The following is a 288,358-nucleotide window of genomic DNA, read 5'->3' as shown; positions in this document are numbered from 1 at the left end:
AGGTCAACCTCCTGTCCCTCTATACCCCTCTTTCCTTTTGTTAAATTAACAGGGTACACGTGTGAGCTTCGTGAAGATAGAAGGTCGGAGTTGGATATTAGAGGCTATTGGAGACGCATTCGTACCCCTGTTGAGAGTGTTAGTGAGATGTTAATTTTTTTTTTTATATATATGTTTGATTTTGAAGGAGTGGGAATAGTAATGATAGCTTACGATTATTATTGTTTTCTTTGATGGAAAGCTCAATAGCTTACTAAATTTTCCACATTTTCTTACATGTGTTAACAAGAGCCACGTGAATTCATTCTAACTTGAAACCTGACGGGCCCAGAGTTGTATTCAAACGGAAAAACCTTTAATTGATTCAGGATTATGATTCTTTTTTACAGATAGATAAATTTTAAGTGAATGATATCGTGAATAATGGAACAGTTCGATATATTTGGATGAATTTTATGTTATGTTGTTTACGCGAAAATTAGTACAAAGCGTTTCCTCTCGTGAAAAGCGAATCAAAATGAACCCAGAATTTACAGTTGTAAGTTAAAATGCCGGACCCAATATGTCTCATAAAAGGATTCCCTTGTCGAAACTTATAATCTGCCGAATAGCTCGAGCCAGAGAAGAATAATATCAATTTTCCCACAGGCTAAACTATATAAACGGCCGGAATTCTGTTCCGATGATACGGATATTTCGGAGAAGATTTTTAACAAGTGAGGACGTGTCCGACCGGCCAGCCGTCTATTATAGATTTATACTCGGATCATAAACAAGGGGATTTTTATTGCTAACAGGATGTTAAACTTTGTGGCGTGGCGGAAGCGTGAATTAGCCGCGGCCTCATCCAAATAACAGGGTATCACAATCTGAATCGGTTGGCATAGGTCTTGTAGGGGAAAAAATCACACGTCTCGCCATTATCCAGGTATACGGGAGCTCGATTTATTATTAGTTATTACTTATCAGGTCAGTCTTATCACGAAAATTGTACAAAGCGGCATTGTGAAATTACATTCCTTAAGCCGCTCTTATCTCGGAGGGGCATGTAATTCTCCCTATTATGATTTTTAACTGATCTTATATTCCATCGATGGCTAGGACCACTGATAAACTCCAATATTTTTTGTATAATACAAGCAATTCTAAAGGAAATTGGATGCTGAGAATAATAAAAACCTTTTAGAAAAATGTGTGGTGATTAGTGACCGTTAATCGGTATTTATTTAGAAATCGTGAGATGCGGTCTGGTGTGATGTAGGTTTCAGAAAAGCATTTTCTTTATCGTGCCAACGTTTCAATCTTTATTGAGATCATCTTCAGGGCTCAAAGTGTTTGTGTTCTGTGTAATTGTGCCACTTTGCGTGTCGTGTCGAGAGAACTTTTAGAAAAAAATAAATAAAAAATTTAATTGTAAATTATTTCATTGCAAATTTTTATTACGGTATGCTACTATATTTTGCTTTGATTACACATTCATATTTTCTTGATATACTCCTGGGTTACTACACGAACATTTGCAGAATTAAATCCCTCTAGGAGCTCAGCTAAGGTCCATGAATATTATTTCGCCGATTTACGACACTTGAGAGATAAGTACTGCCTGTTGCCGTGGTCTGTCCTACATAAATCATAATTGTTCATCAATAAAAAGATCTGGACGGCAGCACATAATCTAAAAAATGTCTGTCATGTATATTTATGCAATTACTGATTGGCGATTGAAAAATAGAACTCTGTTACACCTCACACTTTACGATATCATTAAATCAATTCCATACTGAACACATCCAACAGTATTGCATGTACTGCAGCAATCTCCAGCTATTTCCACTCAATATTCCTGGTCCATTTTGACACCAGGAAATTTTTAGGAAATTTAAACATAAAGTGTAATAAAGAAAATGCTAGAAAATATCTTAACAAACTTTTTTTTAATCGGATATTTTGTTAGTTACTTAATTATTATTAAACTTTACAACTTCCAGAACCTATTAAGTAATTTCTGTTCTGCAAATCGGTAGAAATAAGACGGTAATGACTCAGTACGTTCATTATTATTATTATTTTTTTATATACTTAAATTTTGCAAACTCGACGACAATTGTCTTTCATATTTTTTTCAATATTAAATGCATTAAGAATTAGATGCCTTTTCGTTTGATTTGCCGCTGGGTCTCGACGAACGGCGTCTTGATTTTATGGACCATCCACTTCAAGCAGTAAAAGGCCCCGTGTTGTAAAAAAAATTTATCGCGAACTGTCGGCAAAAATTTAATTTAGAGTGTTTAGCAGTCATCAAGTCCGGTCATAATAAGATTTGCTTTAAGGATGTCTAGATTGGCCGGTAACGACGTATAATTCGGCTGGATTGGCAGTATGAAGGCAAATGAGCTATAAAAGTTGGCTAAGAGCTGAAATAATAAAAGTAAAATTAGATCAAATATCTAAAACTGACTAAATCCTGTTCAGAAACTTAATTAAACTGTGATATTTTGAATCTGAACAATAAAAAGCAAAAATACTTATTAGCATATTTATTGTGATTCATTGGGATTTTAAGATAAAATAATATTCTTTATTAGGAAATAAATAAATCGTATTTGTTTTTATCAACAAAACTATTTATTCTTAACAAATACAGACTAGCTTATAAAAAAAATTAAACAACACAGTTTAACTTAAGTTAGATATTTCCATAAATTCCAAACTCAAATTTTTATATCCGTTAGAAAGTTTTTTTAACAATTTGTCACTTAATCTCGTGTTTGGGTGTCAGTAATTATTTTTTGACAATGAAGAGGACTACAGTAGCAGTTGGGAGGGGTACTATTGTACTACATGGAAGAAGGGGTTATTCTTCTTAGAATAAAAGTTTATGTTCATATTTTTGACATTTTGTATCCCGTGTACCGCTGCTCAAGGGGTGTGGCATGGGTTTGCTGGTTTCTAGCAAAGGATAATTTTGGAAAGTGTAGGTGCGGTGTATACCGTGTAGAGGATGGGTCCTAAGTCATTTCTTTAAGGTTCTTCTGTACTTCGATAACCTGCTAATACGGATCCGCTAATGACTTAGAAGTATCAGTCGGTTAACAAGGATTTTATGATCAGATAGAGTAGGTAGTAGGTAAAAGCGACTCTCATGAGCTTCCACAGAAGCCCCGAGTGCCAACCCCGATATGGATATTACTTCACATCTAGGAATTCACCAGTCTGAACTCAAACTAGTGATCAGGAGTAAGGATGCTGGAATGAAGAATGGGTAGAATATGCTTAGGCAGTTATACTAGGATTTTGCCCATTACTTTTTAACAGAGTAATTGGACGGTAGAATGATGGATGGTGATGGCTTATGAGTTTTTTTAGGTTTTCGAATCATCCGATGAGGTAAAATTTCCATTGGAATGGGAAGATTGGCTCTAAGAACAAATTGCGAGTGTAGGTAAGAAAACTTATACTCAAAATAGAGATCGACCAAGTTCATAGATTTTGAGTCTTATTTGTGAAAAAAAAATTATAACAACTCTTAAAATTATAACAATCTTCTCAAATGGAAAGTCGACAATTTACTTCTAGACAATCTATGCACCATTGGCCTTTAAGAATAAGTAAGGAAACTAAGTGGGAATAAGTATCCGGTCAAAGCTGAACAGTTTGATTGCCCGAAATACATTTTTAATTTCCTAGAAATATTGAAAAACTTTCAATGTTTCTACTATATTTTCAAGGATAAATGTAAATTTATGCTTTATTATGGATTAAATTTAGTATTTTATTCAACTTTTGTAATGAAAATTCTTTATTTGAAAAGGATTGCAATGCATTTCGGGATTCCGCCTCCCTCATAAGGCAGATTTTTATCTAGAATAGCTTTTTTGTTACTCTGTAAATGTACTTTAAAAAATTAAATGCTGAGTACTGAGTTACAAAAAAGGACAAAGCCCCAAAAGCCTTTTTTAAATAAAAAAATTTCATAAAATATGTTGCATAAAATATAAGATAAACAAAACACCCTGCATCTATAAAAGAAAAAGTAACAACATCAAAAAGTACATATAAAAATTAAATTTCATATTGAAACTAAACAGGCCCGATTTGGTCATCACAAAAAATCAGCGTATAATATATCTTGAAGTTTTTATTAGAATATTTTATGTTTTAAGTTATAATCGAACATTAACCTAGTGTATTCACTAGTTTCGTAGTCCGCTTGACCAATTAATATCTTATAATTAATTAAGGTTTTTAGTTGAGATAAAAAAGTCAGTGTCACGAGCGGGATTCGAACCCACGAACTTCGGCTAGATACGCCGCTGCTCTACCACTTGAGCTATCGTCACCTCGATCCACTCGGACACTAACTTCCCATCTCAACCACAATTAATTAATTGTAAGATATTAACCTAGTGTGTGAATTTAAATGTTTAGAACGAATTTATTGTCAAAAATAATGGAAGTTTGCAATCTACAAGCTGAAGTATCTAAAACTTGCGTATAAAAGCATTGATGATTTATAAATGATTTTGAAATGCAAATTATCGATATTACTAACCGTCCATAGTCACTGGTAAATTAAACATAAATATTGGTTTGCTTCTTTCTTAATTTACTTTTACCGTGTTGCTATACGAGATCAAGAGATATATTTTAGCATAATCTGCTGGTCTTTGATGTATAAGTTGTCGATTTCAGGGTTCTTCTGATGCTCGGCCGTCGGAGAAAGTTCAATCTTTATTACTTTCTAGTCTCTCGGATTATCCTGCCCAACTAATGGAATATATATATCACATTTAATCTAGTCCTAACACGGGAACGATGGGCCCCGAACTGGATTATCTCGCTGAATCCCACTGCTAAAGGAAATCCCACAATCGTATTTGAAGAGGAAAAAAATCGTAAAATTTAACACGACTCTGTTTCACCTAATAGACAATAAAAAGCTCCAATTTAAAGACAAACTCTTTTCTGTAAATTTTAATTTATGAGTTTTTTTGTAAAGCATAAAAGCAACCACTTGTTTAATATTTTTCAATGCTGTTTTTCCAAACCAGTTCATTAAAGTAACAGATATAGAAATATCTGCCGAGAAAGTCGTCAACCTCATTCATCTTCTATGAATTACGGCATATACTAACTATATCTCAGATTTAATGGCCAAAACCTCAAAAAAATATATGTACTTCCAATAAAAAAATTACATCTTATTGCAGAAAAATTTCAACAATTGCATAAGAAAACAGTTGTTATTCTAACCTAAGCATTTTTGACCATATTCGCAATTAGCTTCCATCATGACAAATACTAAAATAGTGATAAAATAAGCCTTTTGAAGTCACTATTTATAAATCCAATTACTATGAACATTATTAGGATTATATCATTAAATTCTGTTGCTTATAACCAAAAATGGCATCTGGCCATAGCATGTATAATAAATACAAATTATAGATAATTATTCGAGATCTTCCTTTTTAAAAACGTTTATTTAAAATGTAGTAGCTCCGCCGATATACATTCGAGGAAGCGTACACAGAATCTTATACAATTACCCTCGTTCCATTACATCACCTCGGGTTAAGGGGGAGAAAAATGCAGTTGTGCTTAATCGACATCTGATAAGCCGAGTGCATTTCTCTGTACAAGTAACGCTATAACTCATATTGTTTATAATATAATATATATAACTTACATGTATAATAAATAAATACACACACACACATATATATATATGATTTTAGTTGACCTCATAGTGGCCGGATTTTTGTCGCCGTTATGAGCGCTGCTCTGTCTTTATTTGAAACAGAGTACATATGTATTACTATATTACAATCATTACAATCATAGCTTGGCAACATCATATAACAGTTTGATAAATTCAAAAGTTATTCCTCTTGGCAAAGAGATTAAGGATCAATCGATTTCGACCTCCAACTCGTCGGAAATCATCCTTTGTCATCACGTACAATCAGATCTCGAAACGCCTAAATGCCCTCTGAGATTACCATCACCGAAAACGTTTAATTACGAAACTTTTCTACTTCCCCATTTGGTCTTTGGACGATTAGGGGCCAGAGATTATAAATGATTATATGGAGGGAATTAACTATATTTTAGTAAAACGTCGTATCGCTTGCGTTTTCACACGTATGTTATTCAAACGGTGCTTTACGTGCCTTCGGTTGGAGGGTCGACGAAAAACAACTGGGTGTTAATTTTCGTGCCTGCTTGCTCAATAACAAGCCAATTAAAACGAGTTTTTAAACATTTTTTTCATTAACATTTACGACATACAAACTATACACTGCAGGGACTTTTTTAAATAATAATTCACTCATTTAAGTTTCAACATCATCAATGATCATCACCAATGATGTTCAGACATTTTGTTATCTTCTATAGTTGGCTCACGATAGTGATAGACCGGTACCTCGCATGTTTTGGTCAGCACAGTCATATTTGTGACCACCAGACAGTCCTTTCACTGAACATAGTAAATCATATATATACTCAATTAATTATACGATTTGTTCAAATGGAAAATTTGTGCCTCAGTAAATCATATCAGATTTTTTTTTCTTTAGGAACACTACTTTTTATTTGGTGTAGAAATTCTTTTGAACGTTGTTTTTTAATTTGTAAACAATGTTAATGTTATAACAATGCATTCGTTGCAGCATGAGTTTCAACTTCTCAGAAATGTAGTTGATGTATGTAATAGTGCCAAAATTTTCGCTAGTTTCATTGTAGATGGAGCAGCTGGAGTATAGTTAGTTGTAGTAAAGTAATATTAATTTATTACAAATACTTACTTATTAAATATACTTTATCATCGATACTTCCACTCACAATTGCGTTCTATTCATGTGTGTCCTCCCTTGTTTCGATTTGTCTAAACTTACATTCTTTGATATTCTTAATGAAACATTTTGCATATGACACCAATTTTCAGCATTATTGAACAAATGAATTGTGGGCAAAAATATAGACGTAATTCCATATTTATAATATAAATTGTTTATATTTCTATATATGGACACACAAAGGACATTTCAAATTTAAACCTCACTGCTCAAAATTTCGTTTCTATAGAAAATAATAAACGAGATAATTGATCAGTGAAAGAAAAGTTACATAGTTGTAAATTATAACACTTTTGAAACCAGTATTTTTGTTCTGAACGAGCAAGAGAAGTCTGTAATTTTCGGTATTTCCGTGTGGGAGCTCGCTTCCTTTTTAAGAAATTATTACACCAAACAACCGTGCCCTTACAAGAGTGTCTAAAAAAAATAGTGGTCCCATTAAGTTGGAAACTGCTCTCGACGGAACGGGCTCTGAATTTTTGCCCCCTTACGATGCCATCAATCCGAAGCGAGTCACGTTCGGATGTGTATCTGCAGAGACGCGTAGCGAGGGAATATAAAAAGGGATCTCGGAGGAGAAAAATAGTAAAGACCCTTGTCAATCTCATCGCCTTTCACATTTTGCTTTGATAACTCTTCAAATTGAATAAACGAAATAAAGATATCTGGCATGGGGTTGCACTAATTCAGCAGACATGAGCTCGTTTCCTTAACTGCAAATATTGCAGTACTGAGCGTTTAATTTTTCTATACAAATTTATTCTAACCTGAATCATATGTCGCAAATGTTGTTTTAATCTCACATTTCTGTTTTCAGTATTAAAAGTAACGACCACTTTTTCACTTACGAGCACTTTGGCTCACGGTATGGACTTGAAGGAGGAAGCAAATTTAGTTGCAACTGCCAATCTTTCGGCCTATTTTGTGGTTATCATCAGGGCAAAACTACCTTAATTATGTCTAAAGATTGGCTTAAGTTTTTACAGGCGATCTCAAATTTCCTTGAAGACCGACTCGGTCCCAACATTACACGCAGTCATAGGCAATGTTACAGTCCTGGGCAATGTATTTGGATTATAATCAACAACTACAACTCAACACTTACACCATCCACTATTACTAATAATAATACTACACCAAATCTATCGAATACAAACAAGCCAATATATATATTCTTGCCATTCATTCACGGCCACATAAATTAAACAAATTTTTCTCCTTTAAAATAGCTTTCAAAAACTATTAACCAATTCACACACTTTTTCCAAAATTGAAGATCCCACACCAGTAACAAATAAATCTGATGTAATTTACAAAATCAATTGTTTAAATTGTCCGGCAACTTACATCACTATTACATCCCAATATCTAGATAACAGAGTAAAGCAGCATATCTATGATTGCAAAAAAAAATCCTACAGCACTGGCTACCCACCCTTTTGAACACCAACACAATTTCGACTTCAACAATCCAAAAATATTACACACAGAACAAAACAAACATAAACGTAACTTTTTAGAAATGGGTGGTGCTTAGTGGCCTTCTAAAACCTACGTCACACCAGACCCCATCTCACGATCTCCGAATAATCAATTTTTATAAATGGTTTACATCAACAGAGATAAACTCAGCATCAATTACAGAAGAGACTCATGAAAACTCAGTCGCAGCTACGCTAATATCATTAATCTATGTAGATTAATTATACATACAAATCATGTTTCACTCATGTTGTCAAAACATAAAAAATAAACAACAGAGGTTTCTAAATAAGAATAAATAAATGTCAAACTACGTAGACGTCCAACAGTTTAGCAAAAATAAATTATACGCAACATATAGTACTTCAGACACACATTTTTTAAATAGTGGAATAAACTTATTCGCGGCGTTAAAAAGGCGGGAAGTTTTAAAAACCGCAAAGGAATTTCAAGACTATATCTACAAGTTTATTCAGGATGGGAACGATAAAGAGAGGGAGTGTGTGTGTGTGTGAGTGTGTGTGTAAGACGGGCCGTTTGTTATACTGGAAGAAACACATTCTGACACGCCGTAAGTCCAACTGTGGACGGCGTCATATTTCGCACAATAGAAATAAACTGGGACCGTAAAGTTTTATAAAGCAGTTTTCCATTTAATGTCAGTCTGCATTCGAAGATATTAAAATCGATTCGTACGATATCCGAAACCCTAGAGCCCAAGTATGGCAATGTGTAATCTTCCTGTGAAACCCTCTTCTTGGATGTATGCAGACTATAACAAAGGGAATTTCTTTCTTCTATCAGGATAGAGGTATATTTCTCTCTGGAGAAGGCACTTTTTTTAAACGTCAGCAAACTATTGTCATTTATGTAGGACAGTATGTTCATCGTTCGGAACAGTCTACGAATTTCTAAGCAATGCGACCGTTCGTAGTTAAACCTTATCTTAACAACCATCACACAAAGTCAAGTTTTACGTATTTCGACGTGCAAATCGTAAATGTCTCCTACGTTACAAGAAAAAATGATTTTTGTAGTTTATTTTATTTTTTGCAGTTGTAATTCTGTTGTTGGTAACATTGTACAAAAATTTACTAGGCTGAAGCACTTTTATGAGCTACATACAAAGCGTCCTGTAAATAGGTATTCTTTGAGGAAATTGTTGCAAAATTTTTCTTTCTACACCAACCAGTAATTTTGGGGCGTGTCTGTGGCCGCAACGGTTAAAGCGTTGACAAGACGCTTATCACTGTAAGGTAAAGGTCCCGGGTTCGAATGCAGCGGCCCTGCATTCGAACCCGACACGCTTATAAATTTTGTTTCTTTTTTTCAAAAAAACCGGCACCCTGAGGGTTTATATGACTTCTGCTGTTGCTAACCCTCGTAAAAAAAATCATTATCGATAACATACATATATCATCATCACATCACCCAAACATATAATATAACATATAAACAATCATTACATTCCGCACATCCAACATTTCTACAATTTGGCTTTCCTTTCCCTAATTATCCCCGTCTATATAAGGTGATTGTTTTACAAGCCTAAAAGGATAGTCTGGCCAAACCATTACCCACGTTTTTTCCCATTGTCGGATCCTTTCACCTTAAAAAACCCGACTCCTCATATAAAAATGTCTTTCTATTCCCGACTTCCCTTCCCACCCCTTCAAAATCCAAGTATATAAACGTAAAACATCTATATCTCACTGGCACTCTCAACATGACACACAATAATGACGCATCTACACAGAAAACAAACATTTTGTGTGAGTACAAATATTTTGATTGAGTCTAAAACTTCTAGCATTGTATAAATTCATCTTTTCACATCCTACATTTATTTGTATATTTTAAACAATGTTTATAAATCCCAGGCCCTGAGGATGATCTCAATAAAGATCGAAACATTGGCACGATAAAGAAAATGTTTTTCTAAAACCTACGTCACACCAGACCGCACCTCACGATCTCCAAATAATCATTAATTAACGGTCACTAAACACCACACATTTACACACTGTGTCTATCTTTGTTGTTGAGTATAACCATGTTCACAAACAAAGCAAACTACAATAGATCTCCAGGATATTTAAGCCGTCCAGGTTATTACTAGATCTATTAGTTTACATAGCACACCAGAATGTTTCATAATGTGGAAAATGAACAATTATGGAGTTCTTTTTAAAAAAAAAAAAAAAAGAGGTGTTTCAAATTATTGAATAAAGGAAAAAATTGAATTTTTGATTCGCGGGGAGTCAGGATAACTATGATCATCCGCATTTCACTGGATCAAGCTCGATTTAAAATGCAAACTTCCCGGCCACGCCTTTTCATTATTTTCGCGACAAGGTTCAATTAAATCGGTAAATAATGCATATCTAGTTTTCTCTGCGAGGGCGATTTATAAAACGGTCATGCTCCACCCACGCGACATGTGACGGAATTTGCGTAGGAAGGATTGCGCCGGGAATTATAATATTCCAGAGATTCCAATCGGCCTGGAGCGTAAAAACGAACTATTTTAGAAAAACGCCGTCTTTAAATGCGGTTCAGGGGAATGCCATGCCGGCTACCGGCTAACAAGGATCGCCGAAACCCAAAGGACCGGCCATAAACATCATTAACATTCCTATGGCCATCGTTAGGGAGCTTGATCGAAAAACTGACCCCTTTTCCAATGGTGAGATTAGGATCGGAACACTTAAATGTAAAGAACTGTTGAACAATTAGGTGTCAGGCACACGAAACACTAAACTCCTATCTTTCCGTACTGAGTTTCGATAAGACATAACCATAAATTTCTTCGAAAACAATTTGTATTGACCTTTTCAACAATTATTTTTATTGATCAATGTGATAAATCAATTTTTTCAGCAAGTAAGCATTGGGAATTATATTTTTATGGTACTCCATCTAATTATAGAGAAATAAATTTTAAACAACCCAAATTACTTGGAAGGTTTCAATCTCGTGAGTTCATTCGAAAGGTCGACCGTGTCGCTTTATAAAACCAAAAATCTCATGTAACATGCCCTATTCCAGCGTATAACGGTAGACAAACATGAAAGTTTTGAAATAATAGTGATTTTGAAAGTCTAAAGTGTATTTATATGTAAATTGTTTTAATAAAAATATTGACGTTAGTCCTATTTGTCTGGCCACTGATGGCAAAAATAAATTTCTACATGACTTATTTTAAGCAAGTTATTAAAATGCAAGATAGTGCTTAGATCCTGAGTCCGATTATCTCGTACCTTCATTGAAAAAAAAACTGAACAGTTCGTGCACAACAAAAATCTAAGCCAGTCTATAAATTAAAGATTTAGCTCAGAAACACTGCTAGGATAAACAAACACGATGAGAATTCGATTACTTATCCCTTTCACCCCGGTTTGAAAAATGAACGCGTCACAGGATTTAGCATTAACATCATAAACCAAGATTATTTTGAAGAAAAGGCACGATTTAATAAAATTGTAAATTTAAATTCACTAGTTTCGAGGTCCGCTTGACCAATTAATATCTTACAATTAGATTTAATTTAATGTAAATTTAAGCTTAGTAGTAGTGCATAAAATCGTGATCTTTCTCACTTTGCGAAATAGTTTTTACATTAATACGCAGACTTTTTTCAATGCTTAAATACTTTCAAATAAAAAAATAGTATTAAATGTAATTATCTAGTATGTGGTGTTTATTGACCGTTAGTCATTGAATATTCGGAGATCGTGAGATGCGGTCTGTTGTGACGTATGTTTTAGAAAAACATTTTCTTTATAGTGCCAACGATTCGATCTTTATTGAGATCATCTTCAGGGCTTGGGATTTATAAACATTGTTTAAATTTTATGTATACGTGTAGGATGTGAAAAAAAGAATTTATACAATGCTAGAAATTTTAGATAAAATAAATAAATAAAATGAATTTAATCAATGCTAGAACACTTTTAGATTAAAAAAATGAATTTATACAATGCTAGAAAATTTTAGATTTAAAAAAATTATACCATGCTAGAAAATTTTAGATTCAATGAATGTATTTGTAATCACTCAAAGTGTTTGTTTTCCGTGTAGATGTGTCATTCTTGCCTGTCGGGTTGAGAATGGGAGTGAGATATTGAAGTTTTATGTTTATATACGTTGGATGTTGAAGTGGTGGAGAGGGAAGTCGGGAATAGAACGACATTTTTTATATGAGGAGTCGGCTTCTTTGAGGTGAAAGGAGCCGACAATAGAAAAAAAAAATGGGAATGGTTCGGCCTGATTATCTTTTCAGGATTATAGAGACGGGGATAATTAGGGAAAGGAAAGCCAAATTGTTGAAGAATTAAACTATGTTGAAATGTTCAATGTGTGGAATGTTATGATTGTTCTATATGTTGTATTATATGTTTTGTGTGATGATGATATATGTATGTTATCGACATTGTATTTGATGAATGATATTGGTGTAGCTGCGACTGAGTTTACATGTGTCTGTTCTGTATAATTGATGCTGTGTTTATCCCTGTTGATGTAAACTATTTCTAAAACGTTCACGTTTGGGTTTGTTTTGTTCTGTCGACTCCTTTCACCTCAAAGAAGCCGGCTCCTCATATAAAAATGTCTTTCTATTCCCGACTACACGGAAAACAAAAACTTTGAGTGAGTACAAATTTTCTAGCATTGTACAATCTCATTTTTTAAATATAAAATTTCTAGCATTATATAAATTAATTTTTTTAAATCTAAAATTTTTTTGCATTGTATAAATTATTTTTTTTAATCTAAAATTTTCCAGCATTGTATAAATTCATTTTATTTATTTAGTTAGAAAAAATTTAAAGGAAAAATGATATTTGGGTAGGAATATCACGTTTTTTTTCTTAACCTATTTGCTTGACTGTCCTTCTGTTAACCGTCTCCCTTGGTTTTATTAATCAGTTTTTAAAATCCTATATTTTGTGGAATCATACCCTCCTTTTGGTTTTTGTCTTTAATTTACAGAATCGATAATTTTGAAAAACAATCGTTAGTGGCCAATTAGAAGACATCCCTGTGTCATTTATTATTGTCGGATTTTTACCCGTTGACCCAGTGCGAATTGCAAAATGTTAAAAGCTCCCTCTGTGACATTATTTAACCGGCAAGACGGCTTTGAACTCATTTCAACTGCTGTGAATCAAGTAGATACAGATAGGGATTTTATTCAATCAAAAAACCTATCTAACATATATTTCCCTTGGCATTTTGACTCTGTTTTGGCTGCACCATAATCAGGAAGTTCTACGGTTTTGCGATTCCTCGTTCGTTTTAAAAACATTAAAAATCCGGTTCTTTTCCAGCCGAAACCGCTAAAGAATGTGAAAATTTTTATCTCGGATGTTATAACTTTGGAATAACCATACAAGACCATAATGTCATGAAAATTCCTTTAAAAATGCAGTACAATAAAATAATTTAAAAATGTAAAATGAAAACTGACTATTAGGTACCAGTCTAAATAAAACTGTCGATGTATATTCTATATAACAATAAAAACTGGCATTCATTGAAAAGAAAATATCATAGTCAAAGGATGGTTGTTAGCAAGGCTTCAGCCCCCATAATTGGAATATAGCACAACAAAAAATTTATCACTGAATACTTTGTTACCGGAACGTCTTTCCTTGGCAACATGTTAACTGAAAATAAACTTTCTCTTTAACTCAAGTGGTTTAGAACAGTGGCGTATTGAGCGGAAAGGTCGTGGGTTCGAATCCTTTTGAAAATCTTACTATTTCAATTCGTATTTTTCTCATTTGCATAGAATAGTTAAAGTTTCTAAATATAGTAATTTCGAAATATATTATTAGTGCATTTGAATAATTCATCATAAAATCAAGATATCTATCAAAACTGGAGATATGCTGATGTCCTCCTTTAGCTAAAAGTGCCCTCCAACTTGGCTGTGACTCCTATAGACCCATTGCCATAATAAACACTAATAAATAAACATAATTTCAATTTGCTCTCTTAAAACAATCTCTCCCTCTCTCTCACTCCCTCCCTCTCTCTCTCTCTCTCTCGCGCGCGCGCGCGTTTCAATAAATTCTTTCTTTCTCTTTTGCTTTTTAAATTTTGGTTTAGTTTTCTCTCTTTGTGCCAGGGAGGAGGCCAATTTTTTTCGAATTTTTAAACTTTTAACCAACTGGATCTTTAATTTTGGTACCCCATACTATTGGATAATATCATTTTTTCAAATTTATCTACTTTACGACAGTTAATTAATATCTCTATTAAAATGCCACGAGAGGAACTTTTCTATTTTATCTTTTAATTGCATATAGACAGGCCCTCGCTGACCGAAAGATTATAGGGGATAACGCCGTTGTGAGAGAAGTGGAATTAATTTTTTTCTTCTCTTTCGTCTCTCTCGTCTCTTCGAAAAGCGGTCTTCCTCCCTTAATAAAGAGCTTAAAACGTTTTAATATGTAGTAAGTTATGACTGATTGATAAGCCCTTTTCCATTAACTCATGAATTGAATAACGATAAATAAACAGAGCTACAACGGAACTGATAGTTAATCTCTCAAATCCCCGCTTCCTACTAATTGTTATTTAGCAAATCCAACTGTTACTTCACAAATTTGAAATTAATTTGGCCGTGACATTTTTATTTTATGCGGCCATAAATTCGGAGTGGGATGTGTTCTCTTATACCGTTTTTTTAATATATCTACTGAGATATTATATACAAATAACCCTAATTGTTAACAAATATGTTAGATAAAATATGCGTTTTTTTAAATATTCTCTACTACTTTTTATGTTTTGTGAAGAACGGTAAATTTACAGGAGCGGTGCGTGGCAAATCCATCAAATCACTTCCTTCCGATAATTGCCCATACGATATTATCGTGACTGTTCCAGTTCACCTGAGATTACTCTTGTATTAAACCAATGAAAATCCCATAACGACCAGTGCTCTCCGCCGTTTTGACTGATCGTCCTGTCGAGATAGTTTCTGGCCTTATGAAGCCCCATTAACCTCCGGCACGAAGCAGCGGGTTCCAGAAAAAACTAAAACGATCCGCCAGTGTATTTCCGCGATTAGCGAAACACGATTATTTTTAATCATTTCCAGTCGGCGCCTTGAGATTTATAACCTCGAGATGATGCATTTTATTGTTAAATCTCTCCTTGTAAGCACTGGTACAGAAACTGTAATTTGTTGATGACAGGTACGATAAAAGCCCCAAAAGAAGAAAATAGGGTTTATATCAGAAAAAGTATCTATTATAACTTCAGTTATAGATAATTTTATTACAAAATTAAGTTATTAGATTAGTTTTAATACTAAAAAGCAGTATCAAGGTCAAATATTGCATTCAAAAAACATGTTAACATAAACCTCTACAGCGAATTATCACATGGACCAAATCCAGGACAGTCTTTATCGAGATTACATCATTACATTTTTATATCCGATTCCATGCCTTCTATGTTTTATCTCATCGTAAATTACATTATATCACTACCCTTCCCCTGAGTTTTACCCTTGTCTAACTGTAGCAATTTATTCGCCACTTTTGTGAAGTTTATTTAATCATGAATTTATTCTATCTGCCATCTCTAGAGTTCGTTCAATTCGCATTTTGTTTTTTGGGCCCATCCTGAGATGGAAGAGTCAATGTATGATTCTGTTATAGGTTCTGGATCTATAGATTGACTATCATATATAGATCATCTTCTGGCCAATGTGTCTGCTTGTTCATTCGCCCAGATTCTTTTGTGCCCCGGCACCCAACTTATTACTTACCAACTTATTTCGGTTTACAATAAACAAAAAGGTCATATGGTACAATTTCCCTATCCTCCGTTAACTCTATTCTTGATAGGTCCATATTTTCACATTTCAAAATCATCATTATTGTCATCGTTATATGCTGACAGTAGTAGAAAAGATTGCTTTTAATACGAAAATAAATAAAAAATAAAACTGATACAAGTTGAATGAGGAAATGTGAACAGATTATAATTTGGCAGAAAATTTATTTGCAAAATGAAACATGTGATTTTATGTTATTAATATATTATATGTATATTTCTAAATCGAGGTTATCCTAGTAGATAAAGTTCGGGGATGACCTAAGGAGCGGGGGGGGCGCGGACCAAGGCAGAAAAAGATGGAGGCGTTCACCACCGATGATTCAATCGAATTCGACGATGTCACCATGTACAACACAGCGTTCAACATGCAACTCTCCGAAATGGATGTACCGGAGCCTAGGCCGATCACGAACCACACTCAGAAGAAGCCAAAGAGGTGCGTCAATTTCTGCCATTTCGTTGAAGTCATCGATTGGATGGAGGACGCTGGTGAACAGCCGCCAAAAAAGATTTGCTTCAAGTCCAAAAAGAAGCTGTCCAAATATTTACGGAAGGGGTGGCCCTGCGGGGAGCCACTGGTAACGGGTAAGAGCAAGTTGCGGACGGTTACCCTGCAGAGAAGGCCGCAGGTCGGGGCCAGTGTACGCCCTTCGCACCAGCGTCTCAAAGACCCCGTTCCTGACAGCTCGCTTGCTAGCCAAAAGCCGACGAATGCCTTGGCCGTATCTTCACTCACCCCCAGTACGAATCGATCTACCCAAGTGAAAAAAAGGGTACGTATGAGAAAAACGGCAAAGGCGAAAGGTCCAAAATCGCCCCAACCCCTCCTTACAAAAGAACCAGTCCTAGGTAAAATATATTTGTAAATTATTCTTTTGATTAAACAAATACAAAACAAATTGCTTTTTTACCATGTGTTCATTTTTTTGAGAAATCTTACTGTGGCAAAGTTAACATTTCCATGTAAAAGGAATATATCATCGACTAATTTATGCTTTATTAATTAGATATTTCAACAATATCTCCCACTCGACAAAGAAAACCAATTCGAAATTGTCATTTTTGACTCTTTTGGGCCTTATATACGACGAAGCCGTAAAACAGCTCACCTTATAATAAAAAGAAATACAAATCGCACATTAGGTGGTCAGAATGAATTATACTCCTTTGGTAATTTATTTAACGAAAGAGAACGGCGAGATCTTTTGGCGAATCAATAAATCAAAACGATTGTAAACATTTGTAAGGTTGTAAGGCGATAATTACGAAAAAATTCATGCATATGCATAGTTTCTTTTTTTTTCTTGGACTTGCTTTGAGGCATACCACCGATACCACCCGCCTAACAGTGCGAACCGAGAGAAGCCACCCACGGGAAAAGGACCGGAGCGCCCCCTTTTAAACTTATTTTCAACCTTTGAGAAACTCCGACCTCTATTACAGATGCATTGGGAGGATGTGGATAAAAACCACATATATCGCTTTACAGCGCTGTGGAAAAATCCACATACTGCCCACGTCCAGGGGAAAAATTTGACTGAGCACCCACTCATCCACTCGACGGCCAAACCTCCCGGACATCGGTTATTGTTTAAATAGTACTGATCTATATATCTATATCCACTCCGCTGTCTTGCAAAAATTCTAAAACGAGTCTATATACGCCACCATTGCCTGATGCCAATAAGGTCTGAACTAAAAGGTTTAATCGCTTCCCTCTGCTCCAGAAGATCCAGTTTAAAAGGCTCTATGTTTTTGTCTCGTTTTCAAGACAGAAAAAGACAATATGAGAAATTAGGCGACGGCTTAAACTCAATTCGGTGCAAGTAAGATCCACAAATATCTTGTTTTGTTCTTAAGCGTGTTGAGGCTGAAAAAATACTTTTTGCTACTGTACGCTGTAAAAAACTAGGGAACCATATTGATTTCCGGGAACAATGATCTATGATCGATAGAATGAACTTGCTGAGCCATTGTTGTACAAATGCCCCAGTCTTTTACCCACATATTACTTAAGGAACGTTTGGTGATAGATTTTGACAATTTTATGTCTATAAAATTCCCGACCTTTGTTGCACGATCAGCTAAAAAGTCAACGAGTTTGTTACTTTTTATGCCACAATGCCTCTTCCTACAGCAACAAACTACTGTTTTATGTTGTGATTTAAAGTTAAACGCCTTGTCTATTACTTCCGTTAATAAGTAATCACATTTGGAGTTTGGGTTAATGTGTTCTGTTTGAACAATGGCGCTTTTGCTGTCTGTTAAATTCAAAATTTGGTATCATTAAAAACTTGTCAGTAGAGACGAGATGAGGAGTAATGATCCAGGAAACAATCGATGCACGTTCTCCAAAAATATTGCATTCACTGCTGGAGAATGACATTCTCAATGGTCTTCAAAATAAAATGTATGTGGAATTTGTACGGCTTTACAGCAATCTAACTGAATAGGGGAGAGCATGTGATAATACGTTGAATTATCTCAGGAGTAATCGACAAAAAGGCTGAAACTATAGGAAGCTTTTTTTCAGCCAGAAGTCTGTGATCTTGGCAAAACGGCCCTATCGGAAAAAAAAAAGGTTTATGATTTTATTGATAATTTATTTATTTATATCTGCACAGCGTTCTGAGGATTCAAAGGAAGAGATACAATACAGGGGCTGTTATAAAATAAGATTATTATAAGATAAGATTAATATTTGTGGTTCACGTAAATTTGCGATCAATGTTGTGGTGCCGGTGTTTAAAAAAAAAACATTTGCAAGTATGTCGGGTTCGGATGCAGGGCCGCTTGATTCGAACCCAGGACCTTTACCTCAGTGACAAGCGTCGTGTCAACGCTTATTATATGCTTATTATAATATTATTGTAATATTACGGGTGAACGGGCATATTGCTGATTTAGAGTACGATAACAACAGATCATTTTCTTCGAGCCATTTGTCGTTTAGTGTATTTGCACATAAAATACAATAATAATAAAACAACTAATTTGAATCTTGAGCAATATATCTAAAAAATATATATAAATTTTATATATCTATAAAATATAACTCATATTTATATAACTATTATTTTTAGACTATCTAAAATTAAAGATATTTTAAAGGAACCTGAAACCGAATTTTCAAGTTCGTGAGTTATATTATGTAAGAAAAAAATTGAAAAGTGTTAATCCATTATGACTGTTCAACGTAGCCGCAACGATCGTAATTACGTGTCCTTCCCTCTCATTAATTAGAAAAAACGGTTAGAAGATATTTATGAGCAAACTTTTTATACAGTAAATACAAGTGTGTGGTCTATAGGGCGGCCTGCGTGCATAAAATATCAACTTGGCTGCCGTTTGCGCATAAACCGCGAGTATGTATCGAGGCTTAAGACGTAAAATAGATGCAGCACACGAAACCAGCTTCTTTTTCTGTTTTCATACTTTAAGCCTTTTTATTCTCTATTCACTGGGAACGGAATCGACATACACAATCGGCCTCATAATTGGAAATGTCAGCTGGATAAAATAAAATCTCATTAGCATAGTAGTTCTCAGCGAGGAAATAACTTTAAGATTTTCCATTTTAATAATCCCCCTCCGGTTAAAAAAACATAGGTATAATATACAAACGTTTGTCCAAATGAAACATAATAAATTAGGCAAAAGTTAAACCAAAATCAAATGTAATCTTATTTGTCAATTATGTAAATATATCCCCTTTGGGAAGATGTATCTTTATTTTCATTTTCTTTACAATCTTCTTGGGAGTCGAAACATTTAGTTATTAAACTTTTTTAATGTCTTCATAAAATATTATATTTATCGTAAAAAGGATCAGAATATATATTCTACCAATTGATTTTACATATCGAAAATCAGATGACAACGCTTAATGATAGCTCACTAGTAATAATTAATAATGTCTTACAAAAACAAAGCTATTACATAACCATAAGTTTTTGTATTTTTTCTATTGCTTTAATCAAATAATTTTAAACAATAAAGACGGTTTATTTAAAAATTTTGAACAATCGGCACCTAGATTTAACACCATCAGAGATAATTGGAAAAAAAGTTTATCTATAAGAAATATCGTAATAAAGCCAAATTTTGGCCTAATATTATATTTTATTGTTCTAATATAACATTTTATAAATTGAGTATTGACAATATAAACAAATATTTAGATCGGAAGACAGTTCCAACGACATTTCACCAGAGATCATTGCAAATGTACTAAAAAAATAAGTATGTTAATTCTTTTCAATAGTTGTTTCTTATTCTAATACCGCATTTTATTAATATCATTAATTATTAGATATAAGATTATAATTATATTTTGATGACTGTATGTATGAATTATTCATGATCAACAAATAAGGTCATACCACCTTATCAAAGGTAATTGGGAATATCCTAAATGAATGACTAAATCCATGAAATAATATTCTAAAGCATACAGTTACACTATGATCCAGCATAATATAATGTTTCACTCTAGTGTAAGTCAAAGATATACTATGAGTCCATTATTATTTTCTTTATTACCATCGTTAGAACTTAAGGTCGAAATTCACGATTTAAGATATCACAGTTCTAATGTTTATTAGATTTGAGAGGTACCACATATTATACTCATAAAAAAAGTTAAAATGATTCACGCAGAAAAAAGCGTTAAAAAAAAGTTTTTCATCCCATCATTAGCACTTCATACAAGATTTTAATCTATCATTATATTTTTTTTCAGATAACCAAGCAGTAGAAGTTGGAAGCTTTGCTGGTTTTTAAATTGGATTATTTGCCAGGAAGCGAGGAGAATATAATTGAGACTTGGTCAAGCAACATCTTATTTTAAAAAAATAACTGTCCTTTTTGAAAGACTAACTACTTGAAACATATTCTAAAGCCCAAAATATCGTCTTCTATTGCCTTCTCGATCCACAATGTTAGCTGATATGACCCGATGGAAAGAAAACAGAAGGAGAGAAGCATTTATATAGTAAGTGTGGTAGTTAGTGGCCATTACTTGATAATTATTTGGAGGTCGTGATATGCGGTCTGGTGTGACATAGGATTTAGAAAAACGTTTTCTTTATCGTGCCCATGTTTCGATCTTTATTGAGATCATCTTCAGGGCCTGGGATTTATAAACATTGTTCAAATTTTACTAATACATGTAGGATGTGAAAAAAACATGCTCATTCTTTCTGCTGATAAAACAAAACATCGTACGGTCCCCTGCTGGAATAAAGATTGCCAGGCGGCCAATAAGGGAAAAAAGCGGGCCTTGAAAATATTCAATAAGTACCCTACCGAAAAAAACCTGATTCAATTTAAGAAAGCAAGGGCTAACGAAAGAAGGGTACTACCAGAGGCAAAAATGAAATCAACTACACAAATTCATCTCGGATATGGACAATAAAATGACAACGAAAGACATGTGGAAACGAGTAAGAGCCATATCCGGGAAGCGCAAGCCACCATCCGTTCCAATCCTGAAAGTGAATGGTAGCGTCATCACAAGTCCGAAGGAAGTGGCCAATTCACTCGCGGAACACTACGCGTCTGTCTCGAGTGATAGGTCGTACAGCGAAACGTTTAAGAGGAACAAAAAACGGATAGAGGAAATGGACCTGCTACCCTTAGAAGGTGAAGTTACGGAGAAAGTAAACGAGGATTTAACAATGGCTGAGCTGGATATAGCGATAAACCAATTAAAGGATAAAGCTCCGGGTCATGATGGGATCCCAAACGCTTTAATAAAAAATTTAGATAAAAAAGCGAGATCACATCTGCTTGAGCTATTTAATCTGGCGAGCAGGAGTGTACCCGGACAGCTGGAAAAAAGCCATTGTCGTACCGATCCCAAAAAAAGGCAAAGATCCTAGTGTCCCCAGAAGTTACAGGCCGATCTCCCTTACGACAAGTCTGGGTAAGGCGATAGAAGCCATGGTTAACCGGCGGCTTGTGTGGTACCTAGAATCCAGAAAACTATACAGTTTATACCAAACTGGATTCCGGAGGGTCCACACAGCCGTCGACCAGGCAGCCCTTTTCGAGAGCCACATTCAAAACGCGTTTTTAAAACGGCAACACTGTGTGGCAGTATTTTTTGATCTCGAGAAGGCCTATGACGTGGAGATCGGCATAATAAAGAAATGTCATGATTAGGGGTTAAGGGGGAATTTGCTAAAGTTTATTGTTCATTTCTTAAATAGCAGAAAATTTTATGTAAGATTAGGAATGAACAATCAACCGAACACATTCAGGAAAATGGAATCCCCCAGGGATCGGTACTCTCTGTAACTTTGTTTGTGATAGCCATAAATAACATTGCAGATAATCTGGATGCATCCAGTTTTAAGTCACTGTACGTGGATGACTTAACAATATTTATGGCACATGAAGATGCAGACGAAATTGAAAGAAAAATGCAAAACGCAATAGATGCTGTCGCCAGGAATGCCGAGGCATGTGGGTTCACATTCTCGAGGGATAAAAGCAAAGGAGTCTATTTCTGCAGATTGAGGAAGGACCATAATCACCCTCCTCTCAAAATGAATGGACTGGCCCTGGAGTACGTGACATCAATTAAATACCTCGGCCTCACCTTTGATTCTAAACTTAGGTGGCAGCCGCACGTTGACAATACGCTATCCCAAACCAAGCAGGTCCTAAGTCTAATGAAATTCTTAAATAACTTCAAATGGGGAGCATCGAAAGAAGTATTGCTTCAGATCTTCAAGTCATTGCTGTGTACGAAACTGTATTACGGATGTATGGTGTATTCCTCAGCGAGGAAAACCACTGTATGAAAATGGAGTTGGCCTTGAGCTTGCATCGAAGCAGGACGTTCTTTTCATCTTCTCTTCAATAAACTCGAGATTCATAATAATATCTCGTGAATTGTGTCGCGCTTTTTTGGTAATCCGTTGGTTCCCTGTCTATCTTAGTAGTAGTGGCAGTGGTGGCTCTAAAAGTGCTGACAATTAGTGTTAAATTGGAGTTTTATGCCCCTATAAAACGACAAGGAAGTGTATTGGGACCCAAGAGATAAGACCGGATTTGTCGGTAAGCCGATTAACCACAATATTTACCTCCTCCGTAGCATTTCCGCTGGCGCCTGGGCAACATCAATAAACATCTTAATATCGTTATCTAGCTATCAATTATACCCCGCTTTGATAAGAAATTTCTTCTATTTTGTGCCCATTGTCACCCAATTTTGACTTATATATGCCTCCCAAAATCGACAACTATTTTGCGCCAAAGTCTTCCACTTCTCCGCAATCAATTAGTGGTAAAAGGTGTAGAAATTCTCCTGAACAGACAAAGCAGGGCTTCAAACGAGTCAATTCAGTCCCGAGAACTATTATGTCTTCTTCTAACAGCCTTGTGGAACAAGAAATTGGCTCCATGTCTAAATCGGAGCTGATGAAGGCTATGTCTGATCTTATGACCCAGTTGCTGGACAGCAAATTTAAATCTGTTGCATCAAAGGATGACATCAATAATTTTCGCAAAGACTTCGAAGAACTTCGGTTGGAAAATCATCGTCTGAGTGAGGAAGTAGCTGTCCTTAAAGAGGCCTTCTCAAAACATGAAACCCAGCTGGAGGTGCTGGATCGAAAAGCTAGGCGAGGCAATGTTGTTATAAGAGGGTTGAAATGTCAGCCTGAGGCTGATCCTTCCAAGGCGGCTTCGGGCTTTTTTCATCAAGTGCTTGGAATCGAAGTTGGTTTAAATGAACTGTCAGCTCTACTGTTGGGTAAAAAGGGTGTCCAGTTAGTGTCTTTTGTTCGCCCTCAAACAAAATCTGAGGTGCTTCGACAAGCGAAGAAACTCAAAGGCACCGGCTATTCTATTCAGCATGATCTCCGGAGAGCATTAGAAGGAGAAGATCTAAACTCTTGGAGTTAAGAAGAGAGATAATTCGATTAAATGGGCGCTGGAAAATCATTGTTTCTACGGATTACCTCTTCATAGACAACCATCGTTTCCAGTGGTGCATGCAGCAGGGCTTGAGATACGGTAACGCAGATGGATCCATTAAATTAAATGAACTGTTGGGACTTGATTTTTCTACTGTTGTCGCTCGGATGCTTTCTGGATCTCAACCCTCACCTCGGGCAACAACGGACAGAGCGTATCTTCAATGAGAATTATCTGTCTGCCGGCAAGAGAATTCTGATGATAAAGTAAAAGACACTAAATTAAGTTTAATTTCCTTTAATGTGAATGGTCTTCAATCAAAAATTAATAATACCTTGTTTTTAAGTTTTATAAAGAATTTTGATATTATTTTTCTACTTTAAACATTTATTACAGAGAAAAATTTTAGTTACTATTCTGTTTACTTTCCTGAATTTACATTATGTTGGACTCCGGCTATAAAAACATCTACTTTTGGGCGTGCAAAGGGTGGCACTTTGCTGGCAATCAGAAAATGTTTTTGTAATTTAGCCAGGTTTGTTAAATTTCCTCAGATAAATACGATTTCTCTAAAAACGCCAGACTGCGTGGTGTTCCTTGTACCGATCTATTTCAATCAAGCTACCCGGGACCTGGATTTCAGTATTGTTTTGAAACTTATAGAAGAGAATCCTAATCTACATTTCGTACTAGTAGGTGATTTTAACGCAAGAATTGGTACCTTGCAAGCTCTTCCGGAAGATCTTCTATTGATAAATAACAAATGTAACCTGCTTAGGAATTCAAAGGACGCCAAGGTGAATCATTTCGGTAGGAAGTTGCTCGAACTTTGCGAGGATCATAACTTTATTATACTTAATGGTAGAGTACCCTCGGATGCATTGGGTGAGTATACTTTTATTGGTGATTCGGGCTCTTCGGTTATTGACATTTTTTGTGTACCCTTTGAAAATATTTCCCTGTTTGACCATTTTCGTGTTGTTCCAGTGAACTTTTCGGATCATCTCCCTCTATCTTTTAATATACTCTGTGCACACTCTTCAAATGTTCCAACTCTTCCCCCCCTTTCTAGACTAAAGTGGCAGGAAAATTTTTCACAAATTTATAAGTGCAAGCTACAAATATTATCTAGTAATTTGGCGCTGGTCCCTTTCGATACCACTCAAAATATGCTAACTCCCTGACTGGTCTAATGAAAGAGGCTTTTTCAGGTTGTAGTGTGGGCAATCGTCCTGTGTTAGAAAGAAAAAATGCCTGGTTTGACTTTGAATGTTTGCGGATGCGCAATAAAGTATTAGCCTTACTAAACCTCTTCCGTAGTACAAACTCAAGCATTATTAGAAGAAATTATCTTTTTGCTAATAAAAAATATAAAACACTCTGTGTTAACAAAAGAAAACAATTTTTTGCCTTGGTTGTTGATCGGTTCTCTCTCACAAGGGATGCTAGCGAGTTTTGGAGATTGGTCAACTTATACAAAAGCAAGAATTTTATTTGTGGCTCAGATATTACATTAGATTCCTGGGTTTCTCATTTCGGCGCCTTACTTAACCCGCCCCTGAAGACATCAATTTCCTTTGCTGAACCCCTGATTTGGAATGAGGCGCTAGATGCCTCCTTCACATTCGCGGAATTAAAAGCGGTACTGGTTAGCCTCAAGTCGAACAAAACCCCAGGTCTTGACTCGATTCCCTACGAATTTTACCAAAATGCTCCAGACTGTTTTTTAGAACGCCTCCTTTCCTTGTTTAATTTTATTTATGAGTCAGGTGTTGTTCCTCCTTCTTTTGGTAGGTCAATTATATTTCCTCTCTTTAAGAATGGGGATGTGGACATTCCATCTAACTATAGAGGAATTTCTTGCTTAGACGCAGTTTCAAAGATATTTTCGGGAATGCTCCTGAGGCGACTGGAATATTTTGTGTCTTCTAACAATCTTCTAAGTGAATTTCAGGTAGGCTTCCGTAAGGGCTTCTCCACTTCTGACAATTTATTCATTCTTCATAATCTTGTTAATTTGTCCTTTTCAAAACTAAAGAAGTTGTACTGTTTCTTTGTCGATTTCAGGGCGGCTTTCGATTGTGTTGATAGAAGAGCCCTCTTTCTGAAACTCGGTAATTTGGGAGTATCTAGTCAGTTTATAAGGGTCGTGAAGGCAATTTTCTCACAGACTAAGAGTGCGGTCAGGGGGTCAGGAGGTATTTCCGAATTTTTTGAGGTATCTTGTGGTGTGAGACAAGGATGTGTCCTAAGCCCTTTACTCTTTTCCTTATTCTTGGATGATCTCCCGTCTAGCTTGGATTTTGGAGTCCATGTTAGTGGTACAATTATTAAGATTTTGATGTATGCTGACGATGTAGTCTTGATAACAGATAGTACTACTGGGTTGCAGAAAAATATTAGTCTCCTGGAATCATACTGTGATCAATGGAATCTCACTGTCAACCTGGCTAAATCAAAGATAATGGTGTTTAGAAGAGGAGGCAGGCCTGCCAAGGCCGAGCGTTGGTTTATCCAGGGTGAGAGGGTTGATGTGGTTAACCAATATAAATATCTTGGAGTTGTCCTAACTTCCAGACTATCTTTTACCCCTCATCTAAACTCCAAAGCTTCAGTGGCGAAGGTGGCTTTGAATAGAACATGGTGTTACTTTTTGGCCCAGAATCTAATCCCGGTTTACTCAAAGTACGAGGTATTTAATGCAGTGTGCCGTTCTATTATGTGTTATGCAGGCCAGGTGTGGGGGTTCCAGGATTATGAAGTGATAGAAAGAGTGCAACGTTTTTTTATTAGGAAGATCTTCTCACTGCCTAATTCTACTCCAAACTATATGCTTTATATGGAGACGGCAGTAGACAAAATTTTCCTTTTTACGCTTTCCCTGCATTTTTCATTTGTTTTAAGGGTACTTAAGGGCCCTGTTGCCCGAATCTCCAAAATTACTGCTCTCGAGGTTATAAAATCTAATTGTTCTTGGTTTCGACAATGGAATACTTTAGCTTCTCAATATGGTTGCGATTTTTCTTTTTGTTTAGAAAACCTCTCTAGTTGGCCCAATTATACCATGAAACTTTTGTGCAGACTACGTGATCAACATCGTGTGAGTTGTGAGCATCGGGCTCAGGTTTCCAACAGGTATCTTCTCTTTAAGGCCCTAGACTACTATAAGGAAACCTTTAACTTAAACGTTCAAGATAGTGGGCCTATAAAACTTCCGACTCTTCGATGGCTTCTAAAACTCAGATGCGAGCAAGTGTTCCTCAATTCTGTGCCATGGAAGGAAGACGTCGGAAATTTCTTGTGCACGCTCTGTAACCTAAGAGTTAGGGAAGATATGTTTCATTTTGTTGCCCAGTGTCCCATACTGTCTGAACTCCGTATCCTGTATCTAGGCTATAAATCGCTTTCCAGGTCTCAGCTGCTTGATCTGTTAAATATCGTGGATATGGAGAGGTCGAAATGTCTAGCACACTATGCACGTCATGCCTGGCAATATAGGTACGATTATAATACCGAGTCATAATTGTTTAACTTGTATCTAAAATCAGCTAGTTTTTATAATTTAGTTTTTACTTATAGTTTTCTAATATTACCATTATTATATAGTTTATTTTATTTTTATTTTTCGCTCGCCTTAAAAAAAAAAAAAAAAAAAAACCAACTTCCGGCAGACGGATAAGCATCCATGCTGTAAAACGCTTTTAATATTGTATATTATGTAACACTTCTCTTTAATGTAAATAAAGCATGTTATCTATCTATCTATATATCTATCTATCTATCACTGTATGAAAATTGGACAATGTATATGTCGCAGGATTAAGACTGGTTACAGGAGCTTTCCGGACTAGCCCAGTAAGTAGTATATGCACAGAAACCGGGGTGTTACCTCACGGCGAAAAAAGAATTCAGTTAATACTGAACTACTGTGCCAATATCTGGGCAAGAAAAGAGCACTTTTTATATAAAGTGCTGTACGATCCAGCCTGCGAGGAGGAATACATCATGCTAAGAACCGTACTAGGCCATCAGGATGAAGGAGATACTGGCCTGCAGGAGAGTACAATTCCTAAAGTTAAGGAAATCAAAGAATCCAAGAAGGAACCTTGGATGCTCTCCTCAATTCCTATACGGGTAGATATGGCGGAATTGAAGAAAGAGACCCCCCCCCCATATGTATTCAAAGCTAAATTCCTGGCCCTCAAAGAGGAATACAGTGAAGGAACCTTCATTTATACAGACGGTTCGAGGGTCAGTGAGGGGGTCGGCAGCGCAGTATGCTGGGAAAAATACGCTAAAACAATTCCTCTCCCAAAGGCTGCAAGTATCTTTACCGCAGAGTTGACCGCCATATCATCCGCGCTGAGTGAAACTGAACACATTGGGTGCAACCAATATGTCATATGCACCGACTCACTCAGTGTGGTCTTAGCCATCCGTAATATCTTCACCATGGACCCACTAATCCAGGCGATACAAGAGAAAATCAGACAAATGCACGAACAAAGAAAAGAGGTAGTTATTGCCTGGATACCGGGCCATGTAGGCATAGAAGGTAATGAAAATGCCGATCAAGCTGCCAAAGGAGCAGCGATAATGCCACATGACCCGGAAACTCCCGTGAGCCCAGCGGACGTCAAAAAATATATGAAGAACCTTTGTTGGAAAGATTGGCAGAACCGCTGGAACAAAATGACCGACAAATTAAAAGAACTAAAACAGTCGGTCAAACCGTGGGCCATGGATAGTATGAGCAAAACAGAGAGAATAATGTTGACCCGACTGCGAATAGGCCACACTAGACTGACGCATGGTCATCTCTTGTCGAGAAAAAGTCCACGAAGATGCCCTTGTGCGGCACACAAATAACTGTTAAGAATTTAATAACCGATTCGAACTATTGGCGCCGCACAGAACAAAGTGTGGCCTTTCCACGAGTTTGAAAGAGGTTTTACAACACAGCAATGACAACAGCAAGAAAGTAATCGAATATCTGAAGCAAATAAATGCATACGGTCGCCTTTAATGCTTCTCCACACGTGGTTTCCTTTTCCCTTCCTGAAGTGAGTGTATTTATTGGCGAGAATGTGTAAGTGTATGGGTGACTAGTGATCGGAATATCGAGAACACCACAGACCAACCAAACTAGGATATATATCTCTTTGTGTGTTTTGGGTAGAATGAATGTATTTAGTGGCAGTGAGTGTGTATGGGTGGGTTGTGCAGGAATATCGAGTACTCCACAGACCCACCGATTTAGGTTAGTATTAGGGTATAATATCTTTTAGAGTGAATGGGCGGAGGCTCTGTTATAATGTTAAATGCGCTAGTAGCTCCGAATTTTTTTACTTGTAAATACAGAATGATTGGTTACTGTTTGAGTGAATGTATTTATTAGTGCGATAGTAGTGTATGCATGGGTGGGTCTATGGTGGAATATCAAGTACCCCATAAACCCACCAACCTAGGTTAATAGTTTAGATTAATTGTAATTTTAATTGTACATAATGTATGGATGTATTTATATGCGTGAACGAGGGCGGGTCTTCAGAGGAATATCGAGTACTCTGAAACCCGCATATAGGCTAGGCTCGGTTTGAATGTTAGTGAATGAGATAGTTTCAGAGCCTTTTCACCACGTGTGGGAGTGCTAAAAATGTAGAAATAACGTCCCAGAACACAACCAGAAAGATCGCCAGACTTCTTACAGAAAAGCTAACTTAAAAAAAATAAATAAAATAAATAAATAAATTTTTAAAAGAGTACAACGAAAAAATTATCAACGACACAAACACATACAGACAATCAAATCAGACCCTACCCCTTCTCTCATCAAACATAAACAACATAAATTTCCCTACATACAACATGACAAAATACCTAACCAACATACTCAACACCATATAACGTAAAAGGTTCATTTCATTTCATAAACAAAATTAATTCACATACACTATTCTCTCATATCCCTAGATGTTTCATCATTGTTCACCAACATTCCAACAGACACAACACTGAACAATATTAAAGATAAATGGCCCAACATAACACCACACACAAGTCTATCAAAAAACTCGTTCATAACAATGGTTCGTCACTGCTGCATTAACGGATATACATATAACAATCAATTTTACAAACGACTATTTGGCATAGTCATGGGTAGCAACCTAAGCCCGACACTTGCAGACATAATTATGATACATCTCTTAAACGCAGTTATACCACAACTTCCTTTCACTAAATACGTAGATGATATATTGACAGCAGTTCACACAGATCAAATTCAAACTACATTAGATACATTTAATAGCTTTCACTCACGCCTACAATTTACATATGAAATCGAAAATAACAAAACAATACCATTTTCAGATACACTCGTAATAAAACAACGAGATGCACATTAATCACAGATTGGTAACAAAAACCAAAAAACACAGAGCGCTACCTGAACTTTACATCTCACCATCCTCTTCATACAATAATAAACACGGCCAAAGGGCTACTTCACAGAATTATTACCCTAAGCCATAAATCATTTCACCACAAGAACATAAAGATATACAAACAGACCCTCCATAACAATCACTACCCTAAACACATAATCAACAGAATAATCAACAACTACAACTCTACACTAACACCATCCACTATTACTAATAATACTACATCAAATCTATCAAATACAGTCAGACCAACATACATTTCAATGCCATTCATTCAAGGCCTATCATATAAATTAAACACGTTTATCTCTTCTGAAAACTTTAAAATAGCTTTCAAAAATTATAAAACAATTCACACTCTTTTTTCCAAAATTAAAGATCCCATACCAGTAACAAATAAATCTGACGTAATTTACAAAATCAATTGTTTAAATTGTCAGGCAACATACAACGGTATTATATCCCAATATCTGGATAAGAGAGTAAAGCAACTTATCTGTGATTGCAAAACACCCAAACAAAATCCTACAGCACTGGCTACTCACCAGTTTGATCACCAACACAATTTCGACTTCAACAATCAAAAAATATTACACACAGAACAAAACAAACACAAACGTAACTTTTTAGAAATGGCTTACATCAACACAGCATCAATTACAGATCAGTCACATGTAAACCAGGCGCAGCTACGCTAATTTCATCATCAGATCACACAAAACATAATAAAACATATAAAACAATCATTACATTCCACACATCAAACATCTCTAATTCTTCAAAAATTTGGATTTCCTTTCACTAATTATCCCCTTCTCTATAATCCGGAAGAGATAATCAGGCCGAACTATTATCCATTTTTTCCTATTGTTGGCTCTGTCGGCTCCTTTCACCTCAATCCTACACATCCTACATAATTGTAAAATTTAAACAATGATTATACATCCCAGACCCTGAAGATGATCTCAATAAAGATCGAAACGTTGGCACGATAAAGATAATGTTTTTCTAAAACCTACGTCACACCAGACCGAATCTCACGACCTCCAAATAATCATTAATATAACAGGCAAGTCTTTTTTAAATATATGTTATAGATCATTTTTTCTGAAGATATGAGGTTTATCATATGGTGTTATGAATAGTGAAGTGGATAGCACAACTTTTTTTTAATACTTTTTATTACGGCCATTAGTTTAAACTTACACAACTTAAAACCGTACTTTCTTACCTTTCACTTTTTTGCATTATATGTCCCAGTCTAGATCTGTTTATGCAGTGTTCAAAAATTATCCACCTGATTCAAATATGGTGCGAAGAAAGTTTAAACGTCTGCGGCGAAAAAAGCCCACTTTCCCAAATCAGCCATGGAGAGAAGAAGAAACGCCGACCCTTCCGAAAGCATTCACTGACGTACTGAATTAAATAGAAATATAGAATCAAACGAAGACGGTTTTACAGGCACAGATTCGAAAGTGCAGACACCATGACGCTCAATTCTTATCTTTAAAATTAAATAATTGCTCAAGAGTAATTCCCTTGTCTCTTTACCCCTTTTGTAAGAATAAAAATTAAAACGATTAATTTATATTTCTCTAAAAGAGACGAGTGAAATTATTTATGAAATTATTTATTATTGAAAATAACACTTTTGAACATTAAAGATACTTCAACGTTATCATAAACACAATAAAACAAAACTCATTTCATCACTGAAATTAACAGTTTAATAAAAGCAATATAATTTTAATTTGAATTTGTTAAAAGAGTGCGGCAAAAATAGAACAATCCACGAATACATTATTTCAGAGTTATTAACATTCTTAACCCGTTTCCTTTTAATAATTCAAATGTGATAGCCATCTCGTAAAATAAAAGATGATGGCGTTGTGAACTGTGTGTAAAACGTTTTTTATGAGACAACCTAGTGTTGTCTAGGGGCCATTCTCAGCCACTATGTTGAATATTAAATTTTCAGGTTTGACAACCTCTAGTATCGAAATATTGCGATAATGTTTATGACATGCTTTGTTTGTTTTCACTAAAACTTTGTTCGGCCTGTTTTTTTGGGTGTTATTTTATAATACAAATTTTACAAATTGGAGTTAGAACCATTGAATTGTAATAATAGCTTTTTCCTATTCTATTCTCTATCAAAGCTTAAATTATTTTAGAAAGAGAAATGAAAAATATTTAAATGTTTATAAGATTTAAAATTTATTCTTCCTTTAATTCTTAATAATTATTCTCTATATAAAAACAAAAAGCAGATAACGATTTTGTCATAGAAATGTAACTTCTGAATAAAATGTCCAAGATTGGTATATAATAATATAATAATAATAATGCTTTATTAGTACAAAAAAATGTTTATAAAACAAAACATATGCCTTAACATAAAATAACGGCATGAATAAAAACCGTCTGCCGAATCGTCAATTAATTTCCAAGATTGTTATATAAAATGGATGAAAAATGAATATACTTGGAAATATACAAACATAGCATTTCGCGAGGATGTACTTACATTGCTTTCGATGATAATTCTGTTGATTAGAGTATTAAATGCTTCAATCCCAATACTCTAACCTCTAAATAATACCAACAACAAATTCAGCATTTAAAAAAACTTATAAATATACAAGTTTAGAACAGCATAAATTAGTTATATCATTCGAAACACTAAACAAATTTTTAAAAAATGACAGGGAAAGGACACCAAAACAGATTGGAAATCAAACAAACCAAACATAATCCAACAAATATTTCTCTAAAACTTACACCATACCAGGCCGCATCTCACGATCTCCGAATAATCATTGACTAACGGTCACTAAACACCACACACTTATTTGTAGTATTATGTAATTGTTTAATTTTTGTGCATTGACTGCTTTGATCGCCTCCAAGGAACTTTTGGAATCCACTATTATTGTTGATTAATCGGAAGTATTTGAGTGGGCTTAAAGTAGGACCTCCTTAATTGCTTGAAGCTCACAGTTAAAGGCTGATGCCTCCTCATCGGGTAAGCTAACCTTTCGTCCATACTTCTTCATTGGGTCATAAAACCAGCATCTCGATTTTCCATCAGCCTTGAACCGTCCGAGTATAGCACAAGAGATTCTATTGAACATAAAGTATTTAATTCTTCTTGAAACAGTTTATTTATTGAGATCGTGTCCGTGTTGTTTATTTTACTATATGCTCTGTTAATATTTGTAACTATATTGTCCAGTGTAATTTGAAACAATGGTAATTTATCTAATTGTTTTATCTTGTCTTGTGCTATACTCCAGTGCTCAAAGCTATCGACCAAAGGAGGGGCGGGCACCAGAAAGGTGAGGGAAAATTTTGGAAAGTTAGGAATTAATACGTTTTAGAAGACATGAATGATGAGATATAATTCGAAATGTAAGTCTATCACATAAAATAAGTCTTCGATGGTGTAAAGGCATAGGTCCGGATTCTCGTTGCATATCGTTAATTGGCGTTGATTGTAAAAACCCCAAACTATTTTGGATAGCGTCCAGTTTATTCAGCAACATGGGCCTAGCTTGTCCATAAATAATGCATGCATAATCAAACAGTGATCGAACCGTTGATTTGTAACAAAGCAATGCGATATTCGGATCCGATCACCAGTTGAGACCGCAGACCAATCTAGTTATATTTACTGGAGTATTTTTCTGCTGGGGAGATAATGTGGTCTATATGTAGTTTCCAATGTAGACATCTTTCCAAAATTAAGCCTAAGTATTTCACATTGTATTTTACGGGTTATTTGGAGATCGTGATATGCGGTCTGGTGTGACGTAGGTTTTAGAAAAATATTTTCTTTATCGTACCAACGTTTCGATCTTTATTGAGATCATCTTCAGAGCTCAAAGTGTTTGTTTTCTGTGTAGATGTGTCATTCTTGTGTTTCGTGTTGAGAGTGCCCATTGTATTTTACGTCAAAATTGTACGGGCCCATCTGTATTGTTGAGGCGATATTTAAAGATCTCTTTTGTGTAAATGGATAAATGATTTGACTTCCGATATGGACAGACCCAATTCAATCAAAAATTGATTGATTGACAGTGTAGCTTGTTCTAAGCACACATCTATTTCCTTTTGGGTGGCATAAAGCACTATGTCATCAGCGTATTGCAAGATATGCACTCTTCTTGGCAATGGCTTTTCTACATCTTTCATAAATCGTTTCGTTGAATTATGGTAAAGTTTCTATTAAATTTTATTTTGAATAATGGTTTATTAGCACCTTATTTATTATAAAATACACTTCGAGTTTCGACGCTCGATTGGTGGCATCCTTTGACTCCTTGAAACACTTGAAAACGATGCCACCAATCGAGCGTCGAAACTAGTAGTATATTTTATAATAAATAAGGTGCTAATAAACCATTATTCAAAATAAATACATCTTTCATGTACAGTAAAGCAAGGGAGACAATATCCCTCATTGAGGAAATCCTTTCCTCGCTGTTCTTCGGCCAAAATATTTGTTCGTTACTTTGACATAAATAATCCATTGGATTCAAGAGATATAATATTGTTAATAATTCTGGCTGGCATTGCCATCTTTTCCAACGTTTCTTTTAGGACGTATATAAGCAAGTTATCAAATGTTCCTGTTAAGGTGGCCATTCACGATCGCTCCTAGCAGTCCAAACGGAGCGACGCCGTTCCAAAAATCACGTCAATGGCAAAACTGAACTGGCATGCCCGGCTGTGCCGAATATTCGACCGGTCCAAACTCCATCGCGCCACTCCAAATATCTACGGCGCGACGACGGCATGGTGCGTTCGTGAATGGGAAAACACATCCAAGGGCGTGGAGGGTGGGGATTTTGGCGCGCTGGCCTGGTCGTGAATTGGAAAACCCTCATTTTTTTTGGCGCAGTCTCCGCCTTTCTGTCACTGAGCAAACATCTCCGTCGTACATTCTCAAAAAGTCAAAAACGTTTATTCTTTATTGGTAATGACATCCAATCGAGATTTTATTATTGAGGTGATTGAATTGTATGAACGTTTACCATGTTTATGAAAGTGGTGGACAATGATTATATTACCACGATAGAAATAAAAGAAATTCGATTCTCAACCAGTTGATATTGTATTGATTACCCCTAACAATGATCAGAAGTCGTAGTAGAGAACTTAAGTTCTTTGTAGTTCATCCCTGTAGCGAGAAATCGTAATGTGGTTGCCAACCTTTCATGTAGTGATCATTTTTCTCATGACATCTTTTGTTTTCTAATCATGGGGGTAACAAGCTGGAGTAAATATAAATAAGACGTTAATCTTTTTTTGTAAGGTTTTGGTTGAAATGAAAAAATAGTGTCTCGAGGGGAATCGAATCCACGACATTCGGCTAAATACGCCGCTGCGCTAACCACTTGAGCTATCCTGACTTCGATAGTTCGATCCACTCGGGCACCAACTCCTCAACCTACAATCTTTCGAATTTTCTCTCTTTTTGCCATTTTTGGTGTCGGAGAGGATCGAAGTCACGATAGCTCAAGTGGTAGAGCAGCGGCGTATTTAGCCGAAGGCCATGGATTCAGATCCCGCTCGTGGCACTAGCTTTTTCATTTCAACCAAAACCTTACAAAAAAGATTAAATAATTGAAAGAAGTAATTTGGTCAATAGAACACTAAATATAATGAATAAATAAGACGTTTCATTCATCCTTAAATAGTTCCTCCAATCAGCGGGTTCAAGGGAAAGATCTTTCATCAAATTGATGAGGGTATTATGGCTTCTGTTCAGGAGCCACTTCTTACACCATTTCCTCTTCGATTTTTTGCTTTTAATATGTAAATAAACAAAGAGTAGCACAAGAGATCGTCATCCAGTTTGAGAAGGTAATTCACTGATTGACGTTCGGAGCGACTGGCTGTGGAGCGGTCGTGAATGCCCCCTCAAATTTCAGGCACTCCAAATGGAGCTGTACGGCTTGGCGCGGTTCCATTTGGAGTGATCGTGAATGGCCACCATTATATCAAGAAACAGAGCCACTGTTGACTTCCGGTCAGAAAATCCCAGCTGAATATCGTTACTAGCGATGCCAGGTTGAGAATTGTGGAACGTTCTTTCCTGAATCCAAATTGGGATTCGTTAAAACATTTTACTTTTCTAGCCACCACTCTAATCGAGTTTTGACAATTCTCTCGTATATCTTCTGAACATGAAGTTATTGCAATTGGACGAGACGATGTTTCAATATTTTGTAGCTTCTTGGGTTTTAATGTACACTCATTCTCAAATTTAGATTCTCTCGCATTTTCAAACTCCGTTAAAAAATTAAAGTGATTGTAAGGCTCGTGTCGGAAGATGCCTTAATATTGGGTAGTCAACAAAGTCTCGTCCAGGAGCTGTGTTGTGGGTAGATTTAATTGCCCTTACTAATTCCTTGTATGTAATGTCTTTAGAAAAGGAATAATCATCTTCATTAATCAAGGCACCCCATAGGGTTACTACTAACATCCAATTCCTACTCTACCCAATCTGGCGTCATTTTGTTAAGAAATTCATATGCATAATAACATGCATTGCAATATGACTTGTTCTTAAGATATTTAATTTGATGTTTAATTTCTTTCACAGGTAAATTCCTGTTTAATTTATTGCAAGAATCCCTCCACGAGTCTTTTTTTGCGCGATACATACATTTTCGAAACTCGGTATGTTTAGTTTTGTATATTTGGAAGAAGGTTGTAGAAGGGGAATTTTTGTATTGAAAGTAGGCTATTCTTCTCTCTTCCTTACTCTTAGATCAATATCATTCCACCATCGACATCCTTTTCTTGGTTTTTTTTTAATCTTAATGTGAGGAATTGTTGCATTGCAAGCTGTATAGATAGAGTCAATAAAATCGTGATAGGTGTCACCTGAGTCATGCAAAACCTGGGTCAAACATAACTGGTACCGATCCCAATTGGCTTTATTCGTATCCCATTTCTTATCACTGTGACGATACTCCTTACTAGTTTTGTACAGGTCTGATTGCAAAATAATCGAAAGATGATCAGACCCAATGGGCTCTTAAAACACTTTCCAGTTGAAATATCCATGACCGAATCCCGTGTTTGTGTTTTTTGTTTGATTAGGGTAGGAGAACCGTCATTGAGGTAAACAAGGTCACTGTGTATTCAAGTAAGGAAGTTTCTTTAGTGTAGATCATACTTCCTCCTATCTCTGGGTGAAGGCAATTGAAGTTACCAAGCCTTAATATTGGCGACGGCCAACTCCTAAAAAAGCGTTCCATTGTTGTTTGGATAGGTTGTTAGTGCTTGCTTTATATAAAGATACAATGTTCAAATTTGTACCAAGTGGGTCTTTAATCGTAAGGTCTACATATGATAATCCACTGAAAGAGATAGAAGAGGTTAATTCTGTATGCTCTCAGTATTACGGCAGTTCCCCCTCTGCCTTCATTCTATCATTTCTGAAGAGATTAAACCCATTAAATTTATAATTTCTTTCAGGCTTAAACCACCTTTCTGATACTATATTCTAGAAAATGTTCAAATTCTTCCTTGTTATCCACTAAAGAGCGCGCATTCCATTGAGTTAGTGTAAATTTGTTAAAATTTAAGTTTTGTGTAAGGAATCTGATTTTATCGCCCACTTTTTTTTTTCAAACAAACCTCATCTAAAATTTTTAGGTTTTCACCGTTGTTCGTGTTTATCTCATCTTGAATAGCTTTGACAATTGAAAGCAGTTTCGAAAACCGCATCCTTTGCAATGATTTCGAATTCGTGATCTTTAGAGTTATTGTGAGTATTGAATTAAGTCCACCTGAAAAGTTTTTGGGCGTGTTTTCAGAATACAATAGATTATCAAACTGAAATCTTTTGCTGCTTTCTACTTTTGAAGGAGATAAGAATCTCGATTTGGAGATGGTTCTCTTGGGTGAAGAAGAAGAGACTAATGGTCTTGTATGTTTTTCTGAGCTGTTCAAAGGAGGGAACGCCATTAAATCATTGCATAGAGGACTAATTTCTGTAAGTCGTGCAAACGAATTACCTTATAAAGTGTTTTTCGCTTCCATATAGGAAATATTGCGCTCACCCATAATTTGCTTAAGTTGTTTCTCTTTTTTGAACTGGGGCTCCTTATTAGTACCTGTCGATTTATGCAGTAGGCCACAGTGAATACATACAATATACAGAACCTGAGTAGCACATTTTTCTGCTTCGTGAGGTTCGCCACAATTTGGACATCTTGTCTGACCTTTACACCTATCAGCAAAATGACCATAGAGAAGACATTTGTTGCAGAGTATTACTCGCTGGATAAATGGGCTACATTGCATTGGACATAATGTACCCTCACATTAGTAGGAATACGTTGTCCTCGTAGGTACAAATTTTAGAGCCTGAAGCATCTCTCACTTCGCTATTTAACCTTTTAACAGAGAGCAAGTTAAGGGGATTACCAAAGTGTCCAACGTAACACTTTTCAATTCATCTTCTGTAATATCAACTTCAGCACCTCTAACGATTCCTTTTCTGGTTTACGGATGGTTTGGAATGTAGGGTTCAAAGTCCTTATCAAACAAAATTTGCATGTGAAGAAACTTATTGGCAGACAACATCGTTAAAGGCTATTTTTAGTCTGTTTCTTCCGGCTTTAGTGACAGATTTAACATGATCGGTGACTTCCTTGCAATCCGAATGAATTAGTTTGCCTACCGTCATGGATGTAGTCGGGAAATTCTGCTTGCAGTATTTTGTATGTACTTTTGCTCTCGAGGAAGACCTGAAAAGGTCCAGGATCTTTCATCCTGAATTCCATTTTATTATCCACGCCGGGTAATTTTATTTTTGGCCTAACCATTTGAGTGACAACTATGACCATATCGTCAACATTTCTACAATCTAGTATACGTTATTCAAACGAAAATTAATATTTTCAGGTTATAGATAACATACGTACGATCTGGTCGGAGGTCAATAAACAACTGAATGAAAACAATTTAAAAAAATTTAACATTACGCACATTACGTGCATGCGCACTGAGCTCAGCTCTTATCTGTTTACTTGTCACTTGCACACTTGATTATTAAGCCTAAAGCTTAACCGGAAGCACCAATTAATGACTAGAATTAAGAAAATAACTCACAAAACTATCAATGTACCATAGATTGTATTATTGCATTCTGAAAAAGTGTTGTGCCTTTTGGGGGTTAAACTTTAGTTTCTAAAGTTTGCTCCATTTTTCAAATCAGAGGTGTTAATTATTTCCTTTCCCTCCCTTCCCACCAATTATGCCTCACTTACAATGACAACCAATTTAAACGTTGTAGACAGGCTAAAAGAAGAGATCCTGAGCTTATAAAACCGTTAACATCGAGAAAAAATTGTTCCCGACTAATTCAACTAATTGACAAAAAAAATGTCAACTTATATTCCTACAAAAATCGTACAAAAATATATTTCTGCGGATAATCACGAATGCGCCTTAGTATATTCAGAACTCTATAATTCACCGTGATCGAAATATACCATTCGTCGCCGAAGTGGTGGAAGAAGCGTGTATGGAATTGTATCAATGCATAACTGACCACCTGAATACCGTCCCCACTGATTTCGTTCAGTCGCTCCACCGGCACGTGAACTTAGAAGACTGAAAAGTCATGCTGTGTAAATACATTTAGCTTAATTTTTTTAATCTAAGTTTCGGAGGACAGTCCTGGGTTTGGCTCTCCAAGGTTGAAATTACGTGGACATTGGATAAAATCCAGATGAGTTATGAATTTGTTAAGTGGAACACCAGACCAGATTAAAATCGCCAGCTCTTAGATTATCAGGCCTGAAAATGTCTAATTTTTATTTGCAATAAAAATTCGTATTTAAAGGTTTAAACTTGTTTAAACTAATCCGATTTGCTTTTTCAAAAACAAAATTTTCGGCAAACATTGCTGGAAGCGTAGTTTTGTGATTTTATATATCTAAGAAGGAAACCATATTTTGGCATGAATACTCAGGTATGTGTCAAATATTTTTCCACCTAACGTCAGCAAAACAACTTTCATTAAAAACCCGTAGCATGTTAATCTTTTTATCCTATAATGCACATCAAACATTTTCGAAGACGAAATACAAAGGCTATTAGGGCATATACTGAATTAGAATTGAGAAATAAGTAATAAATTCTTGAAAAGAAGATCCCAGTTTTAATCTGTTGTTTTGCCGAATATTTTTATGTTCCTCAAATCAAAGCGCGATGAAAGAAGGTGCAGATGTGTAATATCAGAAAACAAGTAATAATGTAAAACTGAATATATTCAAGATGACCAAATGGTCGAAAAGACATACAGTTCGTTAACTGGAAACCGAAAATTCGATCGCCCCTCGATCTGGATAAGTTATTGGACTTGTTATTGTGCGGGCACTCCCAAATAAAGTATAGCCAGGTCTTTCGCCAGATAAAGTAGCCAGTTTTTCGGGCTCTTATAACCAGTGGTACGTTTCAGCTTGTGAATCCCGGATTTTCAACAAAACCGACTTAATTTTTCCGAACCCCAACTAACATGACAAGGTGAATGTTTATAACATTTTTTTATAATTTGTAGAAGTCGTGAGAAGCTGTCAAGAATGAGATAGTTTAGAAAAACGCCATTTTCATATTTTTACCGACTTTTCGACATCTTCAGGGCATAAAGTGTGGTACTATTTTTGTGGTGTCATATTGGTTTTGTGTGAAGTGTCACTGAACATGACCTGAATAAAGGTCGAAACGGCGTCCTTCAACATATTATGAAACAACAGGTCACTAAGATGCACACTTTTTTTATATTGTTATTACCATCTGTTTTGTCAGTAGTTGTAGGCTGGATGCTAACGATTTATATCAGTTATTTGATGAATTGCTTTAGAAAAAATGATATTACTTTCTGTTGTTTTATATACATTTCGATTGTAGTATATGCGTACTTCTAGATATTATTTCAAGTATTTACCTTCTATTCTACATTTCAACATAAAAAAATATATAATTCATTGATCAAGTTTTCAGGCAATCGTCGTTTTATAGCGTAGTAGCAACTACACAGAGGAAGGATAGAAAAGTAATTAAATTTTAAATTCCACGTTTCATAAAATACAAATAAAGTAATATATATAAATGTGATACGTATGTCGGAGATGGCCTGAGGTGCGCCAAGCGGCAGGCGGGTAGAACGAGTAGAGTTGAGATTTGGCCGTTAAAAAGGATAGACGTTTATCGGGCGTTGTGTCGAAATCATTTTATTTTGTTCAAATTGTGTGCTTAAGATTTATTTTTGCAGCTTGTAATCAATAAAATTCATAAGTCATTTCGAGTACAATTTCAATAGCCACTAACTTATCCAATTTTCCTACAAAATTGGGGGCCGCTCGCTTGCTAGGAGGAGGTTAGTTGATTTTTGTTCTTGTTCTCGATTTATGTCGGTTTTCGGATTTTCAAATTTGAACTTTCGTTTCGAGTAAACAAAAGTGACGCGTATAAAGAAAAGAAGAGACGGTATAATAATACAAGACAAGACGACGAGAAGTAAATATGCCGAAAAAATCAAGACAAAATTCTCCCGGATTTGACGAATTAAAAGGTATTGACAAGTTGTAAGTAATTTCGTTATCACGGATTTTACAACTGACTCTTATTAAATATTCGTACTCTAAAATATTTTCTAATTTTATTTCTATAGCCATCTGCAAAGAATCAACCATCAGCATAAGAAAAGGACAAAAATTAGATTTAAACGATCCTGCTTTAATAAAATAAACGATAATGCTTCAAAAAATGTAAAAACATTTTAAGTAATGAACCAATATTGCGGTATCCTGTTTTTCAAAAGAATTCCATCTTACGACAGACGCAAGCAATGTTTCTATAGGCGCTGTTTTAAGCCAGAATTTTGATAATGCTCTTTTACCTATCGCTTACGCGAGTCGTACCTTGAACGAGAGCGAATCGCATCTTTCCACAATTGAGAAAGAATTGCTAGCCGTGGTTTGATCAGTCAAACATTCTAGACCGTATCTCTATTCAAGATATTTTACCATCTTTACGGATCATAAACCGCTTCACTGGTTATTTTCGATCAAAGAACCGAACTCTAAACTTGTGAGATGGCGGCTCCAATTGGAGTAATACGATTACGATATCAAATATAAAAGTGGCAAGGAAAACGCTGTTGCCGATGCTTTAAGTAGAATACAATTAAATATAACCGAAGCCAACACAAAAGATAAAGAAATCGATGAAATGCTGACACAATTTTTTGGACAGTACCCAGATATCGCGAATGAAGTTTTCGATAGCCCAGACGACCTAGTAGATAATCAATCTCTAATAGTTAACGTTGACGAAAACCCCTTTAATTTTGATCAATCAGAGAGCGATGGAGAAACAATTCATTCTAATCGCGATGGGAACACTCAAATTGAAATACCAATAACAGAATGCGCGGTAAATCACGGAAAGAACCAAATAATAATCTCAACCGTCGAGCAAAACCCGGCTGAAACAAAAATATTGAATTTATTTAACAACAAGAAAAGGATAATATGCCAAATTTCTAAAAGTAATCTGGAAAAAGAGATAGTTAACTTTGTAAAATCTTACATCACACCAAAAAAGAGACATTACATTTATTTTGAAAACGATATATATAGAGAATTTTGTTTAACGGTAGCAAAACATTTTAAGGATTCCGAAATTAATCTATTGAAATTACTAAAAAATTAATTGATGTCATTGATAAACACGAAATACAGAGCATTATAGAAAACTATAACACAGGGAAAACCAATCATCGTGGAATAGAAGAAACTGAAGCAGCCATAAAAAGGCTGTATTATTGACCCAATCAACGGAAATCAGTACAATCTTTTATTAACCAATGCGAAAATTGCCTGTTAGTGAAATATGATCGAAGGCCCCTTAAGCTAAAATTTAATGTTACCCCCACATCAACAAAACCTTTCAAAATAATACAAATGGAAACTAAAACACTAGATAACACAAAATTTCTTACTATTATAGACACATTCTCACGATTTGCACAAACCTATAAATTTAATTCAGGGCAAGCAATAGAAGTAGTAAATAAATTGATTAAACATTTTAGTAGGCATAATATACCCGAACAAATAATATTAGACAAAGGGGTAGAATTTAACAATTATCTAGTTATAGAACTCTTGAAGTTATACAAAATTAACATACATTTCATTTCCTCACAACACCCTAATTCAAACGGAATAATAGAACGCTTTCATTTCCCTCTAATTGAGCATATTCAACTTTTGAATAATGAAACATTTTGAAAAAAAAACAATAAAAAATAAAGTAAACTATGCGATACCAGCGTACAATAACACTCAGTTACAAAACTGAAGCCAGTTGAAATAATTACAGGACATATAAAGCAAGAATCTCCATTAAGTATAAATTTAGAGTCGCAATTTGTGAATGATTATATTAACAAACATAAAGAGAAAGTAAAAATAATGTATAAAATAATCCATGAAAATAGTTTAAAACATAAAGAAACAGTTATAGGAAAACTCAACGAAGATAGAGAAGAAATCTCAGTTATTCCCGAAAAAATATATGTAAAAAACAAACAGAAATAATCGAAAACAAAAAATTTGTATAAAAAATAAAATCACTTAATCCTTTAAAGAAAACGGCTATAATCGAAAAACCCCATCATAATACCAAATCTAACATTCATTTAGCAAATATAAAACGGCCTCGCAAAACAACTCATCAGTTAATACCAGAAATGTCGACGTTACAAAGTCCAAAATTTTAATAAATTCACATTGTTCCAGGTCCCTCCTCCTCATCGTCGAAGGAACCACCATAAGAGACATAACACATAATGCAGGAATCCTCACAATTAATCTGGGACCCGCTAAACTACAAACAAAAACGCACACATTAATACATTATTATGACCTCAAAACTATATATAAGGAATACGAAATTCTTACGACACAATACAACAAAATTATTACAACAATTAAAACAAATCGAACTATACTACAACACTTAGAGACCCCCAATTAACCTTCTGAATTTTACAAAAATTACCGTAGAAAGAAAAATTAACAATATAAAAATCCATTTGAATAATAGAACAAAACGAGGATTAATTAATGGACTAGGCACTATAATAAAAGCAATAACGGGTAGCTTAGACTATGACGACGGCAAACATGTCAACACAGTTTTAAGTCACATATACGAAAATCAACTGAATATCCAAAACCATTTAATCGCTCAATATTCCGTCAATAACAAAATCAGTGATAATTTTAAGCAAACCATAGAAACTATAAAATATAACACTAAAGAATTGGAATATAAAATACTACAATTAAATAGGAAAATTCGACACATAACCGATTTAACAATTGTAAAAAAAACAATTCATCACTTACAAATATTAATTAATGTACTTATGAATATATTTCAAGATATTGAGAGTTCCATAACATTTTGCAAACAAAGAACGTTACTCCCAAGTATAATAATTATACATCAACTCTACGAAGAACTTTCAAAAAATTTTCTGCATTATGCACACCCGTTGCCTATAGAAGTAAAATTAGAAAATATTTTAGAGTACGAATATTTAATAAGAGTCGGTTGTAAAATCCATGATAACGAAATTATTTACAGCTTGTCAATACCTCTTAATTCAAAAGTAGAATGCGATGTTTATAACTTCTATTCAATACCTCCTAAATTAGGCGAAATTTATGTAACTGTAATTCCTGCAAAGTTTGTACTGAAAGCAACAAAAAGTAATTCTTTAATTTTATTAAACAATAAATGTAAACATTTAATTCGAGGCATCCAATGCTACGAAGATGACGTAACTTATCACCGATCCAAATGCATCGAAGAAATTATGCTGAACGAGACGTCGACTTCCTGCACACTTGTCAGTCTTCACACGACAAATAATCATATAGAACTGATAAAAGAGATAAATAAATATTTAATCGTCTTTATTACGCGATTGTCACACGTAAAGAAACCGAAACGAAAACACTTCACGGAATCTACCTAATGTAGACGGAGTCCGTGACGATCTACTACAAAGGAAATCATCTGGTCTACGAATCGACTCTAGTGGACATCCAAAAATTCTGTCTAAAATCGACTTAATAAATTCAACGGTGAACCAACAGCCTCAAATGGAAATTCATCTAAGGAAATTTTCTCTACATGATATACCTTTGAATCCTCTATTGTATGATAATATTGTAATAGGGAATCTTAAGGTCCAACTTCGAGGAGGAAGTTTATTTTTTTAAAGGGGGAGGTGTTACTCGATTGACCCTTATCTGTCGCAACCCTTCACATTTCTCCCTTATCAAACCTGCACGCGTTCACTTCCAAGAAACCCCTCCTTCGTTACATCCCCAAGCCTTTGCTAATATTAATATTTTTTAATGAATCCGTTCCGGGCTTTCATCGAGTATTAACCGAAGATTCCCTAATTTGAATTGGTTATTCCAGTTTTGTATTGCCTTGCTGTGTAATAAATAGTGTTCTTTTTAAAAACTAATTTAATACACGCAAAACCATAACTTATATGTATGTGTTGAAAAAGATCTATGCTTTGAAAAAGAAGTGCTATTCTGAGGTGCAGCCTGCAAACATGAAAACCAAATAAATAGCGTGTAAGTTTTAATGTTTTCTTATTTAATGTATAACTAGTAACAACATCATTTCGGACATGTTAATTTAACCGCCTTGGGCGTATACTGTCCAGAGGGCAGTTTCTTACTCGCCTTCCACGTTGTCTGACCCGTCCACTGTACCTCCCAGTCGGGGTTTCAGGCGGAGCGTCCAATTCTGAATCTTCGAAAAATTCTCCTTCGGACTCGAACGTGCTATTAGGGCTGAGCGTGTACGTCCTGCTAAGATTTGCACTTCTCGGCGAGTCGTTTCTTCTAGAACGGAGTACCGCGACTTGTGGGGAAGTCGTATCGCCCATGTTGGCGGAAACCCCTTCGTCCAATTGATATGTGTAATGCCTGTAGGGAGAACGCGGGGTTTTCATGACGGGTACGCTGTCTTCGCTGACTTCTTCTTCCGAGTAGCATTCGTAGTCGTCGGCGGGCCTTCGCATCTCCGCGACTTCGTATTCTTCATAGTCGTAAGTTCTTTGTTGAGCCCGACGCATGTCTTCGAAATCATACTCCAAATCGAAATATCTTCCGTCTGGCGCTCGCATCTCAGCGACTTCGTACTCGTCCGACTCCGAATCGAATTGGACGGGCCTTCTCATCTCCGCGACTTCGCATACTTCTGCTTCCGAGGATGTTTCGGCGGGCTGCATCATCTCAGCGACTTCGTACTCATCTTCGCTGGACGACCTGAAGTTTCCTTCGCCTCGCGCAGCACGTCTTATTGGTGAAAGGTGAGGTGAATTTCGGAGATGCATACCTCTCTCCCTTCGCCTGTACGGTGTCGAAGCCGCTGCCAAACGTTCATTGCGGCTGTTTAAATAATTCTCGCAAAGACTGGCCAAATTGTAAGACCTTTGAAGTTCTGCGACCTCCGCGTCTTCAGAAAAGTCTGACTCGTACGAGCGAGCGTTGTAATTCCTAGACATTGCTGACGGTTGATAAGAAATTGATACGTTTCCACTAATAAATAACTGAAATTATGTACTCAACGGCTTTTACAGATTTCCAGCGAAGAGCCAGCCCATTCCACACAAGTCAGTGTGGTTCGAAACCGAGCAATTTTTGTGTATTTGCAAAATTGTGTCAATTGTTGGTGGTTGTGTCTTCCGTGTTGATTTTTATCGTTTTTCAGTTAAGTGTGCAGATGTTTGAAAATCATGTGTATTTTATCTTTTAAATTAACTTTTTTAATAAAAATATACATTTTCCGTCTGTAAAATAATTTTGCTAATTCTTTTAAAAATAACAATCATAAGTTCTTATTATAATTAAAAAAAGTCGAGCTTTAATTACTTCTCAAAACGAAATTTTTAGCATTTTTATTGATACAATATTAAATATGACACATCTAACACAGTCAGTCAGGCATGAGTTCACTGACTCTCAAACCAACACCATCATCAACTCCAATCTTAATTATTACATTAATTGAAAATTTAAATAAAAAAAGAGAACTTCTGCCAGCAATCCCTGAAGACGTTTTTGTTAAAAATAAGCGGATACAAACGAAAACAAAAAATAAGTATAAGAAGGAAAGAATAAAATCCGTTGATAAAAATTTAAAAGCGGCAGATTAATCATTAAATTAAGGCTATTTGCTTGGGAACCAATTTTCAAACCAAAAGTTTAAACGGTTAAACTGATATATTTTTTCACCGTCGGTAAATGCGGTAAGAAATCGGGATTCCGGCGATAATTGCAATTGATGAAATGATTTTATTAGATCCAGAGCTGAATAATATTTATGGCCCGCTAACTTGTCCATGACCGATTTACGAGGGGGGATTGGGTACTCAAAATATTTTTATTTTTTATTTAATTCCCTATAATCTATGACAAGACGATATTTTCCTTTTTGTCCCTTCTTAACTAGAAAACACGGACTGCAATAATTTGAAACCTTTCAAAAATTATATTTTGATTCTTTAAGTCCTCCATTATTTCTTGAGTTGCCTTTTTTTGAGCCGGATTTAAATAATATGGGCGACAACGTACTGGACTAGAGTCTATTAATTCTAATCGAATTTGGAAAGCGTTGGCTTTTCCTATTTGATCGTTTAATACTTCTGGGAATTTCGATTGTAAATATTCCTTCAAATTTTGATGTGTTACATTTAAACAGTTCATATTGGTAACGGTATTTAGAGGATATACCAGATTTTTATTGAAACCAAAGAAGTTCTTATTTTGTCTCGGATATAAAATCAAGTCACTATGTTTCTGAAAATCATACCCCAAAATCATTGAGACCGGAAGATTTTTTATGACCAAAAACCTAAATTTCCATGAAAACTCTTCAATTCTAATTTTTAATTCGATTCCCTTTTTGGGTTCTACATTTTACAGATATTAATTTTAAAGTTGTCTTAAATTCGTTTTTTTGGTTAACTATTCTTGAATTTACAAGCTTATGATAAAAGGTTTCTGAAATTGATGATTTCGTTGCTCCTGAATCTATCAGTGCATTTCTGAAATTTTGTTATTTATAATGGTCGTAATTAATCCAACCCCTTTATTATAATTTACATTATTTTTTGACAGCGCAATGTTTTTTTTCTTTTGAATTATTTGTTTTTTGAAATTTATTATATTTAAACTGATCTTATCAATCACAGCTACAAATCCTTTTAAATCATTAAAATTTCTTTGCTTTAGTTTATGTTTATTATTTTGTTCCGTTGTAGATGAATTTGGTGTATTTACTGTTAATTTCTCCTACGCGATTGGTCGGAGATCTCTCCGTTTTTTGCTAATTCCCGAAATTTAAATGGTCGGCATTTTACTTTATTAAACAGTGCGGGTCGATCCTGTTTTCGTTTCTATTTATTTGCGGATGGTAGTTATCAGAATTATAATCTCTTTGAAACTTTGTCTGTTTTCTATCCATCTCGAAATTGTTAGACACCAAGTATTTTCCTTTACCAAAGCCCTCATTAAATTTATTTATATTTTTGTTTTGTCTACGGTTATGAAATTTATTAATATCCTGAAGGGATTCGCGTGCATCAGTGCAGTGAAAATTTAGACTTTTATTTTTGTACCTTCTGTAATCAAAATCGATATGTCTCTTATTGTAATTGTCTCTTCCAAGAGTACGCTGACTATTTCTTCTCTCTAAATCCTGTTCATATTCCCGTCTGCTAAACCTATTTCCTCTGTCATAACCTTGTTGGTAAAAGTCGCCATAGTATTGTCTATTGTTAAAATTCCTACCAAAATTATTTTTATATCGCGGTTCAAAATATTTGGGTTCTTTCTGGTTTGATTTGAAATCGACATTCCTGTTATTTACGTAATTACCAGAAGATCTTCTCTCTTTAAAAAATTTTGGTTTTGTGGGACCACTTGATTCAGATTCCGATAATGATGATATTGGTCTGTCGTATCCGCGGAAGTAATTTCTTTCTCGGTTTCTATCAATCGATTCGGGAAAGGTTTTATTAGTTTCTAGGCCTAACGACATGAATTTTCGGTATCCTTTGTTTAGTTTGTGCTTCCTAGGTTGATAGGATGAATCTGAGTCGCTGTCCGAAGAAAAAACGTGAAGTAGCTGCTCTATTAGTCAGAATTAATTCTATTTTACTTATTTCCTTATAGAGCTGACTTATGGAATATATTTGAAATTTGGTACCCAATAAACTCAAATATTTAGGATCGAATCGCTCAATAACAATACGAACCATACGTTTCTATTTCCGTTGTATCCCGGAATATTTTCGCATATTGAATTTGTTTGTCGACGTATTCCCGGATAGACTCTCTTTTTGATTGTGCCCGAAGTAAATATTTGGTTTTTAATTTGAGGATTGTTGTGGCGATAAGTGAAACTTAAATAACGAATCACGCAAAGATCTAAAGTTTATATCTTTTCTTTGTGCGGCATTATATAGATAGTAAGAAGCTTACGGATCCGTGGCTATTTTCCGCTAAAACAAAGAGAATCTCTGAAGTTAACGATTTATAATGAGTCAAAAGAGGATACAGTGCACACAAGAAATTAAAAATAGATTCAGGATCATTTAATATTAATGGCGGTAATTTATTTATTCTGTTTAAGAGAGAATGATGTAGCTTGGATGCCCTGATAAATTTTTCTTCCAATTTTCTAACGTCGCGGGTTTTCTTCCTCGGATTCCGAGCTTACAAATTTAGGAATAAATTGGTCATCGGGATTAGAATTTGAGTCGGTTGGGCTTAGCGCAGGCTTCATCGCCATTGATGGAGTGAAAAGTATATTGTTGAATTTATCAGTGATCGGCGCGACAGCCTTTTTGCATTCTAAGCCTTTTAGAGTTTTAAATTCTACGGATTGCGGCAGCGAGGCTTCGCGAAGAATTTCTCGATCTGTAATAAATTTCTTTTTTTCTTCTAAAGCTTTTAAAATTCGGAATGATATTGATGTGACAAAGGTTTGCCTCTGTTTTTTATGAATTCTTTGTTGGATTTGCGGGCTATCATTTAAGAATTCTGAAATTTCCTTTTCTACTATTTCAATGTATTCATTCGAATGGAAAGTTTTTTTTTGTTCTTTTTTTAATATATTTTTTTTAATTTAATCAACCACGCTTTGCTACCAATTTTGTCACGATCTGTTCTCGATTCAACAAGACGGGTCCAACTCTGAATCTTTTTTATGAGAAACAGAGCCCCAGAGGTCTTGATCGAACCTGAATTCAGCCGATCAGGTGCCTTTTTATAATAAAATTTAATTAAAGTTTAAAAACAATTTATTAAACACACAAGAAAATAATAATTAAAACCAATAAATTTCCTTTTAAATTTTAAACAAACAATTAAAACTTTTTATAAATTTAAATAAACAGTAATTTCCTACAAAGCGTTTGCCAGACCATTTAGAACAAGGGTGGATATGTACTCACTATTTCCAGTCAATCCGCAGTGGACCGAAGCACTCTATTTTAGGGAATACAACACTTTTGAGGATCGCACACTTCTCTTATCTCTCATCTACACGGAATCTTGTTCACCTCTGCTCGACTGTCTCTTCCCTATTCTCTTTTATTTTTTTACTCTAGGCCTAATCACGAAATCTAAATCATAACATTGTCACATTGAAATCAATTGAAATGTGACATATATATTAGGTNTATATATTATATATATATTATATACATATAAAGACATGTAAACGTTAAGGGATGCTTTGTGGATAATGAACACCTCTTAGCTATGTACGAATAATTCCTTTGAAAATCATAAAATCCTTATTAAAAATAAATATTGCAACATAATGGTCCAATTAAATATAAATAATATTTTTAAATATAAAAACAATAATTGGTTTAATAATTTAGTGCTTAAATAACGTACTACATACAATCGAAGACTTTAATGCTGCACCTGGCACATTCATAAACAATTTAAAGACTTTAACCTTTTCTATTGTAAAAATACTGATATTTTATCCCTACAGACGACTTGTATAATAAATCGTTCCAATTTGCTCACATATGATCATATTTTTAAAATAATGTGTAAAAAATTTACAAATGTGTTTGTTGTTTTAATATTGGGTTTTTAAATAGGTTTGTCTGTAATTGAGCGGTTGTTTTCCTACATATAAAACTGAAATGTCAACACGTACGAGGTGAATCTGAAGTACTGACCGAAAGACGTTTTGGATATGCCCTAGACTGCAAAGTTTGCGGGGTAAAGTTTGTATGAGGAGGCCTTAACTCTGAAGGACTTGTAACACGGTTACCGGTATTTCTCACAAAAGGGATCGTGTTGTCTTCGGAGTAATCATAATTTTCATCTATCGAGTACGTCTCGCGCTCAAACCATACCTCGTTTCGACTTTCCCGCAGTGTGTTTTCGTTGTATACAGAATCTAAATTCGTTTCCCCTCTTTGGTCTGGTACGTATCTTCTACTAAACCTCCGCGATTTTTTCTGCAGGCGCATCCGTTGAAACAAATTGGGCTCTACTGCTCCGAAGTCTCGTTCTATCGAACTATCCCCAGATCCCGAGGTCTCCGACAGGTCTTGTTGGCCTGTTACACTGTACCGGTTATGATTCGACACACGGTTTGTGCGGTGGCGACAGTAGAATCTTGATCGCGAAATACCATTTAAACTCTGTTCCATAGCTTCGGGTCTTCTGTGTTCGACTATCTCCGGGGAATAACGAGGCGATCTACGCAACCCCGACATCCCTGGTGGAATTTCAGAAGGTGTATGTGAATTTTCTATGAACTGAGGGGAAGGTTCACATCTACAACCCACTGAAGATGAAGGGGTAACACATTCGACGCTCCTTAGTGTTCTAGGAGATCTTGGCGATCTAGGAGAAATTGCACGTTGTCTTGATCTAGGCGAATAAACCATTCTGTTATAAGATTCTAAAGGAAAGTATTCAACTGATCCTGCATATCTAGGGGACATCCTTGTTCTTGATGACCTGGGCAGCTCAGCCACTTCGTCATCATTGCCAAAATGGTAACGGTCATCTAAACGTCTATCCTCCATTTCCGAATAAAGAACTATCTAGGATTGAAAGGATATGCAAGTTGATAAAATTGTAATTACTATAAACCGTCAATACAAATTTCTCATAGACTTCTTTGTTTCACTGGTACCTTGTCATTTCCACATAAAATATCGCTGAAAAATATCGGCTCCTGTGTGTTGTGTACTTGTTTGGTAAGCCCTTTGTGTGTTTTTTATACCAAAAACGTATTTTTATCAACTTAAAATTAACATATGGAACTAAATTTATTTTGTGAGTCCGCTGTATTCGTGATCATTATTGCCGAAAGAGTTTTTTTTACTGAATGAGCAATTATTCTTTGACTTCATAAATGTTTCAATTATATCATCCCATGCTTACATTAAGTTACTACGTTGCCTACAATGGTATCCTTGTTATATAAATAATTACTAATTATATCCATATAATAATATCCTTAAATATTGTACTTATCGTCTCTACGCGGATGACTTCGAAATCTATCTCTCCTTTTCACTTCACATCTCGTACCATCAGTTCCTGGCCGTTGAAAATCGATCTTCAGTACCAACAAGTCCCAGACTATAATATTTGATCCCGTCCCCTTTGCAATACTTACCTCCTATTCCTTCGTTCTGCATTAACAACCAACCGGTCTCTTTTTATTCATCCATCAAAAACCTTGGGATCATCCTTGATCAAACCCTGTCCTGAAAACCCTACATTTCCCAAACCACCCGCCACTGTTTCCCCATCCTCCGCCAATTCTGTCATACAATCCAGCTCTAACCAATCAGTACCAGCAAACTCCTGGTCTCTTCCCTTGTGCTTCCCCTTTTCGATTATAGCTATTTAGTCTTCGGTGGACTTACCTACGAGCTTGTTAACAGTTTCACGAGAACTCCGTACAGAAAGCGTTAAAAAATTGATCCATTATCTAAATGGCTGAAATAAAAGAAGGTCTCATGGTCATCTCAGGGTTGAAGTTGAAAAATGAGTCGTTTACAAGAGTAACATTCTTCCGTAACCCTAAAATGAAAAATAGCCGACTGCTCGCACAGTTTCTCGTGCCTATTCTAAATAATTCCCTTATGTCGGCTGTTCACCTCCCTGAGCCAAATATGTAAACATTTAAACAAACCTACAAGAATGAAATTGTTAAAAAAACCAAAGAGCTTTACGACGGGCTCCCCGTGTCGGTGAGAATGTGGCAAATGGGCTCAGCAATAAATCTCATTCCAGCCCCCCAACTTCTGGACGGTTAACAAATTACCAAAAGAAGTTAAACATCTGAAAAAAGTTAATACATTCTGGGTAAATCTCAAAAGTAACCAGTTCAAATGTTATGATAAGTGAAGCATTCTCTTCATTTAATTCTAATTGTAATTTTTTTATATAAATTTTTTTTATTATTTTTTGTGTTCTTTTAATTATATTTTGGCACACAATCTTATTATAAAAAATAGCGTGTTATTACAGTGTAATTTATCTTCCGTAGGCTAATTTTTATTATATTAATAATGGTTAATTTTTATTTTACTATATTACTACCTATTTCTCTCTCTCACTTACTCACTCTCTCTCTCCTCTCTCCTCTCTCCCTCTCTCTCTCACTCTCTCTCTCTCTCTCCCTTTCTCTCTTTCTCTCTCCCCCTCTCTCTGTCTCTCTCACTCTCTCTCTCTCTGTCTCTTTCTCTTTCTCTTTTTTGTTACCTACTCTCAAAGCAAGAGACAACGCACCATAGCTAAAAAAAGAGAGGCTCAAAACAATTTTATGCCATAAATAATAGCCGCATTAAGGACTAGTCATTAAGGAGAGTACTGGGAACATATGGTAGGTATAAGGCAGGCAACAAGGTTACATTTATTGACTGTTTATAAAACCAAGCATAAACGAAATAAGCATTCGTTGCATCAAATATAAAAACAAACAAACAAAAAAAGAGAGTGATAATTTTTTTAAACAAACACCGTCAACAAATACTACAAAGTGTTCAAGCAAATTATTATTTATAATACTGTAATAATAATCTTGATAATTAATTTAACAAGCGTATAATTCTAATAAGAAAAGAACGAACAGAAGTCGTGTATAAATAGGAAATTCTCTGCGGTAGTATTTCAGCCATTAGATCTAACAGCTTTTTTTTTCTTTTTGCATATTTCTCTGTATATCTAAACATGGAAATATCACCATGCTATTCAGGCTTTTTGACAATGACAATCACCCTATTTCGCCTTATATTCTAAACTGAGAAATTCAGCAAAAAGAGGCGGACGAGGAAGACTTTAATTAAAGAAAAGAAAAACATGGAGAAAGAGAAAGAAGGGGAAGAATTAAATAGGAGAGAATGGATGAAGGTGCATATAGATAAAGATATATAGATAGATTGAGCACATCATGAAACATATAAATAAAAGTGGAATTAAATCTGTCTGTCGTCGGAGAACTTGTAAATTGAAAATTAAACATAAATCTCTGGATATGCAGGCATTAATTGTAGAACATAAAAGGAATAAAAATAAATACATAGAAATGTAATGATTTTTTCGTCCAGATCATTAACTTTGTTACAATTATGGTATTTAATGAAGGAAAAGTCTATACGAAATTAAAAATTAAATCCCTGGACTAAATAGTGTCGATTACCTCCAGGCGTGGCGAGCATATCTTATGAGAGCCCGGGGATCCGAACCATTCAACTGCTCAATGATTTGGGCTCTTGAGAGAGTGAATGACCCGAGGTGTAATAGACGAATCTCGCCTCAAATTGCACACACAGCTAGGAAGTTAAGAACTGTCTCAATTGACCGCGAGTTGCACAGAGAACAGATTCCATCCCTCCCTCTTATCCAAAGAGCAGAGTTCATATGGAGAACCTCGCAACAAAGTTTTAGAAGCCATCGACACTCAGATAAATTAAGACCGACGAATTTTCTTTCTTTTAAATTAAATAAACTATGTGAATGAGATAGGTCTTTGAACAGCAAGAAATTATCTGAGGATTGAGAACGGCGCATGATTTCAGTTCTATAATGCTCTTTTATTGCCAACAACAAAGCTGAAAAGAGATCTGGCCATTTATCATCAAGGGTTGGGGTGATTAGAGAGAGTTAGGGAGATATGGCCAATGTACATACCAGGATGTCTTCGACCGTATGATTCTAACGCTGTTATTCTTACAAGCCTGGAATCTGAAAGATGTAAGGTTTTAAGAATGAATGTTTATTAATGCCATATAATCCAGGTCTGTCAACGTAAGAAACGTTCGAAATATTGGTATTACGTACAGAGGACAGTTTTATAGTAATATTTTATTTATTAATATTATTATATATACTTATATTAATAAGTAATATTTTGTATATGACTCGGTGGTGTTTTTGTTTTGAAAATTATGGAAATTTAATTCAACGATATTAATTTTTTTCTTCTTATAGCCCTACATACTGTCTTATTTATCATGTCATATCTTATTTCTGAAGGACGCAAGCTCATTGTATAACTTATATGACTAATCCAAGAAATCTAAAGAATTTTCTCTTTGAACTGGTTCAGGTTGAGAATTTCATTTGAATGTAAAAATAAACGTTTCAATGTGCAAATATTCATCGACCGTTTTTCCCTGTACATTCGACAGCGGTAGTTTAGGCCTTGGTAAATTAATTGGAATATTGAAATTGTAACCCTAATACCCTTCTAATGATGATCAGTCAAATATATTTTCCTCCAAATACCAAAAATAATCGGATCGAAGGAGAAATACTACGGGAAATGTAATTTCATAAGTGCCTCAAAAATAAAAATCGAAATTTTACCGTAAGGCGAAGTATTAACTTGATTAGATTGAACCTTTAATTTACTAGTTCTTGCTATGAATTACTGTAGACACGCCCAGAACATGCCGCTTATAAATCAAAGCTGCAGTGAAGCCTCGGTACTCGCTTTTAACCGTGGGCCTCTAATTGTTACTCTCTGGCAGTAGTTTTAGTTGTTGTTTTTTGCAATCTTTTTCAAGTTCTTCATTTAGTTTTCTTAAAAAAAAATTGGAACAGATCACGACTGCGAAGAAACGAAGAAACGTAAGGTTGTTTTTCAACCAACAACTCTCATGATTTTACTATTAGGTATAAAAATTCAGTGAATTCTTCTATCCACTTTTTAAGTTTTCAGTTTAATATCACAATCGCAATATTTATTAAACTAGAGTTTTTTATAGAAAAAATACTTTGGGTGAAATCGTAGCAAATTTTGCCCCTCGTCATTGATGCCTGGTTGTTTTCTTTCAATTTAAACCTTTTAAGTTGAAGTTATAGTTCTAACGATAGAAAGACTTTACAAGTACCGGAAGTTATCAAAGTGAGGGTTCTAGGTGAAGGAAATGTGGTGGATAAATAGCAGCACGCTTTACCGCATCACCAATGAAATATGTTCACTAATTCTTTTTAGTTCAGAATTTTCTAGGTGCGGTATCACAGTTCTAATATTTTATGTTTTTGTTTATAACATTTGGATGACATCAAAATAGTCATTGAATTGAACTCTGTAGGTTTATAGATGAGGCAAATTTGGTGGGGAAGAAAGAAACGCATTTTGCCGCCTCACCAATAACTACCAATTCATTTCACACAACAAATTCAAAAAGTTCTTATAGTCTGTTTATCCTTTTTTTTATTCCAAATTTATGAAAAAGGCATATTCCATCTGAATTCCTCTCAAATCCTGCCACACGATTCACAACTGGCAATAATTTATTTACGCTCGTCAATCTCATAGTTACACATCGAGAAGAATGTTTTTTTCGACATTGAGGTAGCTTTCGATTGTCTAAATTAAATAAATGTATTGTATGATTAAATAAATTTTCTATGAGTCTTAACAGTGCGTAGTAAATATGGTCTACACGAACGCTTTAAATTGAACACTGGAATAAGGCAAGGATGTACTACGAGTCAATTGTTATTTTCCTACGTGGATGACTAAAACGAAATTCTTGAGTTTGGTGTGCGTGTTGATGTGGTTATAATTGTTAATTAATGTTGTTATAAATGTTTTGCTGTACGCCGATGACTTAGTTCGATTTGCGATTGTCCCTCTGCCCTTCAGCATAATCTAAAGGTCCTAGAGTCACATTGCGAATCGTAAAACTCTTCGGTAAATCTCGCATGATCGAATGTGATGGCTTTCTGAACTGGAGAGCCATCAGCCTCAGAAAAGTGGTTTTTTCAGAAGGAATAGAACTTACACTAGTCCAGTATGGATCTTCCGCCAGTAAGATAAGGCGGAAAACGTTTTAAGATTTTTTTTATTAAAAAGTAAAAGTGAAAATATGGTAACTCACGCGTAAGCTTTATAGAGCTCCTCTTCCTTTGCCCGTTGAATCTACCTGGAGAGGTTTTGAAATTTCCTGGACGGTGACTTTTCTTTTGATTCTGGAAAATCTTGGGAAAGCAAAACCTGGCCAAAACTCACTACTCAAAAAAACTGTTAGAATGATTAACCGAAGTTCTTTTATTTATCTTTATATTTATTCGTCAAGATAAACGAGAATTAGAACTTAGGAGCTCTGATGGTTTTTAAAATGTGGTGCGAACATTTGCTTTTTAATTAATAATTTTTACATTACAGAAAGTGAGATAAATATGTGAAATATAGAATGAAATTTATTCAATGAAGAAAAGTAATGGCAAAATGGAGGTTTTCTATTTTATGGCTGGAAGTTTAATTCTGTCTTAGTTTCGTCTGCGATATCTTGGTCTCCGGTCTTTTCGAGGCGTTATTTCTGTTCTTAACGTAAGTAATTGTGGAATTCTGAGTCAATACGCGTCATGCGTGGTATTACCGATTTGATAATAATACAATAATTCAAGTAGTGAAGATAAAATCTAGCTGTAAAATGTATTGTTTTTGGTTTTAAGCAGACTACCTCCGACGGGTGGGGTCACTTGAAGTGTTTTCTTATATTATTATTTTATTTATTTTATGTTGTTTGTGCCAATTCTAAATGGTTTCCATTATTGCAAAACCATCGAACTATGTAAGTAAATGATTATTCGGAAATCGTGAGATGCGGTCTGGTGTGACGTAGGTTTCAGAAAAACATCTTCTTTGTCGTGCCAACGTTTTGATCTTTATTGAGATCATCTTCTGGGCCTGGGATTTACAAACATTGTTTAAATTTAACAAATACATGTAGGATGTGGAAAAAAGTGAATTTATACAATGCAAAAAATATTTTTTATATTCAATCAAATTATTTCTACTCACTCAAAGTGTTTGTTTTTTGCCACACATATGTAAGTAAAGTAATTTTCTTCTTCCTGTCACATGTATGGCAAATCTTTGGATAATGTTCACAACCAAATTTGATTAATCGTATTTTCTGCCAATAAATTATTATTCTAGCATTTTAATGTACGAAAAACGATATCTTTCTACCTTCCATGACAAGTTGATATCTACATTCATAGAGAACATTATTTTCTAAATGGTAAACAATATGACATGCACGAAGACAATATTCACTTGATTAACGTTCGGCAATTTCACCAGTAGCAAGAACAGTTTTATTCGTGTTGAGCCAGGTGTAAGCAATCTCGCTACTAGAAATAAATGTGCATCTTGTTTTTATAATTAATAAAGCCATGGAAATGAAAGCTGAAAAATTGCCAACAAGCCTGGTATTCTCGGGTAGATTATCTTGTCGATCTTAATTGAACGTCGTTAATTTTCTTTAAAGTTGTATTTTTGAGTTGAGTCAACTTGGCAGCCAATGAAACAGATCAAAAAAGTAAGTATAACTTATGATTTTTCTTTGCTCAGGAAAACTTTTCAGCCCATTGCAGCCTGTTCCCTCTTCACCAAACCATTGTTGTCGTATTCTTCCTTTATCTTCGTGGCAAATCGATACTGGATCGGACGTTTAACTAGTCTAGGGAATAGTCGACTAGCGAATAGTCGTTTACAACATATTTCTTTTCTTTTGTGTGGTGATTAGTGACGGTTAATTGATATTTATTTAGAAATCGTGAGATGCGGTCTGGTGTGATGTAGGTTTCAGAAAAACATTTTCTTTATCGTGCCAACGTTTCGATCTTTATTGAGATCATCTTCAGGGCCTGGGATTTACAAACATTGTTTACATATTACAATTACATTTTGGATGTGGAAAAGTGAATTTATACAATGCAAAATATATTTTATATATTCATTCAAAGTATTTCTACTAACTCAAAGTGTTTGTCTTCTGTGTAATTGTGCCATCCTTGCGTGTCGTGTTGAGATTAAAACAGCAAAATCTCACTGGCACTCTCACCACGACACGCAAGAATGGCACAATTACACAGAGTGCTAGTCCTGATTCGCTTCCATATGTCAGCCCTGGGGTTGCTACCAATTTGTAAAATTTGAGCTCGGTGAATGTTGCCTCACATTCTGGGGGACCGTCCAATCATTGTAGCCAGATCCCGCTCAGCCAAGGCAAAGTACACCCGTTCCACTATTATGTTATAATAATAATGATTTTCATAGCATATCCTTAAAACCAAAAGAACAAGTAATAAAAATATACTTCCATTATTTTATATCGGCCAAATATTGATTATTTGGTCTTCCCAAATAATTTCTTTATCACTCTTATGAACTGTATGCCAATCCATGTCGCTCCATGAGAGGCATTCTGTTTGCTCTGTCCTATACTTTTTTTTAACTGTATCATTATCACTGCAGGGTCAGCCCTTTCTAAACCCAGCTTAGTAAAGTTACCAGAAGTAGAAAGTATCCATCAAAAGATAAATAATATAGATTTTTTTTTTTTTTTTTTTTTTTGGCATTGACCTTTTGTCTTCAGCCATGTTTGAAATAATATAGATGATCCCCGAAGAATATCGAGTACTAGGGCACGAATGGACAACTTGTATGTCTACATTTATTAGCTTGAATGAAAAGGGCTAATTATAAACAGTTTGTATTTGTTTAAATGAAGTGAGTAAATGCAATTTAATATTGTGGAAGGAGAGATCCCTGCCCCAAGGAATATAGATTGCTTTGTAACAGTGTGAATGAAGTCTAATATATATTATAAATGTAATTTATTACCTTGAATGAAGGTGCTTCTTTTCTATTACCCCGAGGAATATCGATTACTCTGGGGTAGTATGAATACCAGCGAATAATTCAAATATTTTGCCTTGAAATAGATAGTGGCTGGCAAATAATGCGAGAAGGAGAACAGAAGAAGAACAACATAAGAGGACTGATGACGACTAATGTAATTGGCATACCTAAACCTATCCTAATATTCAGACTAATAACAAAGAACGTCAAAGAAAAATATTGAGACAAAAGATTTTTTTCACTTGTACGTTGTTCTGCCATGTAGGCGTAAATTTTGTAAAAAGCAAAAAGCTCGAAGTTATAATCATTTTTGCACTAATTGAAACGAGACAAGTTTTCTCATTCCTTTTATTTATTGACCCAGTCGGCTGGGGAAAAGGAATGCTTTCGAAATCTATGAAACTAAGAGTTCCTTTATCAAACCCCTTCTGGGATCGGAAAGCCCCATTCAAATTAGCATGCAGTCTAGCATTGTTGCATCAGTAAGGCTAGGAAAAACAAAAGACGTGTGAAACAATGAGCTGTTAAAAGGAAAAAATTGTTTTAAAAAACTCGTTTAATCCAAATTGACTGGGATGTATTTTGTCAACATTCCTGATCGATTTGATGTATTTATGTATGTGTGTATATATATTTTTTCCTCATGATTGATCATTACTGACTTTACCTGGGTTTATAATACATATTATTTCCTCTAAACTAATCTAAGTGGTTAGAATAAATCAAACATGAACAAAATGTATACAATATCAAACATACAGTAATACTTAAAGTTTTATTTAATTAGACTGTAGACTTTAACATCTGCCTTCATATTAAATGACAGCTTCTCAGGAACTTACATTACTTTCCCATCAAGCAAAGAATCAAAAACAACAGGTCATAACTGCATTCATTGTTTATTATTTGTCAATTAAACAACAATTCCCCGAGGGCGTGATTTGTTAATACGTCATCAAAGTGAGTAGAATATGACTTGATGTTTCACTTAACATATAAATTGAGAGGTCAAAGGTCTAGAAGCAAAAGGCATCACTCAAGAGAGGCACTGATAGATGACTCCGTCCGCTCAGTAGATCTTTATCCGTGTTGGTATTCTTGTGAAAGAAGACAGATTCCTTTTGTTGTTGATAGGATGTTTTTTGACGAGCTTAAATTCTGATGGTTTTTTTATCATTCATAACGAACGTGTAAAAATATGGAAAATCTAATGGAAGTAAGAAGCGTTATAAACAATTTAAGCGAACACGATTTTTCAGTGTTTTTTTAAGTATCTAAGTATTTGTAATATCATTTCATTGCATCTGTTAGTAATATTTGGCAAATTTCCGTAGCAATTGTACATAAATGATCACCGATTTTGCTTATTATTTTACGATTAATTGTAATCAAATAAAAGATCGCTCTATTGTAAAAAGGTCCCTCCCCTCCATATGTCTCTCACTCTATCTCTCTCTTAGTTTCTTCTCTCTCTCTCTCTCTCTCTCTCTCTCTCTCTCTCTCTCTCTCTCTCTCTATCTATCTATCTATCTATCTATCTATCTATCTATCTATCTATCTATCTCTCTATCTATCTATCTATCTATCTATCTCTCTGCCTCACTCTCTTGCTCTCTATCTCTATCTATCTATCTATCTATCTCCATCTCTCATTCTCTTTTTTCTTCTCTCAAAGTGAGAGACAGCCCACCGTAGTTAAAAAGGGGGAGACACATAGGCCAAAATCCATTTTGTGACAAATTATAGACACATTAAGGTCTAGAATCTTAGGTTATTAGAGAACATGTTGGACAGGAATGAGGCAAGCAACATGACTACTCACAAAAACACTCAACGAGTGGAGGAGGGAATCCTTCTCAATAGATTGGCATTAAAAACCTCTATGGAGAGCATAAAATACCATGTAAAAATGGGACTAAAAACATAAAAAGGGCGTGATAGTATTTTGAAACAAATACGGTCAACAAATACTACAAAGTGATCAAGCAAATCATTATTTATAATACTGTAATAATCAAGCATAATCTTGATAAATAATTTAACGAGCGAATAATTATGATAACAAAATAACAAACAGAAGACGTGGATACAAAGGAAATTCTCTTCGGTGGTATTTCAGCCGTTAGATATATCACGAAACAGCACGCGTAGTCAGTAAATTATGCTTATTAAGTAATTTTCAAAAGTACGTATTTTTGGCATAGTCATTGATATTTCTCGTCTTTCAGCTTGGCATTATCCATTTAGAAGACCTGTTAAATTACCACTCTAGATGTTTTTTCTCGAGAATTATTTTACACCGCCCGTGTTCTTCCTGAATATTATTATATTACATTATATGTTTTTGAGAGTAAAACCAATTTAAGCCTTTTTTGGCAGGGAATTATTAGCCTTGTAGTAGTTAAAATAATTATTTTTTTGCCGAAACACCTTAATAATTTTATTTTTAGGTTTTAAATTATTCTAATTACCTGACAGAGATTTTGTGTTTTTTAACGAGTTAATTATGTTGACATTATGGATTCATTTACAGAACATTATGAATTTCTATTTAAGGCATTTAAACTATTAGTCGTTCCACAGTTATTAACACTTTAAATTCACTAATTTCGTGGTCCGCTTGACCAATTAAATCATTACAATTAATTAAGGTTTTAGTTGAGATGAAAAAAATTAATGGCACGAGCGGGATTCGAACCCACGATCTTCGGCTAGATACGCCGCTGCTCTACCACTTGAGCTATCGTGACCTCGATCCACTCGGACNCTCTCTCTCTCTCTCTCTCTCTCTCTCTCTCTCTCTCTCTCTCTCTCTCTCTCTCGCTTGCTCTGTGGGTGGGTGTATATGTGTATGTATGATGTATGTATGTATGTGCGCGTAATGTTTTATTATTTCAACGCATACTAAGTAGGTTATTGTTGATAAGTAGGAAAATTCATATCAAATCATCATATAAAATCGGTACGACCACTTCGGCAAACCACTATATTTTAATCAATTTAAAAGAAAAAAAGCTCAAACTTAAACCTTAACCTTCAGCAATAATTGGCAGGTTGAAATGTTGATAGATTCTATAATGAAAAGATGGTTAATCTGAATAAAATATGTAAATGGCTTTAACACTACGTATAATTTTATAAAATTGAAAAACATTGTAGTGGGGCTTGAGTAAGTTGATTTAACGATTGCCTTAACAATGTATGAAGAATGTTTGTCCATAAGTAGTTAAACTGCCCCAAAGCAATTTGCGGGTGGTCGATTTGGGGGCTAGATTCTGACAGATTGCTGGAGGAGTAGCTTACTATTAGCCAATTCTCTGCCCTTAGATTTTTCTCTAATTACGTAAAGCTTTTTCTACCTTCTTCAAACCAAACTGCTGTAGATCGAGCTCCTTGTGACAGACCAGAACAGGGTATTTCGAACAACCAAAATGAATAGAAACCATCAAAGTACACATCCGTCACTACTAATTTTATATTTTAATTAAACCAGTTTAATTAAGTTTTCAGAAAGGATCTCAGGTATATAAATTATTTACATAATATAAAGTAAAGAAAAAAGTGTTAGTGATTACTTGTGATGACTTACGGTAACGTTGTCTTCTTTCACTTATAAGCTTCGGCTATTTGGAAGATTTTACCATCGTATTTTAAGGGTTAAGGAAAAAACGCTTGTCATGTAAATAATTGGCAATCTTGCATGATAAATGGTTTCGTGCCTGTCAAAATTAACACGGCAATTATTGTGATGTTAGTACGAACGTTCAGCGGATGGACGAACCTTTGATCATTCCTGCATGTGGTCCCACGTGTTTTCGCTTATTGTACTCGGTCATCCGCTTTATCCGAGTTTACGGTATCAAGAGAACATCAATCACCATTAGTAGGTTATGATCAAAAGATCAGATGATGAAGACCAAAAAAGAGTCCAAAAGGCCAAAACAGAAATAACTAGCCAACACCACTCAATGGGTGGGAATATTTTTGTGAATGTGTACTTCGCTTTGGCAAAATTCAAATTCATTCACCTATACTCCTATTTAAACAGACCATTGAAAAAATCGTATTTTACGTAAGTTCGTCCTAAAACTACACAATTGCCTTATGTCAGAGTGATACTAAACCCGCGATACATCTCGGTTTGTTGTTTAGTATTATATCTTACTGGGGAAGGCTACAGACGTGAGATCACGGATTTCAATGAAACTTTTTTGGGTGAATCTAGGTAGAAAAATATTAGAAATATGTACGAGTGTTTTTGCCAATAATTTCTAGGAGACGAAAAAAATAATATTTTATGTGCTTTACTTTTTCTTAGTGTAGACTTCTGCCTTTTTTGTGCAAGTTTAATTCGATTTGTGTTTTACCTAGGATAAGAAAAAAGTAACCAGGCTCGTAATAAATGAGATAACATCTCTAAAACTGAAAAGGCGGGTAAATAAAGTAGGCTAATAGCAATAAAAATAGACATTTGCCAGCCAGGGGTGATTTTTAATTGTCCGATGCCAAAAATAAAAATTCATAACTCCTCAGCATTTTATCCAATTTTTACGAAATTTACATCGTTGCAAATCCGAATCTTTTTCTTTTCAGACTATACCAACACTGTTTAGATTTTATGACCCTATAACTAAGAGAAACAATGGTGAAATCAACTAAAAATTTCCCAGACTTTCATTTTATATCTCAGATTTTGATTTATAGACGGAAATCGAATTTGAGCCATTGCGTGTAAGTTATAGGATTCAAAATCCCTTTGAAGTATCCTGTGGTTCGGTGGATAGAATCAAGGTTATCATAATTTCTGGAAAAATATAAAACGTTTTGGAAGACAAAAAATTTGGGAAAGAGCGTACTATGACCGAGCGACGTAGCAAAGTAGACAATTGCGATATTTTATGATTGCGATATATTTTTAGGCATATTTTTTAAACATTGGCAAGATCGGTCGATCATAACCTAATATTTTTCGGCTTAGTATCACCCCAGATCCGTGGAAGTCGGTGATCCCACGTTCGAGGCTTCCCACTGTGAGCCAGGAAGGCGAATTTCAACTATACTAAAGATTTTCGAGAATTAACAACATAAACAAAACATTTTACATTTTGCACCTTGTATCATAATAAGGAATATAATATAAATTTTTTATAATATGTAAAAGTATATAGCTTGTTTATAATAGAGTTTTGACAATTTAGTGATTTTTTTTTAAATTTGGTTGTCACAATTGCGATTCAATTAAAAATTCATAACACATCTGCTCATTCAGGCTACGTCAACAGTAGTTTCATTTTATGTCTGTCGTATTCGGAAAACAATCGGGATGGCGAAAAAAATGTTTATAAAGTTTGTATCCCTATGTGTAGAATATTAATATTAACTTCACTAGTTTCGTGGTCCGCTTGACCAATTAATACATTACAATTAATTAAGGTTTTTAGTTGAGATCAAAAAAGTATATGGCACGAGTGGGATTCGAACCCATGATCTTCGGCTTGATACGCCGCTGCTCTACCACTTGAGCTATCGTGACCTCGATCCACTCGGACATCAACTTCCTCAAGTGGTAGAGCAGCGGCGTATCTAGCCGAAGATCGTGGGTTCGAATCCCGCTCGTGCCATTAACTTTTTTTCATCTCAACTAAAAACCTTACTTAATTGTAATTAATATTAACTTTGTTTCTTGCTAAATATATTTTAACCTTAATCAAAAGTACGACAAAAATCAAATCAGGAAAATCTATTTATTGAAATGCTATTCGTAATTACTGACCTAGCGTCGTAGGAAAGTAAGTTAAAATATTGTTTAATATGAAACAAAGCGGATCGTTTTCTGCACCCAAAATATCCCTGACTACAAATTTTTACTAAAATTTTAAAAAAGGTTTTCTTTTTCTCAATTTTTTGTTTTCCAAATACCGCGCCAATTTTTTCAATCGTCACAAAATTTGTGATAACTTTGAAATCACTCGATGGCCAAAAACCAATTGACAGTTTAATAGAAGATAAGTTCAGCTTCCATCTCTTGCAATAACTTTGAACTTTGATAAAATCCAACGTGGTTATGAATTATTAAGTGGTACACAGGACACGTTGGCTAATCAAGTCTGAAAAGTCTCATTTTTGCTATAAAAATTCGTATTTAAAAACTTCGAACAGTGCTTAAAACTAATATTAATTGGGTTTTTCAAAAACAGTTATTTTAAATCGAAAAAGGTAGGAAACTTCTTTAAAATAAGTTTTAAGTACTGGAAAGTATTTTCGTTTTTGGCTCTTTTTATGTACTTATTCTCATTTAATACGATCTGTTTACGATTTTTTTGGTGCTTACGAAAAACTCAAAAACTTTCTGTCTGGTTAGGGCTTTATTTTGGCATGTTCTGTATTGGTAGGACCGATAGATCCCTTGGTCCGATATGGACTGAACTCTTTTTGTAATTTATTAAAGCAAAAAGGTAACTGGGAAACCCATTCCGGCTGGAAAGTATTAAAGACTAGTAACAAATGAATGGTTCTTTTTCCCTTCTCAAAAGGGCTTCTGATTAATTGGCATTAGTTTTAAAACCTCCTGTAAATAACTTTTCTTGGCTGTTTAAAGCTTATGCGTTTGTAAAGATCTATTTCTGCTTAGATTGCCTTCTTGGGTTGAACAATAAATTTCAGAATTCGTTTAAATGAATAAAGCTCACGGCACTTGGTAACCGTTCCATTTTAACATATTTTGTATGCTACATGGTACCACCATAGAATCAATTATCAATGGTATACAGGACAAATTTCCTTACACATTCTATGAATAAATCTACATCAGTTTTCCTAAAAAGGCCATAAAATAAATCTATACAAATGTTTTGTTCAACTCGAAATGTGACGAATTTTAGTTAAAACAGTCGCGATTTTTTCCAGTTTTACATAATCCTGAAAAAATATAAACAAATATTAACACCTGGCAGTGGAGCGTCGGTAGCGGCAACGGTTTAGGTGTTGACACAGAGCTCATCACTGCAAGGTAAAAAGGTCCCTGGGTTCAAATGCAGGGCCGCTGGATCTTCGGTAATCGAAGGTGATGGCTTTCTGAATTCGAGAGCCCTCTGGTTCAGAAAAGTGTTTTTTTCAAAAGGAATAGAACCGCATTCGAACCCGACATACTTACAAATGGGCTTTTTTTCAAAAACACCGGCACCCTGGGGTTGAAATGACCTCTGCTGTTGCGAAGCATCGTTAAAAAAAATGAATAAATAAATAAAATAAAATAAAACCTGGCAGACCTCTTGGGGATTTGAGGAGTGATGAACCTGTATTTTCGTCTGCTTATCCTCTGTTTTGGTCTGTCAAACGCAGACCTAAACTGAAGATTACGAGAGCGAAAACTTGTCTAACTTACAAAGCCGGCTAGGGTAGTCTGAACGAAATGACCGGTAATGACCTAATCACAGGCTCGTCACTCTACAGACCACATGGAGAAATCTCACAAACTCTTCTGTTACACTTCTACTTCAGATATTGGTTAGGTTTTAAATAATTTTTATTTATAAATAAACATTTTACAAGTGATATAAAGTAATATTAACGATCGGGGATAAGGCCAGCTGGCCTTAAATTATACTATTGAAGGCTGATATTAATTATATATGATGTGTGATAGAAAGTAGGTCTATTGGAAAAATCAAACATAAGCCTTGTGTAACCAAGACACAAAACATGAAATTCGTCATGGAACAAGGACCATACGTCAGGGAATTGAATCTGAAACGATCTGGCACTGTTACCTAATATTTGACGGGGTAGTATTGAGTTGTACTCCCAATAATATCCTGATCGCCCCTGAGTAAACCACAAAACGTTTTTTCAATACTTTTTAAAAGGATAGTTCCTACTCACAGTAAGTTGTTTTGCAACGTCCGGATTTCGAGCCTTTTAGCTCATCATCAGGTTGAAGGACTTCTACAACCACGTCTCTCGACATGAATTGCCAAAGTGAACCGCTGATACCTCCGCCAAATTGAACACCACACTCACTCCATCATTTATAATTTCTAAACGTTTATTCGTCTTGCTCCAAATATGCGTGCGTGCGTGCGTGCGTATATATATAAGTTATATACGAGTATAAACATTGTGTTAAATAAATAATGTGATGACAATGCTAGGATGCAGGTGTTGCTCCTAGAATTGTCATCAGTACTCTCTCCCACTCTAGAAATTTCATAAGGATTTTCATTTTAATAAACGTTAGTCTTAAGCCAGATTTCCCGAAAGCATATCGACGAGATTTGATTTAGATTCATAAAGTTCTGAATGTATATCAGTAACTTATTTGTAATTTCTTTGAATAAAAGTTTTTAAAAACACGTTCGTCCAAAGAAATTATTTAACTGGCGCAGTGGGCTTGACATTGTCGAAAGTTATAATCGAGTAACTTTCCGTTTCAACGGTTAATCGGCAATCGGACAATCAACGATCGGTGAAGAGTTCAACGCATATGAACTTTCCTCCCGGACAACGGCATCGAACTTCTAGACTCTCAGAACCAGCGAATATGGTTGTAGGAGCTCTCGTTTTTATGTAAGAAATACTTAAAATAATCTAATTTAAATTAAAAAACGAAAATTTTTACGCATTGTTAACAAATATCCAAAATGGCTCTCCCAGAATTTAAAAGAGAATTTCTGGACATGGTCCCGGAATTCAATGGAGACCCAACCGTTCTTACGCGATTCTTAGACATATCGCAAAAATTAGTTAACACATTTGTAGACACTAACCACCCTAATAATTTCCAAAATGTATACCTGCTTTCATGCTTAAGAAATAAGATAAAAGGTCCTGCAGCTCAAGTGATTGAAAATAGTAATGTATCAAACTGGGCAGATTTAAAAACTGCATTGTTAGAGGGATACGCCGACAAAAGGGACGCATTCACTCTCCAGATTGAAATCTCTAGACTAACACAACAAAACGAAACACCGTATGAGTTCTATCAACGAGTACAAAACCTTTTAAACTTACAAATAGCGTATTTTAAAAACCATAATCCCCTTCAATCCAACACTTTAATTGATTATGCGAGAGGCGTCGCACTCCGTGTCTTACTAAGAGGTCTAAAAGAACCCCTAGGCTCACTTATGTGGACTAGGAATCCAAGTAATTTTACAGAAGCATTAAATATCCTTACGAACGATTTTCAGTTCTTGAAAACTTTTCAGGAACCAGACAATTATCCTTCAAGGAAACCTCGATTTCAACCACCTATTAGACACCCAGCAAGATTCCCCAATCAATATCCTAATTTCCATCAAAACACAAAATCTAACACACAAAACTCACAAAACACCATGTTCGCCCCGCGAATTCAAGCCGCGAACGGACGTGACATCAAACCGACACCCATGTCGATACAAAGTAGACAATCGTTCAAAGAACCCAATAATTTTTTCACGCAGCAAAATTCAAAATTCGGTCAACACCGTCCGAATTACACGGTAGAAGAAATTCATCACTTAAATAACCAGACAACCGCCACAGAAAATTCACAACACCAAAATCAATCGAGCTTAGAACCTATGGATCATTTTTTAGAAAACANTGTAATTGTTATATGTAAACAATGTTTGTAAATCCCAGGCCCTGAAGATGATCTCAATAAAGATCGAAACGTTGGCACGATAAAGAAAATGTTTTTCTGAAGCCTACATCACACCAGACCGCATCTCACTATTTCTAAATAAATTTTATCTCTGATGGAGTAACAACTTTGGATTTAAGGGATGGGGTATGTGAGGTAGTCCTGGATTTTTCATTAGAAGTATTATTTGTGTTAGAATTGGAGGTGTATAACACACTTATAAATTCACAATAAGTTTTAAAAGTTGAAATGTTGCACTAGTTTAAATCTTAAATTCCATTCTTTACATGTTTACTGAGCAAACGATTTCATTTTGATAATTTATCGAGCTAGTAGGTAAAGTAGCATTTGCGTTTCTCTAAATACCAAATTATAACTGATCAACAATTGTAAAATTTAGTTAAACTTGAAATTTTTTTTGAAAACTTAAAACTTAATAAACCAGTGGAAACTTAAGAAATGAGCTAAAATTGGGAGGCCATTAAGCGCAGCTGTAATGGTATCAAGTGAAAACCAAAAAATTCAAACCTAAACTCTAAACCATTGTATTCGTACAGTTTATGCCCCAGCCAAGTTTATCAAAGGAAAATCTCCCCTGAATAATGCCCCTGTAAACAAACACTAAAAACAAAAATAGTTTCATCAAAACTAAAAACATATTTGACAAGAATGATAGTAGAAAGAGTAATAAAAGAAATATCAACATACATTTGATATCACATTCACCTACCATCATCATTACACGCATTAATATAATAAGGTTAAATTTTTAAAAGTTGTATAGTATGTTTGTTGTTTATACTAATAGCTACCACTTGCTTACAATTATGCTGTATTCTAGCATCATAGAACTTTTATCAGTATTTGATAATAAGTTATTAGATATTAGAAGAACAAAGTTTCAAAAGCTTTCTGTTTTTCTCTGATGTGTATTTTTGTTAATTACAGCCTTTCCACTGTATTTAACTTTCAAAAACTCTCATGGACAACATAGACCAGTTCAAGTGTAAACAGTTCAAACAGCAACTTGTTATTAATGCTTTTATTATTGATAGAAAGGACTAGTCTCGTACTAGCTGCTGTTCCACTTCAGTTAGTACCAAGGTGTCGATATTCTGGTGTTCAGATGGGAACTGTAAAAACAGAACTCACTTTTGAGGATTTGACAGGTTTCCGGGCCCTACCGATCCAGATGTCTCTTGTAAAATTGATCTCACTCATGCCCAATTCGTTAAATAAAATTACTAAATTCATAATTGATATATTGCTTATATTATACTTGATTGCTGGTACTATCCAAACTTACAGTATCTTTGGTGGATGGAAGGAGGCATACAATCAAAAGGTTGATATCTACACCATTTAAAACCATTAACTTTTGATAGTAAATTATATTTGATGTTCTCTGCTTTGCTCTGTGGTTTTCTTATCTTGTCATTTAGGATGTGAATAAAGACTTATTATTTCACTAGATTCCCCATCCCAACATAAAGCAACCCTCTACCTCAGAGCTTTGTCAGTCAAGGATAAAATTATATGTATAGTAAATACACAAACTTTACACATAATAAAAGCATACACATTTAAAACCAAATTAGTTCGATTAGCATTCAAATCTACCCAAGATTACTAGATTTTCCTCAAGGTGATTGGGAAAGGAGCCCATTCTCATCAATACATAACGTTCACAGATCAAATTTCATTCATGCTGTCCCAGAGTGCTTCATATTTCTTTAGGTGATTGAGGAAGAAGCCCATTCATGCTAATAAATGACATTCGGATAAAACTTCATTCACACTGCCCCAGTTTGCTAAATATTGCGTGTGTAATTGGGGAAGAAGCCAATTCAAGCTAATAAATTACATTCTCCAGATCATACTTCATTCACACTAGCCAGGAGTACATGCTATTTCTTTGGGCGATTGGGGAAGTAGCCCATTTACCCACCATACCCATAAATTGGGAGCGAAGCCCATTCACGCTAATAAATACATTCACAGACCAGACTTCATTCACACTACCCCAGATTCATTTACACTACCCTCAGAGTACTTGATATTCCTTTGGGTGATTGGGGAAGAAGCCTATTCATGCTTCTTTGCCATTCATGAGACTTCATTCACATTGCCCCAGATTACTACTATATCACAAGGAAATTGAGAAATAAGCCAATTCACCCTAATAAATTACATTCACACTCCAAACTTAAATCACACTGCCCAAGATTGCTAGATATTCCTTCACGTAATTAGGAAAGAAAAGCCAATTCACTCTAATAAATTACATTCACATATCATATTGTACTTCATTCACACTACCCCAGATAACTCAATATTCCTCAGGTTGATTTGGGAATGAGCCAATTCAAGCTAATAAATTGCAATCCCAGACGAGACTTCATTCACAGATACAAAGTACTAGATAGTCCTCAGATTGTAAAAAAAAATAAGCATTCCATTATTTTGAACCTCATTATTTAAATGTATTTCTGACAGTCACACATTTCAAAGTTTAATTTGATCTTTTGTTTTAGCATTTCCTTAAGGTTTCCAACTCTATAAACTACACAGTTCTTTTTATTGATCTACTTCAAAAAATCACCCTCTTGAGGTTCAACACATCTGCGATAGAAACACTTGGAAATTGGGCAAAAAAAGTAAAAATAAGGATCGGAAATAATGAAACCAATCTAATAGTGAGTTATTTTATCCATGTGTTACTCAATACAATTTTAATTTTATGTAATAAACCTTTTTATTTCAGAAAGTTGTCAAAATTGTCAACAAATTTCATTCTGTGACAAGTAACATTGCAGCACTATTTTGGGCATTTTACCCACTGATCACAGGCAAAACTATATTGCCACTTAAATATCCATTTTTAAGTCAGTTTTTATCAACAATTTCCTTTCCCGTGGAGGTTTGTGTTTAATTTAAACTTTTTTAGATTTTATATTACTTCTAAAAATAAATAATTTTCAGTTCATTATTTATACCGGCTTTAGTACAGTCATCTCCTATGGCGCTGCGGTTTTTCTCTACGCTCTTGCTCTATTCAGTACAGAAATTCACAGATTAGCAGACGACTGGGCCAGCCTAACTTACGATAGTAAACAGCCTCAATTGTATCGACAACAGTTCAAATTACTTGTAGAAAGACATGTTGAACTTCTTAAGTAAGTTATTCAATTACAGCATAAACCAGAATGTAGTTTTGGTAACCTCTGGTAAGATTTAGATAGGATTTACTTGAGTTAATATTCTCCGGAGGCATATGTATAGACGCGGAGTGGCAGAAACAAGCCTGTGCAATAATGCCAAGAAGGAACAGCGATCCTCTGTTGGTGCGAAGGCCTATGTAGGCTGATTCCTAATCCTGAGAGAGGAAAAGCCAGGGGCTGAAGTATACACACGAGAGCCATAGAAAAAGCTTTGGGGGGCTGGTAAAAAGCCTTAAGCTTAATGAGGAGCTCTAGATAAAAATATGGAGATGCACAATAGACCTACACTGGTCGTGGTGTGCAGGTCATAAAAAGGCCAGCTCCTGTATAACTAATCTAATCTAGATTAATATTTCACAATTTTAAAATCGAGATAAAATACAAGTGTAATAGTGATTATACTGACAGTATATAAGTACGTGTATACATACACACATGTGCAGAGTTGAATCTATCTCTTCTCTCAGGTCCCCAGCAATTGTTTTTGTGTGATTTGCAATAAATTATCAGCATGTTTTGGGAAACACCCACCCTGAGCAGTCTGGGGTCAGACGTCGTTGTACAGCTACCGAGATTGGGCTCCAGGTGCTATCAACATGCTAGGTCATTTCAGCTCCCAACGTCCATAAATCCACTCACTCTCAAATACATTTCTTATTTACATACACTCAGTTAGGTGGTGGAGTTATCGATATTGCTCCATCACCCTTTACATCTATTATATAACTAACCTAATTGAGGGTCGATGGGTAAATATTCTTATACTTTTATGCTAATAAATACATTCACTCTAACACACAGTAGAGGGCATAAAAATATCAGATATACCATAAATCAACCCTGTTTCTGGCAAGATTCGGAACAGAGGACCCACATAGATTCTCATATTGGGTGGCATTACTATGCGCTTCCTATATGGAGGCAAGGAATAGCACCTTTCTAGGTGGGACACTTCAAGCAACCTTTCTCTGCTTGCGGGACACATACAGCTTTGGGTCAAAAGTAAGTGTCCATGTGTCAATATCACATAGCCTATCCTTAAACGGGTGCGGCTACCCATCGACACTCTTGATGTATGAAATACTAATTAATTGTAAAGAAATATTTTGCAATAGAAATTGGCTTAGAATTCAAATAAAAATATGTGTTATTGTGGTTGTATTTGTATTGTTGCAATCTGTTGTTTTGGTCTGTCAAACCTATTTGGCATTATGTGATATTCATTGAATCTGTTTGTACGGAAATCCAAAGCAAACCCAACAAAATTAAGCACACCAGGTTGTTCAGAGATGACCAAATAATAAATTATCTTAGGATTAATAATTAGATAGAGAGACACATGTCTTTATTATTTACTGTACATAATAGTGTTGTAAACTATTTATAAATAATTATTCTTTTTATCTAGTCTCAGTTGAGATTAAAAAGTTAGCGTCACGAGCGGGATTTGAACCCACAACCTTCTAATGAATGAAGTCATGATAGCTCAAGTGGTTAGAGAAGTGGTGTATTGGGCCGAAGGTCATGGGTTCGAATCCTGCTTGGGACACTAACTTTTCATCTCAACCAAGGCCTTAGATAAAAAGAATCATTAGTTGAAATAATTAATATGGTCAATTATGACCACTAAACATATATGGACTATTTAGAAAGGTAAAGACATGCATTACCACTGGTCGGGCAAACAGTTGCATGTAGGATTAATAATTATACAATCCCTTTTTCAGAGTTTTAGTTAATATCAAAAAGTTGCATGAAGGTGCATTTGGTTTTCAAATTATCATAACTATGTTATTGATATTCACCGGTACTTTTGGAATTATAAAGGTAACAATAAATTCTAATACCAAAATAATTATATGATTATAGTATACTTGTTGTTAACAGCTCGATGATGATGCAGTTACACTCATTATAATAACAACTCCGTTTGGGGTCCTGACGACCAGTGAATTTTTCTTGATGTGTTGGATCGGCGTTCAAATTACAGACGGTGTACGTTTAATGAGCATGTAAGAACCAAGTTTCTGGATATCATATTGGCCCCTATTTTCAGTTTTCGAGTATTCACCAAAAATTGTACTTCACCAATTGGTATGATACCCCTGCGAACGACAAGCTCAGTTTACAGATTGTTATGGAGTTTTCTAAGAAGCCGATTATTTTGACTGGAGTTAAAATATATACTGCTTCATTGACTACTTTTGGAAATGTAAGATTCAATGCATTATAATAATTAACATATAAAAACATTAATTTTTTTATATTTTAGGTTATGAAAGAAACATTTTCATTGTACACTGTACTCAAAGCCCTCATGGGTTAATGCTACAACTTACATTTAACAACATGGCAGTCTGCAAATTTTAAACATACATATTTGGAGATATTAATAACTTAACTAGTTTTGCACGGTAGCCACCATTTTTTTAATAATAATTATTTTTTAATGCACTTTTAGTTATTAATTATGTGTATGGTCAGATCTATGTTGTAGGATGAGTTTGTGAGATCTACCTTTCAGGTCAATGGAAAAGAGAAAAGATCTCAGATTTCTATTGTTTTCTGTAGCTGATACATTAATTGCTAGATAATTGCTTAAATAGAACAATGATTGTTTATTTGAGATTGCCTTTGCCTTTTTTTAACCTTGCATTTTGAAACTTATACGTTCACAGTTGAAAAGTTCTACCTAATTCTGTTTCAACAACAAATAAGTTTTAATTATACAATAAAAATTATTTTATAAGTCAAATATGCGCTTTACAGTACAGACTCACATCTGCAAGGGTCCTGGATTCAAATCTCAGCAGCCCTGAATTCAAACCTGATGTACTTTCCAATAGGATTTGGAAGCATTAAATTAAGCATTTTTAATGCATAATCATAAACGTTTTTCTCTTCTCTTATACAACAAAAACTGCTGTTCAGTCAAAAAATGTAACAAAAATACACTTTCAATACTGCACTTTAATTTTTGAGCAACAATTATAGTTTATGTGATGGATGAGTTAGCTGCACTTTTTGCTCTAGAGTTCAGGAAAGAAAAAAATATTGATTATACGAGTATGCTTGTTTTATTATTATTATTTTATGTGTGTGTAAAATAAACATTACGGCATGGTAAAGTGTCTGCTAGAAGTTCAGGTCTCAGAGTAATTTTATAAAAAGAAATAAAATAAAAAGTACGTAAACAGCATATCCAAACTGTATTTAAATTAAAATTTAAAAAATTGAACATGAAAACAGTTCATGAACATTCGTAGCTTGATACTTCGCCCTCATATTGTTCATCAGAACACAAAATGAAGAATATTCATTGGCTCAGAAGAACAACTTTGTGCAAGGTGTTTTTTTAATGGCCTAATGAACAGAGTACATACATCTTTGTTTCATCATTATAAACAATGTGTTGTTGAGGGAAGGGTAGCATGACAAAAAAGGCCAGGAGCAGCAGCGGGAATCGAACCCACGACGTGGGGTCTACAAACTGAGTCTATCATGCTGACCATTTGGTTGCCACGGTCGTCTAAACAAGTTAGCTGTATTTTCTCCTCTGGGGGTTCAAGAAGAAGGAGAAAAATATATTTTTTTCTTTATCCAATCAAGTATCTGATTTTATTATGCAATAAAATGGTATAAATGTGAAAAATATGTTCAGTCAACTCCCATCATTTTACTTAATTAAATTTTATGGTTGACAATTTTTATTTAACATTTCTTTCTAATTTACTTTTTTTATTTGATACTAATAACTTATTATTAATATGAGACAAAAAATTTATTTGCTAGATAATTGAGCAGCATAATAGCATGTGAGTGCTCTCCCTCATCATTCTTGCAGCCAAACTGTCATGTAACTAAATATTTCATGTGGGAGGGTGTTTCATGGTAGGGTAAATATGAACTACAATTTTCTGAATGCAGAATATGACTATTTATTTTTTAAAAAGGTACAAACTGTTAATCAGACAGAATACAAGATACGAATAAAATTTGAACTCATTAATTTATATTTTCTCTATCACAGACTGTTCTTTCTTTTGTTTAGGCCCTTTGTCATTTTCCTTCAGGCTCATTTCTTGCATATCTGTCAAATCATCGTTTTCCTCACAAACCTGTGTTGGGGGAGCAAGTGGTGAAATTTCTTCTGGCCTGATTACCAAATTTTGTGAATACTCATCTCTTGGTCTCGGGTGGGGTCTGAAGGATGTGGATACAACAGATGATTCCTTAACAGAAAAAAAAAAAAATTAAAATAGCCTAAAACTAAAAGTTAATTTACTAACTGTGTGTATGGTGCTTGCAATCGTGAATAATTCAACAGGAACGTGATGCCACTGTGAAGGTATATGAGCCATTGGACCACCGGGAGCATAAGCATGATGGCCAAAATGGTCCAGGGTATTTGTGCCCAAGACACCGTCACCTACTTCCATAATGCCAATTTGCGTAGTCCTGACATGGTACGGGAAGTTTTTATTCGCTCTGTTCGGGACAGTCAATACCTAAAATGTACAAATTTGGAACATTATCGAGTTTGGTTTTTTTGGAAGAAAAATTACTTACCAAGAATAGTAAGTGCCCAGCAAGTGCTACAAAGTGGTTCAGTGCACAGACAACACTCTCTCTCACCCATTTGTCAATCAATGTGTTTGCTGTCAAGATGAAAGCTGGGCCAGTCACAAACCTAATTTTAAAAATCCTTCACATTTTGTCATGCTTTTATGGTTAATTACCAATTTTATTTATTATTATTGCCACTGTAAGCCGGTCCCTCTTAGCGTAAGTTAGGAACATTTGTTACTATAAGTTAAAAATCTTTGTAAAGAATTTCAAACATAGTTAGAAATAAGCTGTAAATCTAATGAGTTGCCCACCGAGTAGGGAGCAAAGAGGCATTTCCCACAAACCTGGTAGTCTCATACCAGCACGATAGATGAATAGTCCCACTAAATAACAAAAATCAAGGAGTTATTTAGTGTGGAAAGGTTGTCACATACCCATTTGTGGAACACCATAAATTTGGAGTCATATTAGCCACGTGGGCACTGTACTGGAAGTCCATTGACATGGGACTAGTGATGGCGTAACAGAAACCCCTGAGAATTACAAGTTATTGCTTGGAAAAAGAAAGTGGGCCATCTAGCCCAATAGTTTTGCTTTTCCTTTCCATTCTTACCCAAGTTGGGAAACTGGTATAAAAGGGGATGATTTGAAAAGCAAAGATGGTGAGCTGGAGGCAACATCCAAGAGACACAACATCGACTGTCCAGGGCCAAGAAGAGTTGAATAGAGTTGGCTGTTGAAAGAGTGGCCTGATGCAGAACACTCAGTGGCTCACTCAGTCAGAGTTGGGAACTTAGTAAAAGCTCACAATGAACAAGAGGAGTCAACAGGGAGACTCGATTGATTCAAGAACTCAGTCAGGGACTCTGCGAGAGGACGCAGTCAACGTGAGGAGACAGTCAAGAACAGTCAACCTAAGGACTCAGTCAACCAGAGGACAGTCACCCGATTACTCAGTCAAGACCAATCAACCCAAGGACTAAATGAATGAGAAAAGTCAACATGGAGACTCAGTCAGCGAGAGGAGTCAGTCAATCAAGGACTCAGTTAACCCAAGGACTCCGTCAAGACCAGTCAACCCAAGGATTAAGTCAAGTGGTGGACTCTGTCAAGCAGCCGCACTCTGTTGGAAGCTCAGCGAGAGGACACAGTCAATCTGAATGCTCAGTCAAGACCATTCAATTCAATGAGTCAGTGCATGAGTGGAGTCAACAGCAGCCACAGTGAAGTGGAGGACTCAGTCTAGCAGCCACATTCTCAGCCAGCAAGAGCCAGCAAGGACTGTCGAGGAATCAGGAAGCTGGTGTTAGTGAGCATCATTTGGGCTAAGCCCTCTTATGAAAAAACTCATCCCGAGAATTGAGTTCGAGAATTGACTCGCCTTGTTTGTACATAGGAGCTGACCTCTTTATGACCTATATACCATGACCAGTATTCGTTTGACTGTTGGTCTGTTATAATCGGCCCAGTGTGAAAATAAATGTTTCTGAATACTATATCTCTGGTTTAGTTATTTTTTATGTTTTTTTATGTGCTTTATGTTCTCTTATCACTTAGCTATTTTACTATTGTCATTCAATCTTTAAATTAGAAAAAATGTCTAGTTTTAATTTGTTTTACTGGTTATTTGGCTAATATACACATTTACCAAAATATAATTTTTTTTTACCACATAGTGCCGACCAAATTAAAGGGGTAATAAAATGCGCCCTTCTCTGGGTAGTGTTTAAGAGTGAAAACAGTTGAATAAACAAACATCCACCATGCAATAATTCTTAGAGCGATTAAACCATATCCAGCAGGTGATTCATATAGATATAGCACTTCTCCAGGATCGAAAAACTAAAAAAAAGTATATTAAAAAAAACATGTTTTAATTTAATTACAAGTACTAACCAATTTTTCATAAACAAACATAGTTATGAATGTAACAACATATAGACATATGAAAATTGTTAGTTTCACTGTTGATGCCATACGTAGTCGGCCTCGGGTAATTGTATAGCCTTTTGCCATCAAAAGGAGCACAACTAAAAACAATACTTCACTCGCGGATTCCGACAGCCTTCCTGAGGGAAAAGAAATTTGCATTAAAAAAACATTATTATGTTAAAGTTTAAGATTTTACCTAAAGTTTTTAACTTGGGCAGACCAATGCCATCAAATGCAAACCGGATGTAAGCGATAATCTGCAGAAAAATCCCGAGTGTTTGCAAATAAACAGAAAATGCATAGACTTTGTAGGTTGAATGCAGCATTTGCCTCGATTTAAGCTCCACTAGAAATTTCAAATTAATTTAATTGTTAGAAATTCAACATAATTGTATAATTTTATTTACTCGAGCACATGACCACAGCAAGGATGAGCAGCATGTAAATTACAAAGTAGCTCATAAGCATTGGCAGGATATCTGGAAAAAAATTCCTAATCACTTGACTGTAATTCACATTTTATGACAAGAAACATACAGAATTCATCAGCAGAGAAATGTTCGTGCCAATAGTCATCGGGTGGGCCATTAGTCATCAAAAACCTGTAGTACAAATCCAATCCCTAGCACAAAAATAAATTCAAGTAGATATAAAGTTAGAAAAAAAGTTGAAATTTAAATAGGACTATTATTCCAAGAATATCTCTCTAAGAAATATATAACCAAAAGTAAATCATTAGAATCTTGCGGCCTACAAATGTCTGTGGAAACTGTCTTAGTATGTTATGAATGGCATTTGCATGAGGCCATGTCCTCTGCACTTGACCCTGAATTCAAGTGGAGCCCAGCTCATCTCAAGTCCATCCCATTTTTCCAGCATTTTCCAGAGACGGATTGAATAAGGTACAAGTTTGGAGATATCTCATGTCACCAGTTAGGAGAATTTTTCATTCTAGATGCGTTCTATTATTATTGCTTATATTTTTTGTAATTTTTAGGATATTGTTAATAAACATAGAGTAGTCAACTAGTTCTTAACAAAAGAAATCCTTGATGAACGGTATAAAGTAGAAATTTGGAGATATCTCAAGTCAACAGTTAGGAGACTTTCTCTTTTTAGGGGCGTTCCATTCTCATTACTTTTATTTTTAGTAATTGTTAGGATATCATTATTTAATATGGAGTAGTTATCTAGTTTGTAACAAAAGAAATAGTTGACGGATGAAATGAGGTAGAAATTTGGAGATATCTCATGTCACCAGTTAGGAGAATTTCTCTTTTTACGCGCGTTCCATTCTCATTACTTTTATTTTTTGAAATTTTTAGGATATTGTTATTGAACATAGAGTAGTCTACTAGTCTGTAACAAAAGAAATCATTGACGGTTGGAATATAGATGAAATTTGAAGATACCGCAAGTCATCAGGTAAGTGAATTTCTATTTTTAGGTGCGTTCCATTATTATTGCTTATATTTTTTGTAATTTTTAGGATATCATTATTGAACATAGAGTAGTTATCTAGTTTGTTACAAAAGAAATACTTGATGGATGGAATAAAGGTGAAATTTGAAGATACCGCATGTCATCAGTTATGAGAATTTCATTTTTTAGGAGCGATCCACTATTATTACCATATATTTTATCAGTTTTAACATATTTTTATTAAACTTAGAGTAGTCATCTAGTTCTTAGCAAAAGACATCCTTGATGAATGGAATAAAGTAGAAATTTGGAGATATCTCAAGTCAACAGTTAGGAGACTTTCCCTTTTTAGGGGCGTTCCATTCTCATTACTTTTATTTTTAGTAATTTTTAGGATATCATTATTTAATATGGAGTAGTCAACTAGTTTGTAACAAAAGAAATCATTGACGGATGGAAAAAAGTGAAATTTGAAGATATCGCAAGTCACTAGTTAAGCGAACTTCTCATCCCAGATGCTTTCCAGTATTATTGCCATATATTTTGTCATTTTTACTACATTTTTATTAAACTTGGAGTATTCAACTAGTGCATAACCAAAGAAATCATTGACAAATGAAGTAAAGTTGAAATATGAAGATACCACAATTCAGCAGTTATGAGAATTTCTCTTTTTCAATGCGTTCTATAATTATTACCATATTTTTTTTAAATTTTTAGTACATTTTTATTAAATTTGGAGTAATTAACTAGTTTGTAACAAAAAAAATCCTTGACGAATGGAATAAAGAAAAAAATTGATGATACCGCAAGTCACCAGTTAGGAGAATTTTCCATTTTTTTATGCTCTCCATTATTATTATTACCATATTTATTTTCATTTTTATGATATATTTATTAAACTTAGACTACACAACTAATTCCTAACAAAGGGATTGCTTGACGAATGACGAGAGATCGAGATGAAATCAGATCGAGGAATCAATGTTTCACTGAGGCCATGGGATTTCACACTGCCACCATGAAAATCAATTTTCACCAGCTCCCACTCCATCCACATTAACAGATAAGCTGAAGATAGAACATCTTCATTATTGAAATGATCAACATTGCACCATACGAACAGCTTTTGAGATCTTGTTAAATTAGGCCGCTGGCTCGAGGATGTTTGATGATGTCGGTACGTTGTATTTTAATTGAAACTTTCTTTCATTGTTTTAGATTTATTTTTAAGTAATAATTTTATTTCTTTTCAAGGAAACTTACCTTGGAAGAATTACAGTTGCTGACTGCAAGAAACCACCACCTTTCCCTTGCGCTTCGAAAAGTTCTGGCTTGATTGCATTGCACCACAATGGATGTATTCGTCTTTCTTTCCCGACACCCAGAGCCTAAATCAGACTGGGTCAGAGGAATTATTTGATTCAACTTTCTATCGAGGACGGCTTCTTTTTGCTCACAAGTCTACGGATACAAATGATTTGAGAAAATTCAAATAAAATAACTTACCTCTCATTAAAATATGTAAACTTGAACGTTACAACTGAGAATTTAATTTGCGCACATTTTAAATCAAAAGACGAGATGTTTTTATACAAACCTTGTTAGATTTGTAAACCGCTGTCCATTGAGTGTCAGAATCATGATACAATAGTAAGTTTTGTACACTAAATTCCTGCAAATGTTTAAGAGAAAATAGTTAAAAACAACACATTCTCTTTTAGTAATAATTTAAATTTTATATCTGAATTATATAATAACGTGGACTTACTTTGTTGTATTGAATTGAATATTCAAATGTGCCTTCCCTCGATAAAAAACAAAATCTTGCAATGAATGCCCATTTCTAAAAATAGTAAATCAAAAGTTTGAAATGGAACTACACTTAAAAATGTTAATAACCAAAGAGTGTTCTACCAAAAGTCTACCAGAACATTTATTATTAACTAATCTCTTATTTAAAAAAATTCTAAATATATCTATAAAAAATATAGTAAGTTATAATATAATAATAAGTTCAATTCTGCAGACATAAGTTCTGAATTGCATTTATGGCCTTCTTCTTGTCCGACCTACCACTGAAATCCACTCCAGGGACTGTCGACAGCTAAGCCATTTCAGCCCCCAGTTGTTAAAGCTTGACACTCTCATACATTATTTCCTATTTGCATAACTTTTGAAGAGAATAAAGTACTCAATAATCCTTCAGCACACTTTACACTACTTTACAACTAAATTGTGGGACGATGGGATTTACTCTAATAAACACTTACATATACACAAAAAGAAACCCAAAACTACATATCTACAATGTACTGTATACAAAACAATAGCCCTATTTCCATTTAAAAAAATGGGAATAGGGATCCTAAAAACTCTACCATATGAAAAGAAAAAAAAAAGCATATCTTCTTGTAAGTTTTAAATACTTAGTTTGATAGAGATATGGCAGGGTAGACGATCTTGCTAACAAAATCATCCCGGACGTTGAAGTCGCTCATCCCTGATAGTATACATTAAGCTTTTTCAATTTTTTTTTCCAGGCTGAGAGGCTATGCAACCAATGCAGACTGAATAAAACGTGGTAAAACAGCAAGAACTGAAGGGAAGTAGAAAAGAAGAAATACCAATAAATGAGCATATCTTCAGAAAGTCGTTTCATTCATCTTTATCTGCCCATGCAGCAGTTTTGGCTTGGGTGTGTTTCGGCTTCTCAGCCGTTATTAATTTTATAATAATTTCGGTTAAAACCCACTATTGAAGACGGGGATGTCAAAACGCATCTGACAGAGCAAAACTATGATGATCCCCAAAATATCCAGAAAAGACCAAACTACAGATTTCGTCAACACACCCTCACGATTTTTGGATGCAAATGTACCAAAAAATAAAAGCAGAGAGTTTTGAGAGACCATTAATACTACATACACAAAATACCTAAATTTTTGAACAAAAAATATACTCTCCACTTACCAAAACTTGTTAGATTAGAGAGACATTAAGATTAGCAAGAAGCCACTGTAGTTTCTTCTCATATTATTAAATTGTGTTGTATAATGAAATTAGTATCACAGAAAAGTTTGTGATGAAACACTAATTTTATAATTTAAAAAAATTCAAGTCATGTTTGACATTCACTGTAAATACACCTACAAGAAATCCCAATAATGAAAATTATGAGTGGTAAAAGGTAGTCAGACAGTTGACAGTACCTTTATTCAAGTTACATTTGAATTGATTATTTAATAACTGTATCGTTCTGATGGAACCTCATTGTTTATAATAAGTGATTTAGAATTACCTCAAATGTTTTAATCCGGCCTTCTTCATACTTAGACCAAGAAGAGCTGATGAGCAGAGTTGTGATCAGTAACACAAACAAAACATTCATAATTCATTTATGCACTTGGACGGATTGTTTTGAAAAATTCCATTGGGAATTGAACATTTGAACTGAGTGAAAACGACAAATGTTTGTTATTGACTCCCCTCGCCTAGGCAACCAGACCCAAACAGAGATCCTTGCCCCCAAACCTTGCCAATCATAATCTTAGGCCCCCATCAATAAATCATTTCAAGAGAACACGTTAGCTATTAAAATAAATATGGACTGACTATCAATATTCTGAGGTGTCCTAACACAAAAGTTTTGATTAATCTATTTCAGTTTATTTTTGGAAATGTAAAAAACAAAGTATTAAGAGGAAACTGGGCTGTTTTATTAAATAGTTCTATATAAATATTTCGCTTTAGGTATTTTTTGTATATTATTGAGAGTGAATGTATATATTAGTGTGACTGTGTGAAAGGATGGAGCATACAGAGTACCTCTTAGCAGCATCCAAAGATCCCTCTTCCCTACTTTCTTGATTCTTCTGTTTTCATATATTTTATTTAACAGACTAATATGGTTGCCATGGTCAATCAGGTTGGAAAAAAACTGAAGAATCTCGAGCTTCTGAGGATCTTCGCTTACAATAACCCTAATCATTTTGCTTCCCTTTGTTAACACCCAGTTCTTGCTGCCTTATGTAATGATGGTTTTAATAATTGTTTTGTAGACAATGCGTTTTGCTGCCCAAGATGGTTCCTTAAATTGCAAAAACTTATTTAGAGCAGACACCTTCTTCTCTTCGTGCTTTAATTTTGGTATTTATGTCACCAATGCATCTAGGTAGTTAAAACTTTTGCAGCCAAAGATTCTTTTGTCCTATCCTTTTTCCTTGAGTCTTGTTCTTTTCATAAGCATTGTTTTATTCAGACTAATGTTGCATGGCATAACAGCCAGGAAAAAATGGAAAAGTTTGATAGATACTATCAGATCTGGGCAACCGGCACTGTCATGGGTCCTTCAGGCTGTACTCATCTGGGATGATTTTAACACAAAACAGAATTAGCCAAGTCATCTACCTAGCCTTTACCAAGCTAAGTTTTGAAAATTTAGATTGTGGTATGCAGGTTTTTCAATTTGGTGGCGTAAAATTACCATCAGCAATATAATATTGCAGCAAGAATCTGGATTCCCTTTCCGATTTTTGGAGGAAACATGGCTGTTTTATTGCACATAGTGTGATATCTTTTGTGTTTTAATGAGTGAATGTATTTATTAGTGCGAATTTAGTATGCCTGAAAAACAGTCTGAGGTTGAAAAACAATTTGGAGATGATTGATATTTACCACCAGTGCTGGGAAACTAGCTCCGCACTGGGTCTTCAGGCCATACTTGTCCAAAATCCCCTAACCAACTCAATGGGGGAGTAGATTCCTCGCACACCACCACTAGTGTTCCGACCCCCAGAGGTGGTACCGACTTGTTCCACTTGTACCGAACCTGAAGCTCGTGCAAATAATCGCTCTTCCACCGTTTCCAGAATGATTGCACCATTTGATCCACCAATTGCCATCTGGTCAGGCAATTCATTGCCACGTCCGTTATGTCCACCGCCGGTAATGACTTAAGCGGGGTGTAGTTAAAAAAAATGGGTTGGTCTGCTGGTGTCAACACCAGCAGCACCGAGGGGGTCCTTGCTTAGGGGACACAAGGGGCAGCAGTTCAAGAGGGCTTCAATTTGAATCAGTAACGTGTTCAGTTCTTCATAAGTCAAAAGTTGTTCCCCAACAATACGGAAAAAGTGGGACTTTAACGACTTTATATTGGCCTCCCATATCCCCCCCAAATGAGGCGCATGTGGAGGATTGAATTTCCAATTTATCCTAAACTCACTCAACTCATGACTCCATTTCTAACGGAACTCTTGATTTCCATGCAGCTCGCGCAGATCGTTTAACTGTATCTCAGCACCAACGAAGTTTGTTCCGCAGTCAGAATACATGACTGAGCAAGCTCCCCGGCGAGCTAAAAAACGCTTAAAGGTGGCCAAAACATTGCACTAGATAAATTCGACACCAATTCCAAATGTATAGCTTTCGTAGCCAGACAGGACCTTTTCCGTTATTGTGCCTCTGCCCTACTCAACCGCTAAGATCTCTCTCCTGTCACTTAAGGAAATGCTCCTTTAATGTAAATCATAAATACTGAAACATTTTATTGTAGGTAATTCTTATAATAATAATTAAGAATATAAATTGGTAGTAAAGGAAATCACATTCGAGTCCCTGCGGGACATTCTCATTGTTGTACATGACTGCCGCCATATAAATTCGCATAGATAGGAATCAAATAAACTTTGGCAGGTACCCCACTGCCATTTGTTCCTTGCCTTTGCTTTTTCGCATACACTTTCAATGGACTGGGTATGTGCACGGGTGGTCGGGTCGACAAAATTGAGAGGGTGGTTCATTGTCATATGTTGGATCCTGGGATGTTTCATATGCTTTCCACAGATCGGAAATGATGACAAACCCAGCAGCGATCTGATCATGAATTATGGGGATGAGAGTGGCAGCTGATCTGTCCACAACAGCGACTAGAAAACATTCTCTCATTTCGTGGCAAATGCCACCAAAAACCCATCTGTGCATCAATAGAATTATAGATATTTTATCTGTGGTAAGATTCTCCCGGTGTTTGATTTTCCAGCACGAAAACAGTGATTCATCAATTTCCAAAGTGCAATTGGGCCCACCAATGCACGAATGTTTGAGCAAAATAGAATTCATATAAACTTTATGAATGTAGTTGCACCAATCGGCGAACGTGTTACGCTTTATCTCTTTCACAAAATTTAACATTTACCATTTCGTATGCCCAAGCATATACGAACAGCACAGTGGTCAAATGTGGCAGTCTTGAGCCAATCAGATGTGTTACTTCTTAACGCCATTTCTGCCTTGCACCCACGTTTGTAGCACCTTCACTTGCGATCCTGTCAAATGCATGCAGCTGCCCGTCATGTCCTCCTGTACATCGCACAGCTAGTGGAAGACGCACTTTTCCTAAAGGAAATGAACTGCCATTTCCTTACTTTTGACAGCGTCGTATAATGCAAGAAAGTTCATTTTTCTTTTATCACCAAACTCTTTGACAACTGGTATACAATATAATAGACCAATACATACAATTACAGTACAATGCATACAATACAATGGTATACATCCCTCTAATACTCGCTCAATTATTGCAACCAAGTACTCTCGCATTCAAAATTTAACTTCCTAATCCCTACTACTCACTCAAAGTGTCTGTTTTCTGTGTAGACACACAATAATGACACATCTACTCAGAAAACAAACTCTTTGAGTGTGTACAAATGCTTTGATTGAGTTTAAAATTTCTTGCATCGTATAAATTCATTTTTTCACATTCTACATGTATTTGTATAATTAAAACATTGTTTATAAATCCCAGGCCCTGAAGATGATCTCAACAAAGATGAAACGGCAAGTGGGACCTCCCCCCCCAATTCTTAAAATCCCTTCATCTAAAAATGGGACTAAACGCTGAAGATTTAGTGAACAACAACTTTGTTTTTTCAGGTGTTCGATTTCGGATGAGAAATACTGGCTTTGAATAATTTTATAAAGCGTCAGTTCGGCTTTGTCGCAATCTGACGCTGTAATCAGGACCTGTTTTGGAAGTAATTGCACTAAATAGACCATACTATTTAATAATTTTTGAAATGACGAGAACCTTTGGGTAAATTGAATAAACATGTTTTCGGGTTGAACTTGTGTCTGTAGTGCAAGCTTCTTCCTTTGTTCAAGACAATCTTCTTTAAATGAAAACGGGGTGATGGGCCATTGCGATACATTCTTTAATAACTAACCAGGTCCATGAAACCAATATGGATGATTGTACAATTCTTGAGGAGTTAAACCTTGCAAAAGACAATCGGCTGGGTTTTTCAACGTTAGACTGAATTTTTCCTACTCGATTGGCAACAAATGTGTTCGGGTTGGACTCCAAATTAAGCCAACAGAGAACAACTGTCAAATTAGAAAACGCAAATATTTCAGGTTTTAGATTCCTTTTTGTGAACGTTTCCATGACGACAGAACAATTTGGACAAAAGCAAGGCGGCATACAATTCGAGTCGGGGTATAGATTTGCCCCTTGGTTGGGGCAACTTTGACCTTTCCACACACAAACGAGACATATGGTTTATGGGCTTCCCCTTTCAAATAAATTACTGCACCGTATCCGTTTTCGGAGGCATCACAAAACCCATATAAGGCCAACCCAGTATTCCTCTGGATACCTAGGATGGTATTCGGACCTCAGCTAGTTGGACCAACTCAGCCTGCACGTGTTTCCACTTCAAGGTTACTTTGGGGGATGGGGGGGTTGGTCCCAGTCAGCCCCCTATTGCCATAATTGTTTAATTAACCCCCCTTCAAATAGATGGTAACAGGGGATAAAAAACCTAAGAGCAACTGTCAAAAGTATATTTCGCTTTGTACAAGACCGAGGCTCCAATTTGGGACTCCCAATTTTTGGAAATCAGGGCCATTTTATTTATGGTAGTACTTGGTGGATATTGTATTTTGTGAAATTGAGTGTGAATGTATTTATTACAGTGAATCCCCATCGACCTTCCATTAGATTAGGTATATAGTATGTTTAAAGAATAATAGAAGAATGTTGAGCACTACAGTACCCAAATTGAGTGAAGTATGTTTTTGTAAGGATTGTATGTAATTAAGAGTGAGTGGGTTTAGATTTAAAAACTGATGTATTTAGGGCTGAAATAATCTAGCTGTTGATAGCCCCAGGAGCCCAACTTCACCAATGAGATGGATAAGTCCGAGAGGTCATAAATTTTGTACACGCTGTTGAACGTATATAAATCAGTTTAAAAAAATTAACAAGTATGATTCAGGAAAAACCAGGAAATACAAAAGCTGATCAATGTATATCAATATATATTTTATACAATAAAAATTGGAAACAATAATAAGCTGATATGAATTGATTAATACTTCTAACAATTTAGCAATGAAAAAAGAGTAGAACAGCAATTTCATTGAGACAAAAATACCATATGAAATCAGACGAAAACAATGTCAAAATTTTAAGTATATATTTATCAGTGGATTTACCTTTTCTCCTAGCAAATACAACAGAACAATTACTTAAACGTTTAGTAAACAGGAAGGCTAGACAATACGCAGATTTCATCCACAGTATTACCCGATATATCTTACTATACACTTTTAAAATTTATACATTTTTTAGAAACACAGAAAGCTTAGAACATTGAGTGCTTTAAACTTGGGCCACATCGACGAGAAATAAACACCATCGAAAGTAATCAGAGGCAGGTATACAAAAGAGAAATTAACATAAAGTATAATTTTCGTAAATTCTCAAATATAATCTATTTACAAAAATAATTTCTCGCATCGTTTATTTTTCATCTTTCCAACCTGTATTCGATATTCTGTCACCTTGGCCAATTGAAAGCCCAACTCATTAAATATACTGAATAAATGTACTTTTCCTCTTATATTATATTTCAAGGATAGCAAACACGGGTATGAATGGAACTATGTGGCGATTTCACAACTGATACATAAAAAACAAAAAAAAATTAAAAAAAAAAAAAAAACAATTTTTATTGCTAACATATAATTGATATTTGTGATCATAAATATACATTTTTTTTAAATATTACATCTTAAATAATAACAACTATTTTTGGTGGCAAGAAGGCTGGCATTTTCAATTGTAATAAATATATTCTGTCATTTGAAAAAAAAAAAAAAAAATCATCTTTTTAATCGTTAATTATATAGAAAATAACTTATTTTCTTCAAAAACACCGATCTTTAGTTGCACAAGTCAACATTCAACAAATTGAGCAGAAAATCATTTATTGATTTCATAATAATTTTAAGTTATCGTTGTGCATATGAAAAGGGTAAAATTTATAGTTATGAACAAACAGGATTTTTTTTATTGATTCCAACCTAGATTTGTTTCTATTTGACATATTCAATTGTTTAAATTAGTTTTGTTCTGATAAATTAATTTGTACATTTAAGAATGGTAAATGTGGAGGAATTATTGAATGGACGGAGGAATTAACTCATTTCATACAGAAGCTAGATTGGAATCAAATATTAAAAACCATTTGACTTGATTTCAACTCATTTATCAGCTGTAAGACTAGCACCAATTATTACTTAACCAGAGAAATTGAAAAGAGAAAAATTCAAATATATCAAATTAATATGTTACAAATGTTATTTACAAAGAGTTTACAACAATATACAACTAAAACAAACTAAATAATTTCCAATAAATTGAATTAATCATATAAAGACAGTCTGGGGGTTCTATAAAAATTTAAATAAACATATATTAACAAGGGTACTCAATTCACAGTTCTCAAGTCTTATTCTCTTTAAAGAAAGACATCAGTGTTACTTTGAACCGCCGACAGTTAAAACATAAATTGAACAATAGGGGTAAAAAATGTTCTCGTATCCAATGATTATTTAGCCTTCACATTTTCTGAATTCCTTATATCAAAGCATATACAATTTTGACATTGAACAAATATAAAAGCTTATTTTATTTAATTAAAAAAATCCAGTAAATAAAAAAGGGCCAAGGATGACACAAAGCTGGTACATTTTAGTTTTCTATCCCAGCAAATATATATATATTTTAGGGTATTAATTTAAAAGATAATCTATTCACTCTTATCCCCCCTTTAAATTATAATATTAACTAAATAAATCTTATCACCCAATTCAATTCGATAATTGAACAAAATAATCACATAATAAATTCCACATTGCATCAACTTCAAATAGCCCTCACAATTAACTAATTATTTGGAGAAGGGACGATAATTTTACTTTAAATCAGTAATGGTGCTTTACTTGTAATGAATGGGTTTTTGTCAAAGAAAAAAAAATTCTATCAACACTATTTTTAAAGCATAAATGTATCAGTTTTATGTAATTATATAATTTAGTGGAATGCTTTTTATATTACTAGACTACCATTAAGAAAATAAAGTTATTGAAATTTTTTTTATATTTATTTTGTATATATATTCCTCTCTCCTTATATATTAATAATATATCATAAAACAAACTTCAACATAATATTTTTTTTCTTTTGAGCGAAATTGAATTAGCTATTATACAATTTAGGTTTTGGTGTACTTATAAGTGTACTAATAAAAGGGATCTAATTTTTTAATTAATAAATTCTTTTTCTCATCCGTCATTATTATCTAGTATAACATAAAAAAATAATACCATAAAAAATCATAGTCCTGTACTCAGCATCATTGGTATTGTAAATATGGTCAATAGTGCATATAGTAAACAGGGAAAAAAATCTGTTGCGTGAAGCACTTTATCGCAATTTATCTGTTTAAGAACTGGATAATGCACACGTCGAACCGGCGCTCGGTTCATCTTTGGATTTCTTCTCTGATGATGGCGCAAAGCCAAAACGCATTGAGTGTCAATGAAACACGCGAGTGTAGATGGTGACTCCAGTGCCAGTTTATTGATCAATAAATAAAATTGATATAATACCAATAAATATACTGCCGATGCATTTATGTTTTAAATTGAACCGTTGTGTCAGTTTTAAATGAACCAAACTCAAATCACAGCCGCAATAAATATAGACCACCATTTATATTGAAAAAAAAGTTGAGTCATAACCAATTTAAAGCCCAGTTAAAACAGATAAATTCATCAAAAACAAATTCTGTACACTAAGAAACATTTATGCAATTTAATGCTTGTTCCATTTTTTTCCCAATTACACATATGTACAGATTTTAGGACTACAGTAAAATATTCTAAGCTATATAGGATATAACTTTTATAGACAAATATATATATACGATACACAATAAAAATAGCTTCGTAAACATCGATTATTGATTCAAAATATAAATTATGTTCTATAGAAACGGATCAGATTATTTATTTACTTTTAGTACTAATTAATTTTTAAAAAGATTTTTTTCTCATGGCACTCAAAACCTATATCGCATTTAACCATACCGGGTAAATTTGTCGGCATTAATAAATTGTACTAGATCAATAATAGCACTTAAAACCGTCCCCCTATTACATAACCATATTTATTTGTACATTGAAAGCATTTTCATTCAAGTTAAAATCACAATGACAACACTTACATAAAAGTATGCGTGTGTTTTTATTTCATAATATGTAAAATATTTTTCAACCGGTAGTTAATCTTCATCCTATGGGACTCTGATCATAAACTGAAAATTCAAAATCACATAAAATTCACCTATCTAATTTTTATAGTCTTGTTTGAAATGAGAAAATTTCTCCTCTTTTTCACCATTTCCTAAATCTTGAGGTAGAATAATTTCAAAACCAGCCTCTAACTAAAATTTGCATACCATACATTCAAACTCAACCTATGAAAATGACTACATAAGTGAAATTTACTTTTTTTTCCATCTTAAATTATTCAATAACTTTTTTTTCTGTTGTGGTCGGTTGGTGAGTAGTTTGATCTGATGCTGAAGAATTTGGCTGAGGGATGAAGGACAGAATTATCACCGATGAGCAATGTTGACCAGAAAAACTGCCAATGGCAGTAGCAAAAGGCAGAGTAAACTATTGACCCTATGACCCGTACTGGTCTCAGTACACTTACCTACAATCATAAATTATTCACATAAAAAACATACCACAAACAATTCCATATAAATTGGATTAATGTCCAAAAAGGAAAAAATAATTAATAATGGTTCAAACATTACAATAGTATTCATAAAATAATAATTTAGTCAACATGTTCCATTAAATGAAACTATGCCTTTAATATCCTCATTAAACCTCCTTAATACTTAAAAGATAGAATAACACAATTTTAGCAGATTGGCTGTGTTCTATGCTTGGCCATTTTATTTGCTCTCATCAGAACCCAATTTATCATGTAAAGTAGTTTTTTGGTACTTAAAAATAATGTAAATTTTTTAAAATTTTATTACACAGAATAAATGAACTTACAGATGAAAAAAATTAAAATGACCGTAGCCAGTGATACTTATACCTCTTTCTGAGGTAGCCTTTGTGTAGGGGTGAATTGGAGTGGAGGGACTTATATTACGTAAAATATAAATTTATTTACCTATTTCAGTAAGATTGAACGACCATTCTGCATGTTTGAGAGGTGTGGCACAAGTTTCCACAAGCCTTTGGAGTACGATTGGCCCTCCAGGAGTTGTCTGGGTGAACACAAAGCAGTAATGCCTTGCATCGGTTGAATGCCTGCTTATTGGTGAGCCCACGACATATGTAGTTAAATTCTCTCGCCAGCTGCCATGGCATGAATAAGCTAAAAAGTTTAATAGTTAAAAATACATCCAAATGTAATGCGCTGTCACAAAATACTTACACGTTGGAGGAACTGTTCTGCAATTGGAGTGAAACTCCATGACATCGTTCATTGGACTGCAGCCGATGGCAAGAGAGACGAGTGATGTCTGTTGGCCACATTCCTGATCGATTTGATCAGCAGGTTCTCCTGGCATTATTGGGTTGGAAAGTAATGGAGCGTACCTTCCTTCCATTGGACAGCGGTTGGAAGGCAAGCTGGCACCTGGAAAATCAATGTGATTTTAACCATTTTTCTTGATCTACAAGCTAAAAACTAAAACTTTGAAAAATACTTACTTGATTGCTTGCTAATTAAAGTAACTGTGTTAGATGAAGAACTTGGCTCTTCACTGGAGCAAGCTGTTGGATCATTAATGTCAACAAGTAATTCTACAATGAAAAAGAATAATAAACATCTTACATGTAATAGAGAAAGTAATGTATACAAACCTGACATTTGCATTTGTATTACTTGAGAATCTCTTTTGTGAATGGTCATGCATTTATAACCACCTTCACTGTAATTAGAACATAAAATTAAACAAAGAAAAACTAAAACAAATGGTGATTAGAACTACAAACCATCCTGAAACGACATGCACAACAATTGCAGCCACGTTATGCTTTTGCGAGATAATTTTGTGGCAGATCAATTTTGTCTCTGTGTCTCTTGATGGAGTTGTGACTCTCAATGAGGCATTTTTATGTGAGAAATGGTAAAAATGGCTATAGTCGAGGCTATGCCAATGATTTCTCTGTATTACCCATGTTGGAAATTTACACCTTGTATGTCCCGTTTCTACAACAAAGTTTATTAGTTTAAAAATACAATAGAAATTTCATCAATTTTTAATATTTTAAAAAAGTTTTAATTACCCCTTCTAAGTTTAACCATCCTGGAACCTCCATCAGATGCTGAAACCATTCCAGCACATGTTGCCTCGCCACTTTGTGAAAATTCATAACCATGGTTTTCCAATTTTCTATATACAAAACATCTGTATCTCTCTTCATCGGTTGTCGCCATCTTGTGGTTCAAACGTCCCACTAAGTAGTGATTTGAACTTTCTTTCCACATGCCAAGACACTCTAGTTCTTCGACTGAAAAAATAAAAATGTCAGTTAAGATAAACTGCTGCAATTTTTCTTCTCCAAATAAATTACCAGTAGCTTCAGTTCCTGGAATGTCAGGACAAGCCTGAAATTTAAATACGAGTTTTGACTCATCAGTGCAAGATTCAACCCTTGAAGGTGGCTCGCCTTCTTCTCCACCACACTCCCCGTGTCCTTTACTGTACACGACCGAAAAAGGAGGTGATTTGAATGGGCAGGGTACTCCAGTGGCGTCGACCCTGAACATTGAAAGGAGAGTAGCATCCCCGTTTATACTATCGCAAAGGTTCTCCAAGGAGCTCTCTTCCATACAGAAAGCTGCGACAAAAACAGATTCAATAAATTAACTACCTGAGATAAAATAATACAAATATATACATACTTTCTTTATATTGTAGTACATTGGTGTGCTTGTTATACATAGCAATGCACCGGTAACATTTTTCCTTCCTAAACAGAAAAATACAATGTTTGAATAGTTATTTGAAAAGCAATGTTGAAGAAGTGCTGAATTTGATAAGTATTCTACAAGATTGAACTATTATATTTAATAAACATATATAATTAGAAACTAGCACTTATCATTATGTTGACCATGAAATAACTGCATAGAATAACCAACATATGCCAAATTAACACTCTCTGTCACACATTCTCACTCACTTTTTATCTCTTTTTCAAGTTCACACTCACTTTCTCATTCTCTTTCAATCTCTCCCTAACTCATTTTCAATTTCATTTGTCTTACTCTTTCTCCATTTCAAACTCTCTTCCTCACTTTCAATCTCTCTCTTTCTCACTTTCGATTTCTCTCTCTTTCACTTTTCTTTCAATCTCTCTCTTTCTCACGTTTTTTCAACTTCTCTCTTTCTCAATTACTTATCATTCTAGCTTACAACCCCTCTATTCTTCCCACTACTAATATTTCTCTTTCGATCTTTTAATGTCTCTCTTACATTATCTCAAACTCTCCTCATCTCTCTTTCAATGTCTCTCTCTCCCCTCTCCTTCTCTCTATCAAACTCCCCTTTTCTCTTTCTCCCTCTCTAAACTGTCCTCTCTCACAAACTCTCCTTCTCTCTTTCAAACTTTCTTCCCCTATCATCACCTCTCTCTCACTCTCTCTCTCTCTCTCACTAACTCTCCTTCTCTTTTTCTCTTTCTCTCTTTTTCTCTCAAACTCTCCTCATATGTCTCTCCCTCTCTCTTTCAGACTTTCCTTAATTTTTACTGACACACCCTTCTGTTTAAAAATTGTGTATTGAAAATAATGAACCTAACAATCCAATATTAAAAAAACAAAACAAAAAGAAACCCAAATTTTATGATTGAAAATAATTTGAGATTGAAAAAGAAAGAAATAAGGAGTGAGAAAGTGAGAGATGAGGACAGTTTGAAAGAAAGATAAGGAGAGTTGTCGTTAACTCTCTCTCTCACTCTCTCCTCATGTCTCTCTCATTATCACTTTTCACTCCTCACCCCTCACTCTATCTCCCAAATTTTCCCCATCTCTCTCGACAACTCTCATCTTTCTTTCAAACATTTCTCATCACTCTCACTAACTCTCCTTCTCTTTCTCTCTCAAACTCTCCTCATTTGTCTCCCTCTCTCTTCCACTTTCCTTAATTTTCACTGACACGCCCTTCTGTTTAAAAATTGTATATAAAAAATAATGAACCTAACAATCCAATATTAAAAAAACGAACAAACAAACAAAAAAAAACGAATTTTATGAATGAAAGATTTAAAATTTGAGATTGAAAAAATTATAAAGAAAACAAAGTGCAATAAAAAACAGAGAGATTGAGAGTGAATGAAAAAGAATGAAATTAAGAGTGAGAAAGTTAAAGATGAGGACTGTTTGACAGAAAGATGAGGAGAGTTCTCTCTCTCTCCCTCTCTCTGACTCTCCTAATCTCTCTTTCTCTCTCTCTCAAATTCTCATCTCTCTCGACAACTCTCCTCATCTTTCTTTCAAACAGTCCTCATCTTTCTCTTTCTCACTTTTAATTTCTTTCTTTTTTACTCTCAATCTCTCTGTTTCTTATCACAGACTCTTTTCTTTATAATTTTTTCAATCTTAAATTTTCAATCACTTGGATTGTTAGGTTCATTATTTTTAATACAGGATTTTTAGACAGAAGGGCGTGTCAGTAAAAACAAAAAGAAGCTTGTATTGCAAAACTAAATATAAAACATGTAAATTTAATAGTTTTTAATTTTTTAAATAATTAAAAGATATATGTAATATAAGCAATAAAACTATAATTGCGTTTATAATGAGTGGGCGTGGGTGCGTGAGGATCAACAAGAAAGTAATTCCTGCTCGCTCTAGGGAGTAAAGAATGATGGAGAGGACCGGCCCTGGAGGGCAGATAAGTGTTGCAAAAGTCAACAGTGGCACTGTTTGCGCGTGAGAGCCTATCACCAAGCAAATACACTGTTTACCTTCGTCCTCATAAATCATCGTTAATTCCCCCGCCCGCGGTTCCGACTAAAGCAGAAACATGGTCAATCCACAAAGCAAGCGAATTCAAAATACCCGATATCGATTCGTTCAACCTACACCTACGACAAACCTATAATATTTTTTTTAAGGAGGACATTCAAAATTATTACTAATCATGATTGAATGAACTGATGAACCGGAAAGAACATCACAGCGAAATGAGGCTGTGTGCAGGGCACGTTGCGTGTTCGACAGAAAGTAAGTGGACAAGACGGATCGGCAACCAACAGGAGAAAAGAAAGAATATCGGGGCAAGAAGAAAATTCAGATCGATCGGGTTGTCGAGGAAGCAAGTGAAACTTGGATGAGCATAGACAAAGACCTCTATACTACACGAATGCCCACTTCACTTTTAACTACATAACTTGCATCAAATAAATATCAACATTGTATTATTAATTAATCTTTTTATGTAAGGTTTTGATTGAAATGAAAAAGTTAGTGTCACGAGCGGGAACCCATCCGAAGGTTGTGGGTTCGAATCCCCCTTTTGACTCTAACTTTTTCGTTTCAACCAATACCTTACATAAAGATTAATTAATTGAAAGAATTTATTTATTCAGTACGATAAGATGTATTAATTAGGGATGGTTAGGGTCACTTAAAGAGCTCTAGTACGGTTGACAGAAACACTGCACTAACAGACGCGAAACACACTGCAAAGTCTAAAAAGCGCATGATCAAATGGTGGCAGACCCCTGAGATAAAAAGAAAGAAAAACAGATCCAAGGAAAAGCCATTGTAAAATTCTAAAGAGTATTAAAATAACTGAGATGGCTATAACGGAACCTGACGAAATTAGAGAAAAACTGAACTTTAACAGACCCTTTCATGTGTGTTATGTAAGATATTTGGAAGATAGGTAACCCCAAGTTTCAGGTTGTGCCCTAATATGTCACCGATCTACCAGAACAAGATTTAAAGTATGCGTAGAGGTATAGGCTAGCAAATCTGGTTCCAAGTATCTTGCAAGCTAAGGTCCATGCCTTCAAACTCTGTGCACAGTAGTCGACAAAGAGAATATAGATGTAGATGTAATATTTCAGGGTGTGGTATACTGCGCCCTTTGAGAGGTATTGTATCCCCCTCGGTGAGTCCTATTTCATCAAGAAACTTGATTAATAGGCCCGGTTTTATTGGTTGAAGCTCTTCTATGGTCACATTGTACACCCCAAAACACTTCCTCCTGCGGGCTAATATAGCTCCGCAGTTTGTTAGTAAGTGTGTTGGTGTCTCTTCTGCTTCCTTGCAGAATCTACATGTGCCATCCTGGATTGTTCCAATTTTCTTTAGATGTCCATTTAATCTAGTGTCCTGTTAGGATTCGCAGTCTGTTCCTGCTTCCTTTGACACAATCTGTGATTTCTTTCTTGCCAAAATTGGTTAGAAGATTCTTGGATTGTCTATGTCCAATAAGTGAATTCCAAAGTTCCCTCATTTTCTTTTTGTCCTTCTGTCTGAGATATTCGTTAATAGTGTGGATTCCTAAGCCACAGAAGGGTTCGGGTCCTATCAGCGGTGTAGCAGCCCCTTTCATTGCAAGGGTGTCCTCTTTCTCGTTGCCTTCTACTCCCATGTGTCCTGGGACCCAGCAGAGGCTGACTTTATTCTGCATACCTAATATATTTAGTTTGGTTTTGCAGTTCAGCACCATCCTTGAACTAATGGTATTTGAGCTTAGTGCTTTGATAGCTGCTTGGCTATCTGACATGATAGCTATAGTCTTGTTTTTGTATCCTTTATTTAGATTGAATTGGATACATCTTTCAATTGCGTGAATCTCAGCTAGGAAGATACTGGTGTGTTTTCCCATGGGTTCTGAGTATTTGGTGCCGGGTCCAAATATTCCTGCTCCCGTACCTTCTTGTGTTCTAGATCCATCTATGTACCAAAGGATGGTGCCATTTTTAAAGGAGTTATTTTCCTCCTAAGAAGAGAATATAAAAGGTGCATAGATTTCATTTCGGACAGTCAAGGGCAGTTAATGCGTACGGTTTTAGCTCCAACCTAGTCTGCGAATACCTAAATTGCCTATTGGCTGGCTCCAGGAGAACAACCCGGTTACCTTGAAGTGGGTTTCCGGAGATGAAGGTATAGAAGGAAACTAACAGGGTACGAAAAAGCCAAAAAAGATGGACAACTAGGCATGCCAGAATCCTACAGAAGAAAGCACACATGAGGCAAACTAACTGTGTAGTTTATGGGTAAAAGGGCCGATCTACATCTTAGCAAAGCCCTTGAACTAAAACTCAACAATTTTCCAAGCTGAAGCTACTCTCAGTCAGGCAGCTATACAGGCACTAAACGCGTATACTTTCAACTCCAAACTTGTTTGAAAGTGTCTCTGCCTGAAGGTGCTAGGACAACTCAACAAGATTACCTTAAAGGGTTCCCGGATATGAAAGTATAAAAGGGATAAACAGGCTGACCAACTAGCCAAAAAGGGGCAGCCCTCTCACCCATGGGACCAAACCCACAACTAAATACACAGGAGTGTGTACTTCAGTTGGAACTGGAAAAATGTCTTGAGAAAGAAAAACTCAATTTGACAAAAGCACAAGGTATGAGGCAAGGCTAAGACATGTTTAAATCTTTCCAAAAGGATGGCGAAGAAACTCTTCTCTTTCCGCAGGCTGGATTTGAGGCTAAGCCTCTATACCGGCCACTGCCCTCTTAACTACCACATAAAGAAGGTGGGAAAAGAAGAGATAAAAACTGTCTATAAAAACCAGAGACATTGGCACACATCCTTTGTGAATATGAGGCGTTATTCTAATTACGGTACAAGTCTTTAGTAAGGCAATTCTCACACCTACAGAGGCAACGAGGAAAGTGCTTGGACTTACAGGAAAAAGTGTAATTTCCAAAGTATGGTTATAATTTATAGAGGTTACACAATAGATCTATAACGGTTGCAGAGTACAGAATGATTTTTAAAATCATTATTCAACCCCCAAAATCTTAAAAAACCCTATAGACGAGAGTACAAGGTATGAGGGGAAACTAAAAAATTCAGGTTCGAATCCCGCACGTGACACTAACTTTTTCATTTCAATCAAAACCTTACATAAATTAATTGAAAGAAGTAATTTGGTCAATCAAACGACTAAATGTAATGAATTATGTGCTATTTTGTTCCAAATTCTTTAAACGTACAGTTCTGAACAATAATTTCCAAAAGAATAAATTTAGAAAAAACAGATTTTCAATATTAACGAAGCTTCAATTGCACAAAATAGATGACAGTCTGAACAATGTAATAATATAAATATAGAACATACAAAATGACATTCGTTTTTGACATTCCTTGTTGACCTTCCGGATTGGAGGTGGCGCAAGACAATGGTGTACCTTGTTTGTCGTACAGAATTATCTTGCCTCATGTGCATACTTTGGCCGGAACAAACGCAAATCGCTGCCCACTGGACAAAACAATAGAAAAACAAACGGAAAAATCGCTGTTTTCATTTACACGTTTGTACAGTTAGTTATATGAACTCAATATTGAAAAAATTATGCTAAATATGTTAAATCAAAAATACTTTACTATTTTATTTAATCAATAGATATTAGAATTGTAAAGCACAAATAGTTGTTAATCATTAAATAACTGCATATACCAAGTAACCCTGTAACTCACCACACTCTCCATCTCCCTTTTGGACACTCTCAACCTTAATCTCCATCTATCTTTTTCTCTCATTCTCATTCTCAATCAATCTTTCGTTAACTACCAATCTCTCTTTCTTTCTCATAATTTTTATTTTGGCCACACACACCACCTCCCTTTCTCATTACAATCTCTCCCTTTATACTCACAATCAATCTCTTTCTCACACTCACTCTCCCTTTTAGTTATACACAATCTTCCTTTTGGTTACTCACTACCATACACTTTCTCACTCAATCTCTCTTCTGGTCACTCACAGCATTTCTCTTCCTCACTCTCAATCCCACTTTTGGTCACTTGCAGCATTTTCATTTCTCACTACAATCTCTCCCTTTCTAACTCACAATCTCTCTTCCTCTCTCACAATTTTTATTTTAGCCAAACACACCACCGGCCTTTCTCACTGCAACCTCTCTCCCTTTCTAGCTCACAATCTCTCTTTCTCACTCACAATTTTTATTTTAACCACTCACCCCACCTCCATTTCTCACTACAATCTCTCCCTTTCTAACTTACAATCTCTCTTCCTCTCTCACAATTTTTATTTTAGCCAAACACACCACCGGCCTTTCTCACTGCAACCTCTCTCCCTTTCTAGCTCACAATCTCTCTTTCTCACTCACAATTTTTATTGTAACCACTCACCCCACCTCCATTTCTCACTACAATCTCTCCCTTTCTACCTCGCAATCTCTCTTTCTCACATAAACTCTCCCTTTCGGTCACTCACAATCTTCCTTTTGGTTACTCACTATCATACCCTTTCTCACTCTCAATCCCACTTTTGGTCACTCGCAGCATTTTCATTTCCCATTCACAATCTCGCATTCTCACTCAAAATTCTCCCTCCTCTCTCCTTTTTTGGCCACTCACAATCTCTCTCTTTCTCACTCACAATAGCTCTTTTGGACAGTCGCAGCATTTTAATTTCTCGTTCACAATCTCGCATTCTCACTCTCAATTCTACCGCCTCTCTCCTCTTTTGGTCACTCACAATCTCTCTCCTTCTCACTCACAATAGCTCTTTTGGTCAGTCGCAGCATTTTCATATCTCATTCACAATCTCGCATTCTCAATCTCAATTCTATCGCCTCTCTCCTCTTTTGGTCACTCACAATCTCTCTCCTTCTCACTCACAATAGCTCTTTTGGTCAGTCGCAGCATTTTCATTTCTCATTCACAATCTCGCATTCTCACTCTCAATCCTTTTCTCTCTTTCTCACTCACAATCCCTCTTCTGTCACTTTCTCTTCCTCACTGTCAATCCCTCTTTTGGTCACCCTCTTTCTTTCTTCCTCCCTCTCACCCTCTATGTCTCCATTCACCCTGAATCTCCTTTTGTCCCTGACCCTCTCTTCCCCAACCTCATTCTCTCTCTCTCTCTCTCTCTCTCTCTCTCTCTCTTTCTCTCTCTCTTTCAAATTCTCTCTCTCTCTCTCTCTCTCTCTCTCTTTCTCTCTCTCTCTCTCTTTCAAATTCTCTCTCTCTCTCTCTCTCTCTCTCAAATTCATTCTCACTCAAATTCATTCTCTCTCTCTCTCTCTCTCTCTCTCTCTTTCTGTTTTCCTTTGACACCCTCAATCTCCGTATTTCTCACTCTCAATTTCCATCTCTTTCGCACCATCAATCGCCATTTTTTGTCCCTCTCTATCCTAATATCTTGTTTGTCACACGAAATTATCTTACTCCGTGCGCATAGTTTGGCCGGATCCAATTATCTCGCTCGCTGTCCACTGGGCAAAACAACAAAGGCGGACGTTTTAATGTCATTTAAATCGTTCAGACTATGACAGGCGGTGTAAACAATATTCTAATAATTTATTAATATAAGAGCGTCGTTGTTGCCTAAAGGTTGGGAAATGCAATGCTTGCAAAATGTAAATTGGTTATAACAGACATTCCTGACATTGTTAAATCATTTACACTCTATTACCCTTAAGAGGGCGGGCTTATCGCATATTTTATGTATTTTCCCAATTATCCGGCAAGAACAATAACCGTGAACATAACAGAAGCGGTATTAATTACAAAACAACGACACTTAATTAGAAGGAAACAACGTCGATGGTACGACTTAAGATGGATGAACAATGGGATGAGCCAAATTAAAATCGGCTCGAGAGAATGGAAGATTACCGGCATCGCCTTTCGATTGAATTGTTCTTAAGATAAAGGGGAAAAAATATTTAAAAAAAAAAAACAATATAAATTTCAGTCACGCGATCGAAGCGTATTTTCAGCGTCTGTATTGCCTCCGAGTGTACAGCTGACGCGGGCATATGACAACAACACAACTTGTAATTATAGAAATAATCACATACACGATAATAACATAAGTTTATAAGTTGAACAGGCCGATCGTTACATGAGGCCGCATAAACTTTCATTTATACGGACAAGTAGGTCGGAAAATCAACCATGCATTCCTGTTAAATTAAAAGAGGAAAACTGGCATCCACCTCTCGTTATAAAAAAATCATTGCCAATTGTCATATCATACTGCAATATGAGGGATGAATGAATCCGACTAAATCTGATGAATGGAAAAGCCGGACAAGCGTGGCGGTAAATTAACGAAAGGGTTAAACTGTATTGGAATTTGGACAGGGGAGGGGTTTTAACTGTTTGTGACAGGGGGACCACAGACTTGATTGGATATCGAAGTGCGAGTTAGAACAATTCACATATCCCATCAAGAACATATACACCATGTCACAATCAGACTTTGTGTTGTTTTCCAATTAATTAAGCTAAGTTCCAAGCTGAACTGGGGACCACTCTTTTTAATAGGGGGACGGTGCAGCCTCGAATGCAACTGGAATAAATTGAACAAATGCGTTTAGGAAAACAACTTTTGCATATTGGGCAACTAACGGCATCACTCGTCAGGGTATAGTGATGAGTGGTGAATTAAACCATACGCCACTACATCGATGTCATCACGACCCCTGACGTTATAATCAAGGATCTGGAAAAAGTATCGTAATTTCGCCATTCAATGATCGTTTAACAAGTAAACAATACATTTCATAAGGTATTGCATGTAGCAAAGACAAAAGAAACTGTTAAGATCTCTGTGGCAGAAAGATTAGTGTGTCCGGCTCGTATTTGCCAGCTAACGGTTCTGAGTTCGAATCCCATCGAGGCCCATGAATTTTTAATGGAGAATTTGAAAAAAGTATTGTCAAGTAGGTTGAACACTCGTCGACACCCAACGAGGTGGATTTATTAAGGAAGGAAAGAAGATGGTGAGAAGGTTAAAACAGGGAGATGAGGCAGACCAAAATGATAGGAAACTACCAAGCTAAGGCTCATCAGCCAGCAAACCCCAAAAGGAAATTCATAATTTATTAGACCTAGGTTATTAGTTAAGGGCCGAATGGTTAGGGCAACCGACTCTTATTTGCCATTCTAGCAGTTCTGGGTTCAAATTTCATCGTAGCCCATGAAATTTTAATTGATAATAATTTTAAGAAGATAAAAAAACTTTTAAAGTGGTTTGGCCATTCGTCAGAGACACCCAAATGTAATTGTATGGTTGGTTGTTCCTGTTATCAGGATTACTTTACTTTCTTTTACAAAAGAAACGTTGTACAGGTCTGAGAGATAATACGAAATAGCTTTACTATTTAGAAAAAGAGAGATAGATAGATAGATAGACAGACAGATAGATAGATAGACAGATAGAGATAAATAGATAGATAGAGAGAGACAGACAGATAGATAGATAGATAGACAGATAGAGATAAATAGATAGATAGATAGATAGAGAGAGACAGACAGATAGATAGATAGATGAGAGAGAGAGAGAGAGAGAGAGTGAAAGTGTTATAAAAAAGGATGAGAGGGTAAGGAAAAGAGCGACAAAAAGAAAGAGTTATAAGGAGGGAGAGAGTGAGAGAGAGAGAGAGAGGGAGAGAGAGAGAGGGAGGGATAGGGAGAGAGAGGGAGAGAGAGGGAGGGAGAGGGAGAGGGGAGAGAGAGGGAAAAAAGAGAGAGGTGAAAATAGAAAAAGATATATAGAGAGTAGGAGGGAGAGGGAGGGAGAGGGAGAGAAGAGAGAGAGGGAGAAAGAGAGAGAAGTGAAAATAGAAAAAGATATATAGAGAGTAGGAGAGAGCGTAAGTGAGAAGGAGAGAGTGTGAAACAAGGAGAGAAAGATAGATAAATAAATAGAGAAATGGAAGGAGAGATAGAGCGTGAGTGTGTGAGAGAGTGTAAGTGAGAGGGAGAGAGATGTATTATTACAGATTACGGTGCTAACGTACTAGTTCTATTGATAGTTCTTCTATGGACTCTTCCCTATGCAAAAACAGCTAAATTACTTTTAACACACAATTTAAACTTTTTGTGGAAAAAGCACTGGAAATCGGAGAAATAGGTAATAAACATTATAATCTTGCGAAAGCAGTGTCGTCCAAAATAACCCGCTTTATCGCAGAATAAACAATGTTTTAGATATGGGGACATGATAGAATTCAGTCTCTGTCATGTCATCTACCAACAAGCCAATTTCAGTTTTATTCCAGCCATTGGAATCTTTTAGAGATGATGTCTTGGGAGAAGAATGCACTACAATTTGCAAATTATGAGTCTGCGCGAAGAAGCGCTCCTGACTGAAAAAGACAAACGTTACAAAGACATACGGGTGCAATTAACCCAAGGTTTAATGCAGTGCAGTTCCCAAGGTGCTAGAAATAATTTGCACTAGTCGGAAAGCAGACAGCAGGATTAGACCACAGTGATTCCGATGATGATTTTTCGAGCCATGACAAAAATTTGGTTAACTGGATAAAACAGCTGAAGAATCAAGATTGAGTTTGTCCTGCACAAATGAATCCCATCAACTACTGAAGTAATAAGAAAAACACGAATCCCATATGAAACTGCAGGGCAACCGTTTACAGCCAGTTAAATTTCATTCAGAGGGACTTTCCGTCCAACCACCCTGAGTGTCAATTTTTCGCGATTTCTTGTCTTTACCATAGAATTTCGATAGATTCGAAGTAAACAGTACGATATCGATTTTTTTCGATACTGTGATAGTCATAAGCCTGTCAGACACAAACGGAGATTATAGGTACAACCGTATTGATTCGACTACTAATAGGGAAATTTCGGATCGGGTCACTTGTTGCAACAAGCATATTATATACAATGATTAAACAACAATCTGCACAAAGCACAATAGGCTGCATAGTTCACTTAAATCGAGCGGAAAAACTAATCTAACTAATCAATGAGAATCTGACAGCAGGTTACAGGGACACTGTGTCTTTAGTTATCGAGGAGGATGATTAGGATTAAATCGGAAGAGATGCTGTTGTACGTCAGATTGGAGACGGATTGTAGGTCCGGATTATGCCGAGTTTGTAAGATTTTGTTAAACCCAATAGTTCCTTATCGTATTGCCTAGGGGGTACACGAGGGTTTATATGGCCTTAGCTGTTGCAAACCCTCGAGAAAAAATTATCTGTGATCTAGTCTTTTAAGTAATCGATATCGTCGGCTCAGTTCTGTCCTTTTGAGTCGTGTATGGAGATCCGATATAGAGAATGGCTTTTTTTGATACCAAAGGGGGGTGAGGTTATAATAAATTGTACGTAGAGGACCTTCATTAAGGAGAATGAAGGTTATGTTTTCAGATTTTGTGGTGTTTAGTTGGATTCGATATTTTTTCGAACCATTGTTCAATATATATACCTTGGAGAGTTCGGTGAGCTTTGACAGGGTGAGAGGTAAGAATAGAATTGCTGTGTCATTTGCGTATGTAGGTAGTGAGGGGATGGGAAGGGAAATCAGCAGAATACAGTCAGTAGCGGGGTCGCTACCCTAGAGACTCTTGTGCCCTCCCTGTACAACGCCACGCCAACCCTATGGGGTTGCTTCCTGTAGATTGTATCCGTACAGCCCACCAGTTGACGTTTCCCGTAGAAGGTTGGTGAGGTTATAATTGATCGGATATAGAAGGCATGGAGGTTATATTTTGGGACTTTGTGGTTTGTGTTTGTTTCGCCATTTTTAATTCAAGGGTGATAATTGTGTCTAGAGGGCTCGGCGAACTATAACGGGGTGGAAGTTAAAGGAAAGAATGGCAGCGTCATCGGCGTATGTTAGGGTAGAAGGGTCGGGTTGAGAAGGGATGTCAATAGTGTATACTAACTCAAGACCTGTCAAACTTCCGCATGACCTAAAAAAAGAGGAAGAGTATCCAACCCAAATCTAAGCTATCAACCAGATAATTTAATTTTGAAGTTGAACTTAGACCTCCTAGCACCTCAAAATGTAACACTTCATTCCTTACTTATCATTAATTTTATTGAGATTTTTGATGCCTGCGAAATGATTAAGCTCTGCTTTGGGTGTGTGGAGGGCTAAGGGAATTATAATGGGGTAGGAGTAATAAGATAGAAAGGCAGTGTCATCATAATGGTATCATCAGCAGAATATCCTGAGTGCAGCAGACCCTGAGGATCACTCGGGTCCGCATTATACAAAGCTGAATGAGAAGATCCTGACCAAAAGTAAAAAGTACCTGTCGACCAGGTAGGACTTGACTATGAATAAATGTGTAGAGAACTGAATGCTCTTGAGTTACCAGAGGACAAATCGAAAACTTATTCTGGAAGAACCCTCAAGGGAGGATGCGAATCCAAATAAGATTCGAGGTGGAAAGTATTTGCTTAAGAGGTTTTTCAAGCAGTTTGACAAGAATTAACATTAAACTGATGGTAGGAATTCCCAAGTTGGTGGTTTCTTGGGCTTAGGGATTGGGTGAACCATGTTAATGAATGATAGGGCGATCTTCTTTATAAAGAGTGGTTAGGAAAATTTTGGCTTTTCTTTGTGAAGTTTACGAAACATTGAAAGGTAAAGAATGAGATCAATTCCAGGTGCTTCTAGAGAGGTACATTTTTAATTTCGCATTTGACAGAAGGGGTAAACAATTCAGGGGGTACAGATATAATTGTAAGGATTCTTGAAGAAGGGGATGAAGGGCCTAGAGACAGGTAGTAGCATAAAAATTGTATTACCAACAATATATTTTATAAAAGAAAGTTAGGACGGACGGTTGGATGTTAATGGGTTTCCTATGTTTTAACTGTGTACTAATAAAGAGATAAAACAATTTGACTGTTATTTTCATATGTTACGATCAATAAATTAATTTAAGTGCTCGCTCGTATGCTCCTGCCACGACGGTTACAAGTTCGAAATTATAAATATAACTAAAACTTCATTTTCTGATTAAAATTTTAACACTAAAAGAGAATTTATTAGCTGGTTATCCTATCATCCTGATTTGGTGATTCCAGTATTAAATAAAACAAACGAAAACTTAGCGTTATTTTGCCAATATGCAGACCAACCTCGAAAATTGAGAAATGGGAAAAGAGGAAATAAAAAATAAAAGTAAGTACAGTAATTCCTGTCATATAGGGAGGTCTTAACTACTGTTGAGTGACGTCGACGAAGAGTCAAACAAATTTACTTTAAATTAGTTATAAATTAAAAGGCCATGGGCTGCCAGGATTCGAACCCAGACCCGCCAGCGTGGCCAATACGAATCGGAAGACCTAACCAGTCGACTTCGCGGTCCCCTGCTTCTGCTTTGAGGGTAGGCTCGGAGTCTATGGGTAGTGATTTACGTTAGCAACATATGAAGAGGACTGATGTGAGAATACTTTACGACGCGATAAAGGTAGAATATTTTTTAACGTGTAAAGGAGAACGGGGTGCCAAAGTTTGTCAAATGCTTCTTAGACATGCAAAGCAATATTGGTTGTTTTTAAAGATAAGATATTGCATCGACTACTCTAAAGTTGATGTGGATGTTGATCTGCGAGCCGGTAAACTCATGCTGAACCGGCAAAGCGTCACTTTTTGAGTCCATCTTCAACAACAGACCCTATATCGGTTCTGCACAACTCTAAAGCCTTGCTGCTCATTTTTTTCTACATGATGTGAAGGGAATGTTTGACGAGGGGTCAAAGCACTTTACTACAGATTTTTCATAGTATCCATTAAAAAGCCATGGGCTTTGTCGGGATTCGTAACAGCTGAAGATGTGTATGTATTAGTCGGAGTATGTATTATACTGCGCCCTTTAAGAGCTATTGTATCCCCTGTTCTGTGCTTAAAGTAAGTCCTAGTTCATCAAGGGACTTGATTTGTAGGCCTGGTTTCAGTGGTTAGATCTACTCTACGGTTACGTTGTATGTCCCAAAACACTTCCTCCTGCAGTTAGGACCACAGTTTGTTAGTACGTGTTTTCTCTGCTTCTGCGCAGAATCTGCCAAATTATGCCAATCTTCTTCAGATGGACATTTAGTTTGCAGTGTCCTGTTAAGAATCCTGTCAGGATTTGCATGTTTTTCTAGCTTCTTTCAATACATTCTGTGACCTCTTTCCTTCCATGTTTGTTAGGAGGTTCTTGAAGTTTATTCACACCGTTATTGTGGCGAATGCGAGTCGGACACCTTAATCTCTCGACTACCGTGGTGTCCTAAAATAACGAATATAAGCATAACACGGCCAAACGAGAAGTTCATCTCTCACACATAAAAAATAAATTTCTCAACTAAGACGAAATTGTTTAAAATAATTGATCCAATTATATTCGACTTGATTCTGCAACAAAATAAAATATTTGGGGGGGGGAACGAGAATAAACACTGTAACCAAAAAGTTTTTAAATAAAACGTGCACCCCTTCATCGTTAACGATTTCTTTCTACCTTAGAACGAGGGTCGGAGAAATAGTGCATGGGACAAACCTCTCCTCCCCTGGTCTTTTTCCGAACCCTGTCGACCATACGGTGACAGAAGGCTGTCCGGGGAAAGAACGTTCCTTTGTTCAACTGTCTGGCTTTTCTGTGAGGATGAAGCATCCATGGATAAATGGTGAGGCCTCGGGACCTTCACCCAACCTCCTTCCATCTGCCCCTTACACTGTTTTACCGTTTGTTCACAATCCCTGCGTCCCTGAGAATTGTTGTATCGTTCTTTTTTTTTGTCCAGTTGATTTTATACATATGACGATCTCACCTTATTTTGACATTCGGTTTTCAACAAACAAAACTCCGTCAAATCGTAAGAGCTTCAAAGCAATTTAGCTTTCACATTTTACAAATGATGATATTTTTCTGGTATGTCAATGAAGATTATCATTATCGTTTGACATTATAATTTAACCTGAAATGATCCTACGATCAAACTTCCTTAACGACCTCAAAATAGCAATATCATCGCAATTATCTTTCTTCGTCCATTTCAGCTTACTTTTTTTATATTTTTTGGACATCGTATTGGAAAATGTCCAGATTGAACGGCCGAAGGGTGCGATCGATTTTGACCGACTTCAGAGAAAGCGTCACGAACATCCTGATTCAACTCCTAAACTCCTTAGCTCTCCTGAGTATTAACGAGGTCGTTAATGTCTCACAGTATAAAAATAAATTTAAAAAAACATTTATAGAGTCAAATCAAAACAAGCTATGGTAAAATAAAACCTCGATAACAATATATTCCCTTTTATTAAAAAAAACTCAACACCAGATTTTGCACAGTCCTTAAACTGAAATCGCTTTTGAATTTGAATTTGAATTTTCCAAGGAAAGGAGCGCAACAAAAACACGACCGCGTTAAATTTGTCCCAAGCATTAATATCACGCATACGAATGATGCATGATGGGTCAAATCCAGTGCACAACTTTAAATGTAAAAAGTTCCCCTTAGGAGGGCACGTACACTTTTAAGACTGTCGTCTCTCATTTCTCTCTTCTTATCACGAAAAGAAAGAAAATTATGTTGAAAACTTTGTCAGACCAGCAGCACAAGACGGAGTTTGAGCTGGCAAAAAAAAAATTGAGGAAGTTTATATAAGGGATTTCCGAACCGAACAGGTGTTTGGAATTTTGACGTTCGTGTGTGCCCCAGTTGATAAACTATTTAATTAAAGCCGGATGTTTTTCGTTAAGAATTTGCGATAATGTGGGATTTTTGTTCATCCCTGTCAACGACGGTAAACAGAAATGTTGAAGCTTTTCCACAAATAATTGCTCAGGAGTTGACTTAATATCGACAAGGAATTGTCCAGGTGCTTACCGACCTGTTATTGATATTTTATTGCCCCATTATGTATTATTATATCTACAATATACCTATTACAAATAAAAATTCAACCAAGTGAAGAGGTAAATTAAAATAACATAAAAAACAAAGTGAATAAAGCAAACTCTTCAGCCTTCCACGTCCTGTACAAGCAATTAAAACTTGTTCTAGGCAGGACAATTTAGTTTGGTGAAAGTAATTGATGATTCGAGACCAACTGCTGGCTTTAAATTTTAAAAGGTGTAAGATGTCTTCATTATGCTTTCTTGAAAAATGTCTTGCTGCCAGAAGAACTCATTTAATACAAGACCCGGCAAGGTAAGAGTTGATGAGCGTCAGAGAGTCTCATAATCAATCGGCATTAGGTCACTTATTGGGTCCGTCTTCACTCGAACGTTTCTTGAACTACTCAAGCGCGTTTCGGCATCGAGTCATCTTCAGTGAGGAACTGAGAATGTTTATAATCTCACGTAATGGCTTGAGCTGAACGTTCTTAATAGATAATTATATACCTGAAGGAGGGTATCACTTTAATAACATAAATATTTGGAATAACGTGTATATAAAAATAATTTATGTAATATATGACTAAAGGAATTTCTATTTTTTGTATATTAATGGATTTGAATTTGGATAAGCTCAAATATACAAACATTTGCCGAGTTGAGCCTATTGGCTTCTCGTAGTCCCTCGGCAATTACAGCTTTTGCTATTTACAGTGAATTGCCGGCAGACTGGAGAATCAACCACCTCGGGTGTAGCAGTCCGGGGGCAGATTTCAGTCTTATCCGTTTATGCCTAACCAACCACCGAGGTTGGCTCAGAGGGGGGGGGTTGCTATCCACAGCTAGGTCAATTCAGGTTCCAAACCCATTCTTGTTCATTTTATTCTAAAATACATTCACGTTAAATACCGTTCGTATTAGGGTGATGGAGTATTCGATATTCCTCCATCGACCATCTCACATCACCCATTTGCGCTAATAAATACATTCACTCTCAATACAACCTTTGCACATACTGTACTGCTAACCTAATCGGAGTCACATGTTCAAGCCAATAAATACATTCACTCTCGACACAAACTTTACACCACGATGAGAATAATAAGAAAAAGCTATATAGTTATAGAATAATGAACTCTCAGGTTACATGAATATTGCATCAAATTTAAAATACCATTTGATGGGGTAAACCCGAGAGTCTGGAGGATATACCGATATTTTATTATTTACTAATAATTAATTAAATATTAGTATTGAAAAACAAGACAATTATGCCACGTACCATAAATTAATTAAATTTTACAACTTTTTGAAATTACTTAATTTTATATTATGCAATTAAACGAATTGAGGGTCGATGGGTACTAGATATTCCGCCATCAACCCACTCACGTCACACAATCAAGCTAATAAATGCATTCACTCTCAACACAAACTATTAATATATACAATAGAACACAGGGGTCATCGGTGGCCGCACCGGTTTAGTTGTTGATCATCACTGTAAGGTAAAGGTCCCGGGTTCGAATCCAGAGGCCCTGCATTCGAACCCGACATACTTGTTAAATGGGCTTTTTTTCAAAACACCGGCACCCTGAGGGGTTATATGACCTCTGCTGTTGCGAACCCTCGTTAAAAAAAAGAACAAATCCGTTTCCTCCAATTATCGGGATATGGGACTCAAATACTAACTGCCTTGCTCAAGTACAATTCTTAAATGGGGTGGTTGTATATTGATGTACATAGCATACGGTTTAATTATTTATTAGGAATGTTACTTATGTAGTTAAACGAGCTAACCAAACTAGAATTAATTCATAAATTTCACAACTCGACAGAAGGACTGTCCATTTCATATTGTCCTTGGAGAAATAAATTTTGTTAAATCAAAAAATTTGATATAATATGTGTTAATGTGTGTTTTTTAGTGACCCGTTGTTTCATAACTCTCTCTCCAAGAAAGTCTTCTGAATAGCACTTTCAAGGAGCGCTACATGATCTTCAGAGCAAAAGTGCTTTCTAAACCCAGCTTGGTATTAACTGTACAGACCTTTGTCTCAATAAACCAATTTAACATTTTGTTAATTATGGCTTCCAATGTCTTGCTGAGACATGATGTTAGAGAAATAGGTCTGTAAATTTCTGGGAGGCTAGGATCTTTACCCGGCTCAGCAATGGGTATCACGCCCGACTCCCTCCAGTTTTCAGGATAATATCCCGCACCCCATATTTCGTTAAACAGCTTCAAAAGCTTTACTTTTCCTTCCGGAGACAGATTTTTAATCATGGAGTATGTGATTTCATCACTTCCCGGAGAAGATTCTTTCACCGAACTCAGAACAAGATCCAGTTCAGCCAGAGTGAGGGGAGTGTTCCAAACTTCTTCTTCATCAGTTGCAAAATTTAAATCGTGTCTTTCTTCCTCCTACTTTATCTGCCTGAAACGCTCCGAATACCAGTTGGAATTAGAAACAGATTCAAAATGACGGGCTATACGCTCAGCAATTTGAAACAGTTCTGTTCCATGTCTTCTGCACGAAGTATTGGCATCATTGGGGGTTTTCTTTTGCCCGAAATTGCCCTGATCGTCCTCCATATATCCGAGGATTCCATACGTGGTGTTAAATTGCAAATTAAATATTTTAGAGAGTTTTCTTTGGCTTCCTTTATTACTCTTCTTTCTTTGGCTCTGGATTTACGAAAGTTTGACAAATTTTCATCAGTCGGTATCCTCCGCAGCCGTCTTAGGGCCTTTTTTTGCCCTACAGACAAGTTCGCATTCCCTATTCCACCACGGAACCCAGTTACGAACTTTCCTGTTCCGTTTTTGGAATCGCTTCAGAGGCGGCAGCTTTAATTTTTTCCGTAAACGTGGCAACGTCTATGTTGACGTTGTTACGTAGATTAGGAAGATTTGTGCATACTTATTCCAATCTGTCATGCGGGTATTCCGTTTAGGATAAAATTCAAAATCCACTTTACGAATATGGCACTCTATTTTAATGGGGAGGTGATCACTTTGGACATCCGTTTCTAGCACATTCCATTCAAAATTGGTCGCTAGGGACGTATTATTATTAGTAGTAGTAAACCCATTATATTTCGTGGTCCGATTGACTAAATAACTTCTTTCAATTAATTAATCTCTATGTAAGATTATTAGATAATTTAACAAGGCCCTGAAGATAACGCGAATAAAGGTCGAAACGTCGGCAAAAAATGAAAAAAGTTGTTCTTGTAAACTACCTCATTCTTGACAACTCCCCACTACTTCAACAATATATGCATAACTTTATATATGAAATTATATATTGTACTCTGTGCGACAAACCAAACAAATAAACACTTTATTAGTAGTAGTAGTAAACCCATTATATTTCGTGGTCCGATTGACCAAATAACTTCTTTCAACTAATTAATCATTATGTAAGGTTCTTGATGAAATGAAAAGTTACTGACACGAGTGGGATTCGAACCCACGACCTTTGGCTCAATACGCCGCTGCTCTACCACTTGAGCTAACGTGACTTCAATCCACTCGGACACTAACTTCCCATCTCTTGAAAAATGGCAAATAGGAGGGAAAATTCAAAAGGTGGGTTGAGATGGGAAGTTAGTGTCCGAGTGGATCGAGGTCACGATAGCTCAAGTGGTTAGAGCAGCGGCGTGTTGAGCCGAAGGTCGTGGGTTCGAATCCCGCTCGTGACACTAACTTTTTAATCATGGAGTATGTGATTTCATCACTTCCCGGACAAGATTCTTTCACCGAACTCAGAACATAATCCAGTTCAGCCAGAGTGAGGGGAGTGTTCCAAACTTCTTCTTCATCAGTTGCAAAATTTGAATCGTGTCTTTCTTCCTCCTCCTTTATCTGCGTGAAACGCTCCGAATACCAGCTGGAATTAGAAACAGATTCAAAATGACGTCTGAGTGGATCGAGGTCACGATAGCTCAAGTGGTTAGAGCAGCGGCGTATTGAGCCGAAGGTCGTGGGTTCGAATCCCGCTTGTGACACTAACTTTTTCATTTCAACCAAAACCTTACGTAAAGATTAATTAATTATTATTAGTATTGTTACATCAGTAACGAAAGGTTGCTAAAAAGAGGACTTATGTCATCAATCACCAGTTTGATATAATTTTGTATTATTCACAACACACAAATTCAAAGTCAACATTGGGCCGTATTAAACCACTCTTTTTCATTTCGCTTGAATATATACAATGAAAGAAATATGAAAATAATAAACTATAAAACCTATATCTCTACCGGTTCAATGATCAGAGATGTTTTACAATAGAAAATTCAAACGCCATTGTGACAAAGGCGCTTATTGTAACAATATTTTATTCATTTCTTTGACCCAGTTGTCGACATAATCATTTAACAAGGTATTTTTGTCCTAAAACATTTATTGTGCCGGCGAAAATCGATCAGGCTGGTAATGGTTTCTCGCACGTGTTGGTGTGATAATTGCACTCAACCTTATGAAAATTCAATCATTTCTTGCTCACTTTGACTAAACATCATTGAGCTTTCTTCAACCATAAAAATCTATCAATTCCCTCTTTTATTTTATACTGGGATAATAAAGATTTGATTTTATTTTAACACCGAATACATCATAAAGGAAATTTTATAAAGCCGAAGGATCTGTATAATATATTACCCGGTTGGATTTTATTCCGAACACGTGTCCCAAGAAGACATACGCACTTGTATTTGGAAAGCTCGGCGAGAAACTGTTGAATAAGACATCAAAGCGATGTCCCCCTTATAACTTCTACAGTATAGCGGTTGTCCATCCGTCCTGGCTGTCCGTTCTCTGTCTCTCCCACAAGGCACGTCCACTACTTGCCTGAAGGCTTTCAAAGTACACAACTAAAGGGGAAAATGTGGAGCATGTCTCTCTGTAATTCATGTACGAAAATCCACGAGTTAAAAGGCAATTTTACATTAGCTTAACAGAATTTAATTTTAACTTCAGTATGTCATTAACGCTAATTTTCTAATTTTTTTTTTCTTCCCCTCTGAAAAAAAAGTATGTTTTCATGTAAAAAAAATAAAAAAAATAAATCATCTCGACATTCTATTTATCTAAATATATTACTTAATTGTTATTTATAAACAAATATGTCCATATATGAAGTTGTAAACAGGAAATAAAGCAAAGCAAAAATAATTACATTCTCAATAAAGCCATCACAAACGTTTCATCGGACGACTATAAAAGCATTTACGGTTATACATCAGTGATGATAATTTAATGGAAATAAGTGCTAAACATGATACGAGACGAGACCTGTTTGTGCTAAAACATTTCCATTTGCACTTGACATTTATTTATAATTCCTTTACACCGTAAATTCCTCGAGCAGTATTAATTATAATTAACCTTTCCTATTTAATTTTTTGAATTTAACCTGCAGCATGCTGATTAATAATTACTCCATTGTAAAGGTTTTTCAAAGTTTTCCTATATCCCTTGTATTGTAATTATTCTGTTTTTCATTGTTTGTTACCCTTTCAATTGAGTTGTTTTTCGAATTTATCCTGAGTACGTTATATGGATTATTTTTGGCGGGGAGCGAGTCAAAATTCTAAGGGCGACGGTGGGAATCGAACCCACGACCGCTGGGGGGCTACGAGCCAGAGAACTTTACTGTGTTTGGGATGCAATGCGTTATCGCGCGTGTAGAAACTGAACCCGCTAAGTGCCCATAATTAATTAATTACTCACTTCACAATAAGTGATTAAGCAAGGACTTTTTGTTACTTCTTTCTTGCTGAGCAACACTTTTTTCCGTTTTTCTTACCTTCCATGTTGTTTGCCATGATTTCTTCTTTCTTCTACATCATTATTTCTGGGATCGTGCATGGCGGAGGATCTGAGTCGTAGAAGAGTGATCATAATCACCCGATTAAGAATAGGCCATGTGAGGTTGACACTCAGAGAGCAAGAACGATTGCGGCACAGCAGTATTATGTTTTACTGTAAATAGTCCTGACAGTTATCTTATTTTGTGTTCGTATCCAATACTGTTTATATTGACACTGAATGTATTTATTAGCGTGAAAGTATACTGTGAAAGGGCCGATGGCGGAACATTGAGTATTATTTAATTAGTTATTAGTTAGGTAGGTAGTATGTGCTAAAGATAATGGAGGAATAATGCATACTCACACTACTTGAGATAATAGTGTGTAAATAGGGAAGAGTGAGTGAAAATGTGAGTCTAGATTTAAAAACTGTATGTTGGGGATTGAAGTGTCCTAGCTGTTCACAGTCCTGGAGTCTAACTTCAGCGTCAGACGAACAATTCTGGTTGGCAGGAGACTGCTAAACCACGGTTATTCTCACCACTTGCTGCGAGAAGCGTTGAGTTCCATAATCTGGTATTTTGCCTTTTCTAATCTTCCTTGACCTTAAATATCTATGTGCCTATTGTTTTCTTACCCGGGGACAACTCTGCTGGAAGCCAAATACTGGCTCAGAAAAAAATTTTTTTGTCACTTCATTCGGGTGACACACACGCCTCCTTATAGCTGCCAGTTTCATCGGTTGATGGAAGCTCTATAAATTTTCAGCTGATAAATGTTTAAGTTAGGATATCTTATTTTGCTTCTTTCTTGTTGAGGACTGTTTTCCTTTTTCATTTCTGTCCTCTGATCCCACAGGACTGACAGTTCCACAATTTATTCAGTTTTTAAGTCTTTATTTTCTTCTTCTGGTTCTCACTGATATGTGCAGACAGGAGACAAAATGTTATACAGAATTGTGAATGTTCTGCGAGGTGATGGACCTGAAATTTGGTCGTCTTTGCACAGGCAAAATGATGAAGTGTGATTGATAGACCAAGCCATCGAGGATACGCAGACCAAAATGAACGGTAACATCTAAATTTCAGCTACATTGTATGTCCAAAAGGTGATGGATGATTCTCCACCTACCAACTGGACTGAATGCTATTTAAAGAGAAGAAAGTATGTATTAAAGAACGAGTTTAAACGTGCCTTCGGCCTGAAAACAGTAGTTAAAAAAGCTAAACACCCCCTCGTAGATCAAGATCAAGGTATGATCCAGCTTGCCAAAATCCGTCATCATAAGATCAATCCTTTTAAAATGATAGTTCCTACTCACAGTAAGTTGTTTTCCACGATACGGATTTCGAGCTTTTAGCTCATGATCAGGTTGTAGAACTCCTTCAATCACACTCCACGATTCATCATTTCCATCGTAAGGTCAATTCTGTAGTTTTTATTTTTTTAAATTTTAGGTTTTCTCAATATATCTTCGTTCGTAATATATAAGTTTTTTATTAAACTACTGAAGAATTTTATAGAAAAAACGAAGAAATGCCGCAATGCCCAACTTTCCTCACTTGCCTCTAGAGTCAAAGCAAAAATTTAAGGTTTACCTTGTTATTTCTTTTTTATTATTAATGCAATATATTATGTTTTTTTATGAAATGAAATAATAACTAACAACCTTTTTCCTCCTGCCTGTAAGATCACGCTGTTAACCGAATTTTATAAAGGAGATACGTTGCCCAAAACGAAAATTTCCTCGTTTCCAGACTCAAACCGATGATTGAAGACCTAGATATTTCTAGGACATTTAAGACAGTTCGCCACTTGTATAATGTAAGTGAATACATTAATAAATATACGTACTTGAACGTAGCTAACTCAATAAATGGGAAATTTAATTGCGCTTCGAGTTAATTAAGTAAGGGTGATCAACCATTAGGGAGAGTAGGAAATATTGATTAAAGGTAAATCAAACATAGAACTGCAAATTGAAATTCTTTGAAACTAATACCCCTTACCAGAGACAACCATTGGAATCGTTTAGTTTTAATTAAAATAATTATTTGGGTGAGAAATGTGAAGGGTCAACGATTTAAAAAATTAAAACGCAATTAAATTCCGTTTCATGCAGTACTCTCGTGTTATATTATTATTGTTCAACAGAGTGCAAATCTTATATTATGTTTTAAAATATTTATCGAACTTCTTTACATGTAAAAAGAGGTTTGGAACTTTGAAATATATTACAGCAAGATTTACGTAGAACTATCCGTTGTGTGTCGAGGACGAAAGGTCAACCTCTAAATTAATTTCTATAAAATTCCAAGGGAAATGGAGGGATTCGAACCCAGAACCTCTAGCAAATACGAATCGGACGCCCTAATCATTATAGAGTCAGATGCCGTACTAGGTATGCCAATCGACGCCAATACTCCAAAATACAAGGAACTTGTCAGAAAGCGAAGAGTGGGCGGAAGAAATACCTCTGAAGCCCAATTCCTACTGGTAAACTGCAGGCTAAAGCGATCAGGCTATTAAGTGGCATCAAAGACAAGATTGTTCCAGTGTCACTGAAGCCATGAGTACATCGTCAACTATGGCCTTGAAGGTGTATTAAACCTACCACTGCTACATATTCTACACCAAGTAGAAGCCAGAACAGCAGCCCATAGGATTATAAATGGATAACCATCTGCAAGAATAGGCCGTGTAAATAAAAAATGGAAATTGAAGGTGGAGATGCCATATTAGGCATGCCAATCGATGCAACTACTCCAAAAGACAGGAACTTATACCAGAAATGGAAGGCCAAATGGTTACCTTAGAAACCCAATTCCTACTGGTATACTACAAGCTAAAGCGATCAGGCTATTAAGTGGCATCAAAGACAAGATTGCTCCAGTGTCACTGAAGCCATGAGTACATCGTCAACTATGGCCTTGAAGGTGTATTAAACCTACCAATGCTACATATTCTAAACCAAGTAGAGGCCAGAGCAGCAACCCACAGGATTATAAATGGATAACCATCTGCAAGAATAGGCCGTGTAAATAAACAATGGAAATTGAAGGTGGAGGTGCCATATTAGGCATGCCAACCGATGCCACTACTCCAAAAGACAGGAACTTACACCAGAAATGGAAGGCTAAATGATTACCTTAGAAACCCAATTCCTACTGGAGTTGAAGTCCTTCGGGTGAATCAGAAGACTGAATTGTTTTAAAATTAGGTAAATACGCTAATTTTTCGTCTGAAATCAATAGCGATTGAACACTTTCCAAGAAGATAGCCATTTGCTCTGATAACAGACGGCAATTAAAGACCTAATAAGAGGTAAAGGCACAAAGCCTATGGCAGAGTTAGTAATACCAATGACCTGACCTTGCATGGTTCCCTGAGCATTCGGGATATAGAGGCAATGCTGGCCAGAAAGCAATATTCGTCATCTATGCCCCGACCGTTTTGTGGCCTATGGCCTTGCCTCAAAAAAATGATATAACCAAAAATAACAACAGACAAAACTGCCAGGAAGAAGAGACCGCAGAACACATTCCAGGTTTTTGTGAGGATCGATGTAGGTTTAGATTCTTGCAACAAGGAGAGGTGAGGGCGCAAGCAAGAACCTACACCACTGCCAAAGGTTATGGGGGTAACTAACAACCTGAGGCTGGCTGAGTTATTATAAAATATATGACACAACAGATTTAGTCAGCTCGAGGTGCTGAAGGCCTTGGGGCCGCCTCTTTTATCCTTATACCCGAACCATTCTATCACCGCTACCTAGCGAACTTAAAAATATATAAATTTGCTATTGTAGAAACGGAAAAAACCTATTTATGAATGGCTGAACAAAACGTTTAAAGTAAATATTGTAAATGGTAAGCTCATCACCTAATTGTTTCAACTTTAAAACATAAACGACCCAGTACCGAAGGACTATGCGGGCACTCATCATTGTTTATTGCTTGTTAAAAACGTTTCTTCATTTAATTGATACAATTTATATATTAAAAAACGATTAGGAAGAGATCAAATATAAAGAAAACATTTAGTTCTTCGTAAAATATCTTCCCATCAGACTTTCTATCTGGCGTCATCGTTTTTTAATGTACAATTTTAATTTTGAAGGCTAAACAGTCTGAAGTTCATACAGTTTTGTAACTTGTTAGGGTTGTAATATTTTTCCTGCTTCCTTTGATGCATTCTGTTTTTCTTTCTATACAAATGCTAGAAGGTTCTTGGATTGTTTACGTCCAATGAGTGAATTCCACTTTTTTTTCTCATTTTCATTTTGTCTAAGGTATTCATAGATACATAGAAAGATTGTATTGAAGCCTCTTCACGACCTGCCAATATTGGTCTATAGTGCGTCTAGCGCACCTCGTTATGCATGAGTCTTTTCACCAGACCTCAAAGCGTTTTGAAGGGATCCCGTGGGTATACTTCTTGGCTTTTCCTCTCCCAGGATTAAGAATCTGAGACTACACAGGTCTTCGCACCAACAGAGGAAGTGTTCCGCTGTTTCCTCTTCTTGGAAATATCTGCGCAGGCTTGTTTCTGCCACTCCGACTCCATTAATATGCCTCCGGAGACTGCCCTGTCCAGTTGACAGTCCAACTCTTATCTCAGTCCTAGATCATCCTAGATTTAGTAGTTCTGTCGATCTGTCCCGGGCTACATTCCCACTGAGCGGAGTACTTATTACTAATCCATTGTCTAATGGATCTGCATTTTTGGCAGTTTGGCAAGCCACAAAAGGGTTCAGGGCAAATAGATGTCCTCATTGAACTTTCCTTACTGATAGTCAGGCATGGGCAACAGAAGGGCTCAAGACCTGTAAACGGGCGACCTCTCACTCGTGGCCCTCTACTTCCACATGACCTGAGACCCACCTGAGGTTGGCTTTGTTTTGCATACTTAATTTGTTTAGTTTAATTAATTAATAATTGTAGATAATTAGAAATATAGAAAAACCTCTATTCAGTTAAAAGGTGTATTATACTGATTGCAAAACAGTTTAGAGTATGAATTCCCTGCAGTGATATAAATTTTCAGAATATATATTAGTTGATTTGTGTTTGTTTGTTGGAGATTTTTTTGGCACGGAATCGTACTTTTAAATCAATCATCTAATCGACAGTCAGTCGAATAAGGGTCACAATTGGTCGTGGAGGACAGAAAACTTTGCCCTAGTAACAGAAATGGTAAAATAAGACTTGTAGGTTGGCGAAGGCTTAGTCAATTTCACGAAACGAACTGTCCGTCTAGAGTCGAAATTGCAATAGCGTGTGGGGTAGAAACTTGTAGAAGGGAAGTAAAGTATATTAACTCCGGTTTCTTAGACTATTATTCGTCCCTTGACAAATCGAAAGGACAATGAGTCGATTGTTCGGGTATACATGTCGGAATGTACCACTCGGCTCGGCCTTCCCATGAGTAAATAGCCTGCCACTTTTATTAACGAAATTCGTTTAGTTTTTCTTTTACAGCGCAACAAATTGCTAATTCAACGTGTCTCTATTCTCCCATCGGAGAAAGAAAGACCTCAAGAGCAAAGTGACTATAGAGGGCGCGGGATATTTGTACTTGGTCTCGGGAAAAACCCGTTTAAATTTTCATAGTTCAATTTCAGGTTTTCGGCATCACTAAATGTCAATTAATTACGTGTATGAAAATCACCGTCTCGAAAGTCTCAGTATTGATTAGCGACTGTGGCATGTAAATAATTTAACAGCGCTGGGGTTACATAAATACCACTACCACTTTTTACATTCCAATTAATAAACTCACACCCGGCTGAGCGTTGCAACCCTTGTTATCCAGATATTTATCAAAGCTGGTATGTTAAAATATACATAATTTATACTTGCAGATAAGCTTGTTTTTCCGGAACAGTATAATTATTCAGAAATAACACATCCTCCCCTTTTAGACAATTTTCGTTAAGTATTCAAAAATTTAAGTTAACTGGAAAAAAAACCGGGTCGAAAAGGGAAAGACTAGGCATAGGTCATACCAGAATAACTCATGGGCAACTTCTGACCGGAAAGCGAACGCGTAGGTGCCTGTTTTGCAAGAATAAAATAACTGGTTAAGCACATATTTCAATTGTAGAAGTGCGTATTCTTGGGGCACGGCAGCGAGCACAGTTCGCTGGTCCAATACCACAGGGCTATAAGGATTTTTAAATGTAGATTGAACATTAAATGTTGTACTTGTGTTGTACTTATGTTAATTTATTGGAATCAACGTAATTTATTAGCGTGAAAGGAAAGGTCGATGAATATCTAGTATTTTGGGGTGAGTGTGTGATTAGACCAGACTGTTGGATCGAGTGATGATAAATATTTTGGTGGCCCTGAGAAGGGCCGGTGTTGATCCGTGACAGAGAGACGTTGGCTGAGGTCTGAAGCCGTATAAGCCGTGAGAGCCGTGAGTCGGTTGACTCTGCAGCGGTTGAAGGAACTCTGGTACCGCAGTTAGCCACTAGCCTGCTGTCGTTATCGGTTCTGCATTACTGATTGGCGAGAGCTCGTCGAGTACACGAGTCTGAAGCAAGTGGGGCAGTACCCCTGCTTATATACGAAACAGCTCTACTCTGACTGGCTGCAGAGTGGAGGGCGAGACCATACTAGAACCGATGGTAACTAGCGGGTACCGTGGTAACTGCAGGTGGCCACCGCAATATGCATCTGTCGTACACAACTTGACGTACAAACGAGGGGCAAGAATTTTAGGATATCGACGTAATTAACGTAATAATTGAGGATGCAGTCGGAATTCCTTCAGTGAAGCATGAAAACGGAGGATTAGGATCTTCTTCACAATTACTGATCGCAACGGTGCTGTTGGTCATTGTCAATAAACATTTTTCGAAAATCTTGCCTCACTGATCTGGGCAAGTTCCCGCAGGTCCGGGTCTTTACTGAATGATGAAATGATTCTTTTGTTTTACCCTGAAATTACAACGGCAAAACTATCCATCTCGAGTCCTTCGAGAGACGGCAATGTCTCGTTCATTGTTACCTTCCTCTTCCGAAAACATAAAATCTGAGCAGTTGGCTATGAAGAGAGAAAGTCTCAGATTCTGAGGAGGTAGAACTATCAACGTATTGCCTTTCTTTTTCGTTTTTTGGTTTTAGGTTTAGCATTTGAAACAATTGCTGTTTATATATTTTGCCCTTATTCACAGGTTTTCGTTTCGGCGCCATTCGTTTTTCTTTTTCCAATCGCTCTTTATGTGGTACAGAAGTAAGGATGACGTCTTCAGACCTCTTCCAGAATGTTTTCTTTTGATTGCTTTTGGTTGCTGATTCATTCCTTTCATTCAAGCTGACACCTGTGCTCTCAGCTACAGAAAATCCATTCCGAGTGCTCTTCAACAACTATCAACCTTGGTTCATCTAATTCTATTTCTTTCCGTTTCTTCTGTCTTGATCAGTCACATCACAAGGCACAAAATCAATGCTTGTAAATTCATTTCTACTGAAAGGGACAATAAGAGTGGTCCGAAAACCTATGATAGCATTTTTCAATGCTATGCAAAGCCCATGCGGGAACTTACCCCTACCTACCCTACATAAAAGCAGAGAATCGTAACCATCGTCATGAGGTACCAATCAATCAGCTAGATCCTAAACTGGCACTCCTTGGAATGGTGGTCGAAAAACACTCCCACCCCAATTTCATTCATAAATTTTAAATAAATAATAATCTAATGGAACAAGGTCTTGACTATATGGCGTGTATAGAAGTAGATCCCATGAAGGCTTTTCCATTGTTTGACAGATCTTCCTTCTCCCAAAGCTCTTCTTCCTTTCTCTGGAGATATCTCAACTGTTAAATTTTCAAACTACAGCGTAAGCTCATTTTGGGATGTTTTTGGACAGTCCACACTCCCATATAACCTTATTTTACTTCCCCTAGCGCCTTTCTTCTTTTCCAAGGACTTTACTGTTTAACGTTAAATTTTCCAAACAAATGTCGTGTGGTAAACTGAAATACTTTTTACTTCAGTTACTATAAATAATTTTTAAGAAACCAAGGTCTTAATTATTATGGTAAAACTTCAATGGGCCAGTTGTATATGGACCAGTTGGATAATTGACCGCAATCTCCCGATTATCCTAGAGTATCAGCTTTTCTCCAGTAAACCCACTTTTTATCAAACATGACAATGTTTTGGTAAGACCTCTAAACACTGTTTTCTCCCAAGTGTTTTCGATATGTTCACAAATTTATACCTCTTAACGGATGTTGGGGCGTAAGCGTAACGTTACAACCTGAACAAACTCATACCTCATCAAGAAATGACAAAAAAAAAAGAGTTTGCCCATGTTTATCTGAATTTGCCTTGTCACCACATATATCTCATGCCATGGTTTATTTTCGCTAGTTTCTACATTTTCTTCTTGATGTTGAGACAATGACTCTTAAAGAGTACAGCTATTTCTCACCTCCGTGGAGATGATGTCTAGCAGTGTTTTTTGGACAGACACATCCCCTGCTAAGCACTCACATGACTTGATTAGATAGCTTGCTGTTTTCCAAGCAGAACTTGCTTTTAAATTTCCCAAACCAATGGTCACGTGGTGAACTGGCCGACTTTTCTCTTCAGTTTTGATCATTTTACCATCTTCTAGTGCTGTGAATTGTTTTGCCCAGCTTTAAATGACGAGAACCATGTAAAACTTTTACGACAAAATTGATAAGGCTTCAACAAGGTCTGGACTATATGGTGGGTATAGAAGTAGTTTCATTCCACCATGAAGTCTTTGCTTTGATCTGATGGATCTTGTTTCTCCTACAGTTCTTCCTCCTTTCTAAAGAGATATCTCAACTGTTACGTTGTCCAAAGGTGTAAGTACATTCGGTAGTCAATAGCTCCTTTGTTCCTTCGTGTAATAATGATTAACAATGGTTTTGGACAGTCCACACTCCCATGAACCTTATCTTCGTTCCTCTGACCACCTTAAATCGCTCAAACCGGTACTTCGTGGTAATCTGGTCGCTCTTCCTCTTCGGTTTTAATAAGTTCATGCGGGACCACAGGTCTTTTTCCCCATGTTAGATGGCGACTAAAAGAGACTTTCGACACCCTACACTTCCTTCAAAGTATACTGCAAAAAGGTGTAGAACCTCAACAATATTGATGGCCGGTTGGCTCTGATCCTCACTTTCCCAGTGATAGCTCAACTGTTAAATTTTTCACCCCAATGCCGCACGGTACACTGGTCAAGGACACCTTCCCCTATGTTTTAATAATTTAACAAGGCTGAAAATTTAGTTGTCTATCAATGTAATTTCATAATAAACCGTCTTTCATTTTTGACAGAAATTATTGAACAATTGCTGTATTGATATATTCCAATATTTAAAAACATGCTTACCTCGTAACACCGAATACAGTATTTACTGTCCTTGGAACTCAATCATTTGATAAAAACGACTTTTTCCCCGCTATAAAGACTGCAAATCTTCAAAAGTAAATTTGTAAAAAATTGAGTTGAAATACGTTTTCACAATGGTATACAGTTGCAAGTAAAATTAAAATTGTTGATTGATCATTGATGAGAGAAGAAAAACTATGAATTGCTTAAGACTAACAAAACTGACCTGAATAAATGAACAAAATAATTTAATTAATGTGAACTTTCGACCGATTAAACTCGAATTAACACGACATTACAGTTGTCCACAACTCAAACATAGAAGAATCACACTTGAACTTTATACAACCCCCTCTAGATTAGAGTTATTGCCCGAACCCGACTCGCCAGCAAAAAGGTACTCCGGAATGATAATTAACGGCTATAAATAGGATTTACAACCGTATAATGCGTGTCCCCTTATGTAAAAAGAGATTATTGTACAATAAACGACCTTTTACGACTCTGGAACATTTATGATATCCAAGGTCTATGAACATCACGAGAAGTTAAGCCTCATACTGAATGGGAAAAACGAACACCTTTTGTTATTTAAAATCTGTTTAAAATTAAAAAAAAAACATTATAACTGTTAAAAATAAAAAATCTTATTTGATATTATTATGATTCACTAGTTACGTGGTCCGCTTGACCACTTAATATTTTTCAATTAATAAGGTTTTTAGTTGAGATGAAAAAGTCAGTGTCACGAGCGGGATTCGAACCCACGACCTTCGGCTAGATACGCCGCTACTCTACCACTTGAGCTATCGTAACTTCGATCCACTCGGACACTAACTTCCCATCTCAACCCCACCTTTTGGATTTTCCCTTCTTTTTGCCATNGTCGCCGAGAATCCAATCCGATTACACATTTGAAAAATGGCAAAAAGGAGGGAAAATTCAAAAGGTGGGGTTGAGATGGGAAGTTAGTGTCCGAGTGGATCAAAGTCACGATAGCTCAAGTGGTACAGTAGCGGCATATCTAGCCGAAGGTCGTGGGTTCGAAGCCCGCTCGTGACACTGACTTTTCATCTCAACTAAAAACCTTGATTAATTGAAAAATTGTTATGATTATTCATTTGCAGTTCGGACTTTCACCCCGATGTGCTGACCCTAGAGTTTAAACCTCCGGGGAGTTCACGTATCCCGTTATGCAGGCGGGTATCTCCATTAAGCTACATGCCAAGAAGATCGTCGCTTCGCAACCAACGAGGAATCTCCAACGGGGGATTTTGACAGTCAACCCCAAAGCATGTAAAATATTAACAAATAAAATTAACAAATTTCTATAATACAGTCGCACAAATAAATACATTCACTTATATGTACATTTCACTCGTTCTGAAGAGTCGGCGGAGTACTCGATATTCCCCCATCGACCTACACACAATACTAATAATCTAATCTAAATTAACCCATCGACCCTGAAAACAAACAAAACAAAAAAACAGTTCTATACAGGGTGTTACAAACTTTGCCAGTAGATTCTACAATCAAAAAGGAACCAAAAAGTCCTAATTGACTATGCTCCGAATCTCAACAGTTTCGGAGTTATTCTCCTTTTTCTGTTTTTTTTTTTTTTTTTTTTTTTTTTAATTTTACCACCTTGCTTCAAATAAACAACGGTAACGCCAAAACGAAAAGGTTTTGGACAAATCCGTTGATACCGTTGAAAACTACGTTAAATTTCCAATAAGATGTGATCGATACTAAACTTGTCAACATTGGTGAAATAAGCGTTTTAGTATCTAGAACTTTGAAAACAAAAAATTTTTTCAAAGTTGAGAAACTTACTATGGTGATTCTAAACTACTATTTCCAAACCTAGAGACCAGCAAGTTTCAGAAAACGTACTCCATGTAATATCCTTTTCAGTGGTGTAATTGTTTTTTCAATTACTTTTTTCAAAGATGAAGAAAAATAAGAAAGAAATAGAAAAAACTGTGGTTGACGGATTGGTTAGGTGGAAAAATTAAAAAAAATTGATAAAAAACTTTTGGATGAATTTATTAAACTTTTTAATTTGGGTTAGAAACCGAAATAGAGCAAGTGTACCCTGATTTTTTTATCTTTCCACCTTACCAATCCGTCAACCTCAGGTTTTTTCATTTCCTTTCTTTCTTATTTTTCTTCATCTTTGAAAAACGTAATTAAAAAAGCAATTACACCACTAAAAAGGATATTACATGGAGTACGTTTTCTAAAAATTTCCTGGTCTATTGGTTTGGAAATAGTAGTTTAGAATCACCATAGTAAGTTTCTCAACTTTGAAAAAAAATTTCAAAATTCTGGCTACTAAAACGCTTATTTCACCAACTTGTTAATCACATCTTATTGGAAATTTAACGTAGTTTTTAATGGTATCAACGGGTATGTCCAAAACCTTTTAGTTTTGGCGTTATCATTGTTTATTTAAAGCAAGATCGTGAAATCTTAAAAAATCGGGCAAAGGGAAATAACTCTAAAACTGATGAGATTCGGACGGTAGTTAATTAGGACTTTTTGATTCCATTTTGCATGCAGAATCTACTGACAAAGTTTGTAACACGAGTAGTCGAACACCCTGTGTAATAAAAAAACAACGTTCTCCCAAAAGCGAAACAGATGACTGAGAAACTCGCTACTGTGCCCGAGAGCCATTCTTGAATTCGGTGGCATGCCTACACGCTCTCTGAAAGGAGCCAAGGCCGGGCAAGTTTCTATTATGCGGGAAACATCGTGTTTTCTCTGCATAAAGAGTACAGCATGGGCTTTGGCCCAGAATTGCTATTCTCCCATCAATACCTATTATTATGAACATTTCAACAATGCTGTGATTTTTATTATGTGATGATTACTGGAACTTCACGTTGTAATAAGGTTGTATCTTTAAAACAATAAATTTAATTCATTATAACCTACTACACGCTGAAATGTAATACATCACGGACTTTACCACTCTCTCGTGACGTTCAGAAATAAAGTTTCAACAAAATGAAAATTGGCACCGCCTGAAACCTAGCGGACGACCTTAATAAAAGACGACATACAAAAAAAATTGTCAACGTTCTTTTCTTCCACCCCACTCAAATAAATTATTAATTTTTCCTATTGTACAACAAACAAAAGAGCTAAAGAATTAACTTTATTTATATATGCTACACTTCAGTTTGTTTGCTAGCAACCTAGACAGCTTATGCTCCCATGTTTGGTTCACGATTCACATTCTTCTGTGATGCGTGTGTATAGAATAAAAATAAAATAAAACGGAACGTGAAATTTTGTCAAATGTCAAACCAAAGCATCTAAGATAAGCAGACCAGGAATATAAGAGACTTCAAACAAGGTCAAGAAAAAATTATGCCAGCTGTTAAGAAAATATTGTGTTCTTTTCTGAAATAACAAAATCAAACATACTTCTGCCCAGAATGGGTGGACAAGAAGCAAAATGAAAAATGGACGAATTCTAGAAATTCCGGACATACAGAACACACACTGGCAAATACAAGCGGCAAACAGGGTAAACCTCGGGGGTAGTGATGGAACTATATACCGGTCTCTGGTATTTGAAATCACCTAAATAACATGATTATATTCAATGCTGAGGAGGAAAAAGCTGCAATATCATGCTGCTGCTTCTGCATATTCGAAGGCCGACGTCCCGACAAATCTGCTGAAGATAGCAAAACGTCTGACAGACTAAAAAGCAAAGATATCCTTACTGCTTTAGACAGACAGATTTTTCTATTTTCAATGATTGATTTGTCGGGACATTGGTCAGGGATTTAACCAGGTTGAGATGACGATATTAGGAAACTGGGGGTTTTTGATATTCCCTATGCAGTAATTTGCCTTATTGTACTATTCCTAGTTACTTGTTCAGTTCAAGAGAATCTTTCCTTTGTTTTTAATAAGTAGTAAGTCATTGACTGTCATTGCTAGATGAAGCTGACAGTCAATCATCTATTTTATCGTAAAAGAAGAATAGATTCTATTGAACTAAGGAATTAGAAAAAGTACAATAAGTTAAAAAAATGCAGTATTTGCGGAATAGCAAACCACCGGCTTCTTAGTAACCTCATCATCTCAACCTGCTTAAAACCCTGACCGACATACTCTCGGACAACAAGAAATATGAAGAACTATGTACCTGTCTCTGTCATCTGAAAAAACAACTAAATAATGCTATTTTCAATTATTGATTTGTCGGGACATTGGTCAGGGATTTAACCAGGTTGAGATGATGATATTAGGAAACTGAGGGGTTTTTTTTGGTATCTCTATGCAATAATTTGCCTTATTGTTCTGTTCCTAGTTCAAGAGAATTGATCTTCTTTTTTAAAAAGTAGTAGGTCTTTGAATGACATTGCTAGATGAAGCTGACACTCAGCCATCTCTTATTTCGTAAAAGAAGGATCGATTATATTTGAACTGGACTACGGAATTATAAAAAGTACAATAAGTAAAACATCTGCAGTACTGCGGAATACCAAACCACCAGCTTCCTGGTACCCTCATCATATCGACCTGCTTATAACCCTGACCAACATACTATCAGACAACGAGAAGATATGAAGAAAAGGGTTTTGATTTGGTCCTCTACCTCAAAGAAAAATTATTACAGTAGAAAGTGTAGAAACTTGAATGTTAGATATGATAAAAGGTTATTTGAACTAATTAAGGTTTTTAGTTGAAACGAAAAAAAGTTAATGGCACGAGAGGGATTCGAACCCACGACCTTCGGCTAGATACGCCGCTGCTCTACCACCTGAGCTATCGTGACCTCGATCCACTCGGATGCCATTTTTCAACCGTCGTGTAATCGGTTTGGATTCTCGACGACAATTGAAATAATTAAGGTTTTTAGTTGAGGCGAAAAAAATGGCAAAAGGAGGGAAAACTCATAAGGTGGGGTTGAGATGGGGAGTTGATGTCCGAGTGGATCGAGGTCACGATAGCTCAGGTGGTAGAGCAGTAGCGTATCTAGCCGAAGGTCGTGGGTTCGAATCCCTCTCGTGCCATTAACTTTTTTTCGTCTCAACTAAAAACCTTAATTAATTGTCTTGTATTAATTGATCAAGCGGACCACGAAAATAGTGAATAAGTTATTTGAATTATTGCTTATAAAAATGAAAGGTTTTCCTTATTGTTTAACAACGTTGTTTTTATTTATTTTTTTAACAATGGTATTTCAACTACGAGGTTGTAGAAGAAATCTTCGGGTGCCGGTGTTTTTGAAAAAAAGCCCACTTGTAAGTATGTCGGATAATCCAGCGGCTCTGTATTCAACCCGGGACCAATACCTTACATTGATGAGCGCAGTGTCAATACCTAAACCTTTGCGACCACCGACCCCCTACTTTTTTATTGCCAATGTCATTATTGTGAGATTTTTCTGTAATTAATTTTAACATAGCCACATTGTGCAAGTTTCGTTTTTAATGTTGCGCTGCACAAGGCATCGATGAAAAGTCGGGTGAGACTTAGGTTGTTTTTCTCTTTGGCATCAGATCACAGGGTTAGAGTATTTTGAAACTTAAATTGACGTACGATACAACAAAGGGTTGACATGTCGTCCCACACTTTTATCCACGTGGAACAATGAAGTTTCAAGTTACCTGTCAAACAGAAGATATTTTGAGTCTTCTTTCTCGACGCATTGACCCTTGGTTTCGATGTGCGTCAGATTTATGGCTATGTTCGGCTTGTGGATCCCAGACTGAAACCACTGGCCGGTCCAAGACGCTGGAAACTTGCATCCTCCTGCAGACAAAACAAATCAATATCGTTAGTTTTAAAAAAAAATAGTTTCCTTGTTAGCAATTATATTATTTGGATGGGTATAAAACAAAATTAAATTTACAGTATTTCTCTTAACGCCTTAATAGTCTGACAAATTCTCTCTGCATGTACAAGCAGTGTGATTTAATCCTCTCCTAACTAAACTTTAAATATTTCTATAATAGCAGATTAAAAATGAGCATATATAACATATAACAAAAAAGTTTCCCTTGTTACAACAGAAGATATTAAATATAAAATAATCGTATTGAAATATTTCCTTCTCATCCTGAGATGTTAGAGCGTTATGTAAAAAATGGTTAGCAAGGTTTTAGAGAAGATGGTTAGGGATGGTGGAATATGGACGCGATATTCTCTGCTCTAGAAAACAAGAAATATTGCTTGATGTATCGGAAGCATTTGACGGAGTTTGGTACCCAGGCCTAATTTTCAAGTTAAAACTATCCTCCCTCAGAGCTCATAAGTCCTTCCTCTCCTACCTCTGATTAAATTTAACAATCGGTTTTAATTTTTTACGTGTCTTTCCAATAAAATTCATTCTGCATATCCTACATTGCTAACATACCAATAGTTTTACTAGCCACTGACTCTAAACCTACCTGACAAAAGAAGCAAGGGATCGCGGTGACTAGTGGTAGGGCGCCCGACTCGTATATGCCACGTTAGCGGTCTTGGGTTCAAATCCCGGTACAGCCTATGGTTTTTTTAATTGAGAACAGAATGAAACGAGTTTTGTAAAGTGGTTTGAAACCTCGTCCACGTCACCCAAGGGTAGATATTAAGCCCTCCTGTATGACAAAAATTACTTACAGAAGCAATCCAAGAACGTCATTACCTGCGGATCAAGTTCAACTAGTACAAATGCCGAAACGTTTACACGTGGATGTCAGGCCATCATGCATATAAACAATAAAGTAATCCCTACATCCAAAGTCGGCTACCTTGTGCTTAGCTTGGATACATGGAACCTACACACTAGACTAAATAAACAAAAATTCAACAAATTGAGATGCCTTCTTGGACTAAGCATAAACGAACCGCTTACTTATTAGACCAAAGATTTTCAGGTGAGCCAAATCCTCCAATATCCAACAAATCCAATCCTTTCGATCTAAAGCCACCAACCTAACAATTCACAAAGACTTAAAAATCCCATTCGTTGATCTGATCCGTACACGTTTCCACGATTTCCACTCCAAGCTATCCTTCCAACCTAACCCACCAGCCCAAGCTCTCTTTCCTCAACGTCCAACCCTTATAATCCTCCACGCCGTTTAAAACAGCGATAGCCTCGTGACCTGCCGTCCTGACCCTATTCTAGACCCAACTAAATAACAGAGAGTCCCTGCACTGTTTGGCTCCTCTTCCCACCGCAGTTGCTCCTCTTCTTACATAGTTTATTTGATTTAAAAACTTATACAAATTCAAGAGATGCTTACATCACAAAATAATAATGAGAAAATAAAGAAATTAATTATGAATTTAATATACACAAAACTGTGACTATACACAATAAAATTACACAACAATACGTGTTCAAAATATTTTCTTACAAGTTGACGCATAATTAAGTATTTAAAAAATATAAATTTACATAAATTACGCTCTTATGAAAAATGTCACAAAAATAAGTTTTACGAATTTGAACATGCATTAATGCAGGGTAAGCTAAATAGTGATTGTGATAATCCTAGGCCTATTCTATTCAACAGCATCGGGTTTTTCGCAATTTTAATTAATTAACTCGCCTGTTCTTCCTCGTAATCATCGTTTAAAAAGTAATTTAATCGTCAGAAAAGACAGAGGATAAAGGAAAAGCGAAGTTCTTGTTCCAGAACATTTTGATATAATTATGATGAATAATGAGTTGGTTAATTTGAGTGGGCTTGAATCATTCAATTTATCAATACAGCTTTATTTACACCAATCAAATGTATAAATACGTAAATATATTTGTTACAATGGAAAAGCTTTCTCTAAATAATTGTTCCAAGATTTCATTAGCTTTTACTCATTCACAGTAAATTCTCAAGTGTATTGTGTCTGCCACACGTCTTTTACGCTCAAAACATTTTGTCATTCTGGCCATTAAACTATATTTTATCATACGAATCCAAACATCTCTTGCATGAACTGTAAAATTTTGCTTGAACATTGATAAACCTACGGTCACTGGCATCTGAGAAAACCCCTAAAAAAACATGGTTATATCCAATGCTGATCTCATTTGTAGGCAAAGCAATGAAGAAGAAGAAACAGTCTCCCAAATCATCTTCAAATGCGAACCGCTCAGAAGAGACATAACAGCTCGCAGACGACAACCTAGAGAAAAGGAAGTTCAGCGATGACAGCCAATGACCTACTACTTCTTAAAATAAGAAAACTAGGAAGGAAAAACTAGGAAAAGCGCAATAATGGAAAAAGCTGCAGTGCTCGAGTAATAGCAAATACCATATTCGTAGAATCATTATCATCATACTCTTACCTTGTTAACTCCATGAACAGCGTCCCGACAAACCAACTACTAAAAATAGCGAAACGACTGACAGACCAAAACAGCAAGGATCGGTAAACTTTTTATTTTAGTTTTATGGATAGACTAAAATTACCGGAAACAACCAGCTACAAGTGAATTTCGTAGACCTCAGCAATAAAGCCTAGGTACCAAGAAAACCCGAGGAAAAAAGAAAAAAACGACAATACATTAAGAACGACGAAAACTACAATAAGCAAAACGGCTTCAGAGCTCGGCGAATATCAGGCCACAGCTTCGTAACATCCTCATCATCTCCCCCTGCTTATATCCCTGACCAACGTACCGACAAACCCGCCAATGAAGATAGCAAAACGTCTAACAGATCAAAACAGCAATACTAGATAGACTAAAATTATCGGAAACGACCAAGCTACATGATCGTATGGCAGACCTCAACAACATAGACAAGAAAACCAAGAAGAGAAGGGAAAAATAACTTCACTATTACTTCTTAAAAGTCGAATGGACAAGGAACGATTCAATTGAACTGAACTAAGAAATAAGGAAAAGTACCATAAGAAAAACCGCAGTACACTTGGAATACCACATCACGTTCGTAATATCCTCATCATCATCTCGCCTTGCCTTCATCCCTGACCAACGTACCGACAAACCTACCAATGAAGATAGCAAAACGTCTGACAGATCAAAACAGCAAGAATAGATAGACTAAAATTATCGGAAACGACCAAGCTACAGGGTCATTTCGAAGACTTCAACAACGTAGCCTAGAAAAACCAAATGACAAGGGAAAAATAACTGCACTATTACTTCTTAAAAGTCGAATAGACAAAGATCGATTCAATTGAATTCAAGTTAACTAAGGTACCAGGAAAAATACTAAAAGCGAAAAACCACACTACTCTTGGAATACCACATCAGATCTGTAATACCCTCATCATCATCTCGCCTTGCCTTTATCCCTGACCAACGTACTGACAAACCCACCAATGAAGATAGCAAACCGTCTAACAAATCAAAACAGCAAGTACAGATAGATTAAAATTATCAGAAACGACCACGCTACAGGATCATCTCGAAGACCTCAACCACATAACCTACGGTAACTTGAATGCCCACGAAAAAGAACTCCAGGAATGACAGTCAATGAACTAGTATTTTTAACTAGGTAAACTAATCAATAAATAGGAAAAAGTCAATAAGGGAAATTGCTGCTGTGCTTCGGCAATATAAAAAAAAAAAAACATTTTCCTAATACCATCTCAACCTGCTTTTTTAACCAATGAACCGACCAATCTAACTCCGAAGATTAGAACACCTAATAGACTCACACAATGATGAGAAGACTAAAATTACCGGAAACGCCCGAGCTACAGGAATATCTCGAAGACTCAACGACATAACCTAGGTTACCAGTGAAATCTCGATTATAAAATCTGCAGCAGTGACAGCGAATTATTGTTTCAAACGTCCTCCGAATGTCAATTAATCTCTTATAATTGTGTACCAACGAAAGTTTTTAAAAAATTTAAGGATCTAGCGGTGGTTCCGTAGAAAAAAACAGGTCGGTTTGATATTCTGTTCAGGACCAAATAAGCAAGCAATTTCCGGATTAGGAGTGGTGTGTGCTTGTTTATTTGGCAATTTGTTCCGACATCCAGGGCAAACGTGACACATGGTAATTTTCTTCACCATTTTCCTTTAAAAATATATTTTTTTAATGTAGGTGGTTTGAGTACTAATATTAATAAAACTTGTCTAATCAATTTTAAAAAAAATGTAATAATATCAACTGCTTATGATTATTATGTCCTATTGTCTTTAAAACCTGGAAAACCTAATTTAAGAACGCCATTCGGATCAAAATAAAAACGTTATCAACATCCTTCGTATGTAAAATATGAAAGCAAGAAAAAAATCCCACAACATCCAAGTAGAAAACATGTACCATAGCACAAAACGAACAAGGATATTGTAAAATTTTTTGTTATTTGGTAACAAAACCACGGGACTCTTTGGAAACAACGGATCCGACAGGGAACAAACAAAAAACAGGGCCTGATGTAAATTAAAACAAGGAAACCGGTCGTGTCGATTACACCGGGCTGCGGTCTTGAGACCTGTTCAACCCTTGCCTATTGTTTTGATTCGGTATATTTTTCTTCTACGTTCGTTTAATAATTTAATAACAATTTTGGGCTTGTTTTTAATAATAATAATAAATTTACTGAGCCAACACAGAAAAAATATGTATACAAACAAAAAGTAAAGTTAAGATCAGCAAGGTAACCATCTGTCGGAGGTTGAATTAATTATTAAATAAATGGACAAACTTTACTACAAAGTAAACATTTATAAGTACTTTAAGCTAAAAAAAAAATATAATGATATAATAAATATAATACTTGTAATAAAATACTAACTACTAAATCGCTGTTCCGGTACCTCCAGGCTATATGGATTTTTAATGCATATAATGTTTATGTGCGTTTGTGTTCAGTTTATGTTAATTTATTGGCATGGATGGAAGGAGTCACCGCCCCGAAGGATATGAGTTGGATGAGTGTATGACTTCTAGAGAGTAAATGTAAGTGATTAGCGAGAATGGAGTGGATTCGACTCTGCCCCGAGGAATATCGACTACTCCGGGGGAGCAAATGTGACCAGACTTCTATGTTAGTATTGGGTTTGGGTTTATGTTAATTTAATATAATGAATGTAATTTATTAGCGTGAAAGGAAGGACTTGCTTAACCCCGCCCCGAATGATATCGAGTACTCTGCGGTGGGTGTGTTACGTCTAGGGACTAAAAGTAAGTTATTTAGCGAGAATGGAGTAGGTTCAACCCCGCCCCGAGAATATCGAGTACTCTGGGGTAAGTGTGTGATGTCTGGAGAGTTAAAGGTAAGTTATTAGCGAGAATAGAGTGGGTTCTACCCCGACCCGGGGAGTATCAAGTACTCTGGGGTGAGTGTGCGACGTCTAGGGAGTAAAAGTAAGTTATTGCGAGAATGGAGTAGGTTCAACCCCGCCCCGAGAATATCGAGTGCTCTGGGGTGAGTGTATGACGTCTGGAGTGTAAAAGTAAGTTATTGCGAGAATGGAATTGGTTCAACCCTGCTCCAAGAAATAGCGCGTATTCTGGGGAAGTGAATGCGACCCGATTTATATGTTTTTATGGAGTGTTGTGTTTATGTTAATTTATTGGAAATGTAATATATTAGCTTGAAAGGAAGGAGATTGCTTAACCTAGCCCCGAGGAACATCGAGTGTTCTGCGGTGTGCTTCTTTTTTTTACTAGTGTACTAGACGTCTAGGGAGAAAAAACAAGTTAGTGGCGAGAATGTTGTAGGTTCAACCCCGCCCCGAGGAATATCGAGTATTCTGCGGTGAGTGTGCGTCTTTAGAGTAAAAACAGTTATTAGCGAGAATGGAGTGAGTTCAACATCTCTATCGAGGAATGTCGAGTAATTTGTAGGAGTGATCAGATTTTTATATCGAGTGTTGTATACGGTAGTGATGTATATGCATATGTATTGTATATTTTCTGTCTATTCTGTAGTTGACAACCCCAGGTACAAATGAGAGGCTAGCATTTTAAGGTATCGACGTAGTATAGATATAAAAGCAGAAAGTCAGTAATCCAGACGCCCAAATGGCTGCAGTTTACAACAAAATACGCATGAAAGACAAGAAAAAGAACGAAAACGCGTAGAGGGCCGGCGATGACCTAAGTTGGTTGTTTTGTCGGTCCATAAACCTACCACTTTATACATTCAAACATCGGCAGTACAAAAATAGAAAAAAAATTGAATAATAAAGCATATATAAAAGTTCAATCATTGGAGTACCCAATTGTCGGGTTCTAATCCAGATCCGCTGGATTCGGACCTGGCTTGTTTACGTTACAGAAATGAGCGCCGCGTCAACGCCATTAACCGTTGCGGCCACCGACGCTCCTTTGTCATACTCTTGCTGATTGACTTCTTGATTTTGGTCCCCAACCATGTTGGCACATCTAACCCCGTGATCATGCACCCTATACATCCGGTATCGATGGGAAGCACTTTTTCTGTGTTGCTTACTATAAAATTATCCTTCAGGCGACTAATAATTGACTGGAGATGAAGAGAAAAAGCCTTCCTCTCTGGTTGTATAACGAACAGATCTACTCCCTACCAATGCGCCAGTTTCCCTCAGTCAGCAACTAACGATATCCCAGCCTGACGATCTCCATCACTATGAAGCGAAATCTAAAGTGGTCCAGTTTCAATGAGGAGTAAGTTGGTGTGTAGTGTGGAGCAGTTTTTGTTCGAGAAACCACAACATTCTCTTCTCTCCAAAGAATTCCCCGATCCTCACATTTGTGCGGCATAACACAGGATTGAACCTGACACAGAGTTAAAGATATGGAGTTTAGTCTTTGGCGGAATCTGGGGATGCATTATGGCTTGTGGCAAACTTGGCCGAACTCGTCTTGGTTGAGAAGTGAGGCTTAAGGAAGCTCGAGATGTCAGCTGTACTCCTAGATATGTATAACGAATTACCAATTCTAAGCCCTGACCCTTGAATTTCCAAATCTCTTTCGAGCCAAGCCACCTCTCTTGCAGAAAACAACTATCTTCGACTTCTCCATGTTCACCCTAAGATCCCACGTGTATCCCTCAAGCTTGGTAATATTCTTTTGTAAACCATGTGGATTATTAAGAACGATTCGTCAGGAGTATTTTTACGACTCTACTTCCCACTAACACTCCCGTTACTGAGGGAACTTAATGGGGTTTGGTTTATTTTTCTATTTTTCTTGTTTATTTCCAATAAACCAGTATCTGCTTTTTTCTATTTGATGTAAAATAGAACCTGAATAACGTAGAAAGTTTGAAGTTCAACTCGAAAGTTCTATTAAGGCTATCAAAACCCTCAAAAGGATTTAACCATTATACAAGCAAGTAGGTCGTAGACTTAAGAGCAAAAACGAGTTAAAATAATCAAGAACTTATAAATTTCAATATTACCTTCTCAATCTGTACATTTTCACAACCTCGTAGAATTTTATGTACAAGCACAACTGCATCAAAGGTTTATATTTTAATTTTTTTTATCGACCATCGCGTGATACTCAAAACTGCTAACTCTGAATCTGAAATGATCGGATCTCGAAAAATAAGTTACGAGATAAGCCGTGCAGTGAATTATGAAAATTCACTTAATGCTAGTTGTCAAATAAATCTTAAGCTTTTTCTTCTTTTATTTCTTCGAATGTTCTTGTTATTCAGGTTGTTCGCATAAATTAGCCTTCATCATTTCCCGGCTCCGGATCCTCCGTATCACACGTCTTTCGTTCATGACGCCGAATCAGTTTGAAGAACTTTTGGCAGACTTCCACAAACTTTCATGTCTTTAGCATCCAAGTTTTTCTATTAAAGCTGTATTCGACGATATAATAAAGTATAAGTTGAATGAGAAGAGTCAAGGGGCAAAAACAAAAACGTTTAATTACCACGGTGTTGGTGCGATTATTTTTGTAAAACTGTATTCGCTGGTATAATAGAATGTATAATAAATATGTATAATATAATAGGATGAATGACAAGAGTCAAGGGCCAAAAAATGATTAATTGGCGAGTTATTGGTGGGAATGTGAATCTTAAATTTTTCAACATTGTTCGACAATATAGTAAACTATTTCTTAAATGAAAAGAGTCAAGCGCCATACAAAAGGTTAATTACCATGTTATTGGTGGGAATTTGAGTTTTAATTTTTTTTAATATGTATTCAACGGCATAAAAAATAATGTTGAATGAGAAAAGTCAAAGGACAAAAAAATGGTTAATTACAGATTATTAGTAGGAATTTGAGTCCTATTTTTTAAACTGTATTGAATGGTATAGTAAACAATAATTTGAATGAGAAGAGTCAAGGGACCAAAAGAAAGGTTAATTATTGGTGGGAATTTAAGTCTTAATTTTTTTTATTCTATATTCAACGGTAGAAAAAAGTTTAAGTTGAATGAGAGGAGTCAAAGGACAAAAAATGTTTAATTACAGAATATTGGTAGGAATTTGAGTCCTATTTTTTTTAACTGTCTTCGATGGTATAATAACGAATAACTTGAATGAGAAGAATCAAGGGCCGAAAATTGGCTATTACCAGGTTATTGGTGGGAATTTGAGTCTTAATTTTTTTTAATATGTATTCAACGGCATAAAAAATAATGTTGAATGAGAAAAATCAAAGGACAAAAAAATGGTTAATTACAGATTATTAGTACGAATTTGAGTCCTATTTTTTAAACTGTATTCGATGGTATAGTAAACAATAATTTGAATGAGAAGAGTCAAGGGACCAAAAGAAAGGTTAATTATTGGTGGGAATTTAAGTCTTAATTTTTTTTACTCTGTATTCAACGGTAGAAAAAAAAGTTTAAGTTGAATGAGAGGAGTCAAAGGACAAAAAATGTTTAATTACAGAATATTGGTAGGAATTTGAGTCCTATTTTTTTTTAACCGTCTTCGATGGTATAATAACGAATAACTTGAATGAGAAGAATCAAGGGCCATAATTGGCTATTACCAGGTTATTGGTGGTAATTTGAGTTTTTATTTATTAGGAAAACTTTATTTGACGGTATAATAAATAAGTTGAATGAGAAGAGGCAAGGATCAAAAAATGATTAATTACCTTGTTACTCGTAGGAATTTGACTCTTTTTTTCTTTTTTCTTTTTTAACTGTACACGACGGTATAATAAAGTATAATGATTATTTGGACATCGTGAGATGCGGTCTGGTGTGACGTATGTTTTAGAAAAACATTTTCTTTATCGTGCCAACGTTTCGATCTTTATTGAGATCATCTTCAGGGCTCAAAGTGTTTTCTGTGTAGATGTGTCATTATTGGGTGTCGTATTGAGAGTGTCCACACCACACAAATAAAGTATAAGTTGAATGTCAAAAGTCAAGGGCCAAAATCAAAAATGTTTAATTACCAGGTTATTTTGTGGGAATTTGGTTCTTCTTACTTTTTGTTTTCCACGACTGACCGTAACTCGTGATAAATGCAACACGCCTTCCAGAACAACTTGAAAAACTCGAAACAAGAAAATGAAGTCAGTTGTGAAAAGTGGAGGCTGAAACCGTGCTGGGCAGAACGCGATACAACAAAAGAGGGATAAAGTTGTCCATATCGTGGTGAGAAACGGACGTCCCACACAGCCCAACTTCCCGGAAAGTTTGTAAGAAAATTGAGGTGATGTTGTGGGAGGGGCGATTTAAGGATAGAATAACGTTTATGAATTCAATGTTAATCTCATTAGACACGAAGGTAGGGTCCGCGGGTTATCAAAAAACCCTGACTACTGCCAGGAACTACGCGCAGTCATGCGATCGACAGTGGCATTCCGACCACGTAAACTAAAACTTCCGATTAAACGGGATATGGCTGAATTTGACAAATTCTTCTTTAAAAATCTTTAAACAAGTCTTTCTATCGTCTGCCAATTATTATTCGTATTAGAGAAAAGGACATGACTTTCTTACTAATCATCTGTCACTCTTATCTCCTCGGTCGCAGTTAAATGTTAAAAAAATATAAAATATACGATATATCTTGATATGTCCATTTCAGTTCGAATTAAGAAAAGGGCACGACTTTCTTACTAATCATCTGTCACTCTTTTTCCTCGGTCGCAGTTAAATGTTAAAAAAATATATGATATACCTTGACATGACCATTTCAGTTTGCCCATAACAAGACGTATCATAAAAAAAAATCCTTATATAAGATCAGCGACAATTACAGTACCTCTTCGGTGGGTTCGCGTAATTCATGAAATTTTCCATTCAAATCCGAGCCATTCGACAAATGCTTACTTTTATTTATATCGAAGATACACTTTTTCATTGAATCCTCGGAAGAGGCGGCCGTTACCGGACAAATATTGAAGAAAGAGATGGCCTGATAAGGAGAGAAAGGATTTTGTTAGGAGCGGATCCGCGGCCAAAATATTCCATCCTTTTTACGCTTTTTCCCTTTATGGCAACATTTATTTTTGAAATAATGAGCATCTTCAGGTGCTTTCACGTTGTAAAAATAAGTTTCAATTATTTTGCTAGGCATAGTAAAACATAAATCACACAGGTAAAATGATATACTATTGATAGATATGCAAAACGGCGTAGAGTATGAAAGAAGAAAATTAGCTTGGAAATCTTACGCTGATAACCTAGTAATAATAATAAATGGCAAATATGATGAAACTGTTTCATCTTAAAGTAGAAAGATGGTGTGAGAATACGGGTGTGGATGTCAACCTGAATAAAAACTAATACCATTCATAAAGTGGAAGGAGCTTAATCTAAAAGCAACCACTTTACCAAATAAAAATGTAACTTTCTCCAGGAAAAAGCACCCCGGAATAAAACAAAAAACAGACAAAATAATAAAAAGGCTTGGAGGACAAGTGCGGGTCAAAGATTTTATAGAAAAACATGGGGTGTAAATCCAGAAATAGCCTACTGGTTGTATACAACGACGGTCCTTCTGGTCACGAATGGTGGCCAAAAACATTAGAAAATAAGTCATAAAATTAATTTAAAAAATTACAGCCTGACATGCCTTAAAATCACAGTGACGAAACATATTTGCCAAATATCAGCCATGTAGGCGGCTACGGGATTGTCACCATTGAATCCTAAAACTTAGGACAAAAAAAATAAAACCTGACCTAAGAGAATAAATGGGATAGCTACAAAAATATTTGACAAAATTAAATTAACAGAAAATTTTGACAGAATCTTCAAAATAAAACTGACTAGAGAAATTTTCAATTCTTTATCGAAAAAGTTAGACAGGCTTTATTTTCTCATGGATCTAAAAGAGATCATGGAGAAGGGCACATTTTTTGCTGAATATTGTTAATTACTGTTGGGCTTTTTGACTTTTACCCTCCTTTTCGCAGGAAGGTTTTAGTTATGGGTTAATAGAAGATAGTTTCGAAGAATCATACATGCTACACGTGGTGCGATGTGGTTCCAGCTCTAGTCCTGTTCACAAGAGTAAATTGTCTTTTGGATCATCGATTCACTTATCGGTGGATAGGCTTCCCAGTTCCTGTTCGTTAGATTCCATTAAATTTTTTCTTTTTTTTTGGGGGGGGGGAGGTACCTTACCTTAGAAATCAAGCTTATGGAAATTTACAGCACATAAATACCCCATAGGAATTAAGAGAACATCCAGGACGTAAAATTGCGAGAGGGTCAACAACTACAGGCTTTAAAAGAAGAATTGATAAACAGTGGGATGCGTGTCTGATGAAGGCGTAAGGCGTCTGAAATTCATTCATTTCTATTTAGTTTTTACTTTATACATTTTTCGTGGCTTATCGTTTTGTACGTTAATGATTTGTCTTGCTTGTGTTGCGTTAATTAGGTAAATTTTGTTAAATTTTCTTTCGTTTTTAACTATGTGAAAACATTGACCCATGCTTGGCTGCAAATAGGAGGGTAAAAGCGAAAAAGGACGACCCTCTGTATTATTATTTAAAAAAATTGTATTTCAGAAAATCCTAGATCGATTTTGATTAAATAAAATTCATTTTTCGTAAAAAAAATTCTATATTTTAAGAATATGAAGCAACATTTGTATTTGAAAAACGTCTAATATTGGGATACCTTGTATCACTACGGTAGAAAAAGTTTTTCAAATGCTTTGTTTACAATAAAAAATAGAAGATACAGACAATAAAGGGAACATATTCTCAGACAGCTAAGCAGCACTGAAGGCTTTTGATTATACACTGCAATGAAAGCTATAAATGCTTAACACATCTCTAGCTCCTGCGGAAACGAAATCGGGTAACTCTGCTTTGGGTAAAAGGGCAAGAATTGAAGGCAACAAACAGGCTGACTAACTAGAAAAAACAACAGCAGTTTTACCACATTTTGGGCCAGAAAGCATGTTTAAAGCAGAATTGAACCAATGGATGAAGAAAGAAATGACTACTGGATGAATTCACCAAGTGCGAAATAATCAACGTTCTTCGGCATCTCAACGAGGAACACAAAAATCTACCACTCTCTCAGCAAGCTTAAAGGAAAATAATAGTCCTTTATACAAGTCATTGTTTATTCAATTAACACCTTAATTAAACGGGAAAAACTGAGGCAGAACCCACTCTGCTATATCACAGTAGAAACCTCGGAGCATATCCTTTGACTCTGAGATGTAACAACAGTGACCTCAGAACATATCCACTCTGCCAAGAAACAGCAGATACCTCGGTACTTATCTTTTGACTATTCCATGAAAAAGAAGAAATCTCGGAAATTATCTTTTGACTCTACCATGAGACAACAGAGTTCTCAGAACATACCCGTTGACTCTTCCATGAAACAGAAGAAATCTCGCATATTACATTTTGACTCTACCATGAAACAACAGAGATATCAGAACATATCCTTTGACTGTGCCATGAAACAGCAGGAACTTCGGAACTTATCTTTTCACTATACCATGAAACAGCAGACACTTGGGAGCATATCGTTTTACTCATCCATGAAACCGAAAACATCTCGGATATTATCTTTTGAGTCTGCCATGAAACAACAGTGACCTTAGAACATATCCTGTGACTGTGCCATCAAACAGCAGAAACCGGAATTTATCTTTTGACTCTGCCATGAAACAGTAGAAATCTCGGATATTACTTTTTGACTCTACCATGAAACAAGAGACCTCAGTACATACCCGTTGACTCTTCCATGAAACTGGCAGAGTCGTTGCATGTCCCATGCTATAAAGAATTAGTCCAGAAAAGGTACAGCTACTTCGCAAAGGCGACAGTAACTCCTAGAGGAATTAGCGAAAAGGAAAGTGTTTAACTGCAAATTCCGTGGTATGAAAATAAAAAAAAAGGGTCAATTCAACAATAGAATTTTTAGGCCGCAGTGGAAGAAAATTCACCCCGAAAAAAGGGTAAAAATGTTATTGATATATTAAAGGCAAAATGATGCAGAGCATGAAATAAGAAAATTGCTATTGAGTTATTTCGCAAGTTGGTGAAAAGACCAGGGAGAATAGACAAGCCTGAATGATCAAGACGATCAAGCGACAAAATTGCTATTTCCAGATTGAATTTCCCCCGAGTTGATTAGATTAATTACTCAAACGGTTTTAAAGAGATGCTAAGGGACCTCCCTTCCTAGATTGACGGATGGAATTGTTTTAGTGACGTATTTTTCGATTTGCATAATTATTGATAAGGTGATTACTTCCTCGGGGGATAAACCGAGGCTAATCAATTGTCCAGCGTTTTTTATTCAAAAGCCGAAAGGAAAAATAGGGAATTAGTTAATTTTTGACAATTGAATCGGATAATCGTCTTACTAGGTATGTTTCATCCAAAAAATATAAAATGTTAAGTCTCTTCGCAGAAATCATATTATGAACCGTTCTCGATTTTACATAATCCTGTGTAACATTTGAAATTGACGTTGAAATATAAAATGTTGGACACAGAAATTGCACAATGAGAAAATAAAGCTGAAAAGCTATTTTTGACTCTTCTCATGAACGCCCACACGTAGTGATGAAAAGCTAAATACAGACAATGATAGCAGGCAACTTGGTTTTTAACAAGGATTTTTATTTCGTGTAATCCTTACAATATACTGAAGTCGAAGTATAAAAAAAGGACTGTCTACGTTTTGAGAACTGAGCTTACAAATTACATTTGAGCCAAGTATGGCGTAGTAAAACTATCTTACACCTAGGATAATCTGAAATGTAGAATGAACAGCCAAGATGGACTGAATCACTTTTAGTAGGGGAGGATTAGTAGCAAAAACCCGGCCATTAGTGACATGAATTGTGCACGGATAACGCCCACAAAAAACAATGTTGGTCGTAAACCAAAATGTTCAAATGCAAGTACGCCTCTCGTGTTACTACAGCAGAACTGGTGTAAATACAACCTTACAGATGTAATATATACAAGTTTGGGTGTTAAACAATGCAGGATCATTGGTGAAATGGGTCCGCCGGGACTCGCAGGAAAGCTAAATAAAACATGAATTGTCGTAATATCCAACTTTCGTTTAATAATACACAAAATTGTACTAAATCACCTAGCACAAACGGTATCGTCAAATTTGATCCACAATGACAGTAAGTAGGTGTATAAAAGGTTCAATAAAAACAACATCGTAAGAATATCAGAAAAAGTTTATATACCAATGAGGAAGACATTCAATTTCCCTTTGGAGTGTTCCTCATGGTTTTCATGAGAAAAACCCTTTAGGATGACTTCATTATGAAAATATCTTTTTCAACAAATCATAGTTAAAGAATTTAACCATTGACCTTTCCCGTGATTCATTGAGAGACCTAAACATTTTGAGGCCCCGCAGCATCATTATTTAATTAATGGAAGAGTGATTGTCGAATAACTGTCATCCTGGAATAAACCAACCCTTTGCCGCTCTAACATCAACCTACATTAAATCTCAATCAAATTTGCCCGCGGTGAGCTACTTCCCGCCTCACAGCTAACAATTAATCCACTATGCATTCTATAGTTGTGAAAGCTAACTGAGGTTCAATTTAAAAACCTGTCACGCAGCATACAATTGAGGGCTAAATGTAAAATATAATTTTTTTTTCAGTGTATACTGTACAATTTGACCACCACTTTTTTGTCTTTAGAGTATAAAATTGAACATGAGATTTGAAACATTAATATGCAGTAATGTTTTATAGCTGTAAATCTTGTTTCAATTAAAGTTTGAAAAACAATCGAGACGAGCTTCATAAAACAAAGATCAGATTTTATGCAGATTATAAAATTTATATTATATAACATCTTCTATATAATGTTACCAATTAGTTACAGAAAACTCTTCGCCCTTAGATTTTGTTCCAAAATATTACGGCTTTTTCCAGACAACAATCTTATTATAATCCAATATATATTTTATTGTAATCTATTTAGTTTTTGTCATTATTATTAATACCAAAACATCATTTTAAATTTTAAAAGACCCCGCCCCGGGGAATATCGAGTACTCTGGAGTGAATGTGTGACGTCTGGAGAGTAAAAGTAAGTTATTAGGGAAAGTGGAGTGGGTTCAAATATCAAGTTCCCTGAGGGGAGTGAATGTGACCAGACTTCTATATTTCTGTCAAGTATTGTAGAATGAACGTAATTTATTAGCGTGAAAGAAAGGGGTTGCTTATATAGGAGGAATATCGAGTACTATGGGGTGAGTGTGTGACGTGTAGGGAGTAAAAGTAAGTTATTAGCGAGAACGGAGTGGATTCAACCAAGCCTGGAGAAATGTCGAGTACTTTGTGGTGGGTGTGTTACGACTTGGAAGTAAATGTATGTTATTAGCGAGAACGGAGTGGACTCAACCAAGCTTGGAGAAATGTCGAGTACTTTGTTGTGGGTGTGTTACGACGGAAGTAAATGTAAGTTATTAGCGAGAATGGAATTGGTTCAACCCTGCTCCGAGAAATATCGCGTACTCTGGGGGAGTGAATGCGACCCGACTTCTATGTTTGTATTGAGTGTTGCGTGACGTCTGGAGATTTTGGATTTTTTAATTTCAAAATTCTCAAAGTATATAGTTCAAAGTATATATAGTTCTCTCCCTTTGTTGAAACTATGGAACAATACATTACAGTTGTCTACCTTGTCAAAAAGCGGGGTTTATCAACTTAATTGTAATGATTGTGATATTAAATATATAGGACACAGTGGTAGAGAAATAAAAACGAGGGTAAAAGAACACTTGCCTAAATCAAACAAATTTTCGGAATTTAAGGACCATCTAAAAAAAAAAAAACATAATTTCAATCCAAATTTAAATACAACAGAGTTACATAGTTTCAACAAAGGGAGAGAACACCAGACCGCATCTCACGATTTCCAAATAATCATAGACTAACGGTCACTAATAACCATACTTTATATATATTTTCAATACAAAGGAACACGGCTCTCAGGTATATAGGGATTTTTAAATATATATTGTTTATGTGTGTTGTAGTGGGTCTATGTTGTGTTTATGTTAATTTATTGGAATGGATGTAATTTGAAAACGTGAAAGGAGTGGGTAGTTTAACCCCGCTTCCGAGGACTATTGAGTAATCTGGGGGAGTGTGAGATGTCTGGAGATTAAAAATAATTTATTAACGAGAATGGAACGGGTTCAACCCCCAGTCCCAAATAATATCGAGTACTCAGGGTGACAGAATGTCACCAGACTTTTATGTTTATATCGGAGGTTTCGCTTATGTTAAACAGAAAACGATTAATTACTAAGTACGTAAGGAATATTTATAATAACTGAAGATCAATACTTTTAAGAAAATAAATAAAATATTTACATAAGCCTTGTTCTAACAACAAACATATGTAATTCAGAGGCCATATGTCTTCTTTTAATGAGCTCAGAGCGTTCGCGCTCAAACAGAGGACACTCGAATTTGCTCCCATGACCTGCTGCAGTTGGGATAGGTCACGATGCCAAAGCGATGTAAATAAGCCTTATTCTTTCCGTGTTCGCTAAGCGCTTGGGTTGTATAACAATTTATCCTTGCTAGGGCTGGCTCTTCAGCTGTTGATGCTCGGTGAGAACTTCGTGCGGGTCCCTTTAGTCGTTCCAACCCAGATGGTCTCCCACGTCCGTATGCTCTCTTCGGCGAGCCTCGCCCGTTTATAAGAAGGGGATACCTTGCTGAATGTCTCCTCCAAGTTGAAGTCCTGCGATGCCTGCGAGAGTGTCAGCTGGCTCATTTCCTTCTACGTGTGCTCGAACTCAACTAAAGAAGACTTCTAGTTCCCACTTCGATTCCAGATTTGACCTGGAAAACCTCCACGTCGGCTGAACAGACGATGGCCAAAGGAGTCGATTCAGTGGTGTGTGTAACCTGTGGGTGGCGACTTCTTTCATGTTTAATTTTATCATGTTATGTTATGAATTACCAAATTTATTGTTACTAAAGTTGCAGGTGTAAATATATATATAATGTGCGAAGTTTAGGGACCCAGAAACAGCTGAGGTTATCGCCGGCGTTCTGCGTGTTTATTCATATTTTCCTGGTCTTTCACGCGTATTAACAACAATAGTAATAATAATATTAATAATTTCAAAATCATTCAAAGAAATAAATTAGCTCAATTCGAATCTAAATTAAATTTAACGAACATATCTGACTTAATTAAACTCATTTTATTTGTTATCAGTTCAAAATTGGCCCACCATAAAAAAATCCGTATCAACATTATCAGCACAGGAATAAAATCATCAGCATAAAAATTCACAATATTGGGCAATTGTATACAAATTCAGTGAAATATATTTAAGACAAAACTTTTTATATTTCTCCTCACTCCTAATTCCTCTTGGTAGAGCTAAATTTAGTTGCCTGATTTCATCATCTAAATGGTCCCTGCGTCGATCGATGACGTCAAAATATAATTCTCCTGTTATCTCGTTCTTTCCGACAGACATCGCATCGCCAAACCTGAGATCCGTGTTGTAACTACTATCTCTTGGTGAATAAAACATAAATATATTCATACACTAAAATTGACCGTATGAATAAATGGCAACTTTGTGTTATAATGATGATTTTATGTATCAAACTGATTTCAGAATAGCAGGGAAATTGTAAGATTTCTGCATATCCTTACAGAATTTTGTTAATCAGACACATTTCGTCATCTTCAGTGTTTGGGTGATTTCTGTGGAGTGAAGGCTAGGCAGACCAAGATGATAGCTAACTATCAGAAAATAGTAGCAAACTTGTTTGTATTGTGATCGTCTGTGGTTGTTTTCCATGATTTTCAGTCGTTGACTCTAAACGATTTGACATTCTTTATATACGTATTTTATTTTTCGTCCTCCTGTCCGATATATTTGTCTCCGCATTCGTATTAAATTTGCGTGTATATTCCGTTTTTTCTAGTGGGTCTTGTCTATGTTTTACCTTAGAAATTTTCCTATTGTGTCTGTGGTTTTAAGTACTGTTTTATGCTTAATTTCTTCCATAAGTTAAGTTAATTTGTACATTTTGTAAGTACATGTAAGTGAATGTGGGCTGTTTTTAAGATGTTTTACTTTTATGTGCGCGTTTTATTATTTTCTTGTGTTTGCGTTTTAGCCGTTGTGTGTTATGGTGCATTTGTGTTTTCGTACTTGTTAATGGGATTGATTTTATTGATGATGTCTGTCATGTATTTCAGCGCTGCCATTTCGGGTTGGTGTGCGCTTTGAGTCGGCTTGTATTATGTGGACAGTTGCCTTCGGTTTTCTGTTTATGTCGAAGTGTTGTTTGTCGTCTGTTTTTGTGCTTGTTAAGTCTAGAAAATTTACACTGTTTGTTTCTATTTCTGCGTTTAAGTTTATGTTTCTGTGTATTTTAGGCAGGCCTGTATGTTGTTTATGCAGTTGTTATTGATTTTTACCATGGCGAGTACGTCATCTACGTATTTGTATGTGTGTGATTTTATGTTTTGCCATAATTTCGAGGAAATTATTTCTCTTCAAAATTTTGTAAAATCAATTCTGCGAGTGTGGGTGATATTAGACTACCATCCTAGATTATCCTAGAATGTGCATTATCTTTAATGTACTTGAGCACTTTCTTCTTCCCTAATTTATCTAGGAGTTACTGTCGCTGTTTCCAAAGTGGATGTACTGCTTCAGGTCTCATGCTTTATCACATAGGACATGTAACGTCATGGCATAGTCAGCGTAGAAGAATACGTTCCGAGGTCTCTGCTGCTTCATGGCAAAGTAAAAGGAGATTTTCCGAGGTCTCAGTTGTTTCATGGCAGCGAAAAAAGATGAGTTCCGAGGTTTCTTCTGTATCATGGTAGAGTCAAAGGAGTGTTCCGAGGTTTCTGCAATTTCATGGCAAAGTCAGACGATGTATACCGAGGTCTGTGCTGTTTCACGGCAGAGTCAGAGTCAAAGGATATATTCTGAGATCTCTGCTGCTTCATGGCAGAGTCAAAGGATACGTTCGGGGATCTCTGTTGTTTCATGGCAGAGTCGAAAGATGATTTCCGAGGTTTCTTCTTTCTTCGAAGAGTCAAAGAATACGTTCTGTGGCCTCTGTTGTTTCATGGCAGAGACAAACTATAAGTTCTGAGATTTCTGGTGTTTCACGGCAGAGGTCAAAGAATATGTTCCGAGGTTTCTTCTGTTTCATGGTAGAGGATATGTTCGGAGGTCTCTGCTATTTCATTGCAAAGTCAAACGTGATGTTCCGAGGTTTCTTCAGTTTATAGCAGAGTTAGGTCTGTCTGTTTTCCCATTTCAACAAGGTGGTAATTGAATGAGCAATGATCAATATAAGTGCCTTTTATTTTTCTTTCCGTTTGCTGAGAGAGAGGTGCATTTTTGTGTTCCTAGTCGGCCCTAGATGACGAAGTACTTTGATTATTTCTCACCTGGAGAATCCCCGGTGTGTGGTCATTGGTTTCCCTATCTATGTCTTCAATTCTTCTTTAAGCATGCATCCTTTTTAGTATGTCAATTTTCGGTTCTGGTCCAAAAGGTATTAGGACTGCTCTTAGTATATAAATAAAGTAACTAGAAGAATAACAATAATTCTCCTGTTATCTCGATTCTGTCCGACAGACATCGGATCCTACAACCCGGAGTTCCCGTGTTTTATCTACTATCTCTGGCTGAATAAAACAAATACACGTATATGTCGTAATATTTACTGTATGAATAAATGGGACCGCGTCGAGTTTGATTGTGTTACAAGAATGATTTTATGTACAAAATTGATTTCAGAAGAATAGGGAATTTTAAGGGAGTTGAAAACCAGTAGGGCTGGTCCTTTGAACGTCGGTACGTCCTACCTGGCGTCGGACCGTAATCAACGACATGAATAGGGACGTTTCGTTCTAAAGAGAAAATTTACCTGGGTCCAAATTGTACCTACCGCAATAACGTTCAAACCGAATTCGCACCTATTTCAAAACGCACGTGGTTGTTAGGGCCGAAGGTCTAGTTTTACTAGGAAAATCTTCACATCCTGGCCTTTTCACCACAGACCCTGAAGAATTAGTTCCTTCAAATCTAACAAATCACAGAATAAATCTTTTTTATTGATATATTATTATCGAAAAAAATCTACGGTGTGGTATTAACTGTTATATTCAAATTTTTCGTTGACTGACATGATTTAAGTCAGTTTTCAAACTGTCATTTAATTTATTTCATCATTTTTTTCCAACAAATACAGATAATTATAAAAAATATAATAATATAAATGCGTCAGTGAGAATGAGAGGATATTTGTTTCGGGCACCATATCATGTCATGTATACTAAATTATCGGCCATTATCTGTACATATTTATAATTCATAATAAATATATTGGGCTGAAACAATTATCCAAGTCTAACAATTAAAAAACAAACAAAAAACAGGCAACATTCAACTTTTAATATGCAAGATTTTGGAAAACGGATTTGATATAAAAATTAAATGCGAAGCATTATTCAGAGTGGCGTTGAAATGTATCGTTGATTTAATCTCGGTATGTCATTTAATCGAAAATAATTGTTTCCCAGTACATTCAGATATTAATTACAATTTAAATGAAGCTGTCAGTAAGAATAGGCAGAGAAACGAATCATCCATTATTTAAACATATTTATAATTTGAAAAATATATATTGTTGCCTGTGGTCTGCGGATGAATTTGTAATTTGTTCGTTACTGATCTTTTTCGCCTAGCCAATCAAATTTTAACAAAATATAATATTAATATAATTAAGATAAAAGTACTTTTTTAAAATAATGTGGGATGTTTAGTGATCTCCACGATCTCCAAATAATCATTTTTAAATAATTAATCTTTATGTAAGGTATTGATTGGGATAAAAAAGTCAGTGTCTCGAGCGGGATTCGAACCCACGACGTTCGGCTAAACACGCTGCTGCTCTACCACTTGAGTTATCGTGACTTCGATCCTTCTTATTCGATATCTTCACTAAAACTCTTCGGGGCCATTTCATTTGTCGCCGAGAATCGAATAGATTAAACGAAATTTGAAAATTGGCAAAAAGGAGGGACAATTCGTAAGGTAGAGTAGAGATGGGAAGTTGGATCCGAGTGGATCGAAGTCACGATGGCTCAAGTGGTAGAGCAGCGGCGGATTTAGCCGAACGTCGTGGGTTCGAATCACGCTCGTGACGCTGACTTTTTTTTCTAAACCAATACCTTAAATAAAGATTAATTAATTGAAACAAGTTATTTGGTTAATCGGACAACGAAATCTAATGGATTTTTAAATAATGTTGATTACTGTCGGCAGATATTTTGTATTAGTAAAAGATACACTGAAGGATAGGCGGACCAACAATTATCGGTAACGACCAAATTACAATTGATTACATATAATTAACGAAAACTCGGAAGTAAGTAGACACAACGTAGCAGTGTAGCTTAAGTTCAAAAAATAAGCCTGAAGATTTGAAAAAATAGGATAAGTAGTGATATTAGAAAGTTTTAGATCATTTTGACTTGTATGCATTAATACTGCTCAGTATCACCAATTTTTAATAATAAAACTCGTCTTTTGGTATCAAATAATGCAATTATACTGCAATTTATCCTGTGGGAGTTATCCGATATAGGGATAATTATCGATCATGTACTAAAAATAATTTATTATTAAAATATTTGTTTTGCTAAGAATAGCAATATATTTATCATTTACTGAAGAGTCCCACTAGTCCGAATTAATTAACGTTAATACTGAGCCCTGTTCTGATTAGCGAAAATTCGGATCAGCCGAATAATGCAGATACAAGCTGTAAAACAGGTCTGATTAATTAAAGAATGAATGTATCGATTTAGAGGATCAGGTGGTACATACGTATAGTTTGAAAATTAAGCCTGAAAGTTTTACAAAAACTGTCCAAGTGTTGGTTTACACCCAACACCCAAAAGACCTAAACGTTCGGAATTAACCAAACTACAGGTACATCGTAGCAGAACTCACAATTTAACGGTTAAAGTGTGGCATGTGCGGTTTGAAAAAGAATCCTGAAAGTTTGGTAAAAGTTTGACAAGTTAAAACCCAACAACGATGATAGTTGGTCTACATGACCAAAAGATTCGGAAAAACAATCTACAGGCTCATCACCTCGCAGAACTCGAATTTTGGATCAAAACGTAGCTACAGCTGTGCCGTAACATTTCGGGTGGGCGAAACACAATAACAGAAAAAACTATGTTTTACAACGTGAAAAATTAGAAAAAGACGGAAATTCGAATTGGCCGAATAACTCCAGAAACAAGCAGTAAAATGGTTACGGATGGAATGGTTAAAATGGTCAAGGAATGAATATATAAAAATGCCGAGGCACACTTTGGTAAACCAACTGGAAGTTGTGAAAAAGCCGGACAAGAATCATGTCGTTTTGGTTCATTTTAATCTGCTTATTTTGTAGCCTTGCCTTCTCGACATCTTCAGTTTTTGATAATAATTTGAGTTAAAACCACACACTAATGATGGTAACAAGCCGAAAAGCATCTGGCTAGCCATAACATTTGTAGCAAAGTGAAAAATTTACTTTTTGTGAACGAAAATTTTTCAGATTAGTCGGACATTGGGATTAGCCGAATAACTCCAGAAACAAGCACTAAAACTATTTATTAAGGAATATTTAGACATACTGGAGGCACACTTTGAAAAACAAACTGGCAGTTTTGAAAAAGCCGGACAAGAATTATGTCGTTTTGAATCATTTTAATCGGCCTACTTTGCCGCCTTGGCTTCACGACATCTTCAGTTTTTGATAATAATTTTAGATAAAACTAAGCACTAATGATGGTGGCAAGCCGAAATGCATCTGACAAATCAAAACATTTGTAACAAAGTGAAAAATTTACTTTTTGTGAACGGAAACGTTTTCGAATTAGACGGACATTGGGATTAGCCGAATAACTCCAGAAACAAACAGCAAAATTATTTGTTAAGGAATGAATATATAGAAATGCAGGATCAGGTGGTAAACACACTTTGAAAAACAAACAGGAAATTTTGAAAATACCGGACAACAATGATGTCGTTTTGATTCATTTTAATCTGCCTTTGGCGGTGGTTAAGGCTTCAGACATTTTCAGTTTTTGATAATAATTTTAGATAAAACTAAACACTAATGATGGTGACAAGCCGAAAAGAATCTGGAAAGCCATAATATTTGAAACAAAGTGAAAAATTTAGTTTTGTGAACGGAAACGTTTTCGGATTAGATGGACATTGGGATTAGCCGAATAACTCCAGAAACATGTAGTAAAATTGTTTTTTAAGGATTAATCTATAGAAATATCGGATCAGGTGGAAGACATACTTTGAAAAACAAACGAAGTTTCGAAAAAGCCGGACAAGAATCGTTTTGATTGATTTTTATCTGCCTATTTTGCCGCCTTGGCTTCACGACATCTTCAGTTTTTTTAATTAATTATTTTAGTTAAAACTAAACACTAGTGATCGTGACAAGCCGAAAAGCATCTGACAAGCCAAAACATTTGAAACAAAGTGAAAAATTTACTTTCGCATAAACGTTTTCGCATTAGCCGAACAACATCAGAAACAAACAGTAAAACTATTTATTAAGGAATGCATATATAGAAATACAAGATTAGGTGGTAGACACACTTTGAAAAACAAACTCGAAGTTTTGAAAATGACGGACAAGAATTATGCCGTTGTGGTTCATTTTAATCCGCCTATTTTGCAGCCTTGGCTCCTCGACATCTTCAGTTCTTCGTAATGATTTTAGTTCAACCTAAATACAAATGATGGTTGCAAGCCGAAAAGCATCTGACAAGCCAAAACATTTGTAAAGGACCGAACTGCAGGTATCTCATCGCAGACCTCACAATTTAAGGGCAGTAATTTAAGAATGGAACAAAATCGGTTACTGAATATTATTTAGTATAGCGTGATCTAAACACTATTTTATGCGAGTGCGTGTGTCTATGGAAGTTCCCCTTGGTTTCATGTTGCAATACTTAAGAGACACATAAAATAATGAACCGTTTCCGAACCGTTTTCGGATTTTGTCGAAGGACTTTTATTTGAGGAGGGTAACCGGAGGGTGCCAATAGACACCCACGGGAAGGGGGTTGGAAACACAAACAATAATTTCTCTTCGTTTTTCAATTTATTTCACTTGAGATTTATTATATCTAATTGAGAAACGAGGAGTGCTCACGTGTCAACCGGGCGAACGGCGAACGATGGTGAGTCATTATTCCACCGTGGGATTCTGGGCGGAACAATGCATTTAATCCGGCTGGCACGCCGCATGGAGAGTCCCTTATGTCTTATGTTTGTTTGTGTGCAGCTTATGTGGGCCGTTAGACGTTGCAACAATCGTTTAATGGGGTTTCGTAACGGCCATGCCACTAATAGTTTCCATCCATTGGTAGGAATTCTATCGGGGAAGCATCTCATCGAAACGATCATCATGAATATGAAGCATAATGAATCTACGCGTTGCATTCAAAGTAGCTATTTATGAGTAATCTCTGCAACTTTCGAGAATAATTATTGCATTGAGTCTAATGAAAACGGAAAGAAAAAAAACCTTAATATTGCTATCTAAAACATCCTCTTTCAGTTGCCTATTAATTTAAAACAGAAGAGGAATCGTGATTCAAAACGTAAGGATAAAAATAAACATATATACATAAATATAAACATACAATTGCTAAAGCAATAGTTATCCTATTAATTACTTTTGTCAGTTTTAGAGCCACCAAATTACCTCTCATGGCTTTTCTTGTCCTGTCTTCTCGCGTTTAAACCCTAGTAATCTATTTTGCAGTTTCTCCAGCCAAGATCAGACCAATTAGGACGATAACCGATTCCCTCTTTCCTTCTGTAGCCAACTTCTCCGTACCTCAGGTTCTGAATAGGATAAAATGACACAAATAACAAACATGAATACAAATAAAAACAGAAACCGGATAAAACATTCTAGCCTGGTTAGCATTCACACAATCCCAGATTATTCAATTTTTCTCGAGGCATGCCATTCCGTTCGAGCTAATAAACAACAACATGCACACACAACCTGCGTTTACACTACTCCAGAGCATTCGATATTCCTGAGAGTAATATTCACGCCTCACAACCTCCATTCACGCAAATAAATTACGTTCACACACTAGCCTGGGCGCACATTGCCCCAGAGTACTCAACATTCCTCGGCAGGCTTGGGAAAGAAAGCAATTCACGCTAATAAATTACATTCACATACCATACTTAAATCGCAAGCGCTTTAATTTAGAGTACTAAATATTCCTTGGGTAATTGAGAAAGGAGTCGATTCACGCTAATAAATTATTAAATCAATCAATAAAAATGTTTAGCGGTCATGGGATTCGGGGGATCTTGGGTTCAAATCCCGCAAGTGACACTGGGTTTTTCATCTCAACCAAGACCTTAGATATAAAGAATAATTAACTGGACTAGTAAATTACATTCTTGGACAATATTTAATTCCACTACTGGACTTATGCCCTACAATAATCGATAATCCTCGGGTAATGGCGGATGAGCCGTTCCATTCAAGCTAAAATTACTTTCACACGCCATACTTAATGTAGTACCGGAATAGTACGGAGTACCGCTCCAGAGTACTAAATATCCCTTGGGTAAGATTGGGAAGATTCACACGCCATACATAATTCACACTTCCCCCGAGTACTCGATATTTTCCGAGGTAATCTGGAAAATATGACATTCACGCTAATAAATACACTCGTTTCAATATTTTCAACACATTTCACATACATGAAAATACAAAAGTCTGTATACATAATATTTATGCGATCTGTGGCTGCTGTTGCGCACAGATACCGTACTTCTTTCTTTGCGGACATACAATTAGTTCTTTGCGGTCTGTTATTATGTGCACTATCAACTCCACATTACAAGCACTTGCGAGTTTTCACCCCTGTTAGAAGGTGTCCGTGTGTGATCTTTGTATGACCTATGCGCAGCATTGTATGACCTTTTTCCCTTTTAGACCCAGCCTCTGCAGGCCAGGGACCAATGTCTTTTAAATTGGACTATTTCGGCCCAGCGAGTTCTCAATTTATTTTTTATAGCGTTAGTAATCGTTGATAAATATCTGGACGTACGACGGTCGTCTCGTCAATGCTAATTTTGCTCGTCTGTTTCTTCGTTCCCGGTTTTATCAATGTGCCACTATGACCTTCCCACTAATATCGATCCATTTCAATTGCTCGTATATTTCTCTGATTAATGGGTTAGTTAATATACTATTGATTATGGTCTTTTTAAGCTTTTCAAGCAACATAAAATATCCGGTATTTCCAATTTCAGTATTATTTTTAAAAAATACATACCCAACATAAATCAATATTCATAAAACAGGTTGTACTTTCAGAATAATGTCGCGGTGTGTGCAGAAACGTCAACGAATTTTCCTTGATCATTATCATAAAAGGAGAATCGATGTTTGTAACACCCGCCGGCCAGCATGCGTGTCTACAAAATTGTACTTTGTGCTGTTTTCGTAATTATTTCTTTCTAATAGCGTCATTTTGTGTGTTTAGCTGAATTTGCAAGATTTAAAACAAAATCGTCCTGGTTTCGGTTGGACTGGAGGTGAATAAAAAAGACCGGCCGACTCGGAAAAAGTCTAATGAATAATGAATCAGCACTAAAACCGTAACGTTTCTGTCGTATCAGACTTTTACGGTCAATAATTTCAAAGGTGGGGAGGAGGCTAAAGACAATAACTGTTAAATTTTTGACTTGTTCGAAAAATGTCTGTTGAAGAAGAAAACAACAAATACTTTATAAAAACTTCAGAATTCAATAAGCAAGAGGATAAATCATGTTCGCATAATGTTTTAGGAGCATTATATAATTTTATAATCGGGAGTAATGGATCTTGGAGGGGTTAGAGCATGTAATCAGGGGGATTTCGCTTGGTTAAAGGCCGTAGCATGTTAAATCTTCATGACCGAGCTACTAATTCTTTGAAATTATTGCCTCCCCCGGGGGAAACCGGAAAGATATCAGATTTATTTGATAGAAAAACTGAATTGGCTCAACAACGGGACACATCTCACAATAAAAAAAGCCTTGTTAATAGAAAGCAGTAGAACAAAACAGTCGGAATAAAGACGAAGGATATTGTTCGTCATTTTTTAATGCCTAATCGAACAGGGATTTCCCTAAAGTTCAGCTTCCCTTTGAGCTTTGGGGATTGATCGTTACAGTTATAAAAATTCAAACACGAAGCTTTTACTGGCTCTGCCTTGTTTCGTTTAAAGTTCACTGAGTATTCCGCAATATTTTTTTAAATAGTATCCAGCTTTCGTTAAGTCCGTCGCAAGGCAAAACCATCTATTGAACTCAACATAAACCTACATGTCAATAATATCAAGTGTTTTTCTTTATTTCTTAAATAGATAAATAGATTTTTAATGTCGTATGTCACTATTTAAGTGGGAAATGACAAAACAGATATCACATATTTTTGGATGTTTTTAAAGAAAAAATTATCAAGCAAGGAAGGATTCCGAAACCAACTAAACTTGGTTCATGTGAGCTTAATTTGTTTAGTTTAAAGTTCACTGAGTATTTCACAATATTTTTTAAAATAGTATCGAGCTTTCGAGAAGTCCGGCGCAAGGCAAAACCATTCTATTGGACTCGACATAAACCTGCACGTAAATAAAATCAATTTTTTTTCTTTATTTCTTAAATAGATAAAACATATTAACTAATAATCCATTTATGTTTTAGTGGTCAATTGAAAATGGTAAAAAGAGGGAAAATTCGAACGGTTGTAGGTTGAGATGGAGTGATGGTATCCGAGAAGATCGAATTCACGATAACTCAAGTAGTAGAGCAGCGGAGTATTGAGCGAAGGTCGTGGGTTCGAATCCCGCTCGTAACTTTGAGTTTTTAATCTCAACCAAGACCTTAGATAAAAAGAATAATTAATTGAAAGAAATATTAAATAATAAAATTAGTTGTTTTTAATGTCGTGTGTGGCTATTTAGGTGGGAAATGACAAAAACAGATATGACTTATTTTTGGATTTTTTAAAGAAAAAGTTGTTTATCAAGCAAGGAAGGAATCCAAAACCAACTAAACTTGTTTCATTTGAGCTTAATTTATTTAGTTAGTTCGCTGAGTATTTCACTTTTTTTAAAATAGTATCGAGCTTTCATGAAGTCCGTCGCAAGGCAATACCAGTCTATTGAACTCAACATAAACCTGCATGTCATCAATTTTTTTTTTCGTTATTTCTTAAATAGATAAAACATATTAACAATCAATTTATGTTTCAGTGGTCAATTGAAAATGGCAAAAAAGAGGGAAAATTCGAACGGTTGTAGGTTGAGATGGAGAGTTGGTGTTCGAGAGGATCGAAGTCAGAAATTCATGTGGTTTTAGAGCAGCGGCGTATTGAGCCTTGGGTTCGAATCCCGCTCGTGACACTGACTTTTTATCTCAACCAAGACCTTACATAAAAAGAATAATTAATTGAATGATATTATTTGGTCCATCGGACCACGAAATCTAATGAATATTAAATAGTGAAATTATTTGTTTTTAATGTCGTACGTGACTATTTAGGTGGGAAATGACTTTTTAAAGAAAAAAATTGTTTATCAAGCAAGGTAGGAATCCGAAACCACCTAAGCTTGGTTCATTTGAGCTTAATTGTACGACAAAAGCATAAAACAACCAATTCACAATAACTGTAAGAAATAATGGTGAGACAACTTAGTTCAATGATGTGCAATCTATTTATTTCGTCAGTTTATGAGAAAAAACCGTAAAACTATTTTAAGTTTGTTAGTTAATGAATAGTGTAACTTATATTCACTCTATGCTTGGGTGAAGAGCTGGCTTTCATTAGGCTCCTCCCCGTGCGACAAAATCATTGCCACCTGGTCCTCGTTAGAAGGAAAAGGATGACGTTGAAGAAACGTGGAGAAGATAAAGAAGGTAAACACGTGTTGAAAGGCAATTTGAACTAGGGAAGTGTCAAATGCCTCGAGTTTAATTACTGTCGACACTTAGAAGCTTGTCTTCTGAAACCCATCATCCACAGAGGCTATTTTTCACCCGTCAAACGGGCCAGGCCGGATGAACCAATAACCCGGGGAAGATAGCTTTATATTTTGAAAGAATGAGGTCGGCCTGATCAGATAAACAGCGTGTGAATGCAGGGATGCGAGGGTTGTACCGAGGACGGCTGACTACTAAAACCAACATTCCACGAGGACGGGGGGACAGATGCACACGTCGTTTCAGCACTTCCCTTACTTCTACCCTCATCAGTACAAATATCCGTCGAACTTTTACATTTATTCTTATCGGATGAAAATATATGGGCGGTGTTGTTGAAGTATAATTTGGATTTTATTTCGAATTGTAGGAATCGGGTTTTATACTATTGGTTATGCTTCCCACCAAGTTAACATGAAATAACATAGCGGTGCTTTAATAATGTTGCAAAACCTATTAATTAATTGAAATTCATCAGTCATTTAAGTTACATTACATCAATCTTTTTACGAAAAAAAAATAAAAAAGAACTTTCTACTAAAACAAAAGTAGCAGTAAAATTAAATTTGGCTCGCTTCAGCTGGTTTCTCGACCTTAATAAAGGTTACACTACAAGGATGTGCTTTCATTTTATGCTGTCCATTACCGTTGGCACTCCAAGATCGTGATGCTGCGTTGCGGATATGGCACTACTCCTATTTTTGCAATTAGCATCAATTCAAACATCTTACTCACGGATCGATAATACACCTCAAAACGTTTTCGCCCAAATTTCGCCATTTTGTTAATACCAATGCTGGTAAAAAGTAAACACATTCACGGCATATTTTCTAGTTATAGCACGGTTACAGAACAGAGTTGATGAATTGTGGTCAAAAAACACGTGTTCCTCGTTATCTAAAATTTAGGATCGAAGTTTTACTTTCCATACACGTCAGAATTTATATCCGACCGTACTCCGCCCCGTAAATTTAAAATAGATTAAACAATGTTATTATAACAAATGACCCCTCAGAAAGTAGAAAATTACAGTTTGCTATCATTTAACGTTTCGAATGAAAAAAAATGTAAAGGAAGGTGCACGATCATCACAGAAGTTGATAACACAGGTGACCCTTACTATTTTCATTGATCCTTCTCACGCCACGAATGAATGTAAAATCGATATTTTTAATTGTGATTATCCCCCCCCGCCATTATTACTTCCAGCGATGGAAATATTTAATTTCTACAGTTTGTACGTCGTCCCTCACGAACTACATTAAACTACAAATGATTTTTTTTTAAAAATGAAAATAAGAATAATCTTATCACCAGACAAATTATTCTTGTTTGTCATTGTAAATAATAAAAAAAAAAACTCACAGTATACGTCTGACGTCTTTCCATCAGATATATAAATAACAAAAACAATACAGATACCATTTTTTTCTTTTTAATTAAAATAACATTACTCTTAAAAATTTTAAAATATACTTTTGCCTTTATAAATTGACAATAATTATTAGTAAATTCCCGAACCAAAGAATACTTCAATCCTTCTCTACATTCGTTTCATTACCCTTGTCCAATCTTTACCATTTAAAATATTTAACAATCTCATTAAAAGTTAATTCACCCCTTTCGAAGTATCTGACACAGAAATGTACTAAAATGGGACAAATAGCAGCTTCTATTCCGTTACTTCATGAGCAAAGTTAGATTTGATGATATATTTATTTTAATACAACGCTCCTATGACTTTAAATCAGCAGTTTATTACATTTGAATAAATTATTAGTATGTATGAACATAATATCCAAACCTAAAAGCTTATAAACGGTATAGCTTGTACTTTAATCGTCGTTACTTTATCGTAAGATCTTAACAGATATGACTTATTTTTGGATTTTTTAAAAGAAAAAATTGTTTATCAAGCAAGGAAGGAATCCGAAACCAACTAAACTTGGTTCATTTGACCTTAATTTGTTCGTTTTAAGTTCACTGAGTATTTCACAATATTTTTAAATGGTATCGAGCTGTCATGAAGTCCGTCGCAAGGCAAAGCCAGTCTATTGAAATCAACAAAAACGTGCATGTCAATAAAATCAATTTTTTTCTTTATTCCTTAAATAGATAAAACGTATTAAATAATTAATCTTTATGTATGATATTGGTTGAGATAAAAAAGTCAGTGTCACAAGCGGGATTCGAACCCACGACCCTCGGCTAAATGCGACGCTGCTCTACCACTTGAGCTATCGTGACTTTGATCCACTAGGACACCAACTTCCCATCTCAACCCAACCTTTCGAATTTTCCCTTCTTTTTTTGCCATTTTTCAAATGTTGTGTAATTTATTCTATTCTCGGCGACAAATGAAACGGCCACGGAGAGCTTTAGTGAAGATATACTTAATTGTACTCATCATCATCACTTGAAGTTATTAAGGGTAACATATCCTGGTTCAGATCCTGGAATTCTCTTGCGGAGAGGTATAATGTGGCTCGGTTCTCTTTGGATAATTTTGCAGCGTGGTCTGAAATGTTTTCCAATCTTCTTCATATTATGGGGGCTCGTCATCGAGAGAGTTGTATTTCTCGTGCCGTGGACTCAAATAGATTCCAACTCTACAAGGAGTTGAATCATTCCCTAACTCCTTGCAATGTTTTTTCTGCTCCATCAAATGATGTTCCGTTCTCTTTTTTCCGCTGGTGGTTTAAAATTCGAGGGGAGTTGTTGTTCCTGAATTTCAGGCCTTGGGTTGGGAGTACTCCTGCCACTGCAGTGTGCTCTCTATGCAACTCAGGTGATCGTGAGGATGCATTTCATTTTCTCGCTAGATGCTCGGTCCTGAACGAATTGAGGTATCTGTATGTGGGTAGGGGTTTTCTGACGAGGGAAGAGCTCATAGCCCTTCTGAACGGCTCCGATTGCGGGGGTCTTGTTGATTTTGCTCGGAAAGCCTGGTTTTACAGGTATGAATACATTGGAATGTAGGGAATTAATGTTCTTTTCGTCTTATTTTGTTTCTTTTTTCTTTTTTGTTTGTCTTTTTATTTTTATTTTTTATTTTTATTTTTTTATTTTTTTGTTCTGTTTGTCTTAATACATATAATTTCTAGTTTGTGGGCTTCTAAATGCGAATTCTGTTGGCCTGTGGGGGACCCTATGTAAGTTAGAATCCTTTTGTTCTTTGGAATGTCATTTTTATTATTTTCAAAGTTTATCGCAATACAACCTTGTAATTTGAAAATCTTGTAAATAATTGTAACCTCTGAAGTTGATATTTTAAATTCTCCTTTTCTCATAATTATATAATTATGCATATTCTTGGGATAGTAATGCACTCCGAACTCTGGCTGACGGTTTTAATACCATGCCATAATAATACTGTTTTTTATTTTTAACTTTATATTTTTTCATTTTGTAAATAAAGTATATATATCTATCTATCTACTTAGTTGTACATATTAAATCCATTCCATTTCGTGGTCTGATTGACAAAATAACATCTTTCAATTAATTAATTAATAATCTTTACGTAAGATATTGGTTGAGATGAAAAAGTCATGTCTCGAGCGGGATTCGAACCCACGACCTTCGGCTAAATCCGCCGCTCCTCTACTTCTTGAGCTATCGTGACTTCGATCCACTCGGACACCAACTTCCCACCTCAACCCAACCTTTCGAGTTTTCTCTCCTTTTTGCCATTTTTCAAATTTCGTGTAATCTATTCCATTCTCGGCGACAAATGAAATGGCCACGGAGAGTTTTAGTGATGATAAACTTCATTTTACTTGTTAAATCCATTAGATTTCGTGGATCGAAGTCACGATAGCTCAAGTGGTAGAGCAGCGGCGTATTTAGCCGGAGGTCGTGGGTTCGAATCACGTTCATAACACCGACTTTTTTATCTCAACCAATACCTTACATAATTATTAATTAATTGAAAGACCTTATTGGTCAATCGGACCACGAAATCTAATGGGTTTGTACGACCGTTGGAAAGCTATATCGTCCTTCTTTTAGCATATGTCTACAGGGTTTGAATTTTAGGCCATTATAAATGAGGAAATTTAGTTCAAATAAACAAAACACCTCAAAATCTTTCTTTGATATCCCCGGTTCTAATTTATGTGATTGGATATGTGACGATGATTAACCGAAGATCATCACTTTTCCAAATAATTTACACCAATATGCTTAATACCCTTAGAAGCTCGTTTTCCGCCTTTATATATTGATAATAAGGACTGGTAGACTACAATATGAATAATAGAGGGTCTTTAACCCTCCTCCTCATCTTATATATGCGTGGGTGAATGTATAAATATTACTACCGGCAGGAGATGATTTTATGCCCGTTGGGCATACGCCGAGGTGTGGTTTGTATAATTGAAACACCGGGAGTAACGAAATTTGTCGTTTCGGTAGAATAACACAAAATGGAATCATTCTGAGGCGACAAAAAAATAATAAAAATAATTGTTTTTGCCCGTGGAAGCTTTACAATTTCACCCATAATTGTGTTTTTCCCAAATTGCAAATGATGCGGAATATTAATTTTGAACGAGTATCTATTGGGTTTTAAGAGTAGGAGTAAACATGTCTTTAGGGGAGTCACATAAATATACCGGACACGTCTTTCTTGCTCACTTCGTAATTATATTTGGTGTAGCTCCGACAGAGAGAGAAAGAAAGAGAGAAAACAGGTTGGGGTCGGCTGTATCAATCCTCCCTCTCAATGTGTAGAATAGCATACGGTTGATTTTCCACGACACAACTTCCAAAATATAACGCCCAATATAATAAAAACATCCATGAACAATTTCTACTTATTGTTACTGCTTTTAGTAAACTTTCAGTTTGTTACGTGTAAAAATGCAATTCTACGGACATTTAAAAAATGTGATACTCTGTGTATAAATTATACATTTTTTGGCGCAACGACTTTACCAGAGTTGAAAATGCTACGTCAATTCTTAGATGAAGCACCATGACGTAACGTTTGAATAAAACCCATGGTAAAAAACAAACCTCTAACCAATAATACTAACTTTTCGTGGTCCACTTGAATAATTAATATCTTTCAATTAAATAAGGTTTTTAGTTGAGATAAAAAAGTCAGTGTCACGAGCGGGATTCGAACCCACGACCTTCGGCTAGATTCGCCGCTTCTGTGCCACTTGATCTATCGTGAGTAGAGTATCGGCTAATCTAGCCGAAGGTCATGGGTTGCAATCCCGCTCGTGACACTGATTTTTTTATCTCAACTAAAAACCTTAATTAATTGAAAAATAATACTAACATTTGTCGCCGAGAATCGAATCCTGATTACACATTTGAAAAATGGCAAAAAAGAGGGAAAATTCGAAAGGTAGGTTGAGCTGAGGAGTTGGTGTCCGAGAGTATCAAAGTTATGATGGCTCTAGCGGTTAGAGCAGCGAAGTATTAAGTCGAAGGTCGTGGGTTCGAATCCCACTCGTGACATTAAGTTTTTCATCTCAACCAAGACCTTACATAAATGATTATTCGGAAATCGTGATATGCGGTCTGGTGTGATGTAGGTTTCAGAAAAACATTTGCTTTATCGTGCCAACGTTTCGATCTTTATGGAGATCATCTTCAGGGCCTGGGATTTACAAGCATTGTTTAAATTCAACAAATATATGTAGGATGTGGAAAAAAATGAATTTATACAATGCAAAAAATATTTTTTATATTCAATCAAAGTATTTCCATTTGTTAAATATAAACAATGTTTGTAAATCCCGGGCCCTGAAGATGATCTCAATAAAGATCGAAACGTGGGCAAGATAAAGCAAATGTTTTTCTGAAACCTACATCAAACCAGACCGCATCTCATGATTTCCGAATAATCATCGAGTAACGCTAATCACCACACCTTACATAAAGATGAATTAATTATTAATATAACTGAAGAAATGTAATTATTTCCGATTCTAGACATCCTAACGGCCTAGATCACTGAATTTGTCTTTATAAAAGATTTGGTTTATTGTAACTTTCTATACTCAGTAGACGTTCTTTATCTATCTAAATTGTGATTCACTTCTGAGAAGAGCGATTGGAAAAAAAAACAGTATGAAGAAGATAGCACATGAAATTTGTGCAATTGGCCGTGAATGGTTTTGCAAGGAACGACAATTTTGAAACGTTTCAATGGGTTTAAATCATATTGAAGATGATGTATTGCACCAGATTGGAAGCAGGGTTCGTGTTCTGCTACTCCCGGATATTGGCCTCGAGGCCGGGGTAGGCTGCCATCGAAAGCCTTCTTTGAAAAGCCGTTGTCTTGAATATAGCTGCGAAGATTAAATCATTATGATTTGTCAGAGGCACCAAGCTAGAGCGGTCGATATCTGAACCAATTCGCTCCAAACATCAAAAGATTTCACTGAAGAAAAATGATGAAAAGTGAGCACGTTTGAAAAAGAAAAAAAATCCAATCAACCGAAAGCTGCGACTAACCCAGGATCGTTTAGGGAAAAACGATTATGTTTGGCGTTTAGTAAAACTGTGAATGTGTTTTGCACTTTGAATTTGTTCCAAATGGCACGATAGAGTTTAAAAAGCGAATTACCCTTTGATCAATCGGTATCAAGCCAAGCTGCAACACAACTACGTTCTTGCATTTCGTTAAATAGCAGAAATTGAAAAGGTCAACCTGATTTAACATTCCTGTCTTCTACCGGGTTAAACTAACATAACCTATTTAATGAAGGAAGTACGAATCGACCGTCAGGATATCACCAGTAAGTTAGAGATCAGGGATGCGGTCATCAAAACAAGTAAGTTTTTCACCTTATGCCAAGCTTCCAACCTTTATTGAGTTCTTCATCATGTCTTCATCATGATGAACAACAATACATATATATATGTAACCAAATGAGAAGTAACCAATTGTGGTCATAGACACAGAATGACACAACCCAGAAGGAAGTAAATTAGACAACAAAGATTATTGATATCACTGCTCAAGTTTAGTAAATTAACATCAGATTTAATATAATATTTCTTTTAACAATCTTCTGTCCAAGATTTTCTCCTTGTCAACCACATCCATATCATCGAAGTATATTTCATGATTGGTATCACGATGATGCATTGACAAAGCTGTTCCTGGCATTAGTGTTGTCAGAACAATCTGTGCTGTGTCAACCTGGCATGCAAGTATTGTTTGGTCTGACCATAGTAAACCAAGTACCATAGTAAATTACCTATTTGATGCTTCAATCAGACCAAAATGTGTTTTCAGCATTTGGAAATTTACAGAAATCATGATACAAAACACGTCAACGAGGTCAAATCATATCGGCTATAACCGAGACGATCTAGTTTTTCGAAAAGTTATTACTAAAATGAACAAAATCCATAGTAGAAAAAAAATGATCATAGACCAATTTCCATTCTGATGAAAACAGTCAACAGAGGACCAAATACACAAATAATGTAATAGAAAAAGAACACCATCTTCCTTGTTGTTTGACAAGGTACATAGTAGGTATACCACTTTACATCCTATACGCCACTTCCCAGTGATTTAACGAAAAAGTGTAGCGTAAACATTGCAACACACCGATGTAATTTAAAAAATCACACGATCTTCCTCGTTTCTCAGGCGAGGCAGAGGGGTTTATCAATAAACAAAGAGAAGCTACAAAAGAAGATTTAGATATTACCAATTCCTACCAAACTGACAAAACATTTTAGATTCAAACAAGAAGAACAATATTCAAGAATAAAAAAAATTAATGCCGAAGTGCCCCAATGGAGCATACAAGGTCCAATACTTTACCTGCTATATGCCAGTGATTTAACGAAAATGGGTGGTGTAAAAATTGCCACATATGGATGTAATTAAAAAACCCACGATCTTCCTTGATATTTCTCAGGCTTTTAGCAAGGTTTGGGGTGAAGGCATCAATAAACAAAAAGATTCAACAAAAGAAGTGTGTAAATATTACCAGTTCCCAACTAACTGACAGATATTTTATAGTCAAACAAGCACATCAAAAAATAAATGCCGGAGTGCCCCAAGGGAGCATACTACGTCCAATACTTTACTTGCTATATGCCAGTGATTTAACGAAAATGGATGGCGTAAAAATTGCAACACACGGATGTAATGTAAAAAATCGCACGATCTTCTTGATGTTTTTCAGGCTTTTAGCAAGGTTTGGATCTAAAATCTTTCAAAAGACATACATAAATGGGCGAATGGGCGAAAAAGTGGAGTATCAGGCTCTAGTAGGACCATTAAGTATTTTTTCCAAAATCTTTCAAAAGACATACATAAATGAACAAAAACATGGAGTATCAGGCTCTAGTAGGATTATTAACTAGTTTTCCAAAATCTTTCAAAAGACATACATAAATGGGCGAAAAAGATGGAGTATCAGGCTCTAGTAATTAACCATTTTTCCAAAATCTTTCAAAAGACTTACATAAATGAACAAAAACATGGAGTATCAGGCTCTAGTAGGATTATTAACTAGTTTTCCAAAATCTTTCAAAAGACATACATAAATGGGCGAAAAAGATGGAGTATCAGGCTCTAGTAATTAACCATTTTTCCAAAATCTTTCAAAAGACTTACATAAATGAACAAAAACATGGAGTATCAGGCTCTAGTAGGATTATTAACTAGTTTTCCAAAATCTTTCAAAAGACATACATAAATGGGCGAAAAAGATGGAGTATCAGGCTCTAGTCATTAACCATATTGCCAAAATCTTTCAAAAGACAAACATACATGGACGAAGAAGATGGAATATCACTCTCTAGTAGGACCATTAACCACTTTTCCAAAATCTTTCGAAAGACAAACATAAATAGAGATATAGATGGTGTATGAGGCTCAAGTAATGGGCGAAAAAGATGGAGTATCAGGCTCTAGTAGGACCATTAACTATTATTCCAAAATCTTTCAAAAAGACATACATAAATGGGCGAAAAAGATGATCAGGCTCTATCAGCTTAAATCGGTATAAATTTTACGGATAAAAAATTGGGCCACGGTCTATCTATTTTCTGGAGCTTTTGTAGCATACAGCGATAAAGTTAAATTGGTGCTAAATGGCCCTAGATGCAACACTGAGATGGAAAGATCACTCGAAGAAAAGAAGGACAGAAATAGGTTTAAGGTGTGCACAATTACATCAGCTTGTTATTATATTAAATAAAACATTAATATACAAACCAGTCTTAAAAACTTTAAAATTCAAATGTTGGATTGCACCAAACACAGTAATACCAAAATTATAGAAACACCCCAAAATAAAATGATAACGTGATCAATGCACCTTGGTACTAAGGAATAAGGACTTACTTTTTGAGGAATAAAATTCATGTTTATGTCATTTTTTGACAATAAATACGACGTTACACCCAAGGACTTTTGACACATTTTAGTACTACACAATTTCATTAAAAATAACAATTGAGTATACCCTTTCTTTATGAACTGTTCTCCAAGGAAGAGCCATAAAAGTGTTTTAAAGTACCTCTAAACATAGTTTTACACACAAATAATTGGGTCGTGGCTCTCCCTCAAAAAAACCAAGGAAGTGGAAGGCCAAAAAATCAATTAAGAATTGATGATTTTATCCTTATCTTTAAAAACAGATGTTCTGATTCTGGTGTTTTAATTGACAACGTCCAACTATCGAAATTATTGCGCGTAGTTTCTTTCTACGTTATTAAAAATGGGTGGGTTAGATGGGAAGTCGGTGTCCGAGTAGATCGAAGTTACGATAGCTCAAGTGGTAGAGCAGCGGCGTGTTTAGCCGAAGGTCGTGGGTTCGAATCCCGCTCGTGACACTGACTTTTTTTATCTCAATCAATAACTTAAATAAAGATTAATTAATTGAAAGAAGTTATTTGGTCAATTAGACCACGAAATATAATGGAGTTAATTTTAATGTTTAACTTGAGACCAAATAAACGGTAGTTTTACATTGTTTTTTGTTCACTAATTTCGTGGTCCACTTGACCAATTAATATATTACAATTAATTAAGGTTTTTAGTTGAGATAAAAAAGTCAATGGCACGAGCGGGATTCGAACCCACGATCTTCGGCTTGATACGCCGCTGCTCTACCATTGAATTGTTTTTTGTTCTTACGTTATTGAATGGAATGAAAATTGTATTTTCTATATCTCGAAAAGAAACTGGATCTGGCTGGTTAAAATGAACCGATGGATGTTATGGACCTCTTACCTATCAAAACTTCGAGCTTCGGCTGCTTTTAAACTTCCGTTTCCAATAACGCCGAAAATCAAACCGAAGTTTTTATTATAGCTTCATCCTAAACGAACGAAACCAAACAAAAATGTACACCTAAACAGTGTATGTCTACTAACTGCAATCGTTAACGGTGACGATTTTTCTAAATAGGGATTATAAATTTTTTGAAAACTCAAATAATTTTTGAAAACGAATCGAGAGGCTTTTAGAAGAGGATTTCTTTTTAATACAAAAATGAGTTTAACATTTTTATGAGAGCTTTCAAGATATTAACATAAATTAAATTAAAAGAACTTCCAACAGAACCATGAAACTTACCCATCAGTAAAATTACTGAATGGAAAAGTTTTATATTAATTAGTTTCAGAATGTTTCAGGATGAGGAGAACCGGTGAAATAATGGGATTCGTTTGTATCCTTCGTAAATTAATTAAATCAGTATTAAATTGGATATATTAAAAAACCATGTACCAATCAATGTTGCCGAATTAAGAGTACTGAGAAAAATCAATAAATAATTTTAATAACACTTACCGTGAGTCGTGACGAAATGAGCACATATTAAAGCCAGCTTTATTAAAACGAATCGTAGCTCCGTCATTTTGATCTAAAACAGAAAAAACAACATGTCAGCTAAATGGGAAATAATAACATTGATGTATGAAAAGTTTGTTACAGCATTAATCAAATGACATTCATGAACAGTCGAACAAAATGTTAAAACGTACTAATGATTATTAAACAGCAATTGACCCTCAGTGGTGGGGCATGGAATTAGAAGACACGCATGAGCCTAGACGACCAATCTGCAAGACCATCATATCTCGATGAATATCACGATTTAACAGCAATTAATTAAGCAAGATATAATAATCCCCTTATCAAAATGATTCACGGGACAACTAAGGGTAATTGATCATTCTCCAAATGCTCATACAACCTCGAACCTATGAATAGTAACCTGCAAATTGAAAGCCTTGGTTAAAAAGAAGAAATAGAACATTCTTTATTGTTCTATTAAACTTAGTGATTGACCCCGAATCTACTCTGCGAGCTGTCTTGACTCATTGTGAATAAGGTGTTGCACATTAGAATTTTCAGCGTCTTTTTAATGCTGTCTGATACAGGAATCAACCTGGATGGAGGAACCTGATGGCATCTGGAACTCTTGATATACTGACAGCTGAAAGATGGGCATAAAAGGGCCTAAAACTATGAGAACCACATGGCCATCGGACTCACCACAACTACCTTAAAGCAGAATTTCTACCCGTTCTCGCTTCGGCGGTACATATACTAAAATCGTAGCGATACAGAGAAGATTAGCATGACATCTGCACAAGGATGACTTCCATGTGTATGGGTGTATGGGTATAAAAGGGTTTAACTATGAGAACCACATGGCCATCGGACTAACCACAACCACCTTAAAGGAGAATTGCTACTGTTTTCGCTTCGGCGGTACATATACTAAAATTGGAACGATGCAATGAAGATTAGCTTGGCCTCTGCGCAAGGATGACTCGCATGTGCATGGGCATAAAAGGGCTTAACTATGAGAACCACATTCCATCGGACTCACCACAACCACCTTAACGGAGAATTGCCAACCATATAAACAAATGTGAAATAAATAACAAACATTACAAGAATGCAACAATAATACGATCTGATAGGATCTAAAGGCTCCCCAAGCGAGATCAACACAAATACTAATCTGTCAATATGAAGTGTCATAAGAGAATTTCAGACAAATAAGCAGCAGACATACTAGTTAAAAATAACTCATGAACACAAGGCCCACATCCATTAGCTGTAGCCATGTAAAAAGAAAGAACTGAAATCGTGAGTAACTAAAGAACACACCAAATATTGGCAACATATTCCGGGCATGAGAAAAGCAAAAAGACTACTCGCAAAAACAACCCAACTGGAAATAAAGGGACAAAAGAAAGAAACCTACATATGACAGCTATATTTACCAGTAAAAAACTATTTTAAAAAAAGGGATTAAAAACAGAGAACCAATTTCAGCTATGTCTACAACATACAAACCGAGCATAACTACTGCCCTGTAATAATCAGTAAAAGGCAGAGACCTTGATATCCATTCCCCTGAGAGGAATTCTGTACTTCATCAAATAAACGAAAATCTTCCAGGAAATCCAGTACTATCGATCACAATAGATAAAATTTTAAGTGCTAAAAGGTGAAACCCTTTCGACTACTGAATGGAGGTAAAATGATAATTAGACTCATTGTTGCTCAAAATTGAGAGTGTGTGCGTGAATCTATATGTCCCAGGCTTGCTTTCATGTCAGGAAGAACAATTAAGTGTACAGTTTATTGAGGATATGTCTGGAGGACCTCTGGAACAAACTTTGATAACGCTTCGAAATCTTAAAACAGTACTTGAGGCTTGTATCTGTTGGCCGGGACGTAATCGGTTAAGTTTATGGGGCCTTGGGATCGTGGTTTTGAAGTTTTCCATTTTAACGGAAAAGTAAGTAGTTCTTTGGACAGCATTACATAACTATGTTAGCAAGAGGATTGATTTTTTAGGGACGAACAGAAGGCTTTTTAGAGTTTATAAAGTCATATCAAAATTGTTAGGTTATGTTATTCACAATTCTAAAGTTCTTAAAAATATATTTGCAATTCAAAAGATAATCTGTTCCACAATTCGCTGTCGTTTAGAGTATACTTGTCCTATCTGGTCTCCCCATAAAAAAATGTCGTTGTACAAACTTCATAAAATAGAAAAGTAAATTTACTTCATTTGCATAACAGAACAAAGATTTCTTGTAGGTGAAGAACATGAAACTTCTCTTGTAGATCGACATCACCTCCTCTGCTCTAGAGAAGAAAGAGAATTGCTTGGGTGCGTTCCTAGATGTAATTCTCGGAAATCAGACGGATACAAGTAGACGTCCGACAAGGGAGCATTCTTGGTCCCACACTTTTATAATTTATACTGCTGACCTACTTATACACCCTCATGCCATCATCACCACCTACGCGGATGATTACGAATTTTGTCTTCTATCCAAGCTACCTCCAAATCCAAAAACACTTTGAGATTATCTAAGGCTGATGAAAAAAGTGTAAGATAAGACTGAATGAAGAAAAATGTACTCAGTGTACGTTCACTTTGAAGAAAAAAACAATCCTACCCTTCATTAAACATCAACAACAAAACCATTCAAATCAAATACTTAGGACTTTACCTAAACAGCAGACTGACGTGGAATCCCCTCAAAAGACTTAAGAGACAACTTAACATAAAACTTGGGCTACTACGAAGAGCTTTAGAAACGAAATCCGTGTTGACATCACAACACTAAACTAATTTTTGTAACACTTTTTATTAGGTTTCATGGTCCGCTTGACCAAATAAATTCTATTCAATTAATTAAGGTTTTGGTTGAAATAAAAATGGCAAAAAGGAGGGGTTGAGATGGGAAGTTAGTGTCCGAGTGGATCGAAGTCACGATAGCTCAAGTGGCGGCGTATTTAGCCGAAGGTCGTGGGTTCGAATCCCGCTTGTGACACTGACTTTTTTATCTTAACCAAAACCTTAATTATTTGAAAAACTTTGAGAAAACTTTTCTACGACCGATTTGAACGCTCAGAGTGGAACTGTTGGGTTCTGCCAAGTCAACATCCAGTGCATCCAATCCTTCCAATCAATAGTCCTCAGGCAAATTGTCACAACGCCTTACTACATCACAAACCTCACTATCTACCACGACTTCAACATTCCTTTTGTGGACGAACTTTGACGTTCTCGATTCCCAAAGGTTGCAGACTAACCCCTGGATTCATCCTAACCCTATCGCTCGAACCCCCCCACGTAGCCTTAATCGTCGATAACCTCGAGACCTCAGGCCCTCTAATTCCTCACGCCTGAGTGCCAAAATTGGATGGTTTCTTATGTACCTTCCGGATGCAGGAGCTGGCAATAAAGTTAGTAACATGTATATTTTCTTTTTATTATATGGTAGTGCAAATAAGATGTTTATTGTTTCATTTTTGATAATTGGGCTCATGCACGTATGTTTTGAATGAATAAAATCATCCTTTTATGAAAATTATCTACCAAATAACAAGATTTGTACGATTTAACTAAAAATATGAAAATATTTTTTAAATTGGTTTTATCAATGGAAAACAAATCACTGGTTGAACGCTAGAAAATAATCGCTTGCGTCATGGTCTTATTTATTAACCATAGTGATATCTGCGGTTGCTAATATTCTTTCTGTTTCACATGACATACGTCAAGTTAAGTAATATTTAGAAGGTAATAAATAGAATACGAAGAAAATGCACATGCAAGGGAGAGAGGCAGGTAATATCACTTTACTCTCGACTCTACTAGTCATAAATGCTGTTTCATAAATATTTGAACAGTTTTGGGAAGACTCCATAAAGTGGTCTCGTCAATTTGTCCTTTAAAGGGAAATGGGAGGTGCACATCCACGGACCTCATGACTCATATTTACTTTTCCCGCTCGGCTGACTTTATCGCTTTTGACAAAATAAATAATACCGGATCGGTAAACATGAAAGTCCGGTTGGATTAGCATACACCTGAGCGTCAGAAGTAAAATAAATTTCTCTGGATTTGTTCCGACGAATATTGTATCACTTTGAGGTTTCCCCATTTTTCAACTCCAAGTTTTAAAAAGAATAGTTTTAAGTTAGTGTTTTAAGTCTTTAACGCGCGATATTATCTACAGCACTTTGTTCTGTTTTTTCTCCAATGAATCCTTTTCCAAAGTTAAAAGAAGCTCGGGGATAAAAAACGTGATCTATCGCAATTCTTCGTCGTCAAGTAGTTTATTCGTTTTACAATAAATAATTAAACGTTGATTCATTAATAGTATCGCAGAGAAAACAACAAAATTTTAAGGAAAAAACTACCACAATTCTTTTGAACTAACTTTTCTTTTATTGGGCATGTCTCGTATCTTTCTCTAAACTTTTATATATAACATTTACGACGGCTGAACATTTTCACAAAAGACGGGGAACTTGGAAGCTTTATTCGATTTACTTTAAATTTGTAAGAGTTGCACCCAGTGGATCTAAAGCTATTAGTTTTAAATGTTGTAAAAGAATGAAGAAACCGCTGGGCTCGGAAAAATAGAAATAGTCCTGCCAAATTGTGATAGGCTAAGAAAGACCCTCGTCCACGGTGAACGGATCGAAAACGGAGTCCATAATGACTAGACTACGTATAGGTCAGACAAGAATAACGCACGGGCACCTTCTGGCAGGAGAGCGACGCGTAAGTGCCCGTTATGCAAGGATAAAATAACAATCGAGCATATTTTTAACTATAAAATTCGTGAACTATACAGGCAATATTTTGGTGCAAACTCAGATCTGTGTAGTCCTGAGTCACGACGGCGGGCACAGATACTTGTGTTCCGGTACCTCAGGACTATAGTGTTTTAGTTAGAGTGAATGTAATTTATTAGCGTGAAAGGAAGGGGTCGCTTAACCCCGGCCCTAAAAATATCGATTATCGAGTAATCTGGGGTGAGCGTGTGACGTCTAGTAAGTAAAAGTAAGTTATTAGCGAGAATGGGGTGGGTTCAACGCCGCTCCAAGGAATATCGCATACTCTGGGGTGAGTGTGGGACGTCTAGGGAGTAAAAATATGTACGTCCACATGCCTTTCCCTCCACATCAACAAAAAAACCTTTCAAATCACTTACTTAGCACTTTAGCTAGACAGCAGACTGACGCGGAATCCCCACACAAGACTTAAAAGACAACTTAACATAAGACTTGGGCAACAACGAAGATCTCGAGGAACGACATTCGTTTGACAATCGACTAACCTTTTATAAAACCTTTCTGCGACCGATTTGAACATACAGACTGGTACTGTTGGGTTCTACCAAGTCATCCAACAGCCAGTGCAGCCAATCCTTCCATTCAAAAGTCATCAGGCAAATACATACCAGGAAGGGTAAACTTAACCCCGTCCCGAGGAATATTGATTATCGAGTACTCTGGGGTGAGCGTGTGACGTCTAGGGAGTAAAAGTAAGTTATTAGCGAGAATGGAGTGTTCAACCCCGCCGCGAGGAATATCGAGTACTCTGGGGTCAACCCCGCCACGGGGAGTATCGAGTACTCTGGAGAGAGTGTGTGACGTCTGGAGAGTAAAATAAGTTATTAGCGAGAATGTAGTGGGTTCAACCTCGCCCCGAGTAATATTGAATATTCTGGGGTGGGCGTGCGACGTCTAGGGATTAAAAGTAAGTTATTAGCGAGAATAGAGAGGGTTCAACCCCACCCCGAGGAATATCGAGTAATCTGGGAGGGGGAGTGAATGTGACGAGACTTCTATGTTTGCGGTGATGTATAAATACGTATTTATGTTTTATTCTGTAATCGACGTAGCAGTGAATCTGTAATTAACCAGATCGTGACGTTCAAATAGCTGCACTTAAAACAAAATACGCGTTAAAAACCAGAAGAGCAGAGCGCCAGCGATGACCTCAGCTGTTTGTCATAAAATTCCTACATTATATTTAGTAAGAATACATTTGGAATTCGTAAATCTAAGCTGATGAAGATACTTTGATGTTTTGATTCGCGTGTTTTGTAACTTGATATACCAAAAATGACGGAAAATGAACTAAATGCTCTGATTTTCCGTAACACGTACCCCCTGGTTGATGGTTTATCCCCCAAAAAAATTCCAAACACCTACGAAATACGTGTTTATAATGATAATTCGGCAAATTTACATAGTTCTTCCAACCCGATGAAACAATTCACGTAAAGAAATAGTCAAAATTGCCGTAATTGACCTGGCCCAGAAGGGGGACAAAAAAAAGGAAACCTATTCCGATCCTTTTAAACAACACTCGACCGAACGTGTCACGAATTACGGGATAAAATCCGCCTGCTGGAGTGCGAAATTGGCCACCCCCTTTATCCCCTTATTATCCGGACATGTTTCGTACAGGTTTTCAAACATTTGGACACCTTATTACAACACTTGCACCGTAGAAGTTATATTTACTGCATAAAAAAATGTTAGAAGACGGCAATTATTTTTTTTCGTAGAGGATTGAAAGAAGGAACTATTGGATTTAGTGTCGCATATATTTTCGTAACATTGTAAAAAACATGAAAAATGCCCCTGGAAATGCTAACTTAACACTCAGAACAAAAATCTTGCGAATAAAGTATTCATTTATATCACCATACTAACCAATCATTAGTGCTTGCTTATTTCATCTTTCCCGAAAATAGAAAATCCATGACAATTTCTAAACCTAATAAAGATCACACCTTGCCTATCGCCCAATATCATTTCTTAGTAACCTTTCAAAAAATGCAGAGAAATACTGCAAAGCATTAGACACGTTTTATGTGAAAATGGCACTATTATGCTTTGCCAATTTGGCTGGCCAGAGTGGATATGATTCTCCATAATATTAATGAAAAAAATCATGGATGGTACTTAACGTAGAGCAACCGTTTGGCTATGTTTGGCAAATAAAGGTCTCATATTTAAACTCATGACATATCAATTTTCTAACTACGTAACCAACAGATTAATGGCGTAAGTTCAACTTTAAGAAGTATAATATATGGGGTCTTTCAAGGGTCTGTTCTTGGACCAATCTTATTTAACTTTTTTTTATAAAGGCGATCAACCGCTGGGGGTCATGTCCGCCTTGAATATTAGTTAGGCTTTTAACTCGTAAAAATTGAAATAGTTTGTCAATATTTTCTTTTAGAATTCCTAATATTTGATTTATTGAATATGATATATTTAAGGTTCTTTTGCTGTTATTATAGTTAGAGAAGTCTATTAGTAAATGTTTTATAGTTAGGATTTCCTCAGTTTTGACACTTGGGTGGTTGGTCTCGTGGCATCAAATAACCACGAGTAAGACGGGTATGGCCAATTCTTAATCTTGGTAACACCGTTTCTTCAAATCTAGATTGTCTAATTGATGATTTCCAAGTACTAACACTACTTTTATTTCTTTTAGCTTGTTGTCCGTAACGTCGTTCCACATTTGTTGTCAGGATAACCAAATTTTTGTTTTAATAACACTTTCTACGACTTCTTGTGGCACCAATGTTATTGGTAAACCACTCCTGATGGCCTCTGTTACAGCTAGTTTGTTTCCTGCTATTTGACAATGGGTAGGTATCTATATAAAGAACACTTCAGTTCCTATTGAGTGAAGATGAGTGAGAGAAAAAAGTATGTCTGGAATAGGTTTATCAGTAAATTAATTTTTTATTAATAAAAGTGCTGGCAGTGAATCGGTGCATATGGGTATTTTATCGTATGATGGTACTATTATGTTTAGACATTTGCATATATATAACTGCTACATAAATTTGGGAGTGAGAATGTATTTCCTACTGTCAGAAACCACACTGGCTCCTGTTCCTGAAGGGGATTTAGACTAGTCTGTATAGCAAAAAGCCGTGTGTGGTAGTTTGTTTAATACCTGTAAGAATTCTTTGGTGTATAGGCATATTTTGGGAGTCGGAAATACCCAGGGTGGTATCTGATTTATGCTATATTTCAAAATAGGGGGTTGAGTAACGCCGTGATTATGTAAACTAACAGAGGCACGGATTGCATGTTTAATTTTATAGTTATTAATTGTTTCATTGTATGTAATGGGTTGTTGCGGAACAATTCGAGCAAAGGGTAGGAATATGAGGATAAAATTTTAAGGTAGAATTTTAGGTCAAAAATTGCATCTCCGACATTCCAAATCAGTCTCGCCAGCTTCAACGAGCAAGCTTAATATCTTTACAAACGACCTTTGCAAGCTAAAAACTACAACTGTACTAAATTTGCAGATGATACTACCTCTAGCTTCTTATAGGGTTGATTCTACCTGCAGAGGATTATCAGTAACCATAGATAGGTGTTTTAAATATTTTGAAAAATGGCGAATCAGAATTAATTTTAGCAAGACTGGCCTATTTACTCGACGTGGAGCACATTCGATACGATGGACTAAAAATGTTAAATATCTTGGAATGCATCTGGATTACAGACATCATTTTAGTTACCATGTTGAAAAAAAAATGCTCAAAAGCAAGAATCATATTAAGGAGCCTTTACCCGTTCTCTTTAATAAGAGTTCAATAAAAAAGCAAAAATAAAAACTTATCTATTAACTGTACATACGCCCATTAAGAACTTACGGTGCTCCCAATTAGGGAAATATGTCTAAATCCAATTTTGCTAAGCTCCAGGAAGCCCGAAATGCTGCTCTAAAAATTATTGGTGGGTTTCCACGTCGGGCACCGAAAGACTACATTCATGTAACTCTAAACACAGCTTAACAACCCACAAAGAGCAACTGTTAATTTTATAATTCATGCATAAATAACCCATTTGTATCAAAAATATTTTTATTTATAGTAGGGAAGACTGGCGCAAATACAAGCATGAAAGATTTAATATTCTTATTGTCTCATTTATTGAACCCATAAACCTGCATATAATTTTGGGTTTAAAACCTTTTTTGGGGTGGTTAGAGATGGATTAGGGTCTGAATACAATTATATAAACAAATACTCTAAGTCAAAAATTATATGCAATAAAATTCGTGCGTATTTTCATAACTTCTAATTTTCTTTTCTGTTATTATTTAATTAATTCTGATGAAAAAAATAATTTGGGACAACGCGTCAGAGCAGTTAAAGTTTATAAAGAAGAAATAATAATGAAACAGAAAACTTTTAGGGGGCAAAACCGTACTAACACCGCTGGAAAAACCCTTCAAGTTTTAAAAAGTTACCTTCTGAACGGAAAACATCTGAAACGATGCCACTCACAAAAGGCCGAGGCTAGAGATGAAATTATTCAACACGAAGTTTCCGTCAAGAAGAATGTAAGACAACTAGTGAAAGAAATACATCCTATTCGCTTCAGCTCGATCCGATTCGGCGATGCTCGTCTATCACCGGCTTTTTATGCTATCTCATTAATTTAAAAAGTATGATTCACCGAGGAGAAGTGCAACAATTGATAATATAACGATAATAAAACAAATTTTAATTTTTAAAAATCTACGGCGCACTATATCCAATTGCATCGTCTTTTAACAGACTGATTGACTGTCTAGTTTAAAAAAATTACATTTCAGTCAGTAATAATTTTTCTGCAATTGGGATCAATTGTTACAGATGGTGTTGAATTAATTTCCATTTACCAATCTTAACGAAATACAGGGTGTTCGGCTATTCGGCAGTAGATTCTGCAATCAAAATAGAACCAAAAAGTCCTAATTAACTATGTCCGGATTCTCAGCAGTCTCGGAGTTATTTCACTTTTTCTGATTTTTTAAGATTTCACGACCTTACTTTCAATAAACAATGATAACTCCAAAACTAATTGGTTCTGGACAAATTCGTTGATTCCATTGAAAATTTCCAATAAGATGTGATCGATACTAAACTTATCAACATTGGTGAAATAAGCGAGAACTTTGAAAATTTGTTTTTTAAGGTTGAAAAACTTACTATGGTGATTCTAAACTACTATTTTCAAACCTAGAGACCAGCAAATTTCAGAAAACGTTCTCCATGTGATATCCTAGTGGTGTAATTCTTTTTTAATTACTTTTTTCAAAGATGAAGAAAAATAAAAAAGAAAGGAAAGGAAAAAACTGTGGTTGACGGATTGGTAAGGTGGAAAGATAAAAAAATCAGGGTACACTTGCACTATTTCGGTTTCTAACCCATATTAAAAAGTTTAATAAATTCATCCAAAAGTTTTTTATCAATTTTTTTAAAATTTTTCCACCTAACCAATCCGTCAACCACAGTTTTTTCTATTTCTTTCTTATTTTTCTTCATCTTTGAAAAAAGTAATTGAAAAAACAATTACACCACTGAAAAGGATATTACATGGAGTACGTTTTCTGAAACTTGCTGGTCTCTAGGTTTGGAAATAGTAGTTTAGAATCACCATAGTAAGTTTCTCAACTTTGAAAAAAAATTTTGTTTTCAAAGTTCTAGATACTAAAACGCTTATTTCACCAATGTTGACAAGTTTAGTATCGATCACATCTTATTGGAAATTTAACGTAGTTTTCAACGGTATCAACGGATTTGTCCAAAACCTTTTCGTTTTGGCGTTACCGTTGTTTATTTGAAGCAAAGTGGTAAAATGAAAAAAAAACAGAATTTTTAAAAAAATCAATAAAAACAAAATTTCCGTAAGTTTTTTATTGATTTTTTTTAAATCTGTCCACCTTACCAATCCGCCAACCAGTTTTTCCTTTCTTTTCTTTCTTATTTTTCTTCATCTTTGAAAAAAGTAATTACACCACGAAAAAGGATATTACATGGAGTACGTTTTCTATCCTGGTCTATAGGTTTGGAAATAGTAGTTTAGAATCATCATGTTTTTCAACTTTGAAAAAAAAAACATTTCAAATTTCAGGAAACTTACTCCATTTAATATTCTTTTTAGTGGTGTAATTTATTTTTTAATTACTTTTTTCAAAGATGAAGAAAAATAAGAAAGAAAGCAAAGGAAAAAACTGTGGTTGACGGATTGGTAAGGTGGACAGATTAAAAAAAATCAATAAAAAACTTAAGGAAATTTTGTTTTAATTGATTTTTTTTATTGATAGAAGAAAGGAAAAAACCGTGGCTGACGGATTGGTAAGTTGGAAATTTAAAAAAAAAATTAAGGAAATGTTGAATGAATTTATTAAAACGTTTTTAATTTGGGTTCGAAACCGAAATAGTTCAACTGTTTACTTATTTACCAACACGACTGCAACTTAATTATAATAGATTAAAAAATTAATGTATTATTATTCTCCGGAATAAAAGAGTTTAAGATTCAAAACGTTTTTAGTCCATTCATTCAAAATTTCCTTACGTTTTTTATTTCTTATTATCATTAATCTTTCCACCTTATCAATCCTTCAACCACGGTTTTTTTTCCGTCATCAATTTCTTCATCTTTGAAATAAGTAATTAAAAAAACAATTGCATCACTAGAAAGGATATTAAATGGAATACGTTTTCTGAGATTTGCTGGTCTCTAGGTTTGAAAATAGTAGTTTAGAACCATCATAGTAAGTTTTTCAACTTTGAAAAAAAAAATATTTTTCAATGTTCTTGCTACTAAAATGCTTATTTCACCAATGTTGACTAGTTTAGTATCGATCACATCTTATTGGAAATTTAACGTAATTTTCAATGGTCTCAACGAATTTGTCCAAAACCTTTTAGTTTTGGAGTTATAATTGTTTATTTGAAGCAAGGTCGTGAAATCTTAAAAAATCATAAAAAGTAAAATAACTCCGAAACTGTTGAGTTTAGAGATCATCCCTAATAAGATTTATTGATTGATTTCATGTACATAACATGTAATGTAAGTCGTCATGAAATCAGAAAAGACCCGTTTATCGCATCGGTGTAGAATAATTTTCAAATTCCACTCCAAACAAGCCTCAGTTGAGCTGATTGTCTCGACTCGACGGGCGCCGAAGTTAAGAAATTCTTCAAACCCAATAACGACATTGTTTTAAAACCGTTTTACTCCATGAGACACGATGTTGAACGGGGAGTGACGACAGCATTATTCAAATACTGTTGAGATAAGAACCCTTCAAGGAAAACAGTTCCAACATACAAGAGCATTGTCACGAAAGAATGACAATGAATGTCCTTAAACATTACATCAGTTCTGAATATCATAAAAGTTAATATTGAGCCATTATTTTATAATTAAGCATTGATTTAATCGGTAGAGCATTCACGTATCAAGAGCACTATCGCAAGGTAGTGGTCGGAAGGCTGAGACTCGTTCGAAGGGTCATCCTCATTCTTTTATAGATAGGCCATGCAAAATTGACACTTTAAAAATCCAAAATGAGCGATGAATGTACGGAAAAAGGTTGATGCAGAATTATGTTGACGATGAGTGCTATAAAGACCTAGAAAATATTGTTATTTGATTCTAGATGATAGAGGCTCAGCCGCGGTTACTTCCGTCCATGACAAGTTCTCCGCCGACCCCGACCATCGACATTGTGCTCTTTCTGTCCGGCATGCAGAGGTTAATCGAACTAATTGAAGGGTGCAATTCCTTGACCACATATAGAGAGCGCGCAGGAATATTACCCGATTTAAACACTGTGCTTAAACACAGCAGCGAGTATTTCGGTCCCTGTTCCGATTCTAGGAGGAAACGGGGTTGTTCTGTTATATATATAGTAATAATAGTTGTGTAAACCGAGCTTGTATCGAGAGTGAATGTATTTATTAGCGTGAATGTGTGATGTGAGAGGGTCGGTGCGGAATATCGAGTACCCATGAACCCTCAATTAGGTTAGGTGTATAATATGTGTAAAAGGTGATGGCGGAATATCGACTTCATCGATCCTCAATTCGTTTAGTTGTTTAATATGTGTAAAAGTTGTGTTGAGAGTGAATGTATTTATTAGCGTAAATGTGTGATGTGAGAGGTACGATGGGGGAATATCGAGTACCCCAGCGACCCACAAATAGGTTAGTTGTATTATATGTGTATAGGGTGATGGAGGAATATCGAGCACTCCATCATCATAATTGATTAATGGTGAGTAAAAAGGAATGAATGTATTTAAGAATGAACGTGAGTCTGCGCCGGGACTGCCAACACATCTCGTGTCTGCCGGCAATTTACTGTAAATAGCAAAAGCTGTAATTGCCGGTGGACTACAAGAACCCATTCTGCTCAATTCATGTTTGTATGTATGAGCGGATTTGAGCCTGTAGAAATCCAAATCATTGTGCTCTTGTTGGAAACATACTGCGAACGGGACGGTCTAGGCAAAACGGTGGTTGTTGTCTGCGTACCGGGACACATAAGTTTGGAGGGTAAAGAAAAGCGGACGACAGGGCTAAGGCTGGGACGTATTAACAAAACATGATTAAAAGAAAGTGCCGGGTCGAGAGAGAAGCTCTCGCGTATCAAGAGAACTGCTGATAGATGGCCCTCAGAGGTAGGATCATCCTCACGTTATCAAGAATAAACCATGCGAGGTTGACACATGGACACTTACTTTTGGGCCAAACGTATGTGTTCGGTATGTTGAGAAAGGTTGTGTCCATTTGTACACCTCATTGAAGGGTGGAATTCTTTGTTCCTCCTGCATAGAAAGCACGTAAGAAAGCCACCAGATATGAGAATTGTGTTTGAGCTCGGAAGCAAGCACACTACTCCTTGCTCCTATTTTTGGAGTAATTTTTTTATAGCATATAGTACAGATAGTTTTTGCAGCGTGTATTGAGAATAGATGCATTTATTAGCGTGAATGTACACTGCGCGAGGCCCGTCGGCGTGGTTATATAGTAAGCATTTTGGGCGACTAGTATTAATAAAGCACTAGAAAATATGTTTACATCTTTTATTCGATTCGAGACGGTGGTACCCCTGTTACTGCTGTCCGTGACAGGGTACTCTGTCCACCCTCTCGCTGTAAACCATGAACGTCTCGGCAAAACGGTAATTTTCGTGTAAACATGCATTAAAAATGTTTTTCTGAATCTGACTCGTAGAAGAAGGGTCATCCTCACCTGATTAATGATAGGCCACGCGAGGTTGGCACAGGACACTTACTTTTGGCCCAAAGCCCGCATATGTGGAGGAAGATTGCTCGATTGTCCTACCTAATTCAAGGTTGCAACACCATACAGAGAGCGTGTAGGAATGTCACCCAATATGGAATGATAATGGCAGGAAGTATCTGGCTCCCTGTTCCGCTTTTGAGGAAACAGGGTTGTTTTAAATACAGTAATGATAGTTTTGTGTCCCTAGCGTGTTGAGAGTGATTGTATTTATTGGCGTGAATGTAGTGTGAGAGGGCCGATGGCGGAATACTAAGCACTACTAGGTTAGTATGTAATAAGTGTAAAGGTTGATATAATCGTGTATTCCACTACCCTAAATGGAGAATGGCAAGTAAATAGGAAAGAGTGTGCAGATTTGAGCTTATATAAATCAGTAATCAGTATATTATTATTATTGTTATTATTAAAAGTAATATTATCAGTAATATATTTTGATAAACTATACTTAATTTCAAATTATACATGTTGTATTTTATGTGTTCATGGTGTGGTCTGAATTTCTTAAAATTTGTAGCCACAGTGATGAACTCATTCCGACCATGAAATCACGGTTTGAATCATCTATGAAGCAATCCTTTCGGAATGAACCGCACCAATATAAACAGGAAACCGTACAACGGTTGACATTCAGTCTGGTTTATTCATCCTTGGAAGTGGACGGCATTTATTATAACATTTATAACGAATCGAAATAAGATTTCGAGGTAGAAAAGTAGAATGACGCCAAAGGGAGAAAAAACAACAGATAAACACCGCTACTGGGAAATGAAAAGCGGGAAATTTGATATTTAAATCAGCCGTTCTTCAATAGGGTATAGCATTACCATTTATTTGCCATTCAACTGTTCAACTCGTCTCTCACAAAACTGTATTAGGCAACAAAATATATTTAACATGCATACAGGGTAAACCCGATATCAAGCATAATGGAACGTAATGCCAAAACGTTGAAGGAGAAAGGAAATTTTTAAGTTTGAAAAATATAGAATTGTGTATTTTCCAGTTAAATTGAAAAGTGATTAGTGAGCTTTGCCTCTATTGTAAGCTCTATGACCGATTTTGTTGTAACCTTAAAATGTGAACTCAGCGAGGTGTTGAACCTGTAGTTATTTCCGAACATTGTTCGTCTGACAGCCAGGTTTCGGCTTGTTACCGGCTTCAGCAGTCGGTTTTAACCAAAATTATTGAATGGCCAAACTGAAGATAGTGAGAAGCCGAAAATCATCCGACAGGCAAAACAGCGAGGGTTCTCAGATGCTCCGAAACAACTTTAACTTACACTGATTTTTCGTACAATACATTACATTACTGCAGTTATTCGAATAATCCAAATTATGTTTAATCCGAACACTTTTCCAACGTTGAAATATCTTTCAGTTTGCAAAATATAATCCAGTGAAATTTAAAATATATTAACAGCAAGTTATTGTGGCTTTGCTCACTCCAAACTTAACTGTCGATTTTGCTGCACGTTAACGGATAACAAATTGTGAGGTCTGGGAGGTGATGAACGATGAATGAATGTTGAATGATGATGAATGTAAATGATGAATGTGAATGATGAAGGTTTGGTCCTTTCCTAACGTTTTGGCCTGAGAGAAGCGTCTTGTCAATATCTTTAAAGTTAGCTTTTCACCGTACAGTTATTAAAACCTGAAGATGGCGAGGACAAGCCAAAACCGCGAGGATAGGCAGACCAAAATGATCCGAAAAACTTCACCTCCAATTTCTCCTCTTGTCCAGCTTTTGTAATACTTCCAGCTTATTTTTCAAAATGGTGGATCACCTGAAACGGTGTTTTTATACATTCATTCCTTAATAAAAAGGAATCAAGTTTCAGTCCGTGAAAAAGAATAATTTCATTTTGAAAAATATAGTGGTTGTTTTTCTTGTATTTCTCAGTTAATTTAAAATCAAAATACTGGGTGATTCACAAATTAAGCGCGAAACTCATTGAGATGATTCTTCAGCTTATTCGCAACAAAAAAATCCTATACATTTTTTAAAAAATTCTCAATAGTTTCTGAGATATTTATAAATTAATTTTTTTCTCCAAAACGCCGTTATTTAGGTTAAAATTGTCATAACATTTTTGCTCTTTAAGGTATAGCAAATTTGATAGCACCATTAGAAAGGGAAATAAATTTCCCATTAGATATTAGTGATAAATAACTTTTTAAAATTATATCTTTAAACATTTCATTTTGTGTTTAATCATGAAACAATCCAGTTTTGTCATTTCAGCTAAAGTTTTAATCTGCATTTAAATCTGATCAATTGTCAACCATCCACTATCCAAAGGAAGACATACTTCTTCATGTAATAAGCTTGAAAACCAAGTGTTTTTTTTCTTAGGATAAAACGATCGTCAGTGGAAAAACGTGTTTGGATGAGAAAATCATGATCAAAGGTGGCAAATGCTTTTATTTTTCTTTATTCTTATTGATAATAAAAAAATTACTCTTCAAAATAAAATAACGTCCCGTTTTTAAGAAAAATACAAAATTAGTGGGAAAAATTGACAAGAAGAATAAAATTCGCCATGGTGAACGAATTTTTTCCACTATTCTTTTTTTTTTCTTAAAAACGGGACGTTATTTTATTTTGAAAAGTAATTTTTTTTATTGTAAATCAATATGAATAAAGGAAAATAAAAGCATTCGTTATCTTTTGATCATGATTTTCTCATCCAAACCCCTTTTTTGCACTGACGATCATTTTATCCTAAGAAAAAAAGCACATGGTTTTCAAGCTTATTACATGAAGAAGTTTTTCTTACATGGATAGCTCATAGTTGACAATTGCTCAGGTTTAAATGCAGATTAAAACTCTAGCTGAAATGACAACAACTGGATTTGCTACACCTTAAAAAGCAAAAAATTTATGACAGTTTCAACTTATAAAAACGGCGTGTGGAAGAAACAATAAATTTATAAATATCTCCGAAACTATTGAGAATTTTTAAAAAAATGTATAGAATATTTTTCGAGAGACAATTTTTCGCGCATAGTTTGTGAATCACCTTGTATAGACCGGCAGTTATTGTCGCTTATAATCTTTACTGGCGATTTTGCTGCACTTTAGCCGTTAAGTTGTGAAGTTTGGGAGGAGATGAACCTGCAGTTTTGGTCCTTACCGAACGTTTTGGCCTGTCAGACTGGCCTTAAATTTTAACCAAAATTAATTTTAAAATCCTGTAGTTGACGACAAGCAAAAAAAAAGAGCAAAACAACGATAGATGAAAATTGACTAGAAATTATTTAACTACGCCACCACGGGTGCCGCAACGGTTGAAGCGTTGACACGGCGCTCATCACTGTAAGCTAAAGGTCCCGGGTTCGAATCCAGCGGCCCTACACTCGAACCCGACATACATATATATGGGCTTTTTTTCAAAAACACCGGCACCCTGATGGTCCGTCCATATAACTTCATAGTTGAAATACCCTCGTTAAAAACTTCTGCTGTTGCAAACCCTCGTAAAAAAAATCGCCATCACCTTTGTCCAGTGTTTTCAAAACTTTCATGCTTATTTATCAAAGGGCATGTATATGTACCATCTGATCGCGTAAATCTATACATTTATACATTAATTAATCAGACCATGTACAGCTTGTTTCTATATTATTCATGATCGATAATTATCAGTGGTTGTTTATGTTTACCGATAATTCTAACTGATAAATTGCATTGTGATTGCGCTATGTTAAACGGCAAGTGTTTTTGATTGAGAATATTTCTGCTGTATATTAACTAAAAACAAAAAAAAACTGTTTAAATAATTTTGTATTGACCCGGAAATGAAGCAGCCGTGCTAGGGCGAATATAGTGGGTGGGGTGACAAGTCTCATATCTCACTGCAACAATTTTTCCCGCTTCACAAACGAAATAAAAAATATATTTCCCGTATAATATAAAATATATATGAGGGTTTGAGTCGTCTTCGACTTTCGACTAAATTTTTATGCATTCAGATGCATTCGTCTGCAGTTTTTTCTCGGCCGCATTTGGTCGTTGGGCAGTATTTCATCGTATTGACCGTTCCGGTTTTCAACGAGCCTGGGAAATATTTTCCATAAATTCACCTTTATTCGGGGCTTTGACAAACAGATTAACTTTTTTTTTATCTCCGTTAGAAAATGGGAGTAAATCCGGTCTGAGGAATTTCAGTCGATCCGTATCAAAAGAGAAGTATCGATAAGTCTGACGTGGCCAAGTTTCAGTAAATGTGAAAATACACTCTGAGGTCGGCGAGCGTTACAGCTATCTCTCGAGTGGTATACGGTGGATTATTTCCGATTAAAGCTTAAGTTGTCCAACTTCCTGAAGGTTGTTTGTCTTCCAGAGAAAAACCTTCTCTAGACTTTTCAAAGCACATCTGGAACAACCTCTTCACGATAAACCGCGCGGATCTTTCTCCCTTTGACTAGTATTTTACGAATTAAAACAGTAAGAAGAAGAACGGGACTTTTTGTTTCCTTAACTACAAGTCGATAAAAGTAAGAGGAAGTGATTAATTAATATGTTACTTAATCATTGTATCAAACTGTGCATGAAAAATTTAAAGACCTAACGTCGGGTAAGGAATAATCCGACTTTATTTTCTTATAATCCCAATATAAGAAAAATCGCTTGACGTGACAGTCTCTCATTAACAAAATTAAGTAATCTCTTTTAAACAACTTTTTCCAGAAAAACTTTCTATTATAACGTTTAATTAATAAATTTTCCGATTGAATAGATTTGTTTTCCAAGTCATCTACTTTGACATTAAAAAATGAATGTCCGATTCGTTTCGCCAAGGTTTTATGTATTCAGCAAATCGTTAAGGCCTTGTAATAGGTCCGTGTATATGAAAAATTTATGAAAACATCCCCAATAGAGAGGTTTTACCTTCCAAGGACTTAAAATATCAAAAGGTTGTTTGAAAGAGTAACAATCAGGGCGTACAACACAAACATGAAACATGGATATATTGACCTGTCATTACGAGTAGATTAAATATTCCAATTGGTGTTTTTGATGTTTCGATGGCTCTTTAATATTATAATCGCATATTTTCAATATTCAAGAGTTCGCCGTGGGTCATTTGTACCAATACTCCGTTAAAAAAAACATAATTCAAAAATTATTAACTTATAATTACTTGACTAATGATAAACGTATAATAACAAATAAATTGTTAAAATTATCTATGACCTCACATGCCCAATTAGTAGCCGAGATAAGCTGATGGATTGGAGAGCTTTATACGAGGGGGGATTTTTCCCGTCTGTTAATATGTCAATCTTGTGCCCCAATTCGACATCGGCCTGACAATATACAGAATTTGCCCTTTTTGGACAAGGTTTGAAGCCCTCGGTTATAAAACAATTGTACGGTTAATGAGGTTAGTGCAAAATGACATTTCTTCCCAATGTTGGACTTAATCGATTGAAATTTCAATCACGATTAACGATTAATTTAACATGAAACTATTAACGATTCCAAACATTAATGGTTAACGTACACTGAGGCAAAAAGTGGTCTCCCTTAATATATTTAATTACCACTTAGTCAATCCTCCATTAATTACTTTACAATATTTGGACCGTTTTAAACAATTAGAGGTAAGTAAAACACAGATAAAATGTCGCACATGTGTTTACAATTGAATTTTGTAATTAAATCTTGGACTAGTAAATATTTTCTTTATTGGTTTTTATGTAAATCTTCTGGCGTTCCAGTGGTTTTTCTCTGATAGCCAGGCAGCTCTCAAAGCCTTGGGCTCATGCGAGGCGAAGGCAAAGTGTTTGGACGGAAGTCAGCGACACTAATGACCTGACCCTGGCATGGGTCCCTGGACATTCGGGGCATAGTGGCAACGAAAAGGTTGACATGGCCAAAAAGGGAGCCAACATGGACTCTCTGGGCCCATAACCCTACTGCAGCCTAGCAGCCTGCCACAAAAGAGGATCTTAAAATTGATCCTTAATCCTGGTGGAGCAATACCACAGGTATGAGGCATGCGGAGAGATTCATAGAAGGACCATTCGCAAAACTTACAAAGGAATTAATGGAAGGCAACCGCAACGGAACCAGGATTCTGGTTGGAGTCCAAAGCACTGCCACTTAAGAAAGCACATGCACCGGACAGGAGTACAGTCAGAAGAAAACAGTGCAGATACTGCCAGGAAGAGGAGGAGAACGCAGAACGTATTTTATGTTTCTGTGAAGGTCTATATAGGTGCAGGTTCATGCAACTAGGAACTACAAGCACGATCCTACACCAAGGAACCGCTCTCAAAGCTATGGAGGCTGGTTAATAACCTGAAGCTGGCCAATAAGTTATAAATAACAGGGAAGCACAATAGATTTATGCAGATCGAGGTGCAGTAGGCCTTGTGGCCGCCTCTTTTAAACCTATCCCTATCCAGTGGTTTCATTTTTATAAGTTGCACTATTTTTAAGTTGCATTTTTTTTATTGATGCTTTTACCTGAACCAGATTCAGCTAAAATCATAGGATTGTTGGAAGATGGAACAAGTCAAGCGTACATGACCAGGGTGTTAAACATTACCAGAACAACTTCTGGGGGTTAGGGTCTTCCATCGCAATCAAGATACTGGAGGTTACTCAAGAAGGCATATATCAGGTCGCCATCGTGTCACATCTCAGAGAAATGATCGTTTTATTGTTTCGAATGTACTGCATAATCGACATTCTACCGATTTTGAGATAAGGAACGAAGTTAGAAATGTTATTGTTGTTGTTATACGCTCAGGCTTTCATAAGCTGAATTGCGAGAGGGGTCCAGAACTTCTGACAAGACAGAGAAGAAGCATTTATATGGAAGATCGCACAAACTTGATCTTCAGCGAGGGGTCCCTAACAGCAGCGTGATACTTTGATATGTTGTCAGAAGTAGTTGTTCCTTATATGCCACAAACTGGATGTTTTATTTTTAAGCATAATGCCAGGCCCCACACAGCTAGGATCATTGATGACTAATTTGGACAGGCTTCAATTCAATGTTGGGGTGGCCAGCATGCAGTCCTGACTTAAACCCTATCGTACATCTTTGGGAAGAGTTGTCAAAGAGGGTGAAAATTTGCCCAGTGATACCAGAGAATTTACCCGAATTGAGAATGGCGCTGTTGGAGGGGTAGAAAATATTCCATAGCAAAACGTTCAAAACCTCATAAAATCGATGCCACGTCGAAGGCAAACAGTGATCAACGCAAGAGAGAAGAAAATACTTCCTACTGAATATTTTCTTCATTGTTTCCATAGCAACATTTTTAGTAAAATTATTTTGCTCAGTTTATTTTTTTAATTTAGCTATATAGTTTTATTTAAAAATATCCAGTAAACAACAAAAGATAAAATTTATAACGATTACAAGTATTTACAAAAAAAAAGACGGACCTTTTTGCTTTTCAGTGTACATATTGTGATTAAACATTGAAAATGTAAATCGATAACCTAGATTGTGATTAACCAGTTTCATGGTTAATCAAGCATACGATTGATTAAATTAATCTGTAATCGTTAATTATTAACCTATTTAATCTAGATTCACGATTGCCATTCGAGTTAGAATAAAAACATTAATCGTTAATCAGTTTACCATTAATTATTAAATGTTATTCGTCGGTTGGTCGGACTTTGCACAACTCTGCCCAATACTAGGCTAAAGTATTACACAAAGCAACTTCGTCCAATACCTGTCATCGCATAAAATACAGAAAAACAACTTAATACTCCTCACTGAAACAGAATAATTTAGTAAACGTTATAAAACCCTACCGTCCCGACTTTAATTCAAAACATTTTGATTTATCGTTACAAACGATAAAATGAGATTATCAGGTGGACTGTTAAAACGAAAAGAGTGAAAAAAAAATCAATAGTTCAACATGTGGGTAAAGCAAACTTCCTGTTGGGATTAGTTTGCCTCTGGTAAGATTGGAAAATAGAAATGAATTCAAGGAATGCAATATAAAGGATTGATCATTAAAAGGCGACTACCTTCGTCATGCTGTAATGAATTTGCATGGAACCAACATGAGAGAAGCTTTATATTACATTATTGTTATTTCATCAGGTTGCTTTTCATATAAATCAAACACGCAAAGCTGAAATAATGTGGAAAACTGACGGTACCACGACTCACTAAGCAAATATCAAGCTTCTTTAGGGAGATTTTTTTTTAAAGATTATTTGAAGGTCGTGAGATGCGGTCTGGTTTGACGTAGGTTTTAGAAAAACATTTTCTTTATCGTGCCAACGTTTCGATCTTTATTGACATCATCTTCAGGGCTCAAAGTTTTTTTTCTATGTAGATGTGTCATTCTACTGTGTCGTGTTGAGAGTGCCCTCAAGACACAGAAGAATGTCACATCTACATGAAAAACAAACACTTTTAACCCTGAAGATGATCTCAATAACGTTCGAAACGATGGCATGATAAAGAAAATATTTTTCTAAAACCTACGTCACACCCGACCGCATCTCACAATCCCCAAATAATCATTAACTAACGGTCACTAAACTCCACACACTTTTTTTATTTATTTTTTTTTATTTTTTTTATTTTTTATTTATTTTTTTTTTTATATTTTTTTAGTTTGTAATACATTACTAATACCATCAATTCGATAACATGTAACAATAACTATTAGGGAATTAGAAGTAAATGGACAAAAAAGGCATAATTTGCTGATCATAAATGGAAAAAGCCGTGCCATGAGAAAAAATCGCAGACAAAATGGTGGCGTGAGTAGTATTTAACGCGAGAATTAGTTTGGAATATACTAGCGGTAAATTTTGGCAAATAAACGGAAAATTAAAAACAAAAGCGCAGAAAATCCAATGATGACAATGTTACCTGTTTAACACCTGTGTCATCATGTATTTCACTGTCATTGCGTAGATATCGCCACCGCCATTTCAGTCGACCAACAGGGCCGAGGGAATTCGTCGGGATGACGTTTTTGAATGTGCTGATTTACGGTGGTTAGGAGGGTTTTATGAAATATTCGATAACGGGAACGGATTTCATCTTGGACAAAATGAATGTTTAATGTGCATGCGTAGTTATGTTCGATGCATAAAATAAAACAACATGGATGTTTCGTAGGGCTAAGGTTTAGGCGGGTAGTTTGTTGTTCAGATGTTCGGCATGGTCTCTTCAGTCGGCGAGGACGGTTCGAGGGTATTATTCGGGATAGGATTTTTTGGATGTGCTGATTTATGGTGGTTAGGAGGGTTTTGTGAAATTTTCGATGATTTCATGTTGAACAAATGGAACATAGATGTCTGTAGGCGTAGTTTACTAGCATTAGGACTTTTCGTGATTAAGCAGGTTGTGTGCGGTGGATGTTAGGATGTATGACTGAACCACACACTTCCAGTCATTAAGTCCATATCGGCATAACTATGGTGTAGGTTTATGCTGGGAGGCAAGTCAGAACATTTGTCACTAAGTTGTTCAAGAGTATCATGCCCATACCTTCTTACGTTTTAGTCGTGCGAGGATCCCACATCAAGTTGTCGAAGCGAGTCCAAGGTACCGTTCATTGTCCGAAGTTGGGAGAAAATTATTTAAGTAGACTTGAGGAGAGATATTTCTACGGGTAGTGAAGGTAATGAGGGTAGTCCTTGGTAAATTGTATTATTTTATTTTCACACCAAGACTCGCGTAGAGTGAGGTATTGTTGAAGGTTTCGAGTGTAAATGACCGGCTCACTGTTCACCTGTATATGTGAGTGTGGCGGTTTGAGAATGTAATGGAATGTCGGCTATGTAAACCCGGTATAGTATGGGGACCAGAACGCTACCCTGAGGAACGCCGGCATGAATAGAGAAATATGCAGAAAGGGAATTGCCTTCACTGACTTGGAAAAACCGGTCAGTGAGATAACTGTGCAATATGCGATGGTAGGTGGAGGGACTGATGCCCTTAGCATGAACAGCAAGCCCCGGTGACAAACTCGACCAAAAGCTTGGGTACGAAAGGCATGTGTACTTACCAACGGAGGTAATGTCTACCACATCTTAGCACTATTAGATAGTTAAATAATTTGCTAATAATATATATAACAATTTAACAATGTATTTACACAATGTAACATAATTTATTTAAAAATTTTGCGGTCGCTAGAACCTGCATTTTCATTGACTTCAAGGCCGCGTTTGACACAGTGTACTGAAATGCAAATCATTAATGTCGGGTTTGGCAGGGATGTATTTTAAATCCTACTCTTTTCGCCCTCTCCAATATGATATGGTAGGATATACATTATATCCTTTATGATATGCTTATGATTTTTTGTTTTTACCAGACAAACTGACTGTCAACCTCGCGTAATTTAACCTGGCAGTTTTCAGAAAATTTGGCAGACTTATCCATGCTGACCGTTTTTCTTATCACTGTTCCAACATCATTAGAAGGAGGTTCTCCAGTTATATAGTCTCATATCAAGTTTGGGTTTTTTAGATGTTTCACCGAGAAGTTCTTTGGGCTCTTCTCCTCAGCATTTAGTTACATGTAGTATATAGACATCTACATTATACGGTATCCTGCTGAAGGTATGCACTTTAAGGCCTCAGTTTTAAATATGTCGTCATGTAATATGTCTTCTTAACATTGAACAATAGGAGGATTATAACCGACCCAATTTTTTCGATCGAAGTTGTATATATATCCAAATATAACAATAAACAGGTGTCTTTGAAAAGACAGATGAATTCACATGAAGCTTTTTTTTTCTCAACAGTTGATAGAGCATATATCGTAGCCTTGGGTGGAGGGATCATAAAAATGGAAACCGTCCGTCTTCCCTAAGCTTGTTCCGGATCTATATGCGTAGCTAGCAGCATAATGGAAACTCTACTTGGAAGAAAATCGTGAAATTTGTTCAGAACGATAACAATTCTGTTAACAACAAATGATCCGGTGTCGGCTACCAGAGGTTAATTATGTCTCCTTGTTATGTTCAAGTTCCAAGTCCTTTCGGTCCCTTTAATTTGATATATTAATTTGGCTCGCCCTCCCATTTATTCAATTTGGTGGAAATAGACACTTCAATTATCATAATAACTAGACAAAATTGAGATCATTTTCTTCAAACAATGAATTTCTATTTCCAAAATAAATTCCTTGGATTCGTTAAATTATGTCATATCAGCAGGGTTTTAAATAAAATTTTACGAGATTCGAACGAAAATTCAACAAAGCATAAGACCCAGTTTAATCCCTTCCAACAAGTCCAATTCAATTATTTTGAAGTTCTTTGCCGTATGGAATATTCTATTATAAGCAATCGTCCAACTTATTTTACACATTCAACCACGACTTATTTGTTCAGATTGCACCACTCACAATTATTGGCCTTTTTGTTTTAACCCAAATAAAACCTAATTTCCACTTCTAAATTCTCTATATGAAAATTTATTAGTCTGGGATTAAAAGCTCCAACATGGTGGAAGTTTGTAAAGGGTCAGCAAACATTCTGTCTTCCTAGCCCGAAACACTCTCACCCCTCACTCTCGTTCTAACACTTCAAAGTTGGAAAAGTTGACCTCAATTTAAAGAACATCCAAATAACGGATGTTTTTGTGAGGGTAGGTGTGTCGCAATAAGGATTATGATTATTATAAAATAATAACGATTATTTGGAAATCGTGAAATGCGGTCTGGTGTGACGTAGGTTTTAGAAAAACATTTCCTTTATCGTGCCAACGTTTCGATCTTTATTGAGATCATCTTCCTTGTAGATTTGTGTAGAGCGCACTCTCAATGACACATCAACACGGAAAACAAACACTTTGAGCCCTGAAGATGATCTCAATAAAGATCGAAACGTAGCACGATAAAGAAAATGTTTTTCTAAAACCTACATCACACCAGACCGCATTTCACGATTTCCAAATAATCATTAACTAACGGTCACTCTACACCACACATAAATAATAACCAAAGAAAACTCTTAAATAAAACGTATTTTTAATTTTTTCCCCCAAATAAAGGTACTAAAAAGGGACATAAAACTAACAGGATATCACACATATACATCGCAAATTATATTATACAATGCTAAAAGTTTATTTAAAAATATAACCAGAATATATCTCTGCTTCAAACTATTAAGATTTCTCTCTTATTTATGCCAGAAACGAGAGCAAACCCTGTACAAACAATGTCTTTGTGTTTCCTGTATTTGAAAACGTTACATCAGGCCCTGTGGCAGAAATTAAAGCGTAGACAATTAGAATTTTTAATTAGACAGTAATAAGCTTGTGTGAGGAGCTCAGCTTTATCGATCTGGTTGAAATTGTAATCCTTGCTTGGATGCGGAAACCCATGGGAGAGTTACGAATCTGTTAGCCCTTTCTCAGTACCTCCCTCGGCACTTCCCTGGAATTTTCCTGTTAATAAAACTTCAACTTGTCCCCTCAGTCGTGGAAATCCAAAGCGCAAAACCAACCCAATTTCCCCGGGCTTGTAAAAATATTAATGCCGTGTAGACTGACATTTTAGATCCACATAGTGTCTCTCATTGTTTTTACTTTTTTTTTCTCTTTCTCTCTTTCTTAAAGCAGAAACAGAAATATCTCAAATTAAATGAATGTCGGCGAAAAACAATGTGCTTTCATTTAAAACGTTGTTTTTATACCTCTAGCATTCAATTTAAGAATAGGAATAAGAATATTTATCTGCCGAAAATAGCAATAATTGACCATTCCCTCAAAAATTAATTATGGAGGGATGAAGTTGTTTATCGACAACACAATTTTTATGTGTATGTATTTTTTGTAAGAATTTTTAAGATAGTCGGACCCTCACACACAACTTTGTGGGTGGTCGCGGGAGTCCCTCATGGTAGCGTTCTGGGCCCGCTACTGTACTCAGTGTATACTGTTGATAACCCGTGCCATCCCGACTCCACTGTCCTAACATACGCTGATGGCACTGCCATTCTATCCTCTGACTCCGACCACGTAACAGATCTCTCCTTGAACAATGGTTCAAAAAATAGCGAATCAAACTGAACACAAAGTTCCAAGGCACCGTGGTATCTGCAGGTGGCCACAACAACCTCCTTTATAAACAAATACACCTCATCCTCGAGTGCTCAGATACTTATGGAAGTCCGGCCTTGATGATCATTAATATAAAATAGAAAGAGTATCGGTCCCAACCCTGAGCCTTGCAGTAAAAGTCATTGTTAATAATTCTAACTAACTCTTCATTCTAACTAATGTGTAGAGATTAGTGACCGTTAATCTGAATAACTAATTCTAACTAATTCTAATTCTTCTAATTCTGACTAATGCTTCATTAGAAACTTCATTTATTTTAACACGCTTGCGGTTTTAAGATTTAAATTTTTTTAATGCTGTCTCTAATACCATATTTCGTCATTTTAGGAATTAAAACACAATCATAGGCTTTGAGATATTTAGAAAAAGGCCGATAGAACGATTATCATTATCTAAATGTCCAGATATAAACTTTGTTAGATCAAATAGAGATTATACGAGGTAGAACCCTTTTGAAAACCAAGCTGATTATTAAAAACATTTTTAGATTTCAAAAATAGAAAAAGCCTTTTTTGATAAAAAAAAAACCTTTCAAAAATTTTTGCCACAGTAAAAGTGAGATTGGTCTATAATTATAACACATTGATCGATTCATGTTGAACCGGAACAGGGTCACTTACTGGGTCTGTCTCCACTCGCGGGTTTTTTGTTTTTCAATTGCGCCATCTTCAGTGAGGAACTCGGAATTATATTTAATAGAACTATAAAATGACCGTATGACTGTATGACCTCAAAACATCATTTGTTAAAAAGTTATCGGGAAACGAATTTTGCTTTTTAATTTTTTTCTTTTCCCCTGCTTCAAAATCGGTTTAAAGAAAAATTATTCAAATTTTAAAAACAAAAACAGGTCCGAACGTTAAAGCCAAACAAATATCGCGTATTTAGATAAGATATCGTTCAATAAATACGAGAAAAGATCGATAACTTTCACATGAAGCCCCACGTATTCTCAAACCGAGGTTAGATCAAAACTAACCTGAGAAGCTTCCAATAAACTTTCGAACAAAACAGTCGCTAAGTACTACTTCATAAACGGCGAATTTAGTCTGCTGTTGTTTCGATCAGAATCGAAATTGGTCTGGAATGAATTTCTTCCATTCTACTATGAGTTTTATTTTTTATAGTAATAAATTTTCGAAAAGCTTAGTAGCTGTATTGGTTTATATGATTTGACATCGTTTGTATCATAATGATTTCTGCGAAAGTCCTGATGTTGGGAACATATTTTAGTATGATTGCAGCATTAAATCGGTATGCTAGTTTAATATGTCCATTTTTCGGCTATTTCTTAAATATTTCTCTAGTTATAAGGTCATATCCTTTATATTATATCATATAAAAATCTTTATGGCAGGTTAATTTCTTTTGCAATTTCTTTGTAGTACTAACTTTATATTTATTTATTTATTCATTTTTTAATAACTTTATTTCTGCACGCTCCCTTTATAGAATAGTTATGTCGTACGTGAATCTTTTTACTTATCAAAATGAGTTTATAAATTAAACGAATAACATACTATTAATAATGTAAATAAATAACAATTTGTGCAAATAACAAATATACAGAGAGCGTCGGTAGTCGCAACGGTTTAGGTGTTGAAACGGAGCTAATCAGTGTAAGGTAAAGGTACCGGGTTCGAATCCAGCGGCCCTGCATTCAAACCCGACATACTTACAAATGGTACCGGCACCATGAGGGTTGATATGACGTCTGCTGTTGCGAACCCTCGTAAAAAAAGAGAAAAAAGATATATATTATACAGTAACTGTAGATTAACTATTGCTTATCTATTTCATATAAACAACAATACAGTCCAAACATACCAAATTATTTATTTTTTTATAGTTTTTCAACATTTATTGAGTTCACAAATTTCACGAACTGCTTCTGGTATACTGAAATCGGTTTATCTCCCCCATTGGCCAAGTTTCACTATTTTGAACCAAATTTATCAAAATAGATCTTTCTATGTCGAATATACAATAATCTGTTACAATGTGACTCCAGGTTTGGTTATTGTAGCCACTAGGGCATGCAGGAATACTTATCATATTAAATCTTGCAAGATACGATCTATTTTTACTATGGTTTGTCATGGCCATTGTGGATGTGAAGGAATGCTTTATATCTAGTCGAAGGCGAGATTATTTTTGCATCATTGATATTTTTCCATTTTTCTTCACATTTTTTATGTTCGCGTCCTCAGTACGATTTTTAACGTAGGTTTCAGGAACTTCAGCGAAACATATGGGTACTTCCTCATCCTTTGCTGCCTCTTTTGCCGTGAGATCTGCCATCACATTCCCCAATTCTAGAAAGTGCCTTGACTCAACAAACTGTAATGTTCCAACCGAAATCATATCGCATATTTTTAGTTTTTTCCTGATTTCTTAAACTAATTTATGATGGTTGTTGTCTTGAGATTGCACTATCCATATCAAAATATCCAGGAGTTCGGCTTGGTTGTTGGAACATCACGCTGCAAGTCTATATTTTGAAGTTGTCAGGATTCCTTTTTTTGTTTTTTGTATAATCAAGAAGGCGCATCCAAACATGTTTGTAATTTTGCTACCAACAGTGAAAACTTCATAGTCCTAATTCTCATTTATGGAATCAAATTTTAACTCGTACACGATTGTGACATTTTCTGCCGCAATTGGATGAGCCCAGTCTTTTGGGGCTGCTGGCTTTTCAATTTCGTATAATGGCGAGGCCGCCATCTTAGCTTCATAGTTTTTAGCAATTTCTGCTATTTTCAAGTCTATAGGTATTATTCCACGTAGAGTCAGCTATGTGGAATGATGTGGTTCTATATCCTCTGATAATTATCAGTACCATTTTCTTTTGTACTCTTCTTAGTTGTCTCCTGGTGTAATTTTTTCCTAACGTTGAATACCAAACTGATGCAGCATAAGTTAGTATTGGCACTAACGCTCCTTTATATATATTGTATCTAAAGCCATAAGTCCCAATCCCCAATAGACTTTAGCTGATCGAGCTAATATATGAAATATTGTGGAGTGATTGTTACTTCAAGTAAGCTGCTACCGATGTTTTCATTTGGTTTGAAAATTTTGACAAGGTGACTGGCAATAAAATTCGGATTATTGGCTACTGTCTCTCGCCCGTGTACTATCCTCTTTTTTTAATGGAGGAATTTGAGCCATTGATTTTTTAATTATTTTTTTAACTGCCTGCCATAGCGATTAAGTAAATAAATTTGCTGTTGTATCTACAGGTAATTTTTGATTGTCATTTTTTTTTAATTTTTTGGGCCATATTGTTAGGTACATTTTTGTCTGCAGAGTCTCTTGATTGTTGCCACCTTATTTAATTTCTTTATAAATTTCAATAAAGTTCGATAACTTCTTTATTTTACGTCGAACTGGAACGGTTCGTAGCATGTTCATGTACTATTTGTATTTATTTCACGTGCACCAGACAAAACTGCACACTGTTCACGTCAACTTAGATCGAGTTAAGGCCAAGAGGAACATCGATTGAATCCGGCCCGGTTCTACTGTGAGCGAGACAATGTAGATAGAGGCCCTCTTCCAACAGGCAATGGGCCAATCCGATGTCACGATGTTCGATTTTCTACTAATGTTCCAGCAGATGATACTTGTTCTTAAGAAATTTGAAAAAAAAACCTTAAAAAAAGGGTCATTTAGTTTGTAAATATCATCATGTTCAACATCATTTCGTATATAAATAAAACCTTTATTTTTCATCCTTTATTACACCGGCAGGCAAAAAACCTACTTGTAACACAACTTGATTTGTATATATTTTAATGTATTAATCAAAGTTGCATGTTTTTAACGTTTAATAATTGAGTCTTAGTCCAAAAAAAGTAAAAAAAAGTAAATTGCTAAGGAAATTGAAAAATAATAAAATTAATTAAAAAGAAAGACGGACAGATAAAATTTGTTTTAGATTTTTAATTAACATTTCAATATCGCGAATTTCCTCCTCTTGCCTTGATTACAAACTGAAGACGCCTCGGCATACTTTCTACCAGTCTGGAAATTTGCTGGAGCTTAGCCCATTCTTAAAGAAGAGTCCTTTCAAGATCGTGGATTGTATCGGGAAATGATGGACGTGCTTCGTCTTTTGAGGTTATTTCCATAAATGTTCGATGGGGTTCAAGTCTGGAGTGCTATTATTAGAATAGAATTGTCGCTGATTTCTTCGAGGTTAGGCAACCCATGATGTCCCAAAATTTAATCCACAGAGCGAGTGACCGTCAAAGACCATCCACGAACAACAACCAACCCTGTGAGACTCTCCATTGACATTCCCGCCCACACAATCATTGAACTACGCTGAAAAGGTTGGCTCTGGGAAAAATTACTAACTTCGTACCTTTCATTTCGCCTTCTCCACACTCTTTCACGCCCATCTGGAGATCGTAGAGCAAATCTACACTCATCTGTAAAAAGTACAGCAGACCAATCATCCAAAGACCAATTGTGTTCTCGAGCAAATAAGAGCCGTGCAACTCTGTGTTCTGGTCAATTCTGATCCTCTTACGGGGCGAATAGCCATCAATCCATACTGATTTAATCTTCGAGTAGTGCGTTCAGAAATTTGTACACCTCGAACTTCCTGGATCTGATGAATCGCTTGAACGACAGTAAGGTGCCGGTTTCGCAAAATTCTCAAAGTCAAAAAACGGAAATCCTGTGGTTCTTTGGTTTTGGTTCTGTGTTCTAGGGCGTCCAGAATCGGGCCTTCCATTGTAGTTTCTCGAAAACGTCTAACGGCGTCTCGCAAAGTTTCGTAGGTAACTCCGATGGCAATAGCCGCATATCTGACGGAACGTCCATCATCAAGTGCCACACCACACGCAACATCCTCATCATTAAGTGGCATTTTTAAGTATAAAAATTGAAATTAAGAAAAGAAAGATGAAAACGAAACAGTTTATTGCTTCAGAATTCAAATGAGACTGAATAAACTTTTTAAATTCCGTAAAAAGTGAATATTGAAAAATCCTTTATCCTTGTTTTGTATTAAGGATTAACTGTGTTTACCTCTAATTGATTTTCCCAATCTAAAACATAGCATAAACAAATATTTATTGGTAAAAGCGATGCGCCAAAATAAGGGCAGAATTGTATTTTATCAAAAAAAATGAAAAAATGAATCAATTGGATGGAATTTTCTGCCTGTCAGTGTATTTAATTTATTTTAAAGTGAACAGACAGATATTCAGCTGTCGAGGAAACATAAACTTCGAACACGTAAAATGAGGACTTTTATAATTGGATAAATGCAAATTCGAATATATTCGCCAATATTCTTTCATTTTCCGACTACCTTGAGGGTGCTAACAGGGAAGTGCGGCATGATATTCGATTTTAATCCGAATTCCCGTGTGTGTTCGAGAGGAGCGCGTGAGAACAATGGAAAGAAACTCAATTCGACCATTAATCATGCCTACAGTGAAAATAGGCGAACCAGAGATGGGTATAGAGATGATCAATTTTGATCATATTACTGTCAATAATTTATTTCTGGCCCGGCCACGGATAACGTTCTAGATTTTCTCTCATCGTGTACGCATTTGTAAAGTTTATGCAGAAGGGTAATAAAACGAAAGGGGAAGATTTTTTTTCCGCCCGAACTTTGGTAATTTTTAGGAAGCGCTTTGAATTACCCCTGAGGATATTTGTTATTTATTATCTCTGTACGTGTATATGCGTGAAAAACGAGAAAGTACTTCAATTCGGCTATCAATCAATGAAGATCTTGTAAGGTTTCTCCATCGCATGTCACGTTATAAAAAAAAACGAATTCAACCCTTATAAGAAAATTCATGAACCTGAGGTATTTTCTTTTACACGGCTCAGTCAATTCCATCCTCCAATTATTCAAAAAATAAGTCCTTCCTCAAATTACATTTGACAAAACCGAGGAACCGAATACTACAATTTCATGCAAATAGCAAGCTTAACTTGTCATTTGTAAGGCTTTTGTTTAATAATTTATCCCCGAATTGATACTTTTTGAAGAAATTACTGTTCTAAAGAATGATAACTTATCCCAAGAAAGTCCATACATTTTTTGCATGTAAAAGCAATAAGAAAACTATTGATACCATCACTCTTATCAATTAAACTCTTTAACATCGATAATTCAGTGCTTCTTTTAAAAAACTATACAATACGTATATTCCATTTTTTTTTTCATTTAGTTAAGCACTAACACTTTCCTATGCACATACCTGTCGTCCAAACTAGTTACTTATTTGGTAGCATAGTCTAGCAGAGTAGTTAAGGCATCGGTTAAAAAGTTAAAAGGGGACACTCAATAAAAAAAGTCTAATTTCCTCTCCTTCACTTGACTAATACTCACAAAAGGGACGAGCGCGAGAGAGAATCGTTGGAGCCCTGCAGAAGACGGGCAAATGTACCGAAACCGAACAGATAGAGGTGAAGGTTTAAGCAAAACCTTAAAGATCTATCTGCTTTAAAAGTTGACATTTTCTCTATTTCTACAAAATATCGTATTTCTATTGAATAGGAGCTTCTTTAAGCCACTTACCCCCTAGTGCTTGAGCTGGTGAAGTGACATGCTTTTGTATGATTACACCACATTTTGCTATTTGCGGAAATATTAGACCAAAAACCGCCAGCAATCGTGGACAAATTACAAAATTACTCTCACGCAGTACCTGTCGTCAAAAATATAGCTACCTATATCACAGAAGACTGTACCAGTATCCTTGCATTGCTTAAACAACTTAATGGGGACAGGCCACACTAAGGCCGAATTCCTCCCCGTTCATTTCACAACCACCCACAGAAAGGAAGAGCGCAAGAGACAATATTTGCACACCTGCTAAAGACGGGGAAGAAGAAGGACATAGAGCTAAGAACAGGATGGGTCCTAGGATACAGCCATGAAGAACACGAGCAGCAATGTCACTCCACAGGGAGGAACATTATATCCCATCACCCCTCTGGCAATACCATTAGGCCAAATCGTGTCAAGGAAGGATTATGTTTTATTATGATTAGTTTTAATTGTCCAACTTTTACTGAAACTTCCTAAACAGAGTTTACATTGTTCGATATTGTATCAATCCTGCAAGGGTTTAGAGACATTTCACATTATTTAGGCGAGGCTAGGTATTATACCAAAAATATGATGGGTTCAAAGATAAAGCCTTGAACACAGAAGCAATGGAGCTTGATTGAGGAAGGAATGATCGGACGGAAACTAGGAATAGTCTGAAAAAGAAATACCAGTGGACTATTTTTATTAAGTAGATGGACGTTATATTCCATCATCCCTCTACCATTAGGCAAAACAGTGTCAAAGGCTATTTGTATGTTAAAACTACAATATTACTCCTGGCATTAAAGGTTAGATGAAAAAACCTTCTTTTCTGGTTAAACAACAATAAAATGATCATTTCTCTGATTGCAACCTGAATCGATGGAAGACACTAACCCCAAGAAGTTGTTCTGGTTAAGCACCCTGGTCATGTACGCTTGACTTCTTACATCTTCCAACAATCCTATGATTCTAGCTGAATCTTTATCATGTAAAAGCATCAATCAAAAACATTTGAAACTTAAAAATGGTACACCTTATACAAAATCAAACCACTAGATTTGATGATAGGGATAAAAGAGGGGGCCACAAGGCCTACTGTACTTCGACCTGAATAGATCTATTATGCTCCTCTGTTGTTTATAACCCACTGCCCGGCTTCAGATTATTAACCATCCTCCACAGCTTTGCCAGCGGTACCTTGGTGGAGGATATTGCTTGTGGTTTTCCTTGTCCTAGTTGCAAGAACCTGCACCTTCACAAAAACATAAAATATTTTCTGCGGTCTCCTCCACTTCAGTGTTTCTTCTGTCTGTACTCCTATCCGGTGCATGTGCTTACTTAAGTGGCAGTGCCCTGTCAGGAGTCCAACCAGAATCCTGGTTCGGTTGCGGTTGCCGTCCAGTAATTCTTTTCTAAGTTTTGCGGATGGTCCTTCTATGAATCCCTTCGCGTTTTGGACTCATTAAGGATCCATTTTAAGACGTATCCTCTTTTGTAGCAGGCTGGTAGGCCGGAATAGGGTTCTGGACTAGAAAGTCCATGTTGGCTCCCTTTTTGGACAACATGTCATCTTTTTCGTTGACTCTATGCCTCGAATGGCCATGGACCCATGCCAGGGTCAGGTCATTAGTGCCCTGACTTCCGTTTCAAACACTCTTTGCCTTCGCCTCGCAGAGGCTAAGGCCCTGAGAGTTGCCTGGCTATCAGAGAAAATGGCTATCTTACGAGAATGTATTCCTAGCCTTTTTATTTCTCTGGCGCATTGTCCAATCGCTGTGATTTCAGACTAGAAAACTGTAGCATACTTGCTTAGGTTTCGTCAGTTCAGTCTTGGGTCTCAAAATACCCCAGCTCCCACACCCTTGTCAGTTTTGGAGCCGTCAGTATACCAGTAGGAATTTGCCTTTAGTGGTGTTCGTTTGGTCCATTCTTCCCGTTCTGGTATCAGTACTTTGTACTTCTTGGTAAAGTCGTACTTTGGAGTAGTGGCATCAATTGGCATACCTAGAATGGCATCTGCCTGTATCCTGTTGAACCGAAACTCAACTGGAAATATTGTATTATATTTAAATAAAATTTCTGTTCATTCTCATGAAAAGTAGTATGCTGAAAAAATTTTAACCTGTGCCAAAATAGGCTAATAGATATACAATGGAACTGGACTTCTCTTAAATTATATAATGAGAGGTAGAGGAGAAATTACAACGATCTGTTTGGAAAGGTGTATAATTTAATAGCAATGTTTCGTTTCTAGCTTTCAAAATCACCATTACATGGGTATTACACGAATGGGTGTTGCAAACGAAAATCAGAAGATATTATTAAATGATTAACAAAGAGTAGCTGTTATTTTAAATTGTGTCTAGGCACTGACGTGTACTACAAGTCTGATCATCAGTATACCGGCTTTTACGGTTTTAGGGGATTATGTTTTATAAAGAGGGCTTCAATTTTCCTCGTGTCAGAGACAATTCTCGATTAGAGCACGCCTGATTGACGGCTGACATGTCAATCTTTTATCATCAGCCTTGCTCATTTTAAACTTTGAAAAGTAGATCATCGCAGCTTCCAATCATGGAGTAGGTCCGATTCCAAAAGTAAATTATTACATTGGTGAAATTATTCAGTGTGTACGACGCCGAATATTGGGAGAGAGAGGCCATTCCTCCAGCGGAATGGAGGTCAAAATGTTAATGATACCTAAACCACGAAAAGAAAACTTGCGTACATTGATACAATAAAACTTTCTAAATATGTTTATGAAATTTGTCTTGTGAAAAATGTTCTGATAGACCAACCCAGTGTGAATAGGTAAACCAAAATGATCAGCAAACGACCAAATTTGAGGTTCATCACCCCCTCAGATAACACATAAAAATCTCACAATATTTAACTGAGTCATTTACATAATCTTGAATATATATTTGTATTATTTAAATATATTGATTTCACAAAAACAATTAAATATAATTAGTCCGATTGTAAGTTAGTCCTACGGTTTCTAGTCTTCTTCCTTTAACCATAAAGACATAGAATAACGTTCTATCTGTAATTCGTGTTTTCCTAAAAATCGATTGGCTAATTACATTCACTTTCATGAAAACGGTACGATCGTATCATGAGATTGTAAACAACGGAATAATCCTTTTACCATCAAGTTATCGTTCAAAAGGATATTTCCATAAGCGTTATAAGCCATCCCACAGTCCGAGTCCCTTATAAGGCCCGATCAATGCGCTAATTATTCCAATCCCTTCTAGAGACGTCCCAGTTCTTAAAATTCCATTGGACAGGTATTAAAATAAAACCACAAAGAGAAACGAGGAAGACTGCCCCATATTCATCCGCATAAAATTCTTTCTTAAATTTTGAAGCAATCGATCTAATTCTGTTGCCGTTGTTGTCGCATTTATATATCATCCCTCTATAATTAAATTACATCATAATTTACTATAATCAACCCACGAGTAGACGTAGTCGCAGGGCTCCCAGAACCGTTATACGAATTTTATGCGCACCGATCAATTCGCTAATTACCTCTTAGGCATTATTTACAAGCATACTACTGTACCCTTACTTCCCTCAAACATTTTTGAATCTCAAATGTTGTAAAAAATTCATACCAATCAATATGACTTAAGAATTCCCCCATATTACAGTAAAGTAAAAATGAAAAGGATATTTTCTGAAAACGAATTTTACGACCTGTTTCATTCAGTTACGACCCCTCATTAAACGTAACGCTCTGTGGTCGTTTATGCTTCTTTCTCTGGATGTTATAAATTAATTCACTTTGGAAGTTTTTCCATCGACAGCAAGCTGTTGCACAATCAAAAGCTTCCAATCAACCTCAGCCCCATTGAACAAGATCTCACACTCTTGGAAGTTGTCGCCTTAAAGCTTATTTTTAAAATGAATTGCGAAATTTCGGTCAATGAACTGATGACAATAGTATGATCTAACGATACCTCTGTCGTATATATCATCTGTTTCATATTTTATCTTCTTTCATACAATGGCGGATTGAACAATTAAACCCAACTGTTTTCAATTAGTAAAAATAATTCAATGATGGTCTAGGTAGACTTAACGTCCAAATATCCGTTGGGTATGGAGGATAAGGGCCAGTACCATTTTACAATTTTTTTTTCATATTATTATAGATCAAAATTCCATGGGCTAAGCCGGGATTCGAACCCGGAACCTTTATCGTGGCAAATATGAACCGGACGTCCTAAACACACTGCCAAATTAATTTGTATCGTATTACTTTATTCCGGTAATTCCAGTTTGTGTAATTTACAATATTACAGGGAGACCTCGAAAATCGTCTGCCCGGGTAATGCTCTCGGTTCGCCAACTAGGTCATTTCAGCCTCAACGTAGTCAGTTCCTAAATCCTTTTACATTCTCAACCACCCTTAAATGCATTACTTATTTACATATCTTTCACTCAATCGGTAATGGACTCCATCATCCTTTTCACCTATTTTATATAACTAACCTAATATTAACATATGGTACTCAATATTGGGTGCCTTCTCACTGCACATTCACGCAAATAAATACATTCATTCTCAACACGCGATAGGGACCCAAAACTATCATTACTATATACAATAAAATAACCCTATTTCCTCCAAGAATCAGAACAAGGGACTGAGATAATCGCACGCTCAAGCACGCTGGATCCTATGCGCTCTGTATACGGAGCCAAGGATATGCACCAGGCCATTGAGTGGAACACAGAGGAGCAACCTTTCTACGCATCCCGGCCACTACGCGGGTTTTGGTCCTCCTGTTTATCATAATTATTTATTTATTTATTTGTATTTACGTTTTAATAATTAATTTTGCATTAATTCTTCTATTCTGGCCCAAATTTACATAAACACTCTCTAGCCACGTGTTTTTCATTTTTTTTTCAAAATTTACGTTTGGTTAGTTTCATGACTATGTTTTCAAAAACCTGTACTGTATCTTCTTTACTATTACTGGTATTTCCTTTGTGTACGTTTATTCCTTTTTTTATAGTATAGTTTTTTCTTGTTTTTATGTATTTTTGGATAAAAAATAACTTTATACACTGTATTATTTTTATGAAGGTGAGGCAATAGAATTAATTTTGTTTGTAAAATCAGTATTCAAAATAAATTGTTCCAGTAAATTTTCTTTTTTTACATATCTTTATAATTCCTTTTCTAAGTTCTTCTATGTATACAATATCTGTAACAAAATAAATTGTTACAGTAAAATTTCTTTTTTAAAAATCTTTATAATTCCTTCTGTAAGTCCATCTATGTATACAATATATTAATTGTTACTGCCTTTTTTTTCTTTATTTGATGGAGTTTTGTTTAGTTTTAATTGAAAATAGCTGAAGAGGGGAAGCATCCAGAATTTGATTTTTACAACAACAAAATAAATATACTTTTTATGAGTGTGTTTTTGGTTGTCTCCGTCTGTGGGATAGAGTGGGTAAGAAGATAAAAAATAAACTTTTAATAACAACCTATTGAAGAAATAGAAAAATAAGAATAGCAATATTATCAACTAATGATAAAACAGATTTTTTATAAGCTTAATCATTTTAATTAATATAATTTGTATGTTATTACTTAAAAAAAACTGACACATTAAGATAACTAGCTTGCAGTTTGTTCGTCTCTGAGTACATGATCTAGATGTAATTTTGGGTTAGACACATTTGAGCATTTGTGAATGTCTGTCTGTCGCGTTCGCCTTTTTTGTAGATTTCGGTACCTTTTTTGTTTCATGGCACGCATTCGTTTTTTTTAGTAGTGCAAATTATTGTGAAAATTAGTTCTAAGCTAATGAATTTTTTTTAAACAGAACTTGTAGTGTTTGTCTACTTCCACATTTTCCTGGATTTTTCTCGCAGGAGGTGGACATTTAGCCCTTTCTGTGCGTCGTACAATCGCTCCAAAAGTTGAGAAGCTTCTTGTTGAGTTGTACCAGGTGATGAATCTGCAGTTTGGCCGATTCCTAACATCCCGACATGCCTGTCTCCAAAAAGCAACCCCAATTTGGCAGACCAGAAAGATTTAACGTTCATTCAAAAGTTTTTAGGAAGTTGCAAGCTTTGCGCTTCCCCACATTTTCTACCAATTTGTCTGATATATTGTGGACGTGAAGATCGAACTAGCCGCATGTACCCTGTAGGGTGATAGAGAAGAAAGTTCATTCGGTTACTAATTTCATTTACAATGAACCGTTAAGTCAATGTTGATAATGTAGATATCAATAATCAACTATTCTCAAAACTATTTCTATCCTGAGCTAATCTGTTTCAACTAGATCACTAATAAAACGTAAAATATAGCCATACAGAGGGCTTAACGACACCTTAATGTCAAATCACTTTACAATACTTTTTACACATTATTATCAATTCAAATTCCAAAGGCTGTCAGGATTCGAACCCACAACCTCTAGCATGGCAAATCCTAGTCGGACGCTCTATCTACTCTCTCGTCAGCTCTGTTAATACTGAAAAAACTGAAACTATTAATAACCACGTTCGCTAGCAGTTTGTTTATGATCATCCCTGATCTAGATGAATGTTCGGGTATCATTTAGATTATGGTTCACCGAGGTCCGTTTAAGCTTCGTGTCTCTATTGGTTTATAAAGTACTATTGTCAACTAATGGTTTTCAGCAGAGAACATGTAGCGTTCTATTTATGTCCTCATTTCGGGAATTCACCTCTATTGTGCGTCTTGCAATCGCTTTAAAAGTTCAGGTTTCTAGTTAAGTATGGCAGGTGATGAACCTTCAGTCGTTTCCTATCATCCTGATCTGCCTATCCTCGCTAGTTTGGAGCAACATCAATTTGGAAGACCAGAATTATCGGAAACACCTTCTTATTCGGTCGCTAGTAAAAAGTAAAATAATTCCTGTCGTATGGAAGAGCTTATCGTCCAAATATGTGTTGGGTATAACAGATGAGAGGAACTTAAACAAAACTTCCAAGGGCTGTATGGGGTTTCGATCCTGGAACCTTTATCGTGGCAAATACGCGCCGGACGCCCAAACTCGTCTTATCACATACATCTTTATTTTCAATTCAAATTTAATTTGAATTTGCAATTAGTGTAATTACAGTGTATGCTTGGACAAGTTTTACGTTGGGGAGAAAAGAAAAAAAAGCACAAAAAGATGAGCTTCTGCCTCGTATATTTTAATTTTTATATTGAAGCGAATTCAAAGTGTAGTTTCCAATACCATTTATATGTTTGAGGGTTGTTTTCGCAAGAACTAGGCACATTAAGGACAGCAAGCATGTAATCAATAGGGGCCCATCTACGAAATGAACTCACCGATCTCAAACATTTGTTTTAGGCAACTTGAAGTTTGGCTAGTTTACATGTATTAGACCATATGAGGCAATCATAAGTTAAAATCGATCTAATGTACGGAGAGTAAATTAATTTTTGTTGGTAATGTTTAAACCGGACTTTTCATTGGAATAGCAAATGAAGAATTCAATTGTTTTGTAAATTCGAATTTGAATGTACGTCCAAATACATATTTGCTAACATTGTTCCAGGGTCATGACATATAATACACACAAAATATGACAAATCGGGATTCCTTTTGGTAAATAAATAGTTTGGGTTTTACTTAGTTTTGGTGGTTTTTTATTTATTTTTTTAATTTGCAGTATATTACAACTACCTTCAATAACAATGAGAAGGGAAATATACACAAAATCAAAAACAAGAGTGGATGAAACGCCCAATGGATGGTAGTACTACAATGATGGTACAATGTTTGTTTAATACTTATATCATTATGATTTTTACTGACATTGAGTAGATCTCGCGGCCATCGTATCTTCAGTCGACGAAGAGGGTCTTCATTCGTCTGGATGACAGTTTTGTATGTGATGATTTACGGGTGGGAAAGTTTTGTGAAATTTTCGATAGCAGGGGCGAATTTCATCTTCAACGATAGGAATATTTAAGTCTGTATGTTAGCTTCGTTTGATAAGCATCGAGGATGTTTTGTAGAATTAAGGATTTGGAAGTTTGGATGCAGAGGATGTAATTTTTGGTTGAACCGCACACTTCCAGTCCGTAAGTTAAGTAAGCCTTAACTGTAAAGCATATTTTGGTTAAAAAGTCATGCAAGAGCCCTGTATCGTATAATTTCTTGACGTCGTGTGTTCCATGTCAAGCGTTTGTCGAAGCACAGTCCAAAGTACCGCACATTGTACGAAGTTGGGAGGAAATATTATTTAAGTAGACTTGAGGGGAGATATTTCTACGGATGAGGTAATGAGGGTGGATCTGTCTGTGGTAAATTGTATTATTTTATTTTCATGCTAAGACTCTAGTAGTGTGAAGTGATGAAGGTTTCGAGTGGTGACAGGATCGGAGTTATAGATAAAATTGCTATATCGTCCGCAAATGTTAGTTTGATGGTTTTAGGATGTAATGGAATGTCAGCTGTGTAAACCTGGTATAGTGTGGGGGCCAGAACGCTACCCTAAGGAACACCAGCATGAATAGAGAAATATGCAGAAAGGGAATTGCCTTCACTGAGTTGGAAAAACCTGTCAGTGAGATAACTGCAGTATGAGATGGTAGGTGGAGGGATTGACGCCCTTGAGCATGAACAGCAAGCTCGGGTGCCAAACTCGATCAAAAGCTTGGCTTACATCAAGAACGCCCCCAGAACAGTAAGCTCCATGTCAAGGGAGGTGGAAATAATGTCTACCACTGATGGACAGTTGCAAAAACCAAATTGATGGTATATTGTATTTTGAGAATTTAGGATTGAAAGAATTCTTTTCAATAAGAGCTTTTCTGAATTTTTACGAAACTCAGTTGGCCATCTAAAAGGGACATCCTAACAAATAAAAGACCTACATTTTCTAGTACCATAATGGTATACTAGTCCCCTAGTAATTTAATTGATGTTAATAACTACAAAGGTATTTCTTGTGTAGATACCATTGCGACAATTATCAAAATTTCCTTCATTTCAGAAGATTAAATTGATTAAGCATTTATATTCTACTGTCGACAATTTTATTAACCTTATTAACATAATTAAACGTCATTTTCTTCAGAGAAGCAATAAAATTTGTCGTTTTTGGTATTTGTCGTCGCTCAAAAGCAAGTGAATAATTAATCTTGGTACTTCCTCTAAATTTATTTAAATCATACAGGACATCTATTCAAACTCTCATTCGGCGTATGTGAAAGTGAAGCCATCATAAAATGTTTAATGAGAGTACAGGGGTTGCACAAGGCTGCGTACTGAGCTCGCTCTTGTTCGCGCTCTTTTTGGATTTGCCAGGTTGAAATCGGGTGTGAAAATTTGTGGTGCAATAAACAAAATTTGGATGTGACTATATTGCACTCATCGCAGATATTGCTGAGTCCAAAGGAATATTAAAATTCTGGAGCCTTCAACTGTTTGTGGCACTAGGTCTAGTTTTCAAATTCAGTTCGGCTTCCCCCCAGCTATTTTGTAAATTTTGTCCAAATTTATTTAAATAATGGACATTTTGTCAAACAGTGAATCTACCACTTATAACGTATCAACCGGATTGCCTCATGGTTCAGTTTTTGAGCCCTCGTTGTTCAACATTGATAAACCTGTTGATTGTCTATCAATAGCCTTAAAGTAGGGCTTTATTAGATTTGAAAAAGCCTTCTGCTTTATGACACAACGGTCTAATTTTCCAATTAATTCAGTACCGTTTCCCCACCTTTGGGGAAATTAAAACGAACCACATTTTATCCATAGTTACTTAAACAATAGACTTTTTTCGTCTATGTTACAAAGAGTAAATCTACCAATTACAATACGATTAGTACTCTTGTACTAATATATTCATTATTCGTAGTTAAGAAAATTTTTTAAAATTTAAATTTAATACATTCAGGGTTTAGTACAATCCAATGCCATCCCAGTCGAGACTAAATTTGGCAGGTTAATTCTATCTCAATTCCTCATAGTGCAAACTGAAAAACCCCTTTTATTTTAAAGTGCAACCGGTTCAGTTTTAATAATTAACGTAATGTTTTAGTAACTGATACTTCGTGGCTAGAGCGGGAAAAAAATCGATACGTTTAAAAATTTTAAACACACGAATTTATTAATAACCTTTTAAACCAAGGATATTAACTGCGTCATTTGATTATTTAACAATGACTCGATGAATATTCATAAAGATGCATTGTACGGGGCCCCCTTCCGGAGAGTACACCGATTAAAATATTCCGGCACAATCGGCAAACTTTCTCGGAACGAGTTCTGTTTTTAAAATTAATAGGTTGAGACGATTAGGAAGACGTGAGTTAGTTTAATACGTCCATTTGATACTTATATATTTATGCAATTTAAGATCTTTTGAACCTTTTCGTCTCATAGAAGGTATGACAGTCTTAAAAGCTGGGGGGATTATTACCACAAACTGCCTTTCATATACCTGTCTGTCAATTATTAAACAGTTTTCACGTTTCCTTTTCCGTGTGAGGGTAAGCGTGAAAACAAATATAAAATTGATACTGTTGTTAAATGAATGTCTATTTTTTTTAAGGGTATAATTTTCATAAGAAGTTGGACGGTAAACAGCCAGACTGTCAGATATCAATAGGTCTTATAAGCCGGAACGTCCCCGGGGCCTAATACGAATTTCATGTGACGAGATCAATTCCGTAATTACCAGCCTGTTCAAAGGAGTTTTTCTTCTTCAAATTCCTTCCCGAGCTGATCAAATTGCGAGAAATTGTTTTTCCTTTTCTCTCACTCACTTCCCTTCTAAAAACAATCTATTAAACCTACCAAATTATTATACAAATCTAGTTTTTTATATCTATAGATCATTTATTCTAATTGATTGTATATAAATATTCACAACTTCAATACATAAGATTTAACTTCAGCTGGAAGACAATTCTCCTTTATGCATAATTAATAATATATGCCGATAAATGGTAACACATACGAATTTGAAATTTTGTTTTATACAAAATAAAACGTCTAACACAGGGGCAAATACAATATTTCTCAACTTCACTCGATACCACAATAATATGATAAAACCAGTCTAAGTCCTTCCTATGATCATAAAGATCGCGTCTAAAAAATTTGATAAAAATCAGACCAGTAAATTTCGAGATTATCTCTAACATTCAAACCAACTTTCTCTCTTTATAATATTAGTATAGATAAATTTACACATCAAAATAAAAAATCCGTTTGTGGTGAAACAAGCTTTGACATAAGGCGAGATAGAAGAACTATTGAATGATCTTCGGATTTGGGTTCTGGATATGAAGTGGGCAGAAAAACTTCTTTTTTTTATTTTAGAGATTTTATGATACTTAAGGAGGAAAACACAACCCGACGACTAAACAACGTAGATTACAGCTAATGAAATAAAAATTTATATAATGATTTAACTTAATTAAGATTAAGATTTAACTTCAGTTGGAAGACAATTCTCCTTTTTGCATAATTGACAAAATAAATTACACTTCTAGAAACTTTTACCAATTTGAATTATGTTTTATACAAAATAAAATATCCGTTTAACATGATACAAGCTGGGAAAAAAGACGAGACAGAAGAACTACTGAATGATTTTCAAAATTTGGGTTTGGGTGGGTTTTCTATTTTCCAGTTCAAACTGAAATTTTATGATACAAACTAAAAGCTGAAACACAACCCTACAGCATAATTTTTATATACGTAGAGTACACCTAATAAAATAATTTAAATAAAGGCAATGATGAATTTAAATTATACAAGCTTGATAAAAAGGCGGGACAGAAGAACTATTGAATGAGCTTGTTGTTTTCTAGAATCTTTTACAAATTTGAATTTTGTTTTAAACAAAACAAATGTACACACCAAAATCAAATATCCGTTTAACTTGATACAAGCTTGAAAAAAAAGGAAAGACAGAAGAACTACTAAATGATCTCCTGATTTCGGTTTTGGGTCGGTTTACCATGGGATTTTATGATACAAATTAAGCAGAAAAACACAACCCAAAGGCTTAACTTTTATATACGTATAGTACATGTAATAAAATAAAAAATTTAAATAAAGACAAAAATATATATATATCCAGCCTGTCTTACACAAGATTTAATTTGAGGAGGAATTCAGTTCTCCTTTATATATAAATAATAATATATATTACATTCTTCTACAAACGTTTACAAATTTGCATTTTATACAAAAGAAATCTACACATGAAAATAAAATATGAGTTTGACTTGATGTAAGTTTGAAAACAAGGCGAGACAGAAGAACTACTGATTGATCTTCAGATTTGGGTTAGGTTCGGTTTACCATTTTCCAGTACAAACTGAAATTTTATGATACAAACAACAGAAAAATTTAACAATATAAGGAGAAAAAATTTACCTAAAGACAAAAATGTTTACATCTCCATCCTGCCTTCCATAAGATTAATTTCAGTTGGAAGACAGTTCTCCTTTTTGCACAATTAATAAGATAAATTAGTTTTCTGGAAACTTTTACCAATATGAATTATCTTTTGTACAAAATAAAATACCCGTTTAACATGTTACAAGCAGGAAAAAGACAGGACAGAAGAACTACTGATTGATTTTCAAATTTCGGTTTGGGCCGGTTTTCTATTTTCTAGTTCAAACTTTAATTTTATGATACAAAATAAGCTGAAAAACACTTAACCCAACGACTAAGAATATAAGCAGAAAAAAAATTTACATAAAGCAAAATATTTAAATCTCCAGCCTGTGTTCCATAAGAATTAATTTCAGCTGGAGTACAGTTCTCCTTTTTGGAAAATTAATATAATAAATTATAGTTTTCTAGAAACTTTAACCAATTTTACTTATGTTTTAAACAAAATAATATATCCGTTTAACATGGCACAAGCTTGAAAAAAGGCCAGACAGAAGAACTACTGAATGATTGTCAAATTTGGGTTTGGGTCGGTTTTCTATTTTCCAGTTCAAATTGGAATTTTATGATACAAACTAAGCTGAAACACACTTAACCCAACGACTTAACAATATAAGCAGAAAAAAATTTACATAAGGACAATCATATTTAAATTTCCAGCACGCCTTCCATAAGATTTAACTTCAGCTGAAGACAGTTCTCCATTTTGCATAATTAATCAAATAAATTAGATTTCTAGAAACCTTTTCCAATTTAAATTTTGTTGTAAATTGTTTTATATACAAAATGAACTAACAAGCCACAATAGAATATCCGTTGATCGTGGAAAAAACATTTAAAAGGAGAAACAAATGAACTAATGAATGATCTTGAGATTTGGGTTAAGATCGGTATCCATTTTTCAGTTCAAAATGAGATTTTATGATACAAACTAAGCAGAAAAATCCAACCCGACGACTGCTATTTTATATACGTAGAGTGCAAATAATAAAATAAAAAATTTAATTAAAGACAAAAATATTTATATCTTCAGCCTGCCTTATACAAGATTTAACTTTAGGTGGAAGGCTATTCTCCTTTTTTCATAATTAATAAAATAAATTACAGTTTTCTAGAAACCTTTTCCAATTTGAATTTTATTTTATAAAAAATAAACTAACAAGCCGAAATAATATATCCGTTTAACAAGACACAAGCTTGAAAAAAAGGCGAGGCAGAAGAACTACTGAATGATTTTCAAATTTGCGTTTGGGTGGGTTTTCTATTTTCCAGTTGAAATTGGAATTTTAGGATACAAACTAAGCTGAAACACACTTACCTAAACAACTTAACAATATAAGCAGAAAAAAAACTACATAAAGGCAAACGTGTTAAATTTCTAGCCTGCCTTCCATAAGATTTAACTTCACCTGGAAGGCAGTTCTTTTTGCATAAGTAATCAAATAAGTTACTGTTTTCTAGAAACCTTTTCCAATTTGAATTTTTTTTATACAGGCGAAAACAGAAGAACTACTGAATGATTTTCAAATTTGGGTTTGGGTCGGTTTTCTATTTTCCAGTACAAACTGAGATTTTGTGATAAAACCGAGCCGAAAAAAAATTCACCGGACGAAAGGTCACAGCCTCGGTCAAGCCAGGCTACTGCCGACGTACAAAACAATGTTTGTATTTTATGTTTAACATTTGCATACTAATTGTACGGAAAGGTCTCTCCAGTCGGCTTCAACGGATAAAAGGTCGGCCACAAACGTGCTCCCGTGCCACAAAAAAACCCAAAAAAAAGATTTTCTAGCCCAATTTTTTTTTTTTGATAGTTTAAAAAACCTATTTATAAAATTCGTCTGACAATTGAGAAATTGTGTTTTATATGGATTGGTAGTTTTTAATGATGGTTTAATTTGATATAAACACTTGTTTTATTGAGGAAAAACGTGCGACTCACCTTTTTTTTATTGTGAAGTTGTTGCAATCCTTACTGAAGAGGGATCACCTTTGCTTGATTGTGACGAGAAAGCTCTGTTACATGTTTTCTCAGGTCGAAGCTCGTCCCTTGTCAAAAGAAGTTTTTCGATCAGTTTTAAAATTTGATGTCATCCCTCAGACAGGGAGGCAACACCACGCCCATTGGTTACACCGAAACACAGTTTGTTTTTCTCTATCTTCGTCCTTGATCCGATGTGAATGAATTCCGCCAGATCAGCCGAAAGTCGTCCGAGATGTTCCAGAGCTTCCGTCCCGGTTAGAACAGTCGAAACTAATTAAATCCGGAGTGGATGAAATTAAAATTGCCATTAACCTAATAGGCGAGACAGTTTAGGATTGATACGATTCGGCGTCTCAAGGAATCGAGCCAGGAAGGGTCTCGTGAACATCGAGCCGTCGTCGGTCTAGACTTGCAGCAGACGGACAGACACTTACGCGAATGAGGTTAAGCCCGAAACTCGAAAAAGGCGAAGGAGGCGAACTTCGGCGGCGGGGCGGCTGGAAAGAGCCGAATCAAGTCCGGTGCGCAAGCCCGATGCAGCGCTATTGACTGACACGGAAAAGGCGGGACTTGACGGCACTACCGAGGCCCCACTCCAGCGGCCCGCGCCAGCGTCGCCCGCCCCGCCCACGACGCCCTCCTCACCGCTACCGTACACCAGCCTCAGACACACCTGTTGTATATTATACAATCATTTAACTTGCCCAATTTAACTTGTAACGCCATCTTTAACAGTTCAGCTAAAACAACAGCACAATGCTAAAAAAGTAGTAGAGATCAGTAGTTCTTTCATAATTAAGAAATACGGTACAACTTAGTCCTCTTCTGATCCCATCATCACCACTGAGCCAATAAATATTACAGTCTGGTACATGCTAACTACAGCAGCCGTAATGGGTCATTCCTTCAGTTTCCATACAACGGACGACTTGCTATATCTACAACACTACCATGGTATGGCTCGATAGTAATGACTTTTCATCTTACATCTTAGACTTTTCAAGCAACAGTCAACTTGGTATACACAACACTTTATAGTCTAAGCATTTTTTCTTATGTTGCGACGAAAAAGCATTACCCTGTATATTGTTTAGCAAACATAAATATGGACAATGTTCTTAAAAAATATGAGAACGTTAGTCTAAAAAACTGCACAATAACGCAACGCCAAAAATATTCCCATGTTCGTACTATAGATCATTAGTTCTTTTCATAATTTAGAACTATGTTAAAACTTAGTCCTCTCCTTAGTTTCCATACAACAGTCGACTTGTATAATGATATACACTACAACTGTGGTCATGGCTAGTAAGTAACGACTTGAATGACTGGATAGTCTAAGTATTTTTTCTTACGGTGCGAAGCAAAAGCACCACCCTATGTATGTTTAGTCAGCACAAATATGGACACTATTCTTAAGAAATTTGGGAAAGTTAGTCTGAAAAACTGAAGAAGAAATACGCATCGCCAAAAATATTCCCAACTTACTGGTGATCAGTAGTTCTTTTCATCATTTAATAACATACATAATAACTTACATTCACTAATTTCGTGGTCCGCTTGACCAATTAAATCATTACAATTAATTAAGGTTTTTAGTTGAGATGAAAAAAAGTTAATGGCACGAGAGGGATTCGAACCCACGATCTTCGGCTAGATACGCCGCTGCTCTAACTTGAGCATATCGTGTCCTCGATCCACTCGGACATCAACTTCCTATCTCAACTCCTTATGAGTTTTCCCTCCTTTTTGCCATTTTTCAAATGTCGTGTAATCGGTTTGGATTCTCGACGACAATTGAAATGGCCACGGAGAGTTTTAGTGAAGTGTACTTCATATTAATTCTTTAAATTCACTAATTTCGTGGTCCGCTTGACCAATTATGTATTACAGGGTTTTAGTTGAGATGAAAAAAAAAAGGAGGGAAAACTCATAAGGTGGAGTTGAGATAGGAAGTTGATGTCCGAGTGGGTCGAGGTCACGATAGCTCAAGTGGTAGAGCAGAGGCGTATCTAGCCGAAGATCGTGGGCTCGAACCCCGCTCGTGCCATTAACTTTTTTTCATCTCAACTAAAAACCTTAATTAATTGTAATATATAATAACTATGTTACAACTTAGACCTCCCCGATCATCATTACCACTGAGAGAATGGGTCATTCCTCAATAGTATCCCATACAACGGTGACTTGGTATACACTACAACTGGGTCATGCCTAGATAGGACCGACTTGAATGACTTTGTAGTCTAAGAATTTTTTCTTATGTTACGACGAAAAAGCACCACCCTGTATATTATTTAATAAACATAAAAATTGACGTGTGTGGTGTTTAGTGACCGTTACTTGATGATTATTTGGAGGTCGTGAGATGCGGTATGGTGTGACGTAGGTTTTAGAAAAACATTTTCTTTATCGTGCCAACGTTTCGTTCTTTATTGAGATCATCTTCAGGGATCAAATTTTTTTCGTGTATGTGTCGTGTTGAGAATGGGCACAACTCAGTAGTTGAGATCAGTATAGTTCTACCACTCACTACTTAAGATTACTATCCAAAATAATAATTATTTTATGGATGGAGATAAACGGCCGATACACCTGTCCAGAGTCCCTTTGTGAAATAACTCTCCACGCCGCTAATTGCACTAATCGTCGACCTCATAGGTTTTATGCCTAATTTCATAGAACTAATTATGAAAATGGCGCGCAATGACATATTTGCAAAAGGTCTATAATGAAATCTGTGATACAAAAAAATTGAAAGTATTCCGAATATTTTCTACATTGCTACCAAAAAGGTCTACTGTGGAAACCGCTAACTTTATAATTTATGTAATGGTAATTAAATATTATTTGTTTTTGTCCAAGTATGAAACCCCTCTGAGAATTCCTCCACTTTTTATGTTTTGTGAACTCATTCTGAGGTGGAGGTGTTTGATCTTGTTATCCTAAGTATACGTTCTGGAGTATATGTGCAGATCCTCCGCTGGCCATACTCGGGTCGGTGTTTTATCAGATGCCAGTGACCGGTATGTAGCCTTATAACTCCCCCCTGTTTTACCCCTACTGTAGCGATGTGTTTGCCAGTTTTGAAGAGTCCTTTTATCACTAGTGTCTCAGTGACATTTTATACACTGTCTACTTTGAAATTAAGTTGTCTTGCAGAATATCCTCCTTTGGCCAGTTTGTATGCTTGTTCAGTACCCAGAATTCCTTTATGTCCAGGTCTTCTTAGTACAATGAAATCTGTTTAGGAACAGTATGGTGTAACTACTTTTGTTTTTTTTAGGAGAGGAGTTCTCTAAAGAAAGATGTTTATCATCTGATAACACTAGGTATACGGTGTAGATTTAGATCAGGTAATGATTTATGTTAAGGTTCTCATAGTTTTCTTGATCCTCCTCATTGAACCTATAAATGGTGTCATAATTGAATATATCAATGTTGTGTCGGTGTTTCAAAGATGCCAGTGACCGGTATGTAGTCACTCCCCCAGTTTTACCCTGTCTGACATGGCACCTCTAGAGTTCGTCCTTGCCGCATGTTGCAAGTAATAGAAATAAAAACAGGGTTACTTGAGAAATATACTAAAAACTAGTTGTAAAAATCGCTGAGATTAAAAAAGAAAAAATCTTAAAATCGAATGATGATTGATTATGATCGTCTGCAATTTTTTCCTATTCATAAGCCATAGAGAGAATCGAAATCACTTGTCGACATCATAGTAAAATCGTCCTTAAATTGTAGGTGTGTCCTACCTTCCTTATCCCTCATTTTTTTCTTCATTTATTTTGCTGTTAAGTAAAATAAAAAAAATTACAACACAAATTAATCCGATAGTCTGGAGGAGGAACAATGTATACAGGTTGTTCCGGACCAGTGTTTCCAAACTGTTTAGAAACAATGTTCAATATTGTTCAGAAACATTGTTTACAGTTTAGATTAGGCTTAATGAGCCAACGTTACTCATTAATATCGACTTGCATTTCCACACATGCAGTTACTACCTGCCTGCCAATCTTGAACTTTGGTTGTTGAAAAAAAAATTCACCAGCGTTTTCACAGTTATAGAAAGCATTTTACAATTACATTCCAAGAGTAAAAAGAAAGGTTGACAGAAGACATTTATTGAAAATTCCAATGGTTATTGTTGCCAGTGAAGTCTTTCCTTTAAAAGCTTACATAATGAGACCTTCCAGTGTATTTTAAGAGTACACAACTAACTTTTCGAATACACCATCCGGTTGTGTCCCTACGGACAGAGGATTTCAAATCACCAGAGACCATAAAAAAAATCGAATGGGTTTATGAAAAAGCATTTCTCGTTTTAGGGCGGACATTTCGCATATTCACGATAAGACTATAACGATTATTGTTTACTTTTGTAAGTTTAAGAAAGTGACGTTAGAAGCGAAACAGGAACTGAAGTGAAACTGCCATCCGTGACCACACCGTCGAAAAGTAAACTAAACCAATTGGAGGCCCCTACTCACGGTAACGTAATGTCCCCGTCCTTTAATGCGGTCCACAAGGAAGTTCAGACATCACATCTTAATAAATGAATCATTCAAAGAAGCACAAATTCATGTACAGATCGTCGTAATAATTGTACATTCATACAAAATTTATATTGAAAATCCTTGGTATAATCAAGATTGTTTATATTGAAGGGGGATGCTTCCGAACTTTTTTCTCATTCTGGTATACAATTTGTCTGCGTAAGATTATTTTCAAGCGAAAATAATTCATATGCAGTAAGGTCCTACTACGAACTTACAATTAATTCGGAGCTCTGTTCGGATAGCCCAATAATGCAGGCACAACAATCTGATTTATTGAGGAATAAATTTATCCAGCAAACGTGGTACTCACATTGAACTAGTTTGAAAAATAAGTTATTCTGAAAAATTTGGACGAGGTTGATGTACTTAAATTGTTTCGGATGATCTGTCAGTCCCTGTTTTGGTCTTTCATATGTTTCAACTTCTTGCCATATTCAATTTTTATTATTTTCATAACATTTTTGGTAGAAACCCAACACATACGGAATTTATTACCTCGTAAACCTCTCAGTTGGAAAGGACCAAACTACAGGTTCATTAGCTGGTCGACCCGTGTTATGTCGTTACTTGAAATTTTGATCTGTCTACCCTTGGGTCTGTTAGATGCATTTCTGCTTCTCGCCATCTTCAGTTTTCAGTAATAATTTCAGTTAAAACCAAACAACAAAGGTGGGTTGCCTGACAGACCAAAGGCTCGGAAAGGGGACCAACCTATAGGTTCATTAGCTCGTAGACCTGTGTCATGTCGTTTCTTGAAATTTTGGTCTTTCTACTTTCACTGTTTTGGACTGTCGGGTGTGTTTTGGCTTCTCGCCATCTTCAGTTTTCAATGTTAATTTTAGTTAAAACCAAACAACAAAGATGGTTTATCTAACAGACCAAAGAGATCGGAAAGTTCCAAATTACAGGTTCATTACTTCGTAGACCTGCGTTCTGTCGTTTCCTGTAATTTTGTTCTGGCGGATCGGTTGTGGCTTCTCGTCATCTTCAGTTTTCAATGTTAATTTTAGTTAAAGCCAAACAACAAAGATGGTTTGTCTGATAGACGAAAGGGCTCGGAAAGGACCAACCTACATAACTTACATGCTTTCCCGATTACTCATCGTCAACAAGACAAGAGGATCTTTAACGTCCGCACCTAGCCTATACGGCCTTATCGGACGTTTTGATTCTCAAGATGAGAGCTGACGCACCTCTGCATACAACGGAAAAGTGTTACCGCCGCACCATTAGTGTAGTGGTGTCCCGGCCCCTAAGGGTCGGTAGCCACGCTCTCCGCTTGTCCACTCCGAATGGTCGGGCCCGCATTGTGCGTCGGGGCGTACGCCGCACGCGAAGGGCTAACGGGCCGAAATACATCAGCCCGTCCCCCCACCCCTCGCGTACTCCCTAGATAGAGAAGGCAACTCTATCTCTCTGAGGGTAGAGGCTCCTCTAGCGTAGAAACTTTCGGGAACGCCCCGACAGCGGTTTCGGATTAAAGTGGGATTGCTACCCACCCCCTAGATGAGCACTGTCTACGGTAAAAGGTCTCATATCGAGCTCAGCCTACACCTGCTGCACGTAATCGAGGGACGCCATAGGTCTAGCCTAGGTGGTCCGATCCTTCGCTTCCCCAAGGGTACCACGCCGGTCATACGCACAACAATGCAAAGCATACTCGAGTCAAAGACCGCCGATATCACTACCCTTTTCCAATCGCTTACTTACGCATTCGAGGGACTGTAGCATGATCATGACGTCCTCAACGCTTACATGCTGTCGTCCGGTCGCAACGTCTCCCGTGAGGAACGGGGGTAATACATTGGCCATACGCAAGCTTCACGAAAGGTCCCAGATAGAAGACAGCCTCTGTCTAAGTTCCCGCCAGGGGCGTCACCACAAGCCACCACGAGTCCATCCCAATGTCACTCAGGGCTGGTTTTTGAAACGTTGAGTCACCCCGTGGTACAGATGGCCATTTCGTCTTTGTAGACAGGATCTGGTGCACTGGCCCTCGTGTGACTCTGCTAAGGCACCCGCCGCCCCTGCCGACCCTGAGGCCGACATAAGACATCTTGTGCTTTAGAGAGGTTGCCACGCCCCCTGGGCTGCACCATTATTTTGTGCCCGGATACCCCCCTTGTAACCAAGGGTTAGGAGGGGTCACAGGATAGAATGAAGGAATTCGGATTGAAAAACAGGGCCGTGGAAGAGAACACGAGGTGAGCCGTTTCGGGGTCTCGAGTCTCAACCACATTATACCACCCGTTGTCGCCGTGGTTCCACATAGAGTGAGCCATGACTCCCAGGGTGGGGTCATAACTGACAATTATGAAGTAATGAATGTATAGATAGACCAAATTTATATGTATATGCTCGCTGATTTGGTTTGTTGGATGCATTTCTGCTTCTCGCCATCTTCAGTTTTGAATGATAATTTCAGTTAAAACCAAACACCAAAGATGGTCTGTCTGACAGACCAAAGGGCACGGAAAGGACAAAACTATAGTTTCATCACCTCACTGACCTCAGAATTTATTGTTTAAAGTGCACCTAACTCGGCAATACAGTCTAGAACCGACAGAACAACCGACCATTGTTATCTTTTAAATTTAACTGAAAATTTTCCTTTCTGCCAACCGAAACATACTTGGGCTTGACGGATATTCGACGTAGCGAGAATACCCTGTACTTTTCATAAATTCTAACATTTATTATTGTCTTTATTTGTAATTTATATGTTAACGTATTTTACTATTCAACACTGATTCTTCTGAACGATGGCGCCGCCTCTGTCAGCATTTTGTTTCTCCAAAGACCTCTCACCAAAAGCACGAGCGGTCAAAAACACGAAATTATGCTGACGTAATAACTCATAAATAATTTTTTGTTTGTAAAGCGAAAATGTTTTGAACATTTCAACTGAGACTTGGCTCCTCTGTGGGTTATTTAATAATCTAGCAGGCTTCAATCATTCTGGCATCAAGCAGTCTCTAAAAAAATAAACAAGAACAATTAATAAGAATATTCTTTCAATTTATTAAATACTTTACGTAGTGTTTATTTATTGGAAAGGTTTTAATAAACGTTTATAACTCCATTATTATAATTAAAGTTCATTAAAAAAAATTATATTGTTATAATTTTCAATTGCAATATCACCCTCACATCCAATTTTCCTTTTTATGTCTACTTTCTATTTATTCAAAAAATTAAATTAAATATTTTTAGAAATTCGATTTAGCACAGTTCGTTTGGGCTTCTTGTTATGGGCAAAATTCCAGAATATCTAGACTATGTCTCGCCAAAGCCAAAGCACAACACGTTTCAAGATTGGGGTTTAATTTATATACTTTACACTAATAGTTTTTGTTCGAAAACTATTTGTCTTGCTCTTTTGTTCTTTCTCACGTCTGCATTAAGATTTATATAGCCTTTGCTAACTGCAAGAAATTGGATTGCTTATGAACAAATGATCAAAAGTCGTAGTCTTAATTCAAAAATGCCTAAATTGCTCTTGTGTGTGATCTGCAGTCATTTTGACACTTCCACCTCTTTAATCGGATCTAAGATCTTAAAATAACGAGTGCATTGTGAATTATCCAAATTCTAAACCTCTTCCGAAAGTGTAACGTATAAAATAACAAGGTTCATTTTGTTGCTGTTTAAATATTCAGGTCAAGTTTAAAAGGATTAGTCGTGATAAAAGGGAAATTCCTAAGCTTCTTTCTTCGCTTCGCGGGCTACAGCAGTGGCTAACGTCAAATTCTGAATTTGAGTTTAGTTTAAAATAAAAACCAATAAAAATTTTTACAAAGGTTACTATTTTTCGATTGATGCTCCCTTGAGTTTGATTTAACGTCTGTTTCTAGACTTTAAATGTAAAGTACCTGTTTTTGTAACTGAAAGATACTAAATTTCAGCTCCCAAACTTCTCTCTATTAGAGGTTGGGATTTTTCCAATAAATTTCTATAAAAGTATGCAGGGTGTCCTTTTTAGATGGCCCGGTCATATCTGATCAATAGAAGCATCAAACAAGACGGCGTCATTTCGGTAACAAGATCTATACGAGCTGGAGTTCCGCAGGGACGCGTATTGAGGCCTTTTCTTTACTTGTGCTACATCCATGACATCCCCAGATCTAAATTGGCAACCACATGTGATCTTGCTATACTAAGAAGAGGCAAAGATGGTCTAATAGGAAAAATACCATATTGACTTAAAAAAAAAAAAAAAATAAGAACCACATGATGGGAAAATACTTATGAATTGGGATGATGTTGAAGTTTGCCGTAGGTACGCACGTTTTTTAGTTAATAAATGGTTCTAATTAAAAAAAAGAAGGTATTTTTCATATTTACAACATCAAGAACAACACACACACACACACATATTATGTGGGAAATTTGCTGAACCCCACAGTTCCATTGCGTATGTCCAAAGTGGTCGCAGTAATAACGTTTTAGTACAGACGGTCAAAATAGATTTTGGTGCTAAAAGTTTCGTTGTTTAGCCTATCTTCTGTTGTTTTTGTCTCTTAGATTTTGGGTGGGAATTCCACGTCCGTCTACTGTCTAGGTATCTAAATATCTAACAAGGGTCGAAGTATGTACAATAGAGGGCAGAACTGTAATTCTTCAATGTGTATATTTTTCCTTCTTCGGTGTTTTCCTCCACTTTTCACCATTTGATAAACTGAAGTTGTTCTTGGATGTTGGGAGTTGTTGGGATAGGATTTGGGTTAGATCATTCGGTAATGATGTTGTTGGTATGTGTTGAACAGCAATGTAAATGGACAACAGGATGGGACTAAGAATGCTCCCTTGTCTTGATCTGATATTTTATTATCGTTATTTCGCTTTACTGTGGAGCATAAAGGATTCCAGGATAACGGAAATGCATTATCCCCTGGTGATTACGTACGACTTCACCTGGAAAATCACTTAATTGAAATAACATAAAGACTAAAACATAATTAACTAAATAAGTTACCAATTGTTATCACTATTACCTTACAGACGATCCATATTCCTCCAAACTAAATAGAGTTGCCTTGTCGTGCCGAATTTTTGTGTCAACTCCCAATGGAACCAAAGATTCCAATCAAAAGTCCTAAGAAAAAATGTTAACCCTCCTTTTTATGTATCAAACCTCATTCTATACCGAGAATGATATTTCCTTTGTTCCAGCATTTTAAAGCCAATTACAAAATTTTCCACCAATCCCTTTCCACGCATTGCATTGCCTTGGTCCATGAGCTCAGTCGCCAGATAATCAATCATCAGCCGATGGCCACGTCATGCCTTTGACGAATAAAAAATTGAAGAGTGAAATAAAACATGTTTTTTTTCTTCATTTGCTCTTTAAGAGGTGATTCGAAACATTGGTGGCTCTGCCTGTAAAGGGTGATGGAAGAATATCAAGTACTCCACAGCCTACTAACTGAGTAAATAAATAAGAATGTAATTTAGAGTGTGAATTGACACGTGAGCCAACCAAGTCCCGGACCTTTTAGGGGTGGGGACGAGTCTACCCAGGCATTTAACCCCTCGGGTCTTGGTCGCCCACTCTGCATAATATATATTATATATATATAAGAGTGTGAATTGATTTAAAACTGTTTTGGGGGCTGAAATGACCTAGCTGTTGCTAGCCCCTGGAGCCCAGGTTCGGCTGCTGAACTGATAAGACACTTGGGGTGGATGAGTCTCAAGGTCTGCTGGTAATTTATTATAAATGACATCTGGAATCTCCGTTGGTCATAGAAATGATAAATGGTGGAGTGAGGGTGTTGTTCAATCTTTTTAAAAAGATAGTTCCTACTCACATTTAGTTGTTTTCAACGACCCGGATTTCAAGCTTATAGCTCATCATCAGGTTGTCGAACTCCTTCCTAGAATGATGAGCTATAAGCTTGAAATCCGGATCATTGAAAACAACAAACTCTGAGTAGAAACTGTATTTTTGAAAAGAATGCCGATGGACTGCGAGAAGGCTCTACTCTCGTTTATGTATGTATATGCCTGCTCAAATTTGAGCTTATATAAATCAGAAGTCAATATTTTTTATTTTAGAAATTGACTAACTTATTTTNTTTTTTTTTTTTTTTTTGGCGTTATGAACTATGCATATTAGCCATGTGACAAAATCGTATATGTGTATTCAAATTTGGGGGGTTATTGGGAAAAAAGGGCCAGGGGCAACGGTGGGAATCGAACCCACGACCGCGGCGTGAGAGTCTCTCATGCTAACCACTCGGCTACCGCGGTCCCCTTTATAGGATGTTCAAAAACGAGGAACAAACTAACCAGCATTAACTCTATGACGTCACTATGAAGATGTTCGAGACTTTTAATGGTAACCTCTTGGTAGACAGTTCGCATTGGTAGGTTGCAATAGTGTTATCCGATCCGTAGAAAGTCGCCAATCCCTGAAAGTAAACAAGGGTCCGAATAAACAATTGCCAGTGCTGTCGGCGTTCATATTTGCAAGAGGTCCTTCAATATTAATAGTATGTACATATTTAATTACACATTAAACACTGTTTATATTACACTAAATATAACATTCACGATAATAATAACAAGCAGTTTAATTGCTACCATAAAATTGACTTTTAACTTTCACCAGTTATCATGTCCTTTTAGGCTGGTAAAACATCACATTGTTGTTCATAACTACCATTAAAAAGTCTTGCTTAAGGTGTCTCAAAAAGTGATGCTTCAGTATCCAAGGCTAAATAACATGAAAATCCATAAAATATTGTTCTTGGGAGACATAAATAAATTCATAAATTTAGGGCATGAAGACCTAGTGAAATACACACACAAAAAAAAACGCATTTGAACTTATTTGTTTATTTTTCTATAAAAACTAGATATAATGATTAATAGTTGACTTAAAACGTAAACACAACATTAATAACGTGTTTTATAGTGTTTCGAATCCTTTACACTTTTTATATTTTTCCTTAAAAACATTGTTTTAAGTCAGGAAGATCTCCAGGTAGATTCTTTTGCCAATGATGGTCATAGCATTGGTTACACAGTGTGCCGTATTCTACCAGCCATAATGGTCTAAAGCAGTTTAGTGCAACCAGAAGTCTTAATCGAAGAGAAGTTACTGGTTAATCACATTTTACAACTGTGTATATTGCTCTTACCGAACTGTCAATTAATGGCTTCCTTGATAGGTAGTCCAAATTGTCCGAAAGGGTGGGTCAGAAGGCTTCTTGAGAATAGCCTAGTCTCTAGATGACCTGCATCAGGTTCTATAGAACTGTAGAGGCATCAAGTAAAAAGGGACTATTCACAAATCAGCAACTTGATTGGCCTGTAGAACAATAGGAGGCTGTTTTATTCTCAGATGAGGTTTGGATAGCAGCAATCAGATAGCCTGCGACCGGGTGTGAAGAAGACAGTATGCTTTGACTTCATGTGCCATTCAGCCTTTTCAAAGCTGTCAGTTATGGTATGGGATAAAATCAACATCTGTACGAATTGATTGTCATCTTTGTTTGCACTAAGGTACATTGAGGAAGTTCTGCTTGAAATTGTGGTCCCATTTAGTGGTGACAGCTTCGTGTTAATACATGATAGTGCTTGACCGAGTTTTCATCCATTACTCAGAGTATGGAGGGATTACTACATTGAATTAGCCAGTATGTTCTCCTGACTTGTGTCCGATAGAACATTTGTGGGACATGATAAACAGATGATTTTCCTTCTCCAACAAGTGTTGAACTGCTTCAAACTGCTCTTGTTGCAGAAAGGGAGTCTGTTTCACAAGACAAAATTTGATCACTTATTTACTTAATGACTAGGAGACTAAAGGCCCTCTGCACAGCAGGGGTTAGTTAAATTTTAATCTACCAGCAAATGATTTGCCGGTGTTTTGGTGAATTTTCTTTGAAATCAGCATTATTAATTGTTATTAAAACTCATGAATTTCTGAACAAAATAACAAAAAAACTTGTTATTAACAACGTACATAAATATTATCATGTTCTTCTGTTTGCTCAAATTATGACATCAATTTTAAAATGAAAATAGCAAGGACATTGAACTTTCATTTTTTTAAATAGCACCGTCGCAATGTCATACTGTGAATAAAGTTAGGGTGATGGGGAGTTGTTGCATTGAAGTCAGACTTAAAATAATAGCCGAAAGAATTAAGGTAATACAATGTGCTGACGATATGTGTATTTATGTCGTGTGCGATTCCAGAACCCAATGTTTGAACAAACTTGTTAATTTTATTCCTGTTTTAAAGGATTGGTTGAACAAGAATGGATTAGTTATATCAGAAACAATATCAGTGTTATGCCTGTTCAATAGAAGAAGAAAAGTAGAGTTACCAATGAAAAAATAGTTTCATATAAATTCCAGGTAAACTTTTATGTTTAACTCTAGACCGCCGAATTGTCTTGAACTACACATATTAAGAACGCCGTAGCAAAATGCGAAAAATTGTATAATGTAATTTGCAGTTTCACTGGCATGAGATGGCAGGGGGCTGAATTCTTGATAGGTTTACTATTTTACAAATCCTCGATTAGATCAATTTTGGATATCGGTTCGCTTTTTTTTGCGGACCTGAAAAAAATTTACACCTTTAGCAATAATTAATAATAATGTATTAGACGGATTCTGGGTGTGCTCATCTGGGTTGGGTGCACACCTAAAGTAATCCTTTCTGTGGAAGCAGGGGAGCCTTCTCCTACAATTATACTGAAAAAATTAGCCATAAATAAATTACTAAATTTACAACTCTGGGATCCAAAAATTTCATCATTGGCCGAGTTGGTTCAGACAGAAAGATATTGAAGAAAAATGTATAAAAATTCATGTAAAAATCAGCCCCACCTCGTCTACCAACTTGATTATATGCAAATTTTTTATTCAAAGAGGAAGTGAATCGACTGCCCAATAACCATTTGAGTTTTACAGATGGTTCGATAATGAGTCATAAAGCCGGCTGTGCCATTTATGATACTACTAAGTGATTTTGTAGTAAAATTATGCTTCCCTCAACAATATCTATACTTTTGGTAGAAATGTATGATCTTTTAAAAACCCTGGATTATATTGCCACAATTTTCTATATTATATAGCAAAAGCACAGTTTCTCAAATAAAAAAATTTCTCCTAAGGCTAAATGTGATTACCTAGTGACAGAAATAGCAAAACGTATGACCAAGATAAAAAAGTAACATTTGGTTGGTTTCATGGTCATGTGGAGGATGCATAACGAGGTAGTTGATAAGTTGGCTAAGGAAGTCCAGAATATTAAATTGCTGAAATCTGATATAAGGAAAGTATTAACTAAAACACTAAATGGAAAAATTGGAACAGTGATAAGGCAGGTTTTTTAAAGTCTTTGATTCCTGACCCCAACACATTTCCTGGATGAGGGGAAGCAAGGAATTTTTTTTATTATTAGAATTAGGTCCAATTACTGCATATGTAGGGTTTATCTGAATAGAATTAGTTTAAGACTCTCCAAAAATTGTGAAACATGATGAGCCCAAGACAATGCAACATATTATATACGATTATCCAGGGGAAGTTGTGAGAAATTCCGTATCTGAATGAATCTTCAGTTGCAAAGAGGTAGATCCTTTGCTCAGAGGAATATCAAGTTTTCTGGAGTATGTGCCTGGGGAATAAAAGAAATTTATTAGCATGGATGGAAGGGGTTATATATATATTTATTTATTAGCAGATGTATTGGGTAGAGCCCTTTGGGGGTGGTCCGGGTAGATCGTCGCTTTTTTTTTACTGGATAATTTTTGTATTCAATAGCGATAGAAAAATATTATTTGCCAAAAAATCAATATAGGTCAATTGTCCAAAATCATCCTGGTCTGCCACTCTATTTTCGCTGGTATGTGACCATTTTGCGTCTGCAGTGATTGGTGTGCCAAGATGGCAAGATGTTCAAATGAGTCACAAAAGCTTAAATATTCATAGACAATCGAGCTACAAGTTCATCACCTCACAACGAGAATATTTTTCAAAGTAATTTTTACAGTGAGAAAAACTGACCGATACAATCAGGAATGATAGAACTGCAAACAAATTCTAAAGTGTTTTACTCTTTCAGCAATTCTTTAGGATTGGATCCATGGACAATGAACTTGAACTTGATGAAGAAATGGATGAAATCTTTTTTCCTAGGCAACCGCATAAAAAGAGGTAATTGTATACCATATACCCTACTACCATTGCATACAATATGCTGGGTTTTTAGCATGTTTTGCCCTTTAATTAAACAGTAGTTAATAAACAAACTTGGTCTTAATTATTATGATACAAAGATAATATATATATATAATCTCATAAAATAGAAATATGTCAGTCTCTGGACCAGGGTGAAAGGATTGAAAAGATCATACATAAGTCATTCAGGAATAACTCATTGGGCACCTGGCAGGAAAGTGATCGTATGGGTGCCTGTTGTACAAGAATAACATGACATTCAAGCAAATTTTCAATCGAAGGCTTGCCATTTGTAGGCAATATTTTTATGTATTGTCAGACTGTCTGTAATCTTGGTGAATGGTGGTAGGCACTCACTATTCTGGTACCTCAGGGCTATAGGGATTTTTAAATATATACAATGTTTTTTTTTTGTGTTTGTGTTGGGCCTGTGTTGTGTTTATAATAGGAATATCTTGTACACTGGGGTGAGTGAGTATGTGGCATCTGAAAGTAAGTTAGTTATTAGCAAGAATGGAGTGGGTTCACCTCTACCCAGAGGAATATCGAGTACTCTGGGGTGAGTGTTGATGTCTGGGGAGAAAAGTAATTTATCAGCATGAAAGGAATGGGTTGTATAACCTGCCCTAAGGAATAACAAGTTCTCTAGGGTAAGTGTGTGACATCTAGACAGTAAAATTAATTTATTAGCATGAAAGGTAGGGGTTGTATAACCACGCTCCGAGGAATATCAAGTACTCTGGGGGAATGAATGTGACCAGACTTCTATATTTGTATTGGGTGGTGATCTATATAAATATACTGTATGTTTTGTGCCTATTCTGCAGTTGACAACCTGAGGCACAAATGTGGGGCTAGAATTTTAGGATATCGTCAGAGAGTCAGTTACACATTGAGACAGACAAATAGCTGTTAGTTAGAAAATACTTTTGAAACTCAGAAAAAGAAGTAAAAACACGCAGACAGCCGGTGATGACCACTGTTTTTCAGCCCCTAAACTTCCCACATTAGGTATACATATCACCAATGTGGAGTTTTTCCTTTGTCATTTGGAGTTGTATGGATATTAACACTGAAACTTTAGCCTATTGTGCTGATCTCTGCTATAGGATTTCCTGGAAGATTTTCATTTCTTTTTTTCTCAGGAGTATGGTGTCTAGATCTGTATGGCTCAAGGACAGGTTTCCCAGGACCACAGCCTTTGCCTAGTTATTACAGGCAATAATAGGATACGTTCTGTCGATTCTTTCTCTTATGGACATAGTCGATACTGGTCAGATCCTAGTTTTTCAGGGAATTAGGCAGTTTCAGACAATTTTTGAGGTGATCATGTATGCTTGGAGAACTTTTAGAGCTGTCTGGCTTTCTGAAAGAATTGTTATTTGTTGCGTATTTGAGATGTTTATTATTTATTTCATGTGCTATGTTTCTATGGCACAGTTAGGTTTTAAAGATGGTTGTGGTGGGGTGATGTAGTGCTCAAAATTAGGCCCCTCATGCCCATACCATTTCCCATGTTTCAGCTATCCTTATACTCTAGAAGGTTTGTCTTATTTTTCTTTATTTTCCAGTCAGATCTCTTTGCACTGATTATTTTGATTATGAAAGTTGAGATTTTCTGTGATAGGCCAGAGACAGTTTTAGCCAGGTTCATTATTTTAACTTTGTCGAAGGTTTTGGTATGGGTAGCACCCGTTAGTTGCCTTTCTTTTGATTTTTCGATGAATTCTTAGTTCCTGTATCACACCATCCTTTTCACATATAAAGGTAGTGGTTGCAGCTTGAGTAATGATTGTTTATGGCATCAATGCATTCTTTGAATTGTGTACCAATATGTTAGAATAACCTTCAGAATGTACTGATGTATACATTTTTTTACATATACAATACAAATACAAATTTCAATTAAATATTATTTTTATCTAATGTCTTGGTTAAGAAGAAAAATTCGGGATTCGAACCCACAGCTCCCTGTGACCACTTCACAAGTTGCTGAGAATCAATTCCTGATTACATACATTTGAAAAATGGCAAAAGAGGGAAAATTCGAAAGGTTGTAGGTTGAGATGAAGAGTTGGGATCCAAATGGATCGAAGTCGCATTGAGCCAAAAGACGTGGGTTCAAATCCCACTCATGACACTAACTTTTTCATCTCAACTAAAACCTTAGATAAAACCAATAATTAGTATGATCAATTATGACCGCTAAACATATATGGATAAATTAAAATTTTTGTATGCATTTTCAGAAGAAAGATAATCAGAGTGCATAATGTATCAAATGAAGAGGAGGATAGCGAAAAACAGAATAACAGGTGATATCTTTGTTTTAAAGGTAACATTATTTATTGTTATACATTTGAAGACTTGGTTACCTCAGCTGCTTCATTAATTATATAGGATTAGTTGGCTTATTATAGTAATCAGCCTTTTTCCATTTATTTTTATTCTAACTGCATCGGGAATTTTTTGAAACATACTGAAGGACGAGCCACAATGTGGCTCAAATGAATAAAAATAAATGGAAAAAGGCTGATTACTTCAATAAACTCCAGCTTTTTTTTAATCATTAGTTTAAAATATAACATCGTTTAAATACTTTACCAAAACAATTTTGTTGTTGATCGTAGGTATAAATATAAAGAATTAATAATAAAATAAAGTATTTCCTGTTGTATAAGAGGGCTTTACGTACAACTACTCATTGAGTGTCGTGGACGAGCAGTCAGAACAACTTTGCAATACTTTTTTCATATTATGATTGATTAAAAACACGGGCTATTCTGGGTGGGATTCAAACCCAGAACTATTGGCGTGACAGCTTAAACACCTGGCTACCACAGTCCGCTATAAACAATTATTAATATATATAATAAATTAATAATAGTGAGTAGAATCCAAATTCTAATCTCAGAACTGGAAATTAAGGAATTGCTCAGTATAATATTTGTTTGTTATTTTTGTAGACATACCCTTACTATGCCATCCAGCTTGAATTTTTGTCTAAACTTTTTAAAGGAGAGTTAACATAGCAGTCTTTAAAAAATTACTATTTCTTATCAAACTGGATCAGACAACAAAATTGAAAAATTATGTAAATATTGTTTAAGGTTTTATCCTAAGATATTATATTTAGTGATAATGTTCTTTCCCATTTTGGGTGCACATGTTCTTTTTTGTTTGCAGCTCTGAAATTGTCAATGAGACATTATTTACAAAATACATAACTGATTATAAAGGACAGAAACTGTTAGGTTAGTATAAAATATTATTTTTTTAAACTATTAGGTGTTCCTTGGTTCAATTTTTATAATTTTGAGTGGATTAAGTGAGATATTATATAATACATCCCTCTAGGCGGCAGATAAAAACCAACCATCTATCCTGCTTCACCAGGTTGACAGCTGTTGGGCCAAGTCAGATGAGGGAAAAGCAACTGCTTTTGCCTCTCACCTGACCACAGTGTTCATTCCACACACTTACATCATAGACATCACAAATTATCAAAGAATATTTACAGTCCCCCATTCCATTATCCTTTCCTCATGTGATTTATTCAAATCACTCAATAAAAAATTTTGGAAGCTCACTTTTATGTGTGAAATGAAACTACACTTAAAAATTTGATGTTTCCTTTGTCCAAGAAGTAATTCAATCAGTTGTGATCAGTTAAAATAATACTTTCTATCATTACAAATCCATCAGTTGACAAACTCCCAACCCGCCACATTCCATCTGACTCTGCCTGTACACCAAAGAGACAATGGCCTAGAGATTTGTAAACAGTGACAATAATAAGATAATACATACTATAATGTCTATACAATAATATTACTATTCTATTTTAACTTCAATCTCATTGTTTTACTTGTTTAAACAATAAAATTAATTGTATTGTTAAAACTATAAATCTGCTCAAAAAACATGATCATTTCTGTTAAATAGAAGTATTTTTATTATTATTTCTTCATAAATGAAGTCATACTCATCAGAGTAGAGTATTGTAGTATAACATATTTATTTATTGGGGTAAGGGTAGTGACAACTACGGGATCAACAAGCCAAGAGATCACACTGACCACTCTGCTACCGTAGTCCCCAAGTTATACTTAAATTTCCATAAGATGTTATCTAATAATTTTCCAATTTTTAACACAGTTGTTTATTATTTTCAGTTCATTGGCTGCAATCGGATCAAGAAATACAGGTGAGTAATTAATTTATTAAGTTTATTTATAAATCATTACTAATAGAAAATGTAATAACTGATTTTTTTAATAATATAGTTTAAAATTCATCCACATTAAGCATTTGCAGAGTAATTGTGAGTTTTGTAAGATTTATTGCAGGTGGTTATACTATTATAAGTGGTCCCTGGTAAGTTGTAGTTATTAAAATAAGAACAACAAAATGACCACACAAAAAGGTTATAACTTGGAAGGGGCAATCACCCGGACGAGAACAATGTGATGTCCCCACCAATCTGGGAAACAACTCTGCAATAATTAAGCAGTTGGTCGAAGGGTGTCATAGCTAGACAGGAGCGACATGACGTTTCTCTAAAACCAGGGAAACCTAGCCCTGTAGTAATTACAGAGTTGGTCAAATAAATTAGAATGTCGAAGGGTGTCGCAGACCAGATGGGAGCTGTGGGATGTTTCCCATGAACCTAGAAAACATAAAGTTGCAATAGTTGGACAAGTAATCAAATAAATAACTAACATTGAGTTATTTAGTGCTGAAGGGTTGTCACAAAGCCAAAAATATGGAGCAACACGGTACATTGTAAATCGCGGTCACGACACCACCTGTGACATGGGAACTCCCCTGACTTTTGATTTTCCTTTCCACCCCAACTCCTGTAGACAAACTGGTACAAATAGAGATAATTTGAAAATCGTAGGTTAATCAAGACCAAGAGCTCATACTAGTCACTGAGAATAGTCGACTCCAGGACTCGATCTGGAATAGAAGCAGCCACACTCCGTCTGGAACTCAACAAGGGGACTTAGCCATTGTGACCCATCGGGTCAAGTCGGTCAAGATATCGGAAAGGCACTGAGGATACTGTGGACGCTAATCGTGGCAAGCGTCATTTGGGATAAGTCCCTATGTTAATAGACTCATCCAAGATTTAGAGTTGTGACTGACTTGTTAAATTAATTAAGATTTTGTTGTGGTAGTGTACATTTAAAAGACAGAAGTTTGTTAAAATAAATGAAGAATATATTTTCTGATTTATTGAATTCTAAAACATCACCTTATCCTACACAAGAATAAGTAGCATAGCATTTATGCAGACTACTCTCTTATCGCTTAGAGAAAAACAAGCCAATAAAGAAGATGGATGTTAAAATTTTATTATACTATTCTAATTAATTTAGTTTGGGGGTTTGGTGGCTGCAATGGTTTAGGCGTTTAGGTAAACTATAAAGGTCTCATATTCGAATCCAGCGGCCCTGCATTCAAACCCAACAGACTTAACAAATGAGTTTTTTCAAAAACTTCGGCTCTGCAAGGGTTTATAACCCTTAGTTGAAATACCCTCGTTAAAAAAAAGTATGACTTATACTTAAAGTGAAAAGCACAAGCCAACTTAGTTGAGTAAGAAATAAAATGCACAATGAACCATTGTTCGATTAACCATCCAATGTAAAATTCATAACTCTAAACTATTTCCCTTTTAAATAACTTGTTTTTATTTATATATTTACAGAACTGTGATCAACAACCATCACAGGAAAGTGATGATAAAACACCTGAAAATTCTGAAAGTAAAGAACCTAATGGAATAGTGGAAATTGATACTTCACAAGAAGAGGAAACAAAACGTATAACAGAATTAGAATCGACGCTCCCCACTGAAGGTACAATCACATTTTCAAACAAAATCACTACATCGTCAACAAGATCTTCAATTTAGTAATTTTGTATATGGAATTTGTCTATTACTGATCATTTTGTGTCCTTGCTGGATTGGTCTGTTAGGTACATTTCGGCATTTTGCCATCTTCAACGCTTGGTCAAAAACAAAAATTCATAAGACCATTTGTATGACAAGCTTTTTTTACTGCAGAGCCGTTTGCCAAGTTTGGAAAGAATCATTTTTATGAGAATTTTATGCCCAATATGTATACTGTAGTAATGTTCCATCAACTTAAAGTCTTCTGGAGCCTGCAAAGACTTACTGGTTTATCACAGCCTGTTGTTCTTCTCTGACACCATCGCATATAGACTTGGATCAATCCCTCAATTACGGTTAATACATTTTATGGTATTCGAAAGTTTTCTATAAAGTCAAACGACCAAATTTCAAATAAATGTCTACTTTGGTTATTTTATGATCATTCTGGTCCGCCTAGTCTCACTGTTTTGTTCTGTCAGATCTATTGGCATTTTGCCATCTTCAGTGTTAAGTCAGGGTTATAAGAAGGGTGAGGCACCAATACAAACCTGACAAACTGAGTGTTTTCTTCTTTTTTGGTCTTACTGCTGAATTTTAATATAAAATTTTAATTATTTATTTTTAAAAATTAAAGTTCATTTCATAACACTAAAGTCTGTTTAGCTGTTGTCAAATTTTTACAACTTTATAAAATCATTGAATATGAAACAGTTTACAAATTAGTATGTCTGTTCTTGCATAAACTAAGACTATACAATTGGAGTGCTGAGTTTAAGTTCAAATCTTTCACTTTTTACTTGATAGCTGGGTACTTTAATACCCGTCCAATTTTAGATGGCACAACGCTGAAGATGGCAGAATGCCGGAATGAGTCAGACAGACAAAACCAGCGAGGATAGCAGACCAAAATGATTGGTAACGACCAAATTGGGGATTGAACCCACGATTGCGAAGTCTATGAGTCGAGACATTGACCACTTGGCTACCATAGTCCTCATAAATATAATTCAAAACTCTGATTGTGGTACGATTGTACCTGGATTGCCACTCGTTTTATTCGAGAGGCAGAAAAGATATTAAAAATAAAAACTCAAATAAAAAAATAAATAAAACCAATATCAATAAATATAACAAAAGAAAACTTACTCTGATGTACAATTTCCAGGAGTTTTCCTTTTTTGTGGGCAGGAAAGCATAGTAGAAGACTAGGTTTTAGGTAAGAAGTCCACTTTTTCAACGATGTCTTGCTGTGTGGAAATTAATCTTCAATCTTCTCAAAGGACTCCAAAGAAAATGGATGGTTTAGTGTTGCAAAAAAAATTAATTAATTAAAATATATTAAAAAAAGGACTACTGTCCATGGCTCAAGTAAAACTGGGTGAAGACTCTTGAAAAAATAATGAGGCAGTGGTTGGATGGATTATCTCTCATGGCAGTATTTATATACAAAAATGGAATTAATAAAAATAAACAATTTTCTTTCCCAAAAATAAAAATAAACATGTTATATTACAGTGTTGTCATTAACTGTTTTATCTTTTGTATTTCAGTTTTGTGTGAAAATGTGTGTGACATAAATGGAAAAGAAGGCTCTGAAGTTGACAGTACAGACAAAAGTGCCGAGATCCCTTGCACAGACAGCAACGGTAAAGATGTACAAAAAGAAATTGAATACAACCTCCTAGGTGAAAAAGAAAACAGTTTGTCTATTTCTGAAGATCAGAATATTAGTGGGGAAAATGATAATAATGTTGAGAATCTAGAAGAAGAAACGATCTCATCACAGCTGGAAAGTGCACCAATCGCCGAATAAGGCCAAATTATTAATTATTTACTTTTCATTTAAATTTATATATTATTTATATTTTATATAATTTTACAGTACCTAAATTTACATCATTTATTCACATATTAAATTTAAAAAAAATTAAATTTTATATTTCTAACCATTGAATGTAGATGCAAATAAAATCATTTTAAATTGTATTAAATGGTTTCATTTTTTTCTCTTGTCTGTGATGCGCAAAATGTTTGAAGTGAATGAATATAGATAATAAACATTTTAACAATTTTGAAATAAGTGTTTAACCTTTAATTACTAACCCTCAGAGAAACTAACCCAAATCTTTGGGTTAAGTCAGCTAAGAAGCAGGGTGAGGCACCAACACAAACCCACAATATAAAACTATACCTAGTAATAAACATGTAATTTGGTAATTTTCTATCATCCTGGTTCGCCTACTGCTTTGGTCTGTCAGTTTCTGTTTTTCACCAAAAATTTTTTCATAGGAACTTTTGTCTTTCTTAAAAAATAATTCCTCACTAGATTAAATAAATTTCTCAAGCAGTGAAAGATTCTAAGCAGATATAATTCTGGCCACCATCTGGCATTAAAAGCTCCTTGATTCAATAAAATTAATGCTACTTCTTTTGATTCTAGTCCAGTTTCAACTTTGCTTTTTACTACCCATAGTGCAGCAGTAGTATTTGCCTGAAGTGGTAAAGCCATGTTGCTTGGAGCTCAGCATGTTTGAATACAAGTATTGAATTATTTGATTCAGGTCAAACCACTTTATAATACTTTTTTAAAGACAAAAATGAATTTATTTGCTGTACATTAAATACATTATTCTGGGGAAAAAATTAAATGGTAATGTATAAAAAATAATGTAAAATGAACATCCTGTTCCCGTAAGTTTAAATTGTGCTTGGAAGCAGTTGTGAGCTCATAAATAATTTTATACATTACAAAAATAAACAAAAAAAGAGATTTATACAAATTAGTGGTAGCTGTATACATCCAATTTATTAGACTATTAACATTTTAATTTATAACTATATTACTTTTATAAATTTCTCTTTTTTAATCGTGTAAAAAATATGTGTTAAAAAATTAAATTGATCATAAGAGGATAAAGGAATTTATATCAATTTTGGTTTGATATATGAATCTTAATCCTACATTTCCCGTCAGACAAGCAAACCTATAATTGACTCAACAGACAACTCTGTGAGCTACAAAACCTCAAAAACAAACAACGTGATAATAATTCCCTGTAGGTGATCACGTATCTTTTCATATAAGACTTCTTCCCTTGGGTCAAGTCTGACGAAGAAAAATCCTTACTTTTTGTCCAGTACCTATCGACCATCATCATGCTGCACACTTACATTTGTAATCAGTCATCTCCTCCTCAAAAAGATTCCTGAATTTGATTTGATTACGTGCAAATCCTTTTGTGTCTACCTAGAAAAGCCTTGGTTTTCCTTACATCTTTAATTCCGTCCTATGAATAACATACTCCCCTGCTATTTGGAAATTTTCCTATATAATTCCAATTCAATTAATTTCCCATAAAACAAATGAACCTGTCACTCTTCTAGAAATCTACAAATCTAGAATCCCAAGAAACTAATCCGGGTCACCAGTTAGGATTTAGGTCCCTATACTCTACAATCCATCAATATCTTCGCCTTGTGGATGTCATTTCATTCTCCCTTGAGCAGAAGCAATGTTGTCTGGGTGTATTACTTGACATTGCTCAAGCCTTTGACAGGGTTTGGCTCCCGGTCCTCCTGTGGAAGCTGAAGTCCATCTTACCCAGTACCTACTACCTTATCCTAAAAATGAATCTATCTGGCCATTACTTCAGAGTTAGTCAAGGCACTGCAATATCCTCTATCTATCCTATCCAAGCTGGTGTACTGCAAGGTAGCATTGTTGGACCTCTCCTTTACACGATATATACTGCTGACATTCGTATCTTTACAGAAACAATTTTCTCCACTTTTGCTGACGATACAGTAATCCTTTCTTCACTTAACGTTCTAGTTACTGCATAGAGAAACCTTCAAAACCATTTGCAGTGTTTCAATGTTTGGTCCAAAATGTGGAAAATTAAACATCCAACGAAAAGCCAATACATTAACTTCTAACTCAGATGTATAACTCTACCTGGACAAACAACTTACTCAGAATTCGCTCACAAAACTAAAACAAAATTAACAGACAACCAAACTGTTATCACCACTACTCAACAGATGATCAAAACTTCCACTCAATTACAAAAGATTAATATATACCATGGTTCTCAAGCTTACGTGGACTTTGGTATCAAACTCTGGGGGTCAACCAAGTATTCCAGAAGTTCTGAAAAGTAATTACAAAAAATCAAATCAATCCCTTTTCACCCATCCCAACGCTTTGGTTCGTCCGCTCAGTTCCACTACCATACCAGATAATCTTCCCTGCCAACTGAGACGCTAATGGCCACATGATTCCCTAAGTGACGAAGAAAATTAAAAACACTGTCATATTTATTTTTCAAAAGGAGGCTCACCACTGGGTGATTTCTTCTTACATGCTTTTTCATCTCAATTTTATTCTTATATCATTTTTACGGTTCTAATTGTTTTACAGAAATATCAATAAAAAAGTAAAGAAAGAAAAATCCTACTTTATATGCATTGTTATAATGGCGTGGAAGTGTTTTCTTTAGGAACAATAAATTTTATTAACGCATTTGGTCTTTCAGTGTAATTGAAGTCTATAATGGGAAAAATTTTATGCTTATAAATATGAAGACTTCAAAAATTATGGTTTGATTTTCAACACTTTAAAATCAATGTAGAGTTGTTTTGTGTAGTACCTTGCATGTCTTGTTTAGCAATAATTATTGGACAATTTCTACATTTTGTGGTACCACTCCAAATTAAGATTCCATACGTTATCAAGAAATGTACTAATGCAAAATAAACTTAAATTAAATCTGACTAAAGAATATTCCTTAAAAGTTTAAATTTATAAAACAATTTTCTAAACTTTTTTTTTTATTAAAGTATCTATATGAAATGTAAAGTTTAATTTATTATCAAAAATTATTTCCAAATATTTAACTTGTTTAGAAAAGGATATAACTGGGCAATTACAGTTAATTGAATTTACACAAGAATGTAATACTGTTTTCATTTGAGAGACTAAATTTAATAATTTTAGTTTTAAGAGAATTTAAAATTAAGAAATTACTATCTAACCATTTTTTTAATCTGTTATTGCATCATTAATACTTTTTATCATATCATCATAATACTTACCAGAAAGAGTGTAACTGTATCATCAGCGAATCTCAATATTTTACTAGAAAGTTTTAGTTTAAGTTGTTAATATAAATTAAAAATAGTACAGGCCCTAAAACACTTCCCTGTGAAACACCACAATTAATATAAGTGGAATTGCTAAAAGGTTGGCTTATTTTAGTTTTTGAGATCTATTTAACAAATATAGATTTCATGAAATTATAAACTGATCCTTTGATACCAATATTGAAAAGTTTTTTAAGAAATATTGCATGATCTATAGAATCAAACGCCTCCAAGAAAAATATTTTTTTAAAAACAATCTTCATAACATTTTCAATTAAATAGCCATGGGCTCTGTCAGTATTCGAACCCAGAATCTCTAGCATGGGGCGAATGGAGGTGAGTGTTATTCTGGTGGCAAACAATTCCCTTGCCATTAGGCATTTTTTGGTCAATTGGTGAATTTGATTGGCCTAATTAGCAGTATACACTAGAATCAGTTTGGCTGGGCGAAATAAACTCAAAATAAATAATCTTGTCCAATCCTCAATGCGCAACATTAAATTTTGCTATACCTGAAAAAGATGGAAAATGGAGGTACAGAAACATACCAACTTTGTCACAAGGAACCAGAGATATTGGCACATATCCTTTGCGAATGTGAAGCATTAGCCCGACTACTTCGGTATGGCACTTCTCACACCAAAAGAAGTGTGTGAAGAGCCATCGAGGAAAAAGCTTAATCTTACAGTAAAAAGTGCGCTTTCCAAGGTATACCTATAATTTATATGGGTTCCACTAAATATTTATACAGGTTGCAGTGGAAGCAAGGATTTTTAAAATCCTTATTCAACCCCTAAAAATCTCAAAAAAGATTTTTGAGAGTGTGTAAACAATAAATAGCTAAATAAACATTGATTCAAAACACAAAATGGATAAAATGGAATTACTGAAAACACTAGACTTATTATACAACCTAATATTAGTTCTTTTAGCGCTTTCTTACAAATAATTAATAAATAATAAATGGGACGTTAGTACGTCTATGCATGGATATTTTTTGGGAGAAGAGTAATTGAGGTTTATTTTTAGCCATTAAGACTGTTCTTTTAAGGCAGAAACATTGGAATGTTCTACGTTGCTTCTTACCCCAAGAAATAAGCGAAGAGGAAAGTACTCAACTACATTAAGAGAAATGCATTTTTTGAGGTTTGGAAATTAAGAATTGCCATGGAAGAAAGGGAGGGCTGGCCACCCTGAAGAAGGAAAAAATAGGGTTAAAATTGGGCAAAGATTTTAGTATATGTATTACAAATTTAAAAAAACGTTCTTTTTTTAAAACTGTTTACATTCTAACTTTTTATTTGACTCAATTTCATTAAAACTGTTTAAAACTATATACAATTTAACAATTTTGGCTATGTACATTAAAACAGAGTTTTAAAAACAAATGGATATATTTTTTTAAATTTTACTTTTTGCTGTAACAGAGAGACCTGTACAAAAAAGAAAACGATCATAAATATTAAAAGCCTACTTAATTCTATATCACATATAATGAAACTAAATCTAACAGATCCTGCAAAATCCTAAAGAATCTCTTGGTAAAAAATTATATTTACAGTAAAAGGCTTATTGTTACATGTTCTAAACTATTCACAATGACCCTGGTTGGGGCCAACTAATCGTGAATGCTTTATAAAAACAAAAGTTATTCCATGCTTATTGCACATGCTAACTGACTGAAAAAATTGCTAAATAGGAGTAGTTTACTTATTAGTATATAAGTTTTTTTTTCAAATCACGACAAAGAGAAAAAAAATCTACCCTTCTAAAATGTATTAAAAAACTACTTGATCTAAAATTTGTTTTTTACATATAAAATAATTGTTTTTATACAAAATATATTGATTTCCTCCAACCAGAGTTACAAGATGGTTTCTCTTGCATTCCAATAACATTTATTGTTAAATTCCAACTATTATAAACACCCTAATGGTAAAAGAATAACTAATTTAGGCTATTTAAACATTTTGAATAATAAATGTATTCTTTTATTTAATATTCTCAACAGTCTTCTTTACTTATGAGTCCAACCATGGCTTTTATATAAGTTCACAGTTAAAATGGAGGAAGGAATTTCATTAGAAATAACTAGTATTAGTGAGTAATGTTTCTGCTCCAGTGTGAAGTTCAGTGATCGAGTAAAAATTTATTTTACTGTCTATCACTTTGCTAGAGTAATTTTTGTTCAATGCCTGTATTAGTTGTTTTAGAAAGAAAAGTTCTTCAACAATTTTCACTAGTTTGAAAAAAAGTTGAAATGGATTTCACACAATTGAGCATTAGTACTAGCATATTCTTTATCTAATACTAGGTTTGACACACCCTCATCACAGAAAATAATTTGCCTAGTGGCTTATTTCAATTAACGTTACATTTCCTCATTTTGGACTGCAAGGAGTGAACAGTAGTAAAGTTCCATTTCTTTGTTGTTGGGCTGGCTTGAAGGGCCCGGGCATCGTTTTTTCGCCAGTGGAAGTTCACTCCTCCAATCAGCGTCTGCGTGCGGAGCCCTGTTGCTTGATGTAAGATTCAGCTTAGGTATCAAAACTGCACTCGCCAAGGAAAGGAGAATAAAAGCAACCCCTCCGATCAGTAGCAGATAAGTTGTTACAACTTGAAGTATCGGCCCAAGTGTCAAATACAGATAAAATTTAAAAGCCATGCCTGTAGGCAGTTCTTTCATTGTCTGTAAAATTTATGAATATTTTATTAATTATACAATAATTAATCACTGTTGAAACTATGTTTAAAAACTTACTATATCAGTCCAAAGCATGGGTAAAATCAAATTACTGAACTGCTCTACGTGTGACATTGATGACAAATCAGTAAAAGCCATATTAATCTGCATTTTTACAGATAAGCTTAAAGGAAGACCTGAATCCTGAAAAAGTTACAGTAATAATGTTAACGTTCTTTCTCATATTGTTCGCATATATTTTGTTCTTTAAATCAGCACTAGTAAGTCCAGCAATATCCATTTTTTTATTCTCTCACATCTTTATTTTTATTACACTCATTAATTTGGGGATTGTGGTAGCTGAGTATTTAGCATGTTAAACTCTGGCTCGTAGAGCCTGCATTTGTGGGTTCTATTCCAACTGTTGCCACTGACCTTTTTTCATTCTCCCATTCCACAAAAACAATTCCAAACTACAATTAATCGATTATGAGCTTTGGCCAATTTTGGCTAATTATAGCCATTAATTTAAAAAAATGGTCATCAAATTGCTTCTACATTAGGCAGAAGGGTTCATCAATCTTAAATGTCAGCCAATGCCTGATAATCCGAGGCAACAGGCAATCATTTTAATTTTGCAATAATAAATCTGGGAATTTCTTTTTTTTTTTCATATCTTTATTTTATACTCATTAAATTGGGGACTATGGTGACCAGCATATTAGAATTTTGGCTCGTAGAACCCGCGGTCATGGGTTTGATTCTAATCGTTGCCACTGGCCTATTTTTACACCTACTTTCCTCGAAAACGAAAGGTTATAGAAAACATTTTTTAAATCGTATTAGTATTTTTTTTAAATTTTTTAAACAGTACTTCATACTGTCGTTGTAAGGTCTGTTGGCATTGTTATTAACCATTTTTACTTCATGACATATTAATTATTACTTACGTCTGTTATCAAAAGCAAAAATAGTAAAGAAAAATAATATTTGTTTACATTTATTAAGATGATACACAGTACACAGTAAAAATTGTTGTTAGTTTTTAAGTATTATTTAAGAATTCTGACTAAGAATAGGCCATACAAAGTTGACACACAGATATTTTTGGGCCAAAGCTGGGACGTAGAGAAAGGATGCTTGATGTGCCCCATCTTCTTAAAGGGTGTAATTCTTTGGCTCTATATAGAAAGCGTGTAGGCATGCCACCTGATATAAACTCCGAAAATATTTATTTTTGTTTGAACAAGTGTAAAATACCTCCAGAAATATGCAACCATTTTAATTATTCTTGGTGACATTTTTTATATTAAAAAATCTTGGTTTTTTAAACAGAAAATTATATTTTAACCTATTACCATGACATGAAAAAAATGTTTATACCGCTTATTTTAGATCCTTGGGAAAAACTATTGAGAGGGTTAACATTTAAACCTTTTTTCTAAAATACTTCATTTTTGAGAAAGTAGGTGTTGCATTGAATTGGAGACACCTTGTATTTTGTTAAATGCCTGGTTCGATCTGTGGGTTAATGAACCTATCTTGTGTTCGTTTTTGATCAACTTGCCTATTGCCGATGATCAAATGCCAAATCATGAGGACAGGCAGACCAGGAAGATCAGAAACAACCAAACTTAATTTCAGTGGAATTTTCTTTAAGTCACAAAATTAATCACCTCATTTATGACAAAATATGTCGAATGCAGATCTTTATTTGGGTGAATTCCTTCAACAGCATCCTGAACTGACTTGTCGCTTTGGTAGAAATGCGGGTAGGATAAAACAATTGGAAATCCTGGAGAAAAAAATTGTAAAAGTGTTACAATTGTAATCAGTGTTTAAAATTTAAAAATATTTACCATAGTAGCATTCTTGTACGTCAAGAATTCCAGCAGGAAGACAACGGCCTTTATGGCAGAAACATTTATTTTCTGGTCGTACAGCTCCATTATCTAAGCTATTATTCTTAAACGCATACCTGTATCCGTGGATTCCTTTGATAACTTCTTCTCCAATGCGAACCTAAATATTATATGACATCGATTATAAATAATAAAAAAAAAATAATTTACCTATCTCGGGGTAAAAGTGTAATTTTATTCTTTCAAAAACAACTTACAAGTGACATGGATCTGCATAAAGACTTTCTGAAAAATAGTAGATCTTGATCTTTTTTAATAAGTGAATTGAATTTAGTCCCATCACTTGCTCCAGTTAAATTATTGCAAGGGGCTTCCCATTGTGGCAGATACCCCTTTTGATTGTAAGTTGCCAGGAGACCAGAATTTTTGATGTCATTTACGCCTGAATATGTTGTACTCGTATCCCCATCAAAATCATACATCTGCAATCATAATTAAGTAAGAAATAAAACATTAAAATCAAATTATTAGTTTCCATACCCTATCAATTAAGCCTAATTTATCAAAACTGATCCAAGTGGGCATAAATTTGTTTCCTAGGGTGAGGATGGTGGTTTTGTATCCAAACATGAATTCTTTTGCAGTCATCGCAACTAGCGGCTGGCTGTTGGTTTGCTTGATGAGGAGGTTGACAGCCATTTTTTTAAATATATTAGATGTCGATTGGACTTGTGCAAAACTCTGGATAACAAGAGGGAAAAAAAAGATGAAACTTTTTAATAGTAAAGTTTTTAAAAATTTTATAATATTTCATTGCAGAACTTACCAGAAGTGCAATATTGGGCAATGTCAAGATATCACTCTCCGTTCCGTTGCTCATTTCTGGAACGTATTCTAAAGGGTGCATGGGTGTTGCAGTTATTGTTCCATTTTCATTGAATGTGGTGTTCTCATGGGATATCCGCTCCCTAAAAATAAAAAATAAAATCATTCTTGTTAGAGTTGATGCTGGATGTTGGTCTGCGAGTCGGTGAACTCACACCACAGGCTGAACTGACATTGGGTCAATTATTGGATCTGTCTTAATTTGCAAGTTTGTTAATAGTAATTTTTTACTAATGTTTTTTGGTATTTTTGTGTAGGTCTTAGTTTCTCTTAGTGTGATTTAGGTTTTGCATAAATTGTAAAGTTTTTATAATGAAGTCTGTTTTTATTGTGATGGCTGCAGCATTGCATTTGTCTGCTTTTGTGATAATTAAGTCATTGTTAGTTAGTTTTTTAAATATTTTGTATTAGTTTTTCTTCTGAGTTAGTTTGCATTGGAGAAAGTGGTGAAATTCTTTTGTCCATTTTGGTGTCTTGTCTAGGAACCCCATTGCTATTTCTGATGCTATGTTACCTGGCTTTTGTTATGTTACGTTCTGTTAGTGGATTTTATTGTGTTTTAGTGTACAGTATGATAGTATAATGAGCAGTTCAACTATGAGTGAAGACGGACCCAATTATTGAACAGGTTCAGCATGAGCTCTCCTTACTAGTCTAAGCCTTAAAAATTGAAAACATGCAAATATAAAGATAATAAAACAAATATATCCAAATTTTATTTGTAATATGGATAATATTGTAGACTGGAAATTATTATTCATATATTCTATGGTGGTCGAGTGGTTAAGGTGTCAGATCTGTATTTGTCATGCTAGCAGTTCTCGGTTTTTTAATTGAGAATAGTATGATAAAAAGTATTGTAAAGTGTTATGACACCCAATGAGTAGTTTGACATTTCCCAAGTATGAATTTTCAGACATTTTTGAACATTTCTTCCTCATTGTGGCCTACTTTGTCTGTAGCGACTCCCTCATCGTGGTTACTGCTGTCTTTGAACCTCTCATTGTGTTCTTGTTGGAGGAATACCATGAATTGGAGCAAATCGGCAAAACAGTGATTGTTGAACTGGTATGTGGACATAAAGGTCTGGAGGGTAACGAAAAGCAGGCGAGGCTAAGGCTGGGATGTCCCAACCTCCAAACTTAACCACCGCGATCTGGCCCTCTGATGCTAAGAATGCAATAAAAAACATGAATCGGTGGAGAAGCATCAAGAGCACAGTCAATAACCCTCGGAGGATTTGACTCATAGAAGAGAGGTCATCTTTCCTTAAGAATAGGCCATACAACACACAGATACTTTTGGGCCAAAGCCCGCGTAAATGTTGACATGCAGAGAAAGGTTGCCTGATGTGTCCCACCTAATTTTGTGCAATTCCTTGGCTCCATACATAGAACCTGTAGGAATTCCACCCAATTTGCAATTGTGTTTGAGTGACAGTGAGTATTGTCCTGATTCTTGGAGGAAACAGGGGTCTTTTATTATGTGTAGTATTGATAGTTTTGTGATAGTGTGTTGTTGGTGAATGTGTTTATTAGCGAAAATATGAATTGTGTGAGGGTTGATGGTAGAATCGAGTACTCTATAACTCCTAATTAAGTTAGTTATATAATAGGTGTAAAGGGTGGTGGTGGAATATCAAGTACTGGGTGAATGGTGTATAAATAAGAAAGAATGTATTTAAGAGGGAGTGAATGAGTTTGGTTTTTTGGAACTGCTCTGAGTTGGGGGCTGACCAAGCTGTTGGTAGCCCCTGGAGCCCAACCCAACTGGATAGATAAAACCGAGGTCTGACCACGAACTGCCATCACCTAGGGTGGGTGACTCTCAAGGCCTGCTGGTAATTTATAATAAATGACAAAAGCTGGCATTGCCAGTGGACTGTGAGAAGTGATAGCTTAACATTGTACACATGAATATGTATGTACATTCATGTCAGATTTGAGGTTATATACATCAGCAATCTTCCTGATTGTTTTATTGAAATATGGTCAATACAAGTGTTTTCTTTTAAATAAATTTATTATTAAAATTTATTTATTTAATTAAAAATATTACTGTCTTAATGTGTTATATAGTAGTTTGTAAATAAAAATAATTCAAAATTAGTAATAATGAACAAATCAGCAGTTAGTAATAAAAAGTTTGTCAAGTTAGAAACATAATAATGTGGTTTGAATTAAATTGATGAAATGTCTGATAAAAGTATGCTTTTTTGGCATAATATAACAATGAAACCTTTATGATTTATGACTCTTGCTGCAATGTTTAATTAAACATAAAATAAAAACATATAAAAAATACAAGTTAACTATACCTATAAACATAAGGTCCAACTTCCTGCACCCGTAGTTTTTCTCCATGGTGCAGAAAGCCATCTGGATTTGTCACATTGAACAAATATACTTTTAAATATAAATCGATGTCAGGTTTTTTCCACATTAAAAATCCTTCGCCATCCTCAGTAAATGTGACTTTCTAAAACAAGACAAATAATAGAAATATTATACGTGTATTAACCAATAGGTTTAAAATGTTATAATAATTACCATTTTAAAAATTATATCATAAGGGTCTACTCCAACTAAGACAGACCCCAGGGATATGGCACATAATCCACAGACCATTGTTGTAAACACCCCTAAAACAAAAACAAAAAAATATATTACTTAAAGTTAACTTCTGCCAGTTAAATTGTGAGATTATCCATGTCTGCGGGGTGATGAACCTATCATAATTGATCATTTTTGTTCATATTCATGCTTATAGCCTGTCAGATCAACCCAGCAAAGTTAGGCTTGCCAAAATGATCGACGGATAAATTACTTTTAAAAAAAATTAGTTTTGTTATGTTATTTGCCTTTAATGTTACAAATAATCATTTGTAAGATTTAAAAGCGAAATTATAATGCCGTTGGTTGGAAAATAAATTACCAATTATCCTTCAAAACGGGTAACGCGAAAAGAACTCATGATGAGAATGAGTCGTAAATGTAACTGCTTCATCTGTTAGAAATCATTGCTTTTTCGGACGTCGTAAAAACGTCAATATTCAGTTGAAGATAATCCACCTGGCCGAACGTAAAAACCGAGAATTATCCACAAATAAAAACAACAACTAATGATGACAGTCTAATGGGTATCATAAATTATACCTCATTATGGTCAAATGACTGTCATACCGTGATGACTTGATGAATTCCGGGAAATGCTTCAACAGAGCCGGTATTAAGTGGACGTATCCTTCAGAGTTTCTCACGCCTCTCATAAAGATCGCGCAACTTCAGATATTGATATAAAAATATAAATATTCCTGGGTATTTTCCACGCGGCAGTTCCGGGTTCGAATCCCGTCCATACCCATGGAATTTTTTAGTAAGTGTAATTTTGAAAAAGAACGTTAATTGATTTTGACTCCCAACGGGTAAGTTGGCCCCCCTACACTATAATTAAGCCCTCCTAGAGGACAGGCTGGTCAAATGACCTCTTCGATAATACTGCGATGAATTCCAAGAAATACTTCAATAGTTCAATGGAGCCGGTACTTAATGGACGTATCCTTTCTTCCTTACAGGGTGTCCTTTTTAGATGGCCCGGCTGAATTTCTCTTCAACCAATGACGCTATCAAAAAACCAAAAATATGCATTTAATATTTTTTAGACTAGTTCCAAATTTTCATTTTTTTAAAGAAAAATTATACAGGGTACCTCAGGCCCAGTTCAATTTCAAAATTTCAAATACTACCCTATAAATCCTAACACATCATTTTAAAGGATTTTTTACGCTGAAAACAATGGTGCAATCGGATTTTAAATTGGTCAAAAAAGAGAAAGTTATGACAAAAAGAAACCGGCAGCGTAATTTCGACGATAGGCTGAATATTTTACTGTATGTTTGCGACAATCCGAATTCCTCCGAAATGTAGGAAGAGTTTTAGGTTTTGCAAAAAATAAAATTAGAGATGTACTCCGGACTTACAATTTTAAGCCGTATCGTCATCTTGCCCAGGGACTTCGGGACTCTGATTATGACAGGCGTTTAACGCTCCTTGCACAAATGTCGATTTGGGAAGCTGAAGAAAACGTTCTTGGACTGATGAGTCCAAGTTCATCTCTAATGGCAACCGTTGGAATTTTCGATCGTGGAAGGAGGACATCCGAGAATTTCGTACTCTTGTCATCATCAGGTGGTCCACAGTATTATCGTTTGGTATGGACTCGGAAATAAATTAATTGGGCATTTAATTAGTGCTCATTCCTTAATTCGTTGAAGGAGGTTTTACTAACTCTACTCGATGATGTTTCTCTGCAACAAGACAAAGAATGATTCTCCAGGTTGGTGGATGCCCCGCACACCATTCTTTGCAGGTGAGATGTTTTTTGAATCGTCACTTCCGGGATAGGTGGACAGGACCTCATGGCCCGATCTGTTTGACTTCCTCGGTCACCAGATTTAACTCCACTTGACTATTTTCTGTGGGGCCATTTAAAAAACAGTGTCTACGCCGATCATAACACAGTAACATCAGATGAAGAACTGCGGTATAGGATAGAAAATGCATGTCAATCCATTTCCCCTGACTTTTTCGCTCTGACCACCAGTGAAGAGTGGTTAAAAAGATCAAATCTGCACACAAGGCAGGCAGTTTGGCCATGAAATCTAATCAATAAATAGCAAACCAAATGATTGTTTTTTCCAAACTCTTTGCCATAACTTTGTCATTTTTTGACCAATCTAAAATCCGATTGCATCAATCTTTTCAGCATAAAAAATCCTTTAAAATGACGTGTCAGGATGTATAGGGTCGTATTTGAAATTTTGAAGGTGAATAGGCCTGAGGTACGTTGTATAATTTTTCTCCATAAAAAAGCAAAAATTTAAAACTAGCCTAAAAATATTAAATACGTATTTTTTGTTTTTCGATAGCGTCATTGGTTCAATAGAAATTCACCCGGGTCATCTTAAAAAGACACCATGTATAATGGTTAAAGTCCTTACTGAGAGTCAATAATCACAAAAAAAAAAAAAAATAGACTTTTATAAGGATCTCACAACTACAGATATTTCAGCTTGTCTTCAAGGGATTATCATATAAATATCTCGTTGGTAATACAAAATAAACAAAATTTGCTGTTCATTATGAAAATTGGTTGGTCGTGCCGTTACCAAAACTCGTTGATTTAACAGTGCTAGTCATCATCTGAGGTTAAAGGCCTTCTCGATCCGCCCTTAACAGTAGACAGTTGTGGTTAATCTGGACGAGATGATTTGCACGTTATATTTTTTGCAAATCATCATTGTTGAAGTGTATTCATCCATTTTTTTTTTTTTTTTGGTTTTTGGAAAGATACAGACGATAATTCGAAAACTGTAGGAAACATTTTTGTTTTACCCTTGGAGCTGGTCATTAGCAATTATTTACATATTTTGATATTTCGTGAGAAGTGGGCGTGAAAGGTGAACGCCGGTATAGAGTGACAAATGCGGATCGACACTGGCTTCACGAGGATTTCAGGAAATATTTCAAGGATTTTAAGGTCACTCAAGGAAACTTAGAACAAGGTTGGACGGACTAATGGCCACTTCCCATTTGGATACCCCTGAACCAGATATATATATTTTTTTGCAATTTGTTCAATGACCGAGAATTAAATTGATACTAGAATTATAACATCGTAAATATGTCAAATGTACAATTGAAAATATTCGGAATCTTCCATTAACCCTGCATGTTAAAGGGATTGACCAATTACCGACTGTCTATACCTATGCAAATCGGTGAAATTTTATAATAAATATTTGATTTGATGTTTGTAAATAAACCATTTTTGTCAATAAATTTTGAAATGATTGGGCCCCCTGGCTTGACATCGACGAGGAGCGTGCGTTTTGGGAATTTTACTTTTTGTTTAATTTCTGGTTTTTCCACCGTCCGGATGACGTTTCTGGTAGAACAAGTGTAATCTTAATTGCACAACCCGACTGATCGAAAAGTAAACATATAAATTTTGCAATTTTGATAATTCTTGTTCCTAGGTTATCTAAGGGGGGCAGAGGTGTGAGGTTTAAAATTATGATTTGAGGGGGGGGGTAACCCGGTGTCTTATGGTTTAAAAATGCTCCAAACATAAATCTAGATAACGTTAGAAATCAAAATTTGGATTTTATGTTTAGCACCTAAGTTAGTATTGGAGCTTGCAAGACCCGTATTAATAAGCTCATAAATTATTAAAGTTTTAGAAAAAAACAAACAAAAAACATACAGATTGTAAAACCGAAATCAGATCTGATTATATGTGTTTTTCCACTACAGTTCAACTATCCAATCCAAATTGTATTTATATAAAAAGAAAAAAGTCCACAAATGCTTTGTACGTTGATTCGCCAATCTCCGAATCTCTAGAATTAAAAAATATATTAATTAATGTTTTAATTAGTCGTTGTCATGTAAAATTTTCAAAACAAATTATTTTACAATCTGTGAAAATCGTACAAAATTTTATTGCTTGTGTATTCTTATCATTCGTCGCCATGGTCTTTCGGCCTTCTTTGCGATCACGACAGATATTTTCAGACTTTTCTATAAAAAAGGGTGTAAATCAATTATATCAGTTAATGGCAATAAGTCAAAACTGAGGCCGGGTGTTGGTCGGTTTTCGGCTGGTTTGAGGGCTGCCTCCTTGGACTCGATCAAAGAATCTCCAGGGAGAATGGAGGAGGACCTGGAATCACCACCTCGATAAAGCCCTAAGCTCATTTTAATGTTTATTTATTCAAAACATAATTCGTAAAACAAGAGAAAATATATGAATATGCACATAATATTTACTCTTAAAAAAAGAAAAAAATTGAATATATGATTATTACTTTTTTCAATCAAATTAACCGTTTTTTGGGATCAAATTAACGTCTGGTTAGCATTAGTCGATATTCCTCGGGCTAATTAGGGATAAGCCCTTTTATTTACGCTAATAAATTACATTCATACATTTTTTTACAATTCCCCAGAGTACTCTATATTCCTTAGTGTAATTGGAGATAAACTATGCCATTCACGCTAATAAATTACATTGATACATTCAGTCACGATCATCGAGTGTACTCGATAACCCTCGGGGTATTTGGAGGGATAAGCCCTTCCATTTACGCTAATAAATTCATACATTGTATAATTCTCCAAAGTACTAGGTATTCCCTGGGGTAATTGGGGATAAACCCTTCTATTCACGCTAATAAATTACATTCACACTACCCCAGAGTGTTGATAGTCCTTGGGCTATTTTGGGGTAAGTCCTTTCATTCACGCTAATAAATTACATTCACACTACCCTAGAGTATTTGATAACCTCGGGGTATTTAGGGATAAGCAAATTACTTATTTAGAAATCGTGAGATGCGGTCTGGTGTGATTAGGTTTCAGAAAAAATTTTCTTTATCGTGCCAACGTTTCGATCTTTATTGAGATCATCTTCAGGGCTCAAAGTGTTTGTCTTCTGTGTAATTGTGCCATTTTTGCGTGTCGTGTCGAGAGTGCCCAAGTCGTGACACGACACGCAAGAATGGCACAATTACACAGAAGACAAACACTTTGAGCCCTGAAGATGATCTCAATAAAGATCGAAACGTTGGCACGATAAAGAAAATGTTTTTCTGAAACCTACATCACACCAGACCGCATCTCACGATTTCTAAATAAATATCGATTAACGGTCACTAATCACCACACATTTCTAATAAATTACATTCATAAATTCATTCACAATTTTCCAGAGTATTCGATATTCCTCGGGCTAATTGGGTATAAGCCCTTCCATTTACGCTAATAAATTACATTCATACGTTGAACAATTCCCCAGAGTACTAGATATTCCCTGGAATAATTGGGGATAAACCCTGCCATTCACGCTAACAAATTACATTCACACTACCCCAGAGTATTGATTATCCTTGGGGTATTTTGGGGTAAGTCCTTTCATTCACGCTAATAAATTACATTCACACTACCCCAGAGTATTTGATAGTCGTTGGGTATTTAGGGATAATTACTTCTATTCACGCTAATAAATTACATTCACACGTTCATTCCCACTACCCCAGCGTACTTGATATTCCTTGGGGTATTTGGGGATAATCCATGCAATTCACGCTAATAAATTACATTCACTCTTCCCCAGAGTATACGATATCCCTCGGGCTAATTGGGGATAAGCCCTCCATTCCAATTAATTTAAATTAAAATTTAAAATATGTAAAATTTAATTATTTTTCTTTTAAGTGAGCAATGAGTCGCGTGGTATTTCAAGATAAATGAGTTAAATTTGGCCCAAGACCTTTATCAGACCTAGGAAGTTTTTACAGAAAAAAAGTTTTAAATATGTTGTTTAACAAGTCCAAGTAAAATGAAACAAAACGCCAATTATAAAACCTGATAATCACATTTTAATTTTATTTATTTTTTCTCACCAATGGAAAAAACAAAATGTTGAAAATGTCCGATTTGCATAATTACTACCTACTGGTTATTATCGTCCAGCCGGGGGGAAAAAGTAATGAGCCGATATTACGAATATTTAACCAATTTTCGAGTCATCCTACGAATGGCCTAGGACTCGAAAAAGTAGTCGCTCTATCGAAGTTTAGCAAACGTAAGGAACGACCTCCGGGCGCCGGCCTCAAACCTCTTGATTAAGCCATTCGGTTGCCTGACTTTAAAACTACACCGGCCTTCATTTATTTAGAAACCGATTCGGCTAATCTAAAGTCACTCGGAATAATTTAAGGACTTCGAGTTGGCGTACAGAGCTTACAACAGCGCGAAATAACTTCAAATGAGAGAACAAGCCGATCAGTATTCAAAGAACTATGTCTCAATTTGTAGCATTTACTTAATGTACCTTTATAACGAAATTCTTAAAAAAAAATTATTTATAATACAGTATCTTCTTGATATTTATTTTCATTAAGTTGTTTGTTTATAATCCTTTTTTGTTTGCGATGTCCTTCTTTTTTTCCTTTTTATGGATAGTTTTATTCTTCATATTTATAGATTTGTTTTGAAGGTGGTTAAAGAAATTTTCCACCTATGGCGTTTCAGCATCCTGTGCTATTTTCAAATAGTTTAATTACAATTTATTGAACTACTTGAAAATAGCACTATAAATAAGAAGAACACAACTTGTTTGTTTGTACTTAAGGATTAATTTTGCAAAGCAGGGTTGGACGGTTGCAGTACCTCATATCCGAATGATTGGGATCGCACCATTTTCTGAATAATGCCGAAGCAAACAGTAAAAGGTGGTACACGAGATAAATACACAGGTTGAAAAATAAGCTGGAAGTTTTGAAAATACAGGGCAAGGGTAGTAGTGTGGATAAGTCGTTTCAGTTCATTTTGGTCTGCTTAAACTCGAAGTTTTAGCTTCACGCCATCTTCAGTTAATATAGGTTAGAATTAAAGACGTGAAGCCAAGGGCAAAATACAACACATCATAAAGTAGCCGGTAGCGGAGTGATTAAGCGTGATAAGACTCTCGTCTCTACCCCGCAGTCGTGGGTTCGATTCCAACCGTCCACCCTGGAATTTTCTTTCACGCTCCCTTTTCCTCTCAAAATATGAATACTGAAACTACATTAACATGGAATCTGGCCAATATATAAAAACATAAGACATACAAAAATAAAACAAACACATACATAAGTAAGGTATCTTCTAAATTAAAATTATCATGACACTCTTATTATAAACGTAATGACCAAAAATAACGCGCGAATCAACTAAATAAAAATAAACACGAAGTCTTATATGATTAAAAATGGATAATATACAAAAATCGTTCGAAATAAAATCAGTTTATTTCATTACATCATAAATGAAATTAAACACATCAAATGGCTCGTTTTTGGTTCATTTTTGCAGAAAACTAAACAATTAAATTAATTAATTATTAATAAATAAGAAAACCGCCTTATTTCTTTACAATTTGAAAGTATTTCCTTATTAGTTGATAAAAAGTAATTATTCAGAAATCGTGAGATGCGGTCTGGTGTGATTTAGGTTTCAGAAAAACATTTTCTTTATCGTGAGATGCGGTCTGGTGTGATTTAGGTTTCAGAAAAACATTTTCTTTATCGTGCCAACGTTTCGATCATTATTGAGATCATCTTCAGGGCTCAAAGTGTTTGTCTTCTGTGTAATTGTGCCATTCTTGCGTGACGTGTTGAGAGTGCCATTTTGTACACTTTGAGCCCTNATAAGCAAAAAGACTGCAGTGTTTGGAGAACAAGAAACTCCGACTTCCTAGTATTTTCATCGACATCAATCCAAAAAGGTTCATCACCAGGCAGACCACACAATGTTTGGATGCAAATGCATCGAAAAAACGGCAGTTTGGCAGTTGGCATGGTCATCATCATCATCTCACCCTATATATATCTATAGCGTCCCGACAAACCAACCAAGATAGCAAAATCGTCTGGCAGACCAAAACAGTAAGAATCGAAAACGACCAAGCTACAGGATCATTTCGGCGACCTCACCATTACCTAGTGTACCAAGATGACCCGGGTGAAAGAATTGCAGCAATGACAGTCGACGGCCTACTACTTTTTGAAAGAAAGATCGACTCAGTTGAACTGAACTAACCTTCTAGGTTAAAGAATCAATAAGCAAAAAGACTGCAGTGTTTGGAGAACAAGTATCCCCGACTTCCTGGTATTTTCATCATCATCAGAAATGACCCAACTGATCCATCACCAGGCAGACCTGGAAATGCAACGAAAAATTGGCAGTTTGGAATGGGCCAGGAAGAAAGTTCATCGCCGACCGAAACTGATTAGCAAGACTATTGTAGTAATATAGTTATTTATTGTTTTTAAAATTTTGGCTATTATTTAAATCTTTTGTTGTGAAAGGAATATACCTAAAAAAACTACTCTCGTCCTTAAAACCTTAAAGCTTAATAAAGTTTTATTGACAAGGAAAGATAGTAAACAAGGATCTTACGAAAAAATGAATATAACGATCAAACTCATGATTATTAAGTATTTGATAATAATACGCTTTACGAAATAAATCCTTGACTTTTTTTGACCTGAGGTTTTTATATCCGCTGTTGGCACAAAACCCTGATTATGATTCTCCATAGGCATTGTGAACAAAAGGGTGTGTGAATTATCCGATCCTTCCCGGCCTTTTCTACAAAAAGATGCCCTCACGATGTGAAAGTAAAGGGGCGTGCGAAGCTTAGCGATGCTAATGACAAGTGGATAAGGTCAATGTTCAAAAGGTGAGTAAGTCGAGCTTAAAACATCATAAAGCCAGATGTACGATTATTATTTTTTCCGGAAAAGTTTGACATTTGATTACGATTTATTTATTATTCTGTTTTTGATGAGATGCAGAATTGAATTGGAATTATTTTTCGGATAAGGCTTAATTTTAGCTCTGACTTTTAAGGAAAGTCCCCGAAAGGTCCTTGTAAAACTAGATAACCAGGAATCAAAGAGGATGTCGCAAATTCCTTTGTCGTAAAAAAAGAACATTTCATCAAATCGAAAATTGAAAAGATCGCGGTTGTAATCAGTCTTGAGTAAAAATTTTATAAATTTATTTGGGAACAACGGAACCTGGGGAAAGCAATAACGTTCACTTACTTTGTTCAAAATCATCCATTTCAAATTGAAGGATCATGGAAAGTGAAAACAGCCTTGTTCATGAACGGGCAGGCTCGCAGGCGATGAAGGTTAAGATCATCTAATGTAAATATTAACACCGTTATCAACCATTCTAAAGGATATCCAAATAACAACATGCTTATTATTGCAAACGTTTAAAACGAGGGTAATTTTCATTTATTTATTGCTCCTTTACTTCCAAAAAAATAGTCAATAAAATCAAGTTTTGCTGTCATTAAAAATAAATAAATAAAAATACTATTGCTTAGCTTTTATTTCTGCGATCCTCTGGACATTATTTTTCAATAACTCAATCAATAAGAATGTTTAACATTATGTAGTCATGTGTAGACTGCTGTAGCACAGACAACTTCCATCATGCATCTATTGCTTGAGATTGCTCTATTTAAAAAAATCGTTGAAAATTTTTCTCTACACGGTAATATTTCTGTTTGTTTAATCAGACAGATTTAACATCTTTTGACACATTTTTACCACGGTAATTGGAATGAATGACGTTTTTCATTTACATTAAAAAAAAACAAAAAAAAACTATTGCTTAGTTTTTTCAGTTAGTTTTTATTTCTGCTATCTTCTGGATGTTATTTTTCAATAACTCAATCAATAAGAATGTTTAACATTATGTAGTCAATGTTTAGATTGCTGTAGCACAGACAACTTTCATCATGCATCTATTTGATCTATAGTTGCTTAAGATTACTCTATTTAAAAAATCGTTGAAAATTTTCTCTATACAGTAATATATATATTTGTTTAATCTGTTTTTTTAATGTATTTATGTATGAATTTTATTCCATATAATTTTTGATCAAAGTGTTTGTTTACATAGTTGTATTCAGTTGACTTCAGGGGGCCAAAATATACGTTAAACCTAAAATTGTTTAAGGGAAAATATATTTAAAAAAACAATCCTAGGCCTTGCACAAAGCAATAAAGGCATTGAACACATGGAGAACCTCCTCCATTGGAGGTACATGAGTTCAATAAATAAAAAAGACAATAAGAATATTCAACCTCATACTATACATAACAAATCGACTAACGGACAGATTTAACATCTACTATCACATCTGTAATACGGTAATAAGGGGTCGTCGGTGGCCGCAACGGTTTAGGCGTTGACACGGCGCTCATTACTGTAAGGTAAAGGTCGCGGGTTCGAATCCAGCGGCCCTGCATTCGAACCCGACATACTTACAAATGGGATTTTTTTCAAAAACACTGGCACCCCGAGGGTTGATATAACCTCTGCTATTGTGAGACTCGTAAGAAAAAAAAAACAAAAAAAAAACAAAAAAACAATTGCAATCATAATTAAAAATATTTATAGAAAAAAAGAAAATTACACAAAATACAATATAAAATCGTACTCCTTTTTTTCTTAACAGCTTAGATTCTTCATACGTCTGCCAGTCTTCAAAAACTTAACTATTAAAAAAACTAACAATTAAGGAAAGAAAAAAGAAAACTAAACGGAAACATAAAAATAAACAGAGTGGATTATAGAAAAGTAACAAAAAAACCTCAATGAAAGAAAAATAGCAGATTAATAATTAAATTGTTTTACCATCATGTTTCTATATAGTAAAGATGCTTTTGTAAACAGAACCAAATCCTTCCAATTATTACCATGAATTAAAGAAATAACAACATAAACTGCAAGTTAATCTTTGTAAGGAAATATAATCTTTGTTGCTTATGGGGCACTCGGCTGGAAAGTGTTTTCCATTTTATTTAAATTGCATAAAGAACATTTATAGACTTGTCAGCTCGGGTTGATAATTGAGCGCCTCTTGAACTTTGAAAATAAGCTATTTATATTCCTTACAATTTTTATTCATAGTTAACTTTATAATTTAAACGTATCTACAGTTCGTGAAAGTTTGCACTTCTTGCAAGCCCTTCAAATACATTTTTTTTTAATCTGAACAACTTTACCCCTTAGCAGGTAATTTGACTCGACCAATTTAAACTGGGGAGTGCATCTTGAAGTAGGTGGTATTTTCCCACCAGCTACAGTCAGTTTTTTAACCAAAACGTGTTACAATTGTTTCCATAACTACTATAGGGGTAGGGGATAGGGAAAAAAGAGGAGGCCACAAGGCCTTCTGCTACTTGACCTCAATAGATTTATTTTGCTCCCCTGTTTTTTTATCTCACTGGCCAGCTTCAGGATGTTCATGAGCCTCCATAGCGTTGCCAGCGGCTCTTTAGTGTAGGATCTTGCTTGCGGTTTTTCCTGTCCTAGTTACAAGGTGGTGAACCTACATAGACCTTCACAAAAACATAAAATGTGTTCTGCGGTCTCCTCCTCTTCCTGGCAGTATCTGCACAGTGTTTCTTCTGTTTTACTACTATCCGGTGCATGTGCTTTCTTAAGTGGCAATGTCCTCTCAGGACATCCCATAGGGTTACCGTCCCTATGGGCCTAGGCAACCATCAACCCCGGTCCCTAAGGGTAACCAATGATGGAGGCAAAGTCCCCTTACCTTCCCTACCCTTCCTTACCCTTGCCATTTTCCTTTCCTTCCCCCCCTCTGCTTTGGCAGGGGGTTCCTGGGTTACTGAACCCGCACCCCTCAGGCAACGGGTGCATCAGTAGGGAGTTCGCAAGATCTCCCGGGTGGGCCATCAGTCCCACCTTAAAAATAAAACTGAACCACGGGAGTAGAGCAACCAAGCGGCTCTGCTAAATGAGGTTGGATTCGTGGTGGTCGTGGTTTGCAAATAACTTGTACCTTAGCTGGAGGGTACCGGCCAACCGGAGCCGGAGATAGAGTGCCTTCTCTATCTCTCCGGGGGTGGTGAAAGGCATAGCCGAGAGGCTATGCTGGAAACCACAAAACTGCCTTTTTCAAGGCACATGTATGGATGTGCCCTTTTCGGGGCACTTCTGAACTTGGCTAGTATTGCACTACCTCGCTAGCCAAGGGATGTGACAAGTCCATGCATGTAAAATCTTCCTGGTGGTCCTTCGGGGGCACCAGGCGTCTGAGAAGTCCCCTTGGGGATATGTCCGGACGTAAAAGATCCTCACGGGTCTCAACGCTCATGAGTAAAGATGGGAACATCTGTCCTGTCAGGAGTCCAACCAGAATCCAGGTTCGGTTGTGATTGCCTTCCAGTAATTATTTTTTAAGTTTTGCATACGATCTTTCTATGAATCTCTTTGCGTGTCCCATGCCTGTAGTATTTTTCCACCAGGTTTTGGACTCATCAAGAATCTATTTTAAGACGTGTCCTCTTTTGTGGCAGGATGCTAAGCCACAGTAGGGTTCAGGACCAAGAGAGTCCATGTTGGCACCATCTTTGACCAATATGTCAAAATTTTCGTTGCCTCTATGACCTGAGTGCCCAGGGATCCATGCCAAGGTCAGGTCATTAGTTTGACTGCCTTCCGTCAGTCCCTCTATGCAGTTCCAAATGCTCTTTCCTTCACTTCGCATGAGGCTAGGACTTTTAGTGCTAGGACCTTTATTTCGGTCTTTGGATTCATCCCTAAGACTACAGCTCCCATACCCTTGTCGGTTTTGAAGCCGTCAGTATACCAGTAGGAGTTTGCCTTTAGCTGTGTTCCTTTGGCCCATTCGTCTGCCGTACCCGTTCTGGTATCAATGCATTGTTCTTTTTAATAAAATTGTATTTTGGAGTACTTGAATCAATTGGCAGGCCTAACATGGCATCTGCCTGTATCTCTTCCCTCAGTTTCCATTGTTCATTTACACGACATATCCTTGCAGATGGTTGTCCATTTATGAGACTGTGGGCTGCTGCTCTGGCTCCTCTTTGGTTAAAATACGAATTGTTGGGAGGTTTAACAACACTTCCAGGCCCGCAGATGGCGGTGTGATAGCTACTATACGTTAACTTTTCCTGGCTGTCATTAAATCATATATTTAAAATCTACTAGAGAAATATATCGTGGAAATCTTGACTAATCGTAAAAGCTTAATTATTTCCGATGTCGACTTTGCACGAAGAATTGGCAAAAACGTTGAAAATAAAACTAGCCCGTACTTTTAGGGTTAACCGCATATCGTACTAAGCTGTTAATCTTCGAAACGCCAAGTACGTAAAAACACAGAAATATCGATTCGGAATGTTTTCCCAGCTAGGTCTAACAAATTAGAAAACAGCTCAAAGTGAAAGATGCGCGTCGTGCAAGGAAATTCGCGCGTTACGATAAACTTCAAATAAGAGTACCCACATCCATCCCTGCAGCCTTCAAAAGACAATATTCGATCTCGCCAAGCAAGGACCTACAGAAAAAAAGGAACATGGTAAAGAAGCCGAAAATAATGGATTCAGAATCAGTGAAAGATATGAAGATGGGAACAACATCGTCCAGAGGAAACGTCGAAGCTTTCCCATAGCAAACACCCAGATAACTTAAGAAAATTGGTATGTTGAAAATAGTGGCGTATAACGTATAAGGACTGCAGAAGTGAAACATTCATTGACACATGTTGCAAAACCCCTTCATTGTTTTAAGAATTTAATACTAGATACGTTACTGCAACAAGAATACACAAGGCAGGTCCAGCTGGAGGAAGTCTATATGATATCAAAAATAACGTGGTAAAAACTATTATAGTTAACCTTTGCTACATTAGATGATTATGTGTGTTTCTTAGTGACCTGTTGTTTCATAATTTGTCCAAGTCGTGACAGTTTTCTTGACCGCTCCTCACGACTTAAAGAAATTAGGTGATTATGTTGCTGTAAAAATACATTCTTCGAACAATGTTGCAAACATACTACCTATTTACTTATACGAAGCTGGGACTTACAATATAATAAACTGAGAAATGTTCTAATTGATGTTGTATTTAAATTGCAGTGGGACTGGAAGGAACTGTTAAACTTTAGTAGAGAGCCGTGTAAATATTAAGCTAATTTCATTGATTGAATAATTTTTAGTTAAAGGTGTTGTTTCGTTTTTATTTTAGTTTTAGTTTTCGTTGTATAATATATGATATACATATATAGTGAATACATGCGATGCAGTTAACATTGGTATAATTTTTATTTAATTAAGTTATTAGTAAATTAATATTAAATAAATTCATGTATAATAATTGAAAGAAAATAGATGTATACTTTAATTTTAATGTGTGGTGTTTAGTGACCGTTAGTTAATGATTGGAGATCGTGAGATGCGGTCTGGTGTTAGGTTTTGGAAAAACATTTTCTTTATCGTGCCGACGTTTCGATCTTTATTGAGATCATCTTCAGGGCTTGGGATTTACAAACATTGTTTAAATTTAACAAATACATGTAGGATGTGGAAAAAAGTGAAATTATACAATGTAAAAAAACATTTTTTTAAATTATATTCAATCAATGAAAGTATGAGACACTTACGCAGAAAACAAACACTTTGAGTGAGTAGAAATACTTTGATTGAATATAATTTAAAAAAATGTTTTTTTTTTGCATTATATAAATTTACTTTTTTGCACATCCTACATGTATTTGTTAAATTTAAACAATGTTTGTAAATCCCAAGCACTGAAGATGATCTCAATAAAGTCGAAACGTTGGCACGATCAAGAAAATGTTTTTCAGAAACCTACGTCACACCAGATCGCATTTCACGATTTCCGAATAATTATGGAGGCTCATATCCATCACTCTGAATGGACCTAGAGCCAAATTGGCAAAGCATGTCATTTTCAAATTAAACGTGCCGAAACTTTACAGTACTTATTAGGTTTAGGGATAGGCATGACTTTTGCTATTTTCAAGAAAGATGGAAAATGAGCAAGTGTTAGTGATTGGTATGGTAAGATAAATGAATGCTTTATTCGAGAGATTTTTGACAAGGATGAGTGTTAGGTTATCATCTCCAGGAGCTTTTTTATTTTTCATATTTTTTCACAGTTAATTTTATCTCTTTAGGGGTAGCTAGTGTACAGTCAAATTTAATAATTATACCAACAGTAATTAGGTTTTTAAGTTTAGTAAGTTTCACTTTGAATGAATTATATAATTTTTTATAAGGAGGGAAACTCCTCGGCCAGAATCAGACCTAAAAACAGCAAAACCAGGGAGTTTAAGTTTATGATGATCTGTAAGTATGATTTCAGATAAAGCCACAACGTTAACAATATGGTTTTCTTGAGGTCAAATGTGAAACGAGTAGTTCAAAATGGGCGGCTTAATGAGAACATTGATTGTACCAACGAGCATTGAATACTAACTATTGATTTAACACATATTGACACAAAAGAATTTGACATATTTTCGTCACAGGTTTGAAATCCGTTGATCCCAAACAGACCAAAAAGACCGGGGATCGCCTTAAAAACGTGGTTACCCGGAGAGGGATACCATGTTTAGGAGGTGTTACGACATCATCGAGATACCTCGTCTTCACGTTCAGCCGCTTTCTATTTCGGCCGTTAAACAGGTTCAAACCTTACTCAACTAAAAGGCCCCCAACATGCAAGTAGAACCAAGGTCAGACATGGAGAAAAGAGCCTAACCGTGAATTTGTCGGTTTCCCCATGAAGCAGTTTCCGTTTTAGACTCTGTTCCAATTTTCCAGGGTTGCCCATTCCGGAATCGGCTCGCCTTCACGAGCCGGTTTAAATTTAAACCCGTGGATTATTTCGAACTGACTTCTATCTTATCAGGGATCTGGACCTTAGGGCATTTCCTCGACAAAACCATGATAACCAGTTACAAGTTACATTTATTTACAGTATGTCAGCGATTGTGAAAGCATATTTTGTTATTGAAATCTATCACGCCATGTGGGCATTCCTGGATTGTTATAACACCTCTAATATAATATTTTAGGATTTTGACTACCTTTGAAACAGAAAAACACGCGAAAGGGAGATATATGTATATTATAAGAAATTTAAATTTAAAGAAGAATTTCATGGCTAAAGAAGAAATTTAGTTTTTTTGAGAATCAAATAATGTTTTGTTCAAAATCGAATTTCTATGAAAATCATTGTTTTTTTGGATAGTTTCAAGGTCACTAAATAAATTATTTCATTAGTTTTTGGTTTGTTAAAAATATATAAAGTACAAGATGATCGGTAAGCTTAAAATTTGAAGTCATCTCACCTCAGATCACAGGAGGTATCACACGATTTATCGTAAGATTTCTCCATGTTTTCTGCGGAGTTATGGAGCTGAAATTTGGTCGAGATATACTTTCTAGCTAGGTCAGACACGTTTCGGTATTTCGCCATCTTCAGTGTGTCCGACCAACCCAGGGACCAACCCAAAATGTTCGCTAACGAGCAACTGTCGATCAGTCCAATAAATTATTGCTTAAAAAATAATCGAATGTGGTAGTATTGATATTTATGACATGAAGGGTTCGTCTTCAACCTGTAAGGAAAATTCATTAGAGTTCGTGGCCCGATTGAACGAATAACGTTTTTCAATTAATTAATCTTTATGTAAGATATGTGTTGAGATAAAAAAGTCAGTGTCACGAGCGGGATTCGAACCCACGACCCTCGGCTATTCTACCACTTGAGCTAGCATGACTTCGATCCACTCGCACACCAACTTCCCATTTCAACCCCACCTTTCGAATTTTCCCTCCTTTTTGCCATTTTTCAAATGTGTAATCTATTTGTTTCTCGGCGACAAATGAAATGGCCACGGAGAGCTTTCTTGAAGATATGCTTAATTTTACTTATAAAATTCATTAGAGTTGGTCCGATTGACCGAATAACTTTTTTCAATTAATTAATCTTTATGTAAGGTATTGGTTGAGATAAAATGTTTAGTTCGAATCCCGCTCGTGACACTGACTTTTTTATCTCAACCGATACCTTACATAAAGATTAATTAATTATAAGGAAAATCTTCATTCGTCTTTTGTGGTTTTTCTAAGAGGGTTGATGAACATGCAATTTGGACGTTAACGAGGATATAACACGATGATCGGTAATCGACCACATTACAGATTCATATTATTAACAAATTTAAAAATTTTAATTTGGAAGATTTAAATAAAAAGTGTTACTGTAATGACGTCGGTTACAGATACGGTTACAGAGATTATATTGGGTTGTCCGGAAAATAATGCAGGATTTTGGTATTAAACAAAAAAAAAGAAACTAGTTACTTTAAAGCAATGTTCTTTAATCAAAATAATTTCNCAATAAATTCTCTTTCTAGGGAATAACGCGAAAGAAAATTGAAAGTCATGGGACGATGAGTAAGCAGATGTTCAGACTCGTAATTGTACTATTTCCTGTCAACATTTTTTAGAGACGTTTAGAGATGAAGTTGATCCACCTGGTCAAACGTAAAAACCGAGTGTTATCCACAAAAGACTAATGATCACAGTTTAATAAGTATCATCAATTATACCTCATTATGGTCAGTTGACCTGTGTCATACTGTGATGACCCAATGAATTCTGCGAAAAACTTCAACATAGCATGAACTAAATGGACGTATCCTTCATTTTCACATGCCTCTCCGTAACTTCAGATATTGATATAAAAATATAAATATTCCTTGGTATTTGCCACGATTCCGGGTTCGAACCCCTCCCATACCCCATGGAGTTTTTAGTGAGTATAATTTTGAAAAAGTACATTAATTGATTTTGATTGATCAACGGGTAAGTTAAACGTTAAGCCCTCCTATAGCACAGGATGGTCAAATGACCTCTGTCATACTGTGATGAATTCCTAGAAATACTTCAATGGAGCCGGTACTTAATGGACGTATTCCTTACATGCCTCTCATAAAGATCCGCCACTTCAGATTATTTTTCACTTGTATTCAAGAGACCAACATATAAATGTACCTGCGTGTTTGCCTCGCTAGCGGTTCCGGGATCGAATCCCGAAAGACCATGGAATTTTAAATGAGTGCAATTTGCTAAAAGTGTATTCAGTGATTTTGACCCCTAGTCCGTGACACCCAACGGGTAGTTGAACGTTAAGCCCTCATACATGACAGGAATTACTTACTTAAGGTCAAATGACCTCTGTTATAATATGAATTCCGGAAAATACTTCAACGGAGCCGGCACTAATGGATGTATCCTTCAAGTTTCACATGCCTCTCATAAACCTCGCCTGGCAGACCACTCCAGCGAGGATATATATATATNTATAAATTATACCTATCCTTACTGAGAGTAAACAATCATAATAAAAAAATATTAACAAATTTGTTTTATTATTGCTAACTTTCATAAAAACACATTCAGTGGCCTAGATCGTGCTTACCAAATATGAACAAAAAGTTCAAAAAATTTGATTCGACGTCTGGGCCAATTACATCTTACAAATATGATTGATATGACAGAAAAGAATATGTATATTACAAATAGTAAAATAAAAGTAAGTCGTACAATGGGCTTAACTACTCGTTGGGTGTCACGTACAAGGGGTCAAAATATTTTACAACTTGTTTCATAATTTTCTCCATTAAAATGCAACGGGCTTTGACGGGATTATTTATTTTACATATATTTTCCTCAATTTGATTTTTATTTAAAAAAAATAAAAAAAGTCGTCTGAAGGATAAACTGAATGAACGATTTTGATCTCGCTTGCCTTGACTTTTTGGGGGCAGTGGTAGCCAAAAATTCTTTATTATTTTTTTATTGAACTTTTTCTTGCCCCGTTGACGTCAGAATCAAACTAGTTTCCCAGGTTTTCGTTTAAAATGCATAATCATTTGAGGAAGAGAGAGGGAGAGAAAGATTGAGAGAGAGAGAGAGAGAGAGAGAGAGAGAGAGAGAGAGAGAGAGTATGTGAGAGAGAGACAGAGAGACGTTTTAATCGTTTTAAAAAACGTATGGAATTTGATCTGCAATGGAGCAATTACGCAAAGAGAAAAATCTTGACCCAATTAACTCTTTAAAAAAAACTTAAAATTAAAAAGCGATAAGCAAGTAAACTTTCATTGCATTATACATTAAAATCAATTTTTTATGCAAAATGACTAATACGTTTGCATAGAAAATAGTACTTTACTTTTTTGTACTCGTACTACAAATTACCATAAATTTGATTTTTTTAAATCCAGATATATATGTATATTTTACATCGGCAGTATTCAGAACATATCTAATGAGATTGATGAAGTAAAATAAACCTTATGCAAAAAAAAAATCAATAATACCAAAAACTACTTAAGCTGGCCACTCAGAATATGGCTCACCATCATAGCTTGAATATGCCAAACCTCCAATTGGCCAAATAATCTTAATTTTGACACATAGTAATGAACGTAGCCAGTACGTGAAAAATTATATGCAACTGACAAATACAACAAGGACGAGGATTAAGGGCCATACGTGGATGGAATTCGTGCAATTCTGCTTATAAACTATTTTTCCCCCGTTCATAAGCGTAACAGGATTACTAGCAATACTCTTCTTAATAATGGTCCTTGGACATATGCAAAACAAGAGGCCCCAAACTTGAATCGTATGTACACCTTGGAGGAGCAGACCGCAGTAGACCACGACTTAGATGGTTGGTATGAGAAATTGGAGCCTTTAGGGCTAAGAAGATGGCGATCAGATATAGCGGAAAACTCTGGTAGCTGAGGGTCAGGCCCTTTATAAGATATGAAAGTCAGGGAGTTGTACTAGTAATTGTCCGATCATGTGGGATGCTTGGTTTTTAGAAGTGTCCGTTTTACTATGCTATACCGGGGTTAGGCTATTTCCCAAACTGAAAATATGCGACCATCGTGATACATAAAACTGGTAAGCGGTGTAATCTAACAAACTGCCCCTTATTTTTGAAGTGTCTCTTACAACCAGAACTTTTCACTAGGTTAGCGGTTCCTGCACTATTTCGATTCATGTACACACCTGTGTGCAACAGATCCATAGTATTGAGGATATCATCTTGTACCAGTACCTACGAGGAGGGTACTGTCCCCACTTACTATCACAAAAGCCCTTTGGTTTGTAAAAAACTCCTTGCTGACCTAGACACACGGTAGCTGATTTCATCTGTATTGTTACCAGGCTGAAAACCCAAATCCTCTTCTACGTAACAACCCTGCTCATCCTCCGCAACCACGAACGTCATCTAACAAAAAAAGACTCGTGGAGCAAGACCAGTAGAACCTGTTAGACTGGATATCGGTATGGTCTGGATGAAAAAAACAAATTCAATTGTTATGTGCCAACTTTCGACTTATTTTAAGGTCATCATCAAGGAAAAACAGTCTTAAACATCTCTACAAATTGACATAATTAAGTTTTTAGCTCAGTCCTGTCACTGTCAATAGTGTTACAGTCCTTGGTAACGTTAGGACTGAGTCTAACATCAAAGATATTTGAAAACCTTTTTTAAAAACTTAATTATGTCAATTTGTAGACTTCTTTAAGATTCTTTTGATGATCCCGCGTCCTGATGATGACCTTTAAATAAGTCGAAAGCTTCGCAGGTAAAATTGAAATATTTTTTTACCCTCTTCTTATCTTCAACTTCTTCTTCTTCTCTCTCACTCACTATACTACCTATCTATTTATCTATCTAACCATCTATCTATCTCTATGTCTATCTCTATCAATCTAGCTTGAGTTTTCCTATGACAGAAGTTGAATCCGTTGTTACGGCTCCAACTTTTAGCTTTATGTTCCAAAATTGGAGAGAAAATATTGACCTATACTCATTTTAGATAAAAGACAAACTTTCTTGATCGCTAATGGAGGGATACTCAACTAATCAACTTATCCGTCCAGTTTTCGTTTCTAGAGTAAAAAAAAGTCAATGTACATAAACAAAGCTCGAGGTATTATTTAATATGTATTGGCTATACTTTAAATTAAGTAGGTTTTACGTTAAGTCTGTGGGAATTTGATCACTTTACTCGGTCCGAATACTCTTAAAAAAGTGGTCGCTATATCCAACACTTTAAACAGAACATTTAAGGCAAACATAAATTAGTATCTTTGGAGCTTGTGATACTTTTTAAGATGACTTTATGTTTTTTATTTTAGCTATAATGTTTTATATCATATTTTTCGGGAGGAGGGAACGGCTCAAAAATTCAAGGGGCGACGGTAAGAATCGAACCCACGACCGCGCGGTCCGACTAGCCGAGATTCTGACACGTTAATCACTTCGGTCCCTTACGCTGTATTGTATTTTGCTCTTGGCGTCCTTAATTCTACGCTATATTAACTGAAGATGGCGTGAAGCCAAAAACAGCGGGTTTAGGCAGAACAAAATGAACCAAAACGACTTAATCACACTACAACCCTTGTTTGCATTTTCAAAATTTCCAGCTTATTTTTTCAATCTGTGTGTTTTTCTGCTCCGGCGTACCACCACGCATACCACGTATTTTAAAATGGTTTTATGCTTTCTATTTTAGCCAAGTGAAAGTAATGTAGTATATCGTATTTTTCGTGAGAAGGGAACGGGTCAAAAATTCAAGGGGGGACGGTAAGAATCGAACCCACGACTGCGGGGTCGGACTAGCTAATCACTTCGGTCCCCTACGCATGTTGTGTTGTTTTTTGCGCTTGGCTCCACGTCTTTAATTCAAACCTATATTAATTGAAGATGGCGGGAAGCTAAAACTTCGAGTTTAAGCAGACCAAAATGAACCGAAACGACTAAATCACACTACTACCCTTGTCCTGCATTTTCAAAACTTCCAGTTTATTTTTCAACCTGTGTGTTTATCTGCTCCAATTGTTTGTTTCGGCATTATTCGAGAGATCCGAAAATGGGGCGGTCCCAATCAATTCGGATTTGCGATACTGTACATCCATCTGCATGGTCATGTCCAACCTTGCTTTGCAAAATTAATCCTTAAGTAAAAACCAACAAGTTGTGTTCCTCTTTTTTATATCAAGGAAATACTGTATTATAAATCATCTGATTTTTTTTTAAAGAATTGAGTTATAAACGTACATGAGGGACAAAAATTCCAGAGGCGACGGTGAGAATCGATCCCACGACCGCTGGGTCCGACTAGCCCAGTCTGACGCGCTAACTGCTCCGCCACCGCGGACTCTAAATTGTTACTATTTACGAAACATTTCACACATATTTGTTTCTACATATATTAACTTATTATTTTTGGCATATTTATCTATTTATTATCTGAAACTTGCTGTACTTAGTTAAGTCACCTGTGAATTAGGGCTATTATTATCTATATGCTGTCCTTACTAAACTGTTTTATATTTTACAGTAATTTTAACAGAAAAAAATAAGATTAGTTCAAAAAGTATTTCATATTAACGTACAATACGGCGTTTCAAAATTTTTTTATTGACTTGTCTTTTTCAAATTTAAACCGTCTACGTTTACTTTAGTACATCCGGGAAACTTTGCCCTCTTTAAAAAAAAAGAGAAACAAGAAAATTACGAAATGCATCATAGTTGTACAACTTCCTAAATATATTAGTGGTTTTTGCACTGTTTTGAAGTTGCACGGACTTGGAAGGTCTTGGAAACACATTTTTGTACTCATTACGTCATTATATTTTTTTCGATTTTAATCACTTTGTTGTCCGTTTTTGAATCTTGATAAACTTGCCAAACCTTTAGGTTTTTTTTTTTGCAAATTTTTTGATATGTGATTTACGTGTTGACGCGACAGTTTTGACGTTACACGTCCAGGGGTCCATTTTCTTAATTGCCAGTCCCGTTTAGAGGGACGAGCTAATTATTCCAATCAGGGCACGTTTAATTTCTTCGGACCTGTTTCAAGGCTTTCCACCCGAAGGACGGTATGGTTGAAAGTAGCGGTTTTTTTTTCCTCTCCAGAGCGGCAAAGTAAACATTTTTATCTACCCGATGTAATTGATGTTAGAAAAATGTAAAGGTGTTTTTCTAGATTCAGGTTCTGCGTTTTATAATTTATTCCTGTTGTTAATCACCAACCTTGCTTTATTTTTGTACATCAGGATCGCATGGCAGTATCAAAAATTTCCGTTTTTAAAATAAATAAGTTTTTCTCTGACACCATACAGTATAAAAATAGCCGTAGTGTTTGCATTTATTATTCCTGGGTCTTTTTTTTCGAATTGCAATGCGCGAAGATTGTGAGACGTGATTTCAACTGGGGCATGTTGCGTACGGACGCAGGTCGTCACGTTTCTACCTTTGCTGTCCGACCACGTAGCACCGATGTAGTAACAAGAAATTAATTGACCGTCGGAAGTTGCATATTTGTCCGAGCCACGACGTAAAATATGAAATTTCAAATGTTTATTTAAATAACACTGACGTCTGTAATTTGTTTTGACCCGTGGGAAACTCGGTTTATAATAAAAGGATATAATTAATTCTTGTTTTTCAAAAACATATTGATTGTACGGTCTGGGGCTGTTAATTCCATTCCTAAAATTGGTGAAAATCTCCCGGTTGGATTAATTGTCCAGGCAAAAATTGTTTTCGCCTTGTGTCTATTTTAGACAAATGTAAAAACATAATTAAAGTTAAATGGAAGGACGTCTATCATCAAAATAAAATTTACGGATTATTAATTAACTGGAAACATGCACGTAGGTTTAGAGTTATTTGATTAAAAGCGAAAAAGTAGGCGTACTATATAATTTTCCTATGCCCTACGTCATTCACAAATGACTAAGTAAAACTCGTCCTCACCACTATTGTCCTTATAATGACGTTAGGACTGTGGGAATTTGGAAATAAAACGCCCAAAAGGCCCAATTTTAAAAGACACTAATAGATTAAGCCAACTCATTCCTAATTCGGGCTGACATTCCCAATTCGACTATCAACATTAATTCGTACATAAATTCTCGGAAGAAATTGTAACGAATCATTAGATAACAGCAATAACGTTAACAACTACAAAAACGTCATGTTTCGAACAGACTGAGTAAATATGTGGTCAGAGCATTATGCTGCAAACATCCATAATATTTTCACTTATGCCCCCTTGAAATATAAAAAAAAATTTTAGAAATTTTTTATTAAAGAAAAACATTTGGTACATAAAGATTGTACCAATTAATGCAAGTAAAAAACGTTCATGTACAAAATACGTTTATGTACCAACAGGAATAAATAAATTTTGAAGGTAATAAAATAACTATGCGATTTAAGCGTACCATAAGATAAAAGACAACAAAGAAAACCAAAAATCTACAAGACCCATTAGACAAAAACGGTATATACACCAGGTAACCAGAAGTTCGTATCAGTTTAAAAGGGTTTACTAATTGTCACAATAAAAATTAGTTAAAAAAATATTTTATTCGGGGAAATAGCCTCCATCGGCATCTATGGACCTTCTCCCAAAGAGTTACTAGCTCAGTTAGGCCCTTTTTTATAAAGATTTAAGACCCGGGTATGGTATGGTAATGGTGATGGTTTATTGTACCTTCCTAGTTCCTTAGTTCAGTGCAATAGAGTCGATCCTTCTTCGTAGAAGTGTCAGGTCATTGAATGTCACTGTTACGATTTCATTCCCTAAGAGTTTTTTGTATGTTAGGTTGAATCTCCCTTGAGCTGTTGCTTCGCATTCGAAGCTCATATGGGTGGCTGTTTCTTCCTCCTCATTACATAATCTGCAGATGGGATCTTAGTTGTATATGCCCATATTTTTTCGGATGTCAGTGACAGGCCCTAACACTATCACTCCTCTGAGGTTAGCTCTCTCCAGTTGCAGCAGTGATTTTGCCAGTCTTGGTGAAGGTTGTTTCATAGTTTGCTACGCCTAGCACCGCTAGAGTTTATCCATTTGTTTGTTTGGATCCATTCTGCGATAGAGGATTCCATATTTGTTTTTGTTATCCCAGGTATAGGTTCGAGGCCTTGTGGATCCTCCTCTGGCCAGTCTTTCTGCTTTCTCGTTACCCGGGATCCGGGACTTAGAAAATAAACTCAGCTTATCCGGCTATTGACGATTATCGAATTCTCGATTGTTCATTGCTATGAAAAGGTGCCAGGTCCGGAGTCTACCGAGGGTGTGGTTAGTCTTCTCAACCAAACATCATTATCACCTCCTTTTGTCTGGCTGTGTGAAGTCTTTCGTTGTCCTGGTTAAAAATTAACCTGAGCAGGTTTCTGGGCCATACTCTCTGCAACCTCTGGCAAGTTCTTGATATTCTTGACTCGAATCAAGTTCGAAATTGATCGTCATTCAGGATAGAAAGCCTACCAGACGATGGGTCATCATGCCAGAAGCAAACTTTTTGAACCAATTTTGGGCAGTGCGCTTTTAAACTTGACTATTAATAGCAAACTTTTTCTGATTCTATAACATGGGAATGCGGAGAAAAGAGTAGATCGGGCAAACAAAAAGAAAAATGCAAGACAGAAAGAACGTAAGGTCCTTTACGACGGGGAAACAATCAAATCTTAAAACCTGACGAAGAAATATACTAACAAAGCGTCAGTTGAAAAGTAAAAGTACGATCACAAGCAGATCGACTAGAACAAACCAAAATAAAAAGACTGAATCCATTAGAGGCGCGGACAAAGACAACACCGACACATCTTACGACGAACATATAAAAGGATCCGGCTAAGCAGAAAACCTAATTCACCACTGGTGATGGCGAAAGGTCGACTTCCGACAGGCCGAAACGACAAGGGGTCAGACCAAAATGACCATAAACAATCGAACTCCATCACTCCTCCAGAGACTTTAAGATAAAATCACCCAAAAATGGTTTAAATGACCTAAACAACTAGGCTTAATCATATAAAAAAATGTAAACAATATTATTATTGTATAGTAAGATTAAAATAGGAAAAAGTCCAATGTAGATAGATTTTAAGATTTGTATTCAGGCTAAATCTATAATCCAGGATAGGTGATTAACGAACGATTATCTGGAAATTCTTATATCAAGATCGCGGATCAAAAGCTTTAAAAAATTGATAAATTGCAATTTCTGACTCCAATAAACATAAGCAATATATGACAAAAGTAAAACACATAGGTTTGATCTCATATCTTCGGCTGTTATCCAAAGTGGCAAATTATCCTTCATGTGCGTAGTATATCGAAAGTTATCCTGACAATCAATGATGATTACCAAATATTGGCCAAGGGATAAAAAGGATAGTTTCGAAAGAAAGATATACTATGTGAGAGGCGTGTTGCCTAACAACGAAGATGATTAATCATAGATAGACCCTACGTACTGGTTGATTTGACCATCTAACTTTCAGGTAATTTTAACCCGTTTAACCGAGATACTTCGACAGTTTTGGACCTCGCGGAATAGTTCCACCTTAGACACAGAATTAACTAAAAAAAATTAGTAAGGTCATTGAAAATTATCAGATTTTACAATATTTTGATTATAATTCGCTATCATTTTTTTAAGATCGTTTAGAAATGCGTGTAAAAGAACCGTTGGATTTCAAAAGATAAGAAGGGATATGGGCACGAGTGAATGCATCATTGCCGGTAGTTGCCTAACTTTCATTACTACTGTATAAAATTATTATTTTTTTCACTTTTTAAATGAAATTTAATTTTATTACTATCATAAAATGTATACATTTTATATCTTACGATCTAAATCGATCATTATTATTATAACAATTTAAATAAAAATTATAACAATAAATTTATAATCTAAAACAGTCAATTTGCATAAATTTGCAAAATTGAGCAAAGAAGTATAAAAAATACCAATATTTATCATATACTTATGATAATAAATATGCTCTAAAATAAATCGCTAATAAAGAACAATTAATTATGATCTGGTTGTGAATACATTAAAATTTATCCTTGTTAAGTGTTTACCCATAAATTCGCTCGACAGCAGTTTTGTTTTGTTTTCGTAAGACACCTTTTCTGCGTGCATTGAAATTACTGGAATCGACCACGATAAAAACGACTTTATCGTGTTCAAATGATGTTTTATTTCTTAATTATATAAATTAAAATTTTTTAAACTATTTGTTATTAGTTAAAAATTTAATTTTTCAAAATTTTTGAGAACAAATGTTTAACTTGTCAGTTGATTCAAGAGAGTGGATATTGTTTTGAAAGAGATCAGAAAAACTAAAATAAATAAAAGTAAACAAAAAAGAAATAAAAAACCCAAGCAGATAATTTGTTTACGAATCGTTCGAGAATTCTTGCACCATCGAAAAAGAATGAAAAGGTCTCAGGAGAAATGGTGTTGAGGACCAAGGTTGTGCTCCCGAAAAAGAATTTTTTTTGTAAAAAAAAGTAAAATTATTGAAGGATTCCTATTTCTCTGAACCAAAATCTTAAAAGAGAAAGAACTGAGAAAGAGAAATGAGAAAATTTTAAAATGTGGGTATGCAAGTGAATTTTATAGGAAAATAATTTTTTTACTTACATTTCGTTTTCGCTCTATCTTGACTAAATCTTCCTTTCAGATATTTTTCAAAAACGGCCTGGGTCGGGCTGAGGGACTCTGAATTCGCCTCAGTCGTCGGCTCGTAAACCCGGTCACTCTGACCCACAGCACTGTAACGTCCGCGACCACTGAACAATCCGTTCACCATGTCAATGCCAGTAGATAAACAAATAAAATCCGAATTTTGTTCGGCAAACTTTTCAAAATGGCCACTTTTATAAATCAACCCTCTGTTCAGCCACTTCGCAAGAAGCCAGGGAATGATCCTTGACAACCACCACAGGTCTCCTTTATAGCTTTCTCCCCTCCCGAAGAACTTTCGCACTCGGGTCCACTCAAAAGAAATCCCACTGAACAAGTTGGTAGAATTCTGCTTTACATTTTTTTAGGTTTTTTGTTTTTCTTTAAAACTCGGACCATAACGCGTCCCTAATCGTCCCCCTGGGATATTCCACGCAGTCTACGGAAATGGGTCTTTCTCGACGTAAGCGGATGTGTGAGTAAGTATTCAAATTTCCTAGAACTAGTCTAGATGAATTAAGATTTTAAAAACTTATTCTAAACATGATAGTTCAGGATCATTGGATCAAACCGAACAGTTCATTAATTTTCATCAGTAGATTTCCGCAAATAATAAAGTATAAACCAGAATATACCGCCTATAATTGACTTTGTTGAATTTTGATCTCTGAAATATAAATCGTATATTTCATAATGTCATCACTAAGGTTTCATTTGTTTTACAGTTGCCTGTTTTGTAAATTATGGAATAATATTAACCTTCATATTTTTTAAAGGATTCTTTCTCACTTATGCTTATAATTATATATCTATATAATATATCTATCATTTCACATATTTTTTCTATTTAGGTTAGCTGGAACATGTACCAATTAAAGATAAGGTAGAACAAGAAGATGGTCAACAGGAAGATTATAGATTCCTTCCTGATTTTCCAAGGATTTTTCTCCACCGTACTGATCATTCTATCTCTCTACTGTTTCAAAAATTGAATTTAGTTTAACTAGAACGTGTTCCATTTTGCGATTAGGTGGAACAGGAAGATGGCCAACAGGAAGATTATTGATTCCTTATGTTTTTAAAAAGATTTTTTCTTATCTGTACTAATGATTATTTCTTACTACTGTTTCTCATAGTTTTTTTAGTTCAACTAGAACATGTTCCATTGTGAGATTAGGTAGAAGAAGAAGATGGTGAACAGGAAGATTATAGATTGGATTCCTGATTCATAAAGATTCTTACTCATCTGTACTGATGATTTTATCATTCTACTGTTCCTCACATTTTTCTTTGTTTAGCTAGATCATGTTCAATTTTGAGACTACGTAGAACACGAAGTTGGTCAACAGAAAGATTATTGATTCCTTCCTGATTCATAAAGATTCTTTCTCATCTGTACTGATGATTATATCATTCTACTGTTCCTCACATTTTTCTTAGTTTAGCTAGAACATGTTTCATTTTGAGATTACGTAGAACACGAAGTTGGTCAACAGAAAGATTATTGAGTCCTTCCTTATTCATAAAGGATTCTTTCTTATCTGTACTGATGATTATACTGGATGAGTACAAATACTATTACTAATACCTAAAATTTCTATATTGCGTACACCACTGTATAAATTCATTTTCACATCTTACGTGTATTTCTATAATCCAAACAATGTTTGTAAATTTTAGGCCCTGGAGATGATCTAAATAAAGATCGAATCGTGTCACAATAAAGAAAATGTTTTTCTAAACCTACATCACACAAGACCTCTTCTCATGATCTCTAAATAATTTTATAAAATGTACAAATGATTTGTTTACAATAAACCTCTTTTTGTGACAACCGCACAGTAAAGCCCAGTAGAGGAACTCGACTGAACCATCCTAACAGCGAATTTTCTAAATTATTTTTTTTATATGACCGATTGAAATTGGATTTAGTTTATTCCAGAGGAAGTAATAACCTTATCAATTATAAGGTTATGTAAAATCAAAATACGTCACAACTGTTGCATCTCTTCAGAAACTATTCGACTAATTAATTAGTTTAATTGATCTCGGGATTTGTTATGTGCTCATGCTCTTTATCACTTTACATCTACAATCTATTATTAACAAGATTAAACGATGTTTTTTTAAGTCTTTTTCTCATAATTCGAATTCTTTCTATTTGAAATATTAGGAAAAAATTATTTTAAGTTGTTAGAAATTTGTGGATGAAGGTATATGCAAATTGATCAAAATTGAACGCAAAAATTTAATAAAATTGTGACCGTTGTCACCATTTCCTCTGCTCCCAAAACAAGAAGTATTGGTTGTGTACTTGAATTTGGCCCAGGTTTCGGTTGGGTGTAGCATGGGTTGTATATATGCATATGGGGTTCAGCAGGTTGTAAAAAAATCATTTGACCATTTTATAAAATAATATTAAAAAGGAAAACTTAATATGCCATCATTGTTGAAACCGTCAGTCAGAGTTCTGTCAGCAACCAAAGTAATCAAATAAAAAGCCTTCATTTTTTCCACTTTCAGACAATAAATTCATTAATGAGATGCTTTCCGTACCTCCAGGCAGTCCTATAATTTAGACATGTATAACCAGTCCTCGCCGCCATCTTTCCATCCGGATCGCTTCATCCTTAGAAAGCAGGGGGTTTCCCCACGGTTTGCCAACGAGAATGGGCCAATGCATAAAAATAAAAGATATCATTTTCCCCTTAGTTGCAGATTGCGCACAGGGACCTCCTCCCTCGATCTTCATCATACGGCTTAGCATTTGGCAGCGTTTCTGCCTTCAGATTAAATAGTCATCTTGGTGTATAGATACACCCCAGCAAACTTTCAAGCTCGCACACTTTGTGGCCATGGTTGTCCTTTTATAGACGGTAAATCTTTGAGATCCGCCCTGTGACATCACGCTTTGTATTTATCTTCTGGGTGTCTCTCCAAGATAGCCTTGGCGCCTTCTCTCAGTTTTAACTCTGTGAGAGTATTTAAACCGATTTAACCAACCACTTCGCCCAATTCGCCCATGTACTCGTACAGAAATTTTATACCATGACTCGATAGCCCTTATTCTTGGGAAGTGTGGCATTGCAGCTATCCTCATTATATAATTCATATACAGGCCTAAAGTATACTAAAGAGGGCGTCCAACTCCGACCCCAGATGGATGACATATCTGAGCACATATCTGGACCTTGTACTCCGAGGACTAGGCACCTTGTAATCCTCGGATCTCCAAACCTGCGCGCCATAGCATCGTATTTCCCGTGACTGACTGGTAGATGGCCATTTCTGATTTGGTATGCCTCATCTCCAAACGCTCCATACTAAGCGCAAACTTTGCAGTACGGCCTTTCTCTTCTCAAACTTTTTGAAGGATAGCCGTAGGTCAGCGTCACACCCACATCATTATTTCATTTTTTTTTTTTTTTTTTTACTTTTCCACTTCTTGCAGTATTGCTCGAGCAGGTCGGAATTTGTAAATGCCCAGGACTTTCGGACAGAATCTCTAGTTCATCCCCGGTACATTAGCAATTAATTAGTGTCTTCAATCTTGACTCCACATTGGAACACTTCCTCGTTGATGTATAGGGAGAACAGAAACGTACTCAGTGGGTAGCTTTGCTTTACTCTGCAGCTCGCTGACTTCGGAGTAAGACCCTTTTCAGCCCAGACCGACTCTGTCACCTCGGTTTACAGTCATTTCAAGACGTGAATAAATCTGCACGATACACGATCAACGTAAATTTACCAAAAAGTAAGTTATGATCGAATGATATTTCAGGTCAACAAAAAAATCATAGCATATTTTCTTGTCGAGTGATGGTCTCAAACCAAAACCTAGAGAGTGAATACAACAGGCAATGTTCAATAAGTCGTAAACAATTTTTTTTTTCAAAACAACAATTAAATTGCGTATTAATTTTAACAGTAAACTTGGATTGTAACGGCTATAGTTAATTAAATTTTAGATTAAAGATTTACAACCAGTGTGTTTTGACGAAATTTCTATTTATTCATCATTTTCTACGCGTCAGAAATTGGATTAGTTATGCTGTTATTTGCCAGTTTTTGAAGGAAAATGTGGATTTTTGCTATTTTTTTTTGGTTTTTATTACCTCAAAGGGAAAACCGCAGCTCAGACAAGTGGGAAAATTTGTGATTTGTAAGGTGATGACGCTAAAGGAGAAACAGCGTCCGTAAGTGGTTTGCTCGTTCAAAACCTCTCGTCGTCCTTCAGCCGTTGATGATTATCAAATTCAAACTTTTGTCACAAATAACCCATTCAACAACACGAGACATTTAGCTTATTTCATACAAGCATTTCAACACTTACAAGATCAGGAAGATATGTTTGTCGGAACCATAAATCGTTTCCTTACATGTTAACAGAGAAGAATTTATTGGGCCGCATTTCCATCGGCAATTCCTTCATAAAACGCAATGTAAACGACCAATTTTTTTAAAAGATTGATTATTGAGGATGAAAATCGGGTCATTTACAACAATGCCCACAGGAAATTCCTTGGATGAACGCAGCGCCCCACCACTAACAACACCAAAAGCAAAAATAGTTAAATTTTACATAGTTCTATACAGTATTAAGTGAAATAGAGTAAAATAATTTAATAATAAGTGTATGTATACAATTTTAAGAAAGAACTTTTTTAATTTGTAATATATATAAAGTCATTGCCCAATTTTAACCCTCAATTTTCTTTTCTTCTCCTTCCGGGTCACTGGCTGGCCTCCCTTTCTTCCATTGCAACCTAAATTATCTATTGCGGAATTTTTTATTTCCACACCTCGAAAAGTGAACTACCCTTAAAATAGTTAAATACTCTCTTCAGGCATTAGTATCGAAAAACTGTTTGAAAACATGTTCTTATGTTTCTGCCTGTTCATGGCCGAAGATAACCCTCAATCACTCTTCTCTTAAAAAAATTAACATCGTTATCACCCCATCCATTTGGAAGAAAGTACACATAGTACTAATATTGAGTGGTAAAATAAGTCCTTAGTCTTTTTCAATAATTTTTTACCCCCTTCTTGCATTTGAAGCAATGTTTATTTAGCCATTTATTGTTTACACACTCTCAAAAAGGGGTTAGTCAAGATGATTCGAATTTTCATTCATTTCTGAAACTTCAAAACTAAATTAATGAGAAAAAACTTTACTTCACTTGGGCACTGCAATTCTGCAAGTACTCACCTGAAAAGACCTGGACAAAATTCATGGAAGATGGCCACATGTTGTGGACCATTAAATTTACAAATCCCTCGATTTTTTTATTGAATTTGCTTCTAATAAACGCTTTGAACTTTTTTAAATCCGATATATCTGAAGTGGAAGAAGAAAAACTATTGGTGAAAGGCAAAGTTTAAACAGTTCGTGAAACTATTAAAATTTTGTAGCCACATTCTGTGTAGGTCGAGAAATACTTGGAAACCACAAAATTCGTTTTTTGACTGAAAAAACTATATTCTATATATAGAAGAAGGGGGTAACTTTCAGCACATAAACAAAGATGGCATAATTAGTTTGCTCGTTTTTGGGTATCTGAGAGCTTTAGAACTTATTTACTCTTTGGATCATTTATAATAACTTAAAACTGACTTAATCATCACCTGTTTAAACTTTTTTTTTGGGGGGGGGCTTTTTATT

At 35.7% G+C, this 288,358-nt stretch overlaps 7 protein-coding genes and 4 non-coding genes across 15 annotated transcripts; 7 read left to right on the top strand and 4 right to left on the bottom strand.

The window, feature by feature from the left end:
• The first annotated feature begins 26,765 nt into the window (after positions 1-26,765).
• LOC106671035 lies at positions 26,766-44,457 on the top strand. Its single transcript, XM_024224600.1, has 3 exons — positions 26,766-26,817; positions 27,943-28,745; positions 44,407-44,457. The coding sequence occupies exons 1-3, from the start codon at positions 26,766-26,768 to the stop codon at positions 44,455-44,457; spliced, it is 906 nt and encodes a 301-aa protein (XP_024080368.1).
• Positions 44,458-51,744: 7,287 nt separating this feature from the next.
• Positions 51,745-53,012, bottom strand: LOC106671077. Its single transcript, XM_014401884.2, has 2 exons — positions 52,880-53,012; positions 51,745-52,787 (listed from the first exon to the last, which is right to left on the bottom strand). Exon 2 carries the CDS (start codon positions 52,767-52,769, stop codon positions 51,876-51,878), a length of 894 nt encoding a protein of 297 aa, XP_014257370.1. The 5' UTR covers positions 52,770-52,787; positions 52,880-53,012; the 3' UTR covers positions 51,745-51,875.
• Positions 53,013-71,595: 18,583 nt separating this feature from the next.
• Positions 71,596-76,073, top strand: LOC106666898 (putative odorant receptor 69a). The gene is made up of 8 exons (XM_024224585.1): positions 71,596-71,835; positions 73,025-73,186; positions 73,255-73,410; positions 73,473-73,666; positions 75,439-75,538; positions 75,599-75,706; positions 75,768-75,923; positions 75,984-76,073. Exons 1-8 carry the CDS (start codon positions 71,617-71,619, stop codon positions 76,035-76,037), a joined length of 1,149 nt encoding a protein of 382 aa, XP_024080353.1. The 5' UTR covers positions 71,596-71,616; the 3' UTR covers positions 76,038-76,073.
• Positions 76,074-77,631: 1,558 nt separating this feature from the next.
• On the bottom strand, positions 77,632-85,172 carry LOC106670515 (transmembrane protein 145-like). Its single transcript, XM_014400954.2, has 12 exons — positions 84,936-85,172; positions 83,406-83,480; positions 83,235-83,309; positions 82,901-83,098; positions 80,750-80,834; positions 80,620-80,691; positions 80,409-80,558; positions 80,177-80,349; positions 79,950-80,122; positions 78,281-78,401; positions 78,001-78,219; positions 77,632-77,943 (listed from the first exon to the last, which is right to left on the bottom strand). Exons 1-12 carry the CDS (start codon positions 85,023-85,025, stop codon positions 77,722-77,724), a joined length of 1,653 nt encoding a protein of 550 aa, XP_014256440.1. The 5' UTR covers positions 85,026-85,172; the 3' UTR covers positions 77,632-77,721.
• Positions 85,173-91,903: 6,731 nt separating this feature from the next.
• Positions 91,904-222,003, bottom strand: LOC106669393. 4 transcript variants are annotated; one of them, XM_014398864.2, is made up of 12 exons: positions 221,402-222,003; positions 173,252-173,324; positions 132,678-132,822; positions 95,925-95,992; positions 95,594-95,860; positions 95,306-95,530; positions 95,012-95,228; positions 94,880-94,947; positions 94,727-94,819; positions 94,449-94,652; positions 94,182-94,388; positions 91,904-93,704 (listed from the first exon to the last, which is right to left on the bottom strand). In XM_014398864.2, the coding sequence occupies exons 2-12, from the start codon at positions 173,316-173,318 to the stop codon at positions 93,604-93,606; spliced, it is 1,662 nt and encodes a 553-aa protein (XP_014254350.1). In that variant the 5' UTR covers positions 173,319-173,324; positions 221,402-222,003; the 3' UTR covers positions 91,904-93,603. The 4 variants fall into 4 exon arrangements, with proteins under 4 accessions (XP_014254350.1, XP_014254342.1, XP_024080351.1 ...); XM_014398856.2 differs by lacking the exon at positions 221,402-222,003 and adding an exon at positions 182,529-182,635; XM_024224583.1 differs by lacking the exon at positions 221,402-222,003 and adding an exon at positions 173,394-173,427.
• Positions 115,473-115,546, top strand: Trnan-guu. The gene has a single exon. It is a non-coding gene; the product is annotated as a tRNA-Asn (tRNA).
• On the top strand, positions 172,218-172,290 carry Trnan-guu. The gene has a single exon. It is a non-coding gene; the product is annotated as a tRNA-Asn (tRNA).
• LOC112126147 lies at positions 173,990-174,096 on the top strand. Its single transcript, XR_002909799.1, has one exon. It is a non-coding gene; the product is annotated as a U6 spliceosomal RNA (small nuclear RNA).
• LOC112126148 lies at positions 174,166-174,270 on the top strand. The gene has a single exon (XR_002909800.1). It is a non-coding gene; the product is annotated as a U6 spliceosomal RNA (small nuclear RNA).
• Positions 222,004-232,355: 10,352 nt separating the features above from the next.
• Positions 232,356-244,099, top strand: LOC106669833. The gene is made up of 7 exons (XM_014399614.2): positions 232,356-232,496; positions 236,090-236,181; positions 238,455-238,520; positions 239,392-239,459; positions 240,381-240,412; positions 241,922-242,072; positions 243,661-244,099. Exons 2-7 carry the CDS (start codon positions 236,111-236,113, stop codon positions 243,921-243,923), a joined length of 651 nt encoding a protein of 216 aa, XP_014255100.1. The 5' UTR covers positions 232,356-232,496; positions 236,090-236,110; the 3' UTR covers positions 243,924-244,099.
• Positions 244,100-248,934: 4,835 nt separating this feature from the next.
• LOC106669455 (scavenger receptor class B member 1-like) lies at positions 248,935-282,943 on the bottom strand. 2 transcript variants are annotated; one of them, XM_014398951.2, is made up of 10 exons: positions 282,655-282,943; positions 255,232-255,323; positions 255,000-255,160; positions 252,624-252,765; positions 252,338-252,538; positions 252,055-252,279; positions 251,795-251,957; positions 251,612-251,730; positions 250,014-250,139; positions 248,935-249,941 (listed from the first exon to the last, which is right to left on the bottom strand). In XM_014398951.2, the coding sequence occupies exons 1-10, from the start codon at positions 282,821-282,823 to the stop codon at positions 249,624-249,626; spliced, it is 1,716 nt and encodes a 571-aa protein (XP_014254437.1). In that variant the 5' UTR covers positions 282,824-282,943; the 3' UTR covers positions 248,935-249,623. The 2 variants fall into 2 exon arrangements, with proteins under 2 accessions (XP_014254437.1, XP_014254446.1); XM_014398960.2 differs by lacking the exon at positions 282,655-282,943 and adding an exon at positions 264,336-264,434 and having other exon boundaries at positions 249,460-249,941.
• Between the last annotated feature and the right edge of the window lie 5,415 nt (positions 282,944-288,358).

The sequence above is a fragment of the Cimex lectularius genome, unplaced genomic scaffold (genome assembly GCF_000648675.2).
Source record: "Cimex lectularius strain Harlan isolate CLEC.00 unplaced genomic scaffold, Clec_2.1 scaffold46, whole genome shotgun sequence".
Taxonomy (NCBI): Eukaryota; Metazoa; Arthropoda; class Insecta; order Hemiptera; family Cimicidae; genus Cimex; species Cimex lectularius.
This window is presented reverse-complemented; position numbering and strand designations above follow the sequence as displayed.

Excerpts from the sequence above, each read along its gene's own strand:
- LOC106671035 (XM_024224600.1), top strand. The coding sequence starts at position 26,766 with ATGGTGTTACTTTTTGGCCCAGAATCTAATCCCGGTTTACTCAAAGTA. Across the intron at positions 26,818-27,942 it reads CGGTTTACTCAAAGTACGAG|GATTAAGACTGGTTACAGGA; the intron begins GTATTTAATGCA and ends TATATGTCGCAG. Across the intron at positions 28,746-44,406 it reads CACATGACCCGGAAACTCCC|GTCCCTCCTCCTCATCGTCG; the intron begins GTGAGCCCAGCG and ends ACATTGTTCCAG.
- LOC106671077 (XM_014401884.2), bottom strand. The coding sequence starts at position 52,769 with ATGGAGGATAGACGTTTAGATGACCGTTACCATTTTGGCAATGATGAC.
- LOC106670515 (XM_014400954.2), bottom strand. The coding sequence starts at position 85,025 with ATGAATGTTTTGTTTGTGTTACTGATCACAACTCTGCTCATCAGCTCT. Across the intron at positions 78,220-78,280 it reads CTGGGCACTTACTATTCTTG|GTATTGACTGTCCCGAACAG; the intron begins GTAAGTAATTTT and ends TGTACATTTTAG. Across the intron at positions 77,944-78,000 it reads TTGCAAGCACCATACACACA|GAATCATCTGTTGTATCCAC; the intron begins GTTAGTAAATTA and ends TTTTCTGTTAAG.
- LOC106666898 (XM_024224585.1), top strand. The coding sequence starts at position 71,617 with ATGGGAACTGTAAAAACAGAACTCACTTTTGAGGATTTGACAGGTTTC. Across the intron at positions 71,836-73,024 it reads AGGAGGCATACAATCAAAAG|CATTTCCTTAAGGTTTCCAA; the intron begins GTTGATATCTAC and ends CTTTTGTTTTAG. Across the intron at positions 73,667-75,438 it reads AGACATGTTGAACTTCTTAA|AGTTTTAGTTAATATCAAAA; the intron begins GTAAGTTATTCA and ends TCCCTTTTTCAG.
- LOC106669393 (XM_014398856.2), bottom strand. Across the intron at positions 132,823-173,251 it reads TCATTTCGTCACGACTCACG|GAGGATGCAAGTTTCCAGCG; the intron begins GTAAGTGTTATT and ends TTTTGTCTGCAG. Across the intron at positions 94,820-94,879 it reads AATACAAATGCAAATGTCAG|AATTACTTGTTGACATTAAT; the intron begins GTTTGTATACAT and ends TTTTCATTGTAG.
- LOC106669455 (XM_014398951.2), bottom strand. The coding sequence starts at position 282,823 with ATGGTGAACGGATTGTTCAGTGGTCGCGGACGTTACAGTGCTGTGGGT. Across the intron at positions 252,539-252,623 it reads TGCCCAATATTGCACTTCTG|AGTTTTGCACAAGTCCAATC; the intron begins GTAAGTTCTGCA and ends CTTGTTATCCAG. Across the intron at positions 251,958-252,054 it reads TATGCAGATCCATGTCACTT|GTTCGCATTGGAGAAGAAGT; the intron begins GTAAGTTGTTTT and ends TATAATATTTAG.
- LOC106669833 (XM_014399614.2), top strand. The coding sequence starts at position 236,111 with ATGGACAATGAACTTGAACTTGATGAAGAAATGGATGAAATCTTTTTT. Across the intron at positions 236,182-238,454 it reads AGGCAACCGCATAAAAAGAG|AAGAAAGATAATCAGAGTGC; the intron begins GTAATTGTATAC and ends ATGCATTTTCAG. Across the intron at positions 238,521-239,391 it reads AGCGAAAAACAGAATAACAG|CTCTGAAATTGTCAATGAGA; the intron begins GTGATATCTTTG and ends TTTTGTTTGCAG.